The following is a 288,358-nucleotide window of genomic DNA, read 5'->3' as shown; positions in this document are numbered from 1 at the left end:
TAAATCAGTTCAAAAAGTTTAGAGAAGATATTGCAAAAGAGATAGAGACTGTAAAGGAAGCACTGGACATGAATATGGCAGAAATCAAAAGTTCAAAAAAACAACTAGAAGAATCTATGGAAATGAAAGGCACAGCACAAGAGATGAAAGACACAATGGAAACATACAACAGCAGATCTCAAGAGGCAGAAGAAAACACCCAGGAACTGGAGAACAAAACACCTGAAAGCCTACATGCAAAGGAGCAGATGGAGAAAAGAATGAAAAAATATGAGCAACGTCTCCAGGAACTCAAGGATGAAACAAAGTACAATAATGTACATATCATTGGTGTCCCAGAAGGAGAAGAGAAGGGAAAGGGGGCAGAAGCAATAATAGAGGAAATAATTAATGAAAATTTCCCATCTCTTATGAAAGACATAAAATTACAGATCCAAGAAGCGCAGCATACTCCAAACAGAAGAGATATGAGTAGGCCTACGCCAAGACATTTAATAATCAGTTCATCAAATGTCAAAGAGAAAGAGAGAATCCTGAAAGCAGCCAGAGAAAAGCAATCCATTTTATACAAAGGAAGCTTCATAAGACTATGTGCAGATCTCTCAGCAGAAACCATGGAGGCAAGAAGGAAGTGGTGTGATATATTTAAGATACTGAAAGAGAAAAACTGCCAACCAAGAATCCTGTATCCAGCAAAGCTGTCCTTCAAATATGAGGGAGATCTCAAAATATTTTCTGACAAACAGACAAAGAGAGACTGTGAACAAGACACCTGCCCTACAGGAAATACTAAAGGGAGCACTACAGGGTGATAGAAGACAAGAGTGAGTGGTTTGGAACACAATTTTGGGAGATAGTAGCACAACAATGTAAGTACACTGAACAAAGGTAACTATGAATACAGTTGAGAGAGGAAGGTGGGGAGCATGTGAGACACCACAAGAAAGGAGGAAAGATAAAGACTGGGACTGTGTAACTTGGTGAAATCTAGAGTATTCAACAATTGTGATAAAATGTACAAATATGTTGTTTTACGAAGGAGAACAAGCAAATGTCAACCTTGCAAGGTGTTAAAAATGGGGAGGCATTGGGGGAAGGATGCAATCAGCATAAACTGGAGACTGTAAGTAATAGAATCATTGTATTATGCTTCCTTTAATGTAACAAAGGTGATATACCAAGGTAAATGCAGATAAGAGGAGGGGATAGGGGAGGCATGTTAAACACTTGACATTGGTGGTATTGTCTGATTTTTTATTCTACTTTGATTTAAGGTTATTTTTCCTTTTGCTGCTTTCTGGCTGTCATTTTTTTTTCCTCTTTCTTTTGCCTCTCTACCTTTTTTGACTCTCCCTCCTGCTTTGTGGAAGAAATGTAGATGCTCTTATATAGACAGTGGTGAAGGTGGTGAACACATAAATGTACGACCATGCAGAAAACCATCGATTATTTACTTGGGATGGAATGTATGGTGAGTGAACAAAACCATATTAAAAAAAAAATGGGTTGATGACAAAACCTTGAGGGCAATATACTGAGTGAAATAAGCCAGACACATTAGGACAATTATTACAGGGTCTCACTGACAGGAACTAATTATAATATGTAAACTCATAGACATGAAATATAGGGTACCAAGATATAGGATGAGGTTTAAGAATAGGGATTGGTTGCTTAATATGAGGAGAATGTTGAATTAGGATGAACTCAAATGTTTGGAAATGAACAGGGGTGTTGGTAGGAAGATGTGAGAATAACTAACAGCACTGAATGGTGTGTGAATGAGGTGGAAAGGGGAAGCTCAGAGTCATGTATGTCACCAGAAGGAAAGTTGGAGGTCAAAAGATGGGAATGTATAAAACTGAATCCTATGGTGAGTAATGTCCATGATCAACTGTACAAATACTGGAAATCACTTCCATGGACCAGAACAAATGTATGACAATACAATTAGAAGTTAATAATAGATGGGCATATAGGGAAGAACTATATACCTATTACAAACTATATACTACAGTTAGCAGTATTTCAGCATTTTTTTCATAAACTGTAACAAATCTACTATATCAATACTACGAGTCAACAATTGAGGGGGGTTGGTTAGGGATAGTGGAGGATTAGAGTTTCCTTTTCTTTTTTCATCTTTCACTTTATTTCTTGTCTGGAGTAATGAAAAGTTTCTAAAAATTGAACAAAAATTAAGTGTGATGGATGCACAGCTGTATGAGGGTACCCAGGGGTAAGTGATTTTACACTTTGGATCTTTGGATAATTGTATGGTATCTGAACAATCTCCATAAAAATGAAAAAAAAAGCAAAACACTGAAAATAAAAAAAAACAAGGAGGCAAATGCTGGCATGGTTGGACCAACTGATATGATCTGATTTGATTCCCTGCCTCTTCTCTGGGATTGCCTTTCCCCCTTTGCCTGAGAGCTGTCTACTTCTCCCTGTGTTGGAGCTGGTATAATCATGCTTCTCATGCCTTCCTCTTACTTGAATAACAAACTGAATTTTGGGGAGAAGAACTCCCAGCAGCTTCTTGAAAATGGTGTATGAGAGGTAATTTTAAAGGCATATTATGAATAGATTGTCATTATTCTGTAAATATTCTTTGCCATACTTTAACAAGGACTCTGAGGAATATGAAGATATGACCATTTCTGCCCATGGTGACTTTATAGAATAGGTGGACATACCAGAAATATTTATGTGTTATAGTTAAAGTGTAATCTTAGAGTGAAACAAGATCACACTCCATTGGCTTTTCCAGCAAGTATGTGTTAATGTCTGTATAAATGGAGTACCAAGCTTTTACAAACCCAGAGCAAGGGAACCCAATTAACAGGGATGATCTGGAGGAGGTGGTCCTTAGGTTTTAAAGGATGGTCAGGATTTGGATACGTGGAGCTGGTTGAAGAATATTTTTTGCCTGGATTTAAGCAAACAGTGAGTATGTTCCAAAGAAAAAGGAGCATGTTGCTTTGACTGGACAGAGAATTGGAGATAAGTAGGGATAAAGTTGCAAGTAAATTGGGAATCAGTTATGGAGGACATTGCATTCCAGGCTGAGGAGTTTGACTTCAATCTGTGGGTAATAAGGCACAATTGGAACTTTTTTATAATAAATTCTAGAAAAGGTTAATGCCATTTCAAAATGTCATATAAACAGAAACATAGTAGGTATTATTTTTTGTCTGGCTTCTCTCACCTAGTGGAGTGCATTTGAGCCTCATTCAGGTTGTTGAGTGTGTCAATATTCTGTTTATTTTTATTACTGAGTGGTGCCAAATTCATGGATGCACCACAGTTTATCTGTTTACCAGTTGTTGAAATTTGTTTCATCTCCAGTTTTGGGCCATTATGAATAAATCTGCTATAAGCATATATGTACAGGTTTGATGTGAATGAATTCCATTTTTTCTCATGTAAATACATGGTAGTGGGATTGCTGGGTTGTATCATAAGTCATGTTTAAGTTTATAGCAATCTCTCAAACTGTTTTCAATGGACTGTCCCATTTTACCTTCCTGCCTGCAGTGCACAAACATCCCAGCTGCTTCACATCCTCATAACCACTTAAAATTGTCAGCTTTTTAAGCCATTTTAATATGCTGTGCAATCTCATTGGGGTTGCAGTTTGCATTTCTCTGGTGACTGATAATGCTGAGCATCTTCTCATGGGCTTGTTGTCCATCCATGTAACTTCTATAGTGAAGTTATTTAAATCTCTTACCTACTTTGTAAAGAATGTGATTCTTGATTTTTTACATAGACACATGCTCATCATAAGTTCGGAAAATTCTGAAAAGTAAAAATAACAAAGTAAACCACCATAAATCCCACCACCCCTAAATAACCATTTTAAAATTAAGTTAACATTATTTCAGGCATTTCTGGAATATACAGATTGAAAGGCAGATAAATGGCATAATGTAATAGAGGCTGATTTATTGAAATATTCATATACCATGAAATTCAACCTTTTCAACTGTACAATTCAGTAGTTTTTTGTATTCACAATGTTGTACAACTATCACCCTTCTTAATTTAGAATACTTTTCATCACTCCCCCAAAACAAACCCATAAACTTCCTCACTTTCTTGGTTGCTGACAACTGCTTATTTACTTTATGTGTCTATGAATATATCTTTTCTGGACATTTCTTATGAGGGGCATCATATAACATGTGGTCTCTTTTGTCTGGCTTCTTTCACTTAGCATCATGTTTTCATGGTTCATCTATGTTGTAACATGTACTCAAACTTCATTTCTTCTTATACCAGGAAAATATTCCATTATATGGATACACCACATTATATTTATCCATTCATTAGTTGATGGGTATTTGATCACTTCCATTGTTTGTTTATTATAAGTAATACTGCTAAGAACATGTGCAAGTTTTTGTGGATGGATTTTTCAATTTTCTTGGGTTTAAATATCCCAGGGTGGCATGGCTCATGCCCATTGTTTTGTTTTTGCTTTATTTTTTCTTATGGGATTCTGAGGTGTATGAAGTTTTAAATGTTGGGTTATTATTATGGGTGTATCTTTAAAATCAGTTATCTCCAAAGTAGTTCTCTCTTCAAAGTATCCAGTTTTGATGTAGATTTATTAAAGGGTTTGTAAAAGCTTGATTGTCTAATGTCCTCCAAATATAACATTACTAAATCAGCCTAAAAATACTTGTATTGATCTGAACTGTATAAATCTATGTATGTTGCCCCTTCAACTTTTTGTCCTATCTTAAATATCTCTTCAGATTTTCCTTCTTTTTAGAATTAATTTAGTTGCTCATTATAAGTATTTATTGAGACAGCCTTTTGCACATCAGGCATTCTGTCCAATAAGGAACTGGATTAAAATGTTCAGGGGAATGACTTTAGCTGCAGCTATGACTTGTAAAATGTAGTCTTGTTGATTTTGTAGTATGGATGGCTGTGATTTTGATGGAAATAAGATGTATATAAATGTGGATGAAATGCATATCATTAGTTTGAGATGAGACATATGATTCTCCTGGTAAAATACCAGTATCCATGTATGTATGTGTGTATGTACTTGTATATAGAATGTGCTGCTAAACAGAACAAGCTTGTAGAAGTAAATGAATTACACAGAGGTTTGGTAGTCTATTATAAACTTAAGAGAGAAAACCCATACTTTGTATTTTTAATAATTGTGTGTTGAGTTTTTTACAATAACATATTTTTTCAGAACCATCTACCTTTGTACTTTATTATTAGCCCTATTGACACAGAGTCTCAAAAATTGGGTAAAAACTCAGAATTCTTTCTCTCCACAGAAATAAAAAGGCAAAAGATTTATACAATCTGAAGAGAAATAAGAGTATGTACATTAACATATTTTATTACAGACATGAAGATTTGTGGAATTTCATTTCAGTCATTTCCTTCAAGAGGTGAAGTCATTGTACTCTGTTCTACTTTTATGTAGACCTGCCTCAGTTCTAAATGGTCTTGATTTCCTCCTTCCACTGTTATTTATTTGTATTTTAAGACAAAGACAAATGAGTGCTTTTCAGATCTGTAGCTCTCATTTTTGTGTTTGATAATATGTTTCTCCTTTTTAAGAGGAGATACTCTGGTTCTTCAAGATTTTTCTTGATTCATTCTTGTTTCATTTTGCTAAAATGCCAGAATGCAATATACCAGAAATGGATTGGCTTCTATAAAGGGGATTTATTAAGCTGCAAATTTGCAGTTCTAAGGACATAAAAGTGTCCAGACTAAGGCACCAGAAAAGTACACCTTCACTGAAGAAAGGCCAATGGCAACTGGAACACCCCTATCTGCTGTGAAGGCACATGGCCAGCATCTGCTTGTCTTTTGCTCCTGGGTTCTGGTTTCAAAATGTTTATCTCCAAAATGTTTCTGAGCTCCTGTCTTAGCTTCTTTGAGCTATCTGCTTGGTTCTTCTTAGGCATTTCTCTCTAAGCATCTTGGAATTCTCTCTTATCTTCTCCAGGGCAAACTCTGGGCTTCATGTCTTAGCTTAGTATCTCCAAACATCTTTCTGTCTACGTGTCTAAGTGCCTTGGTCTTTGTGGGCTCTCAGCTCTCTTAAGGACTCCAGTGATCCAATTAAGAAGGGGTGGAGTCACATCTCCATGGAAATTTAATAAAACTGTCCCACCCAGAATTGGGTGGGTCACATCTCCATGCAAGCAATCTAATCCAAAGATTCTACCCCATAATATTGTATTGAAATATCATGGCTTCTTCTGGAGTATGTAACACCTTCCAACTTATACAGTTATTTTTTTTCCTTTAAGTGATTGTGTTGAGTTCTTTGTTTTGTTTTTTCCATTCAGATTAGCTTACAACTGTTCACTTACACGATATTGAATCTGTCTTTACCATTCCATCCTTTCACTATATGAACAGTGATGGGCATGCATATCTGCATTTTGTTTTTAGAAAAAATCTTCTTTAGGTTTCAAGATTTAATTGAACAAATAGAAGTTCATTTATATATACTGGTTTCTTAAAGAACACAAAAGTCATGGCATTCCCCTCCCCTGAATACACTTAAGAGCCAATTCAAGATGAAAATCATTTATTTTTCTTGTAATTATATGCCTGAAGAAATTTAAACTCTAATTGCTTTGTTCAATGCCAGTTTAAATAGTGCCTATAGCTTGGGGAAAAAGCATAAATAATACAGTTGCAGTTAAATAATCATCTCATACATTTTCCTTCCTGTTAACTATGTGATTTTTGGCTATTTGAGTCTTTTTTTATGTAGGCAGAGATTTGAAATTGAAACTTGGGAAATTCAGGCTACAGATTGCTTTGGGACCCTGAAATAGTATATTGCATCAATTTTCACTTTAACACTGGATTTGTTGGAAAAGAGGGACAGTATACAGAAAGTAATTTTAAATATGAAAACAATTCATAAATCAGTTTTCCCTAATCTGCATAATTGAATTAGAATAAGGTATATAGAAAACATCTAAAAGTAACATTTGCCTAGTGGGGAACATGAATAAATTCAGTTGTTTTTTTTTTTTTTTATTTTATTTTATGGTGTATGACTGTGGCAAACAGCATTTTTGTCATTTTTCATTTGTTTATAAAATATTAGAAAGTGTAATTTAATGTTAGAAATAAAATACTTGAACAAAAGATACCTCAATTATCTGTGCTTTTTTGAAGCAGAGTTAGACATCCAAAGTGTAAAAACAGATTTGTGACTATTTTGTTTGATTAGTTTGCTGTTAATTACGGCCTCATAAGTATATAAAAGTTCTTTGGTATTTTATTGTTGCCTTGTGTTTTATAAATAACATTGCTTTTGAAAATCTGATAGTATCAGCATTTCAAAAGTTTTATATTAATTTTATATATTTTAAGAAATTATGGTAGTACCATTTTGTTTAGTCCAATTTTTTCCAGGCATTGAAATAAATCTTGACTAAGAGATTATATATATAAAAGTGCCTTCCCTATTTGACATAGTTAAATATTTCTTTATTATGCTTCTAAAGGCAGTAAATATAAAAAGAAAACAAATAAAATTCAGTGTACTTAAAGTCTTAATTTATGTTCCTTAAAGATCATTAGTAGAGCTAAAACACAAGTAAAATATTGGATCATGAAGCATTATATATACCTGACAACATGTTCATATTCAGTATATGAACTACTCTCTCAATAAAAGCTTGAGAAGAAATGAGACATGATTTCTTATATTACAAATGAAGGTTAAAACCACTGTGAATACCATTTCAAACCTCAGTATGTAAAGGAATAAAGTTTAAAGAATTTGGATACAAAGTTTGACATATATTGGAAGAGATGGAATTCTCACAGATTTATGGTGGGAATGGAAAAGGGAACATAGGATTCTAAAAATGACTTGTCAGTATATACTATGAAAAGACATGCTTTTTTTGATATGTTAATATCAAGAGTGGTGATACTGATAACAGAAATAGCTAATTGTTCATGCATAGACATTATGCATCAGGCACTGAGTAATATTTTTCTTTATTAGAGAAGTTGTGGCTTTACAGAACAATCATGCATAAAATACAGGGTTACTATGTCCTGCCCTATTAATGACATCGTGTATTCATTTGGAACATTTTTGCAATTGCTGATAGTACATTTTTATAATTGTACTATTAACTATAGTCCATGGTTTAACGCAATGTTTACTGTTTCCCTACTGTAGTCCTATGGATTTTTTTTTAAATATTGTTTCCATATGTATAATCTAACATTTCCCCTTTAAATCATTTAGGTGTGTATTTTAGCATTGTTAATTACATTCACAATGTTGTGCTACCATCACTGCCATCCACTACCAAAACATGTCCATCATTCCAAATAGGAACTCTGTACATTTTAAGCCTTAACTTCCCATTCACTATTTGCTCCCTGTCCCCTGGTAGCCTATATTGTAGATTCTGATTCTATGAGTTTGTTCATTCTAATTATTAAAAACATACTATCTTTGTCCTTTTGTTTCTGTTTTATTTTACTGAACATGTCTTCAAGAACCACATGTGTTGTTTGTATCAGGACATCATTCCCTTTTATGGTTGAATGATATTCCACTGAATATATAGACCATATTTTATTTATCCATTCAGAGATTCGTGGACACTGGATTGTTTCTATCATTTAGCAATTTTGAATAATGCCACTATGAACATTGGTGTGCAAATATCTGTTTGAGTCACTGCTTTCCATTCTTGTAGGAATACACTTAGTAGGGGGTTTGCTGGGTCATATGGTTGTACTATACTTAGCTTTCTGAGTCTCTGCTTTCCATTCCTGTAGGAATATCCTTAGTAGGGGAATTGCTTGGTCATATGGTTGTACTGTACTTAGCTTTCTGAGTCCCTGCTATCCACTCTTGTAGGAATATGTTTAGTAGAGGGATTGCTGGGTCATACAGGTTGTACTATACTATACTTGTCTTACACTGTGGCTGCACCATTTTACATTGCCAGAAGCAATAATGAATATTCATATTTTACCACACCCACTCCAGCACTGGTTATTTTCCATTTTTTTTAGATAGCAGTCATTCTAATGGGTATGAAATGGTATCTCATTGTGGTTTTGATATGCCTGATGGGAAAAGATATTAAGCAACTTTTCATGTGTTTTCTGGCCATTCGTATATCTTCTCTACAGCACTCTCTATTCAAGTCTTTTGCCTATTTTTTAATTGGTTGTTTGTCTTTTTGCTCTTAAGTTTTAAAGTTTTCTTTATGTTTTCTTGATATCAAAACTTTATTAATGTGAGCCATTGATTGGATACTTTGGGTGGATTATTTGGTGTGTGAATGTATCTCAGTAAATTGCATTATAAACTTTATCAGATATGTGGCTTCCAAATGTTTTCAACCATTGTGTAGACTTTCATTATAATTTCATGATAAATTCCTTTGATTTGCAAATGTTTTTAATTTTGAGATGGTCTCTGTTCTCTATATTTTTCTTTTGTTGCTTGTCTATTGTTGACTAACATGGAATATCTTTTCATTTATTTAGGTCTTCTTTGATATCTTTTAACCATGTTTTGTAGATGTCTGTGTACAAGTCCTTTACATTGTTGATTTGTTTCCTAGATATTTGAATCTTTTGGTTGCTACTGTTAATGGAATTTTTATTGACTTATTCTGATTGTTTATTGATTGTTTACATAAACACTACAAATTTGTGGGTGTAGATATTGTACCCTGCAAGTTTCCTGAATTCATTTATTAGCTCTAAGAGTTTTGCTGTGGGTTTTGCAGGATTTTCTGTATATAGGATCATGCCATCTGCAAATAGAGAAAATTTTGCTTCTTTTTCAGTTGGATGCCTTTTATTTCTTTTCCTTGCTTTGTTTAGGCAAAAACTTCCACTGCTATGTTAAATAATAGTAATGACAGTACACATCTTTGTTCTTGATATTAGAAGGAAAGTTTTCATTAGGCAGGATATTAGCTGTAGACTTCTCCTATATGCCCATTATCATGAAGAGGAAGATTCCTTTTATTCCTAGTAATGTAAGTATTTTTATCAAGAAAGAATGCTGAATTTTGTCAAATGACTTTTCTGCACCAGTTGAGATGATCATTTCTTTTCTCCTTATTGTGTTAATATGGCAGATTACATTAATTGATTTTTTTATGTTGAACCAACCTTGCACACCAGGAATTAATTCCACTCGATCATGGTGTATTATTCTTTTAATATGCTGTTGGATTTGGTTTCCTAGTATTTTTTGAGGATTATTGCATCCATATTCATAAGAGATACTGTAATAAAATATTCTTTCCTTCTGGTATCTTTATCTGGTTTTGTTATGAAGGTAATGTTGACCTTGTAGAGTAAATTAAAGAGTTTTCCTTCCTCTTCAAATTTTTGGAAAAGTTTGAGCAGAGTTGGTGCTGTCTTCTTGGAATATTCAGAATTCCCCTATGAATCCATTTGGTCCTGAGCATTTTTATGTTGGCAGATTTTTGATTATTGACTCAATCTCTTTACTAGTAATTGGTTTGTTGAGATCTTCTATTTCCTCTTAAGTCAATCTAGGTAATTTATGTGTTTCTAAGAATATGTCCATTTCATCTAGGTTATCTAATTTATTAATATACCTTTGTTCATACTATCACCATATAGTCTGTTCTATTTCAGCATTGTCAGTAGTATTGTTCCTATTTAATTTCTGATTCTCCTTTTTTCTATTCTTTCTCTTTTTTCTTTTTCAGTCTAGGTAAAGTTTTGTGAATTTTATTGATCTTTACAAAAAACAAATTTGATTTTTTTTGTTTTGTTGATTCTATTTTTTGTGTTTTTTAATGTTTTCTATTTCATTTATTTCCTCTGTAATCTTTGTTATTGCCATCTTTCTCCTCACCATGGATTTAGTTTGCCTCAAGGTATTTCCTCATTTCACTTGTGAATTTCTTTTTAACCTGTTGTTTAAGAGAATGTTGTTTAATTTCCACATAGTTGTCAATGTTACATTTCTATTATTGATTTCTACCTTCATTCTATTGTCAGAAAATATGCATTGTATGGTTTGAATACTTTGGAAGATATTGAAACTTGTTTTGTGACCTAACTTTTGGTTTGTCCAAGAGAATGATCCATGCACACTCAAGAAGACTGTATATTCTGTTGTTGTTTTGTTGGGCTAAGTGTTCTATGTCTGTCTGTTGGTACCAACTGGTTAAGAGTATCAATCAAATTTTGTATTTCCTTATTGGTTTTCTGACTAGTATTCAATACAGTATTGGCAGTGGTGTGTTAAAGCCTCCTACTATTAATGTAGAACTGTCAATTTCTCCTTTCAAATCTATTAGTATTTGCTTGATATATTTTTGGGCTCTGCTATTAGGTGCATATTTGTTGACAGTCTTTCCATCTTCTTATTGAATTGACCCATTTATCACTTTATAATAACTGTCTTTGACCCTCATAATTCTTTTTCACCTAAACTGTATTTTGTCTAATATTACTGCAGCTGTCCCAGCTCTTCTTTTGTACTTCTTGCATGGTATATATTTTTCCTTCCACTCACTTCCAATCTACTTGTGACTTCTTTTTATATAGGGGAAAACAACTACTAAACCTAATCAGTGTGACATTAGATGGGACATACCCTAATTACACAGATACAAAATCTTTTGAAGGCTTCTTTCTATGGGACACACCCTGTTTGCTTTGATTGGATTTTTCAGATAATTAAAAATGTAGACCCCATAAAATGTTGAGAATACTATTTTTTTATTCATCCAGTGAGTACTTTTGACTCAATTCTTTGTACCAGGAAATTCTGTATCCTGGAGATACAGAAAGAAATCAGACACACCAGATCTCTATGGACAAAAAGATGGAATTCCTTGGAAGAAGTAATTGAAACTAAAGTGCAGTGGCAAGCTGTCAGTGAGGGGAACAACACAGTGAAGTGAGCACAGGGGTCTGGCACCTGCAAGCTGCACCGACCACTAGGCCTGATGACTGTGCATGGCACAATGGGCACCTGGGTGGTGGGTGGGGTGCTGGGGACCCTGCCACACCCCAGGTGTCTCCTGGGCCTGCTGCACTGGCATCCTTTATTGCCCCAGTCTCCCCAGCCAGCCAGAAGAGCCAGGGCAAGAAGCTGTTTTAAAATGGGCAGCTCTCAGATAATCAGTGGCAATAGTGCAACTAATAATAATTATATTAATAGTTATATTAATATTGTTAATTAATAATATAATAAATAGTATTATATTAATAATAATTCATAGGCCTAAAAATGCCTATGAATCTGCTCAACTTTTAAACGCCATAAAGACTAGGAAAGATAAAGAAGCCTGCACAGACCTTTTAGACACCACTGAACTAAAAGGTTTGCCAGTATTGTTGAGTAACAAACTTGAAGGGGATATGTTCCTCCTCCTCATTCAGTTTCTGAAAAATAACCTTATTAATAAGGACACTAATTAACAAGGGCCAAAAGAAGCAAACTGAATACCTGTTTGATGACCTTTCATGCACACCAAACAACCAGTTCACTTTAGAAGATGCACAGGCCCTCAAAAGGCATTCTGAGTTTCAAATCAAAATTAAGCCTGGTTTACAAAATATCTCTTGGTCTGGACAGTAAAATATATTACTTATTTTTATACACTGAACATATATATTATATAATCTGCTTTTTATTATTTGCAAATATTTTCTTAAGTATCAGAGAGTCAACAGCTTTTTATTTAATAAGTATAAAATAAGCCTATTTGGCACTCTTTCAAAATACATTAATAGTTATAGAGTCATAGTATATACTTTATTTTAATAATTCACTGATTAAAAATTTGAGATAAATTGCATTTCTTTGGGCTGTGAAGGAGTCCTAAGTATGACTGAAATGTACTTCCTTAGATTCATTTTTAAAAGTGAAAGTCATTAACAATAATTATTACATCACCTTTATTTCCTGCTAAGATATGCATATATATTCTGTTTTATACTTCTTATGAATTACAATCAGTTAAGGTGATATACAGCACTTGAGCATACAATATGATATGATTATTAAATTGTTTTATTAATTAAAAAATGAATAAAGGGCAGCCTGATCCCCATGCCTCCCTGTGGTCTGGGACTGCCTTCTTGGGTGTCAATGGGGCTGCTTGACACTATGCAGAAAGGGATCAAGGTGAGCCAGGGAGAGAAGCTGCTGCATGATATTGCATTTACTGAGGAGCCAGAGGAAGAAGGGAGAGGCTCAGGAACACCAAGTTGAACAAGTTGAAATCATTGCAGAATGGTGAAGTTCATGAGTATATGATCTTCACACAATACAGTGAAAAAACAGCAGTAAGTTTTCCATCCCAAAATGACTGGAAGTTAGATGTTGCAACAGACATGAGACAATGTCACAGCCCAAGGGGGCTTTACCAGTCAAAAGACCAAAGAGAATGCCCAGCATTTGCTGAAACATGAAATTTATTTGAGGCTTACTCACAGGGAGGCAGAATTCAAATGGCTTTTCTCTCACCAGGCAGGTACCATTTTTGCAGGGAAAATCAGCTGTATGATTCAGAGAACAGCAAGCCATTTTATAAGGGTTTCAGACAAAGACATCCCTAAGGGTGGGGGGAGCATAGATGCAGGAGCAGGTCACTCTGACATGAGGGGTGGTACAGGAAGGAGTAGAATAACATTTGAACAATTACATTTTGCTCTTTTTGTGAGACTAAAAGCCTCTCACTTCCTGCCTGCTTCCCATAAAGTTACACTTTAATGTCAATTTGCCCTTTTTCTCTTTACTGGCTTACAAAGACAATAGGTTAAACATTTAGCTGCCTAGATCACACAGACTGCTTGTACAGCAAAGATCTGCAGGCCTGTTTTGCTCAGGCCATGGGTTGCCACAGTCCACCCCTGCACAACAGTTTGCATTGACCATAGGACAGACTTTACATCCATAATTAACAATACAATAAACAACATAGTAATATACTGGTACAGATAGATAAGAAACCTGTTAGCAAGTGGTGCTATGGCCAGGTTAATGAGTTCTACTATTTAGCACAAGTAATGCCTGGGCTAAAATAGCTAAAGGATAAAACTATCAGGCAGTCTGCTTTATTCTACATCTAGTTTTCCCTCAATGCTTGCCATTGGTGGGGATTCTGCCACCATAACATGGCACCCCAGGTGGTTTGGATGGCTGGAAGGATAGTCCATGGGAGGCTGGTGATGCCTGATGAGGGCAACTCAGTGCATACCTAGCACTGGTACTTATTGTGGGCTGAGGTCCCAGCAGAAGCCCACCATAGAAATGTATTTCCTGCAGTTCTGTGGGCAAAAAGAAAGATGTTTATGGGGTACAATAAGGGGTAAATCTTGATCTAATAATACAAAAGCTGCATTTCCATCTGTAGACAACAGTGTTCCAGGAAAAGGAGCATTGTGTGGGGGTTTGAGACACCATACCTTTTCCACTTGAGGTTGCATAAGGCTTTCAGGGGTTATATCTAAAGTTAACCTGGGCATGATGAGAGTCCACATAGTAATACACATCATTCCCTGGTGTATGGGGGGCCAGTATTAATAATATACCCCATTTTAGGCATTTTTTGAATAAATTGTGGTCAAATATTTAAGTTTTGGGCAACCTCAACCTCCCATGGGCATAAGATGTTCAGCCAATGAGGCTGCATGGGTCAGAACCAGGGTCAATTGACTTTATTCTCCCCAATTTCTACTGTTTGTGGCACAGGCAAGAGCAGGTTATCATCACCTTGCTGTGGCTTGAGAGCAGCTGGCCCCTTGTTTGAATTCCTAAGGCCTGCATGGGCCCTGTGGTTACCATTTCCACAGGAGCAGGAGCAGCCATTCTGAGTCTGGAGTTAATGTTAATCCAAGCTGGATGCAGTCATTGACTCCATTGTTATAGGGACATTTTATCATCCTTTAAGTGTTCCCTTTAAAAGACTATTCATTCTTTCAATTAACCCTGCTGCTGTGGTGTTATAAGGCAAGTGAAATGTCCAAATGACATCATGTTCTGTAGCCCCGGCCTGGGTTAACTCCCTGTTGAGGGGGTCCCCCTATTGCTGTCTACATGTGTGGGGGCCCTGAAAAAGAAACTTAGCTTATCTAAATTATCTTTGATAGCTCTTTGTTTGGCTTTTCCTACTGGGAAAGCTAATAAAAGTCCCATAGATTTGTCTATAGCCATAAAAACATACCTTGCACCTTCAGATAGAGGAAATGGCCTGATGTAGTCTACTTGCCACCAGGTAACAGGAATTTGTTCCCAGCCAATGTGTCCAAGTTGTTGAAGAAGCATTGTGGGCCATCACATCAAACAGGAAGGACAGGAACTTACTACCTCTTTTAATTCCTTCTGAGTAATTTGCAACTGGAACTGCTGTGCCAGCTTCCACAGTTAGGTGTCTTCAGTGTCCAGTTTTCCAATGTAACCATTCAGCTGCCTCATGTGTCTTTGGTGCCAAACTGTGGATTTTCATCAGGGTGTCTGCTTTGATGTTGCAGGGCAAAGAGTTAGCATTATTGGCTAATACATGGAAAACAGTTATCTTATACCTTTGTCAGGCTGTCCAGATGTCTTACCACATTTCCTTCCCCCAAAAGGGGTGACTGATCACTGTCCATTGTTCTTGCTCCCATGTAGCCATCCATACCCTCAGGCTTTGCTTAACAACCCAATTATCTGTACAAACAGTTAAAGCATCCCCCAGCTCATGGACAATCACCATCCATACTGCCCATAACTCCACCCATTGGCTGCTTTGCAGAGTTTCCATTTCCCACCAAATGATATCAGTGCTAAGCTGTACAGCCACTGCTGTCCAGTTAGTTGGCTGCCCATGTGCAAACTCATCTGTATACCAAACAGAGTCAGGTATACTTCCCTGTCCATCAATGTTGGGCATTGGGGGAGGAGCTACCTCCAGAAGGCTAGTAGGTAGCAGGATAAACTGTTCTTCTATATAGGAGACTGGTCCCAGGATTTCATGCATATCTGCACTTAAAGGACTGTTGTTGAAAACATTGCATTGTAGAAAGCAAGATTTCCACTTTGTTAATGTGCTCATCTGAGCACTCCAAGAATGTGGATTGCATATGGTATCATAGATCCACCCCTATATAGGTATGGCTGTTCATAAAGTCACTGGACATTTTTGAGTTAGCCCTTCTACTTGTAAGAGGGCATTATAAGCTGCACACAAAACTCTGCACATTTCCATAATTGTGACCAAAATCCAATAGGTACACATTTAGCCTGTTGCCTTTGCCACAAATCCCACCAAAAGCCAATGTCACTACTCACCACATCCAATTCACAAGGCACATCAGGGTCCACCCCCCTTAAGGCTTGTCCCTGTGCCACAGACGCTTTGATGTCTCAAAAGCAGCCTGTTGGGGAATGGCCCACTCCCACATTTTCCCTTTCAAACTAACAAATACAAAGATTTAAGAATTTGTGCCAGGTGAAGTATAGAAGACCTCCAATAACCCAGTAGCCCTAAATAAGCCACTAATTGTTTGGGAGTATATGGGGTACAGTAATTCTGCACTTTATCAATAACAGCAGAAGAAATAGTTCTTGTCTTACCTAACCAGATAACACCCCAAAATTTGATAGAACACTCAGGTCCTTGCATTTTTTCTCAGTTTATCATGCATCCTCTACTCTCAAGGTGGGTCACCACTATTTTAGCATCCTCTTCCAGGTCTGGAAGAGAATTGCTAGTTAGCATTATGTCATCAATATAATGGAACACAGTAAAAGCATCAGGAGGCACCCATTTTGTTAAATCTCTAGCCACTAGTCTGTGGCATATAGTGAGGCTGTGAATATATCCTTGTAACAACACTGTGAAAGTCCACTGTTTTCTTTCCCACATGAAGGCAAATACAGGTTGGCTGGAAGAATCTAGAGAAATGCTAAAGAAGCAAGATCTAACACAAAATGAAACAAGCCTAATTTTGTGCTAATATCCTGGAGCGATGTGGTGATATTCAGCACTGCAACAAAGGAGAGTGACTTTATTTAACTCTCTATGATCAATAGTCATTCTCCAAGAGCCATCAGACTTCTTTACTGGCCAGACTAGATTGTTGAAGGGGCTATGGGTGAGAATAATAATACCCACTCTTTTTAACTCTTTTATGATAGCTGTAATTTCCTGATGCCCTCCAGGTAACTTGTACTGGTGAATGGCAACTGTGTGCCTAGGAGAAAGCACATTTACTCGTGAATATTTAGCATGTCCTCTCAGGACTGCTTTTACAACTCAACACTGGAAGCAGAATTCCCCTGTAGTGATCTGCAGGGTGACATTCTGCAGAATATCAATCCCCAGTATATATTCCAGAATAGGGGATATATCTACTGTGTAAGTTTGGGGAGGTAGCTGGCCAATTTGCATTAAAACCTGTTTTTGAGTTGACTTAACCCCTTGGTCCCCATAACCAGCAATAGTTAGTGTGGGGTGTCCACTTCATGGTTTCCTCCCATCTATTAGGGTACATTCTGCTCCCATGTCTACAAGAGTTAAAACTCTATGTTCATTAGTGGGAGCAAAAATATAGTTAATTCAATGCATGACCTCCCATCCCCAGTCCACCCATAATTTGCTTTTATCTGGGGATCTCAACTCTGCCCCTAATCCAGGGGAAATGGGGCCTCCCAAACTTCTGCTGGTGGAGCAGATGGTTCCATTCACATACCACATGCCTGAGAGCCTAAGGCAACCTTTTTTCCTGAAGGTTTAATTTCCTGCTTAGTAAACCTCTGCTCTTTGGGCAATTTACTCCACAGTTTAACTAGTACAGGATTTGATTGCCCATCAATTTCCTCTATTTCTGCTCCAGCTGCTATGAGATCTGCCCACATTTGCTAATGTGACACCCTATTTGGCCTGTCATGCTCTCTGGGGACTTGCCTCATTGGTCTAACCCCAGCCTTATTTTTTCACAGATGGTCCCTTTCTCCCAACTTTGTGATCTGTTTGGCAGCTTCCATGAAAGTTTCTCCTATTAGGGGCTTGAGGAGGGGCATCAAAGTTCCATACCATTGATTAGGGGCTGTGTGCAGAATTGTTCCACAGAAACCTTGAGTGAAAGTAACATCATCTGGTCCCACACTTTCATTAGCATAAATTGAATGTTTCATGCCTAAACCCCAAAGTATATCCTGAAGCTTCTCTATGCTATTCCACTATAGCAGGATGCGGGGTAAGACCCCTTTCTGTGGCCACACAACTTTACATTTTTTGACTAGCCACTGAAAAAGTAAATGAGTCTCTATGGTAGTTCCAAGTGACTACAATTGCTGCCTAGGATGGGGTGAGTGGAAATGGTGGCTAACTTACTCATTTCCACCCAGTTAGAGTGCCATCTGCACCGTCATCCCATAGCTGTAGCAAACAGTTTACTGATGGCTGTCTATGCTTTTGTCAATATTGATTCCCAATATCCCTTAATTCCACTAGAGAGAATTCCCATGATGTGACTAGCCCCTTTGGCTCATCAGAGGCCCAATCTGCCTTACCCTCCCCTCCTTCCACAGAGCCTACTGGCCATTCTAATTTAATTTTTCACTGGACCAAAGGACAGACAAACTTATGCTCCTCTTCAACCTCCATTCTGACTATGACTCTTCCTCTGAAGAGAAACCCACAGGTTCCCAAACCTTAGGATCCCAGTCAGGCAAGGACAGAATGAGTCTGACTTGCATTTTGTGCAGCTTGTGCCCTTTCACTTTAGCATAATGGCATGCAGGCATGGCCAAATTTTCATCTACTCACTTTAAATTTTCATTCAAAGCATCCATCAGCTTGGCTTGTGCCAGCCTCATATCCCTTTCCAGTTTTAGTTTATCCTTCAGGAGATGTATGGCTGCCTTTGCTACCAAAGCTTCCTCAGTAGTGGCACATATGGCTTCTAACAATGGCCATCCCACCACAGCCACAATCTGGTGACCCCTTTTCTCTTTGTGGATTCCCAAGTCACCTGCCACCTGCTGCATAATATCTAATCATCCCACTGGGGAGGTGCACATACTTCCATAGTCCCTCAGTGGGCCCAATTCATCCAGGAGGGTAGCTACTCCTCCCCACATCAAAGTCCCAGGCCACCCCAGTCCCCCCAGGGTCGCTCCCTTCCCTGCATTCATGCCTGCAGAAGTGGAGGCCCCTTTGGTCTCTTGGTTGGCTCACCAATTGTCACAGCCTGAGGGGGCTTTCCCAGCCAAAAGACCAAAGAGAATGCCCAGCATTTGCTGAAACATGAAATTTATTTGAGGCTTACTCACAGGGAGGCAGAATTCAAATGGCTTTTCTCTCACCAGGCAGGTACCACTTTTGCAGGGAAAATCAGCTGTATGATTCAGAGAACAGCAAGCCATTTTATAAGGGTTTTAGACAAAGACATCCCTAAGGGTGGGGGGAGCATAGATGCAGGAGCAGGTCACTCTGACATGAGGGGTGGTACAGGAAGGACTAGAATAACATTTGAACAATTACATTTTGCTCTTTTTGTGGACTAAGAGCCTCTCACTTCCTGCCTGCTTCCCATAAAGTTACACTTTAATGTCAATTTACCCTTTCTCTTTACTGGCTTACAAAGACAATAGGTTAAACTTTTAGCTGTCCAGGCCATGCAGACTGCTTGTACACCAAAGATCTGCAGGCCTTTTCTGTTTAGGCCATGGGTTGCCACAGACAATGTAACAGGATAATTGGACAGAAAGAAGTTAGAGCAACTGTAAAATAGAAACAAAGAAACCCAAGGTGAACATAAAATTAGAATAGATGGTAGACAGCCATTCTGTGATGACAGGGATTCAATCCTGCCAGCATTAGTGTATTGATCACTGCATGGAAGTTCAGAGAAGCAGCACAACTTGAGTTCTCCAAACATGAGTTCACCGACAGCATGACAGAAGTAGGAAGTGACAGCACAGAAAAACGGAAGTGCCCAATACCCAAGATTAAACAAGAATTGAAAAAACCAGGAGGATTTAACCAGTTTACTTTTAATTTACAAAGAATCCAGGACAAAAAGAATTAGATCCAGAAATGGCCAAATTTAGTGTATTAGGTTCACTAAACTGGAATTTAGTGTTTAATGGACAATTTAAATTCTTAGACTTATGGAACAAATTTTTGTTGAAACATCATAAACTATCAATATGGAAAGATACTGTACTTGGAATCTTCTTTTAGACTTCAATACAGTGATTTCAGATGACATGTCTAATTATGAAGAAGTAGAATGCCCTGTTATTATTGAAGATTTTTGGAATTTGCAGGTCCTCAAATTGCTGGGACAAAAAGAAACCAGTGTAGCACTAAAGGAATCTTCTATAATGAATGTAGTCTCTACAATAAATACAATGGAAAAGTGCACAATTTCCGCTGGCTGGACTGAACTGAAGATCCGTCCTCATAATTCAGGATGAGGATTGAGACAAAACTTTTAATGATATATCTTGGACTATGTCTTATTTCTTTCTTCTAATAGTGGTTTTGGGCTTGTCTTCTAGTTTGGGCTGCTCTAAACATTTATAATTCCAACATTGGGGAGTTAATATTGTAGACCATTGTATTTTATTCTCCTGTAAGTCTTAGAAGCTTCACGGTGATTATTTTGAAGTGTGCATTCTCACATAAAGCACAATGCTATCTTCATCAGAAAACTTTTTTATAAGAACTAAACATATAAACATCACATACAATTTTTAAAAAAATCTTAAATATATGCTTTGGGCTAGTTGCAAAGGCTATGCTAATAGCACTTCCAAGGGGAGTGATATATTTAAGTGTATCAGATCTGAAATGGTGATATGGTTTTGGTTTTGGAGGATATTTTTTCCCTGGCAAATAACTTGTTTTGTTGCTGTGAGTGAAGTATCTGATGAAATAACCATGTGAAAAAGTTTTAAAATAATTTGGTGCCTACCTGAAGGTTTATTATGCTTCAAACCCTTGATTTCAAAAATGTTCTATTCTCTTTGTGTGTGTGTGTGTGTGTGTGTGTGTGTGTGTATGAGTATATACATGTGTGTGTGTGTATATATACACACACACACACATTTCTACAGGGAGCATTTATTTAGAAAATGCCACCATAATGGTAGACTCCATTCCTTTTTACATTATACTCTATATAGCTGTATTTCATTATGATTTTTATGTCATTATGATTTTGAAATGCGTGTATGCCTGTCAAATAAGATAAGCTATTTAATTTGTCTGAATGCTTTGATACTTCATAAAACAATATATTAAATTTAGGCAGGAGGGTTTCTTTTCTGCTTTGTTTTGAGTTACTTTATTCATCACACTGTGAAACACAAATGAAATTCCTTTAATTTATAAAAAGATAGAAAGAATTAAATTTTGGGAATGGTTGTGATGAGCCATAAAGTTCAATCTTTATAATATAGGTATTGCTATCTTTCAGAAAAATAGTGCATTTTTATGACTTCTTATTTGTTGACATTGCTTTAACTGCTAATCACTGTGGTTGCCAACTATTTATTTCAGTAGCATAGAGTTTTGAATAAACAGACCCTTGGTGCAAAATATCAGTCTGACTTCTATTTATGTAAATTATTTAGTTTCTTTACAATTTTTGTTTCACTTAGTTCAATTTAATTTTCAGATCAAAGCAGAATGTCATCTTGTATGTATCTTTTCTGTGACAAGACTCATGGATTGTTTTCATGCTGAAAATGTTCATTTCTTTCACTTAACTAATATGTGAAGATGGGGTTATTTCTTTCTTAAAGATTTCCATAAGTGTAGTTAAAAAATGTAAAACTTCAAATAGTGGCTGATTATGTTCTTAATATGAATAGGTGTTGCTTCATATATCTAGGTACAATTGAACATCTACTGAAGAAATTAGCAAAGGAATACAATTTAGCAGTACATTTTATGAAGATACAGAATTATTTTAAGAAACAATGACATATAAAAGTGTTTTTTACCAACAATGTTTTGAACTTAACTAGAAAACTATCCCCATATATCTTATATTAATATTCCAAGCATACCTTTAATTCAAGAATAGAATCCTACAAAAGAAAAATTAGAATACTTCTATTCAAGTTACTAGAATTTGGTTATGAAAAAAAGGAAGAGAAAGAAAAAAGGGATAGTCCTCTTGCTTTCAGCATTTCCTGATTTCATTTTTGTAAATATAAAGAACTTCAATTATGAAAAATTAAAATGTATATATGTATATATAACTACTGTTTTGTTTCCTGATTTGAATATTTTGAGTTACTGTTTTCTGATAGATTAATTCAACTGTTGTGTGATTTGAAATGAGATCCCATTAGGGTTACCTTTAATATAAATTGTTTTTCAAAAAAGTCTGATATTGGTTTGTGGCTCAGTGCCTTGTCATTTGAAAGATGTTTCATGTTAAATGCAAGACTTTTCCAAAATAGTGTTTGTCATCAGTTTGATACCAAATGTTCTCATTTGCTAATGCTGCCAGAATGCAAAACACCAAAGATGGATTGACTTTTATAAAAGGGAGTTTATTTGGTTACACAGTTACTGTCTTAAGGTCATAAAGTGTCCAAGGTAATACATCAGCAATTGGGTACTTTCACTGGAGGATGGCCAGTGGTGTCCAGAAATCCTCTGTTAACTGGGAAGGCACATGGCTGGCATCTGCTCCAAAGTTCTGGTTTCAAAATGGCTTTCTCACAGGATGGTCCTCTCTAGGTTGAAGTTCCTCAAAAATGTCTATCTTAGTTGCACTTGGGGTATTTGTCCTCTCTTAACTTCTCTGGAGCAAGAGTCTGCTTTCAATGGCCATCTCCAAACTGTCTCTCATCTACAGCTCCATTGCTTTCTTCAGTGTCCCTCTTGGCTGTAGCAGTTTGCTCCTTCTCTCTGATCTTATATAGTTCTCCAGTAATTCAATTCAGTCCGACCCTGTATGGGTGGGCCAACACCTCCATGGAAATTATCCAATCAGAGTCATCACCCACTTGGGTGGGGTGCAAAGAATTACAATCCAATCAACACCAATAGGTCTGCCCACACAAGATTACATGAAAGATAATGGCATTTGTAGGGATAGAATACATTCAAACTGGCACAAGGGGCTTCTTCTGCAAGATGTTAATGGCTCTGGATTTGGTGGTAGGGGATGCCCCTTGCTCTGCGGCCACTTGGCTTTGGACCTCAGCTGGGTAATGGCTGCTGTTGCAGCTGCAGGATGGTTGCAGACAGAGGCCTGGCAGTGGAGGCAGAGGAATGGGGAGAAGAGGAATAATGCTCCAAATGGCTGCTTCCCCCAGCAGCCTCCAGAGCCTGGGCCAGGGGAGGAGAGGCAGTGGTGCTGGGGAGGTTTAAAGCCAGCCTGGGTCCCTGGATGTGCTGCTGCCACCATGTTCAAGGCAGTAGAAGGGGAGAGACAAACTCTCTGGCATTCCAAGCCCTGGAAATGGTGACAGGAAATTCTGACCCCTGCCTGGGAGCTGCAGCCTCTGCAGCAATCGTGGCCACCTCCGCTGCTGCTTCTCACACTGACTGCTCCAGGAGTGGGAGGTGCCACCACCATGCCTCAGCTGGCTCCCTTCAGAGCCCACAACTTCCACCTTCCCTTTCAGGAGAAATGAGGAAGAGGCTGCATGGTTAGAAAAGGTGACAAAGAGAAGGTGAGAAACATTGCCACTCCTGTCACCACCAGCTGGTCGCTCCCTGAGGGCACTGCCCTTGTGGCTGCTCACAGGCACCAAGAGGAGCTCTGGACCATGGCAGCCACCATCTCTCATCTCCCTTGCCTGAGCCTGGCCTCTTCTCACAGCAGCTCAAGTTTCAAATTTCCATCATGGCTGCAACTTCTGAGAGAAGAGAACCACTTCCAGTTTTTTGGCAATTAGGATAAAGCTTCTACAAAAATTCTTGTTAAAGTTTTGTATAGACATGTTTTCAACTTATTTTGGTACAAACTTAGGAGCACACGTGTTGGGTTGTGTGTTAGGCCTGTGTTTAGCAAGACAGTCCTTCCAAGTGGCTGTACCATTTTGCATTCCTACCAGTGAATGTGAGTTCCTGTTGCTCTAAATCCTTGTTAGCATTTGGAATTGTCAGCTTTTGGGATTTCTATTTAAATAGCTGTGTAGTGGTGTACCTCTGTTTTATAACATTGCATTTCCCTAATGACACATGAAGAAAGTTTTTCCATATGATTATTCATCATCTGTATATCAACTTGGGTGAAGTGACTGTTGAGACCTTTGGCTTATTTTAAATTGAGTTGTTTGTTTCCTTATTGTTGAGTTTGATGTGTTCATTTGCATTTTTTATTTATCAGAATGATAAATCAGATTTATCAGATAATATGTTTTGCATGTATTTCTTCCAGTCTGTAGCTTATTTTTCAATTGTCAAACAGTGAACTTTGCAGAGCAGTTTTTTTTTAAATTTTATTTTAATGGGATCCAACTTTTTTTTCTTTTGCAAGTTATGTTTTTCATATTGTATATAAAACTTCTGTTTATTCTGTTCCAATGATCTGCCTGTCTACTGCTGCACAATTACCACATTGTTTTTATCAGTATGGCTTTATAGTAAGTTTTAATTGCTTGATTTTTGTATATTGAACCACTCATGAATTCTTGGAATAAATACTACCTGGTCATCCTGTACAGTTATTTAAATATGCTGTTGGATTTGGCTTACAAGTATATTCAGGATTTTGCATACAAATTAACACTAGTTACTAATCTGTAGTTTTCTTGTGGAATGTTTGCTGTCAGGGTAATGAAGGCTTTATTAAATGAGTTAGGAAATTTCTCTCATCTATTTTTTGGAAGATTTTGAGAAATACTGGTGTAAATTCTTTTTTAAATATTTAATATAATTCACCAATGAAAACATCTGATCCTGATATTTTCTTTGCTGGGAAGGTTTTGATTACTGAGTTAATCCCTTGTTCTAGTTCTATTCTGATTTTCTGTTTCTTCTTAAGTGAGTTTTGGTGGTTTGTATGCTTCTAGGATCTTGTCTGTTTTATCCAGGTTATCTAATTTGGTGAAGGACAATTGCTCATATTATTCTTTTATAATACTTTTCTGTTTCTAAAGTGTGTAGTAATGTCCTCATTTTCATTCCTGGTTATAGCAATTTGATTCTTATTTCTTCTTTTCTTGATTTGTCTAGCTGAAAAATGATAGGTTTATTGAGCTTTTTCAAGAAACAAATTTCAGTTGTCTGGTTCTATGTTGTTTTTATATTCTCATTTTGTCTATCTCTACTCTAATATTTATTATGTCTTCAATTTTCTAACTTTAAGTTTAGTTTTCTCTTTTCTAGATCATCCATTTGTGAAAATTTAGTTTATTGATTTGAGGTCATTCTTTTTAATATTAAATGTAGGCATTCACATGTATAAATTTCTGAGAATGATTTTCCCTGATTCCCTAAGTTTATTTTTGTCATTTTTAATTGCTTCAGAATATTTTCAAATTTCCTTTAAAATATCTTAATTGACTCCTTTGTAATATAAGCATGTTTTAAAATTTTCACATATCTGTTAATTTTCCAGTTTTTCATCTGTCCTTGATTTCTAGCCTCATTCCTTTGTGGTCAGAGGGAATACTTTTCATAATTTCAGTCTTTTCAAATTTATTGAGACATGCTGTGCACCCTAACTTGTGGTCTTTTTTCAAGAAGGGCCCATGTGTACTTGAGAATAATTTGTATTTTATTATACTTGGTTTAAGTGTTCTTTACATTTATCTTAGGCCAGGTTTGTTTACAGTGTTGTACAAGTCTTCTACTTCCCTATTGATTTTCTGCCTAGTAGCTCCATCCATTATCAATATTGGATATTGAAGTCAACTATTATTGTATAACTGTCTTATTTCTGCTTTCATTTCCTTTAGTTATTCCTTCACATATTAGTGGGCTCTTTGGCTTTGTGCTTATATATGTTCCTATTTGTTATATATTATTGATGTCTTAATCTTTTACCAATACATAATTCATTTTTTTCCTCTTGTAAATGTATTGGTCTTAAAATTTATTTTGTTTTCTGATGTTTATGTAGCCACCCCAGATTTTTTTTGTTCTTATTTGCAAGGAAAAACATTTTCCATTTTTTTCACTCTAAATCTATTTTTGCTTGGTGACTTTAGTAAAGTCTTATCTAGACAGCATAGAGTTGGATAGTATTTATTTAAGAAAACTTTTACACTCCAAAGGTTTTAATTTAATATTTTATATATCATCATTTCTGCCAACCTCTGCTTTTAATTGGTGAGGTACCACTTTTACATTATTTGGTTAGTTAGCTTGATATTTTTTATTAAAGAAGTTATGAGTTTTATGGAACAATCATGCATAAAATACCAGAATCTCAGACACTTGCAGTAGACCTATACTACAAGAAATGTTAAAGGAAGGTATGCAGACAGAAGGAAGTTGATTCCAAATGAAACTTGTCACAGCTACTCAACTCTTCCACTGTAGCACAGAAACACCACAGACAATATGTAAATAAATGAGTGTGACTGCGTTCTTAAGAACAAACCTTGTTTATGGACACTGAAATTTTAATTTTGTGCAATTTTTACATTTCATAAAATATTGTCCTTATTTTTATTTTTCTGAACAATTTAAAAATGCAAAATATTCTTAGCTGAAACACTGTGCTAAACAGATGGGAAACTACATTTTGCCCACAGTCCATAGATTGCCAACTCGTGTCATAAAATACAAGATAAATGAAAGAAATTGTCAGATTGGATAAAAAAGTTAAAATACAACTACATTCTATCTATAAGAAATCCACTTTACAAAGATGTAGGTTAAAATTGAAAGGATTTAAGGTATAGCATACAAATGCCAATGTAAAAAACCAGAGGGGTTAAGCTCCACCTCTGCTCTGGGTTTTCTTGGGTGCTTGAAAGACACAGCTCCTCTTCTGAAGACCTTCCTTGAAACCTCTCATTGTGTTGTTTCCTTTATTCTGCAGGAGGCCAGGTGCCCGTGTCTGCCAGGTGCTCCATGCTGCTCCCCAGGGTCCTTCAAACTTCACACCTTGTTGATTTCCTCCAAGGATAATCTGCCTGAGAATTTGACCCTGGAGAGGCCCTAATCCGGAACTTGCTGAACTCTCACAGCCCCATTGCTTTGGCACCAAAGCTTCAGTCTGTCTTCCAGAGTAGTCAGAATCCCCAGAGCTTGGGGTCAGCAATAGCATCAACAAGAAGCTGGGGGAGTGGCAGGTTGTCCAGGAGGTGTATAGCTGCCAGAGGGAAAAACTGCTAAAGACTAAAGAGGATGCAGCTCCCAGCAGGGAGTCAACATCAGGTGAGGATATGACTCTGGATGCTGAAGTTACTATGAATATGGCTACCAATATGGATGAGTATGTGGGACCAGATGGGGATGGGGCATCTCTGAATGGGGTTGAGCCTTCTGGTGGGCACAAGGATGTGGATGGTAACATGGCTGTGGCTGAGTTGTGGCTGCTGATGGTGACATGCCATCCAGCCAGGCAGAGGTCCACCTGATACTCAAAGTGAGGTCAGGATTGACTTGTTCTCTCTCCCAGGCCTGGGGGTGGTGGCCTCTCCCATGAGGTTCTGGGTTCAGGGGCAGATGCCCCAGTGCTGTCTGTGGCCATCACACTGGGTGATGACTTAAGGGTTTGAGAAGCAGATTTGCCAATTTTTCAAATGCAGTGACACCTTCAAGGATCTCTTAGATGTTCACCCTTCTCTCCCTGGAGAAATTGCAGGCACCCATGGGAGAGAGCTTGGGCATCCCCTGGTATTTTAACAAATCTCCTCAGCTTAGCACAGGCCCCTGGCTTTTCATAAATGAAAAAAATTGGAGAAAGGTAGCCATAATTTTGTCTTTTTGTCTTTGGCTACTTGGGAAGATATAAATGCACTCTGTGTTTTACATAGCTTCATGCCAAATCATATTTTTGAATGCTAATTACAATTTTCTAAACATATGTACATTGTGAAGCTCTTTTTTGGACACTCAGGTGTAGCAAAGATGAGCAACAACAGAGATTTGTGGAAGAAAAGTTTATTAGCCCTCACACATACTAGAATTTGGAGGAATGGTAAGCCATGCAGGGCCATGCAGGGAAAAATGACAGGAGTTGCCTCCACCAAGCTGGTGGGGAGCAAAATGTTATGGCCCAGGGCCTGTGCTTTTATGGTGTTATTCTCATAGCTGTTGATCAAGCAAGTGTTGGGTCTGGGGAGTTTGCATTTGAGTTTAGCAGGCACTCTACTCAGGTAGGACATAGGGAGTTGAGGAAGAAGCTGTTTGTCTTGTTTAAAGAGGTATTGGGGTGGTCACTGAGGGTATAGGATTCTTATACATTGTGACAATGCAAGAGCCCCTTATGTTACTCCCCACCTCAGGGATGTTCACACAGCATGACAAAGTGGAAAGTCCTTGTTTTATTTTAAATCACTATATTCAATCCTGTAATTCTGCAGAATCAGGGGTTTTAGAATTGTATTATGTTGGCTATTTCTGTTGTGGATAGTTCAAAGGTGAAGGGTGTTTGTTTGTTGACTGGAGGTGGTGGTCAGCAGAGTCAATGTGGATTTGTGGAATAAACTATAGAAAGGCAAGTCATCCAGTGGAGGGTGAGGGCTGCATTGTGCAGTGGGTTTCCTCTGTGTTGTGTCTTTCTGTAAGCATTGTTTGAGTACACAATGTTTGTGTACTCCTCACAGCAGTGTCATGGTCATGGGATTTGGCACTTATGGTTTGTTAGGGAGGTCTCAGCTGCTGGAAGTTTTCCAGAGGGCAGACATCAGTCTCAGGAAGTGAAATTCAGTGTGTGTGTGTGTGTGTGTGTGTGTGTGTGTGTGTGTGTGTGTGTCATACTGATGTAAATATCTCTGAAGTTCTTGCTGGATACTTGGGTCAGGTGTCAGTACCTGTGTAGTATAGTGCAAATGAGGATGATCTGTTAAAAACAAGTCTTGTTGGTCTCTCTGTGGAGAGGACATTGACATCTCCAATGACAGACTCTTGTGCTGTGGTAGTTGCTGTCTGTTGTGGCCAGGTTGCTGGACAGTGGCTTTCCAAGATGTTTGTCCACAGGGGACAGGTGAGGTCCAGAAGGTCTTGGCTAGTAGTATACTCTTGGGCTGTGAGGGCCAGAATTTGTTTTGATCCACCCTCCAGGTACTGGACTCACAAGTCTCTTTTAGGGTGTTTGAGAGACCCTGTTTGTCGGGTTTAGCTCTTTCTTGTAGATGAAGTTTCCATTTTACCACTGAGGTCTTAGTTGTGCACATGTTCTGTTGAGATAAGTCTCTTAGCCATGGTATTCTAGGAATATTTATACACAAGCTGACTGGTTGTGACCCTATAATCATGACCATTTCTAAAAGAGATCAGTAAGTTGCCAGGACCTGAACTTTCTAATGGGGTATATTGGGCAACAGGCAATGGAATCTCTCAGTCCAAAAATCCACGAGGAGCCATTGTTTGCCCTGCTTAGTCAACAGCCTCCAAGAGACCTATTTGTCTCAGTGGGAAAAAGGGCATGACTCAGGAAATGGCCTGCTTTGTCAATTCTAAAGCATACTTTTGGTGCTTTCCACAGTGTAAAGCAGCAGATCTAAGTGTAATATTGTAAATGGGCTGTAATGAAAGTGCATGATGTGGGATGTGTTTCCTCTAGAACTTGTAAAATCCTTATAGGTGTTTGCATGTGGTAGTGTCTGAGGTGGGCTAGTGTTTCATGGTCATGGGGATCTCTGTCCTTAGAAGACCAGAACCCAGGAATGTGTCAGATTTTGATGGCCCTTGTAATTTATTGGGTGCATTGACCACCTTCATTCCTCTAAATGATGCATGAGTGTGGCTCAGTCTTTTTTAACAGTCTTTATGTAAAGATTGTCAAGTTTGTGCTGGTAGAGGGTAGGATTTTTTTCAAGATATTTTTACTGTCTTATATATGTGTTCACCAAATCAACTCTGCAAGGAATAAATAATATTCTCTATTAATTAAAAATTGTTGGGAAAAGGAGCTTTAAAAGGTGGGACCTGGGCACTGAGATTGCCCTTCTTTTGTGGAGGTTTTAAGAACTGGCCTTATAAGCATTGAGTATGGGGAGATGGTATGTATGACTCCTCCTTTTAGGAGATTTTAGGTAACAGGCAGGAGCCCCACAGGACCTCGTTCCATGTGATGTTGCTTTGTTGAGCACTTGGATTGGAGAGGAGGTTCCCTGTGTTCCTATTAGCATGGCCCACCACAGGAGCCAGAATTTTCTGTTATTCCAGGTGAAGAGTTAAAGCATCAATATGTGTAGTGAGTGGGGAAAGTTAAGTGCAGAAAGTGCCACAACAAAGGGTAGCTTTTTAATAAAAACATTGAAGTAGAGACTTCTGAAGGGCTGGTGCCCTATGTCTTATAAGCCAGTGTCTGTTGATATTGGTATGAGTTCCCCTCATGTCATACGAATAATTCCACCCCATCCACAGCCTCATGGATAGTATGAGACTTGCTGATAATGTTGAAAAAGTCTGTAGGGATTTGCAGGTGCTCTCGCTGAGAAAAGACTTCTGTAACTCAGTGTCAAAGGCAGCCTCCTAAAGTCAGAGATAAATTCCTGGTCTCTTTTGTCTAGATGCTCAAGAAGTGATACACCCATTGCAGTGTTGCAATTTTTCTAGATAACAATTGGGTCTCTTCAGTCGTTTCTAGTGGATATCTCCCTTGATGGTAATAACTGCTATGGATGGGTGTGCCCTTTTCCATGCCATTAAAGGCTGGGTCCATATGGGAGGGACTCAGAGTCTTTAGTGATCCAAGCCAATTGCCCCATTTCATGGAATGAGGATAGCAATTCAGACCCCACTTTTAAGAAAGAATCTCAGGAATCATTCTGCCCCCATTTTACCCATTTTTTCTGCAGAAAATATTCAAAGAATAATTTGAAGCTCCAGGCTCATAAAATTATGTGTTTCAGCTTCAGGTTCCTTGACCTCTGTCATCTTAGTCTGCTGTGTTGTTCCCAGATGCATTTGTGAAGTCCTCACCATGTGCCCTGTTCATAAGCAGACCCCTCTCATTATATTGTGTACCAGACCAACTCAGGGAGGCCTGGATCAGCATCCAGCAGAGATACAGTGGCTAGATCACTCTTAGCAGGGTCCTCAGTCCTTAGGATGAATGTCTTTCACTGTTGTTATGTGGCTCTACCTAGTAGCCTATGCCATTGTAAGGGAATTTTGCATTTCTTTTGCAATTGATTAACCTCCTCTGGAGTTTTCAGAGGCTTTGGTGCCTTTGATCCTGGAATATCAAATCTTTTTCCACCAATCACTATGGATGGGTCCCACAATAACTAATAGAATTGGGGGATGAAGAGTGATGGAAATACAGGTGTGGCAAAAGGAGGGGTTGCTGAATTTGGCAGCATCACTCCTTCTGTGTAATGTAGCGGATCTCATCAAGGGGCTGCTCCATCACTGGTGAATTCTTGGAAGGATTGGACTTAATGGAAAGAATAACTTGGGCTCTTGAGCCTAGTGCCACATTCAGGCAAAAGGAAGGCTGTGAGTGGATGGTCTCCTGGCCCTCCTGTAGTGCTGAGAACATGACCTGATACGTGTCCTATTGCTACTTAGGTATGAAAGGGAAGTTCCCCTCTGTAATCCACTATGGGCAATGAACTCTGCCTGTTAGCTGGGTTCTCTATGCAGGACATGAGCAAATAATCCAGGCTTAGGTGTTCTGAAAGGCAGCAGCAGGACTTGTGGTTCCCTTCTTTCCAGTCAGAAACTCTGCTAGGCATTGTTGTGGCATCCATGGAGTTCTCAGAAGTGGACTTGAATGACCTACATTACAGGTTGGGAAGTTAAGGCCACACTGGTAACAGGAAACATAAACCAGGGCAAAGTGGCACACATGATAAATGCCAGCCATGTCAGAGAGCCCTCCAACAGTTTCACCTAGTCTAGAGAGCTAGCATGTTAATTGGAAACAGCTTTAGCTATGTCTGGAATCTTGGAACCACCTTGACTGATTTACTCTGCCAATTAATGCAATGTTATCTTTTTTTAAAGTGAATGTTTCTGGTGAGTAGGTGGCTTTCCTCCAAGAATTTATTTTTCCAGGTCCTTTTGAATTTAGTAATTTACAATCTTTAATCTGTACCATCCAAGATAGTTTTATCTGCATTGAGCCAGCAGTATTTTGAAAGAGCTTGATGATTGTGTGTATGTTTTCTTTTATTTTTTAACTTTATTGAAAAATTACAAATAAGCAACAAGAAACACAACATTTTAAATGAAACAAAACAAAGGATTAAAAAAACCAAATAACCTAAAATAACTACTTTGTTCCTGACATGTGCCTACCATATGAGTTTTATTGTCCAGGCTTGGAGGTGGTGCACATGTCTCTGCTCATGTTTCTTAAGTCACAGTTTTGTTATGGGAACACAACTAAGTGGGGGGAAGCCTTGGAAATAGAGGCTATTTATATTTTTTGGCCCAGAATGAAGGACCCAGTTTACTGAACAGCCAGTCAGACTATATAATTCTTTTTGACCTCTAGAAATGTACTTGTTCTCTCTTGCTGTGGTTTCCTGCTTGGTGATAAATATAATAACATCTTTGATGGATTTTTTTGTGAGTTGTAAATGTGCCAATATGTGTCAGGTGCTCAGGATCATGTGCTGCATGAAGAGAGTTGTAGGTAGCTGTTTAGTATTTCAGTATAGGCCCTCAAATATTATCTTCTCTTCAACCACTCCATGGGGTAGGCCGGTAGAAAAAGACTCAGTCATGAACTCATGATGTCTCTTGTTTGTGGTCAATAGGCAAGTTGCAGAATCCCATTAATACTTCAGTATTCTTTCCTCAGCACTGCATGGTATTGTAAGGAATGACTTTTATCTGTGCTGTAGAATTTGGGGGGAGTAAAACTTCTGTATTCAGGAAAAAGTTTTAATTTTGTGGTTTAATAAAGTAGTTCCAGTAATGTTTTTGTAGTTCTCCTTATCACATAAAAATGATATATCAAAAACTTATTTTTTTCTTCTGTGGCTAATCCTTTCTGTGAAAACACCTAGGATATATATATATATATATATATATACAACGTATGATGACTTCCTGCACTACAAACAGATGGGAAAGGGTGTGGAGTTGATTGTAGCTTTAGCTTTTTTTTTTGACTGAACCACAAAATAGTTAAGAAGACAGACAACTTCCATGATCAATGTGAACAAATTGTCTCAGATTTTTGATGGTTTGACAGTTATTTAGGTAAAATTGGATGTATTGTCCAGTTGTTCTGAGGTATGCTTGGTGTGCATGCACTGTTAGGGAACCTTTTCCTTAGTTTGTGCATGTCAGAGTTCTTACATAATGTCACCCACTCTTCTCTAGGTTTTTTTTTTTTTTAATTCACTTTTATTGAGATATATTCACATATCATGAAGTTATCCATGAAGTACAATCAACTGTTTATGGTACCATCATATAGTTGTGCATTCATCACCCCAAACTATTTTTTGAACAGTTTCCTTATACCAGAAAAAGGAAGAATAAGGATAAAAAAATACATAAAAAAGAGCACCCAAATCATCCCCTCACCCTATTTTTCATTTAGTTTTTGTCCCCATTTTTCTACTCATCCATCCATATATTGGACAAAGGAAGTGTGATACACCAGGCTTTCAAAATCACACAGTCACCCCTTGTAAGTACATTATTATATAATCATCTTCAAGAGTCAAGGCTACTGGGTAGGTGTTTGATAGTTTTAGGTATTTACTTCAAGCTATTTCAATACCTGAAAACCTAAAAAGGGTTATCTATATAGTGTGTAAGAGTGCCCATCAGAGTGACCCCTCAACTCCTTTTGGAATGTCTCAGCCACTAAAACTTAATTTTGATCCATTTTGCATCCCCATTTTCATCAAGAAGGTGTTCTCAATCCTACACAATATGAGGTCCAGATTCATCCTCAGGAGTCATATCCTGTGTTGCCAGGGAGATTTACATGCCTGAGAGTCAGGCCCCATGCAGGGGAAGGGGCAGTGAGTTACCAGCCCAGGTGGCTTAGCTACAGAGAGAGGGCCATGTCTGAGTAACAAAGAGGTAACCAGGGGGAGAAACTTAGGCACAATTAAAAGCAGTTTTGTCCCCTCCTTTGCAGTAATAAGAGCCATAAAATAAAATACTAAGATAAAGGGCTTGGTATACCAAACCAGCAGTCCTCAATGTCTGTGAAAAAACAAACAATCTAGGTGAGGAAGTCCAACACTTCTGCATCTTACCCTGGTTCCTCAGGGGGGTCCTGCATACATATTTTTATTCTCTGCCCAAATTACTTTGGCATGTATCACTATTTCACATTAACCTGTACAAATCTACCAGGTCTCACTTCCTATTCAATGTTCCATGTAATTATGGTATTTGAACATAGTGTATCAGTTAAATTGTTTAGGAAATATAGGTCCTGCACCAAATAAACATTTCTTCCCTCAGTCTCATATAGAAGTTGAAGTTTTAAAACACAGTCAGTATTGTCCTTCACCCTTTGGCCCAATTTGCCCTAGTCCTAACTAGATCTGCTTCACTCATATCTCTTATTGAAGTCTGGGCTCTTTTTCACCTTTTTTAACAGTTGCTTTATGTGCTAATACTAACATTCATATCTGCCAAGCTCTAGCTCTAAGTTTCAGGTGTCACACAGATATCCAAAGTTCCAGGGACTGATCAGGTTATACACAAAGGTATCAACATCTCCAAATCTGGAGATAGCAATTGCAATTCCAGAATACATATAACTGCTGTAAGAGCTACAAATATATGGACCATTAGAATGAGTGATCCCCTGATAAGCTGTGTTCTAAGATTCAATTATCAGTTTACACATTGTAGTTAGTCCATACTGGGGAGGCATTATAGTGTTTGCCTTTCTTTCTGGTGTAGTTCACTCAAAATGCTGCTTACAGGATCCATTCCCTCATTGCCTTGCATGTCTCAGAGCTTCACTCCTTCTTGCAGTTGCTCAGTATTCCATTGTATGCACACACCACATTTCACCATTCTATTCTTCAGTCAATGTACCCTTGGGCCATCTCCACCCATTGCACATCATGCATACTGTCTCCATAAACACCAATGTGCAAATGTCCATTCATGTTCCTGCTGTCAGATCTTCCAAGTATATGCATCCTAATGAGGTTGCAGGACCTTATGGCACCCACATACTTAGATTCTTGTGGGGTCACCACACTGTCCCCTAGAAGGTCTATACCATTCTGCTTCCTAACCAACAGTAAATAGGTACATCCCTCTCATGTTTTCTCCAGCACATTTATCCCAATTTTACTGAGATATATTCATATACCATACAGTTAACTACAGTATGCAATCAGTTGTTCAAGATATCATCATACAATTGTGCATTTGTCACCATAGTCAGCACTTGAACATATTCATTACATAAAAACAGTTTTGTTTTTAATGAATAATAAAAAAATAATAAAAAGAAAAATAAAGTATCATACAATACAATACAATTGTAGGTTAAGACAACACCATCACTACCAAGAAACCTATATGCCTCCCTTATATCCACCTCTGATACACATTTAGCCTTGTATACTGCTTTTGTTGTATTTAATGGGAGCATATTACAATGTTACTATTCACCATAGACTCCAGTTTGTTTTGATTATATTTACCCCCATACCTTCCCCTTTTCAACAGTCTACATTGTTGGCATTCATGTGTTCTTCCACGTGCAAGAACATTTTTACATCTTTACATTTAATCACAATTCCTGACCACTCCAGTTTTTGCTAAGTTCAACATTCCCAGTCTTTATATTCTATCTTTACCTCAGATGTCACACATGCCCCTAACAAACCTCTTTCAGCTTTATTCATGGATATCTTTGTTCTGTGCACTTACATATTGGGCTACCATCACACAGTGTTATGCTATCTATTTCTAGATCTATACAGTCAATCATGCTGAACATTCTGTACTCTTTCAGCATCAAATGCCCAGTCTCTACCCTCTATCTCCTGATAGCCTGGGTTATCAGCTTTTAACTCTCAAATTTTGCCCATTAGTGTTAGTTCATATTAGTAAGACCATATAGTATTTGTCCTTTTGTTTCTGGCTAACTTTGCTCAAAATAATGTCCTCAAGATTCATCCAATATAATTATATGTTCTGTGTCTTTGTTCTGTCTTGCAACTGCATAATATTGCATCTTATATATGTACCACCATTGTTTATCCACTCATACATTGATGGACATTTGGGATATTTCCATCTCTTTGCTATCATGAATAATGCCACAGTAAGCATCAGTTTACAAATGTCAGTTCATTTCTTAATTTTCAGCTCCTCTGAGTAAATACCTAGTAATGGAATAGCTGGGTCATATGACTAATCTATACTTAGCTTCCTGAGGAACCACAACACTGTCTTTCAGAGTGGTTGCACCATTCTACTTTCCCACCAACAGTAATTAAGTGTGCTTCTTTCTCCACATCCTCTCCAGCACTTGTAATTTTCTGTTTTTTGAATAATGGGCATTCTGTTAGGTGTGAGATCATATCTCATTGTGGTTTTGATTTGCATTTCCTTAATAGCAAGCGAAGTTAAGCACTTTTTCTTACATTTTTGAGACTATGTATTTCCACTTAAGAAAATTGTCCAGGTCTTTTGCCCACATTTTAATTGGGTTGTTTGTCTTTCTGTTGTTGAGTTGTAGAATTGCTTTTTATATTTGTGGTATCCTTATTGGCTCTGTGTTTTTGCAATTTTTTCTCCCATTGTGTAGGCTGCCTTTTTATCTTTCTGACAAAGTCCTTTGGTATACAAAATGTTAAATTTTGAGGAGATCCCATTTGTCTATTTCTTCTTTGGTTGTTCACACTTTGGTTGTAAGGTCTAGGAAATCAACTCCTATCAGAAGATCTTCAAGATATTGCCCTACATTTTCTTCTAAGAGGCTTAGGGTATCAGCATTAATATTTAGGTCTTTGATCCATTTCCAGTTAATTTTTGTATAAGGTGTGAGGTAGGAGTACTCTTTCATTCTTTTGGAGATGAATGTCCAGTTCTCAAAACACAATTTATTGAAGAGACTGCTCTTTCCCAGTTGCTTTGGCTTGACTGACTTATCAAAGATCAACTGACTGTAGATGCAAGGGTCTATTTCTGAACATTAAATTGAATTCCATTGGTTGGCATTTCTATACCTTTGCTAGTACCATGCTGTTTTGAACACTGTACCTTTGTATTATGTTTCAAAGTCAGGTAGTGTGAGATCTCCCACTATGTTCCTCTTTCTCAAGATATTTTTGGCTATTCAGGGCACATTGCCCTTCCAAATAAATTTGGTTATTGTTTTTCCTATTTCTGCAAAGTATTTTTTGGGATTTTTATTGGCATTGCATTGAACCTATAAATCAATTTAGGTAGAATTGCCATCTTAATTATATTTTGTCTTCCAACCTCTAAGTATGGAATTTTTTGGAGGGTCATGTTCACTATATTTTAGCAGTTTCTTGTAATATTCTCTGTATGGGTCTTTTACGATCTTCACTAAGTTTATTCCTAAATACTTCTTTCTTTTTTTTGCTATTGTAAATGGAAATTTTTCTTGATTTCTTTTTGTTGCAGATGGTTTGTGTATAAGAACACTACAGATTTTTTCATGTTCATCTGGTAGCCTGCCGCTTTGCTCTATTCCTTGTTTATTTCTACTAGTGTTGCTGTAGATTTTTCTGGAATTTTTATGTTATAATCATGTCATCTGTGAAGAGTGATAGTTTCCCTTACTTTCCAATTTGGATGATCTTTATTTCTTTGTCTTGCTTAGTTGCTCTAGCTAGAACTTCCAGCACAATGTTGAATAATGATGTTGACAGTGGGCATACCTGTCTTGTTCGTGATCTTAGATGGAAAGTTTTCAGTCTTTTTCCATTGAATACTATGTTAGTTGTGGGGTTTTCATATATTGCCTTTATTATATTGGAGAGTTCCCTTCTATTCCTTTCCTTTGAAGTGTTTCATCAAGAAAGGATGTTGAATTTTGTCAAATGCCTTTTCTGCATTGATTGAGATGATCATGTTTTTTTCTGCTTTAATTAATTAATGTGGTCTATTACATTAATTGATTTACTTCTGTTGAAACAACCTTGCATACCAGGAATAAACCACACATGGTTATTGTACCAGTTTGAATTATTATGTCCCCTCAAATGCCATTATCTTTGATGTAATCTTATGTGGGCAGACCTATCAGTGTTAATTAGATTGCAATTCTTTGAGTGTTTCCATGGAGATGCACCCCACCCAACTGTGGGTGATGACTCTGACTGGATAATTTCCATGGAGGTGTTGGCCCACCCATTGGGTAGGTCTGAATTAAATTACTGGCACACTATATAAGATCAGACAGAAGGAGTGAGCTTACTACAGCCAAGAGAGGCATTTTGGAGAAAGCACAGGAGCTGCAGATAAAAGACATTTTGAAGATGGCCATTAAAAGCAGACTTTTGCTCCAGAGAAGCTAAGAGAGGACAAATACCCCAAGTGCAACTTAGAGTGACATTCTCAAGGAACTGCAGCCTAGAGAGGAATGTCCTATGAGAAAACCATTTTGAACCCAGAACTTTGGAGCAGATGCCAGCCATGTGCTTTCCCAAATAACAGAGGTTATCCAGACACCATTGGCCATCCTCCAGTGAAGGTACTGATTGCTGATGCATTACCTTGGACACTTTATGGCCTTCAGACTGTAACTCTGTAACAAAATAAACCTCCTTTTATAAAAGCCAATCCATCTCTGGTGTTTTCCATTCTGGCAGCATTAGCAAACTAGAACAGATTATGGTACCAGAGAAGTGGGGTGCTGTTGCTGCTGAGTTTGCAAATACCAAACATGTTGGAATGGCTTTTTAAATAGATATGGGGAAGATTATGGAAGAATTTTGAGGAGCTTGATAGAAAAGGCCTAAACTCCTTTGAAGAGACTGTTTGTGGAAATATGGACTCTAAAGATACCTCTATGAGGATTTGAACAGAAATGATGAATGTGTTGTGAACTGAAAGAAAGGCAATGCTTGTTTTAAAGTGGCAGAGAATTTGATTGAGTCCTGGTGTCAGATGGAAAGAACAATTTGAAAGTGACAACCTGGAATACTTAGCTGAGATCTCCAGACTACATGTGGAGGATGTACCCTGGCTTCTCCTTGCAGCTTATAGTACGATGCGAGCAGAGAGGGATAGACTTAGAACTGAACTCTTGGATTCAAAGAAACCAGAAGCTGATGGCTTGGAAAATTATGGGGTTCCAGGGGGTGGAATCCTAGAAGCTACAGCCCAATGTGAGGATTTAACCAAACATGGAACCCAGCTGCCATTTCAGTGCAAGCCAAGATTGGAAAAGGAGTTAAGTAGAAAGGATTTGTGGAAAGTTCTATTGTCTGATAGCTTTGACTCCTGTGTGCTTCATGTGAAGCCAACAGAAATTTTGTGAGATATTTATACACAGAACCATTGCCAGTCTGGACTGGAGGAGACAGAAAAGGAAAAAATTGAAGGAAAGATTTCTTCAAAGACAGAGCCATGAAGTTTGAGGTCTGGAGTCAAGAGGTCTCAGACTGGGAGAGCAGAGCAGCCCACACACATGGAAAGAGTGAGTTTGCCCTGGAGTTTCAGGGCAGGCCTTCTGCCTTGATGCTCAGGAAGTGTTCTGCCACCCCAAGCCCCAAAGAGGGTGGAGCACATTCCTAGGGAATTAGGAATCACCAGGCTGCCACCACACTGTTCTGAAGGGGTTGTGCATGTGCACTGGAGATGGAAGGGAACATGGGTGCTGCTACAATGTTTGAGGAGGGTGGGTCCAAGACGGTGTTCTTCCCAATGTGTGGGGATGTTGGAACACTCATGCAAACATTTTGAATGGAAAGGGCTGCCACTAATGCCCTTAGGAATGGTTACACTCTGGCTCTCTCAAGTCCCAAGGATGCAATGTCATTCTGTAAATGACTCTCAGACTTTGAAATCTAATGGAGTTTGTCCTGAGGGTTTTAGGTACTGTTTTGGTCTTGTTAATCCTGTTTTCCTTACTGTTTCTCCTTATGGCAGTGAGAATATTTATCCTATGAATGTCTCTCCTTTGTATACTGGAAGCACAGAACTTTTCCTAAGGTCACAGATCCACAGCTAAAGGAAAATTATGCCTTAGGATTGACCACTCCTATAACTGATTTTGATGGATTTTTGTACTTAACTATTGTTACTGAAATGATTTAAGTTTCTGTGATATTGTGGGATGAATGTATTTTGTACATGGAAAGATAATGTCATTTTGGGGTCCAGGGGGTGGAATGTGCCAGTTTGAACATATTATGTCCCCCCAAATGCCAATAGCTTTGATGCAATCTTGTGTGGGCAAACCTATCAGTGTTAATTAGATTGTAATTCTTTGAGTGTTTCCATGGAGATGTGCCCGACCCAACTGTGGGTGATGACTGTGATTGGATAATTTCCATGGAGGTGTTGGCCCACCCATTGGGTGGGTCTGAATTAAATTACTGGTGCACTGTATAAGATCATACAGAAGGAGTGAGCTTGCTACAGCCAAGAGGGGCACTTTGAAGAAAGAATAGGAGCTGCATATGAAAAACATTTTGAAGACAGCCATTGAAAGTAGACTTTTGCTCCAGAGAAGTTAAGAGAGGACAAATACCCCAAATGCAACTAAGAGTGACATTCTTGTGGAACTGCAGCCTAGAGAGGAATGTCCTAGGAGAAAGCCCTTTTGAATCCAGAACTTTGGAGCAGATACCAGCCACGTGCCTTCCCAGGTAACAGAGGTTTTCTGGACACCATTGGCCATCCTCCAGTGAAGGTACTGATTACTGATGCATTACCTTGGACACTTTATGGCCTTCAGACTGTAACTTTGTAAGCAAGTAACCCCCCTTTTATAAAAGCCAATCCATCTCTGGTATTTTGCATTCCAGCAGCATTAGAAAATTAGAACAGTCATGGTATACAATTCTTTTAATATGTTGCTGGATTTGATTTGTAAATATTTTGTTGAGGATTTTTGCATCTATATTCATTAAAGAGATGGGTGTATAATTTACTTTTTGCTTGGTATCTTTGTCTGATTTTGGTTATAGGGTGATGTTGGCTTCATAGAATAAGTTGGGTAGCTTTCCCTCCTCTATATTTTTTTGGAAGAGTTTGAGCAGGATTGGTACAAATTCTTTCTTGACTGCTTACTAGAATTCTCATGTGAAGCCATCTGTTCCTGGGCTTTTCATTTTGGGGAGCATTTTGATGACTGACTCTTTGCTTGTGATTGTTTTGTTGAGGTCATCTCTTCTTGAGTCAATATTTGTTGTTTATGCTTTTAGAGGAAGTTTTCCATTTCATCTTGGTTGTCTAGTTTATTAGCATATTGTTGCTCATAGTATCTTCTCATTATCTCCTATACTTCTGCAGGGCCAGTAGTTATGTCTCCTTTCCTATTTCTGATTATACTTATTTGCATCTGCCTTTTTTATGTTAGCATAAATAGGGGTTCATCAATTTTAATGATTTTCTCAATGGACGAACTTATGGTTCTGTTGATTCTGTCTATTGTGTTCCCATTCTGAATTTCATTTATTTCTGCTTTAATCTTTGTTATTTCTTTCCTTCTATTGGCTTTGGGGTTAGTTTGCTGTTATTTCCCTAGTTCCCCCAAATGAACACTTAATTCCTTAACTTTTACTTTCTCTTCTCTTTTAATATAGGTGTTTAAGGCAATAAATTTCCTGCTCAGTGCCACCTTTTCTGAATCCCATAACTTTTGACATGTTGTGTTTTCATTGTCATTTGGCCCTAGGTATTTACTAATTTCTCTTGTAGTTTCTACTTTTACCTGCTGGTTTTCTAAAAGGGAGTTGTTTAGCCTCCATATGTTTGTCAATTTTACAATCTTCTGCTATTTATTTATGCCCATCTTCATTCCATTAGGATCAGAGAAAATGTTTTGTATATGTCAATATTTTTAAATTTGTTGAGACTTGCTTGTGACCCATCAGGTGGTCTATCTTACAGAATGTTCCCTGAGCACTTGAGAAAGATATGTATCCTGCTGTTCTGGATTGTAGTGTTCTATAAATATCTGTCAAGTCTTGTTCATTTTTCACGCAGTTCAACATCTCCATTTCCTTATTGATCCTCTGTCTAGATGTTCTATTCATTTATGCAAGTGGTGTATTGAAGTCTCCAACTATTATTGTAGATGTATCTACTTCTCCCTGCAGTGTTCTCAGTATTTGCCTCATGAATTTTTGGGCACTCTGTCTTGCTGTATAAATATTTATGATTGTTATGTTTTCTTGATGAATTGACACTTTCATAAATATATAGTCTTCTTCTTTGTCTCTTTTAATTGTTTTACTTTTGAAGAATAGTTTGTCTGATAATAATATAGTACTCCCACTTTTTTTCTGGTTGCTGTTTGCATTAAATACCTTTTTCCAAACTTTCAGATTCAGCTCATTTTGTCCTTGTGTCTAAAGTGATTTTCTTGTAGATAACATATAGATGGGCCCTTTCTTTTAATCCATTCTGTCTGTCTATGTCTTTTCATCACGGATTTTAATCCATTAACACTGAATGTTATTACTGTAAGGGCAGTACTGTCTTCTACCATTTTGTCTTGTGGATTTTATGTCATATCTTAATTTTTTTCTATTTCCTTTACCCTCACTGATAATCTTCCTTTCTACACTCTTTTCCAAACTTCTGTCTCCTGTATTTTCCTATCAGCCTGTACACTCCCTTTAGTATTTCTTGTAGTGTTGCTCTCTTATTCACAAACTCTCCGTGTCTACTTTTCTGAAAATATTTTAATCTCTCCCCCATTTTTGAGGGACAGTTTTGCTGGACATAGAATTCTTTGAGAATTTGTTTTGCCCCCATTTTTCTACTCATCCATCCATACACTGGACAAACAGGAGTGTGATCCACATGGCTTTCCTAATCACATTGTCTCCCCTCATAAGCTACATTGTTATACAATCATCTTCAAGATTCAATGGATCTAGGTTGTAATTTGATAGTTTTAGGTATTTACTGCTAGCTATTCCAAGTCATTAGAATGTAAAGAAGGTTATATATAGTGTGCATAAGAGTGGCCAACAGAATGAACTCTTGGCTCTTTTTGGAATCTCTCAGCCACTGAAACTTATTTCATTTTATCTCACATCCCCCATTTGGACAAGATGTTCTCCATCCCACAATGACAGGTCTAGATACCTCCCTGGGAGTCCTATTCCACATTTCCAGGGATATTTACACCTCTGGGTATCAGATCCCATGTAGGGGGGGAGGGCAGTGATTTCACCTGCCAAGTATTCTTGGCTAGAGAGAAAGGATCACTTCTGAGCAACAAAGAGACATCCAGGAGGAGACAGGCACAATTATAGCAAGTCTAGCCTCTCCTTTGCAGTAACAGTGTTCCCAAGGACAAGTCTCATGATTTAGGGCTCAGCCCATCAAAACCAGTCCCCAATGTCTGTGAGCACATCAGCAACCATCAAGGTGGGGAAGCCCAATACCCCTGCATTCTCCCCCAGCAATGTTCAAATTAGTGGTAGCATATATTTCTCTTTTTGTGCCTGGCTTATTTCACTCAGCATTAAGTCTTCAAGGTTTATCCAATTTGTTGTATGTTTCATATCATTCCTTCTTACTACTGTGTAGTATTCCATCATGTGTATATACCACATTTTATTTATCCACTCTGTTGAAGGACATTTGGGTTGTTTCCATCTCATGGCAATTGTGAGTAATGCTGCTATGAACATTGATGTGCAGATATCTGTACACATCATTGCTTTCAGATCTTCCAGGTATATACTGAGAAACGCAATTGCTGGATCAAAGGTAATTCTATATCTAGGTTTCTAAGGAACTGCCAGACTGACTTCCAGAGTGGCTGAATCATTATACAGTCCCACCAGCAATGAATAAGTGTTCCTATTTCTCCACATCCTCTCCAGCATTTTCAGTTTCCTTTTTGTTTAATGGCAGCCATTCTATTTGGTGTGAGATGGTATCTCATTATGGTCTTAATTTGAATCTCTGTAATAGCTAGTGAAGCTGAATATTTTTTCATGTGTTTCTTGGCCACTTGTATTTCCACTTCAGAGAACTATCTCTTCATATCTTTTGCCCATTTTATAATTGGGCTGTCTGTACTATTGTCATTGAGTTGTAGGATTTCTTTATATATGCAAGATATCAGTCTTTTGTCAGATACATGGTTTCCAAAATTTTTCTCATTCAGTTGGCTGCCTCTTCACCTTTTTGATAGATTCCTTGGAAGTACAGAAACTTCTAACTTTGAAGAGTTCCTATTTTATCTATTTTTTCTTTTGTTGTTGTGTTTTGGGTGTAAGGTCTAGGAAGTGACTTCCTAATATAATGTCTTAAAGATATTTCCCTATATTATCTTCTAGGAGTTTTATGGTACTGTCTTTTATATTAAGGTCTTTGATCCACTTTAAGTTAATTTTTGGTTAGGGTGTGAGGTAGGGGTCCTCTTTCATTATTTTGGATATAGATTTGGTTTAAAATACTATGTCCCAGTTCAGTGAGTTTGGGGGCCTTATCAAAGATCAGTTGGCCTTGGATCTGAGGGTCTATCTCTGAATTCTCAGTTCAATTCCATTGTTCAATTTGTCTATCTTTGTGTCAGTACTATGCTGTTTTGTCCACTGTGGCTTTATAATAAGCATAAGTCAGGAAGTGTAAGTTCTCCCACTTCATTTTTCTTTTTAGGGTACTTTTAGCAATTTGAGGCATCTTCCCTTTCCAAATAAATTTGATGAATAGCTTTTCCAAATCTGCAAAGTACACTCTTGGAATTTTGATTGGGATTGCATTAAATCTGTAGATGAGTTTGGGTAGAATTGACATCTTAATGATACTTAGGCTTCCTATCCATGAACATGGAATAGTTTTCCATCATTTCAGGTCCCTTTGTATTTCTTTTAGTAAAGTTATGTAGTTTTCTTTTTATAGGTCTTTTATATGTTTGGTTAAGTTTATTCCTTGGTATTCGAGTCTTTTAGTTGCTATTGAAAATGGAATCATTTTCCTGAGTGTCTCTTCACTTTGTTCATTTCTAGCATATAGAAACATTATTGACTTATGTGCATTAATCTTGTATCCTGCTACTTTGCTAAATTTATTAGCTCTAGTAGCTGTATTATTGATTTCTCAGGGTTTTCCAGATCTAAGATATCATCTGCAAGTAATGACAGTTCTACTTATTCCTTTCTACTTTGGATGCCTTTTATTTCTTTGTCTTGTTGGAGTGCCCTAGCTGGCACTTGCAGCAAAATGTTGAATAATGGTGGTGACAGCAGGCATGCTTGTCTTGTTCCTGATCTTAGAGGGAATGCTTTCTGTCCCTTGCCATTGAGTACTACTCTGGCTGTGGTTTTCTATTCCTACCTTTTGAAGTGTTTTTATCAAAAAGAGATGTTGGATTTTGTCAAATGCTTTTTCAGCGTCTTTTGAGATGACCATTTGATTTTTCTCTTTTTATTTGTTAATGTGTTGAAATACATGGATTGATTTTCTTATGTTGTACCGTCCTTGCATGTCTGGAATGAACACCACTTGGTCATGGCATATGATTTTTTAATGTGCCTTTGGGTTCAATTTGCAAGTATTTTATTGAAAATTTTTGCATCTATATTCATTAAGGAAATTGGCCTGTAGTTTTTCCTTTTTTGTAGCATCTTTGCCTGGTTTCTATATTAGATTGATGTTAGATTCATAAAATGTGTTAGGTAGTGTTCCATTTTCTTCAATGTTTTGAAAGAGTTTAAGTAATACTGTTGTCAGTTGTTTTTGGAAACTTTTGTAGGATTCCACTGTGAAGCCATCTGGCCCTGGGAATTTATTTGTGGGAAGATTTTTGATTACTGATTGGATCTCTTTGCTTGTGATTGGTTGGCTGGGGTCTTCTATTTCCTCTCTAGTAAGTCTAGGTTGTTTATATATTTCTGGGAAATTGTCTGTTTCCTCTACATTATCCAGTTTGTTGGCATACATTTGTTGATAGTATAATCTTATATATATATTTTTAATTTCTTCAGGATCTGCAGTGATGTCATCTTTCTCATTCATTATTTTGTTTCTATGGGTCTTCTCTCTTTTTGATTTTGTCAGTCTAGCTAGGGGCTTGTCAATCTAGTTGATGTCATAGAACCAGCTTTTGGTGTTATCTATACTCTTTTTTTTGTTTTCTATGTCATTTATTTCTGATTTAATGCTTTTTATTTCTTTTCTTCTAGTTGGTTTAGGATTGGTTTGTTGTTCATTTTCTCTCTTCTTCAGTTGCTCCATTAGTTCTTTGATTTTGTCTCTTTCTTCCTTTTTGATATATGTGTTTAGTGCTATAAATTTCCCCCTCAGCACAATTTTTGCTGCATCCCATAGGTTTTGATACGTTGTGTTCTCATTTCCATTCATCTCTATATATTTATCAATTTCTCTTGATATTTCTTTTTTAACCCACTGATTGTTTAGGAGTGTGTTGTTTAATCTCAAGGTATTTGTGAATTTTCTGTCTCTGATGGTTCCTGGCTTCAAATTGTATTCCATTGTGGTCAGAGAATGTGCTGTGTATAATTTCAAATTTTTAAATTTATTGAGGCTTGTTTTATATCCCAGCATATGATTTATTCTGGAGAAAGCTCCATGAGCACTAGAGAAGTATGTGTAATCTGGTAATTTGGGATGTAATGTTCTATATATGTCTGTTAAATCAAATTTATTTATCAGATTGTTTAGGTTTTCATTTTCCTTATTTGTTCTGTCTGGTTGATCTATCTATAGGAAAGAGTGATATGTTGATGTCTCCCACAACTATTGTGGAAACATCCATTGCTTCCTTTAGTTTTGCCAGTGTTTGTCTCATGTATTTTGTTGCACTGTGATTGGGTGCATAAACATTTATGACTGTTATTTATTCTTGTTGAATTACATCTTTTATTAATATGTGGAGGTCTGCTTTGTTTCTCATAACATCCTTGAATTTGAAGTGTATTTTGCCTGAGATTAAAATTGCTGCTCCTGCTTTCTTTTGGCAATAACTTGCATGAAATATTTTTCACATCCTTTCACTTTCAATTTCTTTGTGTCCCAGGGTCTAAGATGAATCTCTTATATGCAACATATCAATGCTTCATATTTTTTGATCCATTCTGCCAATCTTTTTCTTTTAATTGCAGGGTTTAATCCATTTAAATTCAACATTTTTACTGTGAAGGCATTTCTTGAATCAGCCATCCTATCCTTTGGTTTATGTTTGTCAGATATATGTTTCCCTCTCTCTCTTAATGTTCTTTAATGTACCGATACTGAATCTCTTTAGTACTGAAACTTTCTCCATATCTCTTTCTCCTTTCTTGGTTTCTCTGTCAGTATGGCTCCATTTAGTATCTCAAGTAGGTCAGGTCTCTTGTTAGTGAAGTCTCTCAGCTTTTGTTTGTCTCTGAAAATTTAAGCTCTCCAAATTTGAAGGAGAGCTTTGCTGGATAAAGAGTTCTTGGTTTGCAATTTTTCTCTCTCACAATTTTAAATAGGTCATGACACTGTCTTCTCACCTCCATGTGACTCCTGAGTAGTCACTACTTAGTCTTATACTGTTTCCTTTACATGTGGTGAATTGCTTTTCTCTTGCTGCTTTCAGAACTTGCTCCTTCTCTTCAGTATTTGATGGTCTGATCAGAATATGTCTCAGAGTGACTTTATTTGGATTTATTCTCCTTGGTTTTCAATGAGTATATAGGCTTTCTTTATTTATGTTGTGTAGAAGGTTTGGGAAGTTTTCCCCAACAATTTCTTTGAGTACTCTTTCTAGACCTTTACCCTTCTCTTCCCCTTCTGGGACAACAATGAGTCTTATATTTGGATTGTTTATATTATGTATCATACCCCTGAGGTCCATTTGAATTTTTCCAAGTTTTTCCCTATTTTTCTTTTGTTCTGTCATTTTCCATTCTGTTTTCCTCAAGATCACTGTTTCATTGTTCTTCTTCCTCTAGTCTTGTAGTATTAGTATCCAGAATATTAATCTTTTTAATTTGCTTGACAATTTCTTTTATTTCCATAAGGTCATTTATTTTTTTTTTATTTACTCTTGCAATTTCTTCTTTATGCTCTTCTAGGATCTTCTTCATGTCCTTTATGTCCTGCACCATGCTCTCATTTTTTATCTTTAGGTCTTTGATTAATTGCTTCAAGTACTTTGGCTCCTCTGATCTTTTGATTTGGGTGTTTGGGTTTGCGTTACCCATATCATTTGGTTTTATCATGTGCTTTAAAATTTTCTGTTGTTTTTGGCCTCTTGGCATTTGCTTAACTTGATAGGGTTCTTTTAGTATATGTAGGCTAATTTAAAGACTTATCTCTAATTTGTCAGATCTACAGCTTGGTGGTGTATACTTTCTCTTACTAACCAGCAGGTTGCATTCATTAGCCACTTATTTCCCTCAAGCCAGTTCTCTCCAACTTTGACTTTGTGGCGTATGGGTGTCTATTTCTTGTGGGGTTCCAATTGGTGAACCAAGTTTGCATGTGTAGTTGGTGCTGTCTGCCTTGAATATGGGGCATATGTATAAGTGGTTAGGGAGGGAGGGTAGATTTAATAATCAAACCTCCCAGGTGTTCCTGGGTGTTTAAGGCTGTTGCCAGTGTCTAAACTTTCAGTTCAGTCTCAACCCAGTTTGTCTCTGCTGCTGAACCACAAGTCCTTGTTATTGGCTTGTGGTCCCTGGGACTTCCACATGGATTCCTCTTCCTAGCTGTGCCCTCCTAGGGCCTCTGCTGAGGGAAGGCTGTGCCAGATTGCAAGTGTGCACCATTCCTCAAGGGCCTGAAAGGATGGCTGTATGAGACATGCTAATTTCCCACTTTATGCACAGCTCCACCTTCCTAGGTCTGGGAGAGTTAGCTGCAGATGTGCAAAAGGCTATTGTCCATGCCTGTTGTTGTGGTGTGTGCATATGTTGCTGGAAACATTTCCTGTCACACTGGGTTTTTGGCATGACTCTGGGCTCTGGTATCAGTTCCAGGCAGGAGCTTTCCCAGCCCACTGAGAAAATGGCTGTTAAGGGGCATGTTTTTTTCCCCTTTTGGCTAATCTCTGCCTTCCTCACTCTGAGAAAGTTAGCAGCAAGTGTGATAAAGGCTATCATCCATGCCAAATATTGACACATACCCACAGGTTGTGAAGATACTTTTCCTGCTGTGCTTCACTGTGCAGTTCTTGCTGCCATACCTGCAGCTGCTTTTGGGTTTTTAAAAAAGAACTAGTTTAATTCCAAATGCCAACCCATGGTTTCCCAACACCACAGCATGGCTGCTGGATATTCAGCAAGCTTACTCACTCATTTCAGAATGCAAACTTGGTTTCACCAAGTGCACGGTCCCTGTGGATTTAGCAGACATTGTCCAGCTGGTGCATTGCTGGAACTGGGTCACTTTCCAGCTTTTATCTTGTATTTTTCATGTAGGTGTTTTTTTTGCCCTGTCCCTCTTAACCACCATCTTCTGGAAGCCATGCTCCTTGTATTGATTTTTGAACTGATTTAGGAGATTTGCTTGAACATCTTTAATTATTTCTTCTGTTAGTTCAGTGAATTCATTTAGCATTAGTTGTCTCAATTCCAGTATCTCATTTGAACTATTAATTTGTTCCTTGGACTTGTCATATTTTCATTTTTCCTAATATTGCTCATTATCTTAAGCTGTCCAGGCATCCAATTTTCATGATTAGTTTATTCTGGAGCTTATTTTCACTCTTTTATCTATGGTTTTCTTTTTGGTTGGCTTTGTTCTCTAAACTTTGTTGTTCAGTTCAACTTATTCTAGACCTCTAAGGTTCTATTTAGTTGATCAGACTTTTTGACCTCTTGTTTTTCTGTTTCTTGCCCTGCCCCTATGTAGCCTTTTTTGGTGAGAGAATCTCCTCAGATATGTTCAACCCATCAGTTTTTCCCAGTCCAGGGAGGCCCAGGTCTCAGGAGGAGGATATGGAGCTTCCCTAAGAATGAGACCTTCCTGTAATGGCTTGAGACCCTGTGCTTTTCCTATCCTGTCCTGCAGGTGGCACTTGCCAGCCACTCTACTATCAACTCCTTGTAATAATAATGCACATTTATTCTAACTCCTGAAAGAATTTTTTTATTTCTACTGTCAATCATAGTCCCCATCCACCAGAAGTTTCACAGTGTGTATACAATCCTATGCTTTATCCTCTAGCTTTCCTTCTAGTGACATTTATGACTAAACATTCCCATTTCAAGAACAATCATATACATCATTCTGTGCTGTTAATTGCATTCATGATAATGTGCTACCATGCTCTCTACCCTTTTCCAAATATTTAAATTCAACCTAAGTATAAATTCTGCACAATTAAGCATCCACTCCCCATTCTCTAATCTCATCCTGTCTCCTGGTAACCTAAATTCTAGATTTTATCTCTATAAGTTTACTTAGTATAATTAGTTCATATTAGTGAGGGCATACCATATTTGCCCTTCTGTGTCTGATTTATTCACTGAATATAATACTCTCAAGGTTCATCCATGTTGTCACATATTTCAGGATGACCTCAACAAACTAATCACAAGCAAAGAGATTGAGTCAGCCATCAAAAAGCATCCCAAAAAGAAAAGCCCAGGACCAGATGGCTTCACATGCGAAGTCTACCAAACATTCAAGAAAGAGTACCAATCCTGCTCAAACTCTTCCCAAAAATTGAAGAGGGAAAGCTACCCAACTTATTCTCTGATGCCATCATAAACCTAATCTCAAAATCAGACAGATACTGCAAAAAAAGAAAATTATAGACCAATATCTTCAATGAATATAAATGCAAAAAATCCTCAACAAAATACTTGCAAATTGAATCCAGCAGCACATTAAAAGAATTATACACCAGGACCAAGTAAGGTTTATTCCAGGTATGCAAGGCTTGTCCAACACAAGAAAATCAATTAATGAAATACACATTAATAAATCAAAGTAGAAGAAACATATGATCATCTTGAATGAAGAAAAAGCATTTGACAAAATTCAACATCCTTTATGGTGAAAACACTTCAAAGGATAGGAATAGAAGGGAATCTTTTCAATATGATAAAAGGCAATAAATGAAAAACCCACTATTAACATCATTCTCATTGGGGAGACTGAAAGCTTTCCCTTTAAGTTCAGGAACAAGACAGGGATGCCCACTGTCACCATTATTATTGTACATTGTGCTGGAAGTTCTAGATAGAGCAATTAGGCAAGAAAAAGAAATAAATTCAACTAAATTGGAGAGGAGGAAGTAAAACTTTCACTGTTTGCAGATGACATGATTCTATATGCAGAAAATTCAGAAAAATCTTCAGCAAACTATTAGACCTAATCAATGAATACATCAAAGTAGCACACTACAAGGTCAAGATGCAAAAATCTGCAGTGTTCTTATATAAAAGTATTGTGCAAAAAGAGGAAGAAATGAAAAAGTTCCATTTACAATAGCAACCAAAAGAATCAAGTATTTAGGAATAAACTTAACAATGGCCACAAAAGACCTATACAAAGAAAACTATAAGAAACTGCTAAAAGAAATTGAACAGGACCTAAAAAATGGAAGATCATACCGTGTTCATGGACTGCAAGAGTAAATATAATTAAGATGTGAACTCTACCTAAAATGATTTGTAGATTCAAGGCAATACCAATTAAAATCCAAACAACTAGCTGTGCAGAAATAGAAAACCAATAACCAAATTTATTTGGAAGGCAAGGTGCCCTGAATAGCCAAAAATATCTTGAGAAAGCAGAACAATGTGGGAGGTCTCACACTACCTGACTTTGAAGCATTTTACAAAGCTACAGTGCTCAAAGTAGCATGGTATTCACATAAGGACAGAGATGCTGATCTATGGAATGCAATTAAGTGTTCAGAAATGGACTCTCACATCCATGGCCAATTTATCTTTGATAAAGATCAATTTTCAAGCCAAAGCAACTGAGACACAGCAGCCTTTTCAAAAAAAAATGGTGTTTGTGGAACTAGATATCAATTCTGAAAGAAAGATTATCCCTATCTCTCACCTTTTACAAAAATTAACTCCAAATGGAACAAAGACCTAAACATAATTACTAAGATCATAAGACTCTAAGATGATAATATAGGACAGTATCATAAAGATCTTGTGATATGAGGTGGTTTCCTAGACCTTACACCCAATGTGTGAGCAACCAAAGAACAAATAGGCAAATGGTATCTCCTCAAAATCAAACACTTTTCTACATCAAAGGACTTTCTTAGAAACAAAGTAAAATTGCAGCCTACAAAATGGGACTCAATATTTGAAACCATATATCAGATAAGGGTTTAATATCCCAAATCTATAAAATGATCCTAAAACTCAACAATGGAAAGACAAAAAAACCGAATTACAAAAAGGGAAAAAGACATGGACAGAAACTCTTCTTAAGAGGAAGTACATATGTCTCAAAAACATGAAAAAAATGTTCAACTTCACAGGCTATTAGGGAAAAGCAAATTAAAACCCCAATAAGATATCATCTCAACCTACCATAACAGCCATTATCTAAAAAAGCAGAAAATTACAAGTACTTGAGAGATTGTGGAGAAATAGTCACACTTCTACATAGTTGGTGGGAATGTAGAATGGTGCAACCACTCTGGAAGACAGTGTGGATGTTCCTCAGGAAGCTAAGTATAGATTTGCCATATGACCCAGCTGTTTCATTGTTAGGTATATACTCAAAGGAACTGAAATTTAAGACACAAATGGACATCTGTAGACCAATATTTATTGCATTATTCATGATTGCCAAGAGATGAAAGCAGCTCAAATGCCCATCAATGGATGGGTATATAAAAAACTGTGGCATAAGCACCTGATGGAATATTAGGCAGCTGCAAGAGAGATGAAAGATATGGAACATATAATAATATGGATGAAACTTGACATTATGTTGAGTGAAGGTAGACAGAAATAAAAGGAAACTGTATGTCCTCACTAATATGAACTAACAATAATGAGCAAACTTTGAGAATTAAAAGCTGATAACACAGACTACCAGGAGACAGAAATAGAGTAGACATCAGGCATTTGATGCTAAAGAGCTACAGAATGTTCAGCAGGATTGATTGTATAGATCCAGAAATAACATAATACTGTGTGATTGTAGCACAACATTGTAAGTACACTGAACAAAGATGTATGTGAGTAAAGCTGAAATAGGTGGGATAGGGGAATGTATGACAACAGAGATAAAGATAGATGATAAAGACTGGAATGTAAAGCTTGACAAAAACTGGAGTGGTCAATGACTGCTACTAAATGTACAAATATAAAAATATTTTCACATGTTGGAGAACAAATGAATGTCAACCATGCAGACTTTTGAAAAAGGGAATGGTATTTGGGAAAAAAAAAAAAAAAAAGAAACTGGAGACTATTGTCAACATTAACACTGTAATATGCTCCCATTAAATGTAACAAAGGCCATACACCAAAATTAAATGTGTATGAGAGGGGGGTATAAGGAAGGGATATGGGATTCTTGGTAGTGGTATTGTTTTCTGTCCTTATTATTACACTGTATTATATGGCATTTTATTTTTCCTTTTATTACTTTTATTATTATTCTCCAAAAAACTACTTTTTCATAGTAATCAGTAGGTTCAAGTGCTGACTGTGGTGATAAATGTACAACTATGTGGTGGTACCATGAAAAACTGGCTGTACACTGTGAATAATTGTTTGACATGTGATTATATCTCTATAAAATTGTAGGAAAAATATAAATAAGGGTAAAAGTGCTGGAGAAAACATGGAAAGAGTGATGTACCTGATTTCTGTTGATGAGGATGCAGAATGGTGTAGCCTTTCTGGAGGTCAGTGTGGTGGTTCCACCAGAAGCTAAGTATGCAGGGGCCATAAGGTCCTGCAGCCTTAGTATTGGGTATGTACTTGGAAGATCTGAGAGCAGAGACAAGTATGGACATTTTCACACTGGTGTTTAAGGAGGCGGTATTCATGATTTGCAATGGGTGGATGTGGCCCAAGCATACATCAACTGAGGAACAGAATGGTGAACTGTGGTGCATGCATATAATTGATGATTGAGAAACTACCAGAAGGAGTGAAGCTGTGAGACATGCAACAAGGTGAATGGATCCTGTAGAAAACATTCTGAGTGAAGTACAACAGAAATAATGGCAAACAGTATAATACCTCACCAATATGGACTAACTACAATGTTTAAACACAGAAGTAAATCTTAGAGCACTGCCTATCAGGCAAACAATTATTGTAATGGGCACTAGATTGTAGCTCTTACAGTACTCAAATCTAGTCCTGAATTGTAATGCCTATCTCCAAACTCTGTGATGCTAATCCCTTTGTGTATAACTTGATGGGTCTCTGGAACACTGGATATCTGTGTGACACCTGTGACTCACAGCAAGAGCTCAGCAGATATGAATGTTAGTATTAATGCATACAGCAACTGTTTAAAAAAAAAAGCTGAAAAAGAACCCAGGCTTCTATTAGAGATATGAATGAAGTAGATCAGGTTAAGACTAAGGCAGATCAGGCCAAAGGGTAAAGGTTGAAACTGATTGTGTGTTAAAACTTCAACTTCCATGTGAGACCTTGGGAAGAGACGTTTATTTGCTGTAGGATCCATATTTTCTAAACAATATAACTTCTACAATCAGTTTGTTCAAATATCACAATTGCATTGAACTTTGATCAGAAAGTGAGATATGGTGGGTTTGTATAGGTTAGAGTGAAACAGCAACACATCCAAAAGTAATTTGGGCAGAGAATAAAAATATATATGCAGGGCCCCCTGGTGGGCAGAGAGGAAAGGCAGAAATGTTGGATTTCCCCACCTGGATTGTTTCTGATGTTCTCACAATATTGAGAACTGATGGCTTGGTATGCTGAGCCTTCTGTCTTGGGGCTTGCCCTTATAAGGTTTGTTGCTGAAAAGGAGAGGCTAAACCTGCTTATAATCATGCCTAAGAGTCTCCCCCTGAGTGCCTCTCTGTTGCTCAGATGTGGCCCTCTCTCTCTAGCTAAGCCACCTTGGCAGATGATCTCACTGCCCTCCCCCACACATGGGACCTGACTCACAAGGGAAGAAATCTCCCTGGCAACATGGGATATGACTCCTGGTGGTGAATCTGGACCTGGCCTCATGGGATTAAGAATGTCTTCTAGACCAAAAGGGGGATGTGAAATCAAATAAAGCTTCAGTGGCTAAGATATTTCAAGTGGAGTTGAGTGGTCACTCTGAAGGACATTCTTATATACTATATAGATAATAATTTTTAGATTTATTTTATTGGAATGGCTAGAAGTAAATACTTGAAACTATAAAACTCCAACCCAGTAGCCTTGAATCTTGAAGGCAAATGAGTAACAATGTAGCTTTCAAGGGGTGAGAGTGTGATTATGAAAACCTTGTGGACCCCACTCCCTTTATCCAGTGTATGGATAGATGAGTAGAAAAATGGGGAAAAAAACTAAATTGAAAATACAGTGGGATGGTTGGGATGATTTGGGTGTACTTTTTTCTTTTATTTCTGATCCTGATTCTGATTCTTTCTAGTGTAAGGACAATCTTCAAAGTGGATTGGGGTGATGGATGCATAACAGTATGATGGTACTGAGAACAGTTGATTGTACACCATGGATGACTGTATGGTATGTAAATACATCTCAATAAAACTGAATTTAATAAAAAAAATCTAATGCATGTTGGTTCAAAAAAGCCATTTTCACCTCCCCAAAACAAAAATACCCCATCAGAATCAGAAATTCGGTCGTGGAAGACTATGAAGAGGGCAAATGGAGGTGTGAATGTGGAGACCATGAGAAAAGACAACTATTTGAAGATTCTGGCTCTAGAGAAAAGATGGTCACCTTGCTGTCTATTCCAGAGTGAAGCCTTAGGAATGCAACATGCTAAGCAGCAGGCACTGTGGTAAGCACCATCTTCAATGTATTACTGAAGATGAGTGATGAAGCAAGACCCAAGAGGAGAGAACAGATGGTGCAGTCCTCAGAGATGGAATGAGTCCATCTGGTCAATCAGAGGCCCAGATGAAGATGCAAATGAGCTTGCCACCTGGCATGAACTGGGAAGAGCCAAGATGAGCACAGTGGGTCAAGTTAAACAATGGTCTTGTACTCCAAGAAAGGGAAAATAAGTTCATTTGCCGAGAGGACACCAGTGTGAGAAGATAAATGGGTGCAGGCCTTCGAGTCAGTATGGGTTCAATTCTGATTCTGTTGTATAACCTAAGACAACCCAAACCATAAAACAGCAATCATAGTAGAGGGGCTCTGTAGTTAGCAGAAGATAGGTAACCTCCAGATGATTATGAGGATAAAGAAGTAATGCCTTATTTGGCACATAAATAGTTTGAATATGTTCATCATTATTATGACTTTTGAAGGGCCACTGAGGGAACAGAGAAAAGAAGCCAAGCAGGGTTATGGAACAGGGAAGAGAACAGCCAAGTGGTGTGGAAGATGAAGCTTCTACTTTAAAAACTTAGTGGCAGCAATACAGAGACCTGGCTGATTTGCTTAGTAGGCAGACTAGCAGGGAGGAAAAATGGCTGGCTAGCTCCACAATCAGGACTAAGCCAATGTGGCAGTTTGAAAACATGCAGTTCCTCCACTAAGTGGAAGACTTACTTCCCACCTGAACTTGGGCTGGACTTGTGTCCTGTGGAAGTGTAGGTGTGACTCTTGGAGCCCGGGCCACTATAGGCCTGGTGGAATTCCTTGCACTGTCTCAGAGGGATGCACATAACTGCCCAGTAAGAATGCCAATGCAGTCTACTGGAGGGCTACGCCCATGAAGAATGGAGATACCATGGCAAACAGCCAGCACCAAGGGCCAGTTGTGGGAGAGGATGGGGGCATTGGACCTTCACAAAGAGTTCTTGGCACATTCTTTATAACATTTTAAAACAGGTGCCTGCCATATTTTACCAAGAACTATATTTATGATAACCCTGTTCTACTGCTTCTTGGAGTTGCACATAAAGAGAAAACACATCCTGCTAGGTTTTCTTTTCTTTTGTTTTATCAAAAATTTTTGTGTAGAAGTCATACATGGTATCACCAGCTTCCATCAAGAAAAAATTCCTCATGGCCTGCAAGTACTCTACCAACCTGAAAGGGGAGAAAATAAGTGAAAGATCTTAAATTCATAAGACAGAAATCTAAATCAATACCAGCTTTTGTATACTATGATTTCTAGGGAAAGAGGTTTCATACTCTACATCTAGTAAAATAGAATTACTAACACCTCTTAAAGACTTTTTAAATAATAAACATAGTATGTCTTACATTAATAATCAGGAAAAATAATTAACTTTCCATAACATTGTAGAAAGTGGGGCAAACATAAACGTGCAACAAAAACAAACTTAATCCCAATCCCATCAGCCATGAGGAATTTCTATTGTTAATATTTAGGGTATTTTTTCAGTCATTTAATCTTTTACTTAAAAATACATGGTTAAGGAAATCTTGGTGGTTAAATGATACTTTCTAAAGAAAATTGTTTATTGTGTAACCCATTACCTGCTCTAATAAAAAAATAATTTGAAAATAGTGTTATAAAGATCTCTTCAACTGTTCTTAAAGCACCATAAACTGCTGTTTCCAAAGCTAATATATTCCTTTTTATCTGTAATCTTTTTTAAGAGTTTGCATGAGATTCCCACAGATTATCAATATGAGATTAGAAGAAAGATCTCAGTGTTAATTCAAAAGTCTGGCACATCATAGATTCTGATGATCTATCCACACAGATACCACCAGCAAATTTCTCATGGAAGTCACTCTGCTTCAAATACTTTTAAGACAAAATTGTCAATCTTCTTTCTATGAGCTGCTGTCAAATTCTCTTAAAACAAACTCCAAATGTCTACCCATATATAGTCTTAAAATTACCAATCCTTACATAAAGAGAAAATCTTTCTCCCACAAATATTCTTTGAGTCTGTTCACTCAAGTCTCTCTCAGATGCTTCTTCCCTTAGGGTCACTAGTTGGGTTGGTCATCCTGGACATCATGGTCACCACTCAGAGTCAAACCCTCTGACTCTATGGCACCACCTTGTGCCTATTAATCACTTATTTTCTTGGCTTGAGAGCTGGAAATCCCTGAGCCCATATCTCATTCTATGCAGGGAAACTTGCCACCTGCCCGTTGATCTGCACTCTCTTTACACCTTCTGTGAGTGACAGAACTCTGAATAGCCTCGAGGCACAAAGACAAAGGAACAGGGCAAGTCTGTGGATTTCCACAAAAACAAGGAGTTTCAGGTACACATTTGAAGAGCAAGGATAGGCTACAGGGGTTTTAAAGGCTAGAAAGCTCTTTCTGGCAGAAAAATAGTTAATAAATATTCCACAGATTATGCTATTTCAAATTTACAGGTGTGTATCACCTTATAAAGTTAAGGGCCAGCATTGGGTCATGAACATCATTCAATTCAAGGTGTCTTTCAGCCATGGACTACATCTTAATTAGGTTCTCTTTGGTCACCTGTTGCTCATTATGAGTATGTGGAGTGGAATCATCTCTGTGCTGTAGATGGACTGTACAGATTCCAGAAAGAGGGTATACAAATTTTTCTTTCTGTATCTGAAACACAAAGAAAAATGTAAGATGAACTCTGTTCTGGTGTATAATATTCAATAATTTCACTTTAATATGGCTTGGTATTTTTCATTTGGCCTATGAGGGTCTATACTTGTTTCTCTTCCTTTATTGTATAACCAAATATTTTTATGTCCTCTCTTAAAAATAGCAAACTTCATGTTTTAAAGGTCACAAATTATAAGCTGTCTTTTTTTTTTTGTCCTGAGCAGTGCATTACATTAAATGGAAACCTGTAAATGTTAAGTTACCATAATAGCATTATGATTACACTAAAAGGAGTCATAATTTCACTGGAGAAAATACTTCCAACAGTGGTATGTAAAGCTCATTATACTTTGTTATTCATGAAAAAAGAAATATTCCACAAAGTCACATCTATACTTTTCAAGCCTCTAAAATCAGTTAATAAAACTGAGTATTGCTTAAATTGCATCAACAAAGACTAGACATTATAAAGATTTTCCAAAAATCTAGGATCAAGGCTGAATCACTCATAAACAAATTGATATCTTCCAGGGTTAATGGTCCTTGGGAGCTAAATATTGTACCACATTAAGAAATGCCAGATGATTATTTTGTAAAAGACCAGTGCTAGGAAATCAAGAGTAAGTAAAACATGTGGAAGTTATTTTCAAACATGGGGCTGGAAATTTCCAATGAAGACAAACTGCTTTTTTCCATCATGAGCAGCATGATCTATTAAGACACTAGGCTTTGGTAATTATAAAATTATAAAATAATTGCATATCTCCAGATGATGCATCAAGTTGCTGAGGTTAGTTGCATGAAGGGTTATGTACCTCTTGCTGCTGCCTGGTACATGGAGCTCTGCACACTGCAGGTTCTTCAACAGCTGCATCAACTTGCCAGCCATGATGATATGCTTCAGAGTAGGCTTGAGGAGGGACACCATGGTATGCTGCTTTCTTGAGAGTCCCTGGTCACTACCAGAACTTGAACTTGTATTGTCATTCAGTTTTCCGTCATTTTCTGTCTTTTTTGATTCAATATGCAATGTGTAAGTTGTGAACCAAATGTCTCTCTGATTTACTGGAACATTTTTGTTTCTACAGAAATTCAAAAGAATTTTAAATTAAAACTTTTCTTACTTAAAAATAACAAAAGCAAAGATAATATATTCACTTTCATTAAGATTACATAAACTGATATCAATTACTAATATCTGACCTCAGTTTAACACAGAAAATTGGATAAATACTTTGAATGGTGTTGGTAAAATTTAAGCAAGCATGAATATTTTCCTGAATTGGTATTAGTAAAATGAATAAAAATATGTGACTATTTTTGCCCTCTTTAAAAGTAGAATTGAAGTTTACCCACATTACCATCTCCTGAGAAAGTAATCTCTAGGCACCTCTACCTTTCTTTTCTCTCACAGGAAAATGAGGTTTTTAACTGTACTGCTTTCATCAATGACAGGATGATCACTCATCACCCTTGAAAAATAGTCAGAATCCCAATTCCACAAAAGTTCTCATGGGAGACTGATGAATCAGGCCATAATGTTAGACAGAAGATTTAGAGACCATGTGGTCCTCAGTGGGAATGCCAGTTTACTTACATGTGCATTGTTACCTTTCAACAGCTCTAAGAAATCACTAGATACAATGACATTGAAACATTTCTGAAACTCCTTTAAAACAGTGACTGGGTTTCTGCATTGTTTTTTTAAATAAATATAAAAAGTAAAAAGTCCAAAATTATATGTTATCAAATCCTTGTCACGTTATGAGTCAATAGATAGCTATCAGCAAATGCCATATATTTAAACAGATTGCATACTTTAAAACTGAGTTACAGGAGTGAAAACTGTGCTACAACTTTATGTAATTTGTTCTGAACAATTAACTGAAGAGGAATAGTCATAATGAGTTAAAGTTTTCATTAATTATTTTGTTGAATATTAAAGTAATTGGATAAAATTTCTGGGAAGCAAATATATTGTTTTATATCATTTATAAAATATTTTACATTCTTTTTGTATATTTCTTTATTCTTGATAATTTATAATGGGAATAGTTGAAGCTAACTGATATAACCTAAATTTGTTTTTGGGAAGCAGTGTGCCTTTTAACATATTAGCCATAATTATATTATCACTCAACATACAATTTGATTAGTAAAGTTCTGAACTGACAAAATTTGGGAAAAGTTATTTTTAATGTCCTGGTGACCTGACATTGTCTATAAAAGTGCAACAGAGCTTGCCTCTGGTGACAACACAGCTGTTGTTTGAGTGACTATGTCTCAGTACCATGTGAAACAAATGAAAGCAAGTGACTTTTATGGGTAAGAAAACCCAATGCAGCATGCAGCTCCAACCTGACCTCTGGATGATGAACACATTTGCACAAACAGGTGTCTGTGCAAGATCCACTCATCCACGGTCTGCAGGTAAGTCTGCACACTTCCACCCAGAGAGAGAAGAGGAGGGAGACCTAATAAGAAGATGTATGTTTACCTGTGAGGAACTTCCTTTTCACTAGTTACAAGGACATTTAGACATTTCTGAAACTCCTTTAAAGCAGTGCCAGGGTTTCTGTGTTATATATGTATATACATATATACATATACATACATACATATATATATATATATATATGATCCAAAATCATGTTATCAAATCCTTGTGAAAAACTCACCTCAATATGGGGTGACCATATTATAATCCATTCCAGGACACACCTGAGAGTGAGAACTGCACAGGGACAATGGGCCTAAAGTGAGAGGGTCAGAGAAACTGGACATGGTTATCCTAACTGGACAGTACTCTGAGTAGAAAGCCTACTAGGCATAAGGAAATTACTTCATTTAACTATGGTTCCCATTAGAAAACATGCAGGCTGAGAACAATCAAACTCCTTTAAATTAAACTGCAGTATTAAAATGGTGAGAAAACAAAAGTTATGCCAACAAAACTGGGAAAAATCCCAAATATATGTACCTAAACAAACCCATAGCTTTCCAGCTTACAGTCTCTAGATAGATTTGTCTTTTTATTTAAGAAAGGATTATTGAAAATATGTAGATAAGTCAGCAAAGTATTGTTTGTATCTTGCTTTTCATATTTTGCTTTGCCCATGCCTCATTTCTAGCTGGTAACTGATAGTTGAAAAGTCACTTTCTCAGCCTACTGTTTGTGAGGGTGCTTGCACAGGGTCTCAGTTGAAGTTATGTTGCACTTATAAACTAATTTTAAACTATGAACATATGTCTGACACACCATGACTTTATCACTTTTCAAACAAGGTATGGCAGGCTGTCTGTCCATCAACCCTTTGGCTGAGCAGAATGGAGTCACATATTTAGACCATAAAATAATTTTACAGTTTGCTCAGAAGCTTCTCCAATGTTGTCATATTCAAGAATGGTCTTGTACAGTGTATTTAGTAGGTGAGATGCTGAACCACATTTAGAGTGTCACGTGGAACTTCTTTTACCCCAGTGCTAAATACTTCATGTAGCACCTTAAGCTGAGCCAATCAAGCTTATAATTTATCCAACACTATTGCAAGTGTTATTGTGGTATCTGCAAATATAAATTTATCAAACTCAAAAGAAGGAAAAATATCTGCAGTCAAAATATGATATGCGTGCTAAGCCACTTATGGAAAGATATATGACAAGCTGGAGGGTGCAGAGTTTTAATCCCACATCACATCACAAGGAAATAATTTCTCTAATGAAGTGTCTGCCAGTCAAGGAAAAAAACACAAATAACTCAGCAGAAAAACAAAGGAACTGACAGTTCACAGAAAAGGAAATATAAATGACTCTTAACCATATGCAAAAAAAAAAAAAAACCTTCAACCTCAGCTATAATAAAAGAATGCATATTAACACCATCCTGAGTAAAAAAAATAACAATGTTGGTTTAGAATTTTAGAGGGAAGGAGGGAGGCTGCGAGTATGAAGGGCCAGTGCAAGCAAGTGCCTCTGTGTTGAAGGCTATTCTGGATCTCAAATGTGTAGGTAGGGTGGATTTGGAAAATGGTGGATTAGGAGAGATAGGGCAAAAATTCTCCATGAAAAATACTAGATAAAAGAGAGATAGTGCTCCAGAACACCAGTTCTAGAGATGCACTCACTGTACAAGTTCTGCTAAATCCACAGGGAATAGGCACTTGATGAAATTGGGACTCTGCATTCTGAAATACATGAGTGAGCCTGCTGGAGAACCACCAGCCATGCCACAGTCATGAGAAACCAGGGGTTGCCATTTGGAGACAGATTAGCTTAAAAACCCAAAAGCAGCTGTGGATCTGGCAGCAAGAGTGATGCAGTCTAGCATGGCAGGAAGTTCTTCTCAAAACCCATACACACACCTCAGTATCTGGAGTGGATGATAGCCTTTTACACACCTGCAGCTAATTGTCCCAGAGCTAGGAAGGTGGAGGTCCATGAAAAGGGGAAATTACCACACCCCTTACAGCCATCTTCTCAGTGGGCTGGGAACGCCTCTACATGGCCCTGTGTTTCAGAGCTTTCCTTGAGGACTGTGCTGATCTATGAAGTACCAGAGTTTTCCATCAACAGAGGCCCTAGGAGGCACATCTTGGAAGAAGGACCATCACAGAAGTTGCAGAGACCAGACACCAATATCAGGGACTTGTGGTTCCATGGCAGTGACAAACTGTAGTGAGACTGAGCAAGGTTTGGACTCCTGCAACAGCTTTATGTCTCTAGGAACACCTGGGAGATTTGATTATTAAAGATTCCCTCCCTTCCTAACCTCTCAGACAGAGCCACCACATTCAGGGCTGGCAGCACCAACTACACACAGAAATTTGGTGAACAAATTGGACCCCCACAAGATTCAGACACCCACTCACCACAAAGACAATGTTGGGGAGAACTGGCATGAGGGAAATAGGTGGCTCACAGATGCCACCTGCTTGTTAGTCAGAGAAAGTGTACTCCACCAAGCTGTAGCTCTGACAAACTAGAGATAATTGTTCAAATAAGTCTACAGATCCTAAAAGAACACTATCAAGATAAGCAAATGCCAAGAGGACCAAAACAACAGAAAATTTTAAAGGATATGAAGAAATCAGAAGATATGGAAAACACAAACACCCAAATCAAAAGATCAGAGGAGGAGAGTCTTTAAGCAGCATAGAGAGGAGTGGAAGCTAGTTAGTCTCCCTGGAACAACTAATAAACAGAAACAACTAGTAAATCCAGAATAACTGCAGGGTGACAAACAGGACAATCCACTCATCATATACCAGCCTAAACTGGGAGAAATGCCCAAGATCACAGCATAATATCTGTAAGTAAAAACTGTTGATCCAAGCTGGAAGCCCCCTCCCACCATGGCCTGAGCTGTAAAGCCTCATGGTCCTTGAGAGCAGCACTCTCTGAGCAAGTGGATACAGCCCAGCTGAGCTCCAACTGGGGTTTGAATTAAGAAACATGGATTTCTTGATACAAGCTATGAATCCCCAACATGCAGACAGAGGCTTTGGGTGATGACAGACCTTGGAGAGCCAGAGAGTGGCTGTGTACTGGCCCTGAAGGGGGCTCTCTGTCCCTGTTTTGGCTCATTGGAGAAAGCCTCAGCCATTTTCAGTTCCCAGTGCTCTGACCTAGACAAGGGTAGAGATAGCAAAAACAGAGAGGGACCATTCAAATTCTAATGCCCTCTCCCTAGAGTGTATATCTTCCTTAAGAGGAAAGAGTTGGGGCCCAGCTCCACACTCCACCTTCCATTAAGAACCAGACCCCAGAGCCTGGGAGAAAAGAGCCACAGGCCACACCTCCTTACAGAAGTCTGGAGTTACAGGCTGACAGTCATGACCCACTGGGCATTAAAGCAAAGTGACTTGAGGCTACACAAGGTGAACCAATTTTCTAAGACACAACCTAAGGGAAACTGGATATTGAATATTTCTTGATTCTGGGACCTGTGCACATTTTTGTCTGGAAAACTTGATTGGGGTAACCAAGGAAACCATACCTAGACAAAAGAAAACTACAAGCTACACTACGAAAAATAAGTTATGGCCCAGTCAAAGGAAAAAAAAAAACCTTACACTTTATCTGAGATACAGGAATTTAAACAATTAATACTAAATCAATTAAAAAATTTAGGGAAGATAAGGCAAAAGAGATGAACCTTATAATGAAAACACTGTGCATACATTAGGTAGAAATCAAAAGTTTGAAAACCCAACTGGCAGAATCTATGGAAATGAAAGGCACATCACAAGAGATGAAAGACACAATGGAAACATAAAATAGCAGATGTCAAGAGGCTGAAGAAAACACTCAGAAACTGGAGATCATGGCAACTGAAAGCCTACATACAAAAGTACAGATAGACAAAAGAATGGAAAAATGCAAGCACCATCTCTGAGAAATTAAGGACCAAACAAAAAGCAGGAATCTTTGTGTCATTGGTGTCTCAGAAGGAGAAGAGAATGGAAAAGGGGCAGAAGCATAATGGAGGAAAAAAATCAATGAAAATTTCCCATCTCTTTTGAAAGACATAAAATTAAGGAACCAAGAAGCACACATACCCCAAACAGAATAGATTTGAATAGGACTATTGAAAGACACTTAATAATCAGATTATCAAATGTCATAGATAAAGAGAGAATCCCGAAATTAGCAAGAGAAAAGTGATCTATCACTTACAAAGGAAGTGTGATAAGGCTAAATGTGGATTTCTCAATAGAAACCATGGAGGCAAGAAGGAAATGGGGTGATATATTTAAAATACTGAAGGAGAAAAATCATAAACCAAGAATCCTATGTCCAGCAAAAGTGTCCTTCAAATATGAGGGGGAGCTTAAAATATTCTGTAACAGACAATGACAGAGTTTGTGAAAACGATACCTGCTCTACATGAAACACTAAAGGAAGCACTGTAGACAGAAAGGAAAAGACAGGAGTGGAAAGTTTGGAAAACAGTTTTGGGAGATAAGCACTCTGAAAAAAGATGACTGTGAATATGGTTGAAAGTGGAAGGTTAGGAACATGTGGGGTACCAGAACAAAAGACAAAAGACCAAAGCCAGGACTTTATAACTCAGGGAAACCTAAAGTGCTCCATGATTGCAATAAAAGGTACAAATACCTTTTTACATGAGGTAGAGCAAATGAATGTCAGCATTGCAAGGTGTTAAAAATAGGGTGGGATTGGAGATAATAAAATCAATGCAAACTAGAGAATATAATTAATAGAAGCATTGTATTATGCTTCCTTGAATGTAATGAAGACAATATACTGAACCTAAATGCATATGGGGGGAGAGGAAGAAGGGTATGGGCCTCCTGGTATTGATGATGTTGTCTGCCTCTATTATACTTTCAGTTAATGCTATCTTACCTTTTGTTGCTTTCCAGGTGTCATATTTTTTTCTCTCTTTCTTTTTCCTTTTGTCTTTCTTCCTTCTTTGCCTCTTCCTCCTTCTTGTGGAAGAAATGGAGAATTCCTTATATAGATAGTGGTGATGGTGCTGAATGCATAAATACAGAACTATACAGGGAACCAATGATTGTTTACTTAGGATGGAATGTATAGTATGTGAACAAAAGTGTTTTAACCAATGGGTTGAAGAAGAAAACTTGAGGGCATTATATTGAGTGAAATAATTCAGACACATAAAGACAAATATTGCAAGGTTTCAATGATATGAACTAATTATGATATGTAAACTCATAGATATTAAATATTTTACCAGGATATAGAATGAGGCTAAAGAATGGGGGACAGTTGTTATTATGAGCAGAATGTTCAACTAGGGTGAACTCAAATGATTGGAAATGGACAGAAGTGAGGTTACCATGTTGTGAGAATAACTAACAATGCTGAAAGTTGTGTGAAAGTAACAGAAAGGGTAAGGTCAGAGTCACATATGTCACCAGAAGGAAAGTTGGAGGTTAAAAGATGAGAATGTATAAAACAGTGAATCTTGTGGTGGACAATGTCCACGATTACCTGTAAAAATATTAGAAATCTCTCTCAGGAACTAGAATAAATGTATGACACTATAACTAGAAGTTAATAAGAGAGAGGCATGTGGGAAGAAAACATATACCGACTGCAACTATATACTACAGTTAGTAGTATTTTAACATTCTTTCATCAACAAATGTACTATTCCAAAACAATGAATCAATAATGTAGGGGGGAGGTTTGGGGTATGGTAAGATTTGAGTTTCCTTTTTGTCTTTATTTTCTTTCTGAAATAATGAAAATGTTCTAAAAATTGAAAAAAAATAATTGTGGTGATGGATGCACAGCTGTATGATGGTACCACAGGCAAATAACTGTACACTTTGGATCTTTGGATAGTTGTATGATATTTGAACAACCTCAATAAATAAGAAAGATCAGAGGAGACACAATACTTGGAGCAATTTATCAAAGAACTAATTACAAACAATGAGATCTTGGCACTGAATATAAGGGACATGAAGAAGACCCTAGAAAAGCAGAAAGAATAATTTGCAAGAGTAAATAAAAATATAGATGATCTTATGGAAATAAAAGAAACTGTCAATGAAATTAAAAAGATTCTAGATACTCACAGTACTACATTAGATAAAGCTGAGCAGTGAATAAGCAAGCTCAAAGAGGACAGAAGAGAAAGTGAAAGAGCAAAAGAAAGAATCAGGAAAAATTAAAAAAATAAAAATGGATCTCAGGGATATGATGGACAACATACAGTGCACAAATATACGAATGATTGGTGTTCCAGAAGGGAAAGTGAAGGATAACAGTTTAGGAAGAGTATTCAAAGAAATTGTTGGGGTAAACTTCCGAAACCTTCTAAACAACATAAATAAAAAAAATCATAGATGTGCAATGAACACCCAACAGAATAAAATCCAAATAAACCCACTCTGAGACATATTCTGATGAGATTTTCAAATGGGGAAGAGAAGGACCAAGTCCTGAAAGCAGGAAGACAGAAGCAATTCACCACTTAAAAGGGAAACAGCATAAGACTAAGCTATGACTACTCAGTGGCCACCATGTAGGTTAAAAGGCAGTTGCATGACATACTTAAAATTCTGAAAGAGAAAATTGCCAACCAAGAATATTTTATCCAGCACAACTCTTCTTTAAATTTGAGAGAAAGTTTAAATTTTGTATGAAAAGTTTTCTATTTTGTTTTTTTTTAATTTTTTGATAATGTTAATTTAAAAAAAAAAAAAACAATGGAGAAATATGTAGAGACCCTATGAGAAGTTGGGAAAAATTACAGAGGTGTTGGGCTTCCTCACCTGGGTGGTTACTGGTGTTCTCACCAACATTGAGGACTGGCTGATTGATGTGCCAAACACTCTATCACAGGACTTGCCCTTAAAAAGTCTGTTACTGCAAAGGAGAGGCTAGGCCTGCTTATAATTATGCCTAAATATCTCCCTGTGAATCCCTCTTTGTTGCTGAGATGTCGCCCTCTCTCTCTAGCTAACTCATCTTGGTGGGTGAAATCACTGTCCTCTCTCCTACATGAGAGCTGACATCCAGGGGATTAAATCTCCCTGGCAGTGTGGAATATGACTGCTGGGGAGGAATCTAGACCTGGCATCATGGGATGGAGAACATCTTCTTGACTAAAAGAGGGGTGTGAAAGGACATGAAATAAGCTTCAGTGTCACAGAGATTCCAAAAGGAGCTGATATGTCACTGTGGTGGGCACTTTTATGCACAATATAGACAACCCTTTTTAGGTTCTAATGAATTGGAATAGCTAGAAGTAAATACCTGAAACTATCAAACTACAACCCAGAACCCATTAATCTTGAAGAAGATTGTATAAAAATTTAGCTTATGAGGGGTGACAATGTGATTGGGTGAGCCATATGGACCACACTCCCATCTGTCAAGTGTGTGGATGCATGAGTAGAAAAATGGGGGCAAAAAAAGAAACCCCGTGTTCTGTTTTACTTTAATTTTTATTCTTATTTTCTTTGTGTGTGTGGTAATGAAAATGTTCAAAAATTAATTTTGGTGATGAATGCACAAGTATAAAATGGTACTGTGAATAATTAAATGTATGCTTTGTATGACTGCATGTTATGGGAATACATCACAATAAGAATCAATTAAAAAAATGGAAGAATATTTTATCCAGCAAAGCTCTCCTTCAAATTTGAGGGAGAGCTTAAATTTTTCACTGACAAACAAATGCTGAGAGAATTTGATAACCAGATACCTGCTCTAATTGAAATATTAAAGGGACCCCTATTGACAGAGAAACAAAGAAAGGAGAGAGAGGTTTGGAGAAAGTTCCAGAACTAAGAGATTCAGTATGGGTACATTAAAGGACATTAAGAGAGAGAGGGAGGAGTTGGAGCAAGATGGCAGAGTGGTGAGATGTGCATTTTAGTTACTCCTTCAGAGCAGTAGGTAGAAAGCCAGGAACTGCATGGACTGGACACCAGAGAGCAATTTGACTTTAAGCATACTTCATACAACACTCATGAACAGATGGAAAAGCTGAGATCCACAAAATATTTAAGTTTTTGTGGCCAGGAGTCCTGTGTACCTCCCTGCCATGTTCAGTCCCATGGGAGGAAGGACCATCAGTGCTGGAATGAGGAGGGAGAACTGCAGTTGTGGCTCTTATCAGAAACTCATTCTACCTATCAAAAGTCCAAACATAGATAGACTGAGACCAGACAAAAGAGAATCTGGGAGCAGCCAGCCCAGTGGAGAGGAGATTGGGATAGCAAAAACAGCAAGAAAAACCCAAAAATAAAAGCAGAGGCATAAAGAAGACCCTAGAAGAGCATAAAGAAGAAATGACAAGAATAAAAAAAATAGACAACATTGTGGGAATAAAAGAAACTGTTGGCCAAACCGAAAAGATTCTGGATACTCGTAGTACAAGACTAGAGGAAGCTGAACAAGTGAATCAGTGACCTGGAGGACAACAGAATGGAAAATGGAAGACCAAAACAAAGAATGGGGAAAAATTAAAAAAAAAAAAATGAAACAGACCTCAGGGATATGATAGATAATATAAAAGCCAAAATATAAGACTCATTGGTGTTCCAGAAGGGGAAGAGAAGGGTAAAGGTCTAGAAAGAGTATTAAAATAAATTGTGTGGAAAACTTCCCAAATCTTCTAAACACCATAAATACACAAATCATAAATGCCTAGTGAACTCAAAATTGATTAAATCCAAATAAACCCACTCCAAGGCATATTCTGATCACACTGTCAAATACAGAAGAGAAGGAGCAGATTCTGAAAGCAGCAAGAGAAAAGCAATTCAGCACATACAAAGGAAACAGCATAAAACTAAGTAGTGACTACTCAGCAGCCACCATGGAAGTGAGAAGACTGGCATGACATATTTAAAATACTGAGAGAGAAAAGTTGCCAACCAAAAATTCTTTATCCAGTGAAGCTCTCCTTCAAATTTGAGGGAGAGCTTAAATTTTTCACAGACAAACAAATGCTTTGAGAATTTGCCAACCATCAGTATATTTTGTACAAGAGCCTCATCTTAGACACAGGGACACAAAGAAATTGAAAATTAAAGGATGGACAGAACTATTTCATGCAAGCTCCAGCCAAAAGGAGTAGTAGGAATAATAACCTCAGATAAAAAGGCTTTAAATGCAAGGATGTTGTGAGAGACAAAGAAGGCCACTACATTCTAATAAAAGGGACAATTCAACAAGAAGAAATAATCATAAATGTTTATGCACGCAATCAAGGTGCACCAAAGTACATGAGACAAACATTGGCAAAACTAAAGGAAGCAATAGATGTTTTCACCATAATTGTGAGAAACATCAATGCATCTCTCTCTCCTATAGATAGATCAACCAGACAGAAGACTGGAAATTGAAAACCTAAACAAATCTGGTAAATGAATTTGAATTGACAGACATATATAGAACATCACATTCCAAACCATCCGGATATATATTCTTCTCTAGTGTTCATGGAACTTTCTCCAGAATAGATCTTATACAGGCCACAAAACATACCTCACTAAATTTAAAAAAAATTGAAATTAATGAAAGCACATTCTCTGACCACAATGGAATGCAATTAGATGCGAACAACCATCAGAGACCCAGAAAATTCAAAAATATCTGAACGTTAAACAACACATTCCTAAACAATCAGTGGGTTAAAGAAGAAATAGCAAGAGAAATTGCTAAATATATAGAGAAAAATGAAACTTGAAGCACAACATATCAAAACCTATGGGATGCAGCAAAAGTGATACTGAGGGGGGAATTTATATCTCTAAATGCATACATTAAAAAGAACAAAATGCAAAAAATTGAAAAACTAATGGAAAATGAAGAAAACAGAAAATCAACTGCAAACTAACCCTAAACTTAGCAGAAGAAAAGAAACAACAGGATTAATGCAAAAATAAATGATGTAGAGAACAAAACAAAAAGAAAAAACAATAGAGACAATGAATAACACCAAAAGTTGGGTCTTTGAGAAGATCAACAAGATTGACAAGCCCCTAGCTAGACTGACAAAATAAAAAAGAGAGAAGACCCAAATAAAAAAAAAATGAATGAGAGAGGGTATATTACTGTGGATCCTGAAGAAATGTAAAAAAAATTAAAAGAGGATACTATGAACAACCCTATGCCAACAAACTGGATAATACAGAGGAAATGGACAATTTCCTGGAAAGACATGAACAACCCACACTGACCAGAGAAGAAATAGAAGACACCAACCAACCAGTCAGCAGCAAAGTTATCCAAGTAGTCATCAAAAAGCTTCCCATAAATAAAGTCCCATGGCCAATAGGCTTCAAAGGAGAATTCTACCAAACTTTATAAAAAACTGATATGAATCTTAAACTCTATCAAAACATGGAGGAAAATGGAACTCTACTAATACATTTCATGAAGTTCACAACACTCTAATACCAAAACCAAAGATGCTACAAGAAAGGAAAACTGCATGCCAATCTCTCTAGTGAATATAAGTGCAAAAATTCTCAACAGAATACTTGCAAATCGAATCCAAAGACACATTTACAAAATCATACCCATGACCAAGTGGGGCTCATGCCAATCATGCAATGATTTTTCAACCTAAGAAAATCAATGTATTATAGCACATTAACAAATCAAATGAAAAAAATCAAGTGATCATCTCAATAGTTGCTGAAAATGCATTGAAAAAAATGCAACATCTCTTCTTGAATAAAAACACTTCAAAATTTAAGCATTGAAGGAAACTTCCTAAATATGATAAAGAGCATATATGAAAACCCACAGCCAGCATAGTACTCAATGGTGAGAGACTGAAAGCCTTCCCTCTAAGATCAGGAATGAGACAAGGATGCCTGCTGTCACCACTGTTATTCAACATTGTGCTAGATGTACTAGCCAAGGCAATATAACAAGACAAAAAGTAGAACTCATCCAAATTGGAAAGGAAGAAGTAAAAGTAAAACTGTCATTATTTGCAGATGACATGATCTTATATCTAGAAAATTCTGATAATGACAGCTTCTAGAGCTAAAAAACAAATTTAGCAAAATAGCAGTATACAATATTAATGCACATCAGTCAATAATGTTCCTATACATTACAAGTTACTGAACTGAAGAGACAGTCAATAAAAAAAGATATCATTTTCAATAGTAACTAAAAAAATCAAGTACCTAGGAATAAACTTAACCAAAGATGTAAAAGACCTATACAAAGAAAACTACATATCTCCAGTAAAAGAAAGAGAAAGGAACCTAAAAAATGGAAAAATATTCCATGTTCTTCGATAGAAAGAGCAAATGGCCTTAAGATGTCAATTCTACCCAAACTCATCCACAGATTCAATGCAATCACTATCAAAATTCCAACAACCTAATTTGCAGACTTGGAAAAGCTAGTTATCAAGTTCATTTGGAAAAGGAAGATGCCTCAAGTTGTTAAAACACTCTAAAAAAGAAAAACAGAGGCCACAGTTTTTGAAACAGCATGATACTGGCAAAAAGATAGACATATCAATCAATGGAATCAAACTATGAATCTGGAGACAGACCCCCAGATCTATGGTAGAGTGATCCTTGATAAGACCCCCAAAGCCACCAAACTGGGACATTACAATCTTTTCAAAAAATGGGGCAGGGAGAGTTGGATATTCATACCAAAAAGAAGGAAAGAGGATCCCTAACTCACATCCTATGCAAAAATTAACTCAAAACAGGTCAAAGACCTCAACATAAGAGACATTACCATAAAACTCCTAGATGATAATGTAGGGAAACATCTTCAAAACCTTGTATTAGGTGACCAATTCCTAGAACTTACACCCAAAGAACAAGCCACAAAAGAAAAAATAAATGGCAATTCCTCAAACTTAGATGTTTCTGTACCTCAAAAGAATTTGTCAAAAAGTTGGAGTCAGCCTACTCAATGGGAAAAAGTATTTGGAAACCATGTATCTGACAAAAGACTGATACTTGCATATATAAAGAAATCCTACAACTCAATGACAATAGTACAGACAGACCAATTATAAAATGGGAAAAAGATACGAAAAGACAGTTCTCTGATGAGGAAATAAGAATGGCCAAGAAACACATGAAAAATTGCTCATCTTCACTAGCTATCAGTGAAATGCAAATTAAGACCACAATTAGATACCATGTCACACCAATTAGAATGGCTGCCAGTAAACAATAGGTAACTAAAAATGTTGGAGAGGATGTGGAGAATCTGGAACTCATATTCATTGTTGGTGGACTGTATAATGGTACAGCCACTCTGGAATGCAGCCTGGCAGTTCCTTAGAAAGCTTTATATAGAATTCCCCTTCAATCCAGCAATTGCACTTCTTGGTATATACCTGGAAGATCTGAAAGCAGTGACATGAACAGATATCTGCACAGCAATGTTCATAGCAGCAATAGTCACAATTGCCAAGAGATGGAAACAACTCAAATGTCTTTCAACATTTGAGTGAATAAATAAAATGTGTTTTTTATACATGATGGAATACTGAATGACGGTAAGAAGAAACCATGTTGTGAAACATGTGGCAACATGGATGAACCTTGAAGACATAATGCTGAGCAAAATAAGCCAGGCACAAAAAAACAAATATTATATGTTACTACCAATAAGAACACTGAAAAATGTAAAATAAATGGTTTAAACTGTACAATGAAGAGGACCTAGCAATAGATAGCAACTATTGCAGGGAGAACAGAAATCTAATAAGTACAGATAACTTAACATGGGTAAATTTAACATTAAGGGAATGCTCAGGAATGACTATGGTTTGTTAATTTCTGGAGAGTATGGTAGGAACAAGTTCACAGAAATGTAATTATCTTAGGTTATCTGTTTTTCTTACTCTTTTCCTGGGTTAGAAAATGTCTTCTGTACATTTTCTTGGGGTAGTGTAGGGACATTTTGGAAATAATGCAGTTATTTTAGGTTGTTTTTTCTTATTCCTTTGTTTGGTTTTGTTTGAAATGTTTTATATTGTCTGTTTTCTAAACTTTTTGATAATGTTAATTTAAAAACATGAAAAATTATGTAGAGACCTCCTGAGAAGCTGGGGGAAAATGCAGAACTGTTGGGCTTCCTCACTTGGGTGGTTGCTGATGTTCTCACAAACATTGAAGACTGGCTGGTTGATGTGTCAAACCCTCTATCACAGGACTTGCCCTTAAGAATCCTGTTGCTGCAAAGGATAGGCTAGGCCTGCTTATAATTATGCTTAAATGTCTCCCCTTGAATCCCTCTTTGTTGCTCATCTGTGGTCCTCTCTCTCTAGCTAAGCCAATTTGGTGGGTGAAATCACTGCCTTCCCTCATACATGAGATCTGACACCCAGGAGTGTATACCTCCCTGGCAACAAGGAATATGAATCCCAGGGAGGAATCTGGACTGGCATCATGGGATGGAGAACATCTTAACCAAACAGGGGGTGTGAAATGAAATGAAATAAAGTTTCAGTGGCTGAGACATTCCAAATGGAGTCAATAGGTCAGTCTGGTGGGTGCTGTTATGCACATATATAGATTAACTCTTTAGGTTTTAATGAATTGGAATAGCTAGTAGTAACATCTGAAACTAACAAACTACATCACAGTCACCTTGAAACTTGAAGATGATTTTATAACACTGTAGCTTGCAAGGGGTGAAAATGTGATTGTGAAAGCCTTGTGGATCACATTGCTTTGTTCAATATATGGATGGATGAGTAGAAAAATGGGGGCAAAAAAAACTAAAAGAAAAATAGATTGGCAGAGAGATGATTTGGGTTTTTTTAACTCATTTTTTATTCTTATTTTCACTTTTTCTGTTATAAGGAAAATGTTACAAATTACAATGGGTCATGGATGAACAACTATATGATGGTATTGTGATCAACTCATTGTATACTTTGGATGATTGGTGTGAGAATAAATCTTAAAAATGTGCCCATAGTTATGTGAACATGTGTGATGAAATATCATAGAATGATACACAAAGACATATCCTTCCTCATACCACCCAAAACAAAACAAAACACACAAACAAGTGCTTGCAAAAACTGGTGAAATCCAAGGTAAGTCTACAAACTAGTTAGTTTCTTGAGTTGAGTCAATGTCACTTCCCTTACAGTTAGGTAAAATGTCATTGTTAGGGGGAGGTGAGTGATGGGAATACAGGACTTCATTGTATTAATTTTGTAAATTTTGAAATTAAAAGTTAAAGTGGGGAGATGGCAGCATAGGGGGGAGTGGAATTTAGTTACTCCCCTGGAGCAACTAATAAACAAAGAGGAACAATTAGTAAATACTGTGGAATAACTGCTGCAGGACAACTATGGCTGCCCACACATTATATACCAGCTTGGATTAGGTGGAATAGCTGAGATGGCAGCATAAAATTTATAAGTAAAAACTGTTGAAACATGCCAGGAGCCCACTCCCCCCACAGCAGGCTGATCTGCAAAACCTTGATGTGGAAGAAATGAGCAGTCATGGAGCAAAGGAATATAGCTCAGCCCAGCTCTAAATGGGATTTTAATTAAAAAATTTGGACTGTTGAATACAAGCTACAGACTTAGACAAATCCCTAACAAGCAGACAGAAGCATTTAGTGACCCTGATCTTAAAGAGCCAGAAAAATCCTGTGTCCTGGGAAAGGGAGCCCAGAAGACCAGGTGCTATCTCTGGTTGATAGGAAAAACTGGAGGTTTGTGTGCTGGCTCTGAGAGGGGGCTTTCTTTCCCTTTTCTCGCTCTCAATGTATGTGGCTCTGTGGAGAGAGCATAAGCCATTTTTAGTTCACAGAACTCTGACCCAGACAGGGGTGGAGATAACAGAGTCAGAGATAAAATGGAAAAAATTCAAATGCAGAAGACAACTCCCTAGGGGCTGAATCTTCCCTAAGTGGAAGGTGGTGGAGCCCAGATCTAGTGCCAGCCTTCCCTTCAGAACTCAGACCCCAGAGCCTTGGGGGAAAGAGCCAAAACAGAAAGTAAAGGGGCCATGCCTCCTTACACCAGTTGGGAGTGACAGGCTGAGATTTGCCACCAGCTGGTGGATTAGGGAAAGTCCAGTGGCTAGAGACCTCACAGGAAAGTCTGTCAGCCTCTAAGCACACCCTAAGGAAGAATTGAAACAGTATAACCCCATTCTGAAATCTGAACCCAATCTGTTCTTGGAAAATCTGATTGGGGTAACCAAGGAAACCAGATGGCTAGACAACAGAAAACTACATCTATACAAGGAAAAGCAAGGATATGGCCCAGTCAAAGGAATAAAATTACACCTCAATGAAGATGCAGTTGAGATATTTTTTTCACTTTAATGAAACAAGCAATTAAAGAGCTTCAAAGAAATATATAAAATCAAATCAAATGAATATGTTCAATATTGCAAAAGAGCAGAAGGATATAAAGAAAACACCAGGTGAAAAGGTAGAAATTGAAAGTTTGAAGAAACAACTGGCAGAATCTAAGGAAATGAAAGGCACAACAAAAGAGATGAAAAATACAATGAAGGCATACAACAGCAGATCTCAAGAGGCAGAAGAAAACAATCTGGAACTGGAAAACAAGACACCTGAAATCCTACACACAAAAGAACAGATAGGGAAAAGAATGGAAAAATCTGAGCAATGTCTCAGGGAATTGAATGACAACATGAAGCATATTAATGTATGTGTCATGGGTTTCCCAGAAGGATAAAAGGGAAAAAGGGAAGTATCAATAACAGAGGATATAATCAATGAATATTTCCCATCTCTTATGAAAGACAAAAAATAAAAGATCCAAGAAGTGCAGCATACCCCAAACAGAATAGATATGAATAGACCTATGCCAAGACACTTAATAACCAGATTATCAAACATCAAAGACAGAAAATACTGAAAGCAGCAAGAGAAAATGATCCATGACATACAAGGGAAGCTTGATGTGATTATGTGTGGATTTCTCAGTAGAAACCATAGAGGCAAGAAGGCAGTGGTGTGATATATTTAAGATACTGAAAGGGAAAAACCACCAATAAAAATTCTATATCCAGCAATATTGTCCTTCAAATATGAGGGAGAGTTTAAAATATTCTCCGATAGACAATGAGAGAGTTTGTGAACAAGATACTTGCTCAATAGGAAATACTAAAGGGAGCAATAAAGACAGGAGAAGAAAGGAAAGAGGTTTGAAACACAATTTTGGGTGATGGTAGCACAAAAATGGAAGTACACTGAACAAAGATGGCTGTGAATATGGTTGAAAGGGGAAGGTTAGGAGCATGCGGGACACCAGAAGGAAAGAGGAAAGATAAAGTCTGGGACTGTATAACTCAGTGAATCCTAGAGTGCTCAACAATTGTGATAAAATGTACGAATATGTTTTTACATGAGGGAGAATAAATGTATGTCAAACTTGCAAGGTGTTAAAAATGGGGTAGTAATAAGGAAAAATACTTTCAATGCAAACTAGAGACTATTGCTAACAGAAACAATATATTACGCTTCCTTTTATTTAACAAAGGCAATATACCCAATTTAAATGCCTATAAGAGGGCAACATAAGGGAGGAATGTTGGCATTGATGATGTGTGGCTTTCATACCCCTTTAGTTTAATTCTTTCTTTCCTTTTTTGCTTTTTGGTTGTAATTTTTTCCTTCTTGTTCTTTTTATTTTGTATCTGCCTTCCTCTCCTCCTTCTTTGTGGAAGAAATGGAAATGTCCTTTCATACAAAAGGATGATGGTGGTGAATGCATAACTATGTGATTATACAGGCAACCATCAGTTGTTTACTTAGGATGTAATGTATGGTGGTTGAACAAAACCATCTTAAAAAAGGGTTAGTGCAGAAACCTTGAGGGTACTATATTGAGTAAAATAGATCAGACACAGAAGGACAAATATTGTATGGCCTCACTGATATGAACTAATTATAATATGTAAACTCATAGACATGAAATGTAAGTTACCAGGGTATAGAATGAGGCTGAAAATGGGAAGCAATGGTTTATTGTGTGCAAATTGTTTAACTAGGTAGAACTAAGTGTAACTGGACAGAGGTAATGGTAGCACGTTATTGTAAGCATAAATAACATTGCTGAATGGTAAAAAACATGCATTCATGAGCCTTCCTTATTTCCCATAAAATTTTCAAATCTTTTATCAATCAACAAATTAAACAGCATTTAGAAATTAAAGTTATGTATCCTATGATTAAAAGAGAAGAACATTTTAAATACCATTCTTGATGATACACTTCTCAATTTGCGGAAGTTCCTTTCTGAAACTATGCAAGTATTTGTACGGGGCCTGCACTAATGCCTGGTAGGGTCTAAAAGGAGCTTCAGTAGATTTCTTAGGAACACAACTACTTCTAGTGAATGTACTTTCAGCATTGTGACCCATGACTTCATCATGAACTCTTGGAATTGAAACACAACCTGGCCATACACTGCTATTTTTCCTAACACTGATCATAAACAATTCTCTTATAGGAAGCAAACCACAATGACTTAAAGTCAGTCTTCTGTAAATATTCAAATTCATCCCCCCTTAAATAAAGTATTTTTTGTGTGTGTGGCTTTTTTAAACAGTAAGCTTAGTAGAAGAAAAATGTAAAAATGATGAATATTAAAGTTTTGTTCATTCAATGAAAAACAAGTCCCCTTTATTTCCTACACATAATATCAAGTAATAGAATCAATTTCTGGCACTCATTTCTCAACCTTTAGCTGGGAGGGATATCTTTCTTTTCATAATTTTCATTGTAGTAACATATATAAAACTCAAAATTTCCAAGTGTGAATTCAGTAGTATTAGTTACCTTCATAATATTGTGTTACCATCAACAATACCCATTACATCAACATTTTCATCAAGTCAAACAGCAACTCTGCACCCATTAAAAAAATCTCCCTTTTCCCACCCCCAACTCCTGGCTCCTGGTAGCCCATAATCTACTATTTGTCTCTAAGAAACTCTTAGGTATTCTTCTAGGTATTTCATATAAGTGAGATCACAGAATATTTGTCTTTTCATGTCTGGTGAATATTAAGTTTTATATTCAAAGCAAATAAATCCTTAATTTCTACAGAATATAAACTGAGGTTTATACTTTTAAAAATACATATAAGGGTGACTCCTGGGGAGGAATGTAGACCTGGCATCATGGGATGGAGAACATCTTCTTGACCAAAAGGGGGATGTGAAAGGAAATGAAATAAGCTTCAGTGGCAGAGAGATTCCAAAAGGAGCCGAGAGTTCACTCTGGTGGGCACTCTTACGCACACTTTAGACAACCCTTTTTAGGTTCTAAAGAATTGGGGTAGCTGGTGGTGGATACCTGAAACTATCAAACTACAACCCAGAACCCATGAATCTCAAAGACAGTTGAATAAAAATGTAGCTTATGAGGGGTGACAATGGTATTGGGAAAGCCATAAGGACCACACTCCACTTTGTCTAGTTTATGGATGGATGAGTAGAAAAATAGGGGAAGGAAACAAACAGACAAAGGTACCCAGTGTTCTTTTTTACTTCAATTGCTCTTTTTCACTCTAATTATTATTCTTGTTATTTTTGTGTGTGTGCTAATGAAGGTGTCAGGGATTGATTTAGATGATGAATGTACAACTATGTAATGGTACTGTAAACAATCGAAAGTACGATTTGTTTTGTATGACTGCGTGGTATGTGAATATATCTCAATAAAATGAAGATAAAAAAATACATATAAGGGAAATGTATATGCAAAAAAAAGTTATAGTATAGATCTTTTTGATTTCAGCATATGAAACTTATGAGCTTTTCCCAATACAGAAAGACAATAAAAGCAGAAAACCCAAATAAAAAATATGAACTTCACAAACAATATTAAAGAATTCTGTAAGCATTTTACAAATTCACAATTTTATAGTAAATACAAATAACTTATATGTGTCAAATGAGTTATCAGAATGTTTCTCACAGTTACCTTCCCATCTACCAATTGAAATATAAAGAGCTTTTATTACCCCTGAAAGTAACCTGAAATGAAATAAAAAGGATGAATGTACTTTAAATCTAGAAAAATATTCATTACAGTAGTGCCTAAGAAATTTTAATGAAAGATTCAGAATTGTGTATGTGGGTGTGTTACAACTTCCAAAGGTCAGATAATAAAAAATGAAAGACATAAACTTGGTACCTGATTTCCCTAAGATGCAAGACATTTCAATATCATCTTGGAGAGGAGTCCAAAAGACTGTACTTAAAGAATTTCCATCCACACATGGAGAACCCAAACAGATCTTCCTATTTTTCAGAATGTCATTATTTTATAGTATTTTATGGCAGAGAATATGAGAACCTGAAAATTTCAGTAGTAACCACACTGCATGTTGTAATTTTCATTTCCATTTTGTGTGAATACAATCTGAATTCTTAGATCTGGCTTCCTGATATGGAACACAGGTTAACTCTTATGGGTATATGCTGCCCATTAAAAACACAAAGCAGCAAACTAGAGAACCTCACTTTAAATACAGATATTTAAAAAGTGGTGGACTAATCTAATTAAATCACGTATTAAATTATTTAAGATGGAAAAGATGTAAATGTGTCAAAATGTCATGCTCTGCCATAGAACCTGAAGTCTGGGTTTCCTGATTCTTCCAATCCTAGTGCACACCTGGAATTGTTTTGGGGTCATACCTAAGGGTGTGTTTCCATTTTGCATGTGAAAAACCCCTAAATATGTTTCTTAAAGAAAAGAAAATTTCATTTCTCATTATTAATTATGTTAATAGGCCTTACTATAGCATTTCCTGAATAACCTGTCTCAGTAACAACTCTGTCTTCTGGAACACAGAATGGATCACTGTTATATAAGTGCTGGTCCCTAACAGATGATAAATATCAAAAGACAATATAAAACCTTCTAATCATCTAAAAGTACGTGTCAAAGAACAGATGCAATTTATTGGCAACAACCAGAAATCAATTAGCAAAGAAATATAACAAATACTTTAAACATCTTCCCACATTGATTTACATAAATCTATTGAAATATTCTTAGAGAAGCTCTCTCAGAGTAATTTCAATTGTTAGTTTTACTGCTGATTTAGCCAAATGTTTAAAACTATGCATTGTGGTACTTTTTGGAAAACAGTGATGGGTAGTTTTGTAATAAGGGCAAAAAAACAGCAATCAAATCATGACCTAATTTATACCATCTCATTCACTTTGAAAATAACAACAAAAAATCAAAACACAGGTTATAATTTAGAAATAAGTTAGTTTTAATTAAATTAAATAATTTAATAAAAGAATCAATAACTGTGTTCAGTTAAAATTGTTAAAAATAAACTGACAAGTTTAAATTTCTGACATCAGTGAATTATATCAAAGGCAAATGTTTCTAAATCAAAGTCTATTTTATCATTTAATTAAATGAAAAATTCAGCTTCTCACCAGATAGCAGCTAAATTGGGGTGCAAATGTAAAGTTTGAGGAAACCAGGAGGACCTGGCTCTCCAGTACTGAAGGACCTTCCTGCTGTTCCAGAGAGCTCCAGTCATCTATTTTACCTACTGGAAAGAAATTTAAAAACAAGTATACTTGGTGAACTTTGCCAGGAAATTACCTGGACTATGGCTCCATTGAAATATACAACTGAAAATACTTGTTAAAAAACAGCTAAAAGACATTTATATACACAATAATGAATTTAAAACCACATATATTGATACAAACAAATGTACAATATATATAAATGAATATCCCATTAGCTAGAAAGTAAAATAATATATTGTCCAATTTAAAAATGACTCAGTGAATGAAAATCTACAGTGCATGTGAATCATCCAATAAAGAAACTGAAATGGTAAACAAAGAGTTTCCCCAACCTCCCCCAGAGACTCAGGACTGGTACTAAATTTTTAAGGATTAGATAATCTAATCTCTATTTCATACAGGTTGTTGCAGAGAACAGAAAAAGAGAAAGGTGACTAACACCTCAGGAGACTAATAAAACCTTGATAATAAAGCCGGATATAGACCTGATAAGAAAAACAATTTATCAAAGAATAAAGATGAAAAATCCTAAGCTAAAAAAATTGCTAACTCAATCCAGTAATATATTTTAAAATAACACAATGACTGAGAAAGTTTACCTCAGGAATTTGAAGATGATTTAATACCAGAATTTCTATCAATGTAGTATTAGAGTAAAATAGGAAAATCAGAGGATTTTCTCACTGATACCAAGTAGAACTTGATACAATTCAACATTTATGATTAAAGACTCCAAAAAGAAGCATTAAAAGGATATTGCCTTAATTTGATAAAGACACATACCCAAAATCTATGTCCAAAAAACATCACACTTAATGGAGGAATTTCAGGTAAAACCCCATAGGATGAGTTCTAAGCTTCACTGTTATTGCTTATAGGCCAGAGGCAGGGCCAACATGTCAGATAAAAAGTCATGGCCAATGTGTTACAGAGAAGATACAGGTGTAAGATACAGGTGTAAGATAAAAATGCCAATACTTACAGATGACACTGATCATTTATATTAAAAAGACCTATAAAATCAACAAACTACAATAATTAATATGAGAGCTTGGCAAGGATGCTGGATGTAAGATCAACTTATGAAAACCAGTAGTGTTCCCCACATGATGAATAAACAAAACAAAAAAGGCATCATTCACAAAAACTTTTAAAGATGTAGAAATCAACAAATGAATCTAATGAAAGACATAGGAAATACTGAAAAATGTACATATAGTAAAAATGTCAATTCTCCCCAAGCTAAATTTATAAATTCAATGCAATCCCAAACAAAACTCTAGTGGGATCTTTTTTAAAGGAAAATGTCATACTACTTTTAGCACATACATGAAGAATAAAGGCTCACAAATAGCTAAGTCAATTTTGAAAGAAACAGAGTATTGGAGGAAGACTTGCCTTCTATATATTATGGCATATTATAAGCCATCTAAATAAAAATAGTCTATTTGCTCCTGGGCCAGATTCACAATAAAGGAACAGAATAGAAAGTTCAGAATAAAAACACGAATATATGGATAACTTCAGGTATGATAAAGGCAGAATCACAAAGCAAGGTGGAATATTGGATTGTTCACTAGATATTGTTGAGACAATTGGCTCAAGACTTGGGAGAAAAATAATCTGGATCCATTATCTTCACTTCATGCACAGAAGGGGATCCCAAAGATACTAATAAACTAAACATAGATAAAAGAGCAAACAGAAGGAAAATACAGTCTTTGTAGGGAAAAAAAAAATACTAACCATATCATGAAAAATTCATTGGTTTGACTGCAGTAAAATAAAATAAACTCATGGATTTCATTTAGAAAATGTTACAATTCAGATGACTGACTAGGAGAAGATGCTGGCAATGTAAAAATCCTAGGAATTAATATCTAAATATACAGAGAACTCTGAGGGGAGGGCAGAAAGGACATGAAACCCAAAAGAAAAGTAAGCAATGTTTACAGGCAATTCACAGAAGGGGCAAGATGGATGACCAACAAGTACATAAGGAAGTCCCGCTGAATTACTAGTTAGACAAGTGCAAATTAAAGCAATGGCTAATATGAGAATGGTGGATATTATCAAGTACTGATGAGGTTCAGGGTGTGACCCATAAGAATCATTGATATCAGAGCATATTTTCTGGATCTCACTCAGCATGCATTTATAACTTAACAGCAAAATGACTACAACTTACTAGTGTATATATTTTTGGACCAAGGTGAATTTTTTCACCTTCTATCACGTATTTTCCTCAGTCAAAATCATCTTGCTTTTCTTAAATGTAACCAAAGAATCTCATCAGCTTAATCACCAATCTTTCTGGAAAAAAGCCAAAACTGTAGGAAAAAAGTCTTAAAACAAAATAAAATTCACTTATTTTGCCTTAAAACAAAATAAAATGCACTCAAATATATCAAAACATTCAAAAACTGATATTCTAATATTTTAAGTTCTAACATTTATATTTCCAATAGGGATATTCCTTTGTATATAATTGCATGTAGTTTAACTTGCAAAGTAAGAACTTATGTTCTAATTGAAATTTTCTTCTCCAAAAGGAGACAAGTGCATCCAAAGAAACCAATATTTTAGCTCCATTGACTTGGACGATTTCTTATATAATTCTCAATTTCTAGTATGTAAGCAATGAAAACAATTCTTCTTTAATTTCTTATATGTTAAATCATTTGGTAACATGCCCACTTCTTTATCTCTTGGTGTTTCCACATAATTGTTGTTAGAAGGAGAATCAGAAAGACACAGTAGAAGTGACAGTATGGAATAACATACATCTTTTTTATTATTCATATTTATTGAGATATATTCACATACCATGCAGTCATACAAAACACACATTCCATCTTTTATAGTACCATTATATAGTTGTACATTCATCATCAAAATTAATTTTTGACATTTTCATTACCACACATAGAAAAATATTAAGAATAAAAATTAAAATGAAAAAGAACAATTAAACTAAATAAGAACACTGGGTGCCATTTTCTTCTTTTTTTTTTTCTTCCCCCATTCTTCTATCATCCATCCTTAAATGAGACAAAGCAGAGTGTGGCCCATATGGCTTTCCCAATCACATTTTCACACCTCATAAGCTACATTTTTATACAATTGTCTTCAAGATTCATGGGTTTTGGGTTGTAGTTTGATAGTTTCAGGAATTTACTGCTAGCTATTCCAATTCATTAGAACCTAAAAAGGGTTGTCTATATTGTGCATAAGAGTGCCCACCACAGTGACCTCTCAGCACTTTTTGGAATCTCTCTGCCTTTGAAGCTTATTTCATTTCCTTTCACAACTGCCTTATGGTCAAGAAGGCATTCTCCATCCCATGATGCTGGGTCTAGATTCCTCCCAAAGAGTCATATTCCACATTGCCAGGGAAATTCAATCCCCTGGGTGTCAGATACCATGTAGGTGGGAGGGCATTGATTTCACCTGTCCAGTTGGCTTAGCTAAAGAGAGAGGGCCGCATTTGAGCTACAAAGAGGCATTCAGGAGGAGGCCCTTAGACACAATTGTAGGGAGGACTAGCCTCTCCTTTACAGCAACAGTCTTCTCAAGGGCAAGTCCTGTGGTACAGGGCTCAGCCGATCTAACCACCAGTCCCCTACATCTGTGAGCATGTCAGCAACCATGGAGGTGGGGGAGCCCAATACCCCTGCATTCTCCACCAGCTCCTCAAGGTGATTTTGCAAATTTTTCATTTTTTTTTTAATTAACACATTTCTTAATCAACTATATCAAAAAATAATTTTAAAAAAACATACAATAAATAACATTTCAAACAAACCATAACAAAGGAGTCCAACATGTTCCTACTCTACTACAAGAAAATAACCCAATATAGCAACATTTCTGTGAACTTGTTCCCACCACACCCCCCAGAAATTAACAAACCATGGTCATTCCTGTGCGTTCCCAGAATGTTAAACTCACCCATGATAGCTTATCTGTTCTTATTGGGTTATCATTCCCCCTTCACCAATTGCTCTCTATTGCTAGTTCCCCTACATTCTACAGTATAAACCATTTATATTAGGGGTGTGTTGTTTAACCTCCAGGTGTTTCTGAATTTTCTAAGTCTCTGATGGTTATTGACTTCTAATTGTATTCCATTGTGGTCAGAGAATGTGCTTTGAAAAATTTAAATTTTTTAAAATTTACTGAGGCTTGTTTTATGTCCCAGCATATGGTCTATTCTGGAGAAAGTTCCGTGGTCACTAGAGAATAATGTGCATCCTGGTAATTTGGGGTGTAGTTTTCCATATATGTCTGTTAAATCCAATTCATTTATCAGATTGTTTAGGTTTTCAATTTCCTTATTGCTCTTCTGTCTGGTTGATCTATCTATAGAAGAGAGTGATGTGTTAAAGTCTCCCACAATTATTGTGGAAATATTCATTGCATCCTTTAGTTTTGCCAGTGTTTGTCTCATGTATTTTGTGGCACCATGATTGGGTGCATAAACATTTATGATTATTTCTTCTTGTTGAATTGCTCCTTTTATTAGTATGTACTGGCCTTCTTTATCTCTCATCCTTGAATTTAATGTCTATTTTATCTGCAATTAATATTGCTACTCCTGCTTTCCTTTAGCCATAGCTTGCATGAAATATTTTTCCATCATTTCACTATCAATTTCTTTGTGTCCCTGTGTCTAAGATGAGTCTCTTGCATGCAACATATTGATGGTTCATATTTTCTTGATCCATTGTTCCAATCTATACCTTTTAATTGGGGATTTAATCCATTTACATTCAACAGTATTACTTTGAAGGCATTTCTTGAATCAGCCATCCTATCCTTTGGTTTATGTTTGTCAGATATATTTCACTGTCTCCCTTATTGTCCTTTAATGAGCCTTATTGTCCTTTAATGAGTCTTGCTCAACCCAGCAGAACTTCTCTTGTCAGAATCCCATCTTAGCTGATTGTGAGTCAGAAAAGAGCCTAAGGTATACCTATCAAAACTGATGCCTGCTGTACTGCCTTGTTGGGCCTCCTGATCATTCTCCTCCTTGGCACTGTACCCTTCTTAATTCTTGCTGTTCTTATGGGCATTTGCTACCTGCTTGACACTTGGGCCACCCAAACTGCAACTATTTGCCTCCCTATTCTCCCTGATGTATGGAAAGACCTCACAGGCCCCAGGTGGAGAAAGCAACTTCCCTTCTTACCTACCATCTTCCTCCTCTCTGACCAAGGTTTAATGCTTAGAAAGGCAGAAGGGTCCTGCCTCTTGATCCTTTGTCTATTAGGGGTTATCCAATAAGGTTATGGGCACAGTTTTCAAGAAAGCATCCTGCCCCTAAAAGGGATGAGAGCCAAGAGTCTGGCTGGGGACAGTCCCACAGTGTTGTAAGTTCATAGATGCTTCAGAATATAACTGCCTGCTCTTATTTACCCAAATCCTAAAAAGTGAAATGTTTTGCATCCCTTATTCTCCTCCTACTCCAATTTCTTTACTGAGTTTCTTACACACCTAACTTAACTTCCTTTTATTTGAATATGTTTATACTCTCTGTCACTTCTTCTGAACCCTAGTGGGAATGCTGGCTCTAGACTTTTGCATTATGGGTCATTCCATCTCTTTTCTCCCTCCTTCGCTCCATGCATTGGTGGCATTTTTGTTGGCACTGTATACCTCCCTTCCTGGTTTTAGATGACTAACAATGAAGGATTAATTTTTGGATTTTTCTTCAATTTGTGAATAGGGACCTATATTGTAAGGGGTGACAGGAGCCTCATGCTTGGCCCTGCCCCATTATATGCTCTCTTACATGGTCTGAAGACTGTTTAATGAACTTCCTCATCATTTTTTATTCTGCTACTGGCCTTTCAAGGTCTTTCTCCCCTCTGGGGAGCTAGATACATTTTAAAAACCTTTCTTTCCCAATGGGTAACTCAGGCAATTAAAGGGAAGTTTCCTTCTCTTGAGTTCTTCTGTCTTTTGCAAGTGCTCTCTATTTTTGTCTGTCCCCATCTTTATAGACAATTCTCATCCCTATAGGTCCCTATATGACACCATTCTCTTTGCAAAACCTCCCAAACTCTCTTCCTAATAGAATGTAAAATAATGTGTGGAAAGGAAAATGTAGGATTCCTATCCCAGAGTTGGAGAAGGAGCAGAGATTTGGCTCAGAGCTGCCAAGGTGAGAAGTCTGTCTCACCATCCTTCTGGATATGTCTCATGAGTCAAGGAGTGAACCCAGACCACCTGACTCCTCAAATCTATAGCTTTCTTTCCTGGAGGATGCCCATAGATGAGAAGGCAAGGCATGGTGAGGGTACTACTAAGTTTCAGGTATGGAATGCTGACAGCAGTGAGTGAGTATACATCTATCTCTCTCCTTTTAGAATATGGTCAGTGCATCCAGCATTCTGATTGAGAGTCCCCTGGGCTATATCCTAACAAATGGGAATAATCTGCTGACAACTGAACTGAGGAAGAAAATAACTGTCTTTTATTGAAACAATGCTTGGCCTCAGTACAAGTTAGAAGGGAGGGAAGAAAGACCACAAAATGGCACATTTGGCTTTAACACCATAGGCCAATCAGATTTTTTTTTGGAAAAGAGAAGGGAAATGGTCTGAAATTCCAGATGTCCAACTTTTCATCATCCTCTATCAGGACATGACCATGAGGGGGGCTTGTAAGTTATGCTATCTTAAAGAGGACATAGAAGAATGTTTTTATCTCAGGAAGAGAAGGAAGGAGATATACTAAATGATCCATTGTTAGTCAGACCTCCCCAATTTGAGGCATCAAAAAGGCTCAGAAATAAGTATCCCCAAACCTAGCCTTTGAGCCTACCAGAACTGAGACTCTTGTTGACACTCCTCCTTTACAGGGAGAGGCTTCCCAGCCCACTCTACTCTCTTCTTATTCAAGTCCAGCCAGACATACTCACAGTGGAACTTCTTATCACTCCCTGGTGATTCAGTATAGGAGAGATTTTCTTATCCCAAGAAAGGGACAGAAACCCCTTAAGGAGGAAGATATTAAGGGTATTTAAACCCTTACCCCAAAATTTATAAAAGCAGGCTTTCTTATTTCCTGCCACTGACCATGTAATACTCCCATTCTACCCATTAAAAGGTCAAATGGGACTTACCAGCTAGCATAAGATCTTAGGGCCATAAACCAATTTGTCATTCCCCTCCACCCCATAGTCCCTAATCCTTACACCCTCCTCAATACAATCCCAAGCTCCACCAAGTGGCACTCAGTTCTGAATCTAAAGGATGCCTTCTGCACACCTTTATACCCAGATTCCCAGTTTCTATTTGCCTTTAATGGCAAGGGCCTGGGGATGCCACTCCAATGAGCTCACCTGGACAGTCGTACCCCAAGGGATCAGGGATAGTCTTCATTGTTTTGGGAATGCAGTAACCCAAGATTTGGCCCTTCTGTATTTGGGATCTATCTCTCTTAGTATGTGGATGATTTGCTAATTTGCAGTCCTACAAGGAAAGTCTCTCTCAGGGACACTATTAGTACCCTACCTTTAACCTTCTAGCTGAAAGGGGGTATGATGCTTCAGCTTCAAAACCCAGATTACCTTGCAAAAAGTTCTATATCTTGGGTCTATTCCCACCCCAGAGGTGTGCTCTTTATCATCTGAGATAATTCAAGCTATGCCCTCAGTACATACCCCTGAAATAAAGAAACAATAAAGAGGCTTTCTAGGAATGCTGGGGTATTGAAGAATATGTATGCTGATTGAAAGAATTTGCCTGGCTTCCATATGAGGCCATTGAGGGACTAGATGATGCCCCCTTAGAGTAGGGAACACAGCAGGCTATTGCCTTCACCATCCTTAAAAGTGCCTGCCCTAGGCCTGCACAAATTAGATAAGCCCTTTTTCCTGTATGTAACTGAAAAGAAAAGTAGCTTTGAGAGGCTTAGTGCAAAATCTCAGAAGCATTCCCAGACCTGTGGCATTCTTTTCAATTACTGTTAGATGCCACAGCTCAGGGCTGGCCACCTTGTCTCAGAGCAGTAGGGGTCACTGCTTTACTAATAGAACAAGCCATTAAGTTAACCTGGGGACAAACTATAACAGTACGTACACCCCAACCAATCAGGGACATTATAGAAGCAAAAAGACATCAATGCCTTTCCAACACGAGGGTCATGAACTATCAAGCCCAGCTCTTAGACATGCCAAAGCTTCAAATCCAAGTCTGTACTACCCTGAACCTGGCTATTCTATTGCCAATAAGCCCAGCTCAAGACAGTACACCCCTTGAGTACTCAAGCACAAAGACACTAACTCACAATTATACTAGCAAGCCACACCTACAAGACCAGCCCTTAGATAACCCAGAGTTCAAACGGTTTACAGATGGAAGCAGGTATGTAAAAGAGGGAGTCAGAAAACAAAAATCTGCTATTGTCACCCCACAGGAAGTCATTGAAGCAAAGCCTCTCTCCCACAGATTTTGGATCAAAAGGCCAAACTCATAGCCCTTACTAGGGGGTTAATGCTAGCAGCCAGGAAAATGGTTAATGTCTATCCTAAGTATGCTTTTCTTGTGCTGAATGCTCACTCTGTCATATGGAGGGAAAGAGGGCTGCTCAGTAATGATAACTCTCCTATCAAACATAGACACGGATTTCTTAACCTGCTAGAAGCTCTGTTACTTCCTCAGAAAGCTGAGATACTCCACTGCCTGGGGCACAAGAAGTCTGACTCTCTGGCACCTGAAGGAAATGACAGAGCAGACAAAGCTGCTAAAGCAGCTACCAAAGACCCTATCTCTGTGCTAGCATTGTTTACTCATTAATGTTAGTTCATATTGGTGGGACCATAAAGTATTTGTCCTTTTGTTTCTGGCTAACTTCACTCAACGTAATGTCCTCAAGGTGCATCCTTGTTTTTATGTGCTCTATGTCTTTGTTCTGTCTTACAGCTGCATAATATTCCATCATGTTTATATACCACAGTTTGTTTATTCATTCATCCTTTGATGGACAATTATGCTGCTTCCATCTCTTTGCAATCATGAATGATGCTGCAATAACATTGGTTTACAAATGTTTATTTTTGTCTTAATTTTCAGTACAATTAGTATATACATAGCAATGGAATATCTGGGACATATGGCATATCTATACTAAGCTTCCTGAGGAACCTCCATACTTCTTCCAGAGCAGTTGCACCATTCTATACCCCACCAACAATGAAAAAGTGTGCTTCTTTCTTCACATCCTCTCCAGCACTTGTAATTTACTATTTTTGGGGTAATGGCCTTTCTGGTAAGTGTGAGATGATAACTCACTGTGGTTTTTATTTGCATTTCCCTAATAGCCAGTGAAGTTGAGCATTTTTCCATGTTTTTGAGTCATTTGTATTTCCCCTTCATAAAATTGTGTCCATGCCATTTGCCCATGTTTTAATTGGGTTGTTCATCTTTCTGTTGTTTAGATGAAGGATCACCTAACATATTCAGGATATTAAACCCATATGTGATATGTTATTTCCAAATATTATCTCCCATTGTGTAAGCTGCCTTTTTACTTTTCTAACAAAGTGCATTGATTTACAAAAGTATATGATTTTGAGGAGATCCTATTTGTCTGTTTGTTCTTTGGTTGCTTGTGCTTTGAGTATAAGGTCTAGGAAAACACCTCCTATCACAAGATCTTTAAGATATTGCCCTACATTTTCTTATAAGTGTATTATGTTCTCAGCACTTACATTTAGGTCTTTGAAACAATTGGAGTTAATTTTTGTATAAGGGGTGAAGTAGCAGTCCTCTTTCATTCTTTTGGAAATGGATATCCAGTTCTCCAAACACTATTTATTGAAGAGGCTGCTCTGTCTCAGTTGCTGTGACTTGACTGCCTTATTCAAAGATCAATTGTCTATAGATGCAAGAATCTATTTCTGAACACTCAGTTCAATTCAATTGGTCAGTATCTCTGTCCTTATGCCAGTACCATGCTGTTTTGATCACTGTAGCTTTGTAATATGCTTCAAAGTCATGTAGAGTGAGACCTCCCACTTTGTTCCTCTTTCTCAAGATATTTTTGACTATTTGGGACACCTTACCCTTCCAAATAAATTTTGATATTGGGTTTCCTATTTCTGCAAAGTAAGTTGTGTGGATTTTAATTGGTATTGCATTTAATCTCTAAATCAGTTTAAGTAGAGTTGACATCATAATTATATTTAGTCTTCCAATCCATGAACACAGTATGTTATTCCATTATTAAGGTACTGTTTGATTCCTTTTAGTAGTTTTATAGTATTCTTTAAATATGTGTTTTGTGGCTTTTGTTAAGTTTATTCCTAAATATTTGATTCTTTTGATTGCTATTGTAAATGGAATATATTTATTTATTTCTCTTTTTGCACATCACTTGTGTATAAGAACACTACAGATTTTTCTGTGTTGATCTTGTAGCCTGCCACTTTGGTTTATTCAATGATTGACTCTGATAGCTTTCCCATAGATTTTTCTGGATTTTCTACATATAGAATCGTGTAATCCTCAAACAGTGAAAGTTTCACTTCCTCTCCAATTTGGATGCTTTTTATTTCTTTTTCTTGACTGATTGCTTTATCTAGAACTTCCAGAACAATGCTGAATAGCAATGGTGACCATGGACATCCCTGTATTGTTACTGATATTAGAGGGAAAGCTTTCAGTCTCTCCCCATTGAGTACAATGTTAGCTGTGGGATATTCATATATTGCTTTTAGCATATGGAGAAAGTTCCCTTCTATTCATAAACTTTCAAGTGTTTTCATCAAGAAAAGATGCTGAATTTTGTCAAATGTATTTTCTGCATTGATTGAGATGATCATGTGGTTCTTTCACTTTGATTTATTGATGTGATGTATTACATTACCTGATTTTCTTTTGTTGAACCAGTTCTTGATACCTGGAATAAACCCCACTTGGTCATGGTGTAAAATTCTTTTAATGTGCTGCTGGATTTGATTTGCAAGTGTTTTGTTGAGGGTTTTTGCATCTATATTCATTAAAGTTGTAGGTCTATAATTTGCTTTTTTAGTAGTATCTTTGTCTGATTTTGGCATTAGGGTGATTTTGGCTTCATAGAATGAGTTGGGTAGATTTCACTCATCTTCAATATTTTAAGAGTTTGAGCTGGTTTGGTATTAATTCTTTCTTGAATGCTTCCTAGAATTCACATGTGATGCCACCTGGTCCTGGGCTTTTCTTTCTGGGGAACTTTTTGATGACTGACTGAATCTCTTTACTTGTGATGGGTTTGCTGAAGTCATCTGGATCATATTGGGTCAGTATTGGTTGTTCATGCTTTCCTAGGAAGTTGTCCATTTCATCTAAGTTGTCCAGCTTATTAGCATATATTTGATCATAGTACCTTCTAATTATCTCCTTTATTTCTGCATGGTTAGTAGTTATGTTTCCTTTCCTGCTTCTTATTGCTTTTATTTTCATCCTCTCTCTCTCTCTCTCTCTCTCTCTCTCTCTCTCAATTTTGTTGATTTTCTTTAAGAAACAATTTCTGGATTTGTTGATTCTCTCTACTTTTTTTCTGTTTTCAGCTTCATTTATTTCTGCTCTAATCATTGTTATTTCTTTCCTTCTATTTGTTTTGTTCTTTCTCTATTTCCTCCATGTGGACAGTTAATACCTCATGTTTTATTTTCTCTTCTCTTTTAATATAGACATTTAGAGCAATAAATTTCCCTCTCTGCACAACCTTTGCTGCATCCCATTAGTTTTGATATGTTCTGTTTTCACTGTCATTTGCCTTGAGGTATTTACTAATTTCTCCTGTAATTTCTTCCTTTACCCACTGCTTTTCTAAGAGTGTGTTGTTTAGTCTCCATATATTTGTGAATTTTACAATCTTCTGCCTGTTATTTATTTCCAACTTCATTCCATTATGATCTGAGATAGCTGTTTTTATAATATCAATATTTCTAAATTTGTTGCAACTTGATTTGTGACCCAGCATGTGGTACATCCTAGAGAATGTTCCATGAGCACTTGACAAAAACATGTATCCTGATGTGAGGTATAGTGTTCTATAAATGTCTGTCAAGCCTAGTTCATTTATCATACAATTCAAGAACTCCATTTCCTTGTTGATCCTCTGTCTAGATGTTCTACACATTGATGATAGATGTGTATCAAAGTCTCCAACTCTTTTTGTGGAATTATCTACTTCTCCTTTCCGTGTTCTCAGTGTTTGCCTCATGAATTTTGGGACACTCTGGCTTGGTGCATAGATATTTATGATTGTTATGTTTTCTTGAGGAATTGATTCTTCTATCAATATATAGTGTCCTTCTTTGTCTTTTTAAATTGTTTTCCTTTTGAAGTCTACTTTGTCAGATATTAGTACAGCTATTCCAGCTTTTTCCTGGTTGCTGTTTGCATTAAATCTCTTTTTCCAACCTTTCATTTTCAGTCTATTTTAGTCCTTGTATATAAAGTTAGTATCTTTTAGACAGCATGTAGTTGGGTCCTGTTTTTTAATCCATTCTGCCAGTCTGTGTCTTTTTACTGGGGATTTCAATCCACTAACATTTATTGTTATTACTGTGCAGGCAGTGTATTTTTTCTATCATTTTGTCTTTTGGATTTTATATGTCACATCTTCTTTTTTTCTGTCTCTCTCTTTACCCTTCCAGATAATCTTCATTTCTACACTCTTCTCCAAACCTTTTTCTCTTCCTTTTTCCTATCAGTCTCTAGCACTCCATTTAGTATTTCTTGTAGCATTTGTCTCTTATTTACAATCTCACCCTGTGTCTGTTTGCCTGAAAATATTTTAATCTTTCCCTCATTTTTGAAGAACAGTTTTGTGGGATATAGAATTCTTGGTTGGCAGTTGTCTTTCAGTATCTTAAATATATCATACCGCTGTCTTCTTGCCTACATGGTTTCTGTAGAGAAATCTTTACATAGTTTATCAAGCTTCCCTTTTATGATAATTTTATACCATTCCTCCCTAAAAATTCATAAACTCAATCTCATCCTGAAGAAACACTGAATAAACACAAATTGAGGAACATTCTTTAAAAGGATGGTTTAGCAGTTTTCAAATATATCCAGATGAAGGAGGCATATATTATATATTCAGATGAAAGAGATTAAATACTCCTGAAAGCAAAATGCCATGATTGATATGAGACTAGACACTGTCATTTTATTTTTCTTTCTTCATTTCTATCATTATTACCATTGATATTTTGCTTGGCCTATAGGATATTATTGAGTAATTGGTGAGGTGTGGACAAGGCCTCTAGAAGAGAGACTAGTACTACACCAAGGTTAATTTAATGATTGTGATAATACTCCTGTGAATAGACAAGAGAATGTCTCTGTTCTTAGAGGAAGTGCTCATGAATAATTAAAGAGAGTCATTTTGTTTGCACATTAATGTTCAATTGTTAATGACCCAGAGTTATAATACAAAGAATACAAACAAATGTTAACTCAGGGAGAAAACAAAATAAAATAAAATAAAATACCAAAACCAACAGCAGATGAGTTGGTTGCCCTCCTAATGAAGGCAGATTGTCAGATCTTAGTGAGATTACAATGATGATATTCATGGGATATTAGAAGAATGGTCAGAGTCAGTGCCATCTGGACATATACTCTTGGGCATCAGCACATTCTGGAACAGACTGGTCAGGGAAGTCTTCCTTTCTAATAATCTTGCCTTCACCACTTGAACCAAATGTGTGCCACATCTGTGATTACTGTCTCCCAAGGCTGGCACCATGTAAAATGGGGACTTGGAGTGGACATTCACAGTTTCCTGGGGAACACACACTCTGTCAGGATCAGGGGTGGCTGCCTCCCTGAGCAGGGATTTCCCTTATGGCAAGGGTATTTCCTGAAGCAAGAACCAAAAAATATTCAGAAGATGCCATCATGTCTTCCCTCTGGGAGTCTCCATTCATATCCCCAATCATTCCTCCAATGTGCTATACTCCAACACCTCAGCCCATCATCATCATGTGGGGAATCCATCACTTGATTCCTTTGCAGCCATTCAGCATTAAGACCCCAAGAGAGACTTCTGGCAAGCACAAATAGAGCCAGAAATCCCACCACTAATACACTTGTGAAACAAACCTCATGTCAGCTACAACTATGGACAGGACAGGCACATCCCAGGTTTCCAAATATTCCTTTATTTCAAAGGGTTTCTTGGACTGTACATGGGCATGCCTCACAGTGAGCTCGGGTAACACTGAGAATCTGGGTTGCTAAACTCCATGTCCCCAAACCAGCAATAATTCTGTGTCCTTGAAAATTGTAGGTGGGCCCATGCATGGTGAGGTTAGCTACACCTAAAGCCCCAAGTACCCCACAAAACCTAAGAATTTTGACTTGGGTCTTCTGGTATACAATCACCCTGGGAGAGTCAGATGCTCACCAACCAAAGGGTGGTCAAGTGATGTTGGGTGTTGCAGAAATATCCTCATATACCTATTCAACCTGCAGAGGTCACAAAAACTCCCCCATTGCCTGCACACATGGGGTGCCCTTTACTCTTCAGACCACAGGCAAAGCCATTGTGCTAGAGTCTGGTCCCTTAGCAACCTGGAGGCCACTGTGAGGTGGGTGCAGCTCAGCATAATTTCTGCATGCACTTTCAAAAGCATGGCAGAATTCTAGGCACTTTGGGATCCTGGGCTGACCTTGTCCTCTCCACAGGTTCTAACTTTAATGAGATTTCTTTCCCAAGGATTCTAACAATGGGATTTCCTGTTGTATATTGGGCACATCTTGGCACATGGATTCCTATTTGGAGTAATGGGGAAGCTTCAGTAGCACTTGGCTTGGAATGTAGCTGTTTCTGCACATACTATTCAGCAGAGAAGTCTAAGTTTGAAAGTGAGTATGAGGGAAATAAAGAAGTGTATTTGGAAGTAGGTGAAAAGAGGGAAATAAGAAACCTGTGGGTCTGCAGCAATACACAAGACCCATAAGAGAATACATGACCTGTATGAACAGGACAGTTTATAATATTAGAAATCTCCTTTAATTAACTGCATTGAAGATACCACACTAATGCACACTTGGACCATGATGGAAGCAAGGAGTTATTTCAGATTATTTGCTTTTCTTAATCTTTGCTCCCTTTTGTTATAAGGTGGTGATTTTTGACATTTGCATGTTGTTTTAGTCAATAGATAAGGTTTAAAATAAAATGAAAGGAAAGGAAATAACAATAAATGTTAAAATTTAGAAAATAATCACCTCAAGGGCACAATAATTTTATGGCATTCTTGCCTAAAAATTCATAAACTCAATCTAATCCTGAAAAAAGCCCTGAACAAACACAAATTGAGGAACAGTCTTTAAATGGATGGTTCATCATTTTTCAAATATATCCAGATGAAGGAATGACATGTTATACATTCAGATGGAAGAGGATAAATACTCCTGAAAGAAAAATGCCATGTTTGATATGAGACTAGACAGTCATTTTATTTTTCTTTCTTCATTTCTATCATTATTGTTAGTATTAATAATTTTCTTGGTCTATAGGACACTTTTGGGTAATTGATGAAGTGTAGACAAGGCCTCTAGAAAAGAGACAATTACTACATCAAGGTTAATTTAATGATTGTGATAATATTCCTGTTAATACACAAGAGAATTGCTCTGTTCTTAGATTAAATGCTACATGAATATTTAAAGAGAGAGACATTGTGTTTAGACATTAATTTCCAATGGTTAAGGACCCATTCTAATTAATAGAAATCTCCATTAATTAACTGCATTGAAGTTGCCACATTAATGCATACTTATACCATGATGGATGCAAAGGAGTAATTTCAGATTATTTGTTTTTCTTAAACTTTGCCTTGTTTTTTTATAAGATGGTGATTTTTGATGTTTGTGTTTTGCATTAGATCACAGATAATGTTCAAATAAAGTGAACAGAAAGGAAAAAAGATAAAAGTTCCCATTTAGAAATTAATAACACTGGGGGCATAATAATTGTCTGTGATTCCTGCCTAAAATTCATAAATTCAATCTCATCCTGAAGAAACACTGAATTAACAAATTGTGGAACATTCTTTAAAAGGATGGTCCAGCAGTTTCCAAATATGTCCATGCAAATGAAGGAAAGAAATGATATATATCCAGATGAAAAAGAATAAATACACCTGAAAGCAAAATGCCATGCTTGATATGGGAAGAGACACTCCCATTGTTTTTCTTTCTTCATTTCTATCATTATTATTACTATAAATATTTTGCTTGGCTCTAGGACATTATTGGGTAATTGGTGAGTTGCAGACAAGACCTCTAGAGGAGATACTAGTACTACACCAAGGTTAATTTAATGATTGTGATAATATCTCTGTGAGTACAAAAGAGAATGGCTCTGTTATTAGATGAAATGCAACATAAAAAATTAAAGAGAGACATTTTCTTTACACATTAATTTCTACTAGTTAAGGACCAAGAGTTAGAAGACAAAGATCAAAAATCAATGTTAACTCGGTGAAAAAGTAAAATAAAGTAACATAAACCAACATCACATGAGTTGGTCACACTCCTCATGAATGCAGTGGTTCAGATCAGAGAGAGATTACACTGACTGATTTCATGGGTTATGTGTAGAATGGCCTCAGTCAGTGCCAACTGGGCCTACTTCATTGAGCATCAGCACACTCAGGATCAGACAGGTCGGGGAAAACTTCTTCCTTTCCAATAACCTTGCTTTCACAATGTAAACAAAAATGTGCCACATCTGTGATTACTGTCTTCAAAGGCCTGCACCATGTAAAAGGCAGAACTGGGGTGGGCCTTCACAGTTTCCTGGGGAGCACTCACTCTCTGGGCCAGGGGAAGCTGTCTCCATGGGCAGGGATTTCCCATTGGGCAATGGGTAATTCCTGGTCATATAAACAAATAGTATTCCATGGACACCATCAAGCCAGCCCTCTATGAGTCTCCATTTGTGTCCTCAATCATGCCTCCAACCAACTCAACACTATCACCAAAGCCAGTCGTCATCAAATAGGCACTGCACCCCTTGGCACTCAGAAATTAGATTCCCTTGGCACTCAGAAATTAGACCCCAAGTGGGTCTTCTGGTTAAAAAAATTAGGGCAGGAAATCCCACCACTAAGACAGCCATGAACTAAAACTCTGATAAGCTAGAATGTGTACAGGACAGGCACATCACAGGTGTCCAAAGCTCCCTTGGTTTCAAGGGATTTCTTGGAGTGCAAATGGGCATGCCTCATGGTGATCTCTGGTAACACTGAGCACCCAGGATTCTAAGCTCCAAGTCTCAGATCAAGTAGTAAATTCTGGGACATTGAAAACCAGAGGGGGCCCCATGCTCAGTCAAGTTCACTACTCTTATACACATCAACAATCAGGAATTAGCCTTGGAGCTTCCAGTATAGGATCCTCCTAGGAGAGTCAAAAGCTCACTATCCAAAGGGTTGGCAGATGACCCTTGTGCTGCTGAAGCATCCACATATACCTCACCTGCCTGCAGTGGCCACAACTCAACCATTGCATGAACATTAGGGGTGCCCTTTACTTTTAGAGACCAAAAGTGCAACCATAATTCTAGAGCCTGGTTGCTTAACAAAATGGAGCTTATTGGAAGGTAGGTGCAGGACAGCATAACACACATGCACGTTCCAAAGACATGCCATAATTCTAGGCACTTGGGAACACAGGATGTCTCTGTTCTATCCACAGGTTCTAGCTGCAGTGGGATTTTATTCCCGAGGTTTCTCACCCCAGGATTTCCTGGTGTATATTGGTCACCCTGTGATATATTTTTGGTATTTGGAGTAATGGGAATGTTTCAGTAACTTGGTGTGGAGTATAGCTGATTCTGCACATTAGATTCAGCAGAGAAAATTATATTTGAAAGTGGGTATGAGGGATACTAAGTAGTGTATTTGGAACTAGATGAAAAGAGAGGGAAATAAAAACTTTGGACTGTGCAGCAATAGACAGGTCCCATATGTGAATAAATGGCCTCTACAATCCAGAAAAACATTAATATTAGAAATCTCCTTTAATTAACTGCATTGAAGACACCACATTAATATAAACTTGTACCATGATATAAGAAATGAATTATTCCAGGTTATTTGCTTTTCTTAAACTTTGTTTTCTATTTAAATAAGATGGTAATTTTTGATGTTTGTTTGTTGCTTTAGATTACAGATAAGGTTTAAAATAAAGTGAATTGAAAGGAAATAAAAATAAAAGATATAATTTAGAAATTAATCACCCTGACAGCACAATAAATTTCTGCCATTACTGCCTAAAATTCATAAATTCAATCTCATCATGAAGAAACAATGAACAAAAGTTGAAGAATCTTTAATGGATGGTTCAGCAGTTTTAAAATATGCCTATCCAGATGAAGGAAAGTAGTGATATATATTCAGATGAAAGAGAATAAATGCACATGAAAGCAAAACACCATGTTTGATACAGGAATAGCCACTCTCATTTTTTCTTTCTTCATTTTTTCATTATTATTACTATTCATATTTTTCTTGGTCTATAGGACATTACTGGGTAATTGAGGTGTGGACAAGGCTTCTAAAAGAGAGACTGGTACTACACCAAGTTGTCCTTGGAGTGCACATGGGCATGCCTCATGGTGAGCTCTGGTAACACTGAGCACCCAGGATTCTAAGCTCCATATCTCAGATACAGTGGTAAATTCTGGGCCATTGAAAACTCTTGGAGGAACAATTTTCAACCATGGTCACTACCCTTAAAGTCCCATGTAACCTTCACCAAAAAGGAGTTTGCTTTGGGGGTTCTGGTATAGAATCCTTCTGATAGAGTCAAAAGCTCACCATCCCATGTTGGGCAGGTGACACTATGTGCTGTAGAAGCATCTGCATACAACTAACCAGCCTGCCCTGGCCAAAACTACTCCCTGATCACATGAACAATAGGAGTGCCCTTAAAATTTTCAGATCACAGGAACAGCCATTCTGCTAGAGGCCATTCTCTTAGCAATATGGAGCTCATTGTGAGGTGGCTGCAGGTCAGCATAACTTGCACATGTGCTTTAAAAAGTCATGCCAGACTTCTAGGCATCTTGGGGACCTGGGCTGACTCTGTCCTCTCCACAGTTTCTAGATGCAGTGAGATTTCCTTCTCTTCCCAAGGTTTGTCATGCCAGGACATTCTGCTGTATATTTGGCCTCTCTAGTTACATGGATTCATATTTGTGGTAATGGGAAAGCTTCAGTAACACTTGGTATGGAGTGTAGCAGATTCTGCACACAGGTTCAACATAGAAGAAAATATTTGAAAGTGGTTATGAGGGATTTGAAGTAGCTTATTTGGAACTAGATTAAAAGAGATGGAAATAACAAATCTAGGACTGTGCATTAATACAAATGTCACATGTGAAAATACATGGCCTGTATGAACAGGAGAGATTATAATATTAGAAATCTCCTTTAATTAACTGCAGGGAAGACACCATATTAATGCAAACATGTACCATGTTGGAAGCAAAGGAGTTATTTCAGGTTATTAGCTTTTTTAAACTATGATTTCTATTATAATAATGTGGTGATTTTTTGATGTTTGTCTGTTGCTTTAGATCACAGATAAGGTTTAAAATAAAGTGAATGGAAGTGAATAAAATTTAATAACATATAGAAATTCATCACCCTGAGGGCACAATATTTTTCTGTCATTCCTGCCTAAAATTCATAGACTCAATCTCATCATGAAGAAACACTGAATAAACAAAAATTGTGGAACAGAGTTTAAAAGGATGGTTCAGCAGTTTCCAAAATGTTCATCCAGATGAAGGAAAGAAATGATATATATTCTGATATAAGAGAATAAATACAAATGGAACCAAAATGCCATGTTAGATAATCAGACTAGGCACTCTCACTTTTTTCATTCTTCATTTATACCATTATTATTAATATTAATATTTTTCTTGGTCTATAGGACATTACTGGTTGGTGAGGTGTGGACAAGGGTTCTAGAAGAGATACTAGTACTACACCAAAGTTAATTTTATGACTGTGATCATATTCCTGTGAATACACAAGAGAATGGCTCTGTTATTAGATGAAATGCCACATAAATAATTAAACAGAGGGAACTTATTTACACATTAATTTCCAATGGCTAAACACCGAGAGTTATAATTCAAAGAATGTAAATCAATGTTAACTTGGTGAAAAAGTAAAATAAATTACCATATACCAAAATCAGATGAATTGGTCGCCCATCCCATGAAGGCAGTGGGTTGGATCATAGTGAGATTACACTGACTGATTAAATGGGATATGAGAAGAATGGGCTCAGTCAGTGCCACCTGGGCCTACTCCATTGGGCATCAGCACATTCAGGATCAGAGAGGTCAGGGAAGTCTTCTTCTTTGTAAGCTTGCTTTCACAATCTGAACAAAAATATGCCACATCTGTAATTGCTGTCTCCCAAAGCCAGCACCAGACAAAAGGGTGAGTTTTGAGGGGAATTCACAGTTTCCTGGGGAACACACTCTGTGGTACAGGGGAGGGTGACTCTCAGATCAGGGATTTCCATTTGGGCAATGGATAATTCCTGGACAAATAACCAAATAATATTCATTGGGCACCATCAAGCATGCCCTTTAAGAGTTTCCATTTGTGTTCTCAATCATGCCTCCAGCACACTCAACTTTAACACCGGAGCAAAATCATCATCATATGGACACTGCACCACTGGATTCCCTTGGAAACAATCAGTAATTAAATCCTAAGGGTGTCTTCCTTGTATGCATAACTATGGCAGAAAATCCAACCAATAAGATGTCCTTGAATGAAAACACTTATCAGCTAGAACTTTGGAAAGGACAGGCATATCCCAGGTTTACAAGTATCCCTTAGATTCAAGGGGGTCTTGGAGTGCACATGGGCATGCCCCCTGGTGTGTTCTGGTAACACTGAGCACCCTGGATTCTAAGCTCCAGGTCCCAGACCCAGTTGTAACTTCTGGGCCATTGAAAACTCTAGGGGGTCTCATGATCAGTCAGGGTCACTATACTTAAAGCCCCACATAAGCCTCACAGTCCAGGAATTTGCCTTTGGGTTTCTGGTATAAGATCCTAGTGGGAGAGTCAAAAGCTCACCATCCACAGATTGGGCAGGTGATCTTGTGTGCTGCAGAAGCATCCATATGTACCTAACCAGCCTGCAGTGGCCACAACTCCTGAATCACAAGCAGACTAGGGGTGCCCTTTGCCATTTCTGACAACAGGCACAGCCATTCTGGTTGTGGGCAGTCTCTTAGCAACATGAGCTCATTTTGAGATTGGTGCAGGTCAGCATAACATGTACATGCACATTCCCAAGGCATGCCAGTATTCTAAGAACTATGGGAAGCTGAGCTGCCTCTGCCCTCTCCACAGGTTCTAGCTCCAGTGAAATTTCCTTCCTGAGGTTTCTCATGCCAGGATTTCCTGCTGTATATTGGGACCCCCTTGGTACATTGATTCATATTTGGAGTAATGGAAATGGTTCAGGAAAACTTGGTATGGAGTGTAGACAATGCTGCACATAAGATTCAGCAGAGAAAAAATATTTGAATGTGATTATGAGTTATATGAAGTAGTTTATTTGGAACTAGATGAAAAGAGAGGGAAATAAGAAAAATAGGACTCTGCAGTAATGAAAAGCACACATATGAGAATACATGGCCTGAACAAACAGGATGTAATATAATAATAGATATCTCCTTTAATTAACTGCATTGAAGTCACCACATTAATGCAAACTTGTACCATGATGGAAGCAAAGGAGCTATTTCAGGATACTTGATTTTCTTAAACTTTGTTTTCTTTGGTTATAAGGTGGTGATTTTTATGTTTGTGTGTTGCTTTGGATCACAAATAAGGTTTAAAATTAAGTGAATCTAAAGGAAATAAAAATAAATGAAACCATTTGGAAATTAATCACCCTGAGGGAACAATAATTCTCTGCCATTCCTGCCTAAAGTTCATAAACACAGTCTCATCATGAGGAAACACTGTATAAACAAAAATTGAGGAACATTCTTTAAAAGGATGGTTCAGCAGATTCCAAATAAATCCATCCAGATGAAGGAAATAATTATATATATTCAGATGAAGAGAATAAATACACCTGAAAGCAAAATGCATGTTTGATATGGGACTAGAGACTCTTATTTTTTCTTTCTTCATTCTACCATTATTATTAATATTAAACTTTTGCTTGGCCTATAGGATGTTATTGGGTAATTGGTGAGGCATGGACAAGGCCTCTAGAAAATACAGTAGTACTGAACCAAAGTTAAATTAATTATTGTCATAATATTCCTGTAAATACACAAGAGAATGGCTCTGTTGTTATATGAAATGCTACATGACTAATTAAAGAGAGAGTCATTTTGTTTACACATTAATTTCCAATGGTTGAGGACCCAGAGATATAATAAAAAGATCATAAATCAAAGTTAACTCAGTGAAAAAATAAAATAAAATACTATAAACCAACATCAGATGAATTGGTTGACCATCTCATGAAGACAGTGCATCAGATCACAGTGATATTATACTGATTACATGGTTTATGAATAGAATGGTCTCAGTCAGTGATACCTGGGCCTACACCATTGGGCATCAGCACATTCAGGATGACAGCCTTGGAAAGTCTTCTTCCTTTCTAATAACCTTGCTTTCACAACATGCACTATAATGTACCACATCTCTGATTACTTCTCCCAGGGCCAGCACCAGGTAAAAAGGGTAGTTGGGGTGGGCATTCACAGTTACCTGGGGAACACACTCACTCTCAGGGGCAGGGGAAGCTGGATCCCAGAGCAGGGATTTCCCATTGGACAATGGCTAATCCCTGGACAAATAACCAAATAGTAGTCAGTGGACACAATCAAGCCTGTCCTTTAGGAGTTTGCATTTGTTTCCTCAATCATATCTCCAACCCACTCAACTCTAATACCACAGACAGTCATCATCATATGGACACTGAACCACTAGACTTCCTTGGCTGTCAGTTAGTAGTTAGACCCCCAAAGTTCCTCTGGTGAGCAAAATTAGGGCAGGTAATACTGCCAGTAAAGCAGGCTTTAAGAAAACTCATATCACCTAGAAATTTGAACAGGTCAGTCACATCCTATGTGTCTAAAACAACCTTGTATTCAAGGGGATTCATTGAGTGTACATGGGCCTCAATCATGGTGACCCTGAGCATCTGGGATTCTAACCTCCATGTCTCAGATCCATTGGTAAATTCTGGGACATTCAAAAGATTAGCAGGCCCCTTGCTCAGCCAGGGTTGCTACCCTTTAAGCCCCACATAACTCTCACCATCCAGCAAATTTCCTTGGGGCTACCAGTACAGGATCCTCCTGGGAGAGTCAAAAGCTCACCATCCAAGGTTTGGAAAGTGATCCTGTGTGCTGCAGAAGCATCTGAGTATATCTAACCAACATGCAGTGGCCACAGCAACTCCCCCACTTCATGAACACTAGGGGTGCCATTTACCTTTTCAGATCACATGCACTGCCATTCTGCTAGAGGCTGGTCTCTTAACAGCTTGCAGCTCACTGTGAAGCAGGTGTGTGTGAGTGTAGCTCATGCATGTGCATTCCAAATGCACTCAACAATTCTAGACATTTTGGGAACCTGGTCTGACTCTGTCCTATCCACAGTTTCTAGCTGCAGTGAGATTTCCTTCCCAAAGTTTCTAATGCCAGGATATCCTGCTGTATATTGGGCAGCCCTGGCTATTGTATTCATATTTGGAGTAAAAGGAATGCTTCTGTAACACTTGGTATGGAGTGCAGCTAATTCTGCACATAAAGATCAGCAGAGAAGACTATATTTGAAAGTTGGTATGAGGGATATGATGTAGTGTATTTGGAACTAGATGAAAATGGAAATAAGAAACCTAGTAATACAAGGTCACATAGAATACATGGCCTATATGAGCAGGAAAAATTATAATATTAAAAATATCTTTTAATTTATGGCATTGAACATAACACTTTAATGCAAATTGGTACCATGATGGAAGCAAAGGAGTTATTTCAGGTTATTTGCTTTCTGTAAACTTTGCTTTCTCTTATTATAATGTGGTGATTTTTGATGTTTGTGCATTGTTTTGATCAAAAATAAAGTTGTAAAAAAGTGAATGGAGAAGAAATAGAAATAAAACTTACCATTTACAATTTAATCATCCTGAGCACAAAACAACTTTCTGCCATTCCTGCCTAAAATTCATAAACTCAATCTCATCCTGAAGAAACACTGAATAAACAAATACTGAGGAACATTCTTTGAAAGGATGTTTCAGCAGTTTCCAAATATGCCCATACTGATGATGGAAAGAAATGATATATATACACAGATGAAAAAGGATAAATACACCTGAAAGCAAAAGGTCATGTTTGATATGGTACTAAACACAATCATTTTTGTCATTCTTCATTTCTATCACTATTGTTACTATTAATAATTTGCTTGGTCTATAAGACATTATTGGGTAACTGGTGAGATGTGGACAATGCCTCTAGGGGAGATACAAGTACTACAAGTTGAATTTAATAATTGTGATAATATTCCTTTGAGTACACAAGAGAAAGGGTATGTTCTTAGATGGAATACTACATGAATAACTAAAGAGAGAGATATTTTGTTTGCACATTAATTTCCAGTGCTTAAGGACACAGAGTTATAATACAAAGAACATAAATCAAGGTTAACTCAGAGAAAAAGTAAAATAAAATACAGTAAACCAACATCAGATGAGTTGGTTGCCCTCCACATGAAGGCAGTGAGTCAGAGCAGAGTGAGATTACAGTGACTGATTTCATGGGTTATGAGTAGAATTGTCTCAGTCAGTGACAACAAGGCCTTCACCATTGAGCATCAGCACATGCAGTATCACACAGGTTGGGGAAGTCTTCCTTCTTTCTAATAACCTTGCAGTCACACTATGAAAAAAATGTGCACATCTGTGATTACTGTCTCCAAATGCCAGCACCATGTTAAAGCAGGAGTCAGAGTGGGCATTCACAGTTTCCTGTGGAACACACTCGCTATCAGGGTCAGTGGAATCTGGCTCCCAGAACAGGGATTAACCTTTCAGCAATGGGTAATTCCTGGAAAATTAATCAAATAGTATTCAGTGGACACCATCAAGCCTGCCCTCTAGGAGTCTCCATTTGTGTCCACAATCATGCCTCAAAACCACTCAACTCTAAAACCACAGCCATTAATCATTATGTGGACACTGCACCACCAGACACCCTTGGCAGTCACTCAGTATTTAGACCCCAAGAATGTCTTCTGGTGAGGAAAAATAGGGAAGGAATTCCCACCACTAATACAGCCTTGAACCAAAACTCATATCAGCTAGAACTCTGCACAGGGCAGGCATATCCCAGGTGTCCAAAGCTCCCTTGGTTTTTAGGGGTCCTTGGAGTTCACATGGACAAGACTCAGTGAGCTCTGGGAACACTGAGGACCTGGGAATCTAAACTCCAGCTCTCAGATCCGGTGGTAATTTCTGGGTCATTGAAAAATCTAGGGGGGAGGAAACTGAGGTCCAAGGATGGCCTGGCAGCCAGCCCCAGGACACCACGTCTTCCAGGAGAAAGCCTCGGGTTGCTGATGCCTCGCTTTTGGACTTCTCCTAGCCTCAAAACCAGCATCTGGCAGCTACCCAAGAACTATATGAAACAGTTTTTTCGGGGTCTCCGGTGACCAGTCGCACATTGGACTCAAGTTTGGAATTGGAGGAAAAGCTGAGATCACAGCGAACATTGTAAGTTCCCCAGACCAGGGGTCTGGCGCCCCTCGCCACCCAGACCTCACAGACTGTCTTGCTGCCGGCTCCCTGAAAGGGGGGAAAAAAAAAAAACAAAAAACAGCAATCTGCTGAGGGCAAGAAGGGAGGCTCAACCCAGCCTCAGCTGCAGAATTAATTAACAAACTGTGGGAGCTGGGGCACTAAAGAAGGGCTGGGCTCCGAGAAGTGGGGGCACGTAAAAGCGGGCACCCATTCCCAGACTCCAAAAAAGCCATTTTTTTTCCCTTACATTTTGTCCCTTCTGGCTTCTCACTGATCCCTTATCTTTTTGCATTTCAATAGCCCCCAGCAAGGGTGGAACTCAAGGGTGGAACTGAAGCTGTTGGAGAGTAATTATCAGACAATAGCCCAAAGCATATCTTTAAATGCTCTATTCTGATACTGACAAAACTCCCAGCCTGGGGAAAGACGTTTAAAAGAGACTTTTTTTTTTTTTTTTTTAATCTAAAAGTAATATATGTGGTTATTTTCTATCGGAAAGCCCAGGTTGAGGGACTAGGCTGGGCTTGGGGGAGACAGAGTACCCACAGTGTCTTTGAATTCCGTATGCATTACTGAAGGCCTCCAGCCCCGTCTTTAATTGGCAACTCAGGGTGACCAAGGAATCTACCTGGAGAGGCCCCAAAGAGGAGAGAGGAGAAGGGAATAGTGCCCCTGAGAGACAACTGGAGGTCTGAGGATTGGGAGAGAGGAGGGAGGCCCAGCTAAACTGGCAGTCCTCCTTCTGGGAATTCAGACCCCAGGGGCTGGAATTCAGATTCCAGCTTCAGTCAGCTACGCCCCCGACAGGATCAGAGGCACCAGGAGAACTAAAGTCTCCACACCTCCTTACACTGGTAGGGGAGCTGCGGGCTGGCCAGCGCCACCTGCTGGACAGGAGAGGAAAAGCACCAATTCTAAAGGCCTCATAGGAGGCTCTCATTCTCAGGAAAACTCCATACCTTCCCAATGAGACCTGGGCTTCACCAGACTGGGAAAATCTGACTAGGGTCAACCATATCTGAGGAGACCCACTCACAAAAAGGTTACATAGAGGCAGAGCAAGAAACAGAAAAAACAAGAGGGGAACAATTCTGATCAACTAAATAGAACCTAAATTAGAGGTCTAGAATAAGCTGAACTGAATAACAGAGGCCAGAAAACAAAGCCAACCAACAAGAAAACCACTAGGTAAAAGACAGAAAACAAGCTCCAAAATAAACTAATCAAGAGAATCAGATGCCTAGACAACTTAAGATAACAAGCCATACCAGGAAACATGAAAACATGGACCAGCCAAAGGAACAAACTAATAGCTCAGCTGAGACACAGGAGTGGAGGCAACTAATGCTAAATAAATTTGATGAAATGAAGGAAGATATAGCAAAAGAGCTGAAGGATATAAAGAAGACACTGGCTGACCATAAAGAAGAATTCATAAACTTAAAAAAACAAATGGCAGAACTCATGGGAATGAAGGCCACAATGGAGGAGATGAAAAATACAATGGAGGGACACAACAGTAGATTTGAACAGGCAGAAGAAAGGATCAGTGAATTGGAAGACAGGTCATTCGAATTCATACACACAAAAGAACAGATGGTGAAAAAAATGGAAAAATATGAGCAGGGTCTTAGGGAGCTGAGTGACAACATGAAACGCACAAATATACGTGTTATGGGTATCCCAGAAGGAGAAGAGAAGGGAAAAGGGGCAGAAAGAGTAACAGAAGATATATTCACTGAAAATTTCCCAACTCTTATAAAAGACAGAAAATTAGAGATTCAAGAAGTACAACGTACCCCAATTAGAATAGATCCCAACAGACCTACTCCAAGACACTTACTGGTCAGATTGTCCAATGTCAAAGACAAAGAGAGGATTCTGAAAGCAGCAAGAGAAAAGCAATCCATCACATACAAGGGAAAGTCAATAAGACTATGTACAGATTTCTCTGCAGAAACCATGGAGGCAAGAAGACAGTGGCATGATATATTTAAGATACTGAAAGAGAAAAACTGCCAACCAAGAATTCTATATCCAGCAAAACTTTCCTTCAAAAATGAGGGAGAGATTAAAACATTTTCAGACAAACAGACACTGAGAGAGTTTGTGAACAAGAGACCGGCACTACAAGAAATACTAAAGGGAGTGCTACAGGCTGATAGGAAAAGACAGGAGAGAGAGAGATGGAGAAGAGTGCAGAAATGAAGATTATCAGGAAAGGTAAAAGGAGAGGGAAAAAACAAGATATGACATATAAATTCCAAAAAACAAAAAGGTAGTAGAAAGTACTGCCCTTACAGTAATAACACTAAATGTAAATGGATTACACTCCCCAATAAAAAAACACAGACTGGCAGAATGGATTAAAAAACAGGATCCATCTATATGCTGTCTACAAGAAACTCACTTTAGACACAAGGACAAACATAGACTGAAAGTGAAAGGTTGGAAAAAGATATTTCATGCAAACAACAACCAGAAAAAAGCGGGAGTAGCTATATTAATATCAGACAAGTTAGACTTCAAAAGCGAAACAATTAAAAGAGACAAAGAAGGACACTATTTATTAATAAAAGGGTCAATTCATCAAGAAAACATAACAGTCATAAATATTTATGCACCAAACCAGAATGCCCCAAAATTTATGAGGCAAACACTGCAATCACTGAAAGGAGAAATAGATACCTCTACAATAATAGTTGGAGACTTCAATACACCACTCTCATCAATGGATAGAACATCTAGACAGAGGATCACTAAAGAAACAGAGATGTTGAATTGTATGATAAATGAACTAGACTTGACAGACATTTATAGAACACTACATCCAACAACAGCAGGATACACTTTTTTCTCAAGTGCTCATGGAACATTCTCTAGGATAGACCACATGTTGGGTCACAAAGCAAGTCTCGACAAATTTAAAAATATTGATATTATACAAAACACTTTCTCAGACCACAATGGAATGAAGTTGGAAATAAATAAAAGGCAGAAGGTCAGAAAATTCACAAACATATGGAGGCTAAACAACACCCTCTTAGAAAACCAGTGGGTAAAGGAAGAAATTACAAGAGAAATTAGTAAATACCTTGAGGCAAATGACAATGAAAACACAACTTATCAAAACTTATGGGATGCAGCAAAGGCGGTGCTGAGAGGGAAATTTATTGCCCTAAATGGCTACATTAAAAGAGAAGAGAGAGCAAAAATTGAAGAGTTAACTGCTCACCTGGAGGAATTAGAGAAAGAACAGCAAACTAACCCCAAAGCAAGCAGAAGGGAAGAAATAACAAAGATTAGAGCAGAAATAAATGCAATTGAGAACAGGAAAACAATAGAGAGAATCAACAAAACCAGAAGTTGGTTCTTTGAGAAAATCAATAAAATCGATGGACCACTGGCTAGGCTAACAAAAAAAAAGAGAGAGCAGATGCAAATAAATGCAATCAGAAACGGGAAAGGAAATATAACTACCGACCCTGCAGAAATTAAGGAGATAATGAGAAGATACTATGAGCAACTATATACTAATAAACTAGACAACTTAGATGAAATGGACAACTTCCTAGAAAAGCATAAACAACCAACATTAACTCAAGAAGAAATAGATGACCTCAACAAACCAATCACAAGTAAAGAGATTGAGTCAGTCATCAAAAAGCTCCCAAAAAGGAAAAGCCCAGGACCAGATGGTTTCACATGTGAATTCTACCAAGCATTCAAGAATGAATTAGTACCAATCCTGCTCAATCTCTTCAAAAAAATTGAAGAAGAGGGAAAGCTACCTAACTCTTTCTATGAAGCCAACATCACCCTAATACCAAAACCAGTCAAAGACACTACAAAAAAAGAAAATTATAGACCAATTTCTTTAATGAATATAGACGCAAAAATCCTCAACAAAATACTCGCAAATCAAATCCAGCAGCACATTAAAAGAATTATACACCACGACCAGGTGGGATTTATTCCAGGTATGCAAGGCTGGTTCAACACAAGAAAATCAATTAATGTAATACACCACATCAATAAATCAAAGCAGAAGAACCACATGATCATCTCGATTGATGCAGAAAAGGCATTTGACAAAATTCAACATCCTTTCCTGATGAAAACACTTCAAAGGATAGGAATAGAAGGGAACTTTTTCAATATGATAAAGGCAATATATGAAAAACCCACAGCTAACATCACACTCAATGGGGAGAGACTGAAAGCTTTTCCTCTAAGATCAGGAACAAGACAGGGATGCCCACTATCACCATTGCTATTCAACATTGTGCTGGAAGTTCTAGCTAGAGCAATTAGGCAAGAAAAAGAAATAAAAGGCATCCAAATTGGAGAGGAAGAAGTAAAACTTTCACTATTTGCAGATGACATGATTCTATATGTAGGAAATCCAGAAAAATCTACAGCAAAGCTAGTAGAACTAGTCAATGAATACAGCAAAGTAGCAGGCTACAAGATCAACACGCAAAAATCTGTAGTGTTCCTATACACAAGTAATGTGCAACAAGAGGAGGAAATCAAGAAAAAAATCCCATTTACAATAGCAACCAAAAGAATCAAGTATTTAGGAATAAACTTAACCAAGGACACAAAAGACCTTTACATAGAAAACTATAAGAAACTGCTAAAAGAAATTGAACAAGACCTGAAAAAATGGAAGAACATACCATGTTCATGGATTGGAAGACTAAATATAGTTAAGATGGCAATTTTACCTAAACTGATTTACAGATTCAATGCAATACCAATTCAAATCCCAACAACTTACTTTACAGAAATAGAAAAACCAATAACTAAATTTATTTGGAAGGGTAAGGTGCCCCGAATAGCCAAAAATGTCTTGAGAAAGAGGAGTGAAGTGGGAGGTCTCACACTACCTGACTTTGAAGCATATTACAAAGCTACAGTGCTCAAAACAGCATGGTACTGGCATAAGGACAGATATACTGATCAATGGAATCGAATTGAGTGTTCAGAAGTAGACCCTCACATCTATGGACAACTGATCTTTGATAAGGCAGTGAAGCCGAAGCAACTGGGAAAGAGCAGCCTGTTCAATAAATGGTGTTTGGAGAACTGGATATCCATTTCCAAAAGAATGAAAGAGGATGTCCATCTCACACCTTATTCCAAAATTAACTCAAAGTGGATCAAAGACCTAAACATTAGCACCAAGACCATAAAACTCTTAGAAGAAAATGTAGGGCAGTATCTTAGAGATCTTGTGAAAGGAGGTGGTTTCTTAGACCTCACACCCAAGGCACGAGCAACCAAAGAACAAATAGACAAATGGGATCTCCTCAAAATTAAACACTTTTGTACATCAAAGGACTTTGTCAGAAAAGTCAAAAGGCAACCTACACAATGGGAGATGATATTTGGAAACCACATATCAGATAAGGGTTTAATATCCCGAATATATAAAGGAATCCTGCATCTCAATAACAGAAAGACAAACAATCCAATTAAAAAATGGGCAAAAGACATGAACAGGCATTTTTCTGAAGAGGAAATACAAATGGCTCAAAACCATATGAAAAAGTGCTCAACTTCACTGGCTATTTAGGAAATGCAAATCAAAACCACAATGAGATATCATCTCACACCTACCAGAATGGCCATTATCCAAAAAACAGAAAATGACAAGTGCTGGAGAGGATGTGGAGAAAGAGGCACACTTATTCATTGTTGGTGGGAATGTAGAATGGTGCAACCACTCTGGAAGACAGTATGGAGGTTCCTCAGGAAGCTAAATATAGATTTGCCATATGACCCAGCTATTCCATTGCTGGGTATATACTCAGAGGAACTGAAACTTAAGACACAAACAGACATTTGTAAACCAATGTTTATTGCAGCATTATTCACAATTGCCAAGAGATGGAAACAGCCCAAATGTCCATCAAAGGATGAGTGGATAAACAAACTGTGGTATATACACATGATGGAATATTATGCAGCTGTAAGACAGAACAAAGACATGGATCATGTAATAATGTGGATGAACCTTGAGGACATTATGTTGAGTGAAGTTAGCCAGAAACAAAAGGACAGATTCTGTATGGTCTCACTAATATGAACAGACATTAATGAACAAACTTTGGGAGTTAAAAGCTGACAACACAGGCGACCAGGAGATAGAAAGACAGCAGAGATCAGCCATTTGATGCTGAAGGACTACAGAATGTTTAGGATTGACTGCATAGATCCAGAAATAGATAGCATAATACAAAAAAAAAAAAAAAAAAAAAAAAATTACCACTTTTACTGAAGTATGCCGTAAGAAAAAAGTACAAATTGTATTTACATAATTACACACTTTGTCTTTGATTTCTTTTTCTTCTTTTTACCCTGTCTTGTTTTTGCTGATGTTTCAATAAAAGGAATTCCTTAAAAAAAAAAAAAAAAAAAAAAAAAAAAATCTAGGGGAACCCATGGTTGGCCAGGGTCACTACATTTAAACCCCACATAAACATCACCAAACAGGAATTTACCTTGGGGCTTCTGGTATAGGTTACTAGTGGGAGAGTCAAAAGCTCACCCTCCACAGATTGGGCAGGAGATACTGTGTCCTGCAGAATCATCCATATATACCTAACCACCCTGCAGTAGCCACAACAATTCCCCCATCACATGCACACTAGGGGTGCCCTTTAACTATAGAGACCACAGTTGCAGCCCTTCTGCTAGAGCCAGTCTCTTAGCAACTTGGAGCTCATTGTAAGGCCAGTGTGGGACAGAGTAATTTGCACAAACACATTCTAAAAGCATGCCAGTATTCTTGTTGCTTTGAGAACCTGGGCTGAATCAGTACTCTCCACAGCTTCTAGCTGCAGTGAAATTTCCTTCCAGAAGTTTCTTATGCCAGAATTTCCTGCTGTATATTGGGCACACTTTGAACATAGATTCATATTTGGAATAGTGGGAAAACTTCAGTAACACTTGGTATGTATTGTAGAGGATTCTGCCCATAAGATTCAGCAGAGAAGTCTATATCTGAAAGTGTGTATGTGTGATATTAAGTAGTTAATTTGGAACTAGATGAAAAGAGAGGGAAATAAGAAAACTAAGCCTATGTAGTAATAGAAGATCATACATGAGAATACATGGCCTGTAGGGAAAGGATACATTATAATATTACAAATCTTTTATTAAGTGCATTGAAGATACCACATCAATGAAAACTTGTACCATGATGGAAGCAAAGGATTTTTTCAGGTTATTGGTTTTCCTAAACTTTGCTTTCTTTTTTTATAAGTTACTAATTTTTGAATTTTGTGTGTTGCTTTAGATCACAGATGTGGTTTAAAATAAAGTGAATGGAAAGTAAACAATAATAAAAGGTACCATTTAGAAATTACTCACCCTGAGGGCACAAAAATCTGCTGCCAGTCATGCCTAAATTCATAAACTCAATTTCATCATGAAGAAATGCCAAAAATAATTGAAGAATATTATTTAGAGGATGGTTCAGTAGTTTCCAAATATGCCCATGCAGATGACAGAAAGTAATGATATATTTTCAGAAGTAAGAGAATAAATACATATGAAAGCAAAAGGCCATGTTTGATATGGGACTAGAGATTTTCAATTTTTTCTTTCTTCATTTATACAATTACTATTAATATTAATATTTTACTTGGTCTATAGTACTTTTTGCATAACTGTTGCATAACTGTTGCCAAGGCCTCTAGAAGAGATGATATTACTACACATCAAGGATAATTTAATGATTCTGGTAATATTCCTGTGAGTACACAAAAGAATGGCTCTATTCTTAGATGAAATGCTACAAGAATAATTAAAGAGAGAGTCATATTGTTTACACATTAATTTTCAATGTTTAAGGACCCAGGATTATAATACAAACAATAAAAATCAATGTTTACTCGGTGAAAAATTAAAATAAATTAACATAAACCATCATCAGATGAGTTGGTTGCCAATCTCATAAAGGCAGTGGGTCAGATCGTAATGAGATAACACTGATTACATGGGTTATGAGTAGAATGGTCTCAGTCCATGACACATGGGTCTACTCCACTGGTCATCAGAATATTCAGGATCAGATGGGTTGGGGAATAATTCTTCCTTTCTAATAACCTTGCTTTCACAACATGAACAGTAATGTGCCATATCTGTGATTACTGTCTCCCAAGGCCCACAGCATGTAAAAGGGGGGTGTTGGGGTGGGCATTTACAGTTTCCTTGGGAACACAGTCACTGTCAGGGTCAGGGGATGCTGGCTACCACTGCAGGGATTTCACTTTGGGCAATGGGAAATTCCTGGACAAATAATCAAGTAGTATTCAGTGGACACCATCAAGCCTGCACTCAAGTAGTCTCCATTTGTGTCCTCAGTCATGCCTCCAACCCACTCAACTCTAATACCACAGCCAGTCATCTTCCTATAGGCTCTCTGTAGTGAATCCCTTGGCAGTCACACAGTAATTAGACCCCAAAAAGGTCTTCTTGTGAGCAAAAATATGGCAGGAAATTCCACCACCAAGACAACCTTGACCCAATACTCATATCAGCAAGAAATGTTGACTAGGCAGTCACATCCCTGGTGTCTAAATAGCCTTTGATTTTAAGGTGGTTCTTGGTGTGCACATGGGCATGACTCATGGTGAGATCTGATAACACAGAATACCCAGGATTCTAAGCCCCTGGTCTCAGATCTGGTGGAAAATTCTGGGACACTGAAAACACCAGGGGACCCCAGGCTCACCCAGGTTCACTACTGTTAAAGTCCCATGTAAACCTCAACAACCATGAAAGTGCCTTGGGGCTTCTGGTATAAAATCCTCTTGGGAAAGTCAAAAGCTCACCATCCAAGTGGAGGGCAGGGGATCCTGTGTGTTTCAGAACCATCCCCATATACCTAACCAGCCTGCAGTGTCCACAGCAAATCCTCTATTGCAGGCAAACTAGGGGTGCCTTTAAATTACAGGTAACTGGTGAAGTCATCCTTCTAGAGGCCAGACACTTATCAAATTGGAGCCAATTGAAAGGACATTGAGGGTCAGTGTAATTTGCACATGCACATTCCAAAGGTCTGCCAGATTTCTGGGCATTTTGGGAACATTGGCCAAATCTGTCCTCCAAAATTTCTAGCTGCAGTGAGATTCCATTCCCAAGGTTTCTCATACCAGGAATTCCTGCTGTATATTTCACCCCCCTGGGAATATGGATTCATATTGGAAGTATTGGGAACATTTCAGTAATCTTGGTGTGTAGTGTAGAGGATTCTGCACATAAGGTTCAGCAGAGAAGTCTATATTTGAAAGAAGTTGTGTGGGATATGAAGTTGTATATTTGGAACTAGATGGAAAGAGAGGGAAAGAAGAAACCAAAACTGTGCAGTAATATAAGTTCACATATGAGAATACATGGCGTATATGAACAGGACAGATTATAATATTAGAAATCGTCTTTAATTAACTGCATTGAAGACACTACATTGATGCAAACAGATACCATGATGGAGGGAAATGAGTTATTTCAGTTTATTTGCTTTTCATAAATTTCACTTTCTTTTGTTATAATGTATTGATTTTGAAGTTTGTGTGTTGCTTTAGATCACAGATAAAGTTTAAATAAAATGAATATAAAGGAAATAAAAATAAATGTTGCAATTTTGAAATTAATCACCATGAGGACACAATAATATTCTGCCATCCCTGCCTAAAATTCATAAACTCAATATCATCATGAATTTATACTGAATAAACAAATCTGATGAACATTCTTTAAAAGGATGGTTCAGCAGTTTCTAAAATGTCCATCCAGATGATGGAAAGGAATGATATACATTCAGAAGAAAGAGGACAAATACACTTGAAAGCAAATTGCAATGTTTGTTATGGGACTAGACACTCTCATTTTCTTTCTTTCTTCATTTCTAAAATTATAATTGCTATTAATATGTTGCCTCATCTATAGGACATTAATAGGTATTTGGTGATGAGTGGACAAGGTCTCTAAGAGAGATACTAGTACTACACCAAGGTCATTTAATGATTGTGATAATATTCCTGTGAGTACACATGAGAATGCCTCTGTTCATAGATGAAATGCTATAAGTAAGATTAAGAGAGAGACATTCTGTTTACATATTCATTTACAATGGTTAAGGTCCCAGAGTTATTATGCAAAGAACATAAGGCAATGTCAACTCAGTGAAAAAGTAAAATAAAATACCATAAACCAATAACAGGTGTGCTGATCACCCTCCTTATGAAGGCAGTGGGTCAGATTAGAGTGAGATTACACTTACTGATTTCATGGGTTATGAGCAGAATAGTCTCAGTCAGTGTGACCTGAGCATGCTACACTGGGCACCAGCACATTCAGGTTCAGGCAGGTTGGGGAAGTCTTCCTTTCTAATAACATTGTTTTCACAACATGAAAACATGTGCCACATCTATGATTATTCTTTCCCAAGGCCAGAACAATGCAAAAGGGGAAGTTTGGGTGTGCATTCACAGTTTCCTGGGGAACACACTCACAATAAAGAAGTCTATAATTGAAAGTGTGTATGTGGGATATGAAGTAGTTTATTTGGAACTAGATGAAAAGAGAGGGAAATAAGAAACCTAGGATTGTGCAGTAATAGATCACACATGAGATTACATGACCTGTAGGGAAAGGACAGATTATAATGTTACAAATCTCCTTTTACTAACTGCATAGAAGATACCACATTAATGAAAACTTGTACCATGATGGAAGCAAAGATTTTTTCTGGTTATTTGTTTTCATAAACTCTGCTTTCTTTTTTAATAAGGTGGTGATTTTTGATGTTTGCTTGTTGCTTTAGATCACAGATATGGTTTAAAATAAAGTGAATGGAAAGTAAATAATAATAAAAGGTACCATTTAGAAATTACTCACTCTGAGGGCACAGTAATCTGCTGCCAGTCATGCCTAAATTCATAAACTCAATCTCATCATGAAGAAACACTGAAAAAAACTGAAGAATATTCTTTAGAGGATGGTTCAGTAGTTTCCAAATATGCCCATCAAGATGAAGGAAATTAATGATATATTTTCAGATGAAAGAGAATAAATACACAACAAAGCAAAAGGCCATGTTTGATATGGGACAAGACATTCCTACTTTTTTATTTTTTCATTTCTACCATTACTATTAATATTAATTTTTTTTTGGTCTATAGATCTTTTTTGAGTAATTGTTGAAGTGTGGGCAAGGCCTCTAGAAGAGATGATAGTACTCTACCAAGGATAATTTAATAATTGTGATAGTATTCCTGTGAGGACACAAGAGAATGGCTCTATTCTTAGATGAAATGCTACATGAATAATTAAAGAGAGAGACTTATTGTTTGGACATTAATTTCCAATGTTTAGGGACCCAGGATTATAATTCAAATGATAAAATTCAATGTTTACTGAGTGAGAAAGTAAAACAAAATAGCATAAACCATCATCAGATGATTTGGTCACCAATCTCATGAAGGCAGTGGGTCAGATCATAGTGAGATAACTGACTGATTACATGCATTATGAGTAGAATGTTCTCAGTCAGTGCCAAAAGGGCCTAATCCTTTGGACATCAGAACATTCAGGATCAGATAGGTTGGGGAATACTACTTACTTTTTAATAACCTTGCTTTCACAACATGAACAGTAGTGTGTCATATCTGTGATTACTATCTCCAAGACCCACAGCATGTAAAAGGAGGAGTTGGCCTGGGCATTCACAGGTTCCTCGGGAACACAGTCATTGTCATGGACAGGGGATGCTGGCTCCCAGCGCAGGGATTTCACTTTGGGAAATGGGAAATTCATGGAAAAATAAACAAATAGTATTCAGTGGACATGATCAGGACTGTGTTCTAGACATCTCCATTAATGGCCTCAATCATGCCTCCAACCCACTGAACTCACACCAGAGCCAGTCATCATCATATGGACACTGCACCACTGGACTCTGTTGGCAGTCACTCAGTGATTACACCACATGCGGGTCTTCTGGTGAGCAAAAATAGGTCATGGAATCCCATCACTAAGACTGTCTTGAACTAAAACTCATATCCTAAAACTCTGGATAGGGCAGGCACATCCCTGGTGACCCAAGCTCCCTTCATTCCAAGAGGGTTCTTGGAGTGCACATGGACAAACCTCATGGTGAGCTCTGGTAACATGGAGCACCTGGGATTCTAAGCTCCATGTCTTAAATCCAGTGGTAAATTTAGGGCCATTGAAAACACTAGGGGGCCCCAGGCTCTGCCAGGGTCACTACTCTTAAAGCCCAACATAGCACTCAACAAGCAGGAATCCGACTTAGGGCTTCCAGTATAGAATCCTCCTGGGAGACTCAAAAGCCCAGCATCCAAATGGTGGACATGTGATCTGGTGTGCTGCTGTGTGAAAGAAGGGAGCCCACTCTGTCCTCTGTGTTCCTGCCAAAGAAAGTTTTATTCTACTCAGTTCTACAGGTTTTTATAGCATACAAGGTAGTCTCCTATGTGACTGTTTTCAGGTATTTCAGGGAGGGTACATTTTTTTCTAAAGCCCTAAGGTGTGTTTACATGTATTTAATCTCAAGGGACAATTTCTGTGAGGCTAGATGGGAAAAAGCAGGGACAGGAGACAGGAGCATGGAAAGAGCCCAGCAAGGAGCCCAGCAGCTATTCCCTTATCTAAATTGCTGCCTGCCTTCAGGCATGCAAAAGTTTGGCCTTCCCACAGCCTGGTACCTGCCTTCAGGCTTCCAGAGTTTGGGAGTTGCCTCCCTGTATAAGTTATCCAGCCAGGGAACTTTCCATGTCTCCACAATGCTGAAGCAACTGCATATACCTAATCAGCCTGCAGTAGCTACAACTCCCCATCACATGCACTCTAGTGGTGCCTTTAACTTTAGAGAACATAGGCACAACCCTTCTGTCAGAGGCTAGTCACTTAGCAACTCATTGTGAGCTCAGTGTGGTTCAGCATAACTCACACATGTGCATTCCAAAGGCACACCAGAATTCTAGGTGCTTTGGGAACCTGGCTGAATCTGTCCTCTCTACTCATTGTAGCTTCAGTGAGATTTCCTTCCTGAGTTTTCTCATGCCAAGATTTCTTGCTGTATATTGGGCCCCCCTTGGAACATGGATTCATATCTGGAGTAACAGGAATATTTCAGTAACACTTAGTATATAGTGTAGTGGATTCTGCACCTAAGGTTCAGCAGAGAAGTCTATATTTGAAGGTGTGTTTGTGGGATATGAAGCAGTTTATTTGGAACTAGATGAAAAGAGAGGGAAATAAGAATCCTAGGACTGTGCAGTAATACAGGTCCCATATAAGAACACATGGCCTGTATGAACAGGACAGATTATGATAATACATATATCCTTTAATTAACTGCATTGAAGACACCACATTAATGCAAACTTGTACCATGATGGAAGCAAAGGATTTTGTCAGGTTATTTGCTTTTCTGAAGCATTGCTTTCTTTTTTTATAAGGTGGAGATTTTTTATGTTATATGTTGCTTTAGATCACAGGTAAGATATAAAACAAAGTGAATGGAAAGGAAATAAAAATAAAAGATATCATTTAGTAATTAACCACAATGAGGGCACAATAAATTTCTGCCATTCATGCCTAAAATACATAAACTTAATCTCATCATGAAGAAACACTGAATAAACAAAAATTTTAGAACATTCTTTAAAGGATGGTTCAGCAGTTTCCAAATATGCCCATCCAGATGAAGGAACATAATGATATATATTCAGATGAAAGAGAGTAAATACACCTGAAAGGAAAATGCTCTGTTTGCTATGGGACTAGACACTCTCATATTTTTCTTTCTTCATTTATGCCACTATTATTAATATTAATATTTTGGTTGGACTATAAGATATTTTTGGCATAATTGGTGAGGTGTAAACAATGCCTCTAGAAGTGATGCTAGTACTACACCAAAGATAATTTAATGATTGTGATAATATTCCTGTGAGTACACAAGTGAATGGCTCTGTTCCTAGATGAAATGCTACATGAGTAATTAAAGAGAGAGACTTTTTTACACATTAAAATCCCATGGTAAGGAGCCCAGGGTTATAATAAAAACAAATATAAATCAAAGTTAACTCTGTGAAAAAGTAAAATAAAATAAAATGAATCAATATCAGATATGTTGGTCACCCTCCTCATGAAGGCAGTGGGTTAAATCAGAGTGAGATTACATTGACTGATTTCATTCATTATGAGTAGAATGGTATCAGTCAGTGTCCCCTAGTCCTACTTCATTTGGCATCCACATGTTCAGGATGAGCAGGTTGGGAAAGTCTTCTTTTCTAATAACCTGGCTTTCACAATGTGAACAAACATGTGCCATGTGCCAGTTTGAACATATTTTGTCCCCCAAACGCCATTATCTCTGATGAAATCTTGTGTTGGCAGATGTTATCAGTGTTGATTAGATTGTAATTCTTTGAGTGTTTCTGTGGGGATGCACCCTACCCAGCTGTGGGTGATGACCCTAATTGGGTAATTTCCATGGAGTGTTGACCTGCCCATTGGGTGGGGCTTGATCAGTGGAGCCATATAAATGAGCTGACAGGCAGAGGGAAGCTTAGTGCAGCTGTGAGTGATAATTTAAAGAGGAGCTACAGCCAAGAGGGACACTTTGAAGAAAGCACAGGAGCTGCAGATGAGAGACGTTTTGAAGAAGGCCATTGAAAGCAGACTCTTGTTCTGGAGAAGCTGAGAGAGGACAAATATCCCAAGTGCAACTAAGAGTGACATTTTTGAGCAACTGCAGCCTAGATAGGAACATCCTGGGAGAAAGCCATTTTGAATGCAGAACTTTGGAGCAGATGCCAGCCACGTGCCTTCCCTGCTAATAGAGGTTTTCCAGACACCATTGGCCATCCTCCAGTGAAGGTACCCTTTGTTGATGGACATTTTATGGCCTTAAGACTGTAACTTTGTAACCAAATAAACCCCCTTTTATGAATGCCAATCCATTTCTGGTGCTTTGCATTCCAGCAGCATTAGCAAACTAAAACAGATTTTGGTACCAGAGAAGTGGAGTACTTTTACTGCTAAGTTTGCAAATACCAAACATGTTGGAGCAGCTTTTTAAATGGAAAAGAGGAATATTCTCGAAGAATTGTGAGGAGCTTGATAGAAAAGGCCTAATCTGCTTTGAACAGCCTGTGGAAATATGGACTGTAAAAGATACTTCTGATGAGGCCTTGAACAGAAATGTTGACTGTGTTGTTGTGAACTGGAAGAAAGGTGATCCTTGTTTAAAAGTGGCAGAGAATTTGGCAAAATTGAGTCCTGGTATCAGATGCAAGGAAGAATTTGAAAGTGAAACCTGTAGTACTTAGCTGAGGAGATCTCCAGACTATGTGTGGAGGATGTAGCCTGGATTCTTCATGAAATTTATAGTAAAATGCCAGCAGAGAGAGATAAACTTAGAACTTACCTCTTGGGTTCAAAGATACCAGGAGCTGATGGCTTGGAAAATTATGGGTTTCCAGGGGGTGGAATCCTAGAAGCTACAGCCCAACATGAGGATGTAAACAAACATGGAACCCAGACACCATTTCAGTAGAGCCCAAGATTGGAAAAGTAGTTAAGCAGAAAGGATTTGTGGAAAGTCCTATTGCCTGATGGCTTTGACCCCTGTGTGCTTCATGCAAAACCAACAGAATTTCTGTGAGATCTTTATAGACAGAGCCATTGCTGGTCTGGACTGGAGGAGACAGATAAGGAACAAATTGAAGGAAAATATTCTTCAAAGACAGAGCCATGGAGATTGAGATCTGGAGTCAAAAGGCATTGGGCTGGGAAAGTGGAGTGGCCCACACACATGGAAAGGGTAAGTTTGTCCCAGAGGTAGAGGGTGAGCATTCCACCTCAATGCTCTGAAAGAGTTTTGCTACCCCAAGTCCCAAAGAGGGTGGAGCACATTCCCAGGGAATTGAGGAGAACCTGGTTGCCATCACACTGTTCTGAAGAGTTTATGTGCCACAGAGATGGAAGGGAATCTGGGTGCTGCCCCAATATTTGAGGAGGGTGGGGTAGAGAAGGTAGTCTCCCCAATGTGTGGATATGTTGGAGTACTCACCCTAGCATTTGGAGAGGAAAGGGCTGCTGAAAAGGCCCTTAGGAAGGGTTACACTCCTGTTCTCTCAAGCCCCAAGGATGCAACGTCACTCTGTTAATGACTCTCAGACTTTGAAATCTAATGGAATTTGTCCTGCAGGTTTTAGAAACTGTTTTGGTCCTGTTAACCCTGTTTTCCTTACTCTTTCTCCTTATGGCAATGAGAATGTTTGTCCTATGAATGTCCCTCCTTTGTATATTTGAAGCACATAACTTGTTCTAAGTTCACAGATCCACAGCTAAAGAAAAATTATGCCTTTGGACTGACCATGCCTGTAATTGATTTTGATGGAATTTTGTACTTAACTATTGTTACTGAAATGATTTAAGTTTTTGTGATATTGTGGGATGAATGTATTTTGTATATGGAAAGATAATGTCTTTTGGGGTCCAGACGGTAGAATGTGCCAGTTTGAATATATTGTGTCCCCCAAATGCCGTTATTTTTGATGTAATCTTGTGTGGGCAGACATTATCAGTGTTGATTAGATTGTAATTCTTTGAGTGTTTCTGTGGAGATGTGCCTCACCTAACTGTGGGTGATGTCTCCAATTGGATAATTTCCATAGGGTGTTGGCCTTCCCATTGGGTGGGCCTTGATCAGTGGGGCCATATAAATGAGCTGACAGGCAGAAAGTACTCAGTGCAGCTGTGAGTGATATTTTAAAGAGGAGCTACAGCCAAGAGGGACACTTTGAAGAAAGCACAGGAGCTGCAGATGAGAGACGTTTTGAAGAAAGCAATTGAAAGCAGACTCTTGCTCTGGAGAAGCTGAGAGAGGACAAATATCCCAAGTGCACCTAAGAGTGACATTTTTGAGGAACTGCAGCCTAGAGAGGAAGGTCCTGGGAGAGAGCCATTTTGAACACAGAACTTTGGAGCAGATGCCAGCCACGTGCCTTCCCAGCTAATAGAGGTTTTCCAGACACCATTGGTCATCCTTCAGTTAAGGTACCCTTTGTTGATGGATATTTTATGGCCTTAAGACTGCAACTTTGTAACCAAATAAACCCCCTTTTATAAAAGCCAATCCATTTCTGGAGTTTTGCATTCTGACAGCATTAGCAAACTAGAACATGCCACATCTGTAATTACTGTTCCAAATGCTGTCACCATATAAAAGGGTGAGTTTGGGTGGGAATTCACAGTTTCCTGGGGTACACACTCAGTCTCAGGGTCAGGGGATGCTGGCTCCCAGAGCAGGGTTTTCCTTTTGGGCATTGCATAAATCCAGGATGAAGTACCCAATAGTATGTAGTGGACACCAAGCAAGCTTGCCTTCCAGGAATTTCCATTAATGTCCTCACTCATGCCTACAACTCTCTCAATTCTAACACCAGAGCCAGTCATCTTCATATGGGCACTGCACCTCTGGAATCCCTTGGCAGTCATTCAGTGATTAGAACCCAAGCTGGTCTTCTGGTGAGCAAAAATAGGGCAGGAAATCCCACCATTAAGATAGCCTTGAAGCAAAACTCATAACAACTAAAACTGTGGACAGGGCCAACACATACCTGGCGTCCTAATCTTCCTTGGTTTCAAGGGGTGTTCTTGGAGTGCACATAAGCATGCCTCATCAGAAGCTCTGGTAACACAGATGACCTGGGATTTAAAGCTCCATATCTCTGAACCAGTGGTAACTACTGTGCCATTGAAAATTCTAAGGGGTCCCATGCTCAGCCAGGATCACTACTTTTAAAGACCCACATAACCTTGCGTACCAGGAATTTGCCTTGGGGATTCTGGTGTATGATCCACCTGGGAGAGTCAAAAGCTCACTATCCAAATGGTGGGCAGGGGATCCTGTGTGCTGCAAAAGCATCCACATAACCTCAGCCAGAATGCATTGGTCACAACAAATCCCCCATTGCATGCACACTAGGGGTGCCCTTTACTGTTTCAGATCACGGCTGCAGCCATTCTGCTAGAGGCTGTTCCTTTAGCAACCTTGAGCTCATTTTGAGGTGGGTGCAGGTCAGCATAACTCACACATGCACTTTCCAAAGATATGACAGTTTTCTAGGCTCTTTGGAAACATGGGCTGATTTTGTCCTATCCACAGGTTCTAGCTGCAGAGAGATTTCCTTCCTGATGTTTCTCAAGCCATGATTTCCCACTGTATATTGGGCATCCCTGGGTACATAGATTTGTATTTGGAGTAATGGAAAATTTTCAGTTATACTTGGTATGGAGTGCAGCTTATTCTTCACATAAGTCTCAACAGAGAAGACTATATTTGAAAGGGGGTATCAGGGATATGAAGTAGTGTATTTGTAATTCAATGAAAAGAGTGGGAAATAAGAAAATTGGGGCTGTGAAGCAATACACAAGTCACATATGAGAATATGTGGCCTGTACCAACAGGGCAGATTATAATATTAGAAATCACCTTTAATTAACTGCATTGAAGATACCACATAAATGCATACTTTTACCATGATGGAAGCAAAGAGTTATTTCAGGTTATTTGCTTTTCTTAAACTTGCTTTCTTTTGTAATAATGTGGTGATTTTTGATGTTTGTCTGTTGCCCTAGGTCACAGATAATGTTTAAAATAAAATGAATGGCGAGGAAATAATAAAAAAAGTTACTATTTAGAAATTAATCAACCTGAGAGCACAATAATTTTCTGCCATTAATGCCTAAAATTCATAAACTCAATCTCATCATGAAGAAACAGTGAATAAACAAAAAGTGAGTAACATTTTTTAAAAGATTATTCAGCAGTTTCCAAATATGTCCATCCAAATGAAGGAAAGAAATAGCATATATTCAGATGAAAGAGAACAATTACACCTGAAATCAAAATGCCATGTTTGATATGGAACTAGACACTCTCATATTTTTCTTTATCAATTTACATCATAATTATTATTATTAATATTTTTCTTGATCTATAGGACATTATTGGGTATTTGGTGAGGAGTGGATAAGGCCTCAAGAAGAGACATTAGTACTAAACCAAGTTTTATTTATTGATTGTGATAATATTCCTGTGAGTACACAAGATAATGGCTCTGTTTTTAGAAGAAATGCTGCATGCATAATTAATGAGAGAGACATTTTGTTTACACATTAATTTCCAATGGCTAAGGACCCAGAGTTATAATAGAAAAAACAAATCAACATTAACTCTCTGAAAATGTAAAACAAAATACCATATTTGATGTGCTGAGCCCTTGAGCATGGGACCTTGCCCTTATGAAGCTCATTACCACAAAGGAGAGTCTAAAGTTGTATGTAATGGTGCCTAAGAGTCTCCCCCTGAGTACCTCTTTGTTGCTCAGATGTGGCCCTCTCTCTCTCTAACTGAGCCATCTCGACAGGTGAACTCGCTGCCCTCCCCCCTACATGGGACCCAACTCCCAGGGGTGTAAATCTCCCTGGCAACGCAGAGTATGACTCCCGGGGATGAATGTAGACCCGGCATCGTGGGACTGAGAGTATCTTATTGACCAAAAGGGGGATGCAAAATGAGACAAAATGGTTTCAGTGGCTGAGAGATTCCAAATGCAGTCGAGAGGTCACTCTGGTGGACATTCTTATGCACTATATAGATAACACCTCTTAGGATTTAATGTATTGGAATAGCTAGAAGTAAATACCTGACACTACCAAACTCCAACCCAGCAGCCTGGACTCCTGAAGACAATTATATAATAATGTAGATTACAAGGGGTGACAGTGTGATTTTGAAGACCTTGTGGATCACACCCCCTTTATCTAGTGTATGGATGAGTGGAGGAATGGGGATAAAAACTAAAGGACAAATGGGGTGGGATGGGGGGATGATTTGGGTGTTTTTTTTTTCACTTTTATTTTTTATTCTTGTTCTGGTTCTTTCTGATGTAAGGAAAATGTTCAGAGATAGATTGTGGTGATGAACGCATAACTATGTTATCATACTGTGGACAGTGGATTGCATATCATGGATGATTGTATGATGTGTGAATGTATTTCAATAAAACTGAATTTAAAAAAAAAAAAAAAGAGAGTATTTATAAACATGTATTTCACAAATGTAGCTCAAACCTTTTTAACTCTTTGCTAATGGGATTATAATTTAATATAAGTGCAAAGAGCAAATTCAATAATGCATTCATATAACATCAGGAGTAGAAATCTCTGAGTCATTTTACTAAGAGCCTAACAATGCTAGTGATCAAAACCTGCTGATAAGCATCTGTGCTAAAGAAACAGCCCACAAGACCACTTTCAGATATGTGGGTAAAACCAGTGGCATTTCCAAATGATAACCTCTCAAATTCAAAGCGATAGACTATAGGTTGTGAAATTCATTGATGGATTTCTCCCAAATTGGACCTCTATCCAACCTCCCCCTCTAGAATAAGAATCCGAAACCATTATGGGTTGTAGACAATTTCATACAATCCAATTTGTCCCTGACAGCTAGAGAGAAGGCGCTCAGAACATATCAAGCTTCTGGAGAAACCAGTTTTGATTAAAATGTGATCCCAGATACTTTTAAAGTATATAATTTGTATGATTCACTTGAAAACTCTATTTTAAATCCAATAAAAAATGAAACTATCAAAAAAAAAAAAATACCATAAACCATCATCATATGAGTTTCTCACCCATCTCATGAAAGCAGTTGGTCAGAGCAGAGTTAGAGTACACTGATGTACACTGGGTTATGCATAGAATGGTCTCAGTCAGTGCCACCTGAGCCTACACCATTGGGCATCAGTACATTCAGGATCACACAGGTCTTGGAAGTCTTCTACCTTTCTAGTAATCTTACTTTCAGAACTTGATCAAAAGTGTGCCACATCTGTGATTACTGTCTTCCAAGGCTGGCACCATGTAAAAGGAGGAATTCAGGTGTGCATTCACAGTTTCTTTGGGAACAAACTCATTTTCTGGGCTGGGTAGGGGGAGAGCTGGCTCCCAGAGCAGGTATTTCCCTTTGTGCAATGGGTAATTGCTGGACAAATAACCAAATTGTATTCAGAGGACACCATCAATTCTGCCCTCTAGGAATCTCCATTCATGTCCACAATAATGCCTCCAACCCACTCAACTCTAAAACCTTGGTCAGTCATCATCCTATGGGCACATCACTACCAGACTCACTTGGCAGTCACTCAGAAATTAGACTTCAGGTGTTCTACTGGTAAGCAATAATAGGGCAGGAATTCCTGCTGTTAAGACAGACTTGAACCAAATGCATGTCAAATAGAACTGTGGACAGGTCAGTCACATCCTATGTGTCCAAGGCTCCCTTGGTTTCAAGTGGGTTCTTGGAGTGCACATGGGCATGCCCCATGTTGAGCTCTGGTAACACTCAGCACCCCAGGTTCTAAATGCCATGTCAAGGATCCATTGGTAACTTCTGGGTCATTGAAGAATCTAGGCGGCCCCATGTTCAGCCAGAGTAACTACTCTTAAAGCCCCACATAACTCACCAACCAAGAGATTGCCTTGGAGCTTCTGGGATATGATCCTTCATGGTGAGTCAAAAGCTCACCATCCAAAGGGTTGGCAGTAGATCCTGTGTGATACAGATGAATCCACATATACCTAAACAGCCTGCAGTGGCCATAACTCCCCCATCACATGCACACTAGGGGTGCCTTTACATTTTAAGAAAACATGCACAGTCATTGTGCTAGAGGTCAATCTCTTAGAAAACTGGGGCTCATTGTGAGGAGGGTGTGGGTCAGCATAACCCATGTAGGTGCATTCAAAAGACATGCCAGAATTCTAGAACTTTGGGAACCTGGTCTTACTCCATCTTCTCCACAGGTTTTAGCTTCAATGAGATTTCCTTCCCAAGGTTTCTCACACCAGGATTTCCTGCTGTATATTGGGCAACCCTGGGTATATTGATTGGTAATTTGTGTAAAGGGAAAGTTTCAGTAACACTTGGTATGGGGTTTAGCTGATTCTGCACATAAGGTTCAGCAGAGAAGACTGTATTTGAAGGTGGGAATGAAGGATATGAAGTAGTGTATTTGGAACTAGCTGAAAACAGAGGGCAATAAGAAGCTTAGGACTGTGCAGCAATAGACAGATCCCATATGAGAAGACATGGCCTGCACAAAGAGAACAGATTATAATATTAGTAATCTCTTTTAATTAACTTCATTGAAGATACCACATTAATGCATACTTGTACCATGATGGGAGCAAAGTAGTTATTGGGGTTATTTGCTTTTCTTAAACTTCACTTTCTTTTGTTATAAGGTGGTGATTTTTGAAGATTGTGTATTGCTTTAGATCACAGGTAATGTTTAAACTAAAGTGAAAGCAAAGGAAATAAAAATAAGTTACCATTTAGAAATTAATCACCATGAGGGCACAATAATTTTCTACCATTCCTGCCTAAAATTCATAAACTCAGTCTCATGATGAAGAAACACTGAATAAAAGTATTGAGGAAAATTCTCTAAAGAATGGTTCAGCAGTTTCCAACTATGTCCATCCAGATGTAGGAAAGAAAAGATACATATTCAGATGAAAGAGAATAATTACACCTGAAAGCAAAATGACATGTTTGATATGGCACCAGACATTCTCTTTTTTCTTTCTTCATTTCTATTACTATTACTATTAATATTTTTCTTGGTCTATGTGACCTTGTTGGGTAATTGTTAAAGTGAATGCAGTGCCTCTAAGACATATATTAGTACTCACCGAGCTTAATTTAGTGATTGTGATAATATTCCTGTGAGTACATGACAGAATGTCTCTGTTCTTAGATAAAATTCTGGATGAATAATTAAAAAAAGAGATATTTTGTTTACACATTAATTTCCAATGGTTAAAGATCCAAAGTTATAATACAAAGAACATAAATCAATGTTAACTTGGTGAAAAAGTAAAATGAAATACCATAAACCAATATCAGATGAGTTGGTCGTCCTCCTCATGAATGCAGAGGTTCAGATCAGAGTGAGATTAGACTGACTGATTTCATGGTTTATGAGTAGAATGGTCTCAGTCAGTGCCACCTGGGTCTAAGCCATGGGGCATCAGGACATTCAGGACCAGAGAGGTCAGGAAAGTCTTCTTCCTTTCTAATAACCTTGCTTTCACAACATGAACAAATTGTTCCACATCTGTGATTACTGTCTCCCAATGCCAGCACCATGTAAAAGGGGGAGTTGGGTAGGCATTCACGGTTTCCTGGGGTACACATTCACTGTGAGGACGAGGGGAGGCTGGCTCCCAGAGCAGGTATTAACAATTGGGCAATGGGAAATTCCTGAACAAATAAACAAATAGTATTCAGTGGACACCATCAAGCCTACCCTCTAGGTGTCTCCATTTGTGTCCTCAATCATGCCTCCAATCCACTCAACTCTTTCACCACAACCAGTCATCATCATATGGGCACTTCAACACCAGACTCCCTTGGCAGTCACTCAGAAATTAGACACCAAATTGTCTTCTGGTGAGCAAAAATAGGGCAGGGAATCTCAACACTATGACAGCCTAGAACCAAAACTCATGTCAGCTAGGACTGTGGACAGGGCAGGCACATCCCAGGTTTCCAAAACTCCCTTGGTTTCAAGGGGATTCTTGGAGTGCACATGGGCATGCCTAATGGTGAGTTCTGGTAACACTGAGAACCCAGTATTCTAAGCTCCATGCTTCAGATCCAGTGGTAACATCTGCACCTTTGAAAACTCTAGGAGACCCCATGCTTGGCCAGGGTCATTGCTCTTTACTCCCCCTGTAACACTAACAAACACCATATTTAACTTGGGGCTTCCAGTATGGGATCCTCCTGGGAGAGTCAAAATCTCTCCATCCAAAGAGTGCAAGGTGATCCTGTGTGCTGTAGAAGCATCTGCATATGCTTATCCAGCCTGCAGTGGCCACTACAACTCCCCCATCACATGAACACTAGGAGTGAGCTATACATTTTCAGAACACAGTCACAGCTATTCTGCTACAGGCTGGTCACTTAGCTAGCTGGAGCTCATTGTGAAGTGGTTGCAGGTCAGCATAATTTATGCATGCACATTCAAAAGGCACACCAGATTTCTAGGCATCTTGGGAATCTAGGCTGACTCTGTCTTCCCCACAGTTTCTAGCTGCAATGAGATTTGCTTCCTGAGGTCTCTCATGCCAGGATTTCTTGCTGTAGGTTAGTCACCCATGGGTACACTGATTCATATTTGTAGTAATAGGAAAGCTTCAGTAACACTTGGTATGGAGTGTAGCTGATTCTGCACATAAGTTTCAGCAGAGAAGACAATATCTGAAAGTGGGTATGAGGGATATGAAGTAACATATTTGGAATGAGATGAATAGTGCAGGAAATATGAAACTTAGGACTGTTCAGCAATACACAGTTCCCATATGAGAATACATGGCCTGTATGAACAGGACAGATTATATTATTAGAAATCTCCTTTAAGAAACTGCATTGAAGATACCAAATAAACAGACACTTTCACCATGATGGAAGCAAAGGAGTTATTTCAGGTTATTTGCTTTTCTTAAACTTCACTTTCTTTTTTAATAAGGTGGAGATTTTTGATATTTGTGTGTTGCTTTAGATCAAAGATAAGGTGTAAAATAAAATGAATGGAAAGAAAATAAAAATATAAGTTACAATTTAGAAATAAATCACCCTGAGAGGACAATAACTTTCTGCCATTCCTACTTTAAATTCATAAACTCAATCTCATCATAAAGAAATTCTGAATAAACAAAAAGTGAGGAACATTCTTTAAAAGCCTTGTTCAACATTTTCCAAATATGTCCATCCAGATGAAGGAAAGAAATGATATATATTCAAATGAAAGATAATGAATACAGCTGAAAGCAAAATGCAATGTTTGATATGGGACTAGACACCCTCATTTTTTCTTTCTTCATTTCTATCATTATTATTACTATTAATATTTTGCTTGGTCTATAGGACATTATTGGGTAATTGGTGAGGTGTGGACAAGACATCTAATTAGATACTAGTACTATGCCAATGTTAATATAATGATTCTGATAATAGTCCTGTGAGTACACAAGAGAATGCCTCTGTTTTTAGAGAAATGCTACATGAATAACTAAAGAGAGAGACATTTTGTTTACACATTAATTTCCAAAGGCTACGGACCCAGAGTTATAATACAAATAACATAAATCAACATTTATTCTGTGGAAAAGTAAAATAAAATACAATTACCAACATCAGATGTGTTGGTCACCCATCCCATGAAAGCAGTGGGTCAGATCAGAGTTAGAATACCATGGCTGATTACATGGTTTATGAGGATAATGTCTCAGTCAGTGCCACCTGGGCCTATTCCATTGGGCATCAGTACATTCAGGATCACACAGGTCACAGAAGCCTGCTTATTTTCTAATAATCTTGCCTTCATGACATGAACACAATATGCCACAGCTGTGATTACTCTCTCCCACAGCTGGCACCATGTAAAGGGGGAGTGGGGGTGCATTCACAGTTTCCTGGGGAGCACACTCACTGTCATGGCCAGGTGTAGCTGGCTCCCAAACCAGGTATTTCCCTTTGGGCAATGGGTAATTCCTGGACAAGTAACCAAAGCAATGAAAGAAATAAAATTAAACCTCTCATTAAAAAGAATCACAAAGAAAGCAAAATAATTTTCTGCCAAAACAGCCTAAAATTAATAAACTCAATTTCATCAGGAAGAACCTCTGAAAATAAACACAATTTGAGGATTATTCTTCAAAAGGATGGTTCAGCAGTTTTCTAATATGTCCAGATGAAGGAAATAATTGAGATATATTCAAATGAAGGAGAATAAATATACTTGTATAGGAAATGCTACATTTTATATGAGACTGAACACTATATTTTTTTTGAGCCTTTCTACATTTCTATCATTATTACTGTTAACATTTTGCTTGGTTGAAAGGACATGATTGGGTGATTGATGAGTTGGGGACCAGGCCCCTAGATGAGATATATTTACTACAATCAGGTTAATTTAATGATTGTGGTAGTATTCCTATGAATACATAAGAGAATGCCTCTGTTATTAAGTGAAATACTACAATAATAATTAAAGAAATGTTTTTTAAACATAAATTTAAAGTTGTTTAAGAAAACTTATTAGATAAGGAATATGAAACAATGTTAAATCAGTGAAAAAAGAAATTAAATAAAGACAGTTCACATGTGTTGGTTTCCCTCCTCATGAAGGCACAGACTCAGATCAGGGTGAGATTACAGTGACCTGCTTTTAAGGGATATGAGAAAAATCATGACAGTCAGTCCCACTTGGGCTGACTCCCCTGGGCTTCAGCAAATTCAGGACAGGAGAAGGTGGTGAAGGCTTACTCCATTGCTAATAATCTTCCTTCAGATCTGGAACAAAGTATGTGCCACATTTGTGGTTAATCCCTCCCAACTACAGCACCATGTAAAAGGGGAACATGGGGTGTGCATTCTCACTTACATATGTATCATTCTAACCAACAGAAAGAGGGAAATTTGGCTCCCAGGACAGGGATATCCCTTACTGCAATGATAAATCCTGGACCAAGGAACAAACAATATTCAGTGTACACCATCATGCCTGCCTTCTGGGAGTCTCCATACTTGTACCCAATCTTGCCTCCAAACCACTCAACACAAGAAATATCAGCCTCTCCATGGACCATGTGTTCTCTTCATCATAGGACCACCTTGATTATCACTCAGCATTTAGGCCCAGATTGAAAATTCTGGCCATGAAAAATAGGGCAAGAATTCCCACAGCTAAGACACCCAAGAGCCAATGCTTATCTCAGTGCTAAACAGTGGACAGGGCAGACACCTCAAAGTTGTCCAAATTTCCCTGACTTAAAGAGGGTTCATTGACTGCACATGGGCCTGCTTCATGGTAGGCCATGATAAGTGAGCATATGGGAGGCTAAGCTGCTTGTCTTAGATACAGTGATAATTTCTGTGCCATTGGAAATAAAAAGGCAGGCCCATGGTTAACCAGGGGCACTTCATTAAAGTTCCCCCTAAATCAAACACAATTGGAATTTCCACTTGAGCATTCCTGTATAGCTTACTCCAGGGAGAGTCAAACACTCACCATCCATCTTTGCTGCAGGAGATCCTCAGTGGTGCAGACTCATCTTCATATACCTACAAAAGCTGCACAGGCCACAACACCTCCAACATCATGTGCACACTTGGGAAACCCATTTTATTTTAAGACCACAGAACAGCTATTGTTATAGAGACCTGATTCTTAGCAATCTGATGCATATTGTGAGGTTGGAGAGGGCCAGTGTAATTTTCATATGTGCATTCCAAGTCCACTCCACAATTCTATGTCACTTTGGAAGCTGGGCTTACACTGTCTGCTTCACATGTTTGAACCACAGTGAGATTTCTTCCAAGAGTTTTATTAACTTGGGATTTCTTGCTGTATATTAGGCACACCAGGGTACAGGGATTCCTGTTAGGAGTAATGGGAAAGATTCAGAAAAAGTAGGTGCAGTTTGTAGCTGCTTGTACACACAACAGTCAGCAGAGATGCCTCTATTTGAAAGTGGATATGAGGGATGTGGTCATGTAACTAGAACTAAATGACAAGAGGGGGTAAAATAAACCTAGGACTGTGCAGCTATAAACAATTTCCAAAAGAAGATACATGGACTGTATGAAGATTACTGTTTATATTAGAAATCATTAATCAAATGCCTTGAAGACAACCCATTAATGCAAACTTGTGCAATGTGGGAAGCAAAGAAGTTATTTCATGTTACTTGCTTTCCTGAAACTTTGCTTTGCTTTCATATAAAGTGGTGATTTTTGATACTTGTGTGAGGCAGCTTATAGATAATGTTTAAAATGAATTCAATAAAATCAAAAACAAAAGTTAAACTTCTCATTTAAAAAAAATCACCATGAGGGCACCATAATTTTTGGTCAATACAGCCAAAATTCTGAAACTGTATTTCATCAGGAAGAACCTCTGAAAAGAAACACACTTTGAGGAATATTCTTTTAAAGGATGGTCCAGCAGTTTTCTAATATGGCCAGATGAAGGAAATAATTGAGATATACTCATATTAAAGAGAATAAATATACCTATAAAAGAAATGTGATGTTTGATATGAGACTGGACACTATTTTTGTGGCTTTCTAAATTTCTATCATTATTAATACTATCAAAATTTTGCATGGTTGAAAGGACATGATTGGGTAATTGATGAGGTGGGACAAGGCCCCTAGATGAGATACTTGTACTACTACCAGGTTAATTTAATAATTGTAGTAATGTTCCTGTGAATACATAAGAGAATGTCTCTGTTGTTATGTGAAATACTACAAGAATAATTAAATAATCTGTCATTTTTAACATACATTTAAAATTTTTAGAAGAAAACCTTATACTAGTAATATGAAATTTTGTTAAATCTGTGAAAAAAGGAAATAAGTAAAGACAGTTACATGCCTTGGTTTTCCTCCTCATGAAGGCACATGATTAGATCATGGTGAGAACGCACTGACCTGCTTTCAAGAGATATGCGAAGAATGGTCAAAATCAGGGACACTTGGGCCTACCCACTTGGGTTTCAGCAAATTCAAGAATGGAGAGGTCATGAAATTCTTCTTCCATTGCTAAGACACTTCCTACAGATCTCGAACAAAATATGTGCCACATTTGTGGTTAATGCCTCCCAACTCCAGCACCATGTAAAAGGGGGCCATCAGGTGGGCATTCACAGTTACATGTGTATCATTCTAACTGTCAGAGCCAGGGAATGTTGGCTCCCAGGACAGGGATATCCTTCAGCACAATGGTAATTCCTGGAACAAGGAACAGAATATATTCAGTATACACCATCATGCTGGCCCTCTGGGTGCCTCCATCCCTGTCCCCAATCATGCCTCTAACCCACTCAACAAAAAAATATCAGCCTCTCCATGAATCATGTGTTCTCTTCATCACAGGACCACCTTGACTGTCACTCAGGATTAAGCCCAGAATGAGATTTCTGGCAAGCATAAATAGACCAAGAAATCCCACTGCTAAAAGAGCCATGAGCCAATCCATATGTCAGCTATAAACGGTAGACAGGGAAGACAATTCAAAGTTGTCCAAATTTCCCTGACAAAGTAGTTTAATTGACTGCACATGTGCATGCCTCATGATAGGGTCTACTATGTGAGTACACAGAATGCTAAGCTGCTTGTCTTAGAACAAGCAGTGATTTTGATGCCATTGGAAAATAAGGCAGGCCCAAGCTTGGACAGGGTCACTTCATTAAAGTTCCACATTCCCCACAACCAATTAATATTTGCACTTGGGCTTTCCTGTATAGCTTCCTCCAGGGAAAGCCAAATGCTCACCAAACTTCAGGGCTGCAGTTGATACTTGGGGCTGCAGATTAATCCTCCCATAAATTCAGCAAACTGCAGAGACCCCAACACCTCCACTATCACCTGCACACTTGGGGATCCCATTATATTTTCAGACCACAGGGCAGCCATTTGGATAGAGCCTATTGCTTAACAACCTGATGACTATTGTGAGGTAGGAGAGGTTCAGCATAAATTGCATACGTGCATTCCAAGCACCCATAGAATTCTATTTCACTTTGGGACCTGGGCTGACAGTGTCTCCTCCATAGGTTTGAGCCCCAGTGAGATTTCTTCCCTGAGGTTTCTTAACTTGGGATTTCCTGCTGTATATTAGGCACACCAGTGTACAGGGGATTCCTATTTGGAGTAATGGGAAAGATTCAGAAACACTTGATGTGGTGTGTAGTTGTGCACACAAGGCTGAGCAGAGAAACCTCTATTTAAAGTCGATAAAAGGGATGTGAATTCATGTAACTGAAACTAGATGACAAGAGAGTGATAAGGGAAACCTAAGACTGTGCAGCTATAAACAATATCGCAAGGAAGATATATGGACTGTAGGAAGAGTACTGTTTATAATAGAAATCTTTAATCAAATGCCTTGGATTGAACCCATTAGTGCAAACTTGTGTAATGCATGAAGCAAAGAAGTTATTTCAAGTTATTTGCCTTTCTGAAACTTTGCTTTGCTTTTGTATAAAGTGGTGATTTTTGATACTTGCATGTTGTAGTTTATAGGTAATGTTTAAAATGAATTCAATACAGTGAATGAAACAAAAATTTAACTTCTCATTTAAAATAATCACCATGGGGCCCCAATAACTTTCTGTCAATATAATGTATAATTCATAAACTCAATTTCTTTGGGAAAAACCCCTGAAAGAAACACGGTTTTAGGTATATTCTTTAAAAGGAAGTTTCAGTAGTTTTGTTATATGTCCAGATGTAGGAAAAATTGAGATATATTCAGATGAATGAGAATAAATATGCCTGTAAAAGAAATGCCACATTTGATATGAGATGGGACACTACTTTTGTTTTGTGCCTTTCTACATTTCTATCATTATTATTACTATTAACTTTTTGCTTGGTCAATAGGACATGATTGGATAATTGATGATGTAGGGACCAGGACTCAAGATGAGATATTTTTATTACAACCAGGTTAATTTAATGATTGTGGTAAGGTTCCTGTGAATATGTAAGAGAATGATTCTGTTTTTAAGTGAAATACTGCAAGTATAATTAAATAAACTTCCATTTAAAAAATAAATTTAAAATTGTTAAAGAAAACCTTATTATAGAAGTAATATGAAAATGTTAAACTGGTGGAAAAAATTAAATAAAGACAGCTCACGTGTTGGTTTTGCTACTCATGAAGGGACAGGGTCAGATCAGGATTAGATTACACTGTCCTACTTTCAAGGGATATGAGAAGAATTGTAATAGTCAGTGCCACTTAGGCTTACTCCCCTGGGCTTCAGCAAATTCAGGAATGGAGAAGTTGGCAAAATCTTCATCCTTTGCTAATAAACTTGCTTTCAGATCTGGAACAAAATATCTGCCACATTTATGATTAATCCCTCCCAACTCCAGCACCATGCAAAAGGGGTACATGGGGTGTGCATTAACAGTTACATGTGTATCATTCTAACTGCCAGAGCCAGGGAATGTTGGCTCCCAAGACAGGGATATCCCTCAGTGCAATGATAATTCCTGAACCAAGGAACAAATATTATTCAGTGTACACCATCATGCCTGCCCTCTGATAGTCTCCATACCTGTCCACAGTCATGCCTCCAACCCACTCAAAACAAGAAATATCAGCCTTGGGGAACCTAAGATGGTGGCTAGGTGAGACAGAGCAAAAAACACCTCCTTGAAAAATACTAGATAGAAACCAGAAAGTGACCTAGAACACCACTTCCAGCATAGCACCAGCCAAACAAGGTCTGCTAAATCTACAGGAACATCTATTTGGTCAAACCAGGAGTCTGAATTCTGCAAAGAGTGAGTGAGGCAGCTGAAAGTCCAGTGACCATCCTGCAGTGTGGGGAAACAGTGGGGCGGCATTTGAAGATGGACCAGTTCTTTAAAAAATAAAAGCCTGGGAGCAGCTGCTGCTATGACATGGATAGCTGCATAGTGAAGCATGGCAGGAGTGGGCTGGGCTAATGCCTCATTGTCTGGCATGGAGGATACCCCTTCCCACAACTGCTACTGATTATCTCAAGACCAAGGGAGCAGAGGGGAGCCAGTAGGAGAAAAAAACACATTCCTTGCAACCATCTCCCCAGCAGACATGGGATGCTCCTGCCCAGGGTTGGACCCACAGCCAAAAGCCAATCCATGAAACCCAGTGTGATGGGGAGTCTTTCCCACATCATGACACACATGCCATAATATCGGCCATGGATAGTGGCCTTTGATTCACCCACGGGTGATTGTCCTGGAGCTGAGAGGTTGGATATGTGCAAAAAAGGTTAAGTTAACATGTCCCATCCAACCATCTTCGAAGCGGAGGTGTGCTGCTGCACCACCTGGCAATGCAGGGCCTCCCTGTTGGGCTTGCATGCACTTGTGATGTGGCATGGCCCTCACTCAGCAGAGGTCCTGGAATAGCACAGCAGGGAAGGGGGAACTGCTCAGAAAACCCAGGTACCCTATGTGAATACCAAGGACTTGTGTGTCAGTGGCAGAGACAATCTGTGGAAAGACTGAAATGAAGGTTTAGACTTCTACAACAGACTTAAGTCCCTGGGAACACCTGTGAGGTTTGATTATTAAAGCTGCCCTGCCTCCCTAACCACCCAGATACACACCCCACATTCACAGCAGACAGCACCAAAAACACACAAAAACTTGTTGCACCAATTGGACCTCACAAGAATCAGACCCACACAAACCACAAAGACAAAGTTGGGGAGAACTGACTTGAGGGGAATAGGTGTCTCACGGATGCCATCTGCTGGTTAGTTAAAGCAAGTGTATATCAAGAAGCTGCAGTTCTGACAAATTAGGGATCAAGTAAAGCAAATGCCAAGAGGCCAAAAACAACAGAAAATCTTAAAACATATGATAAAACCAGATGATATGGACAACCCAAACCAAAACACCCAAATCAAAAGATCAGAAGACACACAGTACTTGGCACAACTAATCAAAAAACTACAGAAAGGCAACAAGAGCATGGCACAGAGTATAAAGGACATGAAGAAGAGTATGGTACAGAATATAAAGGACATAAAGAACACTAGAAGAGCATAAAGAAGAAATTGTAAGAGTAAATAAAAAATAGATCTTATGGAGATTAAAGAAACAGTTGACCAAATTAAAAAGACTCTGGATACTCATAATACAAGATTAGAGGAAGTTGAACAACAGCTCAGCCTCCTTGAGGACCACAGAACAGAAAATTAAACAAAAAAGAATGGGGAAAAAATTGAAAAGATCAACATGGAACTCAGGGATATGGTAGATAAAATAAAACATCCAAATATAGACTCATTGGTGTTGCAGAAGGGGAAGAGAAGGGTAAAGGTCTATAAAGAGTATTCAGAGAAATTGTTGGGGAAAACTTCCCAAACCTTCCACACAATATAAATTCACAAAGCATAAATGATCAGTGAACTTAAAATAGAATAAATCCAAATAAACCCACTCCAAGGTATATTCTGATCAGACTGTCAAATACTGAAGAAAAGGAGCAAGCTTTGAAAGCAGCAAGAGAAAAGCAACTCACAATATAGAAAGGAAACAACATAAGACTAATTAGTGACTACTCAGTGGCCACCATGGAGGCAAGAAGGCAGAGGATTGACATATTTAAAATTCTGAGAGAGAGAAATTTCCAACCAAGAATTCTTCATCCAGCAAAACTTTCTTTCAAATTTGAGGGAGAACTTAAATTTTTCACAGCCAAACAAATGCCAAGAGCTTTTGCTAATAAAAGACCTGCCCTTCTTCAGATACTAAAGGGAGCCCTACCAACAGAGAAAAAATCTGAGGGAGTTCACCACCAGTAGATCAGTCCTATTAGAAATGTTAAAGGGAATTGAGCAGGCTGAAAGGAAGGGACACTAAAGAATTGACTGAAACTACATGAAGAAATGAAAGGTACCACTAAAGATCACATGGTAAACATAAATACCAAAACTACAGTATTTTTGATTTGTAACTCCACTATTTACTTCCTACAGAACCTAAAATACATAAATTGTAATGATAAATCAGTGGTTTTGACTCAAAGTAAAATACATAATTTTTGACAAGAACTACATAAAGGTGGGGGAATGACAGAGTATAGGAACATAGTTTATGTGTCATATTGAAATTAATTTGGTATCAAAGAAAATAAGATTGTTATAGACTTAAGATGTTAAATTTAAGCCCCATGGTAAACACAAAGAAAATATCAGAGAATATGAGCACAAAGATGAAAAGTAGAGTAAGGGTTCTGAGAATTGGGGGAGGTGGCAATGGGGAGTTAAGAAATAAGTGTAGGGTTGATGTTTGGGGTGAAGGGAAACTTCTAGAAATGGATGGTGGGAAGGTGATACCATTGTAACTTTCTACATGTGATTAATCCCACTAATGGAATGCTAGGGAGAGGGTGGAATGGGAAGATTTAGTCTGTATATATGTTTCCACAGTTAGAAAAAACAGAGTCTAAATAGATGACAATTAAATGCCAAGGATGATCCTGGATGGGATCTGAAGATGGAGGAGAGGAGGTTCAAAGGGACACAGATGGGACATAAGGAAAGAAAATGGAAATATAGATTGTAAGGTTTGTATTAATGTTGAATTTCTTGAACTTCTTAGCTGCATTTAATGTGATTGCATAAAATAATGTTCTCATCCATGGGAAAGGTTTATGTGAATTATATTGTTTGTTCCAAGATGTGTGCAGCTTGCCTTCATATGTTAAGAGGACAGAGCAATAGATGATAGACAATACATAGGAAGGGAGGGAGGGAGGAAGAGAGGGAGAGAAAGAAAGAAATGGTGGTGTGACAGGATATTAAAAGTGGTGGATCAGGATATTGGGGGAGGGGATCTGGGTATGCTGGAGTTCCATACATGTGGTTTGTACTCCTTTTGCAACTGTTCCTGTAAGTTTGAATTTATCTCAAAACAAAATTTCTTAAAAAAAAGAAATATCAGCCTCTCCATGTATCATGTGTTCTCTTCATCACAGAATAACCTTGAATGTCACTCAGGATTTAGGTCCAGAATGAGATTTCTGGCAAGCATCAGTAGACCATTAAATCCCACCACTAAGACAGCCATGAGCCAATCCTCATGTCAGCTATAAACAGTGGACAGGGGAGACCCTACAAAGTTGTCCAAATTTCCCTGACTTAAAGTAGGTTCATTGAGTGCACATGGGCATGCCTCATGGTAGGCTCTGCTAAGTGAGCACACAGGATGCTAAGCTATTTGTCCTAGTCCAGCAGTAATTTCTGTGCCATTGGAAAAAAAGGCAGGCCCATGCTTGGTCAGGGACATTTCATTAATTTTCCCCTAACACAAACTGAATTGGAATTTGCCCTTGGGCATTCCTGTAGAGCTTCCTCCAGGGAGAGTCAAACCATCACCATCCTTTAGGGCTGCAGGTGATCCTCAGGGCTGCAGAATCATCCTCATATACCTACAACCAACTGCACAGGCCACAACACCTCCACCATCACGTGCTTACTTGGGGATCCCATTATATTTTCAGAACACAGGGAAGCCATTGGGATAGAGCCCTGTTGCTTAGCAAACTGATGATCATACTGAGGCAGGAAATGTTCAGCAAAATATGTGCATGCACATTCCAAGCACCTGAAAGAATTCTATGCCACTTTGGAACCTGTGCTGACACGGTCTTCTCCACAGGTTTGAGCCCCAGTGAGATTTCTTCCCTGAAGTTTCTTAACTTGGGATTCCTGCTGTATATTAGGCATACCAGGTTCAGGAATTCCTATTTGGTGTAAAGGGAAAGATTCAGAAACAGTTGGAATGGTGTGTAGCTGCTTGTGCACACAAGACTCAGCAGAGAAACCTCTATTTGAAAGAGGATATGAGAGATGTGAAGTCATGTAACTGTAACTAGAGACAAGAGGGGGAAAAAGTAAACCTAGGACTGTGCAGCAAGAAACAATACCTCAGGGAAGATACATGGACTGAATGAAGAATACTGTTTATAATATTAGAAATCTTTAATCAAATGTCTTGCAGATAACCCATTAATGCAAACTTGTGCAATGCAGGAAGCAAATAAGTTATTTCAGGTTAATTGCTTTCCTGAAACTGCTTTGCTTTATTATAAAGTGGTAATTTTTGATACCTATGTGTTGTTGTAAATTATAATGTTTAAAATGAATTGAATACAATGAAAGAAACAAAAATTAAACTCCTCATTTAAAAGAAAATCAGCATGAGGGCAAAATAATTTTCTGCCAATACAGCCTAAAATTCATAAATGCAATTTCATCAAGAAGAACCTCTGCAAAGAAGCAATTTGAAGAATTTTCTTTAAATGGATGGTTCAGCAGTTTTCTAATATATCCAGTTGAAGGAAATAATTAAGATATATTCAGATGAAATAAAATAAACAGAATAAATATATGACTAATGTGACTTTTGAAAAATGTAAAACAAATGGTTTGTAATATAGAATGCAGGGGAACTAGCAACAGGGAACAATTAAGGAAGGGGAAATGATAATCCAGTAAGAACTGATAAGCAATCATGGGTAAATTGAAAGTTCTGAGAATGCTCAGAAATGACTATGGTCTATTAATTTCTGATGGGCCTATTAGGAACAAGTTCACAGAAATGTTTCTATATTAGCTTACTTTCTTGGGGTGGAGTAGGAACATGTTAGAAGTAAAGTAGTTACCTTAGGTTAGTTGTCTTTTTGTTACTCCCTTGTTATTGTCTGTTTGAAATGTTCTTTTACTGTATGTTTTTTTTAATTTTTAGTTTTTTAATTTTTTATACAGTTGATTTAAAAGAGTTAATTAAAAAAAAAACAAGGAAAAAATTATGCAGAGCCCCCTTGAGGAGCTGGTGGAGAATGTAGGGGTATTGGCCTGCCCCACCTCAATGGTTGCTAATGTGCTCACAGATATAGGGGACTGGTGGTTTGATGGGGTGAGCCCTCTACCACAGGACTTGCCCTTGGGAAGACTGTTGCTGCAAAGGAGAGCCTAGGCCTCCCTATAAGTGTGCCTAAGAGCCTCCTCCTGAATGCCTCTTTGTTGCTCAGATGTGGCCCTCTCTCTCTAGTTAAGCCAACTTGGCAGGTGAAATCACTGCCCTCCCCCCTACATGGGATCAGACATCCAGAGGAGTGAACCTCCTTGGCAGTGTGGAATATAACACCCAGGGAGGAATGTTGACCTGGCATCATGGGATGGAGAATATCTTCAGTATGAAGAGGGGGAAATGAAATAAGTTTCATGGCTGAGAGATTCCAAAAGGAGCTGAGAGTTTACTCTGGTGGGCACACTTACACAAAATATAAACAACACTTTTTAGGTTCTAATGAATTGGGACAGCTGCTGGTAGATACCTGAAACTGTCAAACTACAAACCAGAACCCATGAAACTTGAAGGTGATTGTATAAAAATGTATCTTATGAGGAGTCACAATGGGATTGGGAAAACCATAAGGACCACAATCCCTTTTGTCTAGTTTATGGATGGATGTGTAGAAAAATGGGGGAAAGAAAAAACAAACAAAGGTACCCAGTGTTCTTTTTACTTTAATTGCTCTTTTTTCACTTTAATTATTACTCTAGTTATTTTTTTGTGTCTGGTAATGAAGGTGTCAGGGATCGATTTTGGTGATGAAAGCACAACTGTGTAATGGTACTGTGAACAATCAAACATACGATTTGTTTTGTATGACTGCATGTTATGTGAATATATTGGAACAAAATGAATATAAAAAAATAAGGAAATAAAAAAAAGAAATTCACCATGGGGGCAAAATAATTTTCTGCCAGTACAGACTAAAATACATAAACCCAATTTCATCAGGAAGAACCTCTGAAAAGAATCACAATTTGAGGACTATTCTTTAAACGTATAGTTGAGCAGTTTACTAATATGTCCAGATGAGGAAATAATTGAGATATTCAGATGAATGAGAATAAATATCCCTGTAACAGAAATGCCACACTTGGTATGAGAATGGAGACTATTTTTGTTTGGTGCCTTTCCACATTTCTATCATTAATATTACTATTAATATTTGGATTGGTCGATAGGACATGATTGGGAAATTGATTAGGTGGGGACCAGGGCCACACATGAGATATTTGTATGAAAACCATGTTAATTCAATGATTCTTGTAATGTTCCTAAGAATACACAAGAGAATGACTCTGTTATTAAGTGATATACTACAGGAATAAAGAAACTGATATGTTTTTAAACATAAATTTAAATTTGTTAAAGAAAATCTTATTCTACAATGAATATGAGACAATGTTAAATAGGTGAAAAGAAAAATGAATAAATACAGACCACATGTGTTGGTTTCCCTCCTCATGAAGTCACAGGGTAAGATCAGGATGAGTTTGACTGACTTGCTTTTATGAGATATGAGAGGAATGGTCACAGTCAGTGCCACTTGTGACTACTCTCCTAGGCTTCCACAAATTCAGGAATGAAGAGATCAGGGAAGTCTTCTTCCATTGCTAATAAACTTCCTTCAGATCTGGAAAAAATGTGCCACATTTGTGGTTAATCTCTCCTAAGCCCAGCACCGTGTAACATGTTGAATGGGGGTGGGCACTCACTATTACCTGTGTATCCTTTTAAATGACAGAGCCAAGGAATGTTGGCTCCCAGGACTGGGATATCCGTGAGTGTAATGATAATTCCTGGACCAAGGAACAAACAGTATTCAGTGTACACCTTCATGCCTGCCCTCTGGGAGTTTCCATCCCTGTCCCCAGTCATGCCTCCAACCCACTCAACACAAAAAATATAAGCCTCTACATGAATCATGTGTTCTCTTCATCACAAGACCACATTGAATGTCACTCAGCATTTATGCCCAGAATGACATTTCTGGCAAGCATAAATAGACAAAGAAATCCCACCACTAAGACAGCCATGAGTCAATCCTGATGTCAGCTATAAACAGTGGCAGAGCAGACACTTCAAAGTTTTCCAAATTTCCCTTACTTAAAGTGGGCTCATTGAATACACATGGGCTTGCCTCATGTTAGGCTCTGCTAAGTGAGTACCTGGGGTGCTAAGCTGCTTCTCTTAGATACAGCAGGTATTTTGGTGCCAATGGAAAATAAAAGCCAGGCCCAAGCTTGGACAGGGGTACTTCATTAAAGTTCCCCCTACCCCACACCCAATTGGAATTTGCCCTTGGGCATTTCTCTATAGCTTCCTTCAGGGATTGTTAAAACATCACCATCCATCAGTGATGCAGGTGGCACTCAGGGCTGCAGAATCATCCTCTTAAACCTAAAACAAACTGCACAAGCCACAACACCTCCACCATCACATGCACACATGGAGATCCCATTATATTTTCAGACCACAGGGCAGCCATTGGGATAGAGCCCTGTTGCTTAGCAGTCTGATGCCTATTGTGATGTAGGAGAGCATCAGCACAATTTGCATATGTGCATTCCAAACTCCCCCAAGAATTCCATGCTGCTTTGGAACCTAGGCTGACACTGTCTCCTCCACAGGTTCAAGCCACAGTGAGTTTTTTCCCTGAGGTTTCTTAACTTGGAATTTCCTGCTCTATATTATGCACACCAGGGTACAGGGTATTCCTTATTGGAGTAATGGGAAAGATCCAGAAACACTTGATGTGGTGTGTAACTGCTTGTGCCCACAAGGCTCAGCAGAGAAGCCTCTATTTGAAAGTGGATATGAGGGATGTGAAATCATGTAACTGGAACTAGATGAGAAGAGGGGGAAAAAGGAAACCAAGGACTCTGCAGCAATAAAAAATACCTCAAGGAAGATACATGGACTGTATGAAGAGTACTGCTTATAATATTAGAAATCTTACTCAAATGCCTTGGATTTATCATATTAATGCAAACTTGTGCAATGCATGAAGCAAAGAAGTTATTTCAGGTTACTTGCTTTCAAGAAACTTTGCTTTGCTTTATTATAAAGTGGTGATTTTTGATACTTGTGTGTTGTTGTACCTTACAGATAATGTTTAAATGAATTCAGTACAATGAAAGAAACAAAGATTAAATTTCTCATTTAAAAATAATCACCATGAAGGCATAGTAATTTTTGATCAATATAACCTAAAATTCCTAAACTCAATTTCATCAGGAAAAACCACTAAAAAGAAATACAATATGAGGTATATTCTTTAAAAGGATGTTTCATGACTTTTCTAGTATGTCCACATGGAGGAAAAAATTGAGATATATTCAGATAAAAGAGAATAAATATACCTGAAAAAGAAATGCCACATTTGATATGAGACAGGACACTGTTTTTGTTTTGTGCCTTTCTACATTTATATCATTATTATTACTAACATTTTGTTTCATCAATATCACATGACTGGGAAATTATTGAGGTGGGGCAGACCATTAGATGAGATGTTTATACCCCAGCCAGGTTAATTGAATGATAGTTGTAATGTTCATGAGAATACATAAGGGAATGCCTCTGTTCTTAAGCGAAATACTACAGGAATAATTAGAGAAAATGACAATTTTTAAACTAAAATTCTCTCTATCTCTCTCTCTTTTCTTTGTTTCTCTCTCAGTAGGTCTTCCTTTAGTATCTGAAGTAGGGCAGGTCTTTAATTGGCAAAATATCTCAGCATTTGTTTGTGAAAAATTTAAGGTCTCTCTCAAATTTGAAGGAGTGTTTTGCTTGATAAAGTATTCTTGGTTGGAAATTTTTCTTTGTCAGAATTAAATTAAATTAAATATGTCTTGCAACTGCCTTCTCCTGTCCATGGTAGCCACTGAGTAGTCACAACTTAGTCTTATGTTGTTTTCTTTGTATGTAGTGAATTGCTTTTCTCTTGCTTCTTTCAGAACTTTCTCCTTCTCTTCAGTATTTGACAGTCTGATCAGAATACATCTTGGAGAGGTTTTATTTGGATTTATTCTATTAGGAGTTCACTGGGAATTTATGCTTTGTGTATTTACATGGTGTAAAAGGTTTAGGAAGTTTCCCCCAACAATTTCTTTGAATACTCTTTCTAGATATTTACCCTTCTGTGCCAGTTTGATTGTATTGTGTCCCTCAAAAGCCATTATCTTTGCTGTAATCTTGTGTGGGCAGACATTATCCGTTTTGATTAGTTTCCTTGAGTGTTTCTTTGGAGATGTGCCCCACACAGCTGTGGGTGATGACTCTGATTGGATATTTCCATGGATGCATGGCCCCACCCATTTAGGGTGGGCCTTGATCAGTGGAGCAATATAAATGAGCTGACAGGCAGAGGGAACTCAGTGCAACTGTGGGTGATGTTTTGAAGAGGAGCTACAGCCAAGAGGGAAACTTTGAAGAAAGCACAGGAGCTGCAGATTAGAGAAAGTTTGAAGATGGCCATTGAAAGCACTCCTGCTCTGGAGAAGGTGAGAGAGGACAAATACCCCAGGTGCAATAAGAGAGACATTTTTGAGGAACTGCAGCCTAGAGAGGAACATCCTGGGAGAAAGTCATTTTGAAACCAGAACTTGGAGCAGATGCCAGCCATGTGCCTTCCCAGCTAGCAGAGGTTTTCCAGAAACCATTGGCCATCTCCAGTGAAGGTACCTGATTGTAGATGTGTTCCCTTGGACACTATGGCCTTAAGACTGTAACTGTGTAACCAAATAAATCCCTTTTATTAAAGCCAATCCATCTCTGGTGTTTTGCATTCCAGCAGCACTAGCAAACTACAACACCTTCCCTTCCCCCTCTGGGACACCAATGAGCCTTGAATTTGGATGTTTTATCTTATCTATCATATCCCTGAGATCTGTTTTGATTTTTTAAATTTTTTATCCATTCTTTCTTTTGTTCTTTCATTTTTTGTTCTGTGGTCCTCTAGGACACTGAGTCGTTATTCAACTTCCTCTAATCTTGTATTATGAGTATTAGAGTGTGTTTTTCCTTTTTAATTTTTATTGGGATTGTTCAGATATGATACAATTATCCAAAGATCCAAAGTGTACCATCATTACTCCTGGTATACTCATACAGATCTGCAGCCATTACCACAATTAATTTTTGTTCAATTTTTAGAAACTTTTCATTACTCTAAACAAGAAATGAACTGAAAGATGAAAAAAGAGAAAAAAGAAAGGGAAACTCGAATCCTCCCATATTCCTAACCAACCCCCTCAATTGTTGACTCGTAGTGTTGGTATAGTACATTTGTTACTGTTTATGAAAAAATGTTAAAATACTACTAACTGTAGTATATAGTTTGCAATACGTACATGTTTCTTCCTTATATGCTCCTCTATTATTAACTTTTAATTCTATTGTCATACATTTGACCTTGTTCATGGAAGAGATTTCTAATATTTGTAAAGTTAATCATGGCTATGACCCACCATAGGATTTAGTTTTGTACATTCCCACCTTTTGATCTCCATCTTTCCTTCTGGTGACATATGTGACTCTGAGCTCCCCCTCTCCACCTCATTCATGCACCATTCAGCACTGTTAGTTATTCTCACATCTTGGTACCAACACCTCTGTTCATTTCCAAACATTTAAGTTAATCCTAGTTGACCATTCTTCTCATACTAAGCAAATGCTCCCCATTCTTAAGCCTCATCCTATATCTTGGTACCTTATATTTCATGTCTATGAGTTTACATATTATTAATAGTTCCTATCAGTGAGACCCTGCAATACTTGTCCTCATGTGTCTGGCTTATTTCACTCAGTATATTGTCTTCGAGGTTTTGTCATCAACCTATTTATCTTTTAATATGTTTTTTTCACAAACCATACATTCCTTCTTAAGTAAATAATCGATGGTTCTCTGCATGATCATACATTTATGTGCTCACCACCTTCACCAGGATCTACATAAGGCCATCTACATTTCTTCCACAAAGCAGGAGGGAGAGTCAAAGTAGGTAGAGAGGCAAAAGAAAGAGGAAAGAAAAAAAGAGACAGCTAGGAAACAGCAAAATGAAAAATAAACTTAAATCAACGTAGAGTAAAGAGACAGACAACATCACCAATCTCAAGTGTCTAACATGCCTCCCCTATCAACCCCTATTATCTATATTTACTTTGGTATATCCCCTTTGTTACATTAAAGGAAACATAATACAATGATTATGTTAGTTACAGTCTCTAGCTTACCCTGCTTGCATCCCTCCCCCAATGTCTCCCCTTATTTAACAACTTGCAAGGTTGACATTTGCTTGTTCTCCCTCATAAAATTACATATTTGTACATTTTATCACAATTGTTGAACACTCCAGATTTCATCAAGTTACACAGTATCAGTCTTTATCTTTCCTCCTTTCTTCTGGTGTCTCACATGCTCCCAATCTTCCTCTCTCAACTGTATTCATAGTTATCTTTGTTCAGTATACTAACATTGCTGTGCTTCCATCTCCCAAAATTGTGTTCCAAACCACGCATTCCTGTCTTCTCCTCTCTCTCTGTAGTGCTCCCTTTAGTATTTCCTGTAGGGTGGGTGTCTTGTTCACAGTTTCTCATTGTCTGTTTGTCAGAAAATATTTTGAGGTCTCCCTCATATGTGAAGGACAGCTTTGCTGGATATAGGATTCTTGGTTGGCAGTTTTCATCTTTCAGTATCTTAAATATATCACACCACTTCCTTCTTGCCTCCATGGTTTCTGCTGAGAAATCCACACATAGTCTAATTAAGGTTCCTTTATATGTGATGAATTGCTTTTCTCTTGCTGCTTTCAGGACTCTCTCTTTGTCTTTGACATTTGATAATCTGATTATTAACTGTCTTAGCATAGGCCTATTCAGATCTATTCTGTTTGGAGAATGCTGTGCTTCTTGGATCCATAATTTTATGTCTTTCATAAGAGATGGGAAATTTTCATTAATTATTTCCTCTATTATTGCCTCTGCCCCTTTTTCCCTTCTCTTCTCCTGGGACACCAATGATACATACATTCTTATACTTTGTTTCATCTTTATGTTCCCAGAGAAGTTGCTCATATTTTTTCATTCTTTTCTCCGTCTGCTCCTTTGTGTGTAGGCTTTCAGGTGTTTTGTTCTCCAGTTCTTGAGTGTTTTCTTCTGCCTCTTGAGGTCTGCTCTTGTATGTCTCCATTGTTTCTTTCATCTATTGTGTTGGGCCTTTCATTTCCATAGATTCCATTAGTTGATTTTTTTTTATTAAATTCAGTTTTATTGAAATACATTCACACACCATACAATCTTCCATGGTATAAAATCCACTGTCCATAGTATGATAACATAGTTATGTGTTCATCACCACAATCTATCTTTGAACATTTTCCTTACATCAGAAAGAACCAGAACAAGAATAAAAAATAAAAGTGAAAACAAGAATACCCAAATCATCCCCCCAGCCCACCCCATTTTTCCTTTAGTTTTTATCCCCATTTTTCTACTCATCCATACACTAGATAAAGGGGGTGTGATCCACAAGGTCTTCACAATCACACTGTCACCCCTTGTAATCTACATTATTATATAATTGTCTTCAGGAGTCCAGACTGCTGGGTTGGAGTTTGGTAGTTTCAGATATTTACTTCTAGCTATTCCAATACAGTAAAGCCTAAGAGGTGTTCTCTATATAGTGCATAAGAATGTCCACCAGAGGGACCTCTCAACTCCATTTGAAATCTCTCAGCCACTGAAACTATTTCATCTCATTTTGCATCCCCCTTTTGGTCAAGAAGATATGCTCAGTCCCACGATGCGGGGTCCACATTCATCCCCAGGAGTCATATTCTGCATTGCCAGGGAGATTTACACCCCTGGGAGTCGGGTCCCATGTAGGGGGGAGGGAAGTGAGTTCATCTGTTGAGATGGCTCAGTTAGAGAGAGAGAGGGCCACATCTGAGTAACAAAGAGGTACTCAGGGGGAAACTCTTAGGCACCATTATATGCAAGTTTAGACTCTCCTTTGTGGTAATGAGCTTCATAAGGGCAAGTCCCATGCTCGAGGGCTCAACACATCAAAACGCTAGTACCAATATTTGTGACAACATCAGCACCAGTCCAGGTGAGGATGTCCAACACATCCACACCTTCCCCCATGTTCTTGGGGCTGGTGAGGGGGAGGCTGTAAATATATTTTTTATTATCTGCCCAAATTACTCTGGGATTAATTAAAAGTGTCACTATTTCACTCCAGCCTATACTAACCTACCGTATCTCACTTCCTATTCAAAGTTCCATGCAATTGTGGTGTTTGAACAAATCGACTGTAGAGTTGTCATTAGTTGATTTTTGAACTTCTGATTTCTGCCTTATGTATGCCCAGTGTTTTCTTTAAGCCTCTATCTCTTTTGTGTTATCTTCTCTAAAGTTTTTGAATCAATTTAGCATTAGTCATTTAAATTCCTGTATCTCAGTTGAAGTCTACATTTGTTCCGTTGACTGGGACATAACTTCATTTTACTTAGTGTAGGTTGCAATTTTCTGTTGTCTAGGCATGGATTTCTTGGTTAACCCAATCAGGTTTTCCCAGACCAGAACAGGCTCAGGTCCGAGAGGGAAGAAATATTCAGTATCTGGTTTCCCTGAGGGTGTGTCTTAGAAAATTGGTAACTGTGATGTTTCAGGCCACTGTGCTTTGCTGCCCAGCAGGTGGCACCATTTAGCATATAATTCTTTACTAGTGTGAGGAGGTATGGCCTTATTCCCCCAGGCTCTGGGGTTTGGTTCTGAATGGAAAGGGCTACACCCCTTTCCTCTTAGAGAAGATAGACCCCCTAGGGGAGGTCATTAGTATTTCAGTGGTCTCACTCCCTGCTTGTACTATCTCCACCCTTCTCTGAGTCACAGCACTGGGAACTGAAAATGGCTGGAGCTTTCTCCACTGAGCCAAAAAGAAACAGTCCCCTTCAGACCTAGTCCAAGGTGACCCTCTGGCTCTCCAAGGTCAGTCATCACCTAAAACCTCTGTCTGTTTTTTGGGGATTCATACCTGTAGTGAGTAGTTCACACTCACTACTTAAAACCCCACTTGGAGCTCAGCTGAAATGTATTCACTTGCTAGGAGAGAGCTTCTCTCTGGCACCATGAGGCTTTGCAGCTGAAGCTATGGGGGAGGAAGTCTCATGACTTGGATCCACAAGTTTTACTTACAGATTTTATGCTGTGATCTCAGGCATTCCTCCCAATTCAGGTTGGTGTATGATGAGTGGACAGTCTCGTTTGTCCCCCCACAGTTATTCTGGATTATTTAGTAGATGTTTCTGGATTTTTTAGTTGTTCCAGGGGAACAACTTAGATTCCACTCCTCTCTATACCACCATCTTTCCTCTTCCTCCTCCTCCCAGAGTCTTTTTAATCTGGCCAACAATTTCTTTTATTTCCATAAGATCTTCTATTTTTTTATTTACTCTGACAATTTCTTCTTTATGCTCTTCCAGGATCTTCTTTATGTCCTTTTTAACCTGTGACATGTTCTTCTTCATGTCCTTTATATCCTGTGCCATGCCCTCATTCTTTGATTGTATTGCTTTGATTAATTGCACCAAATACTGTGTCTCTTCTAATCATTTGACTTGGGTGTTTGGGATTGGGTTTTCCATATCATCTGGTTTTATCACATACTTTAAGATTTTCTGTTGTTTTGGCCTCTTGGCATTTGCTTTGCTTGAGATGGTTCTTTGAGTTATAAAAAAATGCCAATCTAATTTTTCAAATCTACAGCTTGGTGGTGTTCACTTTAACTAACCAGCAGATGGCATCTGTGAATCACCTATTTCCCTCAAGTCAGTACTCCTCAAATTTGTCTTTGTGGTGTGTGGGGCAATGATTCTTGTGGGGTTCAATTCGTGCACATGGTTTGGGTTTGTTGTTGGTGCTCTCTGCCCTGAATGTGCAGTGTGTGTCTGAGTGGGTAGGGAGGCAGGGCAGCTTTAATATTCAAACCTCCCAGGTGTTACCAGATATTCAAGGCTGTTTCAAAGGTCCAAAATTTCATTTCAGTCTTGCCACAGATTTTCTCTGCTGCTGACCCATAAGTCCCCAGCATTGATGTAGGGTCCCTGGGATTTCTGAGCAGGCCATCTTCTCAGTTGTGATCTTCCAGGACTTCTGCTGAGGGAAGGCTGTGCTACATCACAGGTGCATGCCTTCCCCTAAGGGAAGCCATGGGATGTCTGGCCACTGGACCATGCAGGGGTGCACCCAGCCTGATTCAAAAATTGCTGAATGGGGCATATCAACACCCACATTTTGCACAACTCTGACTTCACAGCTCTGAGAAAACTAGCTGTGGGTGCACCCTAAGACAGTGTCCATGGCCAATATTATGGCATGTGTGTGGTGCTGTGGGATACACTCCACATCAGACTGAGTTTCATGGCATGGCTGTGGGCTGTGTGTCTGGCCCTGGACAAGAGTGTTGCCAGCATTCTGGGGATCCAGCTGCAGGTGGCATGGTTTCTTTCTCCTTTTGGTTCTGCCCTCTGCAACCCTGGCCCTGAGGCAATCAACCATGGGCTATCCTCAATGCCAGACTCCAAGAGGTTGGCACAGCACACTCTGACCAAGCTTACTACATGGTTCTCACCATTGTAACTGCAGCCACTCCTGGGTTTTAAAAATAACTAGTCCATCTCCAAAGGCCAATCCCCAGTGTCCCCATACCACAGCATGGCCACAGGACTTTTCAGTTGGCTTACTCACTCATTTCAGAATGCACACTCCTGGTTTCAACAGGTGACAGTCACTGTGGTTTTAGCAGACCTTCTCCAGCTGGTGCATCACTGGAAGTGGTGTTCTAGGTCACTTTCTGGTTTTTATCTAGTATTTCTCATGTAGGTGTCTTTTTGCCCTGTCTCACCCAGACACCATCTTAAGTTCTCTACAGAGAAGCCTCTATTTGAATGTGGATAAGAGGGATGTGAATTTGTGTAACTGGAAATAGATGACAAGAGGGGGAAAAGGAAATCTAGGATTGCACAGCTATAAACAATACCCCAAGGAAGATACATGGACTGTATCAAGAGTACTGTTTATAATACTAGAAATCTTTATTGAGATGTCTTGAATTTAACCCATTCATGCAAACTTGTGTAATGTGGGAACCAAAGAAATTATTTCAGGTTACTTGCCTTCCTGAAACTTTGCATTGTTTTATTATAAAGTGGTGATTTTTGATACTTGAGTGTTTTTGTACCTTATAGATAATGTTTAAAATGAATTCAATACAATGAAAGAAAAAAAATTAATCTTCTCTTTAAAAGAAAATCCCCATGAGGGCACAATAATTTTCTGCCAATACAGCCTAAAATTCATAAAATCAATTTCATCAGGAAGAAACTCTGAAAAGAAAAACAATTTGAGGAATATTCTTTAAATGGATGGTTCAGCAGTTTTCTAAAATGTCCAGGTGAAGGAAATAATTGAGATATATTCAGAAGAAAGAGAATAAATATACCAGTAAAGGAAATGCCACATTTGGTATGAGACTGGACATATTTTTGTTTTGTGCCTTTCTATATCTCTACCATTATTATTACTATTAAGAATTTCCGTGGTCCATAGGACATGATTGGGTAATTGATGAGGTGGGGACCAGGCCCCTAGATGAGATATTTTTGCTGCAATCAGGTTAATTTATTGATTGTGCTAATCTTCCTGTGAATACATAAGAGAATGCCTCTGTCCTTAAGTGAAATACTCTAAGAATAATTAAAGTAACTGGCATTTTTTAAACATAAATTTAAAATTGTTAAAGAAAACTATTATACAAGGAATATGAAACAATGTTAAATCAGTGATAAGAAATTAAATAAAGACAGTTCACATGTGTTGATTTCTCTCCTCATGAAGGCACAGGTTCAGCTCAGGGTGAGATTACACTGACCTGCTTTCAAGGGATATGAGGAGAATGGTCAAAGTCAGTGCCACTTGGGCCTATTCCCCTCAGCTTCAACAAATTCAGGAATGGAAAGATCAGGAATATCTACTTCCTTTGCTAATAAACTTCCTTTCAGATCTGGAACAAACTATGTGCCACATTTGTGGTTAATCCCCACCAACTCTAGCACCATGTAAAAGGGGGACATGGGGTGGGCATTCACTGTTACATGTGTATCATTCTAACGAACAGAGCCAAGGAATGTTGGCTCCCAGGACAGGGATATTCCTCAGTGCAATGATAATTCCAGGACCAAGGAACAAACTATACTCAGTGTACACCATCATACCTGTCCTCTGGGAGTCTCCATAGCTGTCCCCAATTATGCCTCATACCCCCTCAGCACAAGAAATATCAGTCTGTCCATGTAACATGTGTTCTTTTCATCAGAGGAACACAACTGTCACTCAGCACTTAGGCCCAGAATGAGATCTGGCAAACATAATTAGAGCATGAAATCCCACCACTAAGACAGCCATGAGCCAATCCTCATGTCAGCAATGAACAATGGACAGGGCCAACACCTCAAAGTTGTCCAAATTAGCCTGACACAAAGTGGGTTCATTGAGTACACATGGGCATGTCTCATGGTAGTCTCTGCTATGTGAGCAGATGGGATGCTAAACTGCTTGCCTTAGATACAGTGGTTATTTCTGTGCCATTGCAAAACAAAAGGCAGGCCCAAGGTCAGGTAAGGGTACTTCATTAAAGTTCCCCCTACCCAACACACTATTAGAATTTCCCATTGGGCATTCCTGTATAGCTTCCTCCAGGGAGAGTCAAATCCTCACCAACCATCGGGGCTGCAGGTGATCCTTGGGGCTGCAGAATAATCCTCATAAACCTAGAACAAATTGCACAAAACACACCTCCATCATCACTTGCACACTTGGGGATCCCATTATATTTTCAGACCACAGGGCATTCATTGGGAAAGAACCCTGTTGTTTAGCAACCTGATGACTTTTGTGAGGTATGAGATGTTCAGTGGAATTTGTGCATGCACATTCCAAGCACCTGCCACAATTCCATGCTTCTTTGAAACCTGGGCTGACTCAGTCTCCCCCACATGTTCAAGCCACAGTGAGATTTCTTCCCAGAGGTTTCTTAACTTGGGATTTCCTGCTGCATATTAGGCACAGCAGGGTTCATGGATTCCTAATTGGAGTAAAGGGAATGATTCAGAATGAGTTGGACTTTTTAGCTGCTTGTGCACACAAGATTCAGCACAGAATCCTCTATTTTTTATTTTATTTTGAAATAAATTCAAAGTTACAGGAATCCAAATACAAATACAAAGCAATACAAAACCTATACATAGCATACCCTGACACCCGTCCCCTGAAACCCTGAACCAACATCTTTATCATGCTGTCACACTGTCCTTTTTTTCTTTCTCTCCCTCCCTCCCTATCTATCCTCCATCATCTATTGCTCTGCCTTCTGAACATATGAGAGCAAGCTTCACACATCCTTGAACAAACACTATAATTCACATGTACAATTCCCATGAACAAGAACATTCTTTTATGCAATCCCATTAAGCACAGCTAAGAAGATGAAGAAATTCAACATTGATGCAAGTTTACTTCTATATTTCCTTTTTTTTTCAAATATTCCAACTGCGTCCCTTTGACCCTCCTGACATCCATCCTCAGATCCCATCCAGGGTCATCCTTGGCATTCCATTGTCATCTATTTACACTTTGTTTTGTTTTTTTTTTTTCAATTCTGGAAACATATATACAGACTAAATCTTCCAATTCCAACCCCTCCCTAGCATTCCATTAGTGGCATTAATCACATTTAGAATATTGTAATGCTATCACCTTCCCACTGTCCATTACTAGAAATTCCCTTTCACCTCAAAAAGCAATGCTACACTAATTTCTTAACTGTCCATTGCCTCTTCCCCAACTTCTAATAATCCATAATCTACTTTTCATCTCTATGTTCAGATTTTCTGACAATTCCTTTCTTTTTACTCTGGGGCTTAGATTTAAACTCTTAAATCCATAAAAATCTTGGTTTTCTTTGATACCAACTTCACTTCAATAGGACCCATAAACTATGTTCCTATACTCCTCCATTCCCCTGCCTTCATATAGTTCTTGTCAAAAATTACATATTTTAGATTGAGTCCAAAACTACTGATTTGTCACTAGAGTTTATATTTTTTATATCCTGTAGGAAGGAAATAGTGGAGTTACAAATAAAAAATTATTGACCTCTAGTTGTATTCCATTGTGGTCAGAGAATGTGCTTTGAATATATTCAATTGCTTTTTAATTTATTGAGTTTTGTTTTATGTTCCTGCATATGGTCTATTCTGGAGAAAGATCCATGATCACTAGAGAAAAATGTGCGTCCTGGTGATTTGGGATGTAAAGTTCTATATATGTCTGTTAAAATTCTGTATATCTCTCTCTCCTTTCTTTGTTTCTCTGTCAGTAGGGCTCCCTTCAGTATGTGAAGTAGAGCAGGTCTTTTATTGGCAAACTCTCTCAGCATTTGTTTGTCTGTGAAAAATTTAAGCTCCCCGTCAAATTTGAAGAAGAGTTTTGCTGAATAAAGTATTCTTGGTTGGAAATTCTTCTTTCTCAGAATTTTAAGTATGTCATGCCATTGCCTTCTCACATCTGTGGTGGCCACTGAGTAGTCACTACTTAGTCTTATGTTTTTTCCTTTATATGCGGTTAATTGCTTTTCTCTTGCTGCTTTCAGAACTTGCTCCTTCTCTTCAGTATTTGACAGTCTGATCAGAATATGTCTTGGAGGAGTTTTATTTGTATTTATTCTATTTGGAGTTCACTGAGAATTTATGCTTTGCATATTTATATTGTGTAGAAGGTTTGGGAAGTTTTCCCCAACAATTTTTTGAATATTTTCTAGACTTTTACCCTTTTCTTCCCCTTCTGGGACACCAATGAGTCTTAAATTTGGATGTTTTATTTTTTCTATCATATCCCTGAAATCCATTTTGAATTTTTCGGTTTTTTTCTCCATTCTTTCTTTTGTTCTTTCATTTTCTGTTCTGTGCTCCTCTAGGACACTAAGTCATTATTCAACATACTCTAATCTTTTATTATGAGTGTCCAGATTCTTTTTAATTTGGCCAACAGTTTCTTTTATTTCCATAAGATCTCTGATTTTTTTATTTACTCTTGCAATTTCTTCTTTATGCTCTTCTAGGGTCTTCTTTATGTCCTTTATATCCTGTCCCATGTTCTTCTTCATGTCCTTTATAGCATGTGTCATGCTCTCATTCTTTGACTGTAGTTCTTTGATTAATTGCACCAAGTACTGTGTCTCTTCTGATCATTTGAATTGGGTGTTTGGGATTGGGCTCTCCATATCATCTGATTTTATCATATGTGTTAAGATTTTCTGTTATTTTTGGTCTCTTGGCATTTGCTTAGCTTGAGAGGGTTCTTTCAAGTTATAAAAAATACCAAAATTTTCAGATCTACAACTTGCTGGCATTCACTTTCTCTAACTAACCAGCAGATGGCATCTGCAAATCACCTATGCCCATCAAGTCAGTTCTCCTCAACTTTGTCTTTGTGGTGTGTGGGGCAATGATTCTTGTGGGGCTCAAGTGGTGCACACAGTTTGGGTATGTTTTGGTGCTGTCTGCCCAGAATGTGGGGTGTGTTTCTGGGTGGCTAGGGAGGCAGGGCAGCTTTAATATTCAAACACCCTAGCTGTTCCCAGAGATTCAAGGCTGTTGCAAGAGTCTAAACCTTCATTTCGGTCTTGCCACGGATTTTCTCTGCCACTGACCGACAAGTCCCTGGCAATGATGTAGGGTCCCTGGGATTTCTGACTGGGCCCCCTTCTCAGCTGTTTTCTTCCAGGTCCTCTGCTGAGGGAAGGCTGTGCTACATCACAAGTGCATGCCATCCCTCAAGGAAAGCCATGGGATGCCAGAATGCTGGCTATGCAGGGGTGTTCTAATCCTGATGCAAAAATGGCTGAATGGGACATCTCAACCCCCCATTTTTGTGCAGCTCCAAATTCCCAGCTCTGAGAAAACTAGCGGTGAGTGCACCCTAGTTCACTGTCTGTGGCTGATATCATGGCAAGTGTGTGGTGCCATGGGATACACTTCCCATCAGACTGAAATTCCTGGAGTGGCTCTGAGCTGTGGGTCCAGCCACAGGCAGGTGTGTCACTGGCATGCTGGGGAGTCAGCTGTAGGTGGCATGGTTTCTTTCTCCTTTTGGTTCTCCTTTCTGCACTTCTGGCCATGAGGCAATCAGCAGTGGGCTACCCTCCATTCCAGACACCAAGAGGTTGGCACAGCCCACTGCTGCCAAGTCTCACTGGGAGTGCAATGATAATTCCTCATCCATGGAACAAACAATATTCAGGGCACAACATCATGCCTGCATAGTGGGAGTCTCCATACCTGCCCCAATCATGTCTCCAACCCACTCAACACAAGAAATATAACCTTCTCAATTTATCAATTGTTCTGTTCATCATAGGACCACCTTGAGTGTCACTCGGCATTTAGGCCCAGAATGAGATTTCTGGCAAGCATAAATAGACCAAGAAGTCCCACCACTAAGACAGCCATAAGCCAATCCCCATTTCAGCTATAAACAGAGAACAGGGCAGACACCTGAAAGTTGTCCAAATTTCCCTGACTTAAAATGGTTTCATTGACTACACATGGCCATGCCTCATGGTAGGCTCTGCTAAGTGAGCACATGGGATGCTAAGCTGCTTGTCTTAGATCCAGCGGTAATTTCTGTGTCATTGGGAATAAAAAAAAATGGACCCATGCTTGCCCAGGGTTACTTCATTAATTTTCCATATCACTCACCTAATTGGAATTTGCCCTTGGGCATTCCTGTACAGCTTCCTCCAGGGAGAGTCAAATGCTCACCAACCATTGGTGCTGCAGGTGTTCCTTGGGGCTGCAGAATAATCCTCATATACCTACAACAAACTGCAACACCTCCAACATCACCTGCACACTTGGGGATACCACCATATTTTCAGACCATATGGCAGCCCTGTGACAGAGTCCTGTTGATTAGCAACTTGATGCCTATTGTGAGGCTGGAGATGTTCAGCATAATATGTGCATGCACATTCCAAGTTCCCACTAGAATTCTCTGCTGCTATGGAACCTGGGCTGACAATGTCTCCTACACATGTTCCAGCCCCAGTGAGATTTCTTCCCTGAACTTTCTTAATTTGGGATTTCCTGCTGTATATTAGGCACACCAGGGTTCACAGATTCCTATTTGGAGAAAAGGGAAAGATTCAGAAAATGTTAGTGTGATATATAGCTTCTTGTGCACACAAGGCTCAGCAGAGAAGCCTCTATTTGAAAGTAGATATGAAGGATGTGGAGTTATTTAACTGTAAATAGATGACAAGAGGGGGGAAGGGTAAACCTAGGACTGTACAGCAATAAAAAATACACAAAGGAATATATGTGGACTATTTGAAGATTACTGTTTATAATATTACAAATCTTTAATCAAACACCTTGAAGATAACCCATTAAAGCAAACTTGTGCAATGCAGGGAGCAAAGAAGGTATTTCAGGTTACTTGCTTTCCTGAAACTTTCCTATGCTTTATTAGGACATGGTGACTTTTGATAAAGGTATGCTGTTGTAGTTTGTAGATAAAGTTTAAAATGAATTCAATACAATGAAGAAACAAAAATTATATTTCTCATTTAAAAGAAAATCACCATGAGGGCACAATAATTTTCTGCCAATACTGCCTAAAATTCATAAACTCAATTTCATCAGGAAGAACCTCTGAAAAGAATCACAATTTGAGGAACATTCTTTAAATTGATGATTTAGCAGTTTTCTAATATGTCCACATGAAGGAAATAATTGTGATATTTTCAGATGAAAGAGAAAAAACATACCTGTAAAAAATGCCACATTTATATGAGACTGGACACTATTATTGTTTTCTGTCTTTCTACATTTCTATCATTACTGCAGTTAATATTTTGCATTGTCGATAGGACATGATTGGGCAATTTTTGAGGTGGGGCCAGATCCCTAGGTGAGATATTTGTACTATAACCAGGTTAATTTAATTATTTTTGTAATGTTCCTGAGAATATACAAGGGAATGCCTCTCTTCTTAAGTAAAATAATACAAGAATGATTAAAGAAACTGACATTTTTTAAACATATATTTAAAATTGTTAAAGAAAACCTTATTATACAAGGAATATGAAACAATGTTAAATCAGTGAAAAAGTTAAATAAAGAGTTCACATGTGTTGGTTTCCCTCCTCATGATGGCAGAGAGTGGGATCAGGGTGAGATTGCACTGACTTGCTTTCATGGGTTATGAGAGGAATGGTCATAGTCCATGCCTATTGAGACTAATCCCCTGGGCTTCAGCAAATTTGGGAATGGAGAGGTTGGGAAATTCTTCCTTTGCTATGAAACTTGCTTTCAGATCTGGAACAAAATATGTGCCACATTTGTGGTTAATCCCTCCCAACTCCAGCACCATGTGAAAGGGGGACATGAGGTGGGCATTCATCATTACATGTGTATCATTCTAACTGACAGAACCTGGGAATTTTGGCTCCCAGAACAGGGATATCCCTCAGTGCAATGATAATTTCTGGAACAAGCAACAAACTATATGCAGTGTACACCATCATGCTTGCCTTCTGGGAGTCTCTGTACCTGTCCCCAGTAGTGCCTCCAGCCCACTCTACATAAGAAATATCAGTCTATCCATGTATCATGTGTTCTCTTCATCAAAGGACCACCTTGAGTTTCACTCAGCATTTAGGTCATGAATGAGATTTCTGGCAAGCATAAATAGAACATGAAATACCACCACTAAGACAGCCATGGGCCAATCCTCATGTCATCTATAAACAGTGGACATGGCAGACACCTCAAATTTGTCCAAATTTCCCTGAATTAAAGTGAGTTCATTGACTGCACATGGGCATGTCTCATTGTAGGCTCTCCTAGGTGAGCAACATGATACTAAACTGATTGTCTTATACCAGTGGTAATTTCTGCACCATTGGAATGAAAGGCAGACCCATGCTTGGCCAGGGTCACTTCATTAAAATTTCCCCTATGGCCCACCAATTGGAATTTGCCCTTGGGCATTCCTGTATAGCTTCCTCCAGGTAGAGTCAAATGCTGACCATCCATCAGAGCTTTAGGCCATCCTTAAGGCTGCAGAATAATCCTCAAATACCTACAACAAATGGCAGAGGGCACAACACCTCCACCAGCACCTGCACACTTGGTGATCCCATTATATTTCAGGCCACAGGGCAGCCATTGGTTTAGAGGCCTGTTGCTTAGCCACCTGTTGCCTATTGTGAGGTAGGAGATGTTCAGCATAATTTGCACATGTCATTCAAAGCAAATGCCAGAATTCTATGCCACTTTGGAATCTGGCCTGACACTATCTCTTCCACAGGCTTGAATGCCAGTTTGACTTCTTCCCTGAGGTTTCTTAACTTGGGATTTCCTTCTTTATATTAGGCACACCAGGGTTCAGGGAATCCTATTTGGAGTAAAGGGAAAGATTCAGAAACAATAGGTGTGGTGTGTAGCTGCTTGTGCACACAAGGTTCAGGAGAGGAACCTATATTTGAAAGTGGATATGAGTGATTTGATGTTGTGTAACTGTAACTGGTTGAGAAGAGGGGGAAAATGTTTTCCTATGACTGTGCAGAAATAAACAATACCCCAATGTAGATACATGGACTGCATGAAGAGTACTGTTGATAATATTAGAAATCTTTAGTCAAATACCTTGCAGATAACCCATTAATACAAACTTGTGCAATGCAGAAAGCAAAGAAGTTATGTCAGATTACTTGCTTTTTTGAAACTTTGCTCTGCTTTATTATAAATTGGTGATTTTTGATACCTGTGCTGTTCTAGCTTATGGATAATGTTTAAAATGAATTCAATACAATGAAGGAATAAAAAATTTAACTTCTCATTTAAAAATAATATTGTGCCATGAAAGCACAATAGTTTTCTGTGAATACAACCTAAAATTCATAAACTCAATTTCATCAGCTAAAATCCCTAAAAGAAATACAATTAGAGGTATGTTCTTTAGAAGGAAGTTTCAGCAGTTTTCTAATATGTCCAGCTGAAGGAAATAATTGAGATACATTCAGCTGAATGAGAATAATTATACCTGTAGAAGAAATGCAGTGTTTGATATGAGAACTGTATACTATTTTTGTTTTGTGTCTTTCAACATTTTTATTATTATTATTACTATTAACATTTTTCTTCATTGATAGGACATGATTGGGCCTAAAACAAGCACCACAATTACAGGGATCTTTGAATAGGATGTGAGATATATTGGCTAGTATAAGGTAGAGTGAAATAGTGACACATCCCAAAGTAATTTGGGCAAATAATACAAAATACAATTACAACCTCCCCTCTGCCACAAGGGGTTGGGGAAGGTGCAGACTTGTTGGACCTCTTCACCTGGACTGAGGTTGATGTCACAAACACTGAGACTGGTGGTTTGATGTGCCAAGTCCTTGATCATGGGACTTGCACTTATGAAGCTCATTACTGCAAAGGAGAGGCTAAACTTGCATATAATTGTGCCTAAGAGTCTACCCCTGAGTACCTTTTTGTTGCTCAGATGTGGCCCTCTCTCTCTCTAACTGAGCCAACACAACAGGTGAACTCACTTTCCTTCCCCCTATATGGGACCTGACTCCCAGGGGTTTAAATCTCCCTGGCAATGCAGGATATGATTCCTGGGAATGAATTTGGACCCAGCATCATGGGATTGAGAATATCTTCTTGACCAAAAGGGGGATGCAAAATGAGATGAAATAGTTTCTGTGGCTGAGAGATTTCAAATGGAGTTGAGAGGTCACTCTGGTGGAAATTCTTATGCACTATATAGATAACCCCTCTTAGTTTTTAATGTTTTGGAATTGCTAGAAGTATATACCTGAAAATACCAAACTCCAACCCAGTAGTCTGGACTCCTGAAAATGATTGTATAGTAATGTAGATTACAGGGGGTGACAATGTGATTGTGAAAACCTTGTGGATCACACTCCCTTTATATAATGGATGGATGGATGAGTAGAAAAATGGGGATAAAAACTAAATGACAAATAGGTTGGGATGAGGGATGGTTTGGGTGTTCTTTTTTCATTTTTGTTTTTTATTCTTATTCTGCTTCTTTCTGATGTAAGGAAAATGTTCAGAAATAGATTGTGGTGATGAACACATAAATATATGATTGTACTGTGAACAGTTGATTGTATACCATGGATGATTGTATGGTATGTGAATATATTTCAATACAACTGAATTTAAAAATAAAATGAATAAATAAAAAACCTTCAAACTGCAAAAAAGGTCCATTTCCAGCAGGGAGTTATGAAGCTTTCTGGAATCACATGAAATAAGATGATTTGTGAACACAGTAACCCCAAAGAATATATTTCAGTGCAATTTTAAGCTTTTGATTTTCCTTTTTCCCTGATAGCTTTAACTTAGATGGGTGCATGGAGTTTTATAGTGCTGATCTAGAAAAATACTATTGAGGAGGATTATTATTGTTATTATTAGATAACAATCTACTTACATAAATTTGTGCTGTGTTCTGTATATTATAACACTGCAAAAATATCAAGATGGAATTGAACAACTTTCTTAAAGTCAGAAATCTTAAAATGGATGTGGTCTCAGATTCTCTATGATCTTCAGATCAAGCTGAAATAATTATGTAGCAATTGGAAAAACATGATATACACACTTCAAATGCTTCCTGAGGGATGGTTTTCTCTTTCCATTAAATGACAATGTATCTGACCAGCTAATGAAGAACAGAGCTTACAGGACACAAAGGAAGAACAACCACTTGCAAATGTCTACATGCCCCTGGACTAACAAGAGAGAATATGGAACAATAGAGAGAACTGTGTCCACCAAGTTGCAGCTTTGGTGAGGAATCCCTCATACCTGCAACTACTCCCACTAATCCCAGGACTCAGCCTCAGAAGAGAAGAGGCAACATAATCTCCTCTACTTTATCATCCTGTGCTTCCCAGGGATTAAAGTTCAAATCCCTCTGGCCAGCTCTGAAAATCTGATCAGTAAAATATTTTTTTTTCAAGTGCTTCACCACAAATTTAGCCATAAAACTCAATGTTAACAATCACAACTTCTATTAGTTATGATCAACAATGCTACAACCCCAAACCTCCAAAGATCAGTGGATTAAAATAATAAGCATTCATTTTGCTTAGGGGTCTTTGGTTTGGCACTTTAGGCTCTGTTAAGCTGAGCAGTTCTTCTCATCTCAACTCAGCTCACTCTCATTTGTGTTGGGGGGCAGTGTCAGGCAGCTGTTGTCTGATCCAGGATAGCTTTGGGTGTAATGATGACTGGGACAAGTCAGCTCTTCTCCTCATGTCTCAACTTACAGCAGGCCAGCCAGAGACTCACAGAGGAACAAGTCTGTTATCAGAAATATGTAGACAATTGTTTAGAACTTGGCTTGGGTTATATTTGCTAACATCCCATTGTCCAAAACAATTCACATGGCTGAGCCCAAAGAAAAGGGAATAGAAGACTGCACAATGCAGAGGACACTGCAGAGTTAAAAGGCAAAGAGAGTGTGGGCAATGAGGCATGTAGAATGGAACTATGATGCCATCAATCTTTCACATATTTTTAATACCAAAAAGTTTCTTTACTCTTTGAGCCAAGGATCTCCTGAGTAGGCCAGTTACTTTCTCACATACCTAACCTTTGGTTTCAGACTCCAAAATCTAGGACTATCCACTCAAGCAAGTATGCCTCTCTAGTCCATTAACCCTAAAACAGTTGAACTTGGGTCACTGAAGAATTATGATTAGCCATAAATGAAATTTAATTACTAGTAAGTAAACAAAATTAGTTTATATTCCAATAACATAAGAGACTGTGGTAAGTCCTTTTTTATTCTGAACTTACCAGGTGCAATTTATTCTCTAACAGAATAGAAAACCCTTGGAGGAAGCAGGAAAAAGATTGTTCTTTTTTGCCTAATGCAGAAAAATACAAGTTAGGTGTGAGTCACTTAATGAGTTTCCATGAAACGATGATACAAAATCATTTCTTAGAAAATGTGATGCAAAAGGCATAAGAATCCTGAATAATAATGCACAAGAATAAATTGGAAACCTAAGATGTATTTAATCAAAATAGTCATATTTTGCTTAGGGGTCTATGGTTTGGAACTTTAGGATCCATTCAGCTGAGCAGTTCTGGTCTCAACTGAGCTCACACTCATGTGTGCTGGGGGTCAGTGTAAGCCAACTGTTGTCTGATCCAGGATGGTTTTGGGTATAATGATGACTGGGACAATTCAGCTCTCCTCGTTCATTTAATATTGATATATTAAGGAATTTTCATGAGTAGCTCTGCATTGGGTGCTTTATAAGCAAATACTGTCCTTTCCTTCAAACCATCTTATTCTTGAAGCATAACATTCAGGTATGGTGCTTGCTTGTTGCATGTATTTGTTTGATATCAAACTTTTTCTCTGAATGGTTGAATATGATTGAAGTATCTTGGGTTAAATGAAATTTTTAGCCCCATCTGCTGAGACAGGAACAAACAAATATTTGCTTTGGATGGTTAAATGTTTCCTTAGAAGGAAATGATAGAGTAAATCAAATTCTTAGTATTCATTCTTTTGTAATAAATTCAGGAATAAACTTTCTTGATCACTGGCAGAATCCATACATGTTTTGCAAACTCTTAATCTGATCACCTGAACTGGATACTTGATCATGTTTTACTATTCTAGCTAGCAGGACAACAGCTCTTAAAGTTATTTAAATGGACTGATTGGATTTTGCATATCTTATCATTTTTCAAGATTCTATGATCAAAACAGTAAAGTCATAGTGATGATAGTTATTTCATAACAAAACGAATTTGAATACAACCATTCTTTTATCCAGACAGAAGGATTATACCTCATTCCTGGCTCAATTCTTTTCTTGCTGGTTATCCATGAATTTTCTCTTCTCTTTCTTGATCCACTTTGTTTCTCTCTCCAGCCCAGGATAGAATGCTTTCTAAGAAACTGCTGCAATACCAATTTTTACTCTTCTTATACTTTTTTTCCTGAGAATAAAATATGGAAGCAGATCACACAGTACAGTGTGATAGAAGTCTAACAGCAGCAGGCGCCCTTTTATCCTATAACCCTTATTGTCAGCACATGGATGGTTTTAGACAGCTGGTTGGGGCTGAGGGGCTTCCAGAGGTCACAGAACATAGCAATTCTCCTCAGCCAGGGGGAATCCTACAGAGCTCTAGGAAGATAATTCAGCAACAATTATATCTGTATCTTTCTTTTCTACAGATGAACCATCCCTAACCTCCCTTCAATTTTCTGTCCTAGGTGTCACAAGAAAAGAGCAAAATTATGAAATTAGCTCTTTATAACAGATGCATTGATTTACCCCTAAATCTAATATAAGTCCAGTTTGAATAGGCCTTGAAATAAAAGAAAAGGAACCATCACTCTCAGAATTGTATGGCGTTCTGGAAATACTAGGAAATAAAAAGACAACTTTATATCTTCCTACTCTTGAATAAAAAATAAAAGATCTTACTCATAGCTAAATTGTACCACATTAACTAAAATGGCAAATTCTGTTTTTTTTTTTCTGTCACTATCAAATACCCCTGAACACGATTCTTAATTGCTGTTGCTATACCCTGTCCAGGCTTCCCCTATGTTAACCCTGGAAACCTTGACTTCTGTCTCAGTAACAGCGCTGGCATAGTTCTCTTGAAGTTCATGAAAGTCTTCCTTGCATTTCTTTTTACTTGTATTATTGTCATTTTTATCATACAAACAGAAAAGTGTATAAAACAGACAAACATCAATACATCATCACAAAGAAAACACCCGGTAATTCACCTCCCAGGGCAAGAAATAGAACATTATCAGCAACTCAGAGGCCAACCCTCATTATCCCTCCAAAATACTAAACCCTCTATCCTCCCCACAGGCAACCACTACCATTGTGCCTATCGCTTGAGTTGAATTTTCCATGTTTTTGGACATGATGGGAATGAAATCATGTCTTTACCTTATGGAATTGTTACTGACTTATTTTACTCAGGGTACTCAAAGTTGGTGAGGTTCATCAATGTCCATGTCACTACATGCAGCAGCAGCATATTCATTTTCATTGAGTTTTGGGTGTGTGTGCTGTATGACTATTCCACTATTCCATCTAACCATATTACTGTTGACGTGCATTTCTATTGTTTCCAGTAATTGGTTATAACAAAAAATGCAACTATGAGCATTCTAAAAAAAAGAAAATTACCATGACAGCACAATAATTTTCTGCCAATACAGCCTAAAATTCATAAACTCAGTTTCATCGGGAAGAACCTCTGAAAAAAAAAAACACAATTTGAGTAATATTCTTTAAATGGATGGTTCATCAATTTTCTAATATATCCACATGAAGGAAAATTTGTGATATATTCAGATGAAAGAGAATAAATATACCTGTAAAAGAAATGAAACATTTGATATGAGACAGGACACTACTTGTTTTCTGCCTTTCTACATTTCTATCACTATTATTACTATTAACATTTTGCATGGTTGATAGGACATGTTTCAGTAATTGTTGAGGTGGGGCCAGGCCCCTAGATGAGATATTTGTACTACAACAAGGCTAATTTTATGATTGTGGTAATGTTCCTGAAAATACGTAAGAGAATGCCTCTGTTCTTAGTGAAATACTACAGAAATAATTAAAGAAAATGACTTTTTAAAACATCAAGATGCCTCTATTTGAAAGTAGATATGAGGGATGTGAAGTCATGTAACTGGAACTAGATGACAAGAGGGGGAAAAAGATAACCTAGGATGGAGCAACAATAAAAAATTCCCCAAGGAAGATACATGGACTGTATGAACAGTACTGTTTACAGTATTAGAAATCTTTAATCAAAAGCCTTGAAGATAACACAATGCAAACTTTTACAATTCAGGAAACAAAGTAGTTATTTCAGTTACTTGCTTTCCTGAAACTTTGCTTTGCTTTATTATATAGTGGTGAATTTTTACACTTGTGTGTTTTTGTAGCTTATAGATAATGTTTAAAATGTATTCAATACAATGAAAGAACCAGAATTTAAACTTCTCATTTAAGAAAAATTACCACAAGGGTGCAATAATTTTCTGCTAATAGAGCCTAAAATTCATAATCTCAATTTCAACAAGAAGAAATGTTAAAGAAAAACACAAATTGAAGAATAATCCTTAAAAGAATGGTACAGAAGATTTCTAATATGTCCAGATGAAGGAAATAATTGCAATATATTCAGATGAAGGAGAATAAATAAACATGACAAAGAAATGCCATATTTCATATGGGACTGGGCACTATTTTGGTTTATGCCTTTCAACATTTCTATCATTATTATTACTATTAACATTTTGCTTGTTTGACAGGTCATGATTGGGTAATTGCTGAGAGGGGACCATGCCCTTAGATGAGATATTTATACTACATCCAGGTTAATTTAATGATTCTGGTAATGTTTCTGTGAATACATAGGAGAATGTTTCTGTTCTTCAGTGAAATACTACAAGAAGAAGTAAAGAAACTGATATTTTTTTAAACATAAATTTAAAATTTTTAAAGAAAACATTATTATACAAGGATAATGAAACAATGTTAAAATAATGATAAAATAAATTTAATAAAGACACTTGACAGTTGTTGCTTTGCATCCTCATCAAGGCAAATGTGAGATCAGGGTGAGATTACACTCACCTGTTTTCATGGGTTTTGAGAAGAATTTTCACAGTCAGTGCCACTTGGGCCTACCCCCTTGGGCTACAGCAAACTTCATAATGGAGAGATCATAAAAGTCTTCTTCCTTTGTAATAAACTTGCTTTCAGATCTGAAACAAAATATGTGCCACATGTGTGGTTACTCTCTCCCAAGTACAGCACCATGTAAAAGGGGGACTTGGGGTGGGCATTCACATTTACATGTGTATTATTCTAACTCACAGAGCCAGGGAACATTTTCTTGCAGTACAGGGATATCCCTCAAGAAAATGAAAGTTCTCAGAACAAGGAACAAACAGTATTCTTGTACACCATCATGCATGTCCTCTGAGAGTCTCATCCTTGTCCCCAATCATGCTTCCATTCCACTCAACACAAAATATATCAGCCTCTCCATATACCAGGTGTTCTCTTTATCACAGGACAACCTTGACTGTCACTCAGCATTTAGTCCCAGAACGAAACTTCTGGCAAGCATAAATAGAGCAAGAAATCCCAACATTAAGACAGCCATGAGCCAATCCTTATTTCAGCTATAAATAGTGTACAGGGCAGATGCATCAAAATTATCCAAATTTCCCTGACTTGAAATGAGTTCATTGACTGTGAATGGGCATGCCACAGGAAAGGCTCTGCTAAGTGAATACACAGGATTCTAAGCTGCATGCCATAGATCCAGTGGCAATTTCTGTGCCACTGAAAAAAAAAAAGGCAGGCCAAAGCTTTTCCAGGGGCACTTCGTTAAAGTTCAACCTACCCACACCCAATTGGAATTTACCCTTGGACATTCTGGTATAGCATCTTCCATGGAGATTCAAAACCTCACCACCCATCAAGGCTTCAGGTGATCCTTGGGGTGCAGAATTATCCTCATATATCTACAACAAACTGCATAGGCCACAGCCCCTCCACCATCACCTGCACATTTTGGGAGCCCATTATATTTTCAGACCACAGGGCAGCCATTGCATTAGAGCCCTGTTGCTTAGCAGCCTGATGCCTATTGTGAGGCAGGAGAGGGTCAGTGGAATTTGCACATGTGCATTCCAAGCAACAACCAAAATCCTAAGCTGCTTTGGAAACTGGGATAGCTCTGTCTTCTTCACATGTTTGAGCCCCAGTGAGATTTCTTCCCTGAGTTCTGCTGATTCTGCACACAAGGCTTAATAGAGAAGCCTCTATTTGAAAGTGGATATAAGGGATGTGAAGTCATGTAACTGGAACTAGATGACAAGTGGGGGAAAAAGGTAACCTAGGACTGTGCAGCAATAAACAATACCCCAAAGAAGATACATGGACTATATGAAGAGTACTGTTTATAGTATTTGAAATCTTTAATCAAAAGCCTTGATTATAACCCTTTCATGCAAACTTGTGTAATGTGGGAAGCAAAGTAGTTATTTCAGGTTTCTTGCTTTCCTGAAAATTTGATTTGCTTTATATACAGTGGTAATTTTTGTTACTTGTGTGTTGTAGCTTATAGATAAAGTTTAAAATAAATTCAATACAAAAAAAACAAAAATTAAATTTCTCATTTAAAAAAATTACAATGTGAGCACAATAATTTTGTGCCAATACAGCCAAAAATTCATAACTCTATTTCATCATGAAAAGCCACTGAAAAATAAACAGAATTTGAAGAATATTCTTTAAAAGGATGGATCAGCAGCTTTCTAATATATCCAGATAAAGGAAATAATTGAAACATATTCAGACAAAAGAGGATAAATAAGCCTGGAATGAATTGCCATGTTTGATATGATACTGGACACTATTTTGTTTTGTGCCTTTCAACATTTCTATCATTATTATTATGATTAACATTTTGCTTGGTCTATAGGTCATGTTTAGGTAATTGTTGAGTGGGGGACCAAGCATCTAGATGAGATATTTGTACTACAACCAGGTTAATTTAATGATTGTTGTACTGTTCCTGTGAATACATAAGACAATGTCTCTGTTCTTAAGTCAATTGCTAGAAGAATAAATAAAGTGAAATTTTTAAAAAAATCTTTAAAATTTTTAAACAAAACCTTATTATACAAGGCATATGAAACTATGTTAAATTGGTGATAAAAGAAATTAAATAAAGACACCCCACATCTGTTTTTTTCCCTCCTCATGAAGGCACAGGATCAGATCTTGGGGAGATTACATTGACCTGCTTTCACGGGATATGAGAAGTATGGAAAAATTTAGTGCCACTTGGGCCTCTTTGCTTGGGCTTCAGCAAATTTTGGAATGGAGAGGTCATGGAGGTCTTCTTCCTTTGCTAATAAACTTGCTTTGAGATCTGGAACAAAATATGTGCCACATTTGTGGTTAATCCCTCCCAATCCAGCACCCTGTAAAAGGCGTACCTGGGGTGTGCATTCACAGTTACATGTTTATCATTCTGACAGAGCGAGGTTATGTTGGCTCCCAGGAAAGTGACATCCATCAGGACAATGATAGTTCCTGGACTAAGGAACAAACAATATTCAGTACACCCCATCATGCCTGCCTTCTGGGGGTCTACATCCCTGTCCACAATGAAGACCCCAACCCATCCAACACAAAATATATCAGCCTCTCCACATATCATGTGTTCTCTTCATCGCAGGACCAACTTGACTGTCACTCAGCTTCTAGGCCCAGAATAAGACTTCTGGCAAGCATTAATAGAGCAAGTAATCCCACCACAAAGACAGCCATTAGGCGATCGTCATGTCAGTTATAAGCAGTGGACAGTCAGGCACATCAAAGTTGTCCAAATTTCCATGACTTAAAGTGGGATAGTAGACTGCACATGGGCATGCATCATGGTAGGCTCTGATAAGTGATCACATGGGATGCTAAGATGCATGTTTTAGATCCAGTGGTAATTTCCATGTCACTGGAAAAAAACAGGTAGGCACAAGCTTGGCCAGGGGCACTTGATTTTAGTTTGGCCTACCCCACACCCAATTGGAATTTGCCCTTGGCCATTCCTTTATAGCATCCTCCAAAGAGAGTCAAAACCTGACCATCCATCAGGGCTGTAGGTGATCCTCAGGGCTGCAGAATCATCCTCATATACCTACAGCAAACTGCACAGGACACATCACCTCCACCATCACCTGCACACTAGGAGAGTTCATTATGTTTTCAGAACTCAGGGCATCCATTGGGATAGAGCCCTCTTGCTTAGCAAACTGGTTCCTATTGTGAGGAAGGTAAGGGTCAGCAGAATTTGTGCATGTGCATTTCAAGCACCCACCAGAATTCAAGTTTGCTTATAAACCTGGGCTGTCTTTCTCTCCTTCACAGGTTCAAGCCACAGTGAGATTTCTTCCTAGAGGTTTCTTGACTTGGGATTGCCTGCTATATATTAGGCACACCTGGGTACAGGGATTTGTATTTGGAGTAACATGAAAGATTCAGAAACACGTGGTGTGTTGTGTAGCTGATTCTGCACAAAAGGCTGAGCAGAGAAGCATCTATCTGAAAGTGGACAAGAGGGATGTGGAGTCATGTAACTGGAAATAAATGAAAAGTGGGGAAAAATGAAACCTAGGACTTTGGAGCAATAAACAATACCCCAAGGAAGATAAATGGACTGTTTGAAGAGTACTGTTTATAATATTAGAAATCTTTAATCAAATGCCTTTAAGACAACATGTTAATGCAATCTTGTGCAATGTGGGAAGCAAAGTAGTTATTTCAGATTACTTCCTTTCAAGAAACTTTGCTTTGGTTTATTATAAAGTGGTGATTTTTTATATTTGTGTGTTGTAGCTTATAGATAATGTTTAAAATGAATTCAATACAAGGAGAGAAACAAAAATTGAACTTCTCATTTAAAAAAACATTCTCCATGGGGGCACAATAATTTTCTGCCAATACAGCCTAAAATTCATAAATTCAATTTCATTCAGTAGGAAACACTGAAAAAAAAAAAAAACAATTTGAGAAATATTCTTTATAAGGATGGTTCAGAAGCTTTCTAATATGTCCAGATGAAGGAAATAATTGAGATATATTCAGATGAAAGAGAATAAATTAAACTGAAAAAGAAATGCCAAGTTTGATATGAGACAGGACACAATTTTGGTTTCTGCCTTTCTAAATTTCTATCATTATTACTGCTACTAACATTTTGCTTGGTCAATAGTGTATGATGGGTAATTTTTGAGCTGGGGACAAGGCCCCTAGGTAACATGCTTGTACTACAGCCAGGTTGGTTTAATGATTGTGGCAATTTTCCTGTGAATACATACAAGAATGTCTCAGATCTTAAGTGAAATACTACAAGAATAATTAAAGAAACTAACATTTTTAAACATAAATTTAAAATTTTTAAAAAACATTACACAAGGAATATGAAACAATGTTAAATCTGTGATAAAAGATATTAAATAAAGACAGTCCACATGTGGTGGTTTTCCTCCTCTTGAAGGTACAGGGTCAGATCAGGGTGAGATTACACTGACCTGCTTTCATGGGTTGGTCACAGTCAGTGCCGCTTGGGCCTCCTCCCTTGTGCTTTGGCAAAGTTGGGAATGGAAAAATCAGGGAAGTCTTCTTCCTTTGCTAATAAACATGCTATCAGGTCTGGAACAAAATATGTGCCATATTTGTGGTTAATCTCTCCCAAGTGCAGCACCATGTAAAAGGGGACTTCGGTTGTGCATTCACAGTTACATGTGTATCATTCTAACTGAAGGAGCCAGGTTATGTTTGCTCCCAGGAAAGGGTTTTCCCTCAGGGTTATTATAGTTCCTGGACCACAGATTAAAAATTTTCATTGTACACCATCATGTCTGCCCTCTGGATGTCTCCATCCCTGTCCCCAATCTTGCCTCCAACCCACTCAACACACAAAAAATCAGCCTCTCCACAAATCATGTGTTCTCTTCATCACTGGAGTACTTTGACTGTCACTCAGCATTTAGGCTCAGAATGAGAAAGCTGGCAAACATAAATAGAGCAAGATATCCCACCACTAAGACAGCCATGAGCAAATCCTCATGTCAGCTATAAACAGTGGACAAGGCAGACATATGAAAGTTGTCCAAATTTCCCTGCCTTAAAGTGGATTCATTGACTGCACATGGGAATGCCAAATGGTAGGTTCTGCTAAGTGAGAACCCAGGATGCTAAGCTGCATGTCTAAGATCCATTGGTAATTTCTGTACCATTGCTAAAAATAAGGTATGCCCAAGCTTGGCTAGGGGCACTTCATTAAAGTTCTGCATACCACAACCCAAATGGAATTTTCCCCTGGCCATTCCTGTATAGCATCATCCAGGGAGAGTCAAACCTCACAACCCATTGGGGCTGCAGGTGATCCTTGATGTTGCAGGTTCATCCCCATATATCTACACCACCTGCAGAGTACACAACACCTCTAACACCACCTGCAAACTTGTGGAGCCATTATATTTTCAGACAACATGACAGCCATTGTGCTAGAGCCCTTTGCTTAGCAACCTGATGCTTATTGTGAGGCAGGAGGTCAGCAGAATTTATGCATGTACATTCCAAGCAGCTGACAGAACTCTAGTCCACTTTGGAACCTGTTCTGGCTCTGTCTCCAGCATAGATTTGAGCCCCAGTCAGATTTCTTCCCTGATGTTTCTTTTTTTAGCATATGAAATTACATTTATTACACTCAAAAAGTCATCATAAAAACAGGAATTGGACTAGACTCTGTATTTGCTTTTTATTTCTTCTATTGGAGGTTTAAAAGAATCTTTTTTTCATAATACCCTAAAATTATGGACAAACTTAAAAGTACATTGACTATCAAGTTCTGGAAAATATACTACAATTGTTTAATTTGTCCCAAGCCTAAGTCCAGGAAGACTTTCCCATAGTGGTCAAAGAGCTTTCATTTTACTCATGGAAAATTTGGCAATTAGATCTTACTCAGTGTCACAGCCCAAGAGGGCTTTTGTAGCCAAAGGACTACAGAAAGCACCTCACATGTTCTGAGACATGAGCTTTTATTATAGGGCTTACCTACAGGGTAGGGAATTCGAGTCATGTTGCCCTGAAATCAGGAGCTGCTGTGAATGGATTCAGGAGGTGCTCTGAATGGCAGTGTGTTCAGAGCACAACATGGAAATAGTCCACACTTTGGGGGGTTGAATAAGCTCCTTATAAGGGCTCAAATTCCAATGGGTGTGAGAGCATAAGGCAGGGAGTGGGTCATGCAACAAGGAGGATGAGAGGATTACAGAGAGAACAGTATCTCAGGGAGTCTCAGGGAGGAGGTAGTTTTTGGTATAGGTTACAGTTAGCATCTGATGTTACAAGGAGAATAGGTCAAACCCTAGATGTCCTAGTTCAAGCAAATTGCTGCATACAGCTTTCAAGACACTTGGGAGGCCAGGGGCTCCCATATTCCACCCCCATGAAGCAATTTGCATTGACCATAGGACAGATGTTGAATCCATAATTCACAAAAACAACACAGTGAACAGCAGAGTACAAGTAAACCAGTACATGTGGACAGTAATCCTGATAAGAAGTGGCAGCATGGCCAAGTTAAAGAATTAAAGCCATTTGGACAAAGGATTAGCAGATAAATGTTCAATATTTTGTGTATGATCTGGCATGTGATCAAGAGCTTGTGTTGCATTTTTTGAGTTATCAGATACGTATACACAACATTGAGTGTTAATTAAAGCACAGGTACATCTGGGGCTAAAATAGCTAAAGGATAAAACTACCAGGAAATCTGCTTTATTCTATATCTAGGTTTTTTTTTTCTTAACCATTTCCTAACTTTGTCTATAGAAATAAATTTCCCTTTCTACAAACTTTCTATATCCATCCAGGTTTTTGTCCTACATTTTCTCTTTTCTATTCTAAAACGACCAGTAATTTAGGACAAACTACCTTCCTTTTCATTTTCATACAAAACATCCTTTATACCTCTTATAATTAAGTGACCAAAATAATTTTAGAAACCATTTTCAAGCAGTCTACAGCATATAATTACCCCAAAAGTTAAAACTTGTTAGAATAATGCTAAATACAACACTTCAGTTAATGCATTATTTAAACAGTAACAAACAATTTTTTAACAACAATTATTAGCACATGTAGGAAAAATATAAAAGCTGAGTTTTCATTAAAAAGAAGAGTTCTAGGTGAACATTTTTTTTAAATGCCCTACTTTCTGTCCCTGTGGAGCACCCTTTGGGGTCAGATCTACAGTTACTTTGGGGTTGCAAATTTATGCATACACTTCCCTGGGGGATGGGGGCCCTAGTTGGGGAATACAAATAATCTTTGGCACAGTAAATATCCCATGGGTAGGATTCTCAACCAGCTTAGCTGCATGGGCCAGAACCAGAACAAACTGACCTTATTTTCCCCAATTTCTAGTGTTTGTGGCACAGGCAAGAACAGATTATTATTGTCTTGCTGCAGCTTGAGGGCAGCTGGCCCCCCTTATTTGATGTCATAAGGCCTGCATGGGCCCCGCTGGAGTTAATGCTGGTACAATCCTCGAGTCCATTGTTGTAAGGAGTTTCTATCCTTCAAGTGTTCCTTTAAAAGGCCATACATTCTATCAATTAACCCAGGAGCTGTGGGATTATAGGGCAAGTGAAAAGTCCAAAGGACTTTATGTTCTGTTGCCCAGGCCTGGGTTAAGTGTCTAGTGAAGGTGGTCCCCCTATCACTGTCCATGTGGGTGGGGAGCCCAGAAAAGGCACTTAAATTCTTGTTTTTTAAAAGATACATATGGTAGCTTGCTAGTTGGCCTTGACTCTTAGGAAGGCCAGCAGCAGTCTCATAGCTGTATCTACAGTAGTGAAGGTGTATTTTGCCCCCTTGGACAGAGGAAGGGGCCAATATAGTCTACTTGCCACCAGGTTAGAGCAATCTGGTCTCAGCCAATGGGTCCAACTTGGTGAGGAAGCATTCCAGGCCATTACAGTGAGCAGGAGGGGCTAGCATCCTCTACTCCTTTTAACTCTTGTAAGGTGATAGGCAGCTGAAACTGCTGCACCAGCTTCCACAGTGTCTGGTACCCTCAGGGCCCTGTTTTCTGATGCAGTCATTCAGTTGTCTCATGCAATGTTGGTGTTAGGTTGGGGAATTTTGCTAGGGCATCTGAAGCTGCATTATCTGGCAATGAGTTAATATTATGGGCAGAAATACAGAAAGTAGTTACCTTACAATTCTGGCAAGCCACCCAGATGTGTTCCTACAGTTCCTTCCCCCATAGGGGGTGGTCAACCATCATCCATTTTTCCTATTTCCACATGGCCATCCATAATGATAGGCCTTGATATATGGCCCAATTATCTGAGCAGAAAGTCAAGGTGTCTCCTGTTTCATGGACAATTACCATCTGTACAGCCCACAGCTCAGCCCACTGGCGGCTTTGCAAAGTTCCAGTCTCCCACCAGATGATGTCAATACTTGGCTGGACAGTCATGGCCATCCAGATAGCATGTTGCCCAAGTGCCAATCCATCAGTACACCATGCAGAGTCAGGTGTACTCCCTTCTGTGACAATGGTGGGCAAGGGAGGAGCCACCTCTGGAAGATCAACAGGAGGCAGAGCATGCTGCTCTTCCACATAGGACATCACTCCTAAAATTGCATGCATCTCTGCACTCACAGGGCTATTAAAAATTCAGCATTGTAGGACATAAGCTTTCCATTTTGTCAATGTGCTTAGCTAAGCACTCCCTGAATGGGGCTCATTTATAGTCTCCTTTGTCCACTCTTGTAAGTGTGTGGCCACTGGGCACTTGTGAGTTAAACCTTTCACTTGTAACAGAGCATTGTAAGCTTCACACAATTGTTTTTCCAACAGGCTGTATCTGAGTTCTGTGCCCTTCCAAAGTTGGCAGCAGAATCTAATAGTTACACATTTAGCCTGTTGCCTTTGCCATAAAACCCACCCAAAGCCAATATTGGCACTGGCCACATCCAATTCACAGGATATATCAGGGTCCACCCCCCTTAAAGCCTGTGCTTGTGCTTTTATAAACACAGCCTGCCATGGTAAATCCAATTCCCATGCTTTTCTTTTCTAATAAGGGTGTACAAAAGTTTTAAAATTTTTAAATAGAGTATAAACAGTTTCCAATAATCTAATAAACCAAGAAAAGCTATTAATAGTTTAGGGGTTAGCAGTATAGGATAACTTTGTATTTTAGGAACAATAGCTAAAGGAATAGCTTTAATTTTGCCCAATGAGACAATACCCAAGAACTTGAAAGAATGTCCAGATTCTTTTAATATGCTTTTATTTATTGCCCATCCTCAACTTTCAAGGTTGGTCACCACTGTGCTAGTGGCAATTTTTAGTTCTGGAAAAGAATTACTGGTTGGTATGATATCACCATTATAGTGGAACATACTGGGTGTCCTTTTCTTTAAATCTTGTGCTACCAGTCCATGGCAGATGGTGGGACTGTGGAGGTATCCTTGTGGAAGCACAGCAAATGTCCATTGTTGGTTTTCCCACAAGTGGACACAGTCTGGATGGGGGGATCTAAGATACTAAAATAAGCATTGACAAGATCTAACACAAAGTGAAATTGGCTTAATTGGGTACTCATATCCTGCAACAAGGTACCTATGTTTGACACAACTGCAAACAAAGAAGTTATTAAATTTAAGTTTGATATAATTAATAGTAATTTGCCAGGTACCATTAGACTTTGCCATCAGCCAGATAGGGCTATTAAATGACCCTGATATTTAAACTAATATATTGCCACAGAACATTTGAGGGAAGTTACCGTTTGTTGGACCAGAGGATGTGCATGCTTACTTCCCTCACTTTTAATTTCCTGGGCAGACAGGGACTCATCATCTTTTGATGAGGAACCAACATGGTCCCACACTTTAGGGCCCCAGTCAGGGGAAGCTAGGGTATGCCTAACTTGCCCTTTGGGCAGCTTATGCCCTCTAACTCTGGTGTACAGGTATGCCAGTATTTGTAAACTTTTATCCAGAGAATCTTTCAATTCACCGTGGTTCAACTGCATAGCCCTTTCTAACTTCATTTCCTCTTCTAAGTGACAGACTGTCACATCAGCCATTAAGGCCTTTTCTGTAGCTGCACACACAGCCTCTGAGAACAGCTAAGCTACTGCTGCAGCAGCCTGGTGGCTTTCTATTCCTCATGAAATCCTTCTAGTTATGTGACCTGTAGCAGGAGAGCTATCAGTCCAGCCAAGGAGCCATATGCATCTCCATACTCCCTCAGCAGACATCATTCATCTAGGAGGGTAGCCACCCTTCCCCACATAAGTGTCCCAGGCCACCCCAGAACCTACCAGGGGACTTCCACTTTCCCTTCCCCAAGTTCATGTCATCAGTGGCTGGGTTATCTTTAGTCACCAGGCTGGCTTGCCAGTTGTCATGGCCCAAGAGGGCTTTTGTAGCCAAAGGACTAAAAGCACTGGACAAATTCTGAGACATGAGTGTTTATTATAGGGCTTAACAACAGGGTGGGGAAGTCAACGTTGAGCCAAATTACCCTGAAATCAGGAGCTTATCAGAATGGATTCAGGAACTGCTCTGAATGGTGGCCACTTCAGAGCACAATGTGGAAATAGTCCCTCCCTGATGTTTCTTAACTTCACATTTTCTGCTGTATATTAGGCACACCTGGGTACAGAGATTCCTATTTGGAGTAATGGGAAATATTCAGAAACACTTGGTGTGGTGTGTAGAAGATTTTGCACACAGGGATGGGCAGAGAAGACTCTATTTGTAAGTGGATATGAGGGATGTGAGCTCATGTAACTGGAACAAGATGACAGGAGGAGGAAAAAGGAAACCTAAGATGGTGCATAAATAAACAATGCCCCAAGGAAGATACATGGACTGTGTGAAGAGTACTGTTAATAATATTAGAAATCTTTAATCAAATGCAAACTTGTGCAATGTGGTAAGCAAAGTAGTTATTTCAAGTTACTTGCTTTCCAGAAACTTGTTTGCTTTATTATAAAGTGGTGATTTTGATACTTGTGTGTTGTTGTAGCTTATAGATTATGTTTAAAAAGAATTCAGTACAATGAAAGAAACAAAAATTTATTTCTCATTTAAAAAAAATAACCATGAGGGCCCAATAAATTTCTGCCAATACAGTCTAAAATTCATAAGCTCAATTTCATTCAGTAAGAAACACTGAAAAATACACAATTTGAGGAATATTCTTTAAAAGGATGGTTCAGAAGCTTTCTAATATGTCCAGATGAAGGAAATCATTGAAATATATTCAGATGAAAGAGAATAAATAAACCTGGAAAATAAATGGCATGATGGATGTGAGACTGCACACAATTTTGGTTTGTGCCTTTCTATGTTTCTATCATAATTATTACTATTAACATTTTGCTTGGTCAATAGGACATGATTGGGTGATTGTTGAGGTGGGAACCAGTCCACTAGATGAGTTATTTGTAGAACAACCAGGTTAATATAATAATTGTGGTGATGTTCCTGTGAATACATAAGGGAATGTCTGTCTTCTTAAGTGAAATACTACAAGAAAAATTAAAGAAATTGACATTTTTAAAACATAAATTTAAAATTATTAGAGAAATCCTTATTATATAAGGAATAGGAAACAATGTTAAATTGGTGATAAAATAAATTAAGTAAAGACAATTCACGTGTGTTGCTTTCCTGGCTCATGAAGGCACAGAATCAGATCAGAGTGAGATTACAGTCACCTGCTTTCATGGGTTATGAGAATGGTGACAAACTGTGCCACTTGGGTCTACTCCCTTGGGCTTTAGCAAATTTGGGAATGGAGAGTTTGGAGAAGTCTTATCACTTTGCCAATAAACTTGCTTATATATATGGAAAATATATGGCCTACAGTTGTGGATATTTTCTCCCAAATCCAGTACCATGTAAAAGAGAGACTTGGGGTGGCCATTCACACTTACATGTGTATTATTATAACTGACAGAGAAAGGGAATGTTGGCTCCCAGGCAGGGATATCCCTTCAGGCAATGATATTTTCTGGACCAATGAACAAACAATATTCAGTGTACACCATCATGCCTGTACTGTGGGAGTCTCATCCAATTCCCCAATCATGTCTTCAACCCACTCAACACAAATATATCAGCCTCTCCACATATCATGTGTTCTCTTCATTACAGGACCACCATGACTGTCACTCAGCATTTAGGCCCAAAATGAGAATACTGGCTAGCATATATAGAGCAAGAATTCCAACTAAGACAGACATGAGACAATTCTCATGTCAGCTATAAACAGTGGACATGGCAGACATATCAAAGTTGTCCAAATTTACCTGATTTAAAGTGGATTTATTGATGGCACAAGGGCATGCCACATGGTAGGCTCTGTTAAGTATGCACCTGGAATGCTAAGATGCAAGTCTTAGATCCATTTGTAATTTCTGTGCCAGTGGGGGAAAAAAGGCAGGCCCAAGCTTGGCCAGGGTCACTTCATTAAGTTCTGCCTACCACACACCCAACTCAAATTTGCACTTGGCCATTCCTGTATAGCATCCTTCAGGAAGAGTCAAACTCTCACCAACCATCAGGGCTGCAGGTTATCCTCATGGCTGCATAATCATCCTCATATACCTACAACAAACTGCACAGACCACAACTCCACCACCACCTGCAGAATTCGGGGGCCCATTGTATTTTCAGACAACAGGGCAAGCATTGGGATACAGCACTATTGCCTAGAAACCTGATGCCTATTGTGAGGCAGGAGAGGGTCAAAGAATTTGTGCATGTGCATTCCAAGCACCCACCAGAATTCCAGTCCTCTTTGGAACCTGTGCTGGCTATGTCTCCTCCAAAGTTTCAAGCACGAGTGAGATTTCTTCCCTTAGGTTTCTTAACTTGGGATTTCCTGCTGTATATTAGGCACACCCGGGTTCAGGGATGCCTAATTGGAGTAATGGGAAAGATTCAGAAACACTTGGTGTGGTGTGTAGCTCTTTTGCACACAAAGGTCAGCAAAGAATCTGCTATTTGAAAGTGGATATGAGGAGTGTGAAGTCATGAAACTGGAACTAGATGAGAAGAGGTGGAAAAAGGAAACCTAAGTGTGTGCAGCAATAAAGTATACTCCAGGGAAGACACATGGATTGTATGAAGAGTACTGTTTATAATATTAGAAATCTTTAATCAAAAGGCTTGTAGATAACACATTAATGCAAACTTGTGCAACATGGGAAGCAAAGAATTTATTTCAGGTTACTTGCTTTCCTGAAACTTTGCTTTGCTTTATTATAAAGGGATGATATTTGATACTTATGTGTTTTTGTAGCTTAAAGATAATTTTTAAAATGAATTCAATACAATAAAAGAAACAAAATTTAAAATTCTCAATAAAAAAAATCACCATGAGGGCACCATAATTTTCTGCCAATATAGCCTAAAATTCATAAACTCAATTTCATCAGGAGGAAACACTGAAAAAAAAAAACACAATTTAAGGAATATTTTTTAAAAAGATGATTCAGCAGATTTCTAATATATCAAAATGAAGGAAATAATTGAGATATATTCAGATGAAAAAGAGTAAGTAATGCTGAAAAACAAATGGCATGTTTGATATGAGACTGGACACTATTTTGGTTTGTACCTTTCTATATTTCTCTCATTATTATTACTATTAACATTTTGATTGGTCAATTGGACATGATTGGGTAATTGATGAGGTGGGGACCACGTCTGTAGATGAGATATTTGAACTACAATGATGTTAATTTAATGATTATGGTAACATTACTGTGAATATATAAGAGAATATCTACATTCTCCAGTGAAATACTACAAGATAAATTTAAAAACTGACATTTTTTAAACATAAGTTAAATATTGTTAAAGAAAAACTTGTTATACAAAGAATATGAAACAATGTTAAATCAGTATTAAAAGAAATTAAATAAAGACACATCATAAGTGTTGGTTTCCCTCCTCATGAAGGCACAGATTCAGTTCAGGGTGAGATTACACTGACCTGCTTTCATGGGATATGAGAAGATTGGTCAAAGTCAGTGCCACTTGGACCTACTCCCTTGGGCTTCAGCAAATTTGGTAATTGAGAGGTCAGGAAAGTCATATTCCTTTGCTAATAAACTTAATTTCATATCTGGAACTAAATATGTGCCACATTTGTGATTAATCTCTCCCAAGTCCAGCACCATGTAAAAGGTGGACATGGGGTGGGCATTCAGAGTTACATGTGTATCATTCTAACAGACAGAGCTAGGATATGTTGGCTTCAAGGAAAGGGATATCTGTCAGGACAATGATCATTCCTGGATGAAGGAACAAAATTATTCAGTGTACATCATCATGCCTCCTTTCTGGATGTCTCCATCCCTGTTCCCAATATTACCTCCAACACACTCAACAAAAAATATATCAGCCTCTCCACAGATCATTTGTTCTCTTCTTCACAGGACTGCCTTGACTGTCACTCAGCATTTAGGCCAGAATGAGACTACTGGCAAGCATAAATAGAGAAAGAATTTCCACCACTAAGACAGCCATGGGCCAATCTTCATGTCATCTACAAACAGTGGACAGTGCAGACACATCAAAGTTATCCAAATTTCCCTGACTTAAAGTGGGTTCACTGACTGCACATGGGCATGGCTCATAGTAGGCTCTGCTAAGTAAGCACCTGGGATGCTAAGCTGCATGTCTTAGATCCAGTTGTAATTTCTGTGCCATTGGAAAAAGAAAGGCAGGCCCAATCTTGGGGGGTTCACTTCAATAAAGATCCACCTACCACACACCCAATTTGAATTTGCACTTGGCAATTCCTGTATAACATCCTCCTGGGAGAGTCAAACACTCACCATCCATTGGGGTTGCAAGTGATACTTGTGGCTGCAGAATCATCCCCATATACCAACAACCTGCACAGGCCCCATCACCTCCACCATCACCTGCATACTTGGGGAGCCCATAATATTTTCAGACAACAAGGCAGCCATTGGCATAGAGCCCTGTTGCTTTGCTACCTGATGCCTATTGTGATGCAAGAAAAGGTCAGCATAATTAGTGCATGTGCATTCCAAGCAACCACCAAAATTCTAGGCCCCTTTGGAACATAGGCTGCCTTTGTCTTCTCTACAGGTTTGAGCCCCAGTGATATTTTTTCCTTGAGGTTTCTTAATGTGGCATTTTGTTTGGTATATTAGGCACACCTGGGAAAGCAGATTCATATTTGGAGTAATGGGAAACATTCAGAAAAACATGGTGTTGTGTGTAGCTGATTCTAGACACAAGACTCTGCAGAGAAGCCTTTATTTGAAAGTAGATATGAGGATGTGAAGTCGTGTAACTGGAAATATATGACAAGCAGTGGAAAAAGGAAACCTAGGACTATGCAGCAAAAAACAATTCCCCAAGGAAGATACATGGACTGTATGAAGAGTACTGTTTATAATATTAGAAAACTTTAATCAATAGTCTTGAAGATAATCCATTAGTGCAAACTTGGGCAATGCAGAAAGCAAAGAAGTAATTTCAGGTTACTTCCTTTCTTGAAACTTTGCTTTGCCTTATTATAAAGTGGTGATTTTTCATACCTGTATTTTGTTGTAGCTTATAGATAACGCTTAAAATGAATTGAATGCAATGAAAGAAACAAAAATTTAACTTCTTATTTAAAAAATAAACACACCATGAGGGCAAAATAATTTTCTGCCAATACAACCTAAAATTCATAAACTCAATTTCATCAGGAAGAATCACTGAAAAAAAAAAAAACACAATATGTGGAATATTACTTAAAAGTATTGTTCAGCAGCTTTCTAAAGATTCAAATGAATAAAATAATTGAGATATATCCCAATGAAAGAGAATAAATAAAACATGAAAAAGAAATGCCATGTTTGATAAGAGACTGCACACTATTTTGGTTTGTGCCTTTCTACATTTCTCTCATTATTATTACTATTAACATTTTGCTTGGTCAATAGGACATGATTGTGTAAATTTTTAGGTGGGGACCAGACCCCTAGATGATATATTTCTACTACAGGCAGGTTAATTTAATGATTCTGGTAATGTTCCTGTGAATACATAAAGAGAATGTCTCTGTTCTTCAGTGAAATACTATGAGAATAATTAAAGAGACTGACATTTTTTAAACATAATTTTTAAAGTGTTAAAGAAAACATTAGTTTACAAGGAATATGAAACAATGTTAAATCAGTTATAAAAGAAATTAAATACAGACCCTTCACATGGTTGGTTTCCGTCCTCATGAAGGCACAGGAACAGATCAGGGTGAGTTTTCACTGACCTGCTTTCATTGGATATGAGAAGAATGGTCATAGTCAGTGGCACTTGGTCCTAATCCCTTGGGCTTCAGGAAATTTGAGAATGTAGTTGTCAGGGAAGTCTTCTTTGCTAATAAAACTGCTTTCAGATCTGGAACAAAATATGTGTCACATTTGTTGCTGATCTCTCACAAGTCCAGCACCATGTAAAAGGAGGCCTTGTGGTGGGCATTCACATTTTCATGTGTATCATTCTAAGTGACAGAGCCTGGGCATGTTTGCTCCCAGGATAGGGATACCCCCAGGGCAATGTTAGTTCCTGGACCATGGAACAAACAATCATCAGTGTATACCATCATGACAGCCCTCTGGGAGTCTCCATCCCTGTCCCCAATTGTGCCTCCAAACCACTCAATCAAAAATATATCAGACTCTCCACATATCGTGTGTACTCTTCATCACGGGAACACCTTGAGTGTTACTCAATATTTAGGCCCAGAATGAGATATCTGATGAGCATAAATAGAGCAAGAAATCCCACTACAAAGACAGGACAGCCATGATCCAATCCTCATGTCAGCTATAAACACTGGACTGGAGAGACACATCAAAGTTGTCCAAATTTCCATGCCTTAAAGTGGCTTCATTGAATTCACATGGGCATGCCTCAAGCTAGGCTCAGCTAAGTGAGCACTGGGATGCTAAACTGCTTGTCTTAGCTCCAGTGGTAATTTCTGTGCCATTGGGAAAAAAAGGCATGCCAAAGCTTGGCAAGAGGCACTTCATTAAGGGTCCACCTACCCCACAACCAAATGGAATTTTCCCTTGGACATATCTGTATAGCTTCCTTCAGTGACAGTCGAACCCTCACCATCCATAAGGGCTGCAGCTGACCCTCATGGCTGCAGAATCATCCTCATATACCTACAACAAACTGCACAAACCACAACTCCAACATCACCAGCAAACTTGGGGAGCCCATTATATTTTCAGACACCAGGGCAGCCATTGGGATAGAACCCTCTTGCTTAGCAACCTGATGCCTATTGTGAGGCAGGAGAGGGACAGCAGAATTTGTGCATGCATACCAAGCATCAGCCAGAATTCTAAGCTGCTTTGGGAACTGGGCTGTCACTGTCTCCTCCACAGGTTCAAACCCCTGTGAGATTTCACCCCTGAGGTTTCCTCACTTGGGATTTCCTGCTGTATATTAGGCACACCAGGAAACACAGATTCCTATGTGGAGTAATGGCAAAGGTTCAGAAACATTTGGTGTGGTGTGTAGCTGATTCTGCACACAAGGCTCAGCAGAGAAACCTCTATTTGAATGTGGATATGAGTGATTTGATATCGTGTAACAAGAACTAGATGACAAGAGGTGGAAAAAGGAAACCTAGGACTATTCAGCAAAAAAGCAATACCCAAAGGAAGATACATGGCCTGTACGAAGAATAGTGTTTATAATATTAGAAATCTTTAATAAAATGCCTTGAAGATAGCCCATTAATGCAAACTTGTGCAATGCATGAAGCAAAGTAGTTATTTCAGCTTACTTGCTTTCCTGAAACTTTGCTTTGCTTTAATATAAAGTGGTGATATTTGATACTTGTGTATTGTTGTAGCTTATAGATAATGTTTAAAGTGAATTCAATACAATGAAAGAAACAAAAATAAACTTCTCATTTCAAAAAATATCACCATAAGGGCACAATTATTTTCTGCAACACAGCCTAAAATTCATAAACACAATTTTTTCAGAAAGAAACAATGAAAAATAAAACCCAATTTGAGGAATATTCTTTAAAAGGATGGTTCATGAAATTTCTAATATGTCCAGATGAAGGAAATAATTGAGATATTCAGATGAAATGGAACAAATAAACCTGAAGAAGAAATGCTATGTTTGATATGAGACTGGACACTATTTTGTTTTGTGACTTTCTACATTTATATCATTATTATTAGTCTTAAAATTTTGCTTGGTGAATAGGCCATGTTTGGGTAATTGTTGAGATGGGGACCAGAACCCTAGATGAGATATTTGTACTACAAGTTTAATTTAATTCTTGTGGTAAATTTCCTGTGATTACATAAGAGAATGTCTCTGTTCTTAAGTGAAATATTGCAAGAATAATTAAATATATTTTTAAACATAAATTAAAAATTTTTAAAGTAATACTTATTATATAAGGAATATGAAACAATGTTAAATCAGTGATAAGTAAATTAAATAGACATCACATGTGTTGCTTTCCCTCCTCAGGAAAGCACAGGGTGTGATCAGGGTGAGATTACACTGACGTGTTTTCATGTGATATGAGAAGAATGTTCACAGTCAGTGCCACTTGGGCATACCCTTTTGGACTTCATGAAATCTGGGAATGGGAGGTTGGGGAAGTCTTCCTCCTTTGCTAATAACCTTGCTTTCAGATCCAGAACAAAATATGTGTGACATATGTAGTTAATCTGTCCAATTCCAGCAACATGTAAAAGGGGGACTTGGGGTGGGCATTCACAATTACACATGTATCAGTCTAACTGACAGAGCCAGGTTATGTTGGCTCCCAGGACAGGGATATACCTCAGGGCCATGAAAGTACCTGGACCAAGGAACAAACAATATTCAGTGTACACCATCATGCCTGCCCTCTGGGAGGCTCCATCTCTGTCCACAATCAGGCCTCCAATCCACTCAACATAAAATATATCTTCCTCTACACATAACATGTGGTCTCTTCATCACAGGACCACCTTGACTGTCATTCAGCATTTAGGCCTGGAATGAGATTTCCTACAAGCATAAATAGAGCAAGAAATCCCAACAGTAAGGAAGCCATAAGTGAATCCCCATGTTAGTGATAAACAGTGGACAGGGCAGACACATCATAGTAGTCCAAATTTCCCAGAGTTAAAGTGTGTTCATTGAGTGTGCATGGGTTTGTCTCATGGTAGGCAATGCTAGGTGAGCACCCAGGATGCTAAGCTGCATGTCTTAGATCCAGTGATAATTTATGTGTCATTGAAAACAAAGGCAGGCCCAAGCTTGGACAGGGTCATTTCCTTAAAGTCCTGCCTGCCCCATCAAAAATTGGAATTTTCCATTGGCCATTCATGTATAGCATCCTCCAGGGAGAGACAACCCCTCACTATCCAATGGGGCTGCAGGTGATCCTCAGGGCTGCAGAATCATCCTCATATACCTACAACAAACAACAAAGGCCACAACACCCCCACCATAACCTGCACAATTTGGCAGCCCATTATATTTTAAGACCATGGGGCAGCCATTTGGATAGAGCCCTGTTGCTTAGCAACCTGATGCCTATTGTGAGGCAGGAGTGGTTCAGTGGAATCTCTGCATGCAAATTCCAAGCACCCATCAGAATTATAGGCCACTTTGGAACCTGGGCTGGCTCAGTCTCCTCTACATGTTTGAGCTCCCATGAGATTTCATCCCAAAGATTTCTTAAGTTGGGATTTCCTGCTGTACGTTAGGCACACCTGCTTTCAGGGATTCCTATTTGGAGTAATGGTAAAGATTCAGAAACACTTATGGTGTGTGGCTGATTCTGCCCACAAGGTTCAGCAGAGAAGCCTGTGTTTGAAAGTGGATATGTGGGATGTGAAGTCATTTATCTGGAACTAGGAGACAAGAGGGGGAAAAAGGAAACCTATGTCTGTGCAGCAAAAATCTATACTCAAAGGAAGATACATGGAATGTCAGAAGACTACTGTTTATAGTATTAGAAATCTTTTATCAAAAGCCTTGAATATAACCCATAAATGCAAACTTGAGCAATGAGGGAAGCAAAGTAGTTATTTCAGGTTATTGCTTTCCTGAAACTTTCCTTTGCTTTATTATAAAGTGGTGATTTTTGAGACTTGGGATTTGTTGTAGCTTATAGATAATGTTTAAAATGTATTCAATACAATGAAACAAACAAAAATTAAACTTCTCATTTAAAAAGAAATCTCCATGAGGGTAGACTAATTTTCAGCCAACACAGCCTAAAATTCATAAACTCAATTTCATCCGAAAGAAACACTGAAAAAAAACACTCTTTGAGAAATAATCTTTAAAGGATGGTTCAACAGCATTCTAATCTGTCCAGATGAGGGAAATTGTGATAAATTCAGAAGAAAGAGAATAAACAAACCTGAAAAAGAAATGCCATGTTTGATATGAAACTGGACACTATTTTGGTTTGTGACTTTCTATATATCTATCATTATTATTACTATTAACATTTTGCTTGGTTGATAGAACATTATTGGGTAATTGTTGATGTTGGGACCAGGCCCCTAGATGAGATATTTGTACTACAACCAGGGTAATGTAATGATTGTGGTAATGTTCCTGTGAATACATGAGAGAAAGTCTCTGTTCTTAATTGAAATACTATAAGAATAATTCAAAAAATTGACATTATTTAAACAAATTGAAAACTGTTAAAGAAATCCTTATTATAAAAATAATATGAAAACATGAAATTGGTGATAAAAGAAATTAAACAAAGACACTTTACATGCATTGATTTCCCTCCTAATGAAGGCACAGGGTATGATCAGGGTGAGATTACATTGACCTGCTTTCATGGGATACGAGAAGAATGGTCACAGATAGTGCCACTTGTGCCTAACCCCTTGGATCCAGCAAATTTGGAATGGTGAGGACTGGGAAGCCTTCTTCCTTTGTAATAATCTTGCTGTCAGATCTGGAACAAAATATGTGCCACATTTGTGGTTAATCTCTCCCAATTCAAGTGGTAAAAGGGGGAATTGGGGTGGGAATTCAAAGTTACATGTGTATAATTTTCACTGACACTGCCAGGGTTCTTTCCCTCCCAGTGCAGGGATATCCCTCAGGGAAATGATAGTTTCTGGATGAAGGAAAAAACAATATTCAGTGTACAACATCATGCCTGTCCTCTGGGAGTCTCTCTCCCTATCCCCAATCTTGCCTCCAAACCATTCATCACAAAATATATCAGCCTCTCCACAAATAATGTTTTCTCTTTATCACAGAACCACCTTGACTGTCACTCCGCATTTAGGTCTAGATTGAGACTTCTGGCAAGAATAAATACAGCAAGATATCTCCCCACTAAGAGAGCCATGAGCCAATCCTCATGTCAGCTATAAACAGTGGACACAGCAGACACATCAAAGTTGTCCAAACTTCCCTGAATTAAAGTGGCTTCATTGACTACAGATGGGCATGCTTCATGGTAGGCTCTACCAAGTGAGCACCAGGAATGCTAAGTGGCATGTCTTAGATACAGTGGTAATTTCTGTGACATTGGAAAAAAAAGACAGGCCCAGCTTGATTTGGGGCACTTATTTAAAGCTTTGTCTACCCCACACCCATTTGTAATTTGCCCTTGACCATTCCTGTATAGCATCCACCAGGGAGAGTCAAACCCTCACAATCCATCAGGTCTGCAGGTGACCCTTGGGGCTGCAGAATTGACCTCATATATATAAAAGAAACTGCAAAGACCATAACACCTCCACCATCACCTGCAAACTTTTGGAGCCCATTGTATTTTCAGACCACAAGGCAGCTATTGGGAAAGAGCACTGTTACTTAGCAACTTGATGCCTATTGTGAGGCAGGAGAGGGTCAGCAGAATTTGCACATGTGCATTTCAAGTCACTACCAGAATTCTAGTCCACTTTGGAACCTGGAGTGGCTCTTTCTACTCTATAGGTTTAAGCCCCAGTAAGAATTCTTCCATGAGGTTTCTTATCTTGGGATTTCCTTCTGTATATTAGGCACACCTGGGTACAGGGATTCCTATTTGGAGTAATGAGAAAGACTCAGAAACACTGTGTGGTGTGTAGCTGATTCTGCCCACAGGGTTCAGCCAAGAAGCCTCTATTTGAAAGTGGATATGATGGATATGAAGTCATGTACCTGGAACTAGATTACCAGAGAGAGAAAAATTAAACCCAGGACTATGCAGCCATTAAAAATACCCTAATGATGATCATTTACACTATGAAGAGCACTGCTTATAATTAGAAATCTTTAATCAAAACCTTGAAAATAACCCATGGATGCAAACTTGTCCAATGTGAAAACCAAAATAGTTATTTCTGGTTACATTCTTTCCTGAAACTTCACTTTCCTTTATTGTAAAGGGGTGATTTTTGATACTTGTGAGTGTTGTAGTTTATAGATAATGTTTAAAATGAATTCAATACAATGAAAGAAACAAAGTTAAACTTCTCATTCAAAAAAATCACTATGAGGGTGCAATAATTTTCTGCCAATACAGCCTAAAATTCATAAACTCAATTTCATCATGAAGAAACAGGGAAATAAAAAACACAATTTGAGGAATATTCTTTAAAAGGATGGTTCAGCAGCATTCTAGTATGTGCAGATGAGTGAAATAATTGAGATATATTCAGATGAATGGGAATAAATAAACCTGAAAAGGAAATGCCATCTTGGATATGAGTCTGGAAACTATTTTGGTTTGTGCCTTTCCACATTTCTATCATTATTATTACTATTAACATTTTGCTTGTCTGATAGGATATGATTGGGTAATTGTTGAGTGGGGGACCATGCCCCTAGATGAGATATTTTTACTGCAACAAGTTTAATTTAATGATTGTGGCAATGTTGCTGTGAATACATAAGAGAATGTCTCTGTTCTTAAATGAAATATCACAAGAATAGTTAAGGAAACTGACATTTCTTTAAACATAAATTTAAAATTTTTAAAGAAAACATTATCATAGAAGGAATATGAAACAATGTTAAATCAGTGATAAATGAAATTAAATAAAGAAATTTCACCTGTGTTGGTTTCCCTCCTCATTAATTCACAGGCTCAGATCAGGGTGAGATTACACTGACATGCTTTCATGGGATATGAGAAGAATGGTCAGAGACAGTGTACTTGGGCATACAACATTGGGCTTTAGAAATTTGAGAATAGAGGGGCCAGGTATGCCTTCTTCCTTGGCTAATAAATCTGCTTTCAGATCTGGAAAAATATGTGCAACATTTGTGGCTAATCTCCCCCAAGTCCCACATCATGTAAAAGGGGTACTTGTGGTGGGAATTCACAGTTACATGTGAAGCATTCTAACTGACAGGACCAATGTATGTTGGCCCACAGAACACAGGTATCCCTCAGGGTAATGATAGCTCCTTGACCAAGAAACAAACAATGTTCAGTGTACACCATCATGCCTGTCCTCTGGTAGACTCCATCCTTGTCCCCAATCATGTCTCTAACCCACTCAACACAAAATGTATCATCCTCTCCACATATCATTTGTTGTCTTCATCATAGGACCACCTTGACTGTTCCTCAGCATTTAGGCACAGAATGAGTCTTCTAGTAAGGACAAATAGAGCAAGAAATCCCACCACTAAGGCAGAAATGAGCCAATCCTCATGTCGGCTAGAAACAGTGGACAGGGCAGACACATCAAAGTGGTCCAAATTCCCCTGATTTAAAGTGGGTACATTGACTGCACATCACCATGCCTCATGGTAGGATCTGCTAAGTGCACAAACAGGATTTGAAGCTGCATGTCTTTGAGTGATAATTTTGGTACCATTGGAAAAATAAAGTAAGGCCCAAGCTTGACCAGGGGCACTTCATTAAAGTTCAGCCTTCCACACACCAAACTGGAATTTGCCCTTGGCCATTCATGTATAGCATCCTCCAGGGAGGGTCAAATGCTCACCCACAATCATGGGCTGCAAGTGATCCTCAGGATTACAGAATCATCCTCATATACCTACAAGAGACTTCACAGGCCACAACACATCCAACATCACCTGCAAATTTTGGGAACCCATTATGCTCTCAGAACACAGGACAGTCATTGGGATAGAGCCCTGTTGCTTAGCCACCTGATGCCTATTGTGAGGCAGGAGAAGGCCAGTGAAATTTGCACATGTGCATTTCAGGGTACCACCAGCATTCTAGGACACTTTGGAACATGGGCTGCCTTTGTCTTCTCCACAGTTTCAAACTCCAGTGAGATTTCCTCCCTGATATTTCTTAACTTGGGATTTCCTGCTGTATATTAGGTGTATCTTGGTACAGGGATTCCTGTTTGGAATAATGGGAAGGATTCAGAAACACTTGGTGTTGTTTGAAGCTGATTGTGCACACAAGGCTTAGCAGAGAAGCCTCTACTTGAAACTGGATATGAGTGATGTGAAGTCTTGTAATTGTAACTAGATTACAAGTGGGGGAGAAAGGAAACCTAGGACTGTGCAGCAGTAAACAACTCAAGGAAGATACATGGACTGTATGAAGAGTACTGTTTATAATATTAGAAATTTTTAATCAAATGCATTGAAAATAAACACTTAATGCAAACTTGTACAATGTGGGAAGTAAAGTAGTTATTTCAGATTACTTGCTTTCCTGAACTTTGCTTTGCTTTATTACAAACTGGTGATTTTTGATACTTCTGTGTGGTTGTAGCTGATAGATAATGTTTAAAATTAATTCAGTGCAATGAAAGGAAAAAATGAAACTTCACATGTAAAAAAAATCACCATGACATCAAAATAATTTTCTGCCCAAACAGCCTAAAATACATAACACAATTTCATCAGGAAGAAACACTGAAAAAAAAGCTTGAGGGATATTCTTTAATATGAAGGTTCAGCAGCTTTCTAATATGTCCAGATGAAGGAAATAATTGAGATATATTCAGATGAAAGAGAATAAATAAACCTGGTATGAGACTGGACACTATTTTGGTTTGTGCCTTTCTACATTTCTATCATTATTATAACTAACATTTTGCTTGGTCAATAGGACATGATTGGGTAATTGTTGAGGTGGCACCAGGCCCCTAGATGAGATATATGTATACAACCAGGTTAATTTAATGAATGGAGTAATGTTCCTGTGAATACAAAAGAGAATGTCTCTGTTCTTAATTGAAGTGCTACAAGAATAATTAAAGAAACTGACATTTTTTAAACATAAATTTAGAAATGTTATGGAAAATTTTATTATACAAGTAATATGTAACTGTTAAATCAGTGATAAAAGAAATTAAAGTCACTTCATATGTGTTGCTTTCCCTCCTCATGAAGGCATAGGGTCATCACAGGGTGAGATTACACTGACCTACTTTCAAGGGATATGAGAAGAATGGCCACAGTCATTGCCACTTGGGACTACCCTGTTGGGTTTCACCAAAGTTGGGATTGGAGAGGTCAGGGAAGCATTTTTCCTTTGCTAATAAACTTGCTTTCAGGTCTACAAAAAAATTTGTGCCACATTTGTGGTTAATCTCTCCCAAGCCCAGCACCATGTGAAAGGGGGACTTGGGGTGGGCATTCACAGTTACATGTGTATCATTCTAACTGACAGAGCCAGGGTATGTTCGCACCAAGGACAGGGATATCACTCAAGGCAATGATACTTCCTGGACAAAAGAACAAACCAAATTAAGAGTACACCATCATGACTGCCCTCTGGGCGTCTCCATCCCTGTCCCCAAACTTGCTTCCAAACCACTCAGCACAAAATATATCAGGCTCTCCACATGCCATCTTTTCTGTTCATCACAGTACCACCTTGATTGTCACTCAGCATTTAGGCCCAGAATGAGACTTATGGCAAGCAAAAATAGAGCAAGAAATCCCACCACTAAGACAATCTTGACCTATGTTTACAGCTGACATATAAACAGAGGACAGGGCAGACATATTAAAGTTGTCCAAATTTCTCTGACTTAAAGTGGGTTCATTGAATGCACATGGGCTTACCTCATGATAAGCTCTGCCAAGTGAGCAACTAGGCTGCTAAGCTGCATGTTTTAGACCCAGTGGTAATTTCTGTGCCATTGGAAAATAAAAAGGGGGGCCCATGCTTGGCCAGGGGTACTTAATTAAAGCTCCACCTACCCAACCCCCAATTGGAATTTGCCTTTGGATATTCCTGTATACCAACCTCCAGGGAGAGGAAAACCCGCATGATCCATTGGAGCTGCAGGTGATCCTCAGGACTGCAGAATCATCCTAATATACCTACAACAATCTGCACAGTCCACAACATCTCCATCACCTGCACACTTGGTGAGCCCATTATATTTTAAGACCACAGGGCAGACATTGGGATAGAGCCCTCATACTTAGCAACCTGTTGTCTATTGTGCAGCAGAAGAGGGACAGCAGAATTTGTGCAGACACTTTCCAAACACCCACCAGAATTTTAGGCTACTTTGGAAACTGGGCCGTCTCTGTCTCCTCCACAGATTTGAGCTTCAGTGACATTTCTTCCCTGTGGTTTCTTTACTTGGGATTTCCTGCTGTATATTAGGCCCACCTGGGTACAGGGATTCCTAATTTGAGTAATGGGAAAGATTCAGAGACACTTGGTGTGGTATATAGCTGATTCTGCACACAATGCTCACCAGAGAAGCCTCTATTTGAAAGTTGATATGAGGAACGTGAATTTGTGTAACTGGAACAAGTTGAAAAGGGTTGGAAAAGATAACATAAGACTGTGCAGCAATAAACAATACCCCAATGATGTTACATGGACTGTATGAAGAGGACTGTTTATAATATTAGAAATCATTAATTAAAAGTCTTGAAGACAGCCCATTAATGCAAACTTGTGCAATGTGGGAAGCAAAGTGGTTATTTCAGGTTACTTGCTTTCCTGAAACTTTGCTTGGCTTTATTATAAAGTGGTGATTTTCGATATTTGTGTGTTTTTTATCTTATATATAATGTTTAAATTCAATTCAATACAATGAAAGAAACAAAAATTAAACTTCTCATTAAAAAAAAATATCACCATGTGGGCACAATAATTTTCTGCCAATACAGCCCAAAATTCATGGACTCAGTTTCATCAGGAAGAAACACTGAAAATAAAACACATTTTGAGGAATATTCTTTAAAAGGATGTTTCAGCAGCTTCCTAATATGTCCACATGAAGGAAACAATTGAGATATATTCAGATGAAAAGAATAAATAAACCTGGAAAAGAAATTTCTTTTTTGATATGAGACAGGACACTATTTTTGTATTTGCCTTTCTATATTTCTATCACTATTTTTACTATTAACATTTTGCTTTTACTATAGGACATGATGGGGTAATTGTTGAAGTGTGGACCAGGCCCCTTGATAAAATATTTGTACTACAACCAGGTTAATTTAATGATTGTGGCTATGTTCCTGTGAATACATAAGAGAATGTCACTGTTCTTAAGTGAATTACTACAAGAATAATTAAAGAACCTGATATTTTTTAAACATAAATTAAAAATTTTTAAAGAAAACCTTATAGAAGTAATATGAAAGAATGTTAAATTGGTAATAAAAGAAATTAAAGACACTTCACATGTGTTGGTATCCCTTCTCATGAAGGCACAGGGCCAATTCAGGGTGAGATTACACTGACCTACTTTCATGTAACATGAGAAGAATTGTCACAGTCAGTGCCACTTTGGCCTACTCCCTTGGGCTTCAGCAAATTTGAGAATGGAGAGTTTGGGGAAGTATTCTTCCTTTGCTAATAAACTTCCTTTTATAGCTTGAACAAAATATGTGCCACATTTGTGGTTCATCTCTCCCAAGTCCAGCACCATGTACAAGGGGAACTTGGGGTGGGAATTCACAGTTACATTTGTATCATTCTAACTGACAGAACCAGGGTATGTTGGCTCCCAGGAAAGGGATATCCCTCAGGTCAATGATAGTTCCTGGGTGAAGGAGCAAACTTTTTCAGTGTACAGCATCATGCCTGCCCTCTGGGACTCTCCATCCCTGTCCCCAATCATGCCTCCAACTCTCTCAACACAAAATATATTAACCTCTCCACATATCATTTGCTTTCTTTGTCATAAGACAGCCTTGAGTGTCACTCAGCATTTAGGCTCATAATGACATTTCTGAAAGGCATAAATAGAGCAAGAATTTCCACCACTAGGACAGCCATGAGGCAATATTCATGTCAGCTATAAACAGTGGACAGGGCAGACACATCAAAGTTGTCAAAATTTCCCTGACTTAAACTGTGTTCTTTGAATGCACATGGGCATGCCTCATGGTAGACTCTGCTAAGTGATCACCCGGGATTTTAAGCTGCATGAGTTAGATCCAGTGGTAATTTCTGCACAATTGGAAAAAGAAGGGCAGACCCAAGCTTTCCCAGGGGCACTCCCTTAAAGTCCTGCCTATCCCACACCCAATTGGAATTTGTTCTGATCATTCCTGTGTAGCATCTTCCAGGGAGAGTCACACCCTTACCATCCATGGGGTCTTCAGGTGATCTTTGTGGCTGCAGAATCATCCTCGTATTCCTACATCAAACTACAGAGTCCACAACACCTCTGCCATCACCTGCACATTTTTGGAGCACATAATATTTTCAGACCTCAGGGCAGCCATTGGTATAGATCCCTGTTGCTTGGCAACCTGATGGCTGTTTTGACGCTGGAGAGGTTCAGTGAAATTTGTGCATGTGCATTCCAAGCATCCACCAGAATTTTAGGGCACTTTGGAACCTGGACTGTCTCACAGTTCAAGTCCCAGTGAGAATTCTTCCCTGAGTTTTCTTAACTTGCAAATTCCTGCTGTATATTAGGCACACCTGGGTACTATTTGAAGTAATGGAAAAGATTCAGAAAATCTTGGTGTGGTTTGTAGATGATTATGCACACAAGGCTCAGCACAGAAGCTGCTATTTGAAAGTCAATATGAGGGATGTGAAGTCATGTAATTGGAAGTAGGTGAGAAGAGGGGGGAAAAGGAAACCTAGGACCATGCAGCAATAAACAGTACCCAAGGAAGTTACATAGACTGTATGAAGAGTAGTTTTGTAATATTAGAAATCTTTAATCAAAAGCCTTGTAGATGCATCGCTGTTTTACTCTAACCTACCCTAACCCACCATACCTTACTTCCTATTCAAAGTTCCATGTAATTGTGGGGTTTGAACTAACTGAATGTAGAGTTATACTATTTAGAAAATATAGATCCTGCACCAATAGATATCTCTTCCCTTAGTCTCATATGGAAGTTGAAGTTTTAAAACAGTGTTGACCACCATGCTTTGGCCTGGTTTGCCTTAGTCTTAAAAATGTCTCATTCATTCACATCACTAATTGAATTCTGGGCTCTTTTTCAGCTTTTTTTTTAACAGTTGCTGTATGCACTAATACTGACATTTACATCTGCCAAGCTCTAGCTCTGAGTTTCAGTTGTCTCAGAGATATGCATTGTTCCAGACACCAATCAGGTTATACTCTAAGGGATCAGCCTCTCAAAGTTTACAGACATTACAATTCATGAATATAGATGACTGTTGTAAGAGCTTTCAACCTAGGGTCTATTACAATAATCATGTCCACATTAGGCTATGTTCTAAGATTCAATTCTGAGTTTACACATTGTAGTTTGTCCATATTGGTGAGGTATTATAGTGTTTGCCTTTATTTCTGGCATAATTCACTCAAACACTGTACAGGATATATTCACCTCATTGTGTGTCTCACAGCTTCACTCCTCATAGTTGTTCAATATTCTATTGTATACATATGCCATGGTTCACATTCTGTTCCTCAGTCTATGTACCATTATGTCACCTCCACCCATTGCAAATCATGATTACTGTTTCCATGAACAGTTTGCGGATGTCCATTCTTATCTCTGCTCTCAGATCTTCAAATGACATAGCCCATAATGAGTTTTCAGGACCTTATAGCCCCCACATACATAACCTTTTGTGGAACCACCACACTGACCTGCAGAAAGGCTGCATCAGTCTACCGGCTCATCAATAGTAGATAGGTACATCCCTCTCACCATGTTTTCTCCAACATTTTATTCCTATATATATTTTCCTACAATTTTATAGAGCTATATTCATATACCATACATTTATCCACAGTGTACAATCAGTTGTTCATGGTGTCATCATAAATTTGCACATTTATCACCACAATCAGTACTTGAACATATTGATTACTACAAGAAAAACTGATTTTTTTGGCAATAATTGAAAAGATGATAAAAAGAAAAACATGTCATACAATACAACATAATACTAAGGACAGAGAATAACACCACTACCAAGAATCCCATACTACTACCCTATATCCCCTTCTCATCTACACTTAGAATTGACATATCACCTTTGCTACACACAATCGACATGCCAATTCTCATGTCAGCCCTCATGTCAGTCCTCATGTCAGTTATAAAGAGTGGATAGGGCAGACACATCAAAGCTGTCAAAATTTCACTGACTTAAAGTGGGTTCATTGCACATGGGCATGCCTCATGGTAGGCTGTGCTAAGTGAGCACTCGGGATGCTAAGCTGCATATCTTATATCCAGTGGCAATTTCTGTAACTCTGGAAAAAAAAAGGCAGGCCCAAGCTTGCCCAGGGACACTTCATGAAAATTCAGCCTACCACACACTCAATTGGAATTTGCCCTTGTCCTTTCCTGTATACCATACTCCAAGGAGAGTCAATCCCTCACCATCAATAAGGGCTGCACATGATCCCCAGGGCAGCAGAATCATCCTCGTATACCTACAACAAACTGCACATGCCACAAATCCTCCACCATCACCTACACACTTGGGGAGCCCATTATATTTTCAGACCACAGGGCAGTCATTGGGATAGTGTCCTGTTGCTTAGCAACCTTATGCCTATTTTGAAACAGGAAAGGGTCTGTGGAATTGGTGTCTGTGCATTCCAAGCACCCACCAGAATTCTAGACAGCTTTGGAACCTAGGCTGTCTCTGTCTCCTCCACAGGTTTGAGCTGAGCTGAAACTTTTTCCCTCAGGTTTCTTAACTTGGGATTGCCTGCTGTATATTAGGCACACCTGGGTGTAGGGATTCCTACTTGGAGTAAAGGGAAAGATTCAGAAACACTTGGAGTGGTGTGTAGCAGATTTTGCAAACAAGGCTCACCAGAGAAGCCTCTATTTGAAAGTGGATATGATGGATGTGAAGTCGTGTAACTGGAATTAGATGACAAGAGAGAAGAAAGAAAACCTAGGAATGTGCAGCAATAAACAATACCCCAAGTAAGATACATGGATTGTATAAAGAGTAGTGTTAATAATATTAGAAATTATTAATCAAAAGCCTTGAACATAACCCATTAATGCAAACTTGTGCAATGGGGGAAGCACAGTAGTTATTTTAGGTTACTTGCTTCCTAAAACTATGCTTTGCTTTAGTATAAAGTGGGGATTTTTGATAATTGTGTGTTGCTATAGAATGTAGGCAATATTTAATATGAATTCAATACAATGAATGAAACCAAAATTAAATTTTTCATTTAAAAAATCACCATTAGGGCACAATAATTTTCTGACAATACAGCTTAAAATTCATAAACTCAATTCCATCAGGAAGAAACACTGGAAAAAAAACACAATTTGGGGAATATTCTTTAGAAGGATCATTCAGCAGCTTTCTAATATGTACAGGTGAAGGAAATAATTGAGATATATTCAGATGAAAGAGAATGAATATACACGAAAAAGAAATGCCATGTATATATGAGACTGAACACTATTTTTGTTTGTGCCTTTCTACATTTCTGTCATTATTATTCCTATCAATATTTTGCTTGGTCTATGGTACATGACTGGGTATTTATTGATGTGGGCACCAGGTCCCTAGATGAGCTATTTGTACTATAACCAGGTTAATTTAATGATTGTGGTAATGTTCCTGTGCATACATAAGGGAATATCTCTGTTCTTAAGTGAAATACTACAAGAATAATTAAAGAAACTGACATTTTTTCAAACATAAATTTAAAACTGTTAAAGAAAATCTTATTATACAGGGAATATGAAACAATGCTAAATTGGTGATAAAAGACATTAAATAAAGACACTTCAAATGTATTGGTTTCCCTCCTCATGAAATCACAGTGTCAGAACAGGGTGAGATTACACTGACCTACTTTCATGGGATATAAGAAGAATGGTCACAGTCAGTGCCACTTGGGCCTACTCCCTTGGGCTTCAGCAAATTTGGGAATGGAGAATTTGGGGAATTCTTCTTCCTTTGATGATAAACTTGCTTTCAGATCTGGAACAAAATATGTGCCCCATTTGTGGTAATCTCTCCCAAGTCCAGCACCATGTAAAAGGGGAACTTGGGGTGGTCATCCAGTTACATGTGTATCTTTCTTACTGACAGAGCAAGGGTATGTTGGCTCCAAGTTCAGCGAAATCCCTCAGTGGCATGAAAATTCCTGGACCAAGTAACAAACAATAATCAGTAGGCACCATAATGACTGTTCTCTGGGAATCTCCATCCCTGCCCCAATCATGCATGTAACCTACTCAACAAAAAATATATCAGCCTATCCACATATTATGTGTTCTCTTCATCACAAGTCCACAGTGACTGTCACTCAGCATTTAGGGTCAGAATGCAACTTCTGGAAAGCATAAATAGAGCAAGAAATTGCACCACTAAGAAAGCTGTGAGCCTATGCTCATGTTGCTTATAAATATTGAACAGCACAGACACATCAAAGTTGTCCAAATTTCCCTGCCTTAAAGTGGGTTCATTTACTGCACATGGGCATGTCTCATGGTAGACTCTGGTAAGTGATCAACCGGGATGCTAAGATGCATGCCTTAGATTCAGTGGTAATTTCTGAGCCATTGGAAAAAGAAAAGGCAGGCCAAATCTTTCCCAGGGGCACTTCATTAAAGTTCTGTCTACCCAACAGCCTATTGGAATTCCCCTTGGCCATTCCTGTATTGCTTCCTACAGGGAGCGTCAAACCCACACCATTCATTGGGGCTGCAGGTGATCCACAGGGCTGCAGAGTCAATCTCATATACATAAAATAAATGGCACAGGCCACAACACCTTCACCATCACCTGCACTCTTTGGGAGCCAATTATATTTGCAGACCACAGGGCAGCCATTGTGATAGAGCCCTGTTGCTTAGCAACCTGATGCCTACTGTGGGACAGTAGAAGGTCTGCAGAATTTGTGCATGGCCCTTCCAAGAACCCGCCAGAATTCTAGGCCACTTTGAAATAGGGACAGGCTCTGTCTCCTCCACAGTTTCGAGCACCAGTGTGATTTCTTCCCTGAGGTTTCTTTACTTGGGATTTCCTGCTGTATATTAGGCAGACCTGGGTAGAGGGATTCCTATTTGGAGTAGTGGGAAACATTCAGAAACACTTGGTGTGGTTTGTAGCTGTTTCAGCACACAAGGTTCACCAGAGAAGCCTCTATTTTAAAGCGGGTATGAGGGATGTGAAGCCTTGCAACTGGAATTAGATGACAAGAGGGGGAAAAAAGAAACCTAGGACTGTGCAGCAATAAACTATACTCCAAGAAATATACATAGACTGTATGAAGAGTACTGTTTATTATATTAGAAATCTTTAATAAGAAGTCTAGAAGATAACCCATTAATGTAAACTTGTGCAATGTGGGAATCAAAGTAGTTATTTCAGGTTCCTTGCTTTCATGAAACATTGCTTTGCATTATCATAAAATGGTGATTTTTTTAATCTTTTTAAATTTTATTTAGAAATAAATTCAAAGTTGTAGGAACAGTGGCAAAAACAATACAAACCCCATACACAGAACTCTAGCATACCCTGACCCCCTCCTCTGATACCTCACTCCACCAACTTTAACATGTCATCACACCACTATTCCTTTCCCTACTTCCCTCCTTCCCTCGCTATCATCCATCATCTATTGCTCTGTATTCTGAACATATGAGAGCTAGCTGCACACATTCTTTAACAAACACTATAATTCACGTATACACTTCCCATGAACAAGAATATTCTTTTATGCAATCCCATTAAATGTAGCTAAGAAGTACAAGAGATTCAAAATTGATACAAAATTTACATTCTTTATTTCCTTTTTTTTTCCTTGTATTCCATCTGTGCCCCTTCAAGCCTCCTGTTCTCCATCCTCAGATCCCATGCAGGATCATCCTTGGCATTCAGTTGTCATCTATTTAGACTGCATTTTTTTCAATTGTGGGAACATATATACAGCCTAAATCTTCCCATTCAACCACCTCCCTACCATTCCATTAGTGGGATTATTCACATCTAGAATGTTGCAATGCTATCAACTTCCCACCATCCATTACTAGAAGTTTTCCTTCACCTCAAACAGCAATGCTGCACTCATTTCTTAACTCCCCATTGCCCCTTCCCCCAATTGTCTTAACCCATACTCTACTTTTCATCTCTATGGTCATATTCTTGATAATTTCTTTGCGTTTAACATGGGGCTTAAAATTGAACTCTTAAATCCATAACAATCTTGTTTTTCTTTGATACCAACTTAGATTCAATAGGAGACATAAACAATGTTCCTATACTCCTCCATTCCCCCACCTTTATATAGTTCTTGTCAAAAATTCCACATTTTACATTGAGTTCAAAACCACTGATCTTTCATTAGAGTTTGTGTATTTTATATCCTGTAAGAAGTAAATAGTGGAGTTACAATTCAAAAATTATTGACTTCTATTTGTATTCCATTGCTTTGAATATATTCAAAAATTTTTTAATTTATTGAGGCTTGTTTTATGTCCCAGCTTATGGTCCTGGTGAAGTGGGATGTAAGGTTCTATATATGTCTGTTAAAATTCTCTACATCTCTTCCTCCTATCTTTGTTTCTCTGTCAGTAGGGCTCCCTTTATTATGTAAAGTAGGGCAGGTCTTTTATTGGCAAACTCTGTCAGCACTTGTTTGTCTATGAAAAATTTAATCTCTCAAATTTGAAGAAGAGTTTTGCTGGGTAAGTATTCTTGGTTGGAAACTTTTCTCTCTCAGAATTTTAAATTTGTCATGCCACTGCCTCCTTGCCTCCATGGTGGCTGCTGAGTAGTCACAAATTAGTCTTATGTTGTTTGCTTTGTATGTGGTGAATTGCTTTTCTCTTGCTGCTTTTAGAACTTGCTCCTTCTCTTCAGGATTTGAGAGTCTGATCAGAATATGTCTCAGAGTGGATTAATTTGGATTTATTCTATTTGAGATTCACTGGGCATTTATGCTTTGTGTAATTACATTGTGTAGAAAGTTTGGGAAGTTTTCACCAACAATTTCTTTGAATACTCTATCTAGACTTTTACCCTTCTCTTCCCCTTCTGGGACACCAATGAGTCTTAAGTTTGGATGTTTTATTTTATCAATCATATCCCTGAGATCCATTTCAATTTTTTCAATTTTTTTCTCCATTCTTTCTTTTGTTCTTTCATTTTCTGTTCTATGTTCCTCTAGGACACTGTGTCATTGTTGAACTTCCTCTAATCTTGTATTATGAGTATCCAGTGTCTTTTTATTTGACCAACAGTTTCTTTTATTTCCATAAGATCTTCTATTTTTTTTATTTACTCTTGCAATGACTTCTCTATGCTCTTCTAGGGTCTTCTTTTTGTCCCTTATATCCTGTGCCACGTTCTTCTTCATGTCCATTATATCCTTTGCCATGTTTCCATTCCTTGATTGTTGTTCTTTCATTAATTGTGCCAAGTACTGTATTTCTTCTGATATTTTGATTTGGGTGTTTGGGATTGTGTTCTCCATATCATCTGGTTTTAACTTATGCATTAAGATTTTCTGTTGTTTTTGGCCTCTTGGCATTTGCTTTGCTTGATAAGGTTCTTTCAAGTTGTAAAAAAAGTACCAATTTAATTTTTCAGAAATACAAGTTGGTGGCATACACTTTAACCAGCAGATGGTGTCTGTGAGTCATCTGTACCCTTCAAGTCAGTTCTCCTCAACTTTGTCCTTGTGGTGTGTGGGGAAATGATTCTTGTGGGGTTCAGTTTGTGAACTCAGTTTGGGTGTGTTGCTGGGCTATCTGACCTGAATGTGGGGTGTGTGTCCATGTGGCTAGGGAGGCAGGGCAGCTTTAATAATCACCCCCCCCAGGTGTTCCCAGAGGTTCAAGTCTGCTGCAAGAGTCTAAGTCTTCATTTCAGTTCTGCCCCAGACCTAATCTGTTGCTGAGCCACAAACCACTGGCATTTATGTAGCATCCCTTTGTTTTCCAAGCAGGCCCCACTTCTCATCTGTGATCATCCAAGACCTCTGCTGAGGGAAGACTGTTCCATGTCTAAAGTGCATGCCATCCCTCAAGGGATGCCCTGGTCCACCAGGCCATGCAGGGGCACTCTCAGCCTGATTCAAAGGTGGCTGAATGGGGCATCTCAACCCCCTCTCCTTGCATAGTTCCTCTTTCCCAGCTCTGGGACAACTGGCATGGATCTGGGCTGTGGGCATGCCATAGGCAGGGGTGTCTCCAGCCTGCTGGGGTGCCAGCTGCAAGCAGTACAGTTTCTTTCTCCTTCTGGCTCTCCCCTCCACTACCCTGGCCCTGAGGGAATCTGCAGCAGGCTATCTTCCACACCAGACACTGAGAGACTGGCTCAGCCTACTCCTGCCATGCTTCACTGCTCAGTTCCCACCATCACAAATACAGCCACTCCTGGGTTTTCCCTTTTCTATTTTCTTTTGTTTTTTTTTTAAAGAACAAGTCTATCTCCAAATGCCACCCCCAGCTTTGCCACACAAAAGCATGGCCACGGGTTTTTCAACCAGCTTACTTACTCATTTCAGAATGCAGACTCCTGGTTTTACCAAGTGTACAGCCCCTGTGGTTCTAGCAGACCTTGTCTAGCTGGTGCATCACTGAAACGAGTATTCTGGGTCACCTTCTGGTTTTTATCTAGTATTTTTCATAGAGGTGTTTTTTTGCCCTTTCTCACCTAGCCACCATCTTATGTTCTCTCATGAAGTGGTGATTTTTGATACCTGTGTGTTGCTATAGCTTATAATATTTAAAATGAATTCAATACAATGAAAGAAAAAAATATATACTTCTCATTTAAAAAAATCACCATGAGGGCAGTATAATTTTCTGCTAATGCAGCCTAAAATTCATAAACTCAATTTCATCTGGATGAAAAACTGAAAAAAAAGAAATTTGAAGAATAGTATATAAAGCATGGTTCAACTGCTTCCTAATATGTCCAGATGAAGGAAATAATTGAGATATATTCAGATGAAAGAGAATAAATAAATGGGAAAAAGTAATGACATGTTTGATATGAGACTGGACACTATTTTGGTTTGTGCCTTTCTAAATTTCTATCATTATTATTACTATTCATACTTTGCTTGGTTGATCGGATATGATTGAGTAATTGTTTAGTTAGGGACCAGTCCCCTAGATGAGATATTTATACTACAACCAGGTTAATTTAATGATTGTGGTAATGTTCCTGTGAATACATAAGAGAATGTCTCTGTTCTTAAGTGAAATACTACAAGAATAATTAAAGAACCTGACATTTTTTAAACATAACTTTAAAATTGTTAAAGAAAACCATATTATACAATGAATATGAAACAATGTTAAACCAGTGATAAAAGAAATTAAATAAAGATACTTTACATGTGTTGGTTTCCCTCTTCATGAAAGCATAGGGTCAGATCAAGGTGAGATTACACTGAACTGGTTTCATGGAATATGAGAAGAATGGTCACACTGAGTGCCACTTGGGTCAACTCCTTTGTGCTTAAGCAAATTTGGAAATGGAGAGGTCAGGGAAGTCTTCTTCCTTTGCTAACAAACTTGTTTCTTGTACTGGAAAATATATGTGCCCCATTTGTTGTAATCTCTCCCATGTCCAGCACCATGTAAAAGTGGGACTTGGGTTGGGCATTCACAGTTACATGTGCATCATTCTAACTGACAGAGCCAGGGTATGCTGTCTCCCAGGACAGGGATATCCCTCAGGGCATATCCTGGACAAAGTGACAAAGAATATTAGGAGTACACCATCATGCCTACACTCTGGGAGTCTCCATCACAGTACCAATTCATGTCTCCAACCCACTCAACAGAAAATATATCAGCCTCTCCACATATGTGTTCTCTTCATTGCAGGACCACCTTGACTGTCACTCAGCATTAAGCACAGAATGAGACTTCTGGCATTATAAATAGAGCAAGAAATCCAACAACTAAGACAGCCATGAATGAATCCTCATGCCAGCTATAAAGATTGGACTGAGCAGACACATCAAATTTGTCCAAATTTCCCTGGCTTAAAGTGGGTTCATTGAATGCACATGGGCATGCCTCATGGTAGGCTCTGATAAGTCAGCACCCAGGATGCTAAGCTGCTTGTCTTAGATCCAGTGGTAATTTGGTGCCATTGGGAAAGAAAGGCTTGCCCAAGCTATCCCAGGGGCATTTCATTAAAGTTCTGCCTACTCTTCACCCAATTGGATTTTGCCCTTGGCCATTCCTGTATAGCATCCTCCATGTAGTGTCAAACCCTCACCATTCATTGGGGCTGCAGATGATCCACAGGGCTGCAGAATCATTATCATATACCTACAACAAACTGCACTGGCCAAATACCTCTACCATCACCTGCACATTTGGGGATCCCATTGTACTTACAGACCACAGGGCAGCCATTGGGATAGGGCCATGTTGCTTAGCAACCTGATGCCTATTGGGGAGCAAGAGAGGGTCTGTTGAATTTGATCATGAACATTCCAAGAATCTGCCAGAATTCTAGACAGCATTGGAACCTGAGCTGGCTGTGTCTCCTCCACAGTTTTGAGCCCCAGTGTGATTTCTTCCCTGTGGTTTCTTAACTTGGGTGTTCCTGCTGTATATTGGGCACACCTGGGTATAGGGATTCTTATTTGGAGTAATGGGAAACATTCAGAAACTCATGGTGTATTGTGTAGCTGTTTCAGCACACAAGGCTGAGCAAAGAAGCCTCTATTTGAAAGTGGATATGAGGGATGTGAAGCCATGTAACTGGAACTAGATGACAAGAAGGGGGAAAAGGAAACCTAGGACTATGCAGCAAATAAAATTACTCTAAGGAAGATACATGGACTGTATGAAGAGTACTGTTTATTATATTAGAAATTCTTAATAAAAAGCCTAAAATTAAGCCATTAATACAAACTTGTGCAATGTCAGAAGGAAAGTAGTTTTTTCAGATTACTTGATTTCTGGAAACTTTGCTTTGTTTTATTATAAAGAGGTGATTTTTGATACCTGGGTGTTCTTGTAGCTTATAGATAATGTTTAAAATGTATTCAAAACAATGAAAGAAGCAAAAATTATACTTCTCATTTAAAAGAAATCACCATGAAGGCACTATAATTTTCTGCCAAAACAGCCTAAAATTCATAAACACAAATTTGTCAGGAAGAAACACTGAAAAAAACAATTTGAAGAATAGTCTTTAGAAGCATGGTTCAGCAGCTTCCTAATATAACAACATGAAGGAAATAATTGAGGTATATTCAGATGAAAAAGAATAAATAAACCTGAAAAAGAAATGCCATGTTTGATATGAGATAACAGTATTTTGGTTTGTGCCTTTGTACATTTCTATCATTATTATTAATATTAACATTTTGCTTGCTGTATAGGACATGATTGGGTAATTGTTGAGTTAGGAACCATGCCCCTAAATGAGATATTTATAATACAACCAGGTTAATTTAATGATTGTGGTAAACTTTCTGTGAATACATAAGAGAATGTCTCTGTTCTTAACTGAAATACTACAAGAAGAATTAAAGAAACTGATATTTTTTAACATAACTTTAAAATTGTTAAAGAAAACATTATACAAGGAATATAAGACAATGTTAAATTGGTGATAAAAGAAATTAAATAAAGACGCTTCACATGTGTTGGTTTTCTTCCTCATGAAGGCACAGGGTCAGATCACAGTGAGATTACACTGAACTGGTTTCATGGGATGTGAGAAGAATGGTCAGTCAGTGCCACTTGGGCCTACTCCAATGGGCTTCAGCAAATTTGAGAATGGAGAGGTCGGGGAAGTCTTCTTCTTTTGCTAATAAAGTTGCTTTCTGGTCTGGAACAAAATGTGTGCCACATTTGTCATAAATCTGTCCCAAGTCCAGCACCATGTTAAAGGGGACCTTGGGGTGAGCATTCACAGTTATAAGTGTATCATTCTAAATGTCACAGCCAGGGCATGTTTGCCCTCAGGAGAGTGATATCCCTCAGTGCAATGATAGTTCCTGGTACAGGGAACAAACATTATTCAGTGTACAGCATCATGCATGTCCCCTGGTAATCTCCATCGCTGTCCCCAATCATGCCTCCAAACCACTGAATATGAAATATTTCAGGCTATCCACATATAATTTGTTCTCTTCATCACAGGGCCTCCTTGACTCTCACTCAGCATTTAGGCCCAGAATGAGACTCCTGGCAAGCATAAATAGAGCAAGATATCCCATCACTAAGAAAGCCATGAGACAATCTTCATGTTAGCTCTAAACAGTGGACAAGGCAGGCACAGCAAAGTTGTCCAAATTTACCTGACTTAAAGTGGGTTTGTTGACTGCACATGGGCATGTCACAAGGTAGGATCTGCTAAGTGAGAACCTGGGATGCTAAACACCATGTCTTAGATCCAGTGGTAATTTATGTGCCATTGGAAAAAAAGGGAAGGTCCAAGCTTGGCCAAGGGCCCTTCATTAAAGTTCCACCTACCCCACACCCAATTTGCATTTTCCATTCACCATTCCTGTATAGCATCCTCTAGGGAGAGTGAAAGCAGCACTTTCCATTGTTGCTGCAGGTGATCTTCGGGGCTGTATATTCATCCTTATACGTATATAGCAATCTGCACAGTCCACAACACCTCCAGCAAAACCTGCACAATTGGGAAGCCCATTATAGTTTCTTTCCACATTGCAGAAATTGGGATAAAGAACTGTGGTTTAGCAACCTGATGCCTATTGTGAGGCAGCGAGGGTCTGTGGAACTTCCACATGTGCATTCCAAGCATCTGCCAGAAATCTAGCCTACATTGGAACCTGGACCAGCTCTGTCTCCTCCACAGTTTTGAGCCCCAGTGAGATTTCTAACCCAGGTTTCTTAACATGGGATTTCCTGCTGTACATAATGCACACCTTGGTAAAGGGATTCCTATTTGGAGTAATGGGAACAATATTACTGCACAATATGCTCAGTAGAGTAGCCTCTATTTGTAAGTGGATATGAGGGATGTGAAGTCATGTAACTGGAACTAGATGACAAGAAGGGGAAAAAGTAAACCTAGAACTGTCCAGCAATAAACAATACCCCAAGGATGACACATGGACTGTATGAAGAGTACTTTTTATAATATTAGAAATCTTTAATCAAAAGCCTTGAAGATAACCCATTAATGTAAAGTTGTGCAATGTGGGAAGCAAACTAGTTATTTCAGGTTATTTGCTTTCCTGAAACTTTACTTTGCTTTACTATAAAGTGGTGATTTTTTATACTTGTGTGCTATTGTAGCTTATAGATAATGTTTTAAATGAATACAATACAATGAAAGAAACAAAAATTAAACTTCTCAATTAAAAAATAATCACCAAGAGGGCACAAAAATTTTCTGCCAATAAAGCCTAAAATTCAGAAACTCAATTTCATCAGAAAGAGAAACTGAAAAAAAGAAACACAATCTGAGGAATATTCTTAAAAGGATGGTTCAGCAGCTTTCTAATATTTCCAGATGAAGGAAATATTTGAGGTATATTTAAATGAAAGAGAAAAAATAAACCTGAAAAAGAAATGCCATGTTTGATATGTGACTGGACACTGTTATTGTTTGTGCAATTCTACATTTCTGTTATTATTATTGTTATTAACACTTTGCTTGGTTGATAGGTCATGATTGGGTACTTGTTCAGGTGGGAACAAGGCCCCTAAATGAGATATTTGTACTACAACCAGGATAATTTAATGATTGTTGTATGGTCCCTGTGAATACATAAGTGAAAGCCTCTGCTCTTAAGTGAAATACTACAGGAATAATCACATATGAAATTTTTTAAACATAAATTTAAAATTGTTAAAGAAAATCTTATTATAAAATGAATATTTAATAATGCTAAATTGGTTATAAAAGAAATTTAATAAAGATCATTTACATGTGTTGCTTTCCCTCCTCATGAAGGCACAGGTCTGATCCGGTTGAGAATACACTGACTGCTATCATGGAATATGAGAAGAATGGTGAGACTCAGTGCCACTTCAGCCTACTCCTTTGGCCTTCAGCAAATTTTGGAATGGAGAGTACAGGGGAGTCTTCCTTTGCTAATAAACTTGCTTCTAGATCTGGAACAAAATATGTGCCCCTTTTGTGGTTATCCTCTCCCATGTCCAGCACCATGTAAAAGGGGGAACTGGGGTGGGCATTCACAGTTACATGTGTATCATTTTAACTAACAGAGCCAGGGTATGTTGGCTCCAAGGGCAGGGATATCCCTCAGGACAATGATAGTTTGTGTACCAAGGAACAAACAATATTCAGTGTACACCATCATGACTGTCCTCTGTGAGTCTCCATTCCTATACCCAATCATGACTCCAACTGATGCAACACAAAATATATCAGTCTCTTCACATATCATGTGTTCTCTTCATCGAAGGACCACCTTGAGTGTCACTCAGTATTAAGCACAGAATGAGGCATCTGGCATTATAAATAGAGCAAGAAATCCAAGCACTACGACAGATGAACCAATCTTCATGTCAGCTATAGAGTGGACAGGGCAGACACCTCAAATTTGTCCATATTTCCCTGAATTAAAATGGGTTCATTGACTGCACATGGGCATTCCTCATGGTAGGCTCTGCTAAGTAAGCACCCAGGATGATAACTACATGTCTTAGATACAGTGGTGCTTTCTGTGCCATTGAAAAAAAAAGGCAGACCCAAGCTTGGCCAAGGGCAATTCATTAAAGATGGGCCTGACACATACCCAGTTGTTATATTCCCTTGGCTATTCCTGTATAGTGTCCTCCAGGGTGAGTCAAACCATCACCATCCATAGGGGCTGCAGGTGATCCTTGGGGCTGCAGAACCTACCTCCTATAGCTACAACAAACTGCAAAGGCCACATCACCTACACCATCACCTGCACAATTGGGAGCCCATTATATTTTCAGAACACATGGCAGACATTGGGATAGAGCCTTGTTTCTTAGCAACCTGATGTCTATTGTGAAGCAGGAGAGGATCAGCAGAGTTTATGCATGCTCATTCCAAGCACCCATGAGATTTCTAGACCTCTTTGGAACCTGGCTGGCTCTGTCTCCTCCACAAATTTGAGCCCCAGTGAAATTTCTTCCCTGAGGCACATTTGGGTACAAGGATTACAATTTGGAGTAATGGGAAAGATTCAGAAACATTTGGTGTGTTGTGTAGCTGATTCTGCCCACAAGGCTTAGCAGAGTAGCCTGTATTGGAAAGTCGATATGAGGAATGTGAAGTCATGTAAGTGGAACAAGATGGCAAGAGGGGGTAAAAGGAAACCTAGGACTGTGCAGCAATAAATAACAGACCTAGGAAGATACATGGGCTGTATTAAGAGTACTGTTTATAATATCAGAAATCTTTAATCAAAAGGCTTGTAGGTAACCCCTTAATGCAAACTTGTGCAATGTGGGAAGCAAAGAAGTTATTTCAGGTTACTTGCTTTCCTGAAACTTTGCTTTGCTTTATTGTAAAGTGGTGATTTTTGATACTTGTGGCTTTGTAGCTTATAGATAATGTTCAAAATGAATTCAATGCACAGAAAGAAACAAAAACTAAACTTACCATTTAAAAAATAATCACCATGCGAGCACTATAATTTTCTGCCTATACAGCCTAAATGTCATGAATTCAATTCTTTCAGGGAGAAACAATGAAAAAAACCCCACAATTCTTTAAAAGGATGGTTCAGAAGCTTTCTAATGTGTCCAGATGAAGGAAATAATTGAGATATATTCAGATGAAAGAGAATAAATAAACCTGAAAAAGAAATGCCATTTATGATATGAGATTGGACACTATTTTGGTTTGAGCCTTTCTACATTTCTGTCATTATTATAAATATTAACATTTTGCTTCGTCAATAGGACATGATTGGGTAATTGTTGAGGTGGTGACCAGCCCCTAGATGAGATATGTGTACTACAACCAGGTTAATTTAGTTATTGTGGTAATATTCCTGTGAGTACATAAGAGAATTTCCCTGTTCTGAACTGAAATACTACAAGAATAATTAAAGAAACTGACATTTTTTAGACATAAATTTAAAATTGTTAATGAAAACCTATTTATACAAAGATTATGAAACAACATTAAATCATTTATAAAAGAAATTAAATAAAGACACTTCACATGTATTGTTTCCCTCCTCATGATGGCACAGGGTCAGATCAGGGTGAGATTACACTGACATACTTTGATGGGATATAAGAAGAATGTTCACATTCACTGTCACTTGTGTCTACTCCCTTGGGCTTCAGGAAATATTAGAATGGAGACTTCTTCATTGCTAATAAACTTGTTTTCAGTTACAGAGCAAAATATGTGCCACATTTTTGGTTAGTCTCTACCAAGTCCAGCAACATGTAAAGGGGGAACTTGGGGTAGGCATTCACAGTTACACATGTATCATTCTAATGGACAGAGCCAGGGTATGTTGGCCCCCAGAACAGGGATATTTCCCAGGGCAATGATAATTCCTGGACCAAGTAACAAAAACATTATGGGTACACCATCATAACCACCCTATGGGAGTCTCAATCCCTGTCCCCTATCATGCCTCCAACCCACTCAACAGAAATGATATCAGCCTATCCACATATCATGTGTTCTCCTCATAACAGACCCACCTTGATGTCACTCAGCATTTAGGCCCAGAATGAGATTTCTGGCAAGCATAAACAGAGCAAGTAATCCTACCACAAAGACATCCATGAGCAAATCCCCATGTCAGCTATAAACAGTGGACAGGGCAGACACATCAAATTGTCCAAATTCCATTGATTTAAAGTGGATTCATTGACTGCACATGGGCATGCCTCATGGGAGGCTCTGTTAAGTGAGCATCCCAGATGCTAAGCTGCATGTCTTAGATCCAGTGGTAATTTCTGTGATATTGGGAAAAAAGTCAGGCCGAAACTTGGCCAGGGGCTCTTCATTAAAGCTTCACCTACCACACACCAAATTGGAATGTTCCCTTGGGCACTCCTGTATAGCATACTCCCAGGAGAGTTAAACTATCACAATACTTCAGTGCTACAGGTGATATTTGGGGCTGCAGAATCATCCTCATATACCTACAATAATCTGCACAGCTCACAACACATCCATCATCACCTGTAGACTTGGGGAGCTCATTATATTTTCAGAGCACATGGCAGACTTTTGGATAGTGCCCTGTTGCTTAGTGAACTGATGCATATTGTGAGGCAGGAGAGGTTCAGCATAATTTGTGCATGTGCATTCCAAGCACCTGCCAGAATTCTAGGCTGTTTTGTAACCTGGGCTGGCACTGTTTCCGCCACATTTTAGAGCCCCACTGAGATTTCTTCCCTGAGGTTTTTTAACTTGGGAGTTACTGCTGTATATTAGACACACTTTGTAAAGGGAGTCCTGTTTGGAGTAACAGGAAAGTTTTAGAAACCCTAGGTGGGGTGTGTATCTGATTATGCACACAAGGCTCAGCTGTGAAGTCTCTATTTGAAAGTGGATAGGAAGGATGTGAAGTCATGTAACTTGAACTAGATGATGAGAGGTTGTAAAAGAAAACCTAGGACTGTGCAGCCATAACCAATATCCCATGTTAGATACATGGACTGCAGGAAAAGTACTGTTTATAATATTGGGAATCTTTATTCCAATGCCTTGAAGATAACCAATTACTGCAAAATTGTGCAATGCAGGAAGCAAAGTTGTTATTTCAGGTAACTTGCTTTCCTGAAACTTTCTTATCCTTTATTATAAAGGGTGATTTTTGATACTTGTGTGTTTTTGTACGTTATACATAATGTTTAAAATGAATTCAATACAATGAAAGAAACAAAAATTAAACTTCATTTTAAAAAAATGACCATGTGGGCACAATAATTTTATGCCATTACATCCTAAAATTCAGAAACTCATTTTCATCAGGAAGAAGCACTGAAAAAAATAATAGAATTTGAGGAATATTCTTTAAAAGAATGGTTCAGCAGCTTTCTAATATGTCCAGATGAAGGAAATATTGAGATATATTTAGATGACAGAGAATAAATAATCATAAAAAAAGTCACATTTGATGTGAGGCTGGACACTGTTTTGGGTTGTGCCTTTCTACAGTTCTATCATAATTACTATTAACATTTTGCTTTGTTGTTAGGGCATAATTAGGTAATTGTTTGGGGGACAAAGTCCCTAGTTGAGATATTTGTACTACAACTAGGTTAATTTAATGATTGTGGTAATGTTCCTGTGAATACATAAGAGAATTTCTCTGTTCTTAAGTGAAATACTACAAGAATCATTAAAGAAATTGACATTTTTTAAACATAAATATAAAATTGTTAAAGAAAACTTTCTTATAAAAGGAATATGAAAGAATGTTTAATCATTTGTAAAAGAAATTAAATAAAGACAATTCACATTTGTTGGTTTCCCTCCTTGTGAAGGCACTGGGTCAGATCAGGATGAGATTACACTGACCTGATTTCATGGGATATGAGAATGGTCAGTCAGTGCCACTTGGGCCTACTCCCTTGGGCTTCAGCAAATTTGGGAATGGAGGATTTTGGGAAGTCTTCTTCTTTTTCTAACACACAAAATCTTGCAGAAAATATGTGATACATTTGTGGTTAATCCCATCCAAGTCCAGCAACGTGTAAAAGGGGGCTTGGGGTGGGCATTCACACTTACATGGGTATCAATCTTACTGACAGAGCCAGGGAATTTTGGCTCCCAGAACAGGGATATCCCTCAAGGCTGTGATAATTCCTGGACCAAGGAACAAAAATATTCAGTGTATACTATCATGCCTGCCTTCTCAGAGTCTCCGTACCTGTCCCCAATCATGCCTCCAACACACTCAACACAAAAAATATCAGCCTTTCAACATATCATGTCTTCTCTTTGTCACAGGACCACCTTGATTGTCACTCAGCATTTAGGCCCAGAATGAGATTTCTAGCAAGCATAAACAGAGCAGGAAATCCCATCACTAAGAAAGCTGGGAGCCAATCCTCATGTCAGCTATAAACAGTGGACAGAGCAGACTCCTCAAAATTGTCCAAATTTCCCTGACTTAAAGTGGGTTCATTGCACATGGGCATGCCTCATGGTAGGCTCTGCTAAGTGAGCACCCAGGGTTCTAAGCTGCTTTTCTTAGATCCATTGGCAATTTCTGTGCTGTTGGAAAAAAAACAGGAAGGCCCAAGCTTGGCCAGGTCACTTCATTAAAGTTCCCTCTACCCCACACCCAATTAGAATCAATTTTTTTTTGTTAGTTGCACTCTCTAGTTTATATATATTGCATCCTTCCCCCAATGCCTCCCCATTTTTTTAAACCTTGCAAGGTTGACATTTGCTTGTTCTCCCTCATAAAAGAACATATTTGTATATTTTACAACAATTGAACTCTGTAAATTTCACCAAGTTACAAAGTCCCAATCTTTATCTTTCCTCATTTCTTCTGGTGTCTCACATGCTCCCAACCTTCCTCTCTCAACCATATTCATAGTTATCTTTGATCAGTGTACTTATGTTGCTGTGATACCTTCTCCCTAAATTATGTTCCAAATCATGCACTCCTGTCTTCTCCTATCACTCTATAGTGCTCCCTTTAGTATTTCGAGTAGGGTGGGTGTCTTGTTCTCAAAGTCTCTCATTGTCTGTTTGTCAGAAAATATTTTGAGCTCTCCATCAAATTTCAAAGACTGCTTGGTTTGCAGTTTTTCTCTTTCAGTATCTTAAATATATCACACCACTTCCTTCTTGCCTCCATGGTTCCTGCAGAGAGATCTGCACATAGTCTTATTAAGCTTCTTTGTATGTGATGGATTGCTTTTCTCTTGCTGCTTTCAGGATTCTCTCTTTGTCTTTGAAATTTGATAATCTGATTATTAAGTGTCTTGCCATAGTCCTATTCAGATCTATTCTGTTTGTAGTGCACTGCACTTCTTGGATCTGTAATTTTATGTCTATCATAAGAGACAGGAAATTTTCATTGATTATTTCCTCTATTATTGCCTTTGCCCCTTTTCCCTTCTTTTCTCCTTCTTGGACACCAATGATATGGACATTCTTGTACTTTGTTTCATCTTTAAGTTCCTGGAGATGTTGCTCATATTTTTTCATTCTTTTCTCCATCTGCTCCATTGCATGTAGGCTTTCAGGTGTTTTGTTCTCCAGTTCTTGAGTGTTTTCTTCTGCCTCTTAAGATATGCTGTTGTATGTTTCCATTATGTCTTTCATCTCTGGTGTTGTGCTTTTCATTTCCACAGATTCTACTAGTTTTTTTAAACTTTCAACTTCTGCCTTATGTATGCCCTCTGTTTTCTTACAGCCTCTAACTCTTTTGTGAAATATTCTCTAAACATTTTGAATTGATTTAGCATTGGTTGCTTAAATTCTTGTATCTCAGTTGAAGTGGATATTTGTGTCTTTGACAGGGCCATAGCTTTGTTTTCCTTAGTGTAGGTTGTAGTTTTCTGTGGCCTAGGCATCTGACTTCCTAGGTCACCCCAATCAGGTTTTCCCAGAAGAGAACAGGTTCAGTTTACAGAAGGAGGAAATATTCAAAATGTGGTTTCCATGATGGTTTTTCTTAGAGGATTGATACACTTGTGCTTTTCTGCCCTGCATGTGCACCTGTCACCCTGTCACTGCCTGTGTAAGAGCGTGTGGCCTGTGGCTCTCCTAACCCAGACTTTGGTTCCAGAAAGTTGGCCAGTAGGGCTGGGCCCCTACCTTTCCTCTTGGAAAGCTATGACCCCTCCAGAGAGGTCACTGCATATCAATAAGTTCTTCATTTCTCTGACTCTGCTGATCAAAGTGTTTTGATTTTAAAATGGCTGAGGCTGTCTTTATTGCAAAGCACTGAGTGCTTAAAATGGCTGAGGTTTCCTTCACAGAGAGACAAAGGGACAAAAAAGCTCTCAGGTTCACCCATCAGCCAGACATAGCATCCAATCACCCGGGCTCCATGCCTGAGACAGATATGTGCCTGAATCTCCCAAGCTCAGTTGTCACCAAAAGTCTCTCTCTGCTTGTTGAGGATTCACTATCTGTATTGAGCAGTTAATATTAAAACCCCAATAGGAGCTGGGCTGAGAGAGTGTTGCTCTCCAGCAACATGAGGCTTCCATGAGGGTGGGGTCTTTGGCTCTCAGCTCACAGTGCAGGTTCACAGTTTTCCTTACAGACTTTATGATGCTATCTTGGGCATTCCTCCCAGTTCAGGTTGGTGGCTGAGGAGTAGACAGTCATGTTTTTCTCCCCACAGTTATCCCAGGTTATTTACTATGTTTTGGTCATTTATAAATTGTTCCAGGGGGGACTAACAGTCTTCCACTCCTCTATATGTTGCCATCTTAGCTCCTCCACACAATTAGAATTTGCAATTCAGCTTTCCTTTAGAGCTTCCTCCAGGAAGCATCAAACCCTCACCATCCATCAGTGCTGCAGGTGATCCTTGGGGCTGCAGAATCATTGTCATATACCTACAACAAACTTCACAGGCCACAAAACCTCTACCATCACCTGCATATGTGGGGAACCCATTTTATTTTCAGACCACAGGGCAGACATTGGGATAGAGCCCTGTTACTTAGCAACAGGATACCTATTGTGAGGTAGGAGTGAGTCAGTGCAATTTGCATATGCACATTCCAAGCACCTGACAGAATTCTGTGCTGCTTTGGAAACTGGGCTGAGAGTCAAATGGTCACCATCCATCAGTGCTGCACACCAGGGTACAGGGATTCCTATTTGAGGTAATGTGAAAGAATCAGAAACATTTGGTGTGGTTTGTAGCAGCTTGTACACAAAAGTCCCAGCAGAAATTCTCTATTGGAAAGTGGATATGAGGAATGTGAAGTCATGTAACTGGAACTAGATGAAAAGAATGGGAAAACTGAAACCTAGGACAGTGCAGCAATAAACAATACCCCAAGGAGGATACATGGACTGTATGAAGAGTACTGTTTATAATATTAGAAATATTTGATCAAATGCCTTGAAGATAACCCATTAATGCAAGCTTGTGCTATGCAGGAAGCAAACAAGTTATTTCAAGTGACTTGCTTTCCTGAAACTTTGCTTTGCTTTATTATAAAATGGTGGTTTTTTGATACTTGTATGTTGCAGTAGCCTATAGATGTTTAAAATGAATTCAACACAATGAAAGAAATGAAAATTAAACTTCTCATTTAAAAAATATCACCATGAGGGCACAATTATTTTCTGCCAATACTGCATAACTGTAACTCAATCTAATTAAGGAAGAACATCTGAAAGGAAACACAATTTTAGGATTATTATTTAAAAGGATGGTTCTGCAGTTTTCTAATATGTCCAGATGAAAGAAATAATTGAGATACGTTCAAATAAAAGAGAATAAATATACCTATAAAAGAAATGCCATGTTTGATACGAAACTGGACAATGTTTTTGATTTGTGGCTTTCTACATTTCCATAATTATTACTATTAACATTTTGCTTTGTTAATAGTATGTGATAGCATTATTGTTCAGGTGGGGACCAGGCCCTTTAATGAGATATTTGTACTACAACTATGTTAATTTAATGATTGTGGTAATGTTCCTGTGAATATGTAAGAGAATGTCTCTGTCCTTATGTGAAATACTACAAGAATAATTAAAGAAACTGATATTTTTTTAAACAAAAATTTAAAGTTCTTAAAGAAAACCTTATTATACAAGATACATGAAATAATGTTAAATCAGTGAAAACTGAAATTAAAAAGACTGTTCACATATGCCAGTTTCCCTTCCATGAAGGAACAGGCTCAGATCAGGGTGAGATTACACTGACATGCTGTCATGGGTTATGAGATGAAGGGTCCAAGTCAGTGCCCCTTGGGCCTACTCCTTTGGGCTTCAGCAAATTCTTGAATGCAGAGGTTGGGAATTCTTCTTCCTTTGCTAATAAACTTGCTTTGATATCTGGAACAAAATATGTGCCACATTTGTGGTTAATCAGTCTCAAGACCAGCACCTTGTAAAAGGGGTACTTGGGGTGGGTATTCACAGTTACATGTGTATCATTCTAACTGACAGAGCCAGGGTATGTTGGCTCCCAGGACAAGGGTATCCCTCAGAGCAATGATAATTGCTGGGCTAAGGAACAAACAATATTCAGTGTACACCATCATACCTGCCCTCTGGGAGTTTCCAGGTCTGTCCCCAATAATGCCTCCAAACCACTCAACACAAAAAATAACAGCCTTTACATGTATCATGTGTTCTGTCATCACAGGATGACCTGGACTGTCACTCAGCATTTAGGCCCAGAATGATATTTCTGTCAAGCATCAATAGGGCAAGAAATCCCACTGCTAAGACAGCCATGAACCATTCTTCATGTAAGCTATAAACAGTGGACAGGGCAGACACCTCAAAGTTGTCCAAATTTCCCTAATATAAAGAGGGTTCATTGACCATACATGGGTATGCCTCATTTTAGGCTCTGCTTAATGTGCACCCAGGATGCTAAGATGCATGTCTTAGATCCAGTCACAATTTCTGTGCCATTGGAAAAAAAATGTCAGGCCCAAACCTGGCCAGGGTCACTTCATTGATGTTCCACAGACCACACACACAATTGGAATTTGCCCTTGGGCATTCCTGTATAGCTTCCTCCAGGGTGCGTCAAACACACACCATCCATTGGTACTGCAGGTGATCCTTGGGGCTGCAGAATCATTGTCATAAACCTGCAACAAACTGTAAAGTCCTCAACACCTTCAACATCACCTGTACACTTGGGGATCCCATTTTATTTACAGACCACAAGGCAGCCATTGGTATACAGCCTTGTTGCTTTGCAACCTGATGCCTATTGGGAGGTAGGAGAGGTTCAGCATAATATGCATATGTGCATTCCAAGCACCCACCAGTATTCTATGCTGCTTTGGAACTTGGGTGACACTGTCTCCTCCACAGGTTCAAGCCCCTGAGATTTCCTCCCTGAGGTTCCTTAACTTTGGTTTTTCTGCTGTATATTAGACACAGCAGGGTACATGAATTCCTATTTGGAGTAATGGGAAAGATTCAGAAACATGTGGTGTGCTGTGTAGCTGCCTGTGAACCCAAGGCTCAGCAGAGAGTCCTCTATTTGAAAGTGGATATAAGGGATTTGATGTCATGTAACTGTACTTAGAGGACAAGAGGGGAAAAAGGAAACCTAGGAATATGCAGTAATAAACAATACCCCAAGGAAGATACATGGACTGTATGAAGAGTACTGTTTATAATATTATAAATCTTTAATCAAATGGCTTGAAGATAACACATTAAGCATCTGCAATGTGGGAAGCAAAGAAGTTATTTCAGCTAGCTTGCTTTCCTGAAATGTTGTTTTGCTTTATTATAAAGTGGTGATTTTTGATACTTGTGTGTTGTTGTAGCTTATAGATAATTTTTAAAATGAATTCAATACAATGAAAGATACCAAAATTAAACATCTCATTTACAAAAAAATCACTGCAGAGTCAAAATTATCTTCTGGCAATACAGCCTAAAATACATAAACTCAATTTCATCAGGAAGAACCTCTGAAAAGAAAATCAGTTAGAGGTATATTCTTTAGAAGGATGGTTTAGCAGTTTTCTAATATGTCCAGATGAAGGAAATAATTGAGATATGTTGAGAAGAAAGAGAGTAAATACACCTATAAAAGAAATGCCACATTAGATATGAGATAGGACACTAATTTTGTTCTGTGCCTTTATACATTTTTATCATTATTATTACTACTAATATTTTGCTTGGTCAATAGCACATGATTGGGTAATTGTTGAGGTTGGGAGAAGGCACCTAGATGAGACATTTGTATTAAAACCAGCTTAATTTAATGATTGGGATAATATTCCTGAGAATACATAAGTGAATTTCTCTGTCCTTAAGTGAAATACTACAAGAATAATTAAAGAAACTGACATTTTATTAAACATAAATTTAAATTTGTTAAAGAAAACCTTATTATACAAAAATATGAAACAATATAAAACTGGTGAAAAAAATTAAATAAAGACAGTTCACATGCATTGGTTTCCCTCCTCATGAAGGCACAGGGTCAGATCAGGCTGAGATTACACTGACCTGCTTTCATGGGATATGAGAAAAATGGTCAAAGTCAGTGCCACTTGGTCCTAATCCCTTGGGCTTCAGCAAATTTTGGATTGGAGGGGTCGGGGAAGTCTTCTTCCTTTGCTAACAAGCATGCTTTCAAATCTTGAACAAAATATATGTCATATTTGTGGTTAATCTCTGTGAAGTCCAGCAACATGCAAAAGGGGGAATGGGGTGGGCATTCACAATTTCATGGGTGTGAATCTCACTTAATGAACCAGGATATGTTGGCTACCAGGACAGGGATATTCCTCAGGGCAATGATAATTCCTGGACCAGGGAACAAATAATATTCAGTGTACACAATCATGCCTACCCTCTGGGAGTCTCAATACCTATCTTCAAACTTGCCTCCAACACACTAAACACAGAAAACATCAGCCTCACCATGTGTCATGTGTTCTCTTCATCACAGGACCACTTTGATGGTCACTGAGCATTTAGGCCCAGAATGAAATTTCTGTCAAGAATAAATAGAGCAAGAAATCTCACAGCTAAGACAGCCATGAGACAATCCTCATATGAGCTATAAACAGTGGACAGGGCAGACACCTCATTGCTTTCCACATCTCCCTGACTTAAGTGGTTTCATTGACTGCACATGGTCATGCCTCATGGTAGGCTCTGCTAAGAGACCTCTGGGGATCCTAAACTTCTGATCTTAGACACAGTGGTAATTTTTGTGCCATTGGAAAATACAAGGCAGGTCCAAGCTTGGCCAGGGGCACTTCACTAAAGTTGCCCTATGTCAAACCCAGTTGGAATTTGCCCTTGGGCATTCCTGTTGGGCTTCCTGCAGGGAGAGTCAAAATACCACCAAAAATTGGGGCTGCAGGGGATCCTCTTGGCTGCAGAATCATCCTCATATACCAACAACAAACTGTACAGGCCACAACACCTCCACCATCACCTGCACACTTGGGGATCCCATTACATTTTCAGACCACTGGGCAACCATTGTGATAGAGCCCTGTTGAATAGCAACATGATGCCTATTGTGAGGTAGGAGAGGATCTGTGAAATTTGCATATGTGCATTCAAAGCACCCACCAGAATTCTATGCTTCTTTGTAACCTGGGCTGACACTGTCACCTCCACAGTTTCAAGCAACAGTGAGATTTCTTCCCTGAGGTTTCTCAACCTGGGAATTCCTACTGTATATTAGTCATACCAGGTTACAGGGACTCCTATTGGAAGTAATGGGAAAGATTTCAGAAAAATTTGGTCTGGTTTGTAGCTGCTTCTGCACACAGGAATCAGCAGAATAGACTGTATTTGAAAGTGGCTATGAGGGATGTGATGTCCTGTAACTGGAACTAGATGACAAGAGGGGGAAAAAGGAAACCTAGGACTGTGCAGCAATAAGCAATACACCAAGGAAGATATACAGACTATATGAAGAGTACTGTTTATAATATTTGAAGTATTTAATCAAATGCCTTGAAGATAACCCATTACTGCAAACTTGTGCAATGTAGGAAGCAAAGAAGTTATTTCAGGTTACTTCCTTTCCTGAAACTTTGCTTTGCTTTATTATAAAGTGGATATTTTTGATATTTGTGTTTTGTATCTTATAGATAATGTTTAAAATCAATTCAATACAATGTAAGAGACAAAAATTAAAATTCTCATTAAAAAAAATCACCATGAGGGCACAATGATTTTCTGCCAATACTCCCTAAAATTCATAAACACAATTTCATCAGGAAGAAACTGTGAAAAGGAAAACAATTCTAGGAATATTATTTAAGAGGAGGTTTCAACAGTTTTCTAATATATCCAGATGAAGGAAATAATTTAGAAATATTCAGATGACAGAGAATAAATATACCTTTAAAAGAAATGCCACATTTGATATGAGACTGGACACTATATTTATTTTGTGGCTTTCTAGAATTCTGTCATTATTACTATTAACATTTTGCTTGGATGATAGAACATGATTGGGTAATTGTTGATGTGGTGACCAGTTCCATAGATGAGATATTTGTACTACAACCAGGTTAGTTTAATGACTGTGGTAATGTTCCTGTGAATGTGTAAGAGAATGCCCCTGTCCTTAAGGAAAATACAAGAATAATTAAAGAAACTCTTATTTTTTAAACATAAATTTAAAATTCCTAAAGAAAACCTTATTATACAGGGAATATGAAACAATGTTAAATCAGTGAAAAAAGAAATTAAATATAGTCCAAATGTGTTGGTTTCCCTCCTCATGAAGGCACAGGGCCAGATCAGGGTGAGTTTACACTGACCTGCTTTCATGGGATGTGAGAAGAAAGGTCACATTCAGTGCCACTTGGGCCTGCACCTTTTGGTTTCAGCAAATTCAGGATTGGAGACGTGAGAAATGCTTCTTCCTTCACAAACAAACATGCTTTCAAATCTTGAACAAAATATCTGCCACATTTGTGGTTAATCTTTCCCATGTCCAGCACCTTGTAAAATGGTGAGTTGGGTCAGGCATGGGCACATAAATGTGTATCAATCTAACCGACATTAACAGGGTATGTTGGCACCCAGGATAGGGATATCACTCAGGGCAATGATAATTCCTGTACCAAGGAACAAAAACTATTCAATGTACACATAATGCCTGCACTCTGGGAGTCTCTATACCTGTCCCCAATCATGCCTCCAACACACTCAATGCAAAAAATATCAGCTTCACCAAGTGTCATGTGTTCTCTTCATCACAGGACCTCCTTGACTGTCACTCAGTATTTAGGCCCAGAATGAGATTTCTGGCAAGCATAGACAGAACAAGAAATCTCACAACTAAGACAGCCATGAGCCAATCCTCATGTAAGCTATAATCAGTGGTCAGGGCAGACAAGTCTAAGTTTGTCTAAATTTCCCTGACTTAAAGTGGGGTCATTGATGGCACATGGGCATGCCTCATGGTAGGCACTGATAAGTGAGCACACAGAATTCTAAGCTGCCTATCTTAAAACCAGTGGTAGTTTCTGTTTCATTGGAAAAAAAGGCAGTCAAATACTTGGCCATGGGCACTTCATTAAAGATCCCCCTACCCCACACCCAATTATAAGTTGCCATTGGGCATTACTGTAGAGCATCCTCCAGGGAGAGTCAAATCTTACAATTAATTTTTGCTTCAGGTGATCCATCCCCTGCAGATGGATCCATCATGATAGAATCCCAGGGATGGATCCTGATGGATCCATCAGGGCTGCAGTTGATCTGCTTGGCTGCAGAATCTGTGTCATATACCTACAAAAACTGCACATGACACAACACCTCCACCATCACCTGCACAGTTGGGGATCCCAATATAGTTTGAGACCACAGGGCAAACATTGGGATAGAGACCTGTTGCTTAGTAATCAAATGCCTATTGTGAGTTAAGAGTGAGTCAGCATAACTTGCATAAGTGCATTCCATGCAACCACTAGAATTTTATGCTGGCTTGGAAACTGGGGTGACACTGTCCCATCCACAGGTCAAGCCCCAGTGGGATTTCTTCCCTGAGGTTCCTTGACTTGGGATTTTCTGCTGTATATTAGGCACACCAGGGTACAGGGATTCCTATTTGGAGTAACATGAATGATTCAGAAACATTTGGTGTAGTGTGGAGCTGCTTGTGCACACAGGCTCAGCAGAGAAACCTCTAGTTGAAAGTGGATATGAGGGATGTGAAGTATTTTAACTGTAACTAGATGACAATAGGGTATAAAAGGAAACCTAGGACTTTGCAGCAATAAATACTATCCCAAGGAAGATACATGGACTGTATGAAGAGTACCATTTATAATATTATATAATTATATATATATATAAAGATAACTAGTTAATAAAAGCTTGTGCAATGTGGGCAGCAAAGAATTTATTTCAGGTAACTTGCATTCCTGAATCCTTGCTTTTCTTTATCAAAAAGTGGTGATTTTTGTAACTTGTGTTTTTTTGTAGCTTATAGATAATGTTTAAAATGAATTCAATACAATGAAAGAAAGCAATTAAACTTCTCATTCAAAAACATATCACCATGAGGGCACAATAATATTCTGCCAATACAGCCTAAAATTTGTAACACAATTTCATCAGGAAGAAGCTCTGAAAAGGAACACAATTTGAGGACTATTTAATGGATGGTTCAGCAGTTTTCTAATATGTCCAGATGAAGGAAATAATTGAGATATATTCAGATGAAAGAGAATAAATATACCTGTAAAAGAAATGCTATCTTTTTTATGAGTCTGGGCTCTATTTTTGCTTTGTGCCTCTCTACATTTCTATTATTATTACTATTAAAATTTGTAGGTTGATAGGACATTATTTGGTAATTGTTGAGGTGGGGTCCAGGTCCCTAGTTGAGACATTTGTATTACTACCAAGTTAAATTCATGATTGTGGTAATGTTCTTGTGAATTCATAAGAGAATGTCTCTGCTCTTATGTGAAATACTACAAGGATAATTAAAGAAACTGACATTTTTTAAACATTGTTTTAAAACTGTTACAGAAAACATTATGCAAGGAATATGAAACAATGTTATATTGGTGATAAAAGAAATTAAATAAAGACACAGAATATGTGTTGGTTTCCCTCCTCATGTAGACACAGGGTCAGTTCAGGGTGAAATTACACTGACCTGCTTTCATGGCATTTGAGATGAATGGCCACAGTCAGTGCCACTTGGGCCTATTCCCTTGGGCTTCAACAAATTTGGGAATGGAGAGGATGGGAAAGTCTTCTTCCTTTGCTAACAAACCTGCTTTCAGATGTGTAAAAAATTATATGCCATATTAGTGGTTAATTAATCTGAAGTCCAGAACCATGTAAATTGGGTCTTGGGGTTGGCATTCACAATTATATTGGCATCATTCTAACTGACAGAGCCAGGGTATGTTGGCTCCCAGGACAGGGATATCCTCATGGCAATGAAAGTTTCTGGCCCAAGGAACAAACAATATTCAGTGTTCACCATCATGTCTGTACTCTGGGATTCTCCATCCTTGTCTCCAATCTTGCATCCAGCCCACTCAACACAAAACATTATCAGTCTCTCAACTTATCATGTGTTCTCTTCATCAAAGGACAACCTTGACAGTCACTCAGCATTTATACCCATAATAAGACCTCTGGCAAGCATAAATAGAGCAAGAAATCCCACCACTTAAACAGTCATGAGCCAATCCTCATGTCAGCTATAAACAGTGGACAGGATAGACATATCAAAGTTGTCCAAATTTTCCTGAATTAAAGTGCATTTGTTGACTGCACATGGGCATACCTCATGGTAAGTTGTGCTAAATGAGCACCAGGGATGCTAAACTGCATGTGTTGGTTCCAGAGGTAATTTCTGAGGCATTGGAAAGAAAAGGCAGGCCCATGTTTGGCCAGAGGCACTTCATCAAGGCTCTGCCTACCCCTCACCCAATTGGAATTTGCACTTAGCAATTCCTGTATAGTTACCTCCAGGTAGAGTCAAACCCTCACCATCCATTGGGGCAGCAGGTGATCATCAGGGCTTCAGAATCATGCTCATATACCTCCAAAAACTGCACAGGCCACAACACCTCCACCATCACCTGCAAACCTGGGGAGCCTGCTATATTTTCAGACCACAGGACAGCCATTGGGATACAGCCCTGTTGCTTAGGAAACTGATGCCTAGTGTGAGGCAGAAGAGGGTCAAGGTAATTTGCAGATTCACATTCCAAGCAGCTGCAAGAATTTGAGGCCACCCAGGAACTTGTGATCGCTCTGCCTCCTCCACAGATTTGAGCCCCAGGGAGATTTCTTCCCTGAGGTTTCTTAACATGGGATTTTCTGCTGCATCTTAGCACACCAGGGTACAGGGATTCCTTTTTGGAGTAATAGGAAAGATTCTGAAATGCTTGGTATGGTTTGTAGCTGATTCTGTAAACAAGGCTAAGCAGAGATGTCTGTATATGAAAGGGGATATGAGGGATGGAAAGTCATGTAACAGGAATGAGATGACAAGAGGGTGAAAAACAAAACCTAGGACAGTGCAGCAATAAACAATACCCCAAGGAAGAGACATGGACTGTATGAAGAGTACTGTTTGTAATATTAGAACTCTTTAAACGAAAGCCATGAAGACAACCCATTAATGCAAAATTATGCAATACAGTAAGAAAGTAGTTATTTCAGGTTCCTCTCTTTCCTTAAACTTTATTTTACTTTACTATAGTGATTTTTGATACTTGTGTGTTGTAGCTTATAGATCATGTTTAAAATGAATTCAATACAATGATATACACAAGAATTAAACTTCTCATTTTAAAATAATCATGAGGGAACAATAATTTTCTGCCTGTACAGCCCAAAATTCATAAACTCAATTTCATCAGGAAGAAACACAGAAATAAAACAAAAATTGAGGAATGTTCCTTAAAAGAATGGTTCAGCAGCTTTCTAATATGTCCAGATGAAGGAAATAGTTGAGATATCTTCAGATGAAAGAGAATGAAAAAACCTGAAAAAGAAACGCCATGTTTGATATGAAACTGGACACTATTTGTATTTGTGCCTTTCAACATTTCTATCATTATTATTACTATTAACATTTTGCTTGGTAGATAGGACATGATTGGGTATTTGCTGAGTTTGGGACCAGGCCCCTAGGTGTGACTGTTGTACTATGACCAGGATAATTTCATGATTGTTCTAATTTTCCTTTGAATACTTAAGAGAGTGTCTTCATTCTTAAGTGAATTCCTACAAGAATAATTAGAAAAACTGACATTTTTAAACATAAATTTAGAATTCTTAAAGAAAACCATATTTTAAAAGGAATATGAAGCAATGTGAAAATGGTGATAGAATAAATTAAAGACAGTCCACATGTGATGGTTTCACTTCTCATTATGGCACAGTGTCAGATCAGGGTGAGAATACACTGACCTACTTTCATGGGATATGAGAAGAATGGTCACAGGCAGTGCCACTTGGGACTACACTCTTGGGCTTCAGCAAATTTGGGAATTGAGAGGTTGGGGATATCTTCATTCTTTGCTAATAAACTTGCTTTCTGATCTGGAAAAAAATATGTGCCATATTTCTGGTTAATCTCTCCCAAGTTCAGCATCATGTGAAAGGGTGACTTGGGGTGAGCTTTTGCAGTAACATGTGCATCAGTCTAACTGACAGAGCCAGGGAATGTTGGCTCCCAGGAAAAGGATTTCCCTCAGGGCAATGATAGTTACTGGTCCAAGGAACAAATTATATTCAGTGTACACCATCATGCCTGCCATCTGGGAGTCCCCATCCCTTTCCCCAATCATTCCTACAACACACTCAACACAAAATCTATCAGCCTTTCCACTTATCATGTGTTCTCTTCACCACATGAACACCTTGATGGCCACTCAGTATGTAGGCCCAGAATGAGAATTCTGGCAAGCATATATTGAGCAAGAAATCCCACCACTAAGACAACCACAATCCAGTACTCATGTCAGCTACAAACAGTGGACAGGGCAGACACATCAAAGTTGTGCCATTTTCCTGAATTAAAGTAGGTTCCTTGACTGCATATTGGCATGCATCATGGTAGGCTCTGCTAAGTGAGCACCTGGGAGCTAAGCTGCATGTCTTAGATCTTGTGCTAATTTCTGTACCATTGGAAAAAGAAGGCAGGCTGAAGCTTGGCCAGGGTCACTTCATTAAGTCTCCTCCTATCCCGCACCAATTTGGAACTTGCCCTTGGACATTCCTGTATAGCTTCCACCAGGTAGAGTAAAAACCTCACCAACAATCAGGGCTCCAGGACATCCTCTGGGCTGCATATGCATTCTTATATACCTACAACAAATTCACAGTCCACAACACCTCCACCATCACATGGACTCTTGGGGAGCCCATTATATTTTCAGACCATGGGCAGCTATTGGGATAGGGTCCTGTTCTTTAGCAAACTGATGCCTATTGTGTGGCTGGAGAGTGTCAGTGGAATTTGTGCCTATGCATTCCAGGCATCTGCCAGAATTCTAGACCAATTTGAAATCTTGGCTGTCTCTGTCACCTCCACAGTTTTGAGCCTCAGTGAGATTTCTTCCCTGAGATTTCCTTACTTGGGCTTTCCTGCTATATATTAGGCAAAACTGTGTACAGGGATTCCTATTTGGAGTAATGGGAAAGATTCAGAAACACTTGGTGTGGTTTGTAGCTGATTCTGCAAACAAGCTCAGCACAACAGCCTCTGTTTGAAAGTGGATATGAGGGATGTGAAGTTGTGTACCTGGAAGTAGATGGCAAGATGGGGGAAAAGGAAACCTAGGACTGTGGAGCAGTAAACAATACACCAAGGAAGATACATGGCTGTCTGTAGAGTACTGTATATAATATTAGACATCTTTACCCAAAAGCCTTGAAGATAACCCATTTATGCAAACTTGAACAATGCAGGAAGCAAAGTAGTTATTTCAGGTCACTTGCTTTCCTGAAACTTTGCTTTGCTTTATTATAAAGTCATGATTTTTGATACTTGTGTGCTGTAGCTTATATTGTTTAAAATGAATGCAATACAATCAAAGAAACAAAAATTGAACTTCACATTAAAAGAGAATTTCCATGAAGGCACAATAATTTTCTGTCAATACAGCCTAAAGTACATAAGCTCAATCTCCTCAGGAAGAAACAGTGAAAAGAAAACCCAATTTGAGGAATATTCTTTAAAGAATGGTTCAGCAGCTTTCTAATATGTCCAGATGAAGGAAATATTTAAGTTATATTCAGATGAAAGAGAATAAATAAACCTGAAAAAGAAATGTCATGCCTCATATGAGACTGGACACTGTTTTGGTTTGTGCCTTTCTACATTTCTTTCATTATTATTAAAAGTAACATTTTGATTGATCTATCAGACATGATTGGGTAATTGTTGAGATGGGGCCCAGGCTCTTAGTTTAGATAGTTGTACCACAACCAGGTTAATTGAATGACTGTGGTAATGTTGCTGTGAATACATGAGAAAATGTCTCTGTTTATATGTGAAATACTACAAAAATATTTAAAGAAACATATTTTAAACATAAATTTAAAATTGTTAAAGAAAACCTTATTATAAAAGGAATATTAACAATATTAAATCAGAGATAAAAGAAATTAAATAAAGACACTTCACAAGAGTTGGTTTCCCTCTTCATGGAGGCACATGGTCAGATCAGGGTGAGATAACACTGGCCTGCTTTCATGGGATACGGGAAGATGGGCCACAATCAGTGCCAGTTGGGCCTACTCCCTTGGGCTTCAGCGAATTTGGGAATGGAAAAGTTGGGGCAGTCTTCTTCCTTTGCTAATAAACTTGGTTTCAGATCTGAAACAAATTATGTGCCACATTAGTGGTTAATCTCTCCCAAGTCCAGAACCATGAAAGTGGGACTTGGGGTGGGCATTCACAGTTACATATTTATCATTATAACTGACAGTGATAGGGTATGTTGGCTCCCAGGACAGGGATATCCCTCAGGGAAATGATAGTTCCTGGACCAAGGAACAAGCAATATGCAGTGTATACCATCATGCCTGCCCTCTGGGTGTCTCCATTCCTGTCCCCATTAATGCATCAAAGCCACTCAACACAAAATATTTCAGCCTCTCCACATATCATGTGTTCACTTCCTCACAGGACCACTTTGATAGTCACTCAGCATTTAGGACCAGTATGAGACTTTTTGCAAGCATAAATAGAGCAAGAAATCCCATCACTAAAACAGCCATGAGCTAATCCTCATGTCAGCTATAAACAGTGGACAGGATAGACATATCAAAGTTGTCCAAATTTCCCTGTCTTAAAGTGAGTTCATTGGCTGCACATGGGCATGCTTCATGGTAGGGCCTGCTAGCTATTCCTGGAATGGTAAGATGCATTTCTTAGATCCAGTGGTAATTTCTGGGCCATTGAAAAAAAATTGCAGGCCCAAAATTGGTGAGGGGCACTTGATTAAAGCTCCATCTCCCCAAAACCAAATAGGAAGTACCCCTTGGTCATTCCTTCATAGCATCCTCAGGGGGAGAATAAAACCCTCACCATCCATCAGTGCTGCTGGTAATCCTTGGAGCTGCAGAACAATCCTTGTATACCTACAACAAATTGCAGAGACCACAACAGCCCCACCAACACCTGCACACTTGGGGAGCCCATTATATTTTCAGACAACAGGACAGTCATTGGTATTGAGCCCTGTTGCTTAGTAACCTGATGCCTATTGTGAGGCAGGAGAGAGTCAGCAGATTTTGTGCATGTGCATTCCAAGCACCTGCCAAAATTCTAGGCCACTTTGGAACCTGGGCTGGCTCTGTCTCCTCCAAATTTTCAAGCCCCTGGGAGGATTCTTCACTGAGGTTTCTTAACTTGGGTTTTCCTGTTATATATTAGACACACCTGGCTACAGAGATTCCTATTTGGAGTAATGGCAAAGATTCAGAAACACTTGCTGTGGTGTGTAGCTGATTCTGCACACAAGGCTCAGCAGAGAAGCCTCTATTTGAAAGTGGGTATGAGGGATGTGAAGTCATGGAACTGGAAGTAGATGAGAAGAGGGGGAGAAGGAAACCTAGGATTGTGCAGCAATAAACAATACCCTGAGGAATATACATGGACTGTATGAAGAGTACTGTTTATAATATTAGAATTCTTTAAAAGAAAACCATGAATATAACCCATTAATGCAAAATTGTGCAGTGTGGGATGAAAGTAGTTATTTCAGGTTCCTTGCTTTCCTTAAAGTTTGCTTTATTATAATGTAGTGATTTTTGATACTTGTGTGTTGTAGCTTACAGATCATGTTTAAAATGAATTCAACACAATGAAAGAAAAAAAATTAAACTTCTCATTTAAAAAAAATCACCATGAGGGAACAATAATTTTCTGCCTGTACAGCCCAAAATTCATAAACTCAATTTCACCAGGAAGAAACACTGAAAAAAACACAATTTGAGGAATATTCTTTAAAAGAATGGTTCAGCAGCTTTCTAATATGTCCAGATGAAGGGAATAATTGAGATAGCTTCAGATGAAAGAGAATGCAACAACCTGAAAAAGAAAGGCCATGTTTGATATGAAACTGGACACTATTTGTGTTTGTGACTTTCAACATTTCTATCATTATTATTACTATTAATATTTTGCTTGGTAGATAGGATATGATTGGGTATTTGTTGAATTTGGGACCAGACCCCTAGGTGTGATAGTTGTACTATGACCAGGATAATTTCATGATTGTTCTAATTTTCCTTTGAATTCTTAAGAGAATGCCTCTGTTCTTAAGTGAATTCCTACAAGAATAACTACAGAAACTGACATTTTTAAACATAAATTTAAAACTCTTAAAGAAAACAAAATTTTACAAGGGATATGAAGCAATGTGAAATCAGTGATAGAATAAATTAAATAAAGACATCCTACAGGTGTTGTTTTCACTTCTCATGAAGGCACAGTGTCAGATCAGGGTGAGATTACACTGAACTGCTTTCATGGGATATGAGAAGAATGGTCACAGCCAGTCCCACTTTGACCTACACCCTTAGGCTTCAGCAAAATTGGGAATTGAATGGTTGCAGATGTCTTCCCTCTTTGCTAAAAACTTTCTTTCAGATCTGGAAAAATATATGTGCCACATTTCTGGTTAGTCTCTCCGAAGTCCAGCAGCATGTGAAAGGGTAACTTTGGGTGGGCATTCACAGTTACATGTGTATCATTCTAACTGACAGAGCCAGGGAATGTTGACTCTCAGGAAAAGGATATCCCTCAGGGCAATGATAGTTACTGGTCCAAGGAACAAACAATATTCAGTGTACACCATCATGCCTTCCCTCTGGGAGTCTTCATCCCTGTCCGCAGTCCTGCCTACAACACACTCAACACAAAACGTATCAGCTTTCCCACCTATCATGTGTTCTCTTCATCAGATGCACACCTTGATGGTCACTCAGCATTTAGGCCCAGACTGAGAACTCTGGCAAGCATATATTGAGCAAGAAATCCCACCACTAAGACAGCCATGACCCAGTCTTGAAGTCAGCTATAAACTGGACAGGGCAGACATATGAAAGTTGTGCAAATTTACCTGACTTAAAGTGGGTTCCTTGACTGCATATTGGCAAGCATCATGGTAGGCTCTGCTAAGTGAGCACCCAGGAGCTAAGCTGTATGTCTTAGATCTAGTGTTAATTTGTGTGCCATTGGAAAAAAAGGCAGGCTGAAGCTTGGCCAGGGTCACTTCATTAAAGTTCTGCCTATCCCACACCCAATTGGAACCTGCCTTTGGACATTCCTTTATAGTTTCCACCAAGTAGAGCCAAATCCTCACCAACAATCTGGACTGCAGATGCATTCTCAAATACCTGCAATAAATTCATAGTCAACAACACCTCCACCATCACATGCACCCTTGGGGAGCCCATAATATTTTCAGACCACAGGGCAGCTATTCAGCTAGAGCCCTGTTTGTTAGGAACCTGATGCCTATTGTGGGGCTGGAGATGGTCAGTGGAATTTGTGCCTGTGCATTCCAAGAATCTGCCAGAATTCTAGTCTGATTTGGAACCTGGGCTCTCTCGGTCACCTCCACAGGTTTGAGCCCCAGTGAGATTTCTTCCCTAAGGTTTCCTTACTTGGGATTTCCTGCTGTACTTTATGGAAAACTGGGTACAGTGATTCCTATTTGTAGTAATGGGAAAGATTCAGAAATACTTGGTGTGGTTTGTAGCTGATTCTGCACACAAGGCTCATCTAAAAACCTCCATTTGAAAGTGGATATGAGGGATGTGAAGTTGTGTAACTGGAAGTAGTTGACAAGAGGGGAAGAATGGAAATCTAGGACTGTGGAGCAGTAAACAATACCCCAAGGAATATACATGGACTGTATGTAGAGTACTGTTTATAATATTAGAAATCTTTACCAAAAAGCCTTGAAGATAAGCCATTTATGCAAACTTGTGCATTGCAGGAAGCAAAGTATTTATTTCAGGTTACTTGACTTCCTGAAAGTTACCTTTGCTTTATTATAAAGTCATGATTTTTGATACTTGTGTGTTGTTGTAGCTTATAATGTTTAAAATGAATGCAATACAACAAAAGAAACAAAAATTAAACTTCACAGTTAAAGAGAAAATTACCATGAGGACACAATAATTTTTTTCCAATGCAGCCTAAAGCACAGAAACTGAATCTCATCAGGGAGAAGCACTGAAAAAAAAAAACAATTTGAGGAATATTCTTTAAAGAATGGTTCAGCAGCTTTCTAATATGTCCAGATGAAGGAAATACTTGAGTTATATTCAGATGAAAGAGAATAAATAAACCTGAAAAAGAAATGCCATGCCTGATATGAGACTGGACACTCTTTTGGTTTGTGCCTTTCTACATTTTTTTCATTATTATTGCTATTAACATTTAGATTGATGTATCAGATATGATTGGGTAATTGTTGATATGGGGACCAGGCTCCTAGATGAGATAGTTGTACTACAACCATGTTAATTTAATGATTGTGGTAATGTTGCTGTGAATTCATAGGAAAATCTCTGTTTTTATGTGAAATACTACAAAAATAATTAAAGAAACTGACATTTTAAACATAAATTTAAAATTGTTAAAACAAACCTTATTATAAAAGGAATATGAAACAATATTAAATCAGAGATAAACAAAATTAAAGACTTCACAAGAGTTGGTTTCCCTCTTCATGAAGGCACAGAGTCAGAACAGAGTGAGATTACACTGACCTGCTTTCATGGGATATGAGATGATTTGCCACAATCTGTGCCACTTGAGCCTACTCCGTTGGGCTTCAGCAAAATTGGGAATGCATAAGTCAGAGAAGTTTTCTTCCTTTGCTAATAAACTTGGTTTCAGATCTGAAACAAAATATGTGCCACATTAGTGGTTAATCTCTCCCAAATCCAGAACCATGAAAGTGGGACTTGGGGTGGGCATTCACAGTTACATGTGTATCATTATAACTGACAGGGCCAGGTTATGTTGGCTCCCAGGACAGGGATATCCCTCAGGGCAATGATAGTTCCTGGACCAAGGAACAAACAACATTCAGTGTATACCATCATGCCTGCCTTCTGGGAGTCTCCATTCCTGTCCCCATTTATGTGTCAAACCCGCTGAACAGAAATTGTATCAGCCTCTCCACATATCATGTGTTCACTTCATGCCCTTGGCATTTAGGATCAGAATGAGACTTCTTGCAAGCATAAATAGAGCAAGAAGTCCCACCACTAAGACAGCCATGATTCAATCTTCATGTCAGCTATAAACATTGGATATGACACACACATCAAAGTTTCCAAATTTCCCAGACTTAAAGTGAGTTCATTGAGTGCAGATGGGAATGCTTCTTGGTAGGGTCTGCTAAGGAAGCACCCGGAATGGAAAGCTGCATTTCTTAGATCCAGTGGTAATTTCTGTGCCATTGGGAAAAAGATGGCAGGCCCAAAGTTGGCCAGGGGCACTTCATTAAACCTCCACCTCCCCAAAACCAAATTGGAATTTCCCCATGGTCATTCCCTCATAGCATCCGCCAGGGAGAATGAAACCCTCACCATCCATTGGGGCTGCTGGGGATCCTCAGAGTTGCAGAATCATCCTTGTATACCTTCAACAAATTTCACAGGCCACAACACCTCCATCATCACCTGCACACTTGGGGAGCCCATTATATTTTCAGACCACAGGACAGTCATTGGGATTGAGCCCTGTTGCTTGGTAACCTGCTGCCCATTGTGAGACAGGAGAGAGTCAGCAGAATTTGTGCATGTGCATTCCAAGCACCTGCCAGAATTCTAGGCCACTTTGGAACCTGGCTTGTCTCTATCTCCTCCAAAGTTTCAATCCCCTGGAGGATTCTTCACTGAGGTTTGTTAACTTGAGTTTTCCTGCTGTATATTAGGCACACCTGGGTACATGGATTCCTCTTTGAATTAATGAGAAATTTTCAGAAACTCTTTGTGTGGTGTGTAGCTGATTCTGCACACAAGGTTCAGCAGAGAAGCCTCTATTTGGAAGTGGATATTAGGGATGTGAAGTTGTGTTACTGGAACTAAATGACAAGGGTGGGAGAAGGAAACCTAGGACTGTGCAGGAATAAACAATACCCCAAGGAAGATAAATGGAATGTATGAAGAGTACTGTTTATAATAGTAGAAATCTTTAATCAAAAGCCTTGTAGATAACTCTTTTTATAAATTTTATTTTGAAGTAAATTAAAGTTATGGGAACAGTTGCAAATAGAATACAAACTGCGTACACCAAACTCCGGCATACCCTGGCCCCCCTCCCCTGATACTGCCATCCACCAACTTTAACATGCTATCACACTGTCATTTCTCTTTCCTTCCCTCCCTCCCTCCCTCCCTATCTTCCATCATCTTTTGCTCTCTCTTCTGAACATATGAGAGCAAGCTGCACACATCCTTGAACAAACACTATAATTCACATATACAATTCCCATGAACAAGAACATTCTTTTATGCAATCCCATTAAGTGCAGTTAAGAAGTTCTAGAAATTCAACATTGATACAAAGCTTGCATTCTATATTTCCTTTTTTTTCCCTTATGTCTCAACTCTGTCCCTATAAGGATCCTGTCCTCCATCCTCAGATCCCATCCAGAATCATCCTTCACATTCAATTGTCATCTATTTAGACTTTTTTTTTTTCAATTGTGGGAACATATAAACAGCCTAAATCTTCCCATTCCACCCCCTCCCTAGCATTCCATTAGTGGGATTAATCACATTAAAATGCTGTAATGCTATCATCTTCCCACCATCCATTACTAGAAATTTCCCTTAACCTCAAACAGAAACCCTACTCTCATTTCTTAATTTCCCATTGCCCCTTCCCCCACTTCTCATAACCCATACTCTACTTTTCATATCTATGGTTATATTCTCTGATAATTTCTTCGTGTTTACTGTGGGGCTTAAAACTAACTTCTTAAATCCACAACAATCTTGTTTTTTTCATGCCAACTTAACTTCAATAGGACATGTAAACTATGTTCCTATACTCCTCCATTCACCCACCTTTATATTTCATGTCAATGATTACATATTTTACAGAGTCCAAAACCACTGATTTGTCATTAGAGGTTGTGTATTTTATATCATATAGGAAGTAAATTGTGGAGTTAGAAATAAAAGATTATTGGCTTCTATTTGTATTCCATTGTGGTCAGAGAATGTGCTTTGAATATATTCAATTGTTTGTTTTTTTAATTTATTGAGTCTTGTTTTATGTCCCAGCATACAGCCAATTCTAGAGAAAGATCCCTGATCACTAGAGAAAAATGTGTGTCCTGTTGATCTGGGATGTAAGGTTCTGTATATGTCTGTTAAAATTCTCTATATATTTCTCTCCTTTCTTTGTTTCTCTGTCATTAGGGCTCCCTTAGTATCTGAAGTAGGGAAGGTCTTTTATTGTCAAAAACTCTCAGCATTTGTTTGTCTTTCAAAAATTTAAGCTCTCCCTCAAATTTGAAGGAGAGTTTTGCTTGATAAAGTATTCTTGGATGGAAATTTTTCTCTCAGAATTTTAAATACATCATGCCACTGCCTTCTTGCCTCCATGGTGGCCACTGAGTAGTCACTATTTAGTCTTATGTTGTTTCCTTTGTATGTAATGAATTGCTTTTCTCTTGCTGCTTTCAGAACTTGCTCCTTCCCTTCAGTATTTGACAGTCTGAGCAGAATATGTCTTGGAGTGGGTTTATTTGGATTTATTCTATTTGGAGTTTGCTGGGCATTTATGCTTTGTGTATCTATATTGTGTAGAAGGTTTGGGAAATTTTCCCCAACAATTTCTTTAAATACTATTTCTAGACCTTTACCCTACTCTTCCCCTTCTGGACACCAAATGAGTCTTAAATTTGGATGTTTTATTTTATTAATCATATCCCTGAGATCCATTTTGATTTTTTCAATTTTTTTCTCCATTCTTTCCTTTGTTCTTTCATTTTCTGTTCTGTGGTCCTCTAGGGCACCGTGTCATTGTTCAACTTCCTCTGATCTTGTATTATGAGTACCCAGAGTGTTTTTAATTTGGCCAAAATTTCTATAATTTTCATAAGATCTTCTATTTTTTTAATTTACTATTGCAATTTCTTCTTTATACTCTTCTAGGTTCTTCTTTATTTCCTTTGTATCCTGTGCCATGTTCTTCTTCATGTCCTTTATATCCTGTGCCATACTCTCATTCTTTGATTCTAGTCCTTTGATTAATTGCACCAATTATTGTGTCTCATCTGATATTTTGATTTGGGTGTTTGGGATTTGGTTTTCCATATCATCTGGTTTTATCAGATGCTTTAAAATTTTCTGTTGTTTTGGTTTCTTGGCATTTGCTTTGCTTGATAGGGTTCTTTCAAGTTGTAAAAAATACCAATCTAATTTTTCAGAACAACAACTTGGTGGTGTACACTTTAACCAACAGCATATGGTGTCTGCAAGTCACCTATTCACCTCAAGTCAGTTCTCCTCATCTTTGTATTTGTGGTGTGTGGGGAAACTATTCTTGTGGGGTTTAATTGGTGAACTCAGTTTGGGTTTGTTTATGAAGCTGTATGCCCAGAATCTGGGGCTTGTGTCTTGGTGGTTAGGGAGGCAGGGCAGTTTCAATATTCAAACCTCCTATGTGTTCCTGGAGATTCAAGGCTGTTGCAAGGGTCTAAGCCTTCATTTCAGTTTTGCCCAGATTTTCTCTGCCACTGACCCACATGTCACCCACCTTGATGTAGCATCCCTGGGTTTTCTGAGCAGGCCCCTTTTTCAGCTGTTATCTTCCAGGACCTCTGCTGATGGAAGGCTGTGCTACATCACAAGTGTGTGCCATCCATCAAAGGAAACCACAGGCCACCAGTCCATGCAAGTGTGCTCCCAGCCTGATGCAAAAATGGCTGAATGGGGTGTCTCAAACCCCCCTTTTCACACAGTTCTACCTTCCTGGCTCTGGGACAGCTACATGTGTCTCCACCGAAGGCCACTATCCATGGTCAATATTGTGGCATTTGCACAGTGCCATGGGATACACTCCCTGTCACACTGGGTTTCCTGGCAAAACTCTGGCCTGTGGGTATGGCTCCAGGCAGGAATGTCTCTGGCCCACCTGGGATCTGGCTGCAAGCAGAGTGATTTCTTTCTTCTTTTGGGACTCCTCTCTGACACCCTGGTTCTGAGGGAATCAACAGTGATCTATCCTCCTTTTCTGACACTGAGAGTTTGGCACAGCCTGCTCCTGCAGTGCTTCACTGCATGGTTCTCACCATCATAACAGCAGAAGCTCTTGAGTTTTTTAAAACAACTAGTCTGTCTCCAAATGCCAATGCCTGGTTTCCCCACACCACAGCATGGCCATGGGACTTTCAGCCAGCATATTCACTTGTTTCAGAATGTAGACTCCTGGTTTTACCAAGTGCATGGTCCCTGTGGTTTTAGCAGACCTTGTCCAGCCGATGCATCACTGAAACTAGTATTCTGGGTCACTTTCTGGTTTTTATAAAGTATTTTTCATGGAGGTGTTTTTCTGCTCGGTCTCACCTAGTGTATTAGTTAGAGTTCTCTTTAGAAACAGAATCAATGAGAGATGTCTCTGATTATCAAATTGTAAAAGTGACTCACGCAACTGCAGGAGTGCACAAGTCCAAATTCTGCAGAGCCGTCAACAAGCTGTCAACTCCAAGGAAGAGGTCCGATGAACTCCTTGGGAAACGAACTGACAACTTTGATGATCTCCTCAGGAAATGAACCGGCAACTTTGATGAACTCCCCAGGAAATGCTTCACTGAGCAGCTGAAGAAGAAGTGAAGGTTCTCTAACCATCTGGCTTATAAATCTTCAACTGATCACCAAATCCAGCCAATTGCATTCTCTCATTGCAGAAGGCACGCCCCTTGATGAGTCATCAGTCAGCCACAGTCAATTGACTGATGATCCAACAAACTGGATGATCACCCGGACCAAATCCAGCCAATTGCATTCTCTCACTGTGGAAGCACGCCCCCTTGATGAGTCATCAGTCAGCTGCAGTCAATTGACTGATGATCCGACAAACCAGCTGGTTGGTTTATTAACCAGCCTCAAATATCCTCACACCAATCGTCAGGCCAGTGCCCACTTTACCAGACAGCTAGGCCACCTAGCCAGGTTGACACATGAACCCAACCATCACAGTCCACCCCTTGTCAACTTGGCAGTTGTACACATTACCTAAAACCATACCTTCAAAATGTATGTTATAGCTTATGCCTTATGATAAGGGGATAAGACAGAGAAGAAAGCAAAAATATTTTCTTTGCAGACAAATACAAACATACAAAATGAGGAGGAAATATTCATGTCATCATAGTCCTCGTTTCTGTAACTGGTCACATGGCCGTAGTTCATATTTATCAATACCTTCTTCCAGTACCCATTCCATGTTCCCTTTACCCTCAACAAGCACTTCAGCTGGCCGTGGTCATTTGCCTCGTGGCGTGACACAAACCTTCATTCCTGAAGTTTCTTGGCCATTGGTAATCCTGCCTGGATTGGGTTGTTGCAGTTTCCCATTGACTTGAATCACGGGGCATGGTAGTATTAAGAGACACCCTAGGGGATCTCCTGTATTCCAGGAAAACTCTTCTTTACTTCCATTGTGTAGTTGCAGTGCTATTTCCCCTTGATAGTCAGGATCAATCACCCCAGCCAGTACACTAATCCCCTTACTTGCCTGTTGATTCAGAGGCATAAGAAGCCCAAAGTGGCCAGGTGGCAGTCTTAACTTCCAGTTCAATGGGATTATTGTTGTGTTTCCTGGTGGAAGCACTCCTCCTTTTGGAACCAAGGCTTGTAGACCAGCAGAGCTTAAACTTGCAGGGACAGGAAGCGAAAATTTCCCAAGTGGATCACTAGGAGTGATAGTGAGTGGTGCTACTCCTGTTTCCACCCCTTGATTCCTGGACCAATGAATCCTGGCTATGGGAGAAACAGCACCATAGAGTGGATGCTGATTCAGAGCATACACAGCCTCCTGGAGAACACTGCCCCAACCCTGCAAGGTATTGCCACCTAATTGGCACCATAATTGAGTCTTCAATATGCCATTCCACCTTTCTATCAACCCAGCTGCCTCTGGATGATGGGGAACATGGTAAGACCACAGAATTCCATGAGCAAGTGCCCATCCCCTCACTTCATTTGCTGTGAAGTGGGTTCCTTGGTCTGAAGCAATGCTGTGTGGAATACCATGATGGTGAATGAGGAATTCTGTAAATCCACATATCATAGTTTTGGCAGAAACATGTCATGCAGGGAAGACAAACCCATATCCGGAGTATGTGTCTCTTCCAGTAAGAACAAATCGCTGCCCTTTCCATGATGGAAGTGGTCTGATGTAATCAACCTGCCACCAGGTAGCAGGCTGATCACCCCGAGGAATGGTGCCATATCGGGGACTGAGTGTGGGTCTCTGCTGCTGGCAAATTGGACACTCAGAAATGGCTGTGGCCAGTTAAGCCTTGGTGAGTGGAAGTCCATGTTGCTGAGCCCATGCATAACCTCCATCCCTACCACCATGACCACTTTGTTCATGAGCCCATTGGGCAATGACAGGAGTTGCTGGGGAAAGAGGCTGATTGGTATCCACCAAACGGGTCATTTTATCCACTTGGTTATTAAAACCTTCTTCTGCTGAAATCACCCTCTGGTGAGCATTCACATGGGACACAAATATCTTCATGTTTTTTGACCACGCAGAAAGGTCTATCCACATACCCCTTCCCCAGACTTCTTTGTCACCAATCTTCCAATCATGTTCCTTCCAAGTCCCTGACCATCCAGCCAAACCATTAGCAACAGCCCAGGAATCAGTATACAGACGCACCTCTGGCCAGTGCTCCTTCCAAGCAAAGTGAACAACCAGGTGCACTGCTCAAAGTTCTGCCCACTAGGACGATTTCCCCTTACCACTGTCCTTCAGGGATATCCCAGAAAGGGGCTGCAGTGCTGCAGCTGTCCACTTACGGGTGGTGCCTGCATATCCTGCAGAACCATCTGTAAACCAGGCCCGAGTCTTCTCTTCCTCAGTCAACTGACTGTAAGGAACTCCCAAAGATGCCATAGCTGTGGGCTTGGAAAGAGAAGGTAAGGTGGAAGGAGTGGGGGCCATGGGCATTTGGGCCACTTCCTCATGTAACTTACTTGTACATTCAGGACCTACTCGAGCTCTATCTCATATATACCATTTCCATTTCATGATGGAGTGCTGCTGTGCATGCCCAACTTTATGGCTTGGTGGGTCAGATAACACCCAGCTCATGATAGGTAACTCAGGTCTCATGGTAACTTGGTGGCCCATGGTTAAGCGTTCTGTCTCTACTAAGGCCCAGTAGCAGGCCAACAGTTGTTTCTCAAATGGAGAGTAGTTATCTGCAGAGGATGGTAAAGCTTTACATGAAAATCCTAAGGGCCTGCATTGTGATTCTCCTATAGGAGCCTGCCAAAGTCTCCAAACAGCATCTCTATTTGCCACTGACACTTCCAGCACCATTGGATCAGCTGGATCATATGGTCCAAGTGGCAGAGCAGCTTGAACAGCAGCCTGGACCTGTTGCAGAGCCTCATCTTGCTCCGGTCCCCACTCAAATCTAGAAGCTTTTCTAGTCACTGGGTAAATGGGCCAGTGTAGCACACCTAAATGAGGAATATGTTGTCTCCAAAACCCAAAGAGGCCAACTAAGTGTTGTGCCTCTTTTTTGGTTGTAGGAGGGGCCAAATGCAGCTTATCCTTCACCTTAGAAGGAATATCTTGACAGGCCCCACACCACTGGACACATAGAAATTTTACTGAGGTGGAAGACCCCTGTATTTTTGTTGGATTTATCTCCTATCCTCTGCCATGCAAATGCCTTACCAACAAATCTAGAGTAGTTGCTACTTCTTGCTCACTAGGTCCAATCAACATGATATCATCAATATAATGGACCAGTGTGATGTCTTGTGGGAGGGAAAAATGATCAAGTTCCCTGTGGGCAATATTATGACATAGGGCTGGAGATTTGATATAACCCTGAGGTAGCACAGTGAATGTAAACTGCTGGCCTTGCCAGCTGAATGCAAACTGTTTCTGGTGGTCCTTGCTCACAGCAATTGAGAAAAAAGCATTTGCCAGATCAATAGCTGCATACCAGGTACCAGGGGATGTGTTGATTTGCTCAAGCAAAGATACCACATCTGGTACAGCAGCTGCAATTGGAGTCACCACCTGGTTAAGTGTATGATAATCCACAGTCATCCTCCAAGACCCATCTGTTTTCTGCACAGGCCAAATAAGAGAGTTGAATGGGGATGTGGTGGGAATCACCACTCCTGCATCCTTCAAGTCCTTAAGAGTGGCATTAATCTCTGCAATCCCCCCAGGAATCCAGTATTGCTTCTGGTTCACTAATTTGCTAGGCAGTGGCAGCTCTATTGGCTTCCACTTGGCCTTTCCCACCATAATAGCCCTCACTCCAGGAGTCAGGGAACCAATGGGAGGATTCTGCCAGTTGCTGAGTATGTCTATTCCAATTATGCATTCTGGCACTGGGGAAATAACCACAGAATGGGTCTGGGGACCCACTGGACCCACTGTGAGATGGACCTGGGCTAAAACTCCATCAATCTTCTGACCTCCATAAGCCCCAACTCTGACTGGTGGACCAGAGTGACATTTTGTGTCTCCGGGAATTAATGTTACTTCTGACCCAGTGTCTAATAATCCATGAAATATCTGATCATTTCCTTTTCCCCAATGCACAGTCACCCTGGTAAAAGGCCGTAGGTCCCCCTGGGGAATGCTGGGAGGAAGATTAACAGTATAAATTTTTGGCAGTGTGACAGGGTCCTTCTCCAAGGGTACCCAGCCTTCCCTTCATTCAAGGGGCTCTGGATCTGTAAACTGCCTTAAGTATGGAAATTGATTAAGGGGCTGTGACTCTCTGTTTTTGTAATTCAAGGGAGACTTTTGTTCACGTGGCCTAGAATTCTTCTGCTTATATAGTTCAAACAAGAATTTAGTTGATTGCCCATCTATTTTACTACTTGGTACTCCATGATCCACTAGCCAACACCATAAGTCTCTGCAAGTCATATTATTTTGATTGCTGCTTTGGGCCTGTTTTCCATTATGGTAGCCATGCCCACCTTGTCTGTGGTGATTAACTGCAGCCACTTGGCTTCTGCTGACTCGGGACCCAATTATCCCCATTGTGTTTAATGATTCCAGTTCAGTGACAGCAGTTCCTACAGTAATATCTGACGTACAGAGAAGTGCGATTACAGAGCTCTTCAGGGATGATGGAGCTAGTTTCACAAATTTATTCCTTACACTCCTGGTAAAAGGTGTGTCCTCTGGACATTCCAGGGTTGTGTGAGCAGGTCTTCCATGATAAATCCACCCTAACATTCCAATCTCTCTAAGCCTTTGAATAAACTCCTCCACATTGTACCAGGGCAGTTCTGGCATTTCCACCTCTGGTAATGCCGGCCACCTTTTGATCCATGTTTCACCCAGCCAACCAAACAAACTGTTAACACCCTTTCTAACCCCTCAAGCTACAACATTGAATGCAGAATCTCTGCTTAGTGGGCCCATATCAGTAAATTCAGCCTGATCCAACCTTATATTCCTTCCACCATTATCCCACACTCTCAATATCCATTCCCACACATATTCCCCTGGTTTCTGTCTGTATAAGTTGGAAAACTCATACAGTTCTTTTGGAGTATAGCGTACTTCCTCATGGGTCACACTTTGTACCTCACCCTTTGGGGCTTTTTGGGACTTGAGCCTAGTTATAGGTCTTGAAGCAAAAACTGGTGGTGGGGGTGTGTCATGAAAAGAGTTAGAATTATCTCTCAAGCCATTCACCTCAGGACACTCTGTTGCATTTTCATCTCTTAAAACAGGATTAATCTCTCCAGACAAAAGAGTGGGGGCTGCTTCCTCAGGGAAGGTGATTACAAGATTAGCAGGCATTGAAGGGTTAATCTCCTTAGGTGGGGGTTGGTTGGCAGGCTCCTTAGGGCAGATTGGAGGCAGAGAAGCTGTTTCCCCAGGACAGCCCTCTACAGGTAAATCTAACAATGACCCAGCAGAATCCAGTGTTCCAATGTCCTCACTGTCACTATTATCTATCCATATGTCCCCATCCCAAGTTTCCAGATCTCATTCTTTTCCAATCAATGCCTTTACTTTAACAGCAGACACCCTGAGAGTTTGAGATTTTAGTTTATGCTGTAAATGTGCTACTCGCACAATAAGAGACTGCGTCTGATTTTCAGAAACCTCCAGTCTGCAGGCACAGGAAATAAGATTTTCTTTCAGGGCACAGATGGAACCCTTTACATCTGTCATACAGCATTCAAGTTTTGAATTTGAAGCCTTTAGCTCATCCCTTTCTCTTACAACTGTATCCAAAGTATCTAAGAGCAGCCAGTGAACATCATTATACCTCTTAATACTGCAAAACTCCGTGAAAGTTTCAAAAACACTGTCACCCAGAGACTCGCTTCATACTAGAGCACAGTTAGGAGAATCAAATGGTGCTATTTTGTGTATTTCCTTTGCCAACTCCTGCCATGGACTGTTAGTACCCCCTTGATTATTGGAAATAGAGTCATTAGTGCATCTGAATCTAATCAGAGTAGAAAACAAATTGTAAAAGCCCATTTTAAGATTCCGTTTCTCAAGAACCACTCTCGGTACCAAGATGTATTAGTTAGGGTTCTCCTTGGAAACAGAATCAATGAGAGATGTCTCTGATTATCAAATTGTAAAAGTGACTCACGCAACTGTGGGAGCACATGAGTCCAAATTCTGCAGAGCCGTCAACAAGCTGTCAACTCCATGGAAGTGTTTCGATGAATTCCTTGGGAAACGAACCGACAACTTTGACAAAGTCCTCAGGAAATGAACCGGCAACTTTGACGGGCTCCCCAGGAAATGCTTCACTGAGCAGCTGAAGAAGAAGTGAAGGTTCTCTAACCATCTGGCTTATAAGCCTCCAACTGATCACCTGGACCAAATCCAGCCAATTGTATTCTCTCATTGTGGAAGGCACACCCCTTGATGAGTCATTAGTCAGCCACAGTCAATTGACTGATAATCCAACAAACTGGATGATCACCCGGACCAAATCCAGCCAATTGCATTCTCTCACTGTGGAAGCATGCCCCCTTGATGAGTCATCAGTCAGCTGCAGTCAATTGACTGATGATCCCACAAACCAGCCCGTTGGTTTATTAACCAGCCTCAAATATCCTCACACCAATTGTCAGGCCAGTGCCTGCTTGACCAGACAGCTAGGCCACCTAGCCAAGTTGACACATGAACCCAACCATCACACCTAGACACAATCTTAGGTTCTCTGTAGATAACCCATTAATGCAATCTTGTGCAATGTGGGAAGCAAAGTAGTTATTTCAGGTTACTTGCTTTCCTGAAACTTTGCTTTGCTTTATTATAAAGTGGTGATTTTTGATACCTGTGTGTTTTTGTGGCTTATAGATAATGTTTAAAATGAATTCAATACAATGAAAGAAAGAAAAAATAAACTTCTCATTTAAAACATATTCACCATGAGGGCACAATAATTTTCTGCCAACACAACCTAAAATTCATAAATTCAATTACATCAGGAAGAAACACTGAAAAAAAACACAATTTGAGGAAAATTCTTTAAAAGGATGGTCCAGCAGCTTTCTAATATGTCCAGATGAAGGAAATATTTGAGATATAATCAGATGAAAGGGAATAAATTAACCTGAAAAAGAAATGCCATGTGTAATATGAGACTGGACACCATGTGGGTTTGTCTCTTTCTACATTTCTATCATTATTATTACTTGTCCTAGTTTGCTAGTGCTGCAGAATGCAAAACACCAGAGATGTATAGGCTTTTATAAAATGGGGGTTTATTTCGCTACACAGTTACAGTCATAAGGCCACAAAACGTCCAAGGTAACACATCAGCAATCGGGTACCTTCACTGGAGGATGGCCAATGACGTCCAGAAAACCTCTGCTAGCTAGGAAGGCAGCTGGCATCTGCTCCAAAGCTCCGGCCACAAAATAGCTTTCTCCCAGGACGTTCCTCTCTAGCAAGCTTGCTCCTCTTCAAAACATCACTCCCAGCTGCACTCAGTTCCCTCCCCCCAAGTCAGCTCATTTATATAGCTCCGCCGATCAAGGCCCACCCTGAATGGCTGGGGCCATGCCTCCATGGGAACATCTCATCAGAATCACTACCCACAGCTTGGTGGGGCACATTCCAAGCAAATCCAACCATCACCAAAACATCTGCCCCACAGAACTACAAAGACAATGGCATTTGGGGGACAGAATACATTCAAACTGGCACATTACTATCAACATTTTGCTTGGTTGGTAGGACATGACTGGGTAATTCTTGACGTGGGGACCAGACCCCTAGATGAGATATTTGTCCTACAACCAGGTTAATTTAATGATTGTGGTAATGTTCCTTTGAATACATAAGAGAATGCCTCTGTTCTTAAGTGAAATACTACAAGAATAAAGAAACTGATACTTTAAAATATAAATTTAAAATTGTTAAAGAAAACCTTATTATACAAGGAGTAAGAAAAAGTGTTAAATCTGTGATAAAGAAATTAAATAAAGGCACCTCACATGTGTTGGTTTCCCTCCTCATTAAAGCACATGGTCAGATCAGGGTGAGATTTCACTGACAGCTTTCATGGGATATGAGAGGAATGGTCACAGTCAGTGCCACATGGGCCTACTCACTTGGGCTTCAGCAAATTTGGGAAAGGAGAGTTCAGGAAGTCTTCTTCCTTTGCTAATAAACTTGCTTTCATATGTGGATAAAATATATGCCACGTTTATTATTAATCTCTCCCAAGTCTAGCAGCATGTAATAGATCGACTTTGGGTGGACATTCACAGTTACATTTGCATCATTCTAAGTGACAAAGCCAGGGTATGCTGTCTCACAGTACAGGGTTATCCCTTAGGGTAATGATAGTTCCTGGACCAAGGAACAAAAAATATTCAATGTACTTCATCATGCCTGCCCTCCAGGGGAATTTCCATCCCTGTCCTCAATCATTCCTCCAACCCACTCAACACAAAACATATCAATCTCTCCACATTTCATGTTTTCCCTTCATCACCAGACCACCTTGACTGTCATTCAATATTTAGGCCCAGAATGAGACTTCTGGCAAGCATAAATTCAGCAAGAATTCCCACCACTAAGAAAACCACAAGCCAATCCTCATGTCAGCTATAAACAGTGGACAGGGCAGACACATCAAAGTTGTCCAAATTTCCCTGACTTAAAGTGGGTTCATTGACTACACATGGGCTTGCCTCATGATAAGCTCTGCCAAGTGAGCAACTAGGCTGCTAAGCTGCATGTTTTAGACCCAGTGGTAATTTCTGTGTCATTGAAAAAAAAAGCAGACCCAAGGTTTGCCAGGGTCACTTCATTAAAGCTCTGCCTACCCCACACCAAATTTGAATTTCCCCTTGACCATTAATATATAGCATCCACAAGGGAGATTCAAACACTCACCATCCATTGGAGCTACAGGTGATCCTTGGGGCTGCAGAATCATCCTCAGATACTTAAACTGCAAAGTCCATAACAATTCGACTAACAGCAGCACACTTTGGGAGCCCATTATATATTCAGGCCACAGGGCAGCCATTGGGATAGAGTGTTTTGCTAAGCAACCTTATGCCTGTTGTGCAGCAGGAGAGGGACAGTGGAATTTGTGCTTGTATATTCCAATCACCCACCAGAATTCTAGGCCACTTTGGAACCTGAGCTGGCTCTGTCTGATCCACAGGTTTGTGGTCCTGTGAGATTTCTTCCCTCAGATTTCTTTACTTGGGATTCCCTACTGTGTATTAGGCCACCTGGGTACAGGGAGTCCTATTTGGAGTAATGGGAAAGATTCAGAAACACTTGGTTTGGAGTATAGATGATTCTGCACACGAGGCCCAGCAGAGAAGCAACTTTTTGAAAGAGGATATGAGGGATGTGAAGTCATGTATCTGGAACTAGATGACAAGAGGGGTAAAAATGAAACCTAGGACTGTGCAGCAACAAACAATACCCTAAGGAAGAAAAATGGGCTGTTTGAAGAGTACTGTTTATAATATTAGAAATCTTTTACAAAAGGTCTTGAAGATAACCCATTAATTCAAACTTGCACAATGCAGGAATCAAAGTAGTTGTTTCAGGTTAGTTACATTCCTGAAAATTTGTTTCGCTTTTTTATAAAGTCAAGATTTTTGATACTTGTGTGTTTTTGTAGCTTATAGATAATGTTTAAAATGGATTCAATACAGTGAAGGAAACAAAAACTTAACTTCTCATTTAAAAAATATCTCCATGGGGACACAATAATTTTCTGCAAATACAGCCTAAAGATCATAAGCTCAATCTCATCAGGAAGAAAAACTGAAAAAAAAAACACAAATTTCAGGAATATTCATTAAAGGGATGGTTCAGCAGCCTTCTAATATGTCCAGATGAAGGAAATAAAGAGATATATTCAGATGAAAGAGAAAAAATAAACGTGAAAAAGAAATGCCATTTTTGATATGAGACTGGACAGTATTTTGGTTTGTGCCTTTCTACATTTCTATCATTATTACTATTAACATTTTGCTTGCAGAATAGGACATGACTGCTTATTTGTTGAGGTGTGGACCAGGACCATAGATAAGATAGTTGTACTACAATCAGGTTAATTTAATGATTGTTGTAATATTCCTGTGAATACATAAGAGAACATCTACAAGAATAAAGTGACATTATTTTAAACATAATTATAAAATTGTTAAAGACTACCTCATTATACAAGGCATATGAAACATAGTTAACTGGTGATACAAGAAATTAAATAAAGACACTTCTCATGTGTTAGTTTCCCTCCTCATGAAGGCACAGGGTCAGATAAGGGAGAGATTACACTGACCTACTTTCATGGGATATGAGAAGAATGGTCAAAGTCCGTGCCACTTGGGCTTACTCCCATGTGCTTCAGAAAATTTGTTAATGGAGAGGTCAGAGAAGTCTTCCTTTGCTAAAATTTTGCTTTCAGATCTGGAAAAAAATATGTGCCAAATTTGTGGTTAATATCTCCCAAGACCAGCCCCATGTAAAATGGGGACTTTGGTTGGGCATTCACAGTTACATGTGTATCATTCTAACTGAAAGAACCATTGTATGTTGGCTTCCAGAAAAGGAATATCCCTCAGGGCAATGGTAGTTCCTGGACCAAGGAATAAAAATATTCAGTGTTCACCTTCATGCATGACTTCTGGGAATCTCCATCCCTACCCACAATCATGCCTCCAACCCACGCAACACAAAATATATCATCCTCTCCTCATACCATGTGTCTCTTCACCACAGAACAATGCTAATTGACTGTCACTTAGCATTTAGCCTCAAAGTGAGATTTCTTGCAATCATAAATAAAACAAGAAATTCCACCACTAAGACTGCCATGAGCCAATCTTCATGTCAGCTATAAACAGTGGACAGGGCAGACCCATCACAGTTGTCCACATTTCCCTGACTTAAAGTGGGTTCATTGACTGCACATGGGCATGCCTCATGATAGGCTCTTCTAAGTGACCACCTGGGATGCTAAGCTGCATGTCTTAGATACAGTGGTAATTTCTGTGTCATTGGAAAAAAAAAACACAGGGCCAAGCTTGGACAGGGTCACTTAATTAAAGTGAGCCTAACCCACACCTAATTGGAATTTTCCCTTGGAAATTACTGTATAGCATCTTCCAGGGAGAGTCAAACCCTCACCATCCATTGAGGCTTCAGGTTATCCTTGGGCCTTCAGAATCATACTCATATACCTACAGCAGAGTGCACAGGCCACACTTCCACCATCACCTGCATACTTTGGGAGCCCATTATATTTTCAGACCACAGAGCAGCCATTGGGATATAGTCGTGTTGATTAGCAATCTGAAGCCTATTTTGAGGCATGAGAAGGTCAGCATCATTTGTGCATGCAAATTCCAAGCACCCACAAGAATTCTAGGCTGCCTTGTAACCTGTGCTGGCTCTGTCCCCTCCACATGTTCTAGGCCAAGTGAGATTTCTTCCCTGAGGTTTCTTAAAATGGGATTGCCTGCTGTATATTAGGCACACCTGGACACATGGATTCCTATTAGGAGAAAGGGGAAAGAGTCAGAAACACTTGGTGTGATGTGTAGCTGATTCTGCACACAAGGCTCAGCAGATAAGTCTCTTTTTGAAAGAGGATATGAGGTATGTGAAGTTCTGTAACTGGAATAAGACAAGTGGGGAAAAAAGGAAACCTAGGACTGTGCAGCAATAAACAATACCCTAAGGAAGGTACATGGACTGCATGAAGAGTACTGTTTATAATATTAGAAAATTTTAATGAAAAGCCTTGAAGATAACCCATTAATGCAAACTTATGCAATGCAGGAAGCAAAGTAGTTATTTCAGCTTACTTGCTTTCCTGAAACTTTGTTTTGCTTTATTATATTTGGTGATTTTTGATACTTGTGTGTTGTTGTAGCTTATAAATAATGGTTAAAATGAATATAATACAAAGAAAGGAAAAAAAATTAAACTTATTTAAAAAATATCACCATGGGGAACTATAATTTTCTGTCAGTACAGCCCAAAATTCATAAACTCAATTTCATCAGGAAGAAACACTGAAAAAAATGGACAGTTTGAGGAATATTCTTTAAGAGGATATTTCAGCCACTTTCTAATAGGTCTGGATGAAGGAAATAATTGAGATTTATTCAGATGAAAGAGAATAAATAAATCTGAAAAAGAAATGGCATGCTTGATATGATACTGTACACTTTTATGGTTCATGCCTTTCTAAATTTCTATCATTATTGTTACTATTATCAGTATGCTTGGTCGAGAAAACATGATTGGGTAATTATTGGGGTGGGGACCAGGCCCAAAGATGAGATACTTTTTGTACAACCAGGGTAATTTAATGATTGTCATAATGTTCCTATGAATACACAAGAGACTGCTCTTAATTGAAATACTACAGGAATAATTAGAGAAACTCATATTTTTTTAAACATAAATTTAAAATTGTTAAAACTTTATTATACAAGGAATATGAAACAATGCTATGTGGGTAATGAAAGAAATTATATAAAGATACTTCACATATGATGCTTTCCCTCTTCATGAAGGCACAGGTTCAAATTAGGGTGAGATTACACCGATTTCCTTTCATGGGAAATGAGAAGAATGGACACAGTCAGTGCCACTTGGGCTGAAGCCCTTGGGCTTCAGCAAATTTGGGAATGGAGAGGTCAGGGATGTCTTCTTCCTTTGCTATCAAACTTCCTTCATATCTGGAGCAAAATATGTGCCACTTTTGTGGTTACTCTCTCCCAAGTCCAGCACCATGTAAAAGGGAATCTTGGGGTGGACTTTTACAGATACATGTGTATCATTCTAACTTACAGAGCCAAGGAATGTTTGCTCACACAGCAGGGATATCCCTCATGACAAAGATAGTTCCTGGACTTAGGAACAAAGAAAATTCAGTGTACATCATCATGTCTGCCCTCTGGGAGTCTCCACCAATGTCCCAAATCTTTCCTCAAACCCACTCAATGCAAAATATATCGGGCTCTCCACATATCATGTGTTATCTTCATCACAGGAAACAGCTTGACTGTCACTCAGCATTTAGTCCCAGAATGAGACTTCTGGAAAGCATAAATAGAGTAAAAAATCCCACCACTAAGACAGCCATAAACTAATCCTCATGTCAGCTATAAACATTGGCCAGGGCAGACACATCACATCAAAGTTGTCCAAATTTCCCTGACTTTATGTGTGATCATTGCACATGGGCATGCCCCATATAGGCTCTGCTACATTAGCATATGGGATGCTAAACTGCATGTCTTAGATACTGTGGTATTTTCTGTGACATTAGAAAAAAAATGCAGGACAAGTCTTGGCCAGGTTCACTTCAATAACTTTCTGCTACCCCTCACCCCTTTGGAGTTTGACATTGGCCATTCCTGTATAGCATCCTCCAGGGAGAGTGAATAACTCACAATCCATCAGAGCTACAGTTACTCCTCAGGGCTGCAGAATCTTCCTCATATACCTACAACAATCTGCACAGTCCACAAAACTTCCACCATCACCTGCACATTTGGGGAGCCCATTATGTTTTCAGACAACAGTGCAGCCACTGGGATAGAGCCCTGTTGCTTAGCAACCTGATTCCTACTGTGAGGAAGGAGAAGGCCAGCAGAATTTCTGCATTCTCATTCCAAGAGCTTGCCAGGATTCTAGACCACTTTGGAACCTGGGTCTCCTCCAGAGGTTCAAGCCCCAGTTAGATTTCTTACCTGATGTTCCTAAATTGGGATTTCATGCCGTGTATTAGGCACACCTGGCTTCAGGGATTCCTATTTGGAGTAATGGGAAAGTTTTAGAAACACTTGGTGTGGTATGTAGCTGATTCTGCACACATGGTTTAGCAGATAAACCTCTATTTGAAATTGGATATGAGGGATGCGAATATGTATAACTGGAACTAGATGACAAGCGGGGGATAAAGGAAATCTAGGACTGTTCAGAAATAAACAATACCCCAAGTAAGATACATGGACTGTATGAAGAGTTCTATTTATATTATTAGAAATCTTTAATCAAAAATATTAAATATAACCCATTAATGCAAACTTGTGCAATGTGGGAAGCAAAGTAGTTATTTCAGGTTACTTCCTTTCCTGAAACTTTGCTTTGCTTTATTATAAAGTGGTAATTTTTGATACTTGTACTTTGTTGCAGCTTTTAGATAATATTTTAAATGAATTCAATACAATGAAACAAAATTTAAACTTCTCATTTAAAAAATGAGAGCACAATAATTTCCTGCCAATACAGCCTAAAATTCATAAACAAATTCATCAGAAAGAAACACTGAAAAAAAACACAATTTGACAAATATTCTTCAAAAGTTTGATTCAGCCACTTTATAATATGTCCAGTTGAAGGAAATAATTGAGATATATTCAGAAGAAAGAGAATAAATAAACCTGAAAAAGAAATGCCATGTTTGATATGAGACTGGGCACTATTTTGGTTTCTGCCTTTCTACATTTCTATCATTATTATTACTATTAACATTTTGCTTGGTCGATAGGACATGATTTGGTAAATGTTGAGTTGGGGCCCAGGCCCCTAGATGAGATAATTGTACTACAACCAGGTTAATTTAATGACTGTAGTAATGTTCTTGTGAATACATAAGAGAATGTCACTGTTCTTAAGTGAAATACTACAAGAATAACTAAATAAACTGATACTTTTTTAAACATAAATTTTAAGTTTTTAAAGAAAACCTTATTATAAAAGGAATATGAAACAATGTTATGTTGGTAACAAAAGAAATTAAATAAATATATTTCACTTCTGTTGCTTTCTCTCCTCAAGAAGGCATAGGGTCAGATCAGGGTGAGATTACACTGATGTGCATTCATGGGATATGAAAAGAATGGTCACAGTCAGTGACACTTGGACCTACTCCCTTGGGGTTCAGCAAATTTGTGAATGGAGCTGTCAGGGAAGTCTTCTTTTGATAGGAAACTTGCATTCATACATGGAACAAAATATGTGCCACATTTGTGGTTAATCTCTCCCATGTCCAGCACCATGTAAAATGGGGACTTGGGTTATGCATTCACAGTTACATGTGTATGATTCTGACAGAGCAAGGGAATGTTAGCTCCCAGGAAAAGGATATCCCTCAGGGTAATGATAGTTCCTACACCAAGGAACAAACAATATTCAGTGTACACCATTAAGCCTGTTTTCTGGGAGTCTCCCTTCATGTCCCCAATCATGCCTTTAAACCACTCAACAGAAAATATATCAGCCTCTCCAGATATCATTTCCTCTCTTCATCACAGGATCACCTTGAATGTCACTCAGCATTTAGGCCCAGGATGAGATTTCTGGCAAGCATAAATAGAGCAATAAATCCCACCAGTAAGACCGCCATATGCCAATTCTCATGTCAGCTATAAACAGTAGGCAGGACAGACACATCAAAGGTGTCCAAATTTCCCTGACTTAAGGTGGGTTTATTGGCTGCACATGGGCATGCCTCATGGTAGGCTCTGCTAAGTGAGCACATGGTATCCTAAGTTGCATACCCTAGATCGAGTGATAATTTTGTGCCATTGGAATAAAAAGGCAGGCCCAATCTTGGCCCAGACACTTCATTAAATTTCCCCCTACCCCACACACAAATTTAATCAGGAATTGGCCATTCCTATTTAGCATCCTCCAGGGAGAGTCAAATCCTCAACATCCATTGGGGCTGCCAGTGATCCTTGGGGTTGCAGAATCATCCAATACACATACAATGAAATAGACAGACCAGAACTTGTCCACTATCACTTGTATACTTGGGGAGCCCATTATATTTTCAGACCACAGTGCAGCCTTTGGGATAGAGTCCTGTTGCTTAGCAACCTAATAAATATTGAGAGGCAGGACAGGGTCAGTGGAATTTGTGCATGCACATTCAAAGCCCCCATTAGAATTCTATATCACTTTGGTACCTGGGCTGTCTCTGTCCCCTCCACAGTTTCAAACCACAGTGAGATTTCCTCTCTGAGGTTTCTTAACTTGGTTTTTCCTGCTGTATATTAGGCACTCTTGGGTAAAAGGATTCCTATTTTTAGTAATGGGAAACTTTCAGAAACACTTGGTGTACTGTGTAGCTGTTTCTGCACACAAGGCTCACTGGCAAAGCCTCTATTTCATAGAGGATGTGAGGGATGTGAAGTTGCATAACTGGGACTGGAAGACAATAGGGGGAAAAAGAAACCTAGGACTGTGCAGCAATAAACAATACCCCAAGGAGGATACATGGCCTGTATGAAGAGTACTGTTCATAATATTAGAAATGTTTAATCAAACACCTTGAAGATAACACATTAATGCAAACTTGTGCAATGTAGGAAGCAAAGTAGTTACTTCAGGTTACTTGCCTTCTTAAAACTTTATTTGGCCTTATTATAAAGTAACGATTTTTGATACTTGTGTGTTTTTGTAGCTTATAGATAATCTTGAAACTGAATTCAATACAATGAAATAAAAAAACTTAAACTTCTCATTTGAAAAATAAAATTTACCATGAGAGCACAATAACTTTTTGGGAATACAGCCTGAAATTCATAAACTCAATTTCATCAGGAAGAAACACTTAAAAAAAAACACAATTTGAGGAATATTCTTTAAAATTATGGTTCAGCAGCTTTCTAATATGTATAGATGAAGGAAATAATTCTGATACATTCAGATGAAAGAGAATAATAAACCTGAAAAAAAGCCAAGTTTGATATTATTCTGGACAGTATTTTCATTTCTGTCTTCTACATTTCTGTCATTATTATTACCTTTATGTTATGCTTGGTCTCTAGGACCTGACTAGGTAATTGTGTTGGGGACCAGACCCATAAATGAGACATTTGTACTACAACCGGGTTAATTTAATGATTATGGTAATGTTCCTGTGAACACATAAGTGAATTTCTTTGTTCTTAAGTGAAATACTATAAGAATAAAGAAACTGACATTTTTAAACATAAATTTAAAATTGTTGAAGAAATCCTTATTATACAAGAAATATGAACAATGTTAAATTGGTGATAAAAGAACTTAAATAATGACACTTCGTCTGTGTTGGTTTCCCTTCTAATGAAGGCACAGGGTCAGATGAGTGTGAGATTACACTGACTGGCTTTCATGGTGTATGAGATGAATAGTCACAGTCACTGCCAGTTGCACCTTTTCCCTTGGGCTCCAGCAAATTTGGGAATGGGGTGGTCAGGGATGTCTTCTTCCTTTGCTAATAAACTTACTTTCAGATCTGGAACAAACTATGTGCCACATTTTTGGCTAATCTCTCCCAAGTCAAGCACAACATAAAAGATGGACTTGGGGTGGAATTCAAAGTTACATGTGTATCATTCTAACTGAAAGAGCCAGGGTATGTTGACTGCCAGGAAAGGGATATCCCACAGGGTAATGATTGTTCCTTGACCAAAGAACAAATAATGTTCAGTGTGCACCATCAAGCCTGCCCTCTGGGTGTCTCCATCCCTGTCCCCAATCTTGCTTCCAACACACTCAACACAAAATATATCAACCTCTCCAAATATCATTTTGTCTCTTCATCACAAGACACCTTGGCTGTCACTCAGCATTTAAGCCCAGGATGAGATTTCTGGCAAGCATAAATTAAGAAATCACACCAGAAAACAGCCATGAGCCAATACTCATGTCAGCTATAAATAGTGGAAAGGGCAGACACATCAAACTTGTCCAAATTTCCCTGAATTAAAGTTAGTTCATTGACTACATATGTTCATTCCTCATGGTAGGCTCTGCTAAGTGAGAATGTGGGATGCTAAGCTTCATGTCTTAGATCCTGTGATACATTCTGTGACACTGGAAGAAAAAGAGGCATGCCCAAGCTTTGCATGGTGCACTTCATTAAAGCTCTGCCTTCCCTGGACCCAATTTTAATTTGCCCTTGGACATTACTGCATAGCATCTGACAGGGAGAGTCAAAACCTCACCATCCATCAGGGCTGCAGGTGATCCTCAGGGCTGCAGAGTCATCCTCATATACCAACAACAAACCACACAGGCCACAACACCTCCACCATCACCAACACACTTTGGGAGACTATTATATTTTTTACCACAGGACAGCCATTGGGAGAGAGCCCTGTTGCTTAGCAACCTGATGCCAATTGTGAAGCAGGGGAGGATCAGCAGAATTTTCACATGTACATCCCAAGCATCCAACAGAATTCTAGACCACTTTGAAACCTGGGTTGTCTCTGTCTCCTCCACAGCTTTGAGACCCAGTGAGATTTTTAGCCTGAGGTTCCTGAACTTGGGTTTTCCTACGGTGTATTAAGCACACCTGGTAACAGGGATTCCTATTTGGAGTAATGGGAAAGATTCAGAAACCGCTGGTCTGGTGTGTACCTTATTCTGCACACAAATCTCAGCAGAGAAACCTCTATTTGAAAGCAGATATGATGGATGTGAAGTCATGTAACTGTATCTAGAGGCCAAGAGGGGGATAAAGGAAACTTAGGACTTTGCAGCAATAAACAATACCCCAAGGAAGATCCATGGACTGTATGAAGAGTACTGTTTATAATATTAGAATTCTTTACTCCAAGGCCTTGAAGATAACCCATTAATGCAAACTTGTGCAATGCATGAAGCAAATTAGGTTAATTGCTTTCATGAAATTTTGATTTGCTTTATTATAAAGTGGTGATTTTTGATTCTTCTGTGTTGTTGTAGCTTATAGAAAATGTTTAAAATGAATTCATTGCAATGGAAGAAACAAAAAAATATACTTCTCATTTAAAAAAATCACCATGAGGGCAAAATAATTTCTGGCCAGTACAGCCTAAAATTCATAAACTCAATTTAATCAGTAAGAAACACTGAAAAAATAAGACAATTTGGGGAATATTCTTTAAAAGGATGGTTCAGCAGCTTTCAAATCTGTCCAGATGAAGGAAATATTTGAGATATATTCAGATGAAAGAGAATAAATAAACCTGAAAATGAAATGCCATGTTAGATATGAAACTGTACACTATTTGGGTTTGTGCCTTTCTCAATTTCTATTATTGGTAGTATTAACATTTTGCTTGGTTGATAGGACATAATTGGGTAATTAATGAGGTGGGCCCAGGCCCCTAGATGATATATATGTACCATAACCAGGTTAATTTAATGATTGCATTAATCTTCCTGTGAATACATAAGAAGATGTCTATGTTCTTAAGTGAAATGCTACAGGAATAATTAAAGAAACTGACTTTTTTTAAACATAAATTTAAAATTGTTAAAGAAAATCTTATACAAGTAATCTGAAACAATGCTAAATCTGTGTTAAAGAAAAATAAAGACAGTTCCCATGTGTTGGTTTCCCTCCTCATAAGGGCATGGGGTCAGATCATGGTGAGATTACACTGACCTCCTTTTAAGGGATATGAGAAGAATGGTCAGAGTCAGTGTCACTTGGGCCTACTCTCTTGGGCTTCAGCAAATTTGGGAAAGGAGCAGTCAGGGAAGTCTTCTTCCTTTGCTAGTTAACTGGCTTTCATATCTGGAATACAATATCTGCCACATTTGTGGTTTATCTATTGCAAGTTCAGGACCACATAAAAGGGGACTTCAGGTGAGCATTCAGAGTCATATGTGTATTATTCTGACAGAAGCAGGGTATTTTGGCTCCCAGGACAGGGATATCCCTCAGGGCAATGATAATTCCTGGACCAAGTTACAAACAATAGTAAGTGCACACCATCAAGCCTGCCCTCTGAGTGTCTATGTCCCTTGCCCCAATATTGCCTCCAACCCATTCAACACAAAGTATAACAGCCTCTCCACAATCATGTGGTCTCTTAATCACAGGAACACCTTGACTGTCACGGAGCATTTAGGCCCAGATTGAGATTTCTGGCAAGCATAAATAGACCAAGATGTCCCAACACTAAGACAGCCATGAGCCAATCCTCATGTCAGCTGTAAATGGTGGACTGGGCAGACACAACTAAATTGTCCAAATTACCCTGATTAAAGTGGGTTTTTTAAACATGGGCATGCCTCATGGTAGGCTCTGCTAAGTAAGTGGGATGCTAAGCTGCATGTCTTAGATTCAAAGGAAATTTCTGTGTCATTGGAAAAAAAGAAAAAGGCTGGTCCAGGCTTGGCCAGGGTCACTTCATTAAAGTTCCACCTACTCCACAGCAAATTGGAATTTTCCCCTGTCCATTCATGTATCACATCCTCCAGGGAGAGTCAAACCCTTAACTTCCATTGGTGCTGCAGGTGATCCACAGGGCTGGAGAATCATCCTCATATACCTACAGCAATGTGCACAGGCCACAACACCTCCACCATCAACTGCACACTTGGGTTGCCCATTATATTTTCAGACCTCATGGCAAACATCAGGATAGAGACCTGTTGCATAGTAACCTGATCCCCATTGTGAGGCAGGAGAGGGTCAGCAGAATTTGCACATCTGAATTCCAAGCATCCAAATGAATTCTAGGCCACTTTTGATTCTGGGCTCTCTGTCTCCTCAACAGGTTTGAACCCCAGTGTGATTTTTTACTTGAGGTTTCTTACAATGGGTTTTCCTGCTGTATATTAGGCAAACCTCGGTACTAGGATTCCTATTTGGAGTAATGGTAAAGATTCATAAACACTTTGTGTGGTCTGTGGTTGATTCTGCACACAAGGCTCAGCAGAGAAACCTCTATTTGAAAGGGTATTTGAGGGATGTGAAGTCATGTAAGTGGAACTAGAAGACAAGAGGGGAAAAAGGAAACCTAGGACTGTGCAGCAATAAACAGTACCCCAAGGAAGATACATGGACTGTATGAAGAGGACATTTTATAATATTAGAAATCTTTAATCAAAAGCCTTGAAGATAAACTATTAATGGAAACTTGTGCAATTCATGAAGCAAAGTATTTATTTCAGGTTACTTGCTTTCCTTAAAATTTGCTTTACCTTATTATAAAGTGGTGATTTTTGATACTTTGGTTGTTGTAGCTTACAGATAATGTTTAAAATGAATTCAATAAAATGAAACAAACAAAATTAAAATTTTCATTAAAAAAATTCACAATGAGGGCACAATAGTTTTCTGTCAATACAGCCTAAAATTAAAAACTCAATTTCGTTATTAAGAAACACGGAAAAAAACACAATTTGAGGAATATTCTTTAAAATGGTGGTTCACCAGCTTTCTAATATGTCCAGATAAAGGAAATAATTGAGATATATTCAGATGAAGGAGAATAAATAAATCTGAATAAAATTGTGCCATGTTTTTTATGAGAGTGGAAACTATTTGGGTTTGTGCCTTTCTACATTTCTATCATTATTGCTATTAACATTTTGCTTGGTCGATAGGACATGATTGGGTAGTTGTTGAGGTGGGGACCAGGACACTAGATGAGGTATTTATACTACAACCAGGTTAATTTAATGACTGTGGTAATGTTCCTGTGAATACAAAAAGGAATGTCTCTTTTCTTAAGTAAAATACTACAAGAATAATTAAACTGACTCTTTTTAAACATAAATTTAAATTTGTGAAAGTAAACCTTATACAAGGAATATGAAACAATGTTAAATCAGTGATAAAAGAAATTTAATAAAGGCACTTCACTTGTGTTGGTTGCCCTACTCATGAAGGTAGGGGGTCAGATCCAGGTAAGAATACATTGATGTAATTTCATGGGATATAAGAATAATGGTCACAGTCAGTGCCACTTGGGCCTACTCCCTTGGGCTTCAGCAAATTTAGAAATGGAGGGGTTGTAGAATTCTTCTTCCTTTGTTAATAAACTTGCTTTCAGATCTGGAACAAAATATGTGCCAACTTTGTGAATAATGTCTCCCAAGTCCAGCACCATGTAAAACAGGGCTTGGAGTGGGACATCACAGTTACTTGTGTATCATTCTAACTGACAAAGCCAGGATATGTTGGCTTTCAGGTCAGGGATATCCCACAGGGAATAATTCCTGGAACAAGGATCTAACAATATTCAATGTACACCATCATGTCTGCCCTCTGGGCATCTCCATCCCTAACCCCAATCATGCCTCTAACACACTCAACACAAAATATAACAGCCTCTCCACATATCATGTGTTCTCTTCATCACAGGAACACTTTGTCTGTCACTCAGCATTTAACCACAGAATGAGACTTCTGGAAAGCATAAATAGAGCAAGAAATCCCAGCACTAAGACAGCCATAAGCCAACCCTCATGTCAGGCATAAACAGTGGTCTGAGCAGACACATCAAAATTGTCCAAATTTCCTTGACTTAAAGTGGATTCATTGACTGCACATGGCCATGACCCATGGGAGGCTCTGCTAAGTGAGCACCAGGTATGAAAAGCTGTATGTCTTAGATCCTGTGGTAAGTTCTGTGCCATTGAAAAAAAAAGGCAGGTCCTCACTTGGTCAGGGGCACTTCATTAAAGTTCCACCATCCCTATACCCAACTGGAATTTTCCATTGGCCATTCCTGTACAGCATCCTCCAGGGAGTCAAACCTTCATCATCCATCAGGGCTGAAGGTGACCCTCAGGGCTGCAGATTCATCCTTGCATACCTACAATAATCTGCACAGGTCACAACAGATCCACCATCACCTGCACACTAGGGAAGCCTACTACATTTTCAGACATCATGGTAGCCATTGGGATAGAGCCCTGTTGCTTAGCAACCTGAGGCCTATTATAAAGCAGGAGATATTCAGCAGAATTTCCACATGTGAATTACAAGCACCCACCAGTATTCTAGGTCTCTTTGGAACCTGGGATGGTACTGTCTCCTACACAGGTTCTTGCCACAGTGAGATTTCTTCCATGAGTTTTCTTAACTTGGGAATTCCTGCTGTATATTAGACATACCTTGGTACAGGCATTCCTATTTGAAGTAATGGGAAAGTTTCAGAAACACTTGCTGTGGTGTGTAGCTGATTTGGCACACAAGGCTCAGCACAGAAGCCTCTATTTGAAAGAGTTTATGAGGGATGTGGTCATGTAACTTGAGCTAAATGATAAAAGGGGGAAAAAGCAAACCTAGGACTCTGCAGTAATAAAAAATACCCCCAAGGAAGATACATGGACTGCATGAAGATTACTGTTTATAATATTAGAAATCTTTAATCAAAAGCCTTGAAGATAACCCATTAATGCAAACTTGTGCAATGCAGGAAGCAAAGAAGTTATTTCAGGTATGTTGCTTTCCTGAAACATTCTTTTGCTTTATTATAAGGTGGTGATTTTTGATACTTGTGTTTGGTTGTAGTGTATATATCAGAAAAGAATGGTCACAGTCAGTGCCATTGGGAATACTCCTTTGGGCTTCAGCATATTCTTGAATGGTGTGGTTGGAGAAGTCTTCCTTTGCAAATAAAGTAACTTTCAGATCTGGAACAAAATATGTGCCAAATTTATGGTTAATCTCTCCCAAGTCCAGCAACATGTAAAAGGGTTTTGCACTTACATTTGTATCTTTCTAACTGACAGATGCAGGGTATGTTGCCTCTCAGGACAGGAATAGCCCCCAGTGCAATGATAAAACCTGGACAAAGGAACAAGCATTATTCAGTGAACATCATACCTGCCATCTTGTAGTCTCCATTCCTGTCCCCTATGATGCCTCCATACCACTTAACCAAAATATAACAGCCTTTCCATGTATCATGTGTTCTGTCATCACAGGACCACCTTGAGCTCACTCAGCATTTAGGCCCAGAATGAGATCTCTGGCAAGCATAAGTAAGGCAAGAAAACCCACCACAAAGACAACCAACAGCCAATCCTCATGTCAGCTATAAACAGTTGACAGGGTAGACACCTGAAAGTTGTCCAAATTTCCCTGAATTAAAATGGATTCAATGACTGTACATGGGTATGCCTCATGGAAGGCTGTGCTAAGTGAGCACCGAGGATGCTAAACTCCTTGTCTTGGATCCAGGGGTAATATCTGTGCCATTGGAAAAGAAAGGCAGTCCTAAGCTTGGCCAGGGGCACTTCATTAATGTTCCTCCTACCACACACTCAATTGGAATTTGCCTTTGGCCATTTCCTTATAGCTTCCTCCAGGGAGAGTCAAGCCCTCATCTTCCTTCAGTGCTGCAGGTGATCCTCAGGGCTGCAGAATCATCATCATATTCCTACAAAGACTGCACAGACACCAACACATCCACCATCACCTGCACACTTGGGGATCACAATATATTTTCTGACCACAGGACAGCCATTGTTAGAGAGCCCAGTTGCTTAGCATCCTGATGCCTATTGTGAGGTAGGAGAGGGTCAGCATAATTTTCATATGCACATTCCAAGAACCCAGCAGAATTCTAAGCTGCTTTGAAAACTGGGCTTACACTGTCTCCTCCACAGGTTTGAGCCCTAGTGGAATTTCTTCCCTGAGGTTTCTTAACTTGGGATTTCCTGCTATATATTATGCACACCAGGGTGCAGGGATTCCTATTGGGAGTGATGGAAGAGATTCAGAAACACTTGGCTTGGTGAGTAGCTGCTTGTACACACAAGGCTTAGTAGAGAAGCCTGTATTAGAAAGTGGATATAAGGGATGTGAAGTCATGTACCTGTAACTAGATGACAAGAGGGGTGAAAAGAAAACCTAGGACTGTGTAGCAATAAACAACACCACAAGGAAGATATATGGACTGTATCAAGAGTACTGTTTATAAGATTGGAAATCTTTAATCAAATACCTTGAATCTAACCCATTAATGCAAGGTTGTGCAATATGGGAAGCAAAGAATTTATTTCAGGTAACTTGCTTTCCTGAAACTTTGTTTTGCTTTATTATAAAGTGGTGAATTTTGATACCTGTGTGTTGTTGGTTATAGATAATGTTCAAAATGTATTCACTACAATGAAATAAATAAAAATTAAACTCCTCATTTAAAAAATCACCATGAGTTCACATTAATTTTCTGCCAATAGAGCCTAAAATTCATAAACACAATTTCATCAGTTAGAACGTCTGAAAAGAAACATAATTTGAGGAATATTCTTTAAATTTGTGGGTCAGTAGTTTTCTAATAGGTCCAGATGAAGGAAATAATTTAGATATATTCAGATGAAAGAGAATAAATATACCTGTAAAAGAAATGCCACATTTGATAGGCTACTGGACACTATTTTTGTTTTGTGCATCTCTACATTTCTATCATTATTATTACCATTAACATTTTGCTTTGTCGATAGGACATGATTGTCTAATTGTTCAGGTGGGGACCAGGCCCCTAGAGGAGATATTTGTACTACAACCAGGTAAATTTAATGACTTTGTTAATGTTCCTCTGAACACATAAGAGAATGCCTCTGTTCTTAAGCCTAATTCTACAAAAATAATTAAAGAAACTAACCTTTTTTAAACATAAAGTTAAAATTGTTGAAGAAAACCTTGTTATACAATGAATATGAGACAATGTTGAATTGCTGAAAAAAGAAATTAAGTACAGAGACTTCACAGGTGTTGGTTTCCCACCTCATGAAGGCACAGGGTCAGATCAGGGTGAGATTACACTGACCTGCTTTAATGGGTTAAGAGAAGAATGGTCACAGTCGGTATCACTTGGGCCTACTCCTTTGGGCTTCAGCAAATTCTTTAATGGGGAGGTCAGGGAAGACTTCTTCCTTTGCTAATAAACTTGCTTTAAGATCTGGATGAAAATATGTGCCATATTTGTGGTTTATCTCTCCCAAGTCCAGCACAGTATAAAAGGGGAATTTGGGGGTATCATTCATGCTTACATGTGTTTCAATCTAACTGACCAAGCCAGGGTATGTTGACTCCCATAATGGGGCTATCCCTCAGGCCAATGATAATTCATGGACCAAGGAACAAAACTATTCAGTGTACACAATAATGTCTGCCCTCTGGGAGTCTCCATATCTGTCTACAATCATGCCTCCAACACACTCAACTCAAAAAGTAGCATTCTTTCCGTGTATCAAGTGTTCCCTTCATCACAGGACCACCTTGAATGTCACTCCGTATTTAAGGCCAGAATGAGATCTCTGGCAAGCATAAACAGAGCTAGAAATTCTACCACTAAGACAGCTATTAGCCAATTGTCATGTCAGCTATCAACGGTGGACAGGGCAGACTCCTCAAAGTTGTCCAAATTTCCCTGAGTTAAAGTGGGTTCATTGACTACACATGGTTATGCCTCATGGTAAGCTCTGCTAAGTGAGCACCTAAGATGTTAAGCTCCTTTTCTCAGATCCAGGGGTAACTTCTGTGTCATTGCAAAATAAAGGCAAGGACAAGCTTGCCCAGTTTCACTTCATTAAAGTTTCTTCTACCACAAACCCAATTAGAATTTGCCTTTGGGCATTCCTTTGTAGCTTCCTCCAGGGAGAGTCCAACCCCCAACAACCATTGGTGCTGCATGTTATACTTGGGGCTGCAGAATCATCATCATATTCCTACAGAAATCTGCACAGACCCCAACCCGTCCACCATCACCTGCAAACTTGGGGATCCCATTATATTTTCAGAACACAGGAGAGCCATTGGATAGAGTCCTTTTGCTTAGCAACCTGATGCTTATTGGGAGGTAGGAGTGGTTCAGCATCATTTGCATATGCACATTCCCAACACCTACCAGATTTCTATGCTGCTTTGGAACCTGGGATGACACAGTCCCCTCCACAGGTTTGAGCTATGATGAGATTTCTTCCATGAAATTTCTTAACTTGGGATTTCCTGCTATGTATTAGACACACCAGGGTACAGGGATTCCTATTGGGAGTAATAGGAGAGATTCAGAAACACTTGGTGTAGTGTGTACCTGCATGTGCAAACAAGACTCAGCAGAGACACCTCTATTTCTAGCTGGATATGAGAGATGTGAAGTTGTGTATCTGTAACTAAATGACAAGTGGGGTAAAAAGAAACCTAGGACTGTGCAGTAATAAACAATACCCCAAAGGATGATACATGGACAGTTTGAAGAGTACTGTTTGTAGCATTAGAAATCTTTATCAAACGTCTCAAAGATAACCCATTAAGTGCAGCATGTGCAATGCAGGAAGCAAAGAAGATACTGCAGGTAACTTGCTTTCCTGAAACTTTGCTTTGTTTTATTATAAAGTCATGATCTTTGATACTTCTGTGCTGTTGTAGCTTATAGATAATGATTAAAATGGGTTCAACACATTGAAAGAAACAAAAATTAAACTCATTAAAAAAATCACCATGAGGGCACGATTATTTTCTGACAATGCAGAATAAAATTCATAACTCAATTTCATCAGGAAGAACCTCTGAAAAGAAACACAATTTGAGGAGTATTCTTTAAAAGGATGGTTCAGCAGATTTCTTACATTTCCAGATGAAGGAATCAATTGAGACATATTCAGATGAAAGAGAATAAATATACCTGTAAAAGAAATGCCTCATCTGATATGAGACTGGACACTATTTTTTCATTGTGCCTTCTATATTGCTATCATTATTATTACTATTAACATTTTGCTTCTTCAATAGGACATGATTTGGTAATTATTGAAGTGGGGACCAGGCCCTGAGATGAGATATTTGTACTACAACCAAGTTAATTTGATTGTGGTTCCTGTGAATGCATAAGAGAATGTCTCTGTTCTCAAATGAAATAGTGCAACAATAAATAAAGAATCTGACAATTATTTAAACATAAATTTAAAATTGTTAAAGAAAACCATATAATACAAGGAATATGAAACAATGTTAAATTGGTGAAAAAAAAATAAGTAAAAGAAAGACAGTTCACATGTGTTGATTTACAACCTCGTGAAGGCACAGGTTCAGATCAGTGTGAGATTACACTGACCTTATTTCATGAGATGTGAGAAGAATGGTCACAGTCAGTGCCACTTGGGTCTAGTCCTTTGGGCTTCAGCAAATTCTTATATTGGGAAGTCAGGGAATTCTTATTCCTTTGCCAATAAACTTGCTTTCAGATCTGAAACAAAATATGTGCCACTTTTGTGGTTAATCTCTCCCAAGTCCAGCAACAAATTAAAGCAGAACTTCAGGTGTGCATTCACACTTACATATGTATCAAACTAACTGTCAGATCCACGTTATATTGGCTCCCAGGACAGGAATATCCCTCAGGGCAATAATTCCTGTTCAAAGGTGTGGGGAACCAAGCCTCTCATGTTATGTAGACCATGTCTGTGGTGGCAGCCTGGAATGCTGGGCCACAAGCCTGCATGGAATACCATGCAGGCATGCCTTGTAAAGATGTGTGTCTTGAGACTATGACAGCAGAATTAACCATTGACCCCAGATTTTTTCTTCTTATCTGTAGCAGGATGTAAAGATTAATATCTGAGAGACATCAAATGCTTTTGATCACATAGCATAGTCTTGATTTGTGTAACAAATGAGTAAGTAACTGGAGCACAGGTGCATTAGCACCCACTTGGCACATGATACTGTGCATCCTCTGCTCCCTTAAATCTTAACTTTGTGTCTGTGTTTCATTTCTGTGTCACCCTGTCAACAACAAATGACACCCAACATGGGGCATGAAGAACTGGACCTGGTTCCTGACAGAAGAATCACTTGAACAACTGAGGTATAGTGGCACTGGAACTCAGGTGGAGGTAATGGCCATCTTTTGTATGCATTCCTGGTAGAATGACCTCTAGCATTTTAAGCAGGGTAATGGGTAACGTTGAGGAACATGATAAGTATGTGCCATATATTTCCCTCTTGTGGCAGCTGCTGAGGTCCGTTGGTGTCAAGGTGGGGAAGTCACAAATCTTAGAATTGCTGCAAGTTATTGAAAAATACTGCTCTTGGTTCCCTATCCTTGGCTCCCTTGAATTGCATGACTGGGAGTGAGTGAGTGAGTAGGTAAGGAATTGAAAAAAAAAAAAACATATGCAAGGAGTTAATTTACCTGTTACTATTTCATCTACATGGTCTTTAATTAAGTCTGTTCTTGAGCCTCTAAAAACTGATGATGAGGAGGAGGATGGGGAATCTAGTGATAGTCCTAGTCCAATCCTCTTTCTAAAGATGAGAAGGATGATAAAGATCCTATAAAACCTGCTAAAGTCTTTTATTCCTGTCAATGCCCACAACTTCCTTCTGCTCCTTGTTTAGGTGAATGGCCTCTCCCTCCTCCACTGCTTCCTCCTGCACCTAGCAATATCCAGGCACTTAAACCTGCTCATCTTTCAGACATGCAGCAGGGCCTGGCAGAGGCTAGGCATCAAGGAGATTTAGAGGCCATATGTTGCCCTGTTGCCTTCCCTGTTATGGTTCATGAAGAAGTACCTCCTGGCCAAGATGCTAATTATCCTGGTGAACTTTATACTTACTTCCATAAGCATGTCTCATTTGCAGTTCTTAAAGAATTGAAAAAAGCTGTACAAATGTATGGGGTTCATTCCCCTTTTTCAGTTGGCATATTACAAAGTTTAGCTGAAGGTTCTCATCTAATTCCCATAGATTGGACCACATTAGCCCATACAGTCCTTAGCTCAGGAGAATATCTACAATTCAGGACTTGGTGTGTGGAGCATGTGGAACAGCAGGCTGCATATAATCAGGAAAATAAGGTAAATATAAATTTAGATCAGTTACTGGGCCAAGGAGATCATTCCACTGTTGAAAATCAGTCTGTTTACAATGATCAGGCAATCAAGCAGATTTGCCATTGTTGTTTGCAAGCTTGGAACAAAATTGAAGCTAAAGGTAAAGCTGCACATTCCTTTCAAAAGGTTTTGCAAGGGCCAAAAGAATCATATCCAGATTTCATTGCCAGGCTCCAAGAGGCAATACACCAGCAGATTACTAGTTCAGAGGCTGTCAATACTATTTTGCAGCTGCTAGCATACAAAAATGCTAACAAGGATTGTCAAGGAGCCCTTGCCCCATTTAAAGGTAAAGCTGATCTTACTGGCTATATTCGTTTATGCCAAGATATTGGGACTGAAGTTTGTAAAGCAGAAATGATGGCTCAAGCCATGGCTAATTTGAGAATTGGCTCTTGGTTCCCAGGAAAATGCTTTTCCTATGGGAAAATGGGTCACACCAGAAAAGAATGCAGTCAATCTAAACATAAATCTTCAAAAAAGCAGCCTGGCATGGGTCCAAAATGCCAGAAAGGTCAACGCTGAGCTAACCAATGCTGATCCACTTTTCTTAAGGATGGCACCTCCGTTTTGGGAAATGGCAATTAGGGCAGGCTCCCAGCCCCTCACAGAAAGGGATCATTCTCAGTTCAACATCAAAATCTGCATGCTATCCCTCCACCAACTCCAAGCCCTCCATCCTTGCACTTTCCCCAGCTACAGGAGTTAGCACAGCAGTAGACCTCACTGCCAATGCTGAAGTATGTCTTCTCCACAGTAATCCTCCTGTTAAGGTCCCCACCAGCTATTATGGCCCCTTACCTAAAGGGATGGTGGGTCTTTCGCTCGGATGCAGTTCTCTCAGTTTTAAGGGTGTTCGTGTACACACTGGAGTCATTAACTCTGATTATGCTGGTGAAATTCAAGTTGTCATGTCTTCCTCTATTCCCTGGACTGCCCATAAAGGTGAAAGAGTCACTCAGCTCTTACTATTACCTTATGTACCTGTTAGTTCCTCCTCTAAAAACCAGGGAGATGGAAGTTTCAGTAGCACCAGGCAAGGCAGGAATTTTTCTCACAGAGTTTCTACAGAAGCTGCGCCCTATGTGTACTCTTACAACTGATGGACATAGCTTTACTGGGCTTATAGATATGGGTGCAGATATTTCTATTGTTAATCAACAACATTGGCCCCAACATTGGCCATTGCAAGAGGCACAAATTACTGTTGTGGGTCTAAGCTCCCCTCAAGGGCTTATGCAGAGTGTTCACATCTTACCTTGCCTTGGCCCTTAGGGCCAGAAGGCCACTCTACAGCCTTATGTGGCTGCCCTTCCTTTTAATCTTTGGGGCAGAGACCTACTTAAACAATGGGGTGCCACTGTGCATATCCCTACTCCTAGTGGGGTGTACAGTATTCAAAGCCACAACATGATGGCAAATATGGGGTATGTCCCTGGCTGTGGGCTTGGTGCATGTTTGCAAGGTGCCCTTTCACCCATACAAGTCACACCAAAATGTGATTGATTTGGTTTAGGACATAAACCTTTTTAGTGGTGGCTGCTGTTCATTCTCCTTCCCAACCCTTCCCATTAAGGTGGACTACAACAAAACCGGTATGCATAGAGCAGTGGCCACTTAAAAAAGAAAAATTAGAGGCTTTGCATGAGTTAGTTCAAGAACAATTGTCCTTGCAGCATATTGAAGAGACTTTTAGTCCTTGGAAATCTCCTGTGTTCCCAATACAGAAAAAATCTGGGAAATGTAGAATGTTAACTGCCCTAAGAGGTGTTAATGCTATTATTCAGACTATGGGACCTTTACAACCTGGGCTCCCAAACCCTAGCATGATTCCTGTAAACTGGGCTTTAGTGGTCATTGATATTAAAGACTGTTTCTTTTCCATCCCCTTAGCTGATCAAGACAAGGAAAAATTTGCTTTTACTATTTTATCTCTTAACAATAAAGCCACTTCTAAATGATATCAATGGGAAGTTTTACTATAAGGTATGCTAAATAGTCCTACAATCTGTCAGTACTATGTGGACCGTGCCTTACAGATGATCTATTCAAAATTTCCTAAAGCCTACATCATCCATTATATGGATGACATTTTGTGTTCTGCACCTCAGGAAACTGAAGTAGATGCTTTGTTCTACGCTGTTCAACAGGCTTTACAGAATGTAGGATTGCATATTGCTACTGACAAGGTGAAACGCACTTTGCCAGTGCAGTATTTAGGCTCCACTATTGAGAGACTTACAATTCGACCCCAAAAAGTACAGCTCCACAGAAATGCTGATACCACTTTAAATGATTTACAAAAACTACTAGGGGATATAAATTGGCTTTGCCCCAAAGTAGGCATAGCTAACTATGAGCTCTCCAACCTATTTTCTCTCCTTTGTGGGGATTCTAAATTAAACAACCCTAGATCTTTAACTTCAGCTGCAGAGAAGGAATTACAATTAGTGGAAGCTAAAGTGAAACAAGCTAAGATATCCATTAATCCCATTCAACCTTTGCTCTCCTTATCTTTTCTACTCCAAAATCCCCCACAGGTTTGCTTTTGCAAAATGAAAAACTTGTACAATGGCTATTTTTTCCTAATTCTTCAGTAAAATCCGTATCCCCTTATTTAGATCTTCTAGCCACCTTGGTTGCTTAAGCAAGGAAAAGAGCAAAGCAACTTAATGGTTTTGACCTCTGCCTCATTGTGCTCCCAGTAATAGCTAAAGAACTCTCAGTTATTTTGCAACAACATCTAGCTTGACAAATTGCTCCAGCTATGTTGGCCAGCTGGATAATCATTATCTAAAAAATGACCTTTTCCAATTCATTCACCATACACAATGGACACTGCCAAAATATACTTCTTGTGAAACTTTGATTAATGCTCCCATTGTGTTTACAGATGGATCATCTAAAGGTCAAGCTGCCTATACTGGCCCTAAGTCCAAAGTTTTAAATCTTCCTCATTTCTCTGCCCAGCAAGATGAACTTGCTGCAGTAATAGCCATTTTAACAGATTTTCCTGAAACCGTTAATATTTTATCTACCTCTGCCTATGTTGTTCACGTAGCTAGTAAAATTGAAATGGCAACTATTAAGCAACAGTTGCCTCGTTGTTTATTTAACCTTTTTCTTGAGCTACAATCAGCTGTGCGTGCTTGTATCACTCCCTTTTACATCACCCATATTCATTCCCATACCAATCTTCCAGGTCCTCTAGCAGCTGGCAATGCTGCTGCAGATAAATTATTGCTACCTGTTATTTCAGAAGCTTCTCACTTTCACTCACTTACTCATCTTAATGTGCAGGGACTACCATCTCAATTTCCCCTTACTAGAACACAAGCTAAAAATATTCTCTCTTCCTGTCCAAATTCTCAACTTCTCACTGTTCCTCCTTTACAGGAGCCTGGTGTCAACCCTCGTGGTTTAGCCCCTAATGATTTATGGCAAATGGATTTTACTCATATTCCCTCCTTTGGCCACTTAGCCACTGTTCATGTCAGCATTGATACATACTCTGGTTTTCTTTGGGCCACTACACAAACAGGTGAAACATTTTGTCATGTTTGAGCTCACCTTTTTGTCTGTTTTGCCTCTATGGGCTTGTCCCATGCTTTCAAAACTGCTAATGGCCCAGCTTATACACCTGCAAAATTTGCTAGTTTTACTACAACTTGGGGCATCCATCATACTACTCATATTACTTATAATCCTCAAGGACAGGCAATTGTGCCAATACTACATTAAAGACTATGTTGCAAAAACAAAAAGGGGGAGACGATGGAACTCCCCATGAGAGATTACCAAAAGCCTTATTTACTTTAAATTTTTTAAATTTTTATGAAAAACTGGGCAGCACTGCCACAGAATGACATTTCCTGACTGAAAAAAACACCAAACCATCGCTCTCAGAAAGCACCTCCCATATGGTGGAAGGATGTGTTAACCAATAAATGGACAGTGGGAAAATTGCTAACATGGGGATGAAGTTATGCTTGTGTTCCCCCAGATGATGGACGAACTCCAATTTGGTCACCAGCCTGACAACTGAAGCCATACCATGGAGCCAACAAGAAAAAGAAAATTCATGTGGGACACTGAGCCACTGGTGATGCAGTTCCAGAGTCTGACACTAAAGACAACAGTGATTTGGCCAACACACTGATCTAGGGAAGTCCAACACCCAACTTGGGGTCAGATAAAAAAGCTGTGTCAGGGTGCTGAAAAACAAGTTCAGTAAGCTCAGCTGCCTATGACAGGTTCTACCCCGATAGTGGTAATGTTGGCTTTTATTGCTATTGCTGTGAGTATATCTCTGGCATGTGCTCATTCTGGAAATTATAGTTATTGGGCCTATATCCCTAATCCCCTGTTGCTACAACCTGTAAAGCAGGATCATCCCTCTCCCACTGTATATTTTAGCAGTGGTACTTGGCTGCCTCCTCCTATTGATGAAAGACTTCCTCAGTTTCCTAAGGAGGAAGGAAAGAACTATTCTCAATCATTAGCTTTTACACATTTACCTTTGTGTGTGGGACAGGGTGAAGGATGCCTGGCCCTGACTTGGCAAGCATGGTTATGAGTCATACCCAAGTGAGATAATGTCTCCAAAGCATCCCTGTTCCTAATATCTGGCTATAGTTTTGCCAACAATGAAAACATTACTATTCAGGACCATGCTCCCCAGTGCCCTATTTGTTACATACCATAACATTGGTTGCCAGAAATGCAAACAGTATATTGGGTTAACTGTAGAGCAGTTAGTGGAGTGTTAGTGCAGAATGGAATTGTAACTGACTGGTCCTCTAAGGGGTATGTGGTTCAGAATTTCACTAATGCAAAGTGCTCTGATTACAAGAGACTAAAATGGGAGGTTCATAATTGTAATCATTCTTATAGTATTCAAACTCTGGCAAAACATCCTATTATTTGGCATGGCATTGGCTGGTCCCCACCCAAACCTACTTTAAATAATTCCTGTGTTCAAGATACACTTTGGACTCTCCCCACTAGTTTGCATAACAATTCCAGATGGAATGAGAATTATATGATTAAGATTAATTATACTCTAAATTTTACAAAAATAGATACTTTTGGAATAAAAGTGTTAGAGATCCTTGTCTTTTGAATAGGAAATCTCACTATTAATATTATTACTAAGGAAATTAATTGTATGGAGAATAAAAGTTGCTCACTTTATACTTGCTTGAATAACACCATAGACTCTAAAAATATTACTATTGTAATTCTTAGATGATGCAAAGGCCTGTGGCTCCCTGTTTCAAAGCAGAGACCTTGGAAATCATCACCTGATATGCATATGTTACTTCAAATTTTAGAAAAAGTATATAAAAGAACAAAGAGATTTCTTGGACTGTCAATAGTGTTTCTGATTAGCATAATAGCTATTGCAACCTCAGCCACTGTTTCAGGAAACCCACTACATCAATCTATTCAAAGTACAGCATTTGTTCAAAAATGGCATAGAAAGGCAAGTAAAGCATGGGAGGAACAGTTACAAATTGACAAAGAAATTAATGCCCATCTCATAGCTGTAGAGAATGCTGTTCTCCTTGCAGGGGAGGAAGTTGAGAACTTACAATACTGGTTTAAGTTACAGTGTGATTGGAATACATCAACATTTTGTGTCACTCCCCATAAATATAGTGACACCTATTTTATATGGAATAGAGTCAAGAGACATTTATTTGGACATCATGGTAATCTTAGCATGGATATTTTAAAATTGCAAGAAACAGTAGATAATATCCAAAATGCTAATCTTAATGTTCTATCAGAATCAGAGACAATGCAAGGCATTGCCACTGGCTTTGAAAAATTAAATCCTATAGTATGGGTTAAATCCCTTGGTGGTGGGTTCCTGGGTAGTATTCTCCTAATTTTGTTAATCACTTTATGTCTTTGTTTAGTCCTCAGATGCACTAGAAAAACCCTCTCAGATCTAAAGCAGAAAGAAGCTGCTTGGTCCATCCTGTCTGCATTGAAGAAACAAAAAGTGGGACATGTGGGGAATCAAGACTTTCATGTTATTTAGGCCATGTCTGGGGTGGTGGCCTGGAATGCTGGGCCCAAAAGCCTGAATGGAATGCTAGCAGGCATGTCTTCTAAAGATGTGTGACTTGTGACTATGACAGGAGTGTTAACCATTGACCCCAGATTGTTCCTTCTTATCTGCAGCAATATGTAAAGATTAATATCTAAGAGACCCTGAATGCTTTTGATCATGTAGCATAGTCTTGCTTTGTGTAACAAATGAATAAATAACTGGATCACAGGTGCATTAGCACCCACTTGGCACACGATGCTGTGGGTCCCCTGCTCCCTTAAATCTTAACTTTGTGTCTGTGTTTCATTTCTGCATCACCCTGTCAGCAACACAAAGGAAAAAAAAATATTCAGTGTACAATCATGCCTGCCTTCTGGGAGTCTCCATCTCTGTACCCAATCATGCATTCAACAAACTCAACATAAAAAATATCAGCCCTCCACATATCATGTTTTCTCTTCATCACAGGACCACCTTGACTGTCACTCAGCATTTAGGCCCAGAAAGAGATGTCTGTCAAGCATAAATAGTCAAAGAAATGACACCACTAAGACAGTTATGAGCCAATCCTCATGTCTGCTGTAAACAGTGGACAGGACAGAAACCTCAAAGTTGTCCAAATTTCCCTGGCTTACAGTGGGTCCATTCAACACACATGGGCATACCTCACATTATACTCTGCTAAATGAGCAGCCTGAATGGTAAGCTGCTTGTCTGAGATCCAGTGGTAATTTCTGTGCCATTGGTAGATAATGGCAGGACCAAGCTTAGCCAGGGGCACTTCACTGAATTTCTCCCTACCAAAAACCCAATGGGAATTTGCCCTTGGCCATTACTGTATAGCTTCCTCCAGGAAGAGTCAAAACTGCACCATCCATAGGTGCTGCAGGTGATCCTTGGGGATGCAGAATCATTGTCACATACCTACAGAAATCTTCACAGATCACATCTCGTCTATCACCTGCACAACTGCTGATCCCATTATATTTTCAGATCACAGGGCAGCCATTGTTATTGAGCCCCTTTTCTTAGCAACCTGATGCCTATTGTGAGGTAGGAGAGGGTCAGCATAATTTGCATATGCACATTCCAAGTACCCGCCAGAATTCTATGCCACTTTGGAACCTGGGCTGACATTGTATTCTCCACAGGTTCGAGCCTCATTGAGATTTCTACCCTGAGGTTTCTTAACTTGGGATTTCATGCTGTATATTAAGCACTTCATGGTACATGGATCCTATTTAGAGTAATGTGAAAGATTCAGAAACACTTCATGTGGCATGCAGCTGCTTGTGTACACAAGGCTCAGCAGAGAAGCCTCTATTTGAAAGTGGATATGAGAGATGTGAAGTTGTGCAACTGGGGCTAGTTGAAAAGAGGGGGGAAAAAGGAAAGCTAGGACTGTGCAGCAGTAAACATCACCCCAAAATAGATACATGGACTGTATGTAGAGTACTGCTTATAATATTAGAAATTTTTAATCAAATGCCTTGAAGATAACCCATTAATGCAAGCTTGGGCAATGTGGGAAGCCAAGATTTTATTTCAGATTGCTTGCTTTCCTGAAACTACTTTGTTTTATTATAATGTGGTGATTTTTAATACCTGTGTTTTGGTGTAGCTTATTAATAATGTTTAAAATGAATTCAATACAATGAAAGAAATAAAAATTAAACTTCCCATTTAAAAAATCATCAGGTGGACACAATTATTTTCTGTCAATACAGCCTAAAATTCATCAACTCAATTTCATCAGGAAGAACCCCTGAGGAGAAACACAATTTGGGGAATATTCTTTGAAATCATGGTTCAGCAGTTTTCTATTATGTCCAGATAAAGGAAATAACTGAGATGTATTCAGATGAAGGAGAATAAATATATGTGTGAAAGAAATGCCATGTTAGATATGAGACTGGACAATATTTTTTTTTTGCCTTTCTACATTTCTATTATTATTATTACTATTAAAATTTTGCTTGGATGGTAGGACATGATTGTGTAATTGTTGATGTGGGGCCAGGACACTAGATGAGATTTTTGTACTACAACCAGGTAAATTTAATGATTTTGGTAATGTTCTTGTGAATACACAGTAGAATCCCTCTGTTCTTATAGAAAAATACTACAAGAATAATTAAAGAAACTGACATTTTTTCAACATAAATTTGAAATTCTTAAAGAAAATGTTATACAAGGAATATCTAACAATGTTAAATTGGTGAAAAAGAATTTAAATAAAGACAGTTCACATGTGTTAGTTTCCCTACTTATGAAAGCACAGGGTCAGATCAGGGTGAGATCACACTGAACTGCTTTCATGGAATATGAGAAGAATGCTCACAGTCAGTGCCATTTGGGCTTACTACTTTGGGCTTCAGCAAATTCTTGAATGGGTAGGTTGGGGAATTGTTCATCTTTGCCAATAAACTTACTTTCATATCTGGAACAAAATATGTGCCACATTTGTGGTTAAATTCTCCAAAGTACAGTAGCATGTAAAAGGGGGACTTGGGATGGGTATTCAGTTACATGTGTATCATTGTAACTGACAGAGCCAGTGTATGTTGGCTCCCAGGACAGGGTAACCCTCAGAGCAATGATAATTCCTGGATCCTGGATCATGGAACAAACAACATTGGTTTGCATCATCATGCCTGCCCTCTGGGAGTTTTCATCCCTGTTCCCAATAATGCTCCCAAACACACAAGACAAATAAAAACATTCTCTTCATGTATCATGTGTTCTCTCTTCAGAGGACCACCTTGACAGTCACTCACCATTTAGGCTCAGAATCAGATTTCTGGCAAGCATAAATAGACAAAGAAATCCCACCACTGAGACAGCCATGACCCAATACTTTTGTCAGATATAAAGAGTTGACAGGGCAGACACTTCAAAGTTTTCCAAATTTCCCTGACTTAAATTAGGTTCATTTACCAAACGTGGGCATTCCTCACAGTAGGCTCTGCTAAGTGAGCACCAGGGATGATAAGCTGCTTGTCTTAGATCCAGTGGTAATTTCTGTGCCATTGTAAAATATGGGAAGCCCAAGCTTGACCAGGGGAACTTCATTGAAGTTCCCCCTACCATACTCCCAACTGGGATTTGACCTTGGTAATTCCTGTAGAGCTTCCTCCATGGAGATTCAAACTCTCACTACCCATTGATGCTGCTGGTGATCCTCAGGGCTGCAGAATCAATGTAATATACCCACAACAATTTTTCCTGACCACAACACCTCCACCATCACCTGCACCCTTGGGGATTCCATTATAATTTCAGACCACAAGGCAGCCATTGGGATAGAGCCCTGTTGCTTAGCAATCTGATGTCTATTGTGTGGTAGGAGAGGGTCATCATAATTTACATATGTGCAATCCAAGCATCTTCCAGAATTCTATGCTGCTTTGGATCCTGGGCTGACACTGTCTACTCCACAAGTTTGAGCCCCAGTGAGATTTCTCCCCTGAGGTTTCTTAACTTGGGATTTCCTGCTGCATATTAGGCAAACCAGGGTACAGGGATTGCTATTGGGAATAAAGTGAAAGATTCAGAAAAACTTCATGTGGTGTGTAGCTGCTTGTGAACACAAGGCTCAGCAGAGAAGCCTATATTTTAAAGTGGATATGAGGGATGTGAAGTAACTGTAATTAGTTGACAAGAGGGGGGAAAAGGCATCCTAGAACTGTACAGCAATAAACAATACCCCTGAGTATCTAAGATGGCAGAATAGAGAAGTGTGGAAGCTAAATAGTCCCCTTGGAAAAACTAAAAAAAAAAAAAAAAAAAAAAAAAAAAACAGAAACAGCTAGTAAATAATCCAGAATAACTTCAGGGGGACACACATGACTGTCCATTAATCATACACCAACCTGAATTGGGAGAATGCCTGAGATTACAGCATAAAATCTGTATGTAAATACTGTGGATCCAAAGCTTGATACCTCCCCCACAACCCAACTACAAAGCCTCATGGTGCCAGAGAGAAGCTTTTTCCCTGCGAGTAAATAGAGCTCAGTTGAGCTCCAACTGGGGTTTTAATTAGTGAGTGTGAAATACTCACTATGAGGCATGAATCCCCCAAAATCAGACAGAGGCTTTGGGTGACAACTGACATTGAAGAGCTGGAGGGTTGCCTCAGACTCTCTGTTCCTTTTTTGACTCAGTGGAGAAAGCCTCAGCTATTTTCAGTTCCTAGTGCTGTGACCCAGAAAAGGGTATAGCACAGGTAGAGAGAGACCATTGAAGTGCTAATGACCTCCCTCTAGGGCATCTATCTTTTCTAAGAGGGAAGGGGTGCAGCTCAGCTCTACTACCTGCTTTCATTCACAACTTACACCAGTCAAGAATTATAGGCTAACAGGCACCTCGTGTTGGGCAGAAAAGCACAGTGACTAGAGGCATCAGAGTGTGTATCAATAAAAGACACACCCTCAGGGAAACCAGATACTGAATATTTCTTCCTTCTGTGACCTTGGCCCATTCTGGTCTGTGGAGGCCTAATTGGGGTAACCAAGGAAACCATGCCTAGACAATAGAAAACTACAATCTACACCAAGAAAAATGAGGTTATGTTCATAATAAGTGAATTCAAAAAGTTTAGGGAAGATATGGCAAAAGAGATGAACTGCATAATGAAAACACAGGATGTACATAGGGTAGAAATTGATAGTTCAAAAAACCAACTGGCAGAATCTATGGAAATGAAAGGTGCAACACAAGAGATGAAAGACACACTAGAAATATACAACAGCAGATCTCAAGAGGCAGAAGAAAACACTCAGGAACTGGAGAGCAAGGCAACTGAAAAACTGCACACAAAAGAACAGATAGAGAAAACAATGGAAAAAAAGGAGCATCATTTCCAGGAACTTAAAGACAAAATGAAAAGCAAGAATTTACATGTCATTGGTGTCCCAGAAGGAGAAGAGAAGGGAAAAGGGGCAGATGCAATAACAGAGGAAATAATCAAAGAAAATTTCCCATCTCTTATGAAAGACATAAAATTACAGATCCAAGAAGTGCAGTGTACCCCAAACAGAATACATCTGAATAGGCCTATGCCAAGACAATAATCAGATTATCAAACATCAAAGATAAAGAGAGAATCTGGAAAGCAGCAAGAGAGAAATGATCTATCACGTACAAAGGAAGCTTGATAAGAATATGCATGGATTTCTCAATAGAAACCATGGAGGCAAGAAGGAAGTGGGGCGATATATTTAAGAAACTGAAAGAGAAAAACCACCAACCAAGAATCCTATATCTGGCAAAACTGTCCTTCAGATATGAGGGAATGCTTAAAATATTCTCTGACAGACAATGACCAGGTTTGTGAACAAGAAACCTGTTCTACAGGAAACACTAAAGGAAGCACTACAGACAGAAAGGAAAAGACAGGAGTGAGAGGTTTGGAAAACAATTTTGGGAGATAGTAGCACAGCAATGTAAGTACACTGAACAAAGATGGCTGTGAATATGTCTGAAAGAGGAAGGCTGGGATCATGTGGGACACCAGAACAAAAGATTAATGATAAAGACTGGGACTGTGTAACTCAGGGAAACCCAGGATGTTCAATGATTGTAATAAAAGTTACAAATATGTTTTTACATGAGGTAGAACAAATGAATGTCAACATTGCATGGTGTTAAAAATAGGGTGGGATTGGGGGAAAATACAATCAATGCAAACTAGAGGCTAAAATTAACAGAAACATTGCATTATGCTTCCTTTAATGTAATAAAAGCAATATACAAAAGCTAAATGCATATGGGGGTGGGGAATACGGGAAGGGTATGGAACTCCAGGCATTGGTGATGTTGTCTAAGTCTTTATTCTACTTTAGGTTAATGCTATCTTTCCTTTTGTCACCTTCTAGCTATCAAGATTTTTTGTTTGTTTTTCTTTCTCTTGCCTTTTTCTTTTGTCTCTCTGCCTTCTTTGACTCTTCCTCCATATTTCTGGAAGAAATGTCCTTATATAGACAATGGCAATGTGCTCAATACATAAACTTGTGACTATATGGGGAACCAAGGATTGTTTACTTAGGATGGAATGTACAGTGTTTGAACAAAACCATCTTAAAAGAAATGGGTTGAAGAAAGCTTGAGGGCACTTTATTGAGTGAAATAAGACAGACACATAAAGGCAAATATTGCAGGGTCTCACTGATATGAACTAATTATAATATGTAAACTCTTAGACATGAAATATAAGTTATCAGGATATAGAATGAGGCTAAAGAATGGGGAGTGTTTGCTTATTATGAGCAGAATGTTCAACTAGGTTGAACTTAAATATTTGGAAACGGACAGGGGTGATGGTAGCATGTAATGAGAATAGGTAACAGTGCTAAAAGGTGTGTGAAGGTGGTGGAAATGGGAAGCTCAGAGTCATGCATGACACCAGAAGGAAATTAGGAGGTTAAAAGATGGAAATGTATAAAATAGTGAATCTTGTGGTGGACAATGTCCATGATTAACTATACAAATATTAGAAATCTCAATCATGAGCTAGAACAAATGTATGTCATTATATCTAGAGGTTACTAATAGAGAGGCATATAGGGAAAAAATATACACCTATTTGAAACTATATACTACAGTTAGAAGTATTTTAACACTCTTTCATCAACAATAACAAATGTACTATACCAAAACTATGAAACAATAACTGGGACGGGGGCATGATTAGGGTTATGGAAGGATGTGGATTTCTATTTGTTTATCTTTCTTTCTTGTATGGAGTACTGAAAATGTTCTAAAAATTGAAAAAAATAATTGTGTTGATGGATGCACAGCTGTTTGGTGGGGCCATGGGCAACTGATTGTACACTTTGGATCTTTGGATAGTTGTATGGTCTCTGAATAATCTCAATAAAAAATTTAAAAAATAGAATATAAATAAATAAATAAAAAATACCCCAAGGAACATAAATGGACTGTATGAAGAGTACTGTTTATAATATTAGAAACTTTAATCAAATGCCTTGAAGATAACATATTAATGCAAACTTGTGCAAGGTGGGAAGCAAAGAAGTTATTTCAGGTTACTTGCTTTCCTGAAACTTTGCTTTGATTTATTATAAAGTGATGATTTTGATACTTCTCCGTTATTGTAGCTTATAGATAATGTTTAAAATGAATTCAATACAATGAAAGAAACAAAAATTAAACTTCATATTTAAAAAAAAAATCACCATGGGTGCACAATGATTTTCTGGGTAAAATTCATCAACACAATTTCATCGGGAAGACACTCTGAAAAGAAACACAATTTGAGAAATATTCTTTAAAAGGATGTTTCAGCAGTTTTTTAATACATCCAGGTGAAGGGTATAATTGAGATATATTCAGATGAAAGACAATAAATATACCTGTAAAAGAAATGCCAAATTTGATATGAGACTGGACACTATTTTTGTTTTGTGGCTTTCTACATTTCTATCATTATTATTACTATTGACATTTTGCTTTGGTGATAGGACATGATTGGGTAATTTTTCAGGTGGGACCAGAATCCAAGATGAGATATTTGTACTACAGCCAGGTTAATTTAATGGTTGTGGTAATGTTCCTGTGAATAAGAAAGGGAATATCTCTGTACTTAAGTGAAATACCACAAGAATATTTAAAGAAACTGAAATTTTTTAAACATAAATTAAAAATTCTTAAAACCTTATTCTACAAGGAATATGAAACAATGTTAAATGGGTGGAAAAGAAATTAAGTTAAGACAGTTCACATGTATTTGTTCCTCTCCTCATGAAGGCACAGGGTTAGATCAGGGAGAGATTACAATGACCTGCTTTCATGGGTTATGAGAAAAATGGTCACAGTCAGTGCCACTTCTTGGGCCCTCTCCATTGGGCTTCAGGAAATTCTTGATTGGGGGAAGTCAGGGAAGCCTACTTCCTTTGCTAATAAACTTGCTTTCAGATCTGGAACAAAATATGTGCCACATTTGTGGTTAATCTCTCCCAAATACAGCACCATGTAAAAGGGGGTTTGAAGTGGGCATTCACACTTATATGTGTATGAATGTAACTGACAGAGCCAGGGTATGTTGGCTACTAGGAAAGGGATAACCCTTATGGCAGTGATAGTTCCTAGACAAAGGAAAATTATTTAGTGTAAACAATCATGACTGACCTCTGGGAGTCTCCATCCCAGTACCCAATCATGTCTCCAACACACTCAACATAAAAAATATAAGCCTATCAGTGTATCAAGTCTTCTCTTCATCAGAGGACCAGCTTGACTGTCACTCAGCATTTAGGCCCAGAATGAGATTTTTGGCAAGCATAAATAGACCAAGAAATCCCACCACTAAACAGTCATGAGCCAATCCTCATGTCAGCTATAAACAGTGGACAGGGCACACTCCTCAAAGTTGTCCAACTTTTCCTGACTTAAAGTGGGTCTATTGACCGGACATGGGCATGCCTCATGTTAGGCTCTGCTAAGTGAGCACATGGGAAGCTAAGATGCTTGTTGTAGATCCAGTGGTAATTTCTGTGCCATTGGTAAAAAAAAAGGCAGTTCTAAGCTTGGCCAGTGGCACTTCATTGAAGTTACCCCTACATCACACCCAATTGTATTTTGCCTCTGGGCATTCCTGTGTAGCTTCCTCCAGGGAGATTCAAATCCTCACAAAACATCCATGCTGCAGGTGATCCTCAGGGCTGCAGAGTCAGCATCATATACCTACAACAAAATGCACAGGTCACAACAAATTCACCATCACATGCACACTTGGGGATTCTACTATATTTTCAGACCACTAGGCAGCCATTGGGATTAGCAACCTAATGCCTATAGTGAGGTAGGAGAGGATCAGTGCAATTTGCAAATGTGAATTCCAAGCACCCACCAAAATTCTATGCTGCTTTGGAACCTGGGCTGACACTTTCTCCTCCACAGGTTTGAGCCCCAGTGAGATTTCTTCCATGAGATTTCTTACTGGGGATATCCTGCGGTATATTTGGCACACCAGGGTACAGGTTTTCCTATTTGGAGTAATGTGAAAGAATCAGAAACACATGGGCAGTGTGTTGCTGATTCTGCACACAAGACTCAGCAGAGAAGTCTGCATTTGAAAGTGGATATGAGATATGTGAAGTCATCTAACTGTAACTAGGTGACCAGAGGGTGAAAAAGGAATCCTAGTATTTTGCAGCAATAAAGAATACCCCAAGAAAGTACATGGACTATATAAAGAGTACTGTTTATAACATTAGAACTTGTAATCAAATGCCTGAAAATAACCCATTTATGCAAGCTTGTGCAATGTGAGAAGCAAAGAAGATATTTCAGGTAACTTGCTTTCCTGAAACTTTGCTTTGCTTTATTATAAAGTGGTGGTTTTTGATACTTGTGTTTTTTGTAGCTTATGGATATGTTAAAAATGAATTCAATACAATGAGAGAAACAAATAAACTTCTCTTGAAAAAATTCACCATGAGGGCACAATTAT

The 288,358-nt window shown here is 38.6% G+C and overlaps 3 pseudogenes; 1 reads left to right on the top strand and 2 right to left on the bottom strand.

The window, feature by feature from the left end:
• Window positions 1-5,249: 5,249 nt before the first annotated feature.
• On the bottom strand, window positions 5,250-5,357 carry LOC119511912 (annotated as a pseudogene).
• Window positions 5,358-13,266: 7,909 nt separating this feature from the next.
• Window positions 13,267-20,430, top strand: LOC119511353 (annotated as a pseudogene).
• A 36,711-nt stretch (window positions 20,431-57,141) lies between these two features.
• LOC119511352 lies at window positions 57,142-230,133 on the bottom strand (annotated as a pseudogene).
• Between the last annotated feature and the right edge of the window lie 58,225 nt (window positions 230,134-288,358).

Source organism: Choloepus didactylus, chromosome 16 (assembly GCF_015220235.1).
Source record: "Choloepus didactylus isolate mChoDid1 chromosome 16, mChoDid1.pri, whole genome shotgun sequence".
Lineage (NCBI taxonomy): Eukaryota > Metazoa > Chordata > Mammalia > Pilosa > Megalonychidae > Choloepus > Choloepus didactylus.
The sequence above is the reverse complement of the archived record's forward strand: the minus strand, read 5'-3'. Positions and strand labels throughout refer to the sequence as shown.